Source organism: Ciconia boyciana, chromosome 22, assembly GCF_034638445.1.
Source record: "Ciconia boyciana chromosome 22, ASM3463844v1, whole genome shotgun sequence".
In the NCBI taxonomy this organism is placed as follows: Eukaryota; Metazoa; Chordata; class Aves; order Ciconiiformes; family Ciconiidae; genus Ciconia; species Ciconia boyciana.
In genome coordinates this window covers 468,361-729,515 of record NC_132955.1, presented here as the reverse complement: position 1 = coordinate 729,515, position 261,155 = coordinate 468,361, and the positions used below count along the sequence as shown (strand labels likewise).

General features: G+C 60.8%; 26 protein-coding genes and 1 long non-coding RNA gene across 44 annotated transcripts in view; 13 read left to right on the top strand and 14 right to left on the bottom strand.

Moving 5' to 3' along the window:
* HSPB9 (heat shock protein family B (small) member 9) overlaps nt 1-3 on the top strand; it is an 826-nt gene extending 823 nt beyond the window's left edge. Inside the window, exon 1 of the mRNA XM_072886008.1 lies at nt 1-3. This exon is cut by the window's left edge and continues 823 nt beyond it. The gene's annotated coding sequence lies outside the window, so the exon portion shown is untranslated.
* A 1,257-nt stretch (nt 4-1,260) lies between these two features.
* On the bottom strand, nt 1,261-16,404 carry RAB5C (RAB5C, member RAS oncogene family). 3 transcript variants are annotated; one of them, XM_072886080.1, is made up of 6 exons: nt 16,317-16,404; nt 6,223-6,467; nt 5,005-5,156; nt 4,566-4,688; nt 3,682-3,775; nt 1,261-3,263 (listed from the first exon to the last, which is right to left on the bottom strand). In XM_072886080.1, the coding sequence occupies exons 2-6, from the start codon at nt 6,386-6,388 to the stop codon at nt 3,148-3,150; spliced, it is 651 nt and encodes a 216-aa protein (XP_072742181.1). In that variant the 5' UTR covers nt 6,389-6,467; nt 16,317-16,404; the 3' UTR covers nt 1,261-3,147. The 3 variants fall into 3 exon arrangements, with proteins under 3 accessions (XP_072742181.1, XP_072742182.1, XP_072742183.1); XM_072886081.1 differs by lacking the exon at nt 16,317-16,404 and adding an exon at nt 15,731-16,016; XM_072886082.1 differs by lacking the exon at nt 16,317-16,404 and adding an exon at nt 12,924-13,005.
* A 939-nt stretch (nt 16,405-17,343) lies between these two features.
* On the bottom strand, nt 17,344-36,896 carry KCNH4 (potassium voltage-gated channel subfamily H member 4). Its single transcript, XM_072886024.1, is given in 17 exon segments — nt 17,344-17,657; nt 17,660-17,810; nt 17,912-17,988; nt 18,085-18,191; nt 18,338-18,705; nt 18,814-18,861; nt 27,380-27,594; nt 27,697-27,946; nt 28,371-28,570; nt 28,865-29,059; nt 29,266-29,473; nt 31,045-31,202; nt 31,431-31,674; nt 32,692-32,819; nt 33,007-33,138; nt 33,269-33,502; nt 36,821-36,896. Coding segments are annotated over 17 exon segments (3,105 nt in total).
* Nucleotides 36,897-37,937: 1,041 nt separating this feature from the next.
* On the bottom strand, nt 37,938-39,502 carry HCRT (hypocretin neuropeptide precursor). Its single transcript, XM_072886188.1, has 2 exons — nt 39,470-39,502; nt 37,938-38,378 (listed from the first exon to the last, which is right to left on the bottom strand). Exons 1-2 carry the CDS (start codon nt 39,500-39,502, stop codon nt 37,938-37,940), a joined length of 474 nt encoding a protein of 157 aa, XP_072742289.1.
* LOC140662512 (inactive phospholipase C-like protein 2) lies at nt 39,041-52,737 on the bottom strand. Its single transcript, XM_072886023.1, has 6 exons — nt 52,525-52,737; nt 43,851-46,340; nt 43,429-43,632; nt 42,808-42,883; nt 40,827-40,936; nt 39,041-40,586 (listed from the first exon to the last, which is right to left on the bottom strand). Exons 1-6 carry the CDS (start codon nt 52,735-52,737, stop codon nt 40,401-40,403), a joined length of 3,279 nt encoding a protein of 1,092 aa, XP_072742124.1. The 3' UTR covers nt 39,041-40,400.
* Nucleotides 52,738-54,240: 1,503 nt separating this feature from the next.
* On the bottom strand, nt 54,241-58,248 carry GHDC (GH3 domain containing). Its single transcript, XM_072886044.1, has 8 exons — nt 57,916-58,248; nt 57,697-57,827; nt 57,012-57,588; nt 56,558-56,741; nt 56,389-56,460; nt 56,151-56,284; nt 55,929-56,017; nt 54,241-55,294 (listed from the first exon to the last, which is right to left on the bottom strand). Exons 1-8 carry the CDS (start codon nt 58,136-58,138, stop codon nt 55,094-55,096), a joined length of 1,611 nt encoding a protein of 536 aa, XP_072742145.1. The 5' UTR covers nt 58,139-58,248; the 3' UTR covers nt 54,241-55,093.
* Nucleotides 58,249-59,487: 1,239 nt separating this feature from the next.
* LOC140662403 (signal transducer and activator of transcription 5B) lies at nt 59,488-78,130 on the bottom strand. Of its 3 annotated transcripts, none has more exons than XM_072885830.1 (19): nt 77,988-78,130; nt 65,392-65,529; nt 65,088-65,244; nt 64,914-65,003; nt 64,536-64,710; nt 64,330-64,460; nt 64,103-64,254; nt 63,865-64,020; nt 63,584-63,763; nt 63,324-63,411; nt 63,028-63,150; nt 62,754-62,846; nt 62,404-62,610; nt 61,738-61,832; nt 61,538-61,668; nt 60,667-60,837; nt 60,407-60,458; nt 59,874-59,981; nt 59,488-59,801 (listed from the first exon to the last, which is right to left on the bottom strand). In XM_072885830.1, exons 2-19 carry the CDS (start codon nt 65,517-65,519, stop codon nt 59,675-59,677), a joined length of 2,364 nt encoding a protein of 787 aa, XP_072741931.1. In that variant the 5' UTR covers nt 65,520-65,529; nt 77,988-78,130; the 3' UTR covers nt 59,488-59,674. The 3 variants fall into 3 exon arrangements, with proteins under 3 accessions (XP_072741931.1, XP_072741933.1, XP_072741932.1); XM_072885832.1 differs by having other exon boundaries at nt 60,682-60,837; XM_072885831.1 differs by lacking the exon at nt 77,988-78,130 and adding an exon at nt 69,869-70,016.
* Nucleotides 78,131-88,699: 10,569 nt separating this feature from the next.
* Nucleotides 88,700-106,976, bottom strand: STAT3 (signal transducer and activator of transcription 3). 3 transcript variants are annotated; one of them, XM_072886026.1, is made up of 24 exons: nt 106,879-106,976; nt 99,005-99,151; nt 98,270-98,414; nt 98,011-98,109; nt 97,471-97,566; nt 97,305-97,386; nt 96,809-96,903; nt 96,448-96,599; nt 95,850-96,008; nt 95,631-95,723; nt 94,769-94,828; nt 94,463-94,492; nt 94,244-94,337; nt 94,112-94,159; nt 93,778-93,861; nt 93,584-93,682; nt 93,263-93,398; nt 92,989-93,041; nt 92,805-92,899; nt 92,348-92,487; nt 91,732-91,947; nt 91,416-91,458; nt 90,961-91,073; nt 88,700-90,874 (listed from the first exon to the last, which is right to left on the bottom strand). In XM_072886026.1, exons 2-24 carry the CDS (start codon nt 99,130-99,132, stop codon nt 90,819-90,821), a joined length of 2,316 nt encoding a protein of 771 aa, XP_072742127.1. In that variant the 5' UTR covers nt 99,133-99,151; nt 106,879-106,976; the 3' UTR covers nt 88,700-90,818. The 3 variants fall into 3 exon arrangements, with proteins under 3 accessions (XP_072742127.1, XP_072742129.1, XP_072742128.1); XM_072886028.1 differs by having other exon boundaries at nt 91,735-91,947; XM_072886027.1 differs by lacking the exon at nt 106,879-106,976 and adding an exon at nt 100,617-100,815.
* Nucleotides 106,977-107,489: 513 nt separating this feature from the next.
* On the bottom strand, nt 107,490-126,857 carry CAVIN1 (caveolae associated protein 1). The gene is made up of 2 exons (XM_072885650.1): nt 126,248-126,857; nt 107,490-110,379 (listed from the first exon to the last, which is right to left on the bottom strand). Exons 1-2 carry the CDS (start codon nt 126,665-126,667, stop codon nt 109,714-109,716), a joined length of 1,086 nt encoding a protein of 361 aa, XP_072741751.1. The 5' UTR covers nt 126,668-126,857; the 3' UTR covers nt 107,490-109,713.
* On the top strand, nt 122,105-128,115 carry LOC140662314 (uncharacterized). Its single transcript, XR_012046054.1, has 3 exons — nt 122,105-122,217; nt 123,739-123,785; nt 127,768-128,115. It is a non-coding gene; the product is annotated as an uncharacterized lncRNA (long non-coding RNA).
* Nucleotides 128,116-131,125: 3,010 nt separating this feature from the next.
* On the top strand, nt 131,126-162,031 carry ATP6V0A1 (ATPase H+ transporting V0 subunit a1). 3 transcript variants are annotated; one of them, XM_072886143.1, is made up of 22 exons: nt 131,126-131,277; nt 131,497-131,638; nt 131,880-131,958; nt 132,278-132,375; nt 132,939-133,067; nt 137,938-138,041; nt 138,875-139,001; nt 140,328-140,410; nt 141,051-141,144; nt 142,515-142,727; nt 143,434-143,584; nt 143,810-143,949; nt 144,769-144,926; nt 145,380-145,470; nt 146,290-146,408; nt 146,727-146,943; nt 147,553-147,660; nt 148,406-148,480; nt 150,973-151,080; nt 153,610-153,727; nt 154,200-154,371; nt 160,315-162,031. In XM_072886143.1, exons 2-22 carry the CDS (start codon nt 131,522-131,524, stop codon nt 160,406-160,408), a joined length of 2,595 nt encoding a protein of 864 aa, XP_072742244.1. In that variant the 5' UTR covers nt 131,126-131,277; nt 131,497-131,521; the 3' UTR covers nt 160,409-162,031. The 3 variants fall into 3 exon arrangements, with proteins under 3 accessions (XP_072742244.1, XP_072742243.1, XP_072742242.1); XM_072886142.1 differs by lacking the exon at nt 148,406-148,480 and having other exon boundaries at nt 137,959-138,041; XM_072886141.1 differs by lacking the exon at nt 148,406-148,480.
* A 2,375-nt stretch (nt 162,032-164,406) lies between these two features.
* On the top strand, nt 164,407-168,520 carry NAGLU (N-acetyl-alpha-glucosaminidase). Its single transcript, XM_072886009.1, has 6 exons — nt 164,407-164,877; nt 165,070-165,217; nt 165,298-165,444; nt 165,644-165,729; nt 165,988-166,244; nt 166,480-168,520. The coding sequence occupies exons 1-6, from the start codon at nt 164,444-164,446 to the stop codon at nt 167,694-167,696; spliced, it is 2,289 nt and encodes a 762-aa protein (XP_072742110.1). The 5' UTR covers nt 164,407-164,443; the 3' UTR covers nt 167,697-168,520.
* A 427-nt stretch (nt 168,521-168,947) lies between these two features.
* HSD17B1 (hydroxysteroid 17-beta dehydrogenase 1) lies at nt 168,948-170,767 on the top strand. The gene is made up of 6 exons (XM_072885683.1): nt 168,948-169,044; nt 169,194-169,355; nt 169,657-169,836; nt 169,934-170,027; nt 170,160-170,343; nt 170,462-170,767. The coding sequence occupies exons 1-6, from the start codon at nt 168,948-168,950 to the stop codon at nt 170,630-170,632; spliced, it is 888 nt and encodes a 295-aa protein (XP_072741784.1). The 3' UTR covers nt 170,633-170,767.
* Nucleotides 170,768-170,999: 232 nt separating this feature from the next.
* Nucleotides 171,000-176,592, top strand: COASY (Coenzyme A synthase). The gene is made up of 9 exons (XM_072885682.1): nt 171,000-171,740; nt 172,191-172,405; nt 172,912-173,043; nt 173,331-173,520; nt 173,971-174,035; nt 174,847-174,931; nt 175,579-175,676; nt 175,768-175,914; nt 176,235-176,592. The coding sequence occupies exons 1-9, from the start codon at nt 171,122-171,124 to the stop codon at nt 176,289-176,291; spliced, it is 1,608 nt and encodes a 535-aa protein (XP_072741783.1). The 5' UTR covers nt 171,000-171,121; the 3' UTR covers nt 176,292-176,592.
* Nucleotides 176,593-176,934: 342 nt separating this feature from the next.
* LOC140662619 (coenzyme Q-binding protein COQ10 homolog A, mitochondrial-like) lies at nt 176,935-178,332 on the top strand. The gene is given in 6 exon segments (XM_072886187.1): nt 176,935-176,956; nt 177,065-177,266; nt 177,364-177,553; nt 177,804-177,872; nt 177,874-177,909; nt 178,034-178,332. Coding segments are annotated over 6 exon segments (687 nt in total). The 3' UTR covers nt 178,202-178,332.
* Nucleotides 178,333-178,740: 408 nt separating this feature from the next.
* On the top strand, nt 178,741-183,874 carry MLX (MAX dimerization protein MLX). Its single transcript, XM_072885681.1, has 8 exons — nt 178,741-178,853; nt 179,253-179,289; nt 179,449-179,538; nt 180,065-180,171; nt 180,433-180,532; nt 180,805-180,904; nt 181,324-181,525; nt 182,125-183,874. Exons 1-8 carry the CDS (start codon nt 178,788-178,790, stop codon nt 182,179-182,181), a joined length of 759 nt encoding a protein of 252 aa, XP_072741782.1. The 5' UTR covers nt 178,741-178,787; the 3' UTR covers nt 182,182-183,874.
* A 196-nt stretch (nt 183,875-184,070) lies between these two features.
* Nucleotides 184,071-187,459, bottom strand: PSMC3IP (PSMC3 interacting protein). Its single transcript, XM_072885500.1, has 8 exons — nt 186,647-187,459; nt 186,413-186,519; nt 186,249-186,338; nt 186,073-186,184; nt 185,801-185,946; nt 185,249-185,302; nt 184,696-184,755; nt 184,071-184,594 (listed from the first exon to the last, which is right to left on the bottom strand). The coding sequence occupies exons 1-8, from the start codon at nt 186,678-186,680 to the stop codon at nt 184,535-184,537; spliced, it is 663 nt and encodes a 220-aa protein (XP_072741601.1). The 5' UTR covers nt 186,681-187,459; the 3' UTR covers nt 184,071-184,534.
* A 238-nt stretch (nt 187,460-187,697) lies between these two features.
* RETREG3 (reticulophagy regulator family member 3) lies at nt 187,698-195,764 on the bottom strand. Its single transcript, XM_072885499.1, has 9 exons — nt 195,375-195,764; nt 194,240-194,346; nt 192,977-193,007; nt 191,717-191,843; nt 190,924-191,008; nt 190,413-190,550; nt 189,824-189,903; nt 189,328-189,460; nt 187,698-188,808 (listed from the first exon to the last, which is right to left on the bottom strand). The coding sequence occupies exons 1-9, from the start codon at nt 195,554-195,556 to the stop codon at nt 188,375-188,377; spliced, it is 1,317 nt and encodes a 438-aa protein (XP_072741600.1). The 5' UTR covers nt 195,557-195,764; the 3' UTR covers nt 187,698-188,374.
* On the top strand, nt 195,746-203,897 carry TUBG1 (tubulin gamma 1). The gene is made up of 11 exons (XM_072885498.1): nt 195,746-195,910; nt 196,178-196,290; nt 196,906-197,073; nt 197,334-197,402; nt 198,676-198,755; nt 199,359-199,485; nt 200,285-200,371; nt 200,623-200,772; nt 202,095-202,247; nt 202,568-202,729; nt 203,180-203,897. The coding sequence occupies exons 1-11, from the start codon at nt 195,862-195,864 to the stop codon at nt 203,375-203,377; spliced, it is 1,356 nt and encodes a 451-aa protein (XP_072741599.1). The 5' UTR covers nt 195,746-195,861; the 3' UTR covers nt 203,378-203,897.
* A 1,028-nt stretch (nt 203,898-204,925) lies between these two features.
* Nucleotides 204,926-212,676, bottom strand: PLEKHH3 (pleckstrin homology, MyTH4 and FERM domain containing H3). Of its 3 annotated transcripts, none has more exons than XM_072885899.1 (13): nt 212,392-212,675; nt 209,890-209,945; nt 209,115-209,203; nt 208,705-208,899; nt 208,346-208,503; nt 208,065-208,188; nt 207,583-207,880; nt 207,267-207,474; nt 206,891-207,027; nt 206,644-206,764; nt 206,095-206,544; nt 205,831-206,022; nt 204,927-205,743 (listed from the first exon to the last, which is right to left on the bottom strand). In XM_072885899.1, the coding sequence occupies exons 1-13, from the start codon at nt 212,536-212,538 to the stop codon at nt 205,561-205,563; spliced, it is 2,358 nt and encodes a 785-aa protein (XP_072742000.1). In that variant the 5' UTR covers nt 212,539-212,675; the 3' UTR covers nt 204,927-205,560. The 3 variants fall into 3 exon arrangements, with proteins under 3 accessions (XP_072741999.1, XP_072742000.1, XP_072742001.1); XM_072885900.1 differs by having other exon boundaries at nt 206,900-207,027; XM_072885898.1 differs by having other exon boundaries at nt 204,926-205,743; nt 205,831-206,544; nt 212,392-212,676.
* On the bottom strand, nt 209,958-212,383 carry LOC140662447 (uncharacterized; the record flags this gene model as incomplete). The annotated part of the gene is made up of 1 exon (XM_072885901.1): nt 209,958-212,383. A coding segment is annotated over one exon (1,929 nt), but the record flags the coding sequence as incomplete, so codon positions are not given.
* Nucleotides 212,677-215,553: 2,877 nt separating the features above from the next.
* On the bottom strand, nt 215,554-217,660 carry CCR10 (C-C motif chemokine receptor 10). The gene is made up of 2 exons (XM_072885930.1): nt 217,649-217,660; nt 215,554-216,636 (listed from the first exon to the last, which is right to left on the bottom strand). Exons 1-2 carry the CDS (start codon nt 217,658-217,660, stop codon nt 215,554-215,556), a joined length of 1,095 nt encoding a protein of 364 aa, XP_072742031.1.
* A 2,492-nt stretch (nt 217,661-220,152) lies between these two features.
* Nucleotides 220,153-228,392, top strand: CNTNAP1 (contactin associated protein 1). The gene is made up of 24 exons (XM_072886018.1): nt 220,153-220,293; nt 221,432-221,533; nt 221,805-221,998; nt 222,100-222,247; nt 222,495-222,698; nt 222,777-222,961; nt 223,047-223,190; nt 223,554-223,815; nt 223,895-224,044; nt 224,113-224,284; nt 224,374-224,480; nt 224,587-224,706; nt 224,851-225,054; nt 225,146-225,302; nt 225,453-225,580; nt 225,695-225,862; nt 225,939-226,157; nt 226,235-226,474; nt 226,576-226,812; nt 226,985-227,112; nt 227,250-227,343; nt 227,472-227,705; nt 227,829-227,876; nt 227,984-228,392. The coding sequence occupies exons 1-24, from the start codon at nt 220,215-220,217 to the stop codon at nt 228,172-228,174; spliced, it is 3,915 nt and encodes a 1,304-aa protein (XP_072742119.1). The 5' UTR covers nt 220,153-220,214; the 3' UTR covers nt 228,175-228,392.
* A 2,996-nt stretch (nt 228,393-231,388) lies between these two features.
* On the bottom strand, nt 231,389-246,254 carry EZH1 (enhancer of zeste 1 polycomb repressive complex 2 subunit). Of its 5 annotated transcripts, none has more exons than XM_072885891.1 (20): nt 245,867-246,254; nt 244,507-244,627; nt 243,784-243,912; nt 243,352-243,471; nt 242,154-242,274; nt 241,354-241,527; nt 240,329-240,431; nt 239,895-240,058; nt 238,963-239,054; nt 238,003-238,183; nt 236,885-237,081; nt 236,352-236,443; nt 235,714-235,754; nt 235,064-235,189; nt 233,852-234,030; nt 233,078-233,173; nt 232,589-232,670; nt 232,355-232,435; nt 231,886-231,970; nt 231,389-231,767 (listed from the first exon to the last, which is right to left on the bottom strand). In XM_072885891.1, exons 2-20 carry the CDS (start codon nt 244,621-244,623, stop codon nt 231,707-231,709), a joined length of 2,241 nt encoding a protein of 746 aa, XP_072741992.1. In that variant the 5' UTR covers nt 244,624-244,627; nt 245,867-246,254; the 3' UTR covers nt 231,389-231,706. The 5 variants fall into 5 exon arrangements, with proteins under 5 accessions (XP_072741992.1, XP_072741993.1, XP_072741991.1 ...); XM_072885892.1 differs by lacking the exon at nt 245,867-246,254 and adding an exon at nt 245,533-245,564; XM_072885890.1 differs by lacking the exon at nt 245,867-246,254 and adding an exon at nt 245,339-245,357.
* Nucleotides 246,255-246,546: 292 nt separating this feature from the next.
* On the top strand, nt 246,547-248,466 carry LOC140662393 (uncharacterized). Of its 2 annotated transcripts, XM_072885811.1 has the most exons (5): nt 246,547-246,802; nt 247,292-247,330; nt 247,512-247,538; nt 247,878-248,019; nt 248,127-248,466. In XM_072885811.1, exons 1-5 carry the CDS (start codon nt 246,751-246,753, stop codon nt 248,464-248,466), a joined length of 600 nt encoding a protein of 199 aa, XP_072741912.1. In that variant the 5' UTR covers nt 246,547-246,750. The 2 variants fall into 2 exon arrangements, with proteins under 2 accessions (XP_072741912.1, XP_072741910.1); XM_072885809.1 differs by having other exon boundaries at nt 247,173-247,538.
* A 15-nt stretch (nt 248,467-248,481) lies between these two features.
* Nucleotides 248,482-252,830, top strand: RAMP2 (receptor activity modifying protein 2). 3 transcript variants are annotated; one of them, XM_072885808.1, is made up of 5 exons: nt 248,482-249,817; nt 250,033-250,111; nt 251,242-251,352; nt 251,733-251,835; nt 252,290-252,830. In XM_072885808.1, exons 2-5 carry the CDS (start codon nt 250,051-250,053, stop codon nt 252,543-252,545), a joined length of 531 nt encoding a protein of 176 aa, XP_072741909.1. In that variant the 5' UTR covers nt 248,482-249,817; nt 250,033-250,050; the 3' UTR covers nt 252,546-252,830. The 3 variants fall into 3 exon arrangements, with proteins under 3 accessions (XP_072741909.1, XP_072741908.1, XP_072741907.1); XM_072885807.1 differs by having other exon boundaries at nt 248,484-249,817; nt 249,961-250,111; XM_072885806.1 differs by having other exon boundaries at nt 249,221-249,751.
* A 366-nt stretch (nt 252,831-253,196) lies between these two features.
* Nucleotides 253,197-256,217, top strand: VPS25 (vacuolar protein sorting 25 homolog). The gene is made up of 6 exons (XM_072885990.1): nt 253,197-253,320; nt 253,532-253,677; nt 253,779-253,832; nt 254,302-254,390; nt 254,906-254,981; nt 255,536-256,217. The coding sequence occupies exons 1-6, from the start codon at nt 253,274-253,276 to the stop codon at nt 255,646-255,648; spliced, it is 525 nt and encodes a 174-aa protein (XP_072742091.1). The 5' UTR covers nt 253,197-253,273; the 3' UTR covers nt 255,649-256,217.
* The last annotated feature ends 4,938 nt before the right edge of the window (nt 256,218-261,155 follow it).

Here is a 261,155-nt window from a genome sequence, read left to right as displayed (position 1 = left end):
GAACCTGCTTGTGCTCTCCTGGTGTTGATTGATGGGGGGGACCTGGGGTGTTAATTGATGGGGAGGCTGGGCTCTGTCTTGGCTCTTGATGCTAGCAGAGCTGGATGCACAGAGAGGGAAGAACCTCTCTTGGTGCCTCAGGGCAGCACAAAATGGGGCTGACAGCAGACCCAGAGGGAGGGAAGGGATCTGCAAGCACGGTGCTGCTTGGGGTGGGGGGAGGCAGGAAGCTCCCAAGCAGGGAGGGGCAGCCCCACTTGCCTGTACTGGAGCAGAGGCGGTTCTCCCAGGGATGGTTCTCCCACCCTTCCTCACGGTGCTGCCAGCAGCTGCTCCAGCTCCACAGCCCCTCACTCCTTGGCCAACGCCACTGAATGGGAAGATGACTGTGCTGGAGGCCTGGCTTGGTATAGCGTGCCCCTGTTGTAGCCACCCTTTTTCCCCCCAAGCCACTTGGAAAGGGGCTCCTGGAGCCCCCTCGGGGATCCCAGCAGCAGGGAGGGTGAAGCCCATCTCCAGGCACTGTGTGCAACTACCACAAACACCCATGCTCAGGCCCGGGCAGGCAGCAGGTATGCAGGCAGGCACGCCTGTTTGTGCTAAAGCTGCTCCAAGCTCGGACAGCCCTTCCCCATGGCAGCACGGTGCCAGCAGCGAGGAGGCTCTGCTCCGCAGCCAGCAACAGGTCCCCAGCCCTGATACCGCGTCCCTTCCAGCTGAACAGCACATGCTCAGGCAGCAGGAGCAAGTCTCCCCTTAGGGCATCACAGGCTCCTTCACAGAGATGGAGACCAAGAAATGAAGCCCTGTCACCCAGGAACCAAGTACAAGAAGCCAGCAGATGGCAACAGCACCTCACTTTGTGCTCACAGGATTGTTCAGTCAGGATTGAGGAAGCCCTTCTCCAACAGGTCCCTCTCTTGCTGCCCGGGAAAAGTGCAACATCGGTCCAAACCACGCTGGAAGCGATGAGACCTCAGGTGTCCCGCAGAGGCCCTGAGCTCCTCTGGCAGCAGAGCAGCCAGGCTCCCTTGCAGGCACTGGAAACGAGCAGCACCAGGTGAGTGAAGCCCCTTTGAGGCTGCTGGAGCCCACACACCGCAGGCAGCCCGTGCTCCAGCCCGACATCAGGAACTCAGTCACTGAGTCACTCCAGACCCTTCCTGCTTCCAGGATTTTAAGGAAATCCAGCATGAGCAAAAGGCACCAAGACCTTGGATAGAGGATGAAGCCCACGTGAGCCAAGGCTGTTCACACAGACAACTTTATTTGCAGGTACCCAGCAGAACTTTCAGAGCCCCAACACTGCAAGCCAAGGGCAAGCCCAGCCCAGGGTGGTCACAGTTGACTGTAGCTGTGCCTCTCGCAGAGATTCAGCGGCAGCCACGCAGCTGAGGAGAGGCAGCAGGTTCAAGCACCACCACATCACAATCTTCAAGCTCTCCCAAGCACACATGGTGCTGGCCCAGCAGCACACACAGCAGCAGAGCTGCAAGGGGATGCTGTTTTCTGTGTTGACTCCAGGTCTGCCCCATGGGTGAAAGGCTCTGAGTCCATGCAGCAGTGACAGGCGAGCAGCATCTTTCAAGGCCATCATCCTCCAGGGACAGAGCCATTTTGTTCATTAACACTTGAGCACGGTATTCCTAAGCCTGTCCGGTGGTCAAGCTGAGCTCCTCTGCATATTGCTCCCCCCACCTCTTCCCAACTTGAGCTGTAGATAAGTTTCCCTAGAAGTATTAGGCAATTAAAAACGTTTCTATTTACCTCAAACTTCCTTGCACACCACTGCACAGCACACCACAAGCTTGCTGAACCACCTGTAGCCTCACGGTAAGGAGTTCCTGCCTCTCGAGGGAGCTGGCTGCTGCAGGAGCAGCTGGCACAGCCCAGCCTGGGCAGCCCGCAGAGGTGGAGGGCGGGCAGCCCACGCCTCTCCCTGCCCAGGGAGGAAGGCCACGCATCCCTAGGGAAGAGCCAGGTGGTGTAACACCACAAGCAGCCTAGCGCATCTCAGCCTCCAGCACAACTTATGTTCTGGTCCACTCCCCTTCTGGTTTGAGCTGATGAAGAGACATGAACATTGTTGATTATGATAGGTTTATAAAAATTTTTTTTAATCACACAAAACTGAAGTCTGTGATGAAGACTAGGTTGACAGTTCCTCTTAAATACCAGTATGCATAAGACATTGCATTAGGCACTAGGCAGCAGCCAACATCAGTTAGAGTCTGGCAACAGAAGCCATTTTAATACCTCCCTTCATACTTTGTGGAATTACAGGCTTTTGCAATACATATTGTTTCCACTGACAAGTTATCCGAGGTTTCCCCCACCCCACCTCTGTACATCAGTAAACCATGTGTATTCACACTAGAGTAGGGTTAACAACATTAGTGGCATCACAACCATCAAAAAAAGGACAATTTTCTATACAAGATTTTTGCAAAAGTTGCAACAGGATTAGTGCATTACGACAGAACCGGAGATAGAAAAAAAAAAGAGTTGGCATGCTAGAGTCCAACACAAATAAAGACAACAGGCAGCTAGTTGTATGTACTATATTGACAAGATACTGATTGGTTACATGAAGAAACATACAATACAAAATACAGAAGAAACCAGTTTTGCTTCCCTCTGCCCCACCCCAGAATACTCAATTGATTTGGTCAATGAGTGGCTGAAAAGCCAAAGTTTGTCACTATAATGCTACAGTTTAGTGGTTGTTCTAGGCCTATCGTACTGGCGTTAGCCTTAGCTTTTACACACGGGTAATTTTAAACAAGGTTGTCTAGTCTCAATATCCCTTTGTTTCCAATAGTGAACTACAGTACTGTGGGACCTGGGTGCTGCTGGCCCTCACCCGTGGGAAGGGATGAGCTGGCTGGGCAGACACCAGGTCATGCATCCACCACCACCAGGAAGAGGGAAGAACAGAAGTTCATATTAAAAAAGTGACTTAAGACTTAGAATTGAATTAGTATTTGTACAGAAAGGTGCAGGTGGAAGAACTCCCTCCAGCCTATGATCAGAAAGGGATGGAGAAATCACAGCAGCCACCGGCAGCAGCCGCTCTACGGTAAGTGCGATTGTTAGCGTGGATTCCAGTCACGTCATTCGAGGGCTCCATCAGGCAGGAACGGCTGCTCAATTGCTGCAGCACTGGCTCCTGCTAGGCTGACTGCTCTCCTGAAGGTCAACCACCCGATTCCTACCTGGGCCACCAGGAGCGTTCTGGGGTTCATTTTTTGGCAGTTTCTTGGCTAGAAAGAAACAAGACATTAGTAGGTTCCTCTACAGAGGCCAACCTCCTCCCCACTGCAGACCACAGGCTGGGCTCAGCCCTGCTCTGGCCGAAGCCCTCACCTCTTAAGGAGTTTGGGATTGGACGCTGCTAGCAGCGTGAGTACAGCAAACCAACCCCCTTCTAGCTCTGGCTGTCATCAATCCTGCTCCTTCCTTACTCACCACCCCAGATAAAGGCAGAGAGGGAACAGGCTTTGCAAGGCAAAGGCTCCAAACACTCAGGGAGTGACTGTTCACAGAAGTACAGCAAACTGGTCATCCACTGCAGTAAGAGCCTCCAGACCCTGGCTGACATGAGAGCTCCCATGGTTTCCAGTGGCTGCACTGCTGGTGCTCAGAGCTACTCCAGCCACGCTTCTGCACACAAGCTGTTACCTATTGCCATGAAGATTTCATTCACATTCATCGCTGTCTTTGCCGATGTCTCCATGAACAGCAAGCTGTTGTCATCTGCATATGTTTGTGCATCCTACAAACAATCACAGTAGAGTGGTAAAGGCATCCTGCCAAAGGGAGGCCCAAGCAGGCTTCGCACGCTTCACTTCTTGGCAAACGAAACACCGAAGAAACCCTGTCCCACCCCAGGCCAGACATTCCACCCCAGTCCCCTGACCCTGCCTGGCCAGGACAGCTGGGAGACATGCACCACTGACAATACTGCATGGCTGGTGTCCCAGCAGCCGAGCTGGGGTACAGCAGCACAGACTGTGTGAGCCACGTGAGCCAAGGGTAGACACAGCACGTCCCGAGCAGCACACCACCTTGTACTTTGGTTAGCTGGGAGAGTAATACACACTGTAAATGCACCACAAGCAATCCTGTGCAGAGGTCTGAGATAAGAGCTTCTCCTTGAAAGTCTGCCTTAGACAAGGTAAGAGCTGTGAAGAGTAGAGAACAAGCTGGGAATGATTCTTCACACGTCTTGTATCTAAAAGATGCTGTTTCATACACTGCTGAAGACAGCCCCAGATGAGTAAGGCACCAGAAAAGACTGAAGACAGAAGCTTGTGCTCTGTGGGCCTTATTCTCCACATTCATCATAACTGTTACCAACAAGAGCTACAAGTGCTGTGAAAGGAGTGCACGGGAACAGCAGGCTACAATTCCCTTTGAGTGGCATCCTGGGGTCCTCAGCAGCATAAATCTTGACTTCCACTCTCCCTCAAAGCATTTTGCACATAGCCACCATCTCCCCCACTTAAGCAAAAAGCTGCTTTCCTGACTTGTTCAGGTAACAACTGATCTGGATTCCCACTCACCTGGAAGTCCACAGCTCTCTTGGTAGCAAGGTCTGCCTTGTTTCCTGCTAGTGCAATTACAATATTGGGGCTAGCCTGCCTCTGCAACTCTTTCACCCAGTTCTTGGCTCGTACAAATGTGTCCTGGAAGCAAACAGGAGGCAGCAGTCAGGAAGGGCAGCCTCTTATTAATCCACAGTGAAGATATGATTAGAACAAGTCTTTCCTGTAAGAAGTGTTCTGCCTCTACAGCACTTTGTAGCAGGATCCTTTATCAGCTTAGACAGCCTTGGTCAGAACTGAGGAAGAGGCCATTAGCAGTTTTCAAGAAACTCAATACCTGCAGGCAGGCATCTGCAGGGACTCTGAACCCAGACACTCTCCCAGGGAACTCAGAAGCATCAGCTGCAAGCACAGACGCCTCCTCCCCAGTAAACGCACAGCCCTACGCAGTACTCACTGTGTTAGTGATGTCGTAGACAACAATGGCTGCCTGGGCACCTCGGTAATACATTGGTGCCAGGCTGTGATACCGCTCTTGTCCTGCTGTATCCCATATTTCAAACTTCACCGTTGTGTCATCCAGACAGACTGTCTGTGTTAGGAAGGCAGCTGAAAGAGAAGGTGCATGTTTTCCTTACTGCCAGCTGGAGAGCCTGGTAGCAAGAGCCAGGAGCTTGGAGCAGTTCTGCTGTTGCATGGGAGCGAGCAGAAGCCCCAGACAGAGGCCAGTGCAGTGCCGCTTGTCCTGCAAGTTGCAGCTCTGCTGTATCATCAAGCTCCTTGCACACAGGAACCCAAGAGCCACCATGCAGCAGACAGGAAGGCAGCCCTGAGAGCCCAGGCAGCAGCCAGCCACCCGAGCAGCAGCACTGCCAGTCCCTCCCCAGATCACACAGTACAGCTGCAACACCGGGATTAGCTTTGGAGAGCACCACAGTACCAAAGCACCGAGCTGAGCCCAGTTACACTGCACTCCCCAATTTAGTAACTGGTTATTTTCTTGTTCCAGCAAGCATAATACCATGCGTTACAACTAGGATAAAGGCAACCAGCCTCGGACACAGATTGAAGCGGAACAGCAGAGTGCTCACATGGCCCTCTGCAGCAGAGCTTCCAGCCCTGCTTGCCTATGAGCTATACTTCCAGCTATACTTCCACTCCCTGCACAGGTTACTATAGGGACAAATCAAGCCTTTTCTCAGTACACACCTCTAATATTACTGCCCAGAGATCCAGGTGCCAACCAACCTTTCATTGGTGACACCATGCTAATGATCTCAAGTTAAAGAACTCCTAGACCTGAAAGAGCTGCGGAAGTAGTTAACAGTATCAGGCTAGAAACAACCCCAAAATCCCAGGTCATGGTCTGAAAAGATAATTAAGGGCTATAAACCAAGCTGAAGGCCTCAGTTCTAATTAGAAGCAGGAATTCAAGCGCTGGAAGTGAATACGCCTTAGAGGCAGAGCACACAGTTGCCATAGCATTATTCTTTGCTGCGCAGATCGTCATACCAACAAACAAGTTGTAAACCAAGAGTTAAAGCATTAGCTGCTTGACTATTTATAGCAAAAACCCCAGACCGGATTGAAATAACCATTAATACTTCTGATACCCCTGGAGTGCATTAGTGAGGCCAGCATCTTCTAGCCATAGGCATTCGGAGTTGGCACTCACCTCCAATCGTGCTCTCCTGGTACTCGTGGAACTGCCCCTTCACAAAGCGCAGAACGAGGCTGGACTTCCCCACTGCCGACTCTCCCAAGAGAACAAGTTTAAACTGGCAGATTTTGTTTCCAGCGGCTGGTCCATTCGGTCGAGCAGCTCCACCTCGACCTGCCATTGTGGCCTAAGTGCAGGAGTGCCAAGAGCTAAGGTTGCTGCAGGTTCTGCGCTGGGATCCACCGGGAGGCAGGTTGCAACTGGAAGAGGAGGTCAGAGTTAGTATCACGCTCATGGACCAGCCGTACCAGTTCTAGAGGGTGGGTTTGATCTGCAGCCACCATCAGCACAGGCAGGTGGCGATTCCTTCCCACAGTGGAAAGTTATCAGCTGCATGCACCGCAGCACTATCAGGCAGTTTCTGTCTGTCAGCAGCATCTTAAGTCTTCTGAGCCTCCCCTGGAGAAGGGATATTGGTAACACAAGCTTTCCTCCCCACCAGCAGGCCCTCCAGCACTTCCACTATGTGTGGATATTATACACACCTTGCTAGGGTGGGGCAAGTAAAGAACAGCCAGCACACCAATTGGTGTTATTAGAGCTTCGTCTATTAAAACAACAATTACTCAGTTCATGGAGGCAGCTGAGCTTGACCTTTAGCTCCTTCCTCCTCTCCCAAGTTCACAAGGTAGCAACTTCGGACTATCAATGCAATACAGAGATGTTCAAGTGCCCCGCATAAGCTGTTACAGGAAGCAGTCCTGTGTTAGTCCTTCAGATCGCAAGGCATTCAGACAAGGGAGCTTCTATGTTCAGCCTGTTAGTTTAGAGGAACTCGCACCAAGCCATTAAATACTGCATCCTAGAGCCGTCCTGAAGGCCTCTGAACTGCTATGCAAGCAGCCTGCCGCAGGGAGGGAAGTCAGTTGGTAGCAGCCACTCTCTGGGCACAGGCTGCATACTCAGAGACCAAAAGCAACTACTCCCCATCCCTGTTGCAAATGGATACTTACCACCAAACGAGTCAATAGCTTGATCCAAACGCAGAGGCAACACCTAATGCTTCCCACTCCCCACACCCTGCCCCAGCTGCCTCATTGCCCTTATCCCACACCATTCCAGGTCAGCAGGCTACTGGCCACATTCTTCAAATCCAGCTACGCTGAACAGCACAAACAGGTAGCATCACCCACGATCAGAACTGCCATCCCATCTCCCCAGCACTCAATTCAACAGCACCAAATCTCTAGAGCTGTGTAGAAGCACAAAGCCATGGCAAGAGCAGCAAGACAAGCTGGTTTACATCCATAGTTAACCACAAGTGAAGTCTCAGTGCCTTCCTAACCATTTCTCAGACGCGTGCAGCAGAGAACAGGAGTACTTTCAAAGTGCACAGTTATACAGATTTAGGCATATTTCCTGTTCTCATCACAACTCCCACTTCCTGTCAATGATAAATGCTACAACTGATTGCATCTGCTCTGTATCACCACTCTCCCTTCAACTCTCATAACCTAAGCTTCTTGTTGACAGAGATAACTGCAAAAAAAAGCCAATTTCTCCTTGTTCTGAGTGTACCCCCAAGAAAACTCTGGGTATGCTCTAAGTACATCCAGTATTTACCCAGCAAATACCAGATTCCTATGAATAAGAAGCTTAAAACAAGTTGAAATGGGTCTGACCTGGAGCAGCGTTTCCTGTGAACAAGGCTCAGGCCTGCCTCAACACAGAGGCTTACCGAAGAGTTTCAAATACCTGCTTTCCAGAGCAAAGCCTGTCCAGTTGTGACTGCTGTGAGGCTACTTTGTGTCTCAAGTTTCAACTCAATTCCTTAGTTTGATAGGAAACTTACAGCCATTTCAGTCTGAGAGCTCATCTGGAGGGATAGCCCATTAGTGTCATCGGCTGGAGAACATCTTCAGCTTTCAAAACACAAAAGCACTTGAGCATACTCTGACCTACAGAGACATTCAACCTCAAACTGTTTTGGCAATGAGGCAAGTGAGAAGCCCACTGTTAAGCCACTACCGTTCACTGAAGCTAGCAGGTAAGAGAGAAACCATGAGGGGTAACTTCAGTGCAGCGAGATGTTTCAGTAGCCTGAGTGTGAACAAGCCATTGCTTTGAGCGACCAGTCCGGTCTTGGGTCAAGTCAGTGAAAAAACTGCAATTCAGAGCTGGGTCCTCGCAAAGACTAGTAACACTGTCAGAACCCCCACCTCCTCTTCTGAGGAAGGACAAACATTGTTTTGACAGGATGAGAAAGCTTGATAGGAAGCAAATTAGCAATTCCTTTTGCTGGACAGTGAGGAAGCAGCATTTTGCAGCTCTGGCCAGGAGCAGCTTGGTTACCACCAGGTTCGAGAGGCACATCAGCAGCTCTACATCTCTACCAGCCTGAAAAAGTTTCCACCTTTTAGAGTTTCTCCTCTAACCAGAGTCTGCAAGGGAACAGCTTTTGCTTGTTTAACCTTGTCTTAATTTACCAGGGCAGTCTATCAGCAATACGTAAGCTCTGTTGCTGTTTCAGGCTAACATTCTGCACATTAAATGCCACGTGAATCATGCCTCTACTGAGTTATGACCTCCTGAAATATGATAGGGGTGATTCCCAGAGCAAAACAAGGAAATGAGCCTGTTGACATCCTCAAGTCTTAGTGTGACCTATATTTTACAGATCTCAATCATTTTGCCATCTGGTTGTGCTACGTGAACTCACACAGAATTGAGCAAGCATGTCTGTATATCCAGCTCATCATGGAGAGCTACTGATCAGAGCAAGTAGTCAAGCAGCTAGAGTCCATGACCACTTTTAATTATGGAGAATCTGATCATCATCTAAAGATGGTTTGAAGTTTGGCTGCAGGATTATATGACTTCATGTCCACCTAAGACGCTGCCAGATCTTTAGGATGTTTGGCTGGAATTTGTGCAGTTCAGATGACCCTACCTGCAGCCATCTCACTAAGGGTCTCAGGCTAAGAACATACACAAGATCAGAACAACCAGCTTAGTACTTCTCCTGACGTTCACAGGAAGGCCAAATAATTTAAGTGAGCAGCTACCGAAGCTGTAGACAGCGAGAACTCTCCACCACAGGAGGATCACTTTGGCACTTTTTGCTAATGCCAACATCTTTGAGGATTTCTACATTCCTGTCAGAACTCCACTCTGCTGAATGCAGAAGTAACAGCCAGCTAAACTACACAGCCTGGATCTGCGCTAGATCAGCCCACACTGATCAGCAATTATCAGTGTGAGAAACTAAGTACTTTATGCTGTATGAAGCCATTTCTGATGCTCAGGGAGGCTGTCCCCTCTTCCAGCAGAGTGGATTGGGCATGCACCCCTCCCTGCTCCCCAGGAGAACCCTGACACTCAAGCTATGGGTCAGACCAAAATAACTACAGCAATACCATGCAGACAAGTGAAAGCAGCTGAAGCTGCAGCTTGCCATACTAATTCAAGAAGTCAAGACCATGAGAAGGAAGGGTATGATAGGGTACTCTTGTAATCAAGATTAACAAGTATTCATTTTCCTACTAGCTTCTTGTAACCAGCAAAACTCAGCAGCTTGTGATGTCACAGGATCCATAAAAAGGTACATGCTGGTTTGTTTGCCTGCCCTACCCACCTCCTGCTTACTGAAACGCATGCAGGAGCTCTGCATCACACAGCCAAAAGTACCAATTTTTTTTATCATAAACCCTTGGAACAGTCTCTTGTTTGCTTTGAGATCAAAGACAAGTTTCAATGCCTGATGCTGTCCAACAACCAAGAACTCTAGGTCTATCACTTCTGCAGTTTACGCTCCTCTCAACACCTCACCTTTTCGCCAGGATTTGTTGTAGGGGCTTGTACGCTCCCATGAATATTGAATTCAGGAATCTGAGTGCCTTACATGAGAAAGCGCATGCCAGCACTGCTGCATTTCCAGCCTACCCCAGAGCAAGGCACTTCTCCAGAGCTGTTAGGATGCTCAAGAATAGCACGAGAGCTCATTTCAAACAACCCAGCCCAGTACGAGAACCCCAGTCTCCACAGGGCAATTACTATCAGATCCCCATGTTAACCCCTGCATGAGACAATTGCTTCACTGGACTCCCTATCACAGGGAAGTTCCTAGTTTAAGGTGTCAGAAATTCAGAATCTGACATTTTTGCCCTGTGTTCACCCAGTAGCAAGGGCTACTCTGAAAGCTGGTAATATTTAGAAACCCAGTCCTGAAGAATCTAGTTACTCAAGAGGACTGCTTCTACTCTCAGCTATGCAAGAAACCATTTGTTGGCTTGGAATCAAAATACTTAAGACAAAAGCCCCAGTGAAGTATTTATCTTGTTAAATAGTTGACAGCATTACATGAATTTCTTGGCAAAGCAACCCCTGAAGTTACTGAGCAGTTTTGCTTCACCTAACACTGAATGGGCAGCCAGCCACTGCTAGCAGGAAGCTCGTGGTACCTTACTCCCACCCAGAACTGGCAAGCCAGCTTTAGGGCCCAGATTCACAAGCAGCTTCCACAAGCAGGACCAGCAGCAAGTACAGGACCCACCAGAACACACAGACTCCACTAGCCTAGATTAGCATAGCATGGAATGTCAACCTGATTTTCCAGCACATTAATATGATTAATAAGAACAAACTTTGAAAGCCTTACTGCAGTAGGGTCCACACAGCAGAGGAAGGAGTAACAGACCCAGCTCTCACTGATGAGATGAACCAGGAAACAGACTTGCAAATACAGACCTCAGTCCCTCAGCCCCATAAAGTCTGATCAGTTTTAATACTTCATCTTTCTACAGACAACATGCACTTCCCTCCACAAACAAAGAACACTTAGTCTCTTGATCAGTAAGACTATAATCTGGAGCTTCAGTAACAGCTCTAAATTGGGGAACTAGTCATTGCAGTTGTCAGCTGTGCTACAGCCTTAAAATGCAGATTCACAGACCTAAATCAGCCTAGACAGCAGTTTCAGAAGTACTCCTATGGTGTCTACACTATCATAAGTTAAAGTCACAACTTCTCTGTAGAGCCTCATGCCCAAGCCTTCCAAAGCCTTAGGCACACTCAGTTTAATTTAGAGGTACACAGGATTTACATCGGCAAAAAGTTAAATTACTTTTTGTTGGTAGCTACAGTCCTGAGCAAGTGTAGTAGAATCTGTAATACCAGCTCCTTTTCATGCTTTTAATACATGCATCTGCTTCCTGACATCTGCACAGCCACAGCCTCCAAAGCAGCCCCAGAAGCCAGCTGTTTTTCAAAGCAGCTTTTCAAAAACAATTCTATCATCAGAGATTTCAAGGCCACTACCCTGCAGTTACCACTCAATCCAGCGCAGATGCTACATGCAGCTGAGCTAGCAGGAGAGTACAACATGTAGCTACACCCAGCTGGGCAATCCAGGGCCAAGCCAGCAGAAGAGCCCTTTCCATCACTTCACAACACAAGCTGAAGCCTGGTCTTATGAAGGACAGTTGCCAAGCACAGCGAAACGGAGCCATCTTCCTTTGGTCATGTCTAAAGCTAGCTTCACAAAGCCTTTAAGGCAAGACAAACCCAAGAGAAGAGATCGTGACGAAGGCCAAGTTTCTGCTATGTCTCATGCATGAGGCCCTATGGACAGGCTGCTGCTCAGTGCCAAGCACAAGTGGTCAAACTGAAGATCTGATCTGAACAGGCAGCACTGTACTTGGACAAGATCGTCTGAAGTTCAGACCAACTCAGAACTCATTGTTATGTACAGAAAGCTACTGCTCAGTTTGAGACTAAATCTCATTTGCCAGACATCATCTGCTTGACCTAGGCAAGTCAGCTCTAAGACTGTTAAACTACAAAGCCAGGAATACCCATGCATCCTACAAAGCTGACCTGACTCTTTAGAAGATGAGGCAAAGATCACAGCCTGCATGATTGAGTCAAGAAGTGCAGTACTTCGCTCAGCAAAGGGAGTTATGAAGCTCCCTCAAGCCTTCTTCTAGACAGTTTAACCCCATACACATCCCCTCAGAAGGGTTTCCTAGGTTTAAGTGGTTGTCCTTTATCAGGAATTCTTGAAAACATCTCATGAGGTAAAACAACATTACACTTACTGATGCTACCTTGGAGCTACATTTTTTATACTCAGAGTTGAATAGGTATCAGCAACAAGAGTTATTACCATGTTGGTCACACTGGCAGCACAAGGAAGTTCCATGCCTAATCCAGTGGGGGTTTTAATTCTGCAGAATAGCATGACTAATTGCTTTTAAAACTGCAGTCAGTGTCCTATTAGATCACCATAGCTGAACAGAGAAACATGCAGTGAGGGCAGGCTGAGGCGTAGTGCTTCTGCCTGGTCCTCATGTATCAGGAAAGCAACAGGGATAACACTAGAACTCACGTTCTAACCAGGGCCACCAAACCCCCAGTTGTGTTGCCACAATAGCAAGTGAACTCACACCAGATCTGACTGATGGAAGACCCATGAATGCCAGCTTTCAGCACTGCTTCGGTCAAGCTCTACTTAGCTAAGCTATGGAGACAATACAGTTGCAAAGACTGCTTTAAAAAGAGTGGAATGAAAAGCGGCATGAGAAGGCATGAATTGCAGCGTAAGGCTTTTGTGGAAGAGTTACACTTCACCTTCGTTTCACATAAGCTTCTCACTAGTTGAGGTGAGCAAAGCCTCCATATTCCCTGTCCCCACATTAACTCCCTCTTGGGTGTCTTACCTACTTTTAGTTCTCCTTGACACTGCAGGAACTTAGTCCTGTTTCACAGGAGATGAGGCACAGCCAGGTTGAAGGAGCAACTCATGAGTGCTGTCTGGACCAACTACAAATTGAACAAAAGCATCAAGTTTTTAATTCTTCAGGAAAGGTTCTTCTAACTCCTGTTCTTGATATTGTCCACTACTCAGCACACCCTCAAAAGACTCAGCTTAATTTTGACTAGAAGTCCAGCAATATGTGCCTTTAGGTAGCACCTACTATTCTGTGAACAAGAAGGCAAGATCATAAACAACGCAAAGCAGAAAACTGCCATCTTCACTGCAAAAAGAGTCAGTGACCTTCATAATATCTTTTCCAGACTGCACAAAGATCTCTTGCCTCTAGCAGCTCCTTATTTGGAGCTCTACCAAATACAAGCAAACACAAAAACCAGTGTTTTCTTATCTGTTTATGTAGAACTACTCCAGCAGTTCATTCCTGTGCTCCAGGGAAGGAAAGCGTTCCTTTTAAGACTTAGATTAAGCTTTATGCTTCCCCGATACTGTCACTTCCATGAAGGTTCATTGTTTCTGGCTAGCATTTGGAGTGTTTTCATACTGTTACTCTGACGACTTAACAGAACTTGCATAAGAGGACTTCAAACTTCATACCCCAAGGGAAGAAAACAGCTGACTCGACTGTTTCTACATTCTACCCTCTTTTAAGTATGCTGACCAAAATACTTTGGGCTACACTCACTTCATTAGAAGCGTTCCCATTTCATTTCCTGTGTCTGAAAAGTACTTGGCATTCTTTCCCTCTCCCTCTTCAGGGAGATGCCATGACCACCTATCCGCTAAACACGCAGCAGCTTAGGAAGTTAGGATCAAGAGTTGATGACTAGCAGGGCCTAGAGCAATTCTAGAGCTGATTCCTCTTTAGATGCAGAAGAGCTTTGCTGTGATGGAGATAATTCCACTTCTCATCACAACAGTTAAGTTTGGCCAAGCACACAAAGCGTGAACACGTTACTAGACAGCTTTGTTTCAGATGCTGCCCAATCCATTATTGGTTTTGCTAGTAAAGCAAAGGGACCTAAACCCAACTCTGTTCATACTAAAACTAGATAAATGTTTTATTTTACTATATTCTTATCCACACATCAAGCTAGCCTTCCCCTTACTGCTCTCTAGTAACTTAAATCCTTCTCCAGGAGTCCCATTTCATCTTGCCTACCCCTGAAGGGGTATCAGTACCTACTTAAACAGCCTCGAGGGACCTACGCTGCCTGGCACTATCTTAAAACAAACGTAGTCTAAATTAGTCTATAGTATCTTAGAGGGAAAGATTGCCTCTAGAGGTAGATTTTTGCCTTATGAAAGCAGTTGACTGTTCAGGCATACTGTTGAGACTCAAGAGAGGTTCAGTAACTGAGTCTCAGTGCTGAAATCTAAGCATTGCTTCTCTTAACCTTACAGGTCCATATAGACTTGTGCTTTACCTGCTCTCCTCACTCCAAGAACATATTATGACCAACCTTGTCTTGTAGCTGCCTACACACACTATTCTGAATTCTTCACCCTTTTCAGTCACAGTTCTTTCACCTTATTATCAAGTTAAGCTGAAAAAGGTAAGAGACTCTTAGAGTCAAGGCAGTAGCGAATATGAATGGGATATTCCAAGAAAGTTCACTCAGACAGCATGGCACATCACACCAATATGAATCTTTCTTTTTTTGGTCTCAACCAAGCTTCGGAGCCCTGCCTTCAGAGTAGGCTCAGGAGTCCTAACTTAGTGCAAAGCAGAATTGATGTCATGCTATAAGCAGGGCAGCTCAAATATGTGTTGACCCACCACACAAAAAGCTAAGAATAGCAGATGCAAGTTGTTCCACATAAGACTTAAAATAGTAGCTCAGTGCACTCTCTTCCCTCTGATTTCCTTATGTGCTTGGAAACAGTCAAGGTCAGAACTCCGACAGCCATGTACAAAAGCAACAAGCTAAAGGTCAGCTGAGATCGGGTCAACACTGTATTTGGTCTCGCTGGCAGAACGGTTTACAGTGAGACACACAACTAGCTAGCAGAGAGCAACTACGACTGTCAGGGCTCCTCACAGCTCCCACCCAGCCCCAGGAGCTTTAGCAGCACCTTGAGCATGACCAGGAATAAGGTTCGAGCAGCCTTCACAGGATTTAGCACTACAAACCTGTTGCTCACACTTACGCCTGCACAGTTAAGCCTTTGCAGGATCACATACTGACTACAGTCCCAGCTTACATGCAGCAGTCTCTCCCGCTGCGCCAAAGATCCAAGGATGGCCTTGCATCTGCACGTGTCTGGGTCTCCTTCCAGACAAGCTACAAAACTTTTTTGCAGTTCAGTTCTTCGAGAGCCTGCAGCACCACATATTTTGCTTCACAAATGCCCCTTGGAGGGGGCCCAGGGGCTGTGTTTGCCACCAGCAGCAGTAGCGAATAGTCTCCATTCCACTAGAACCTATTTTCAGCAGATAAAGTCACATCCTTCATTTAGGCAGTTCTCTACTCAGGAACCTGGCCAGGCTTTCAGACTTCTAGAGTTTCTGCTCCCACCTCAGCAGCTGACTAGCTACAACAAATCATTATACCACTTCTATCCTTACAGGTGCCACACCTTCTCCAAATTCCATTTAACTTTCACACAGTCATCGCTACGGGACAGCGCTACGAGAGACAAAGGAGCTGGGAAACAGCAGTCAGGCAGATCCAGTGCACCAACAGCAGCACCTGTACTCGCTGCCGAGCCTTTCCTGCTTCTGAAGGAAAACAGCCCGAGGGAGTGCCAAACCTGAGAGCCCACAACGCAGACGTGACATCCTCCTTGAGCTGGAGATCGCCACCTTTGCCGTGTTGATCCTCCCGATGAGCGCAGCTCCCTTCCCCGGTTACAGCTCACTACGAGGCCAGGGCCACACTCCACAAGGCCGGAGCCGCCGGTGCACCGGGGCAGCGCCGCTCTCCCGCCTCGCCAGGACTCCCAGCGAGAGCGGCTCGCCAGGACCCGGCGACGGGAGCTTTGTTTCGGGCAGCCGCGAAGGCCGGAGCCCCCCGCCCCGCTGACGGCGGCGCCGGCCCGCTCCAGACCCCGGCTCCCGCAACCCGAGGGCGCAGCCGGAACGCGGCGGCCTCGCCCCGCCCGGCAGAGCGGCGCCCCCAGGGCTGCCTCCCCCGGCCGGGCGGGCTCCCGGGGAGCCGGGTCTGCGGCGCACGGGCCCAGCGGAGCCGGGCCCCCGGGCCAGGCACCGCCCGGGGCAGGGCTCGGCACCGAGCCGCGCCGGGCACCGCCTGCCCGGAGCCCCCGCGGGCCGCGCCGCAGGCGGCCCCGCCGCGACGGCGCGGGACGAGCGGGCCCCGCCGCCCCCGGCCCCACTCACCGCCCGCAGCGCCGCTCCCCCCGCCGCAGGTGAGTCTCGCAGGCCCCGGCCCTCACTTCCGCCTTTACCCGTTCCGCTTCCGGATCCGCCCACCCCTTCCGCTCCCAGCCCGCCGGCCACAGGCAGCGGCGCCTGCCAATCAGCGGCGCCCCGCCCCGAAGAGGCTCCGCCCCCTCGCGGACGCACCGCCTCACGTGATGGGCGGCGTGGCTTCAGGGCGCACCTGTCGCGGGGGGCGATGGGAGCTGTAGTCCGGGGGGGGCGCGGGAGTCGCCGGCGGGGATCTGGGAAAGGGGGGTCCCGGCGCGGGGGGCGAGCGGCCACCCTGGGCAGGCCCCGCGCAGCGGCGGGGGAGCCGCGGGCAGAGACTCACCGGAGCCGGGGCTGGAAAAATAGAGCCTTTATTTCCCGTTGGGGCGGGGGGCGCGGGGGGCGCGGGGCTGGGCGGGGGCTGACGACATGAACTACGGCCGCCGGCGAGCCGGCAGCCGCGGAGGGAGGCACCGTGTCCCCCGGGGCACCCGCCGGAGACCCCCCTCCCCCTCGGAGACACCCCCCGCCCCGAGCCTCCGAACCGGCTCCGCGCACAAAATCCGCCGGCGGCCCCTCCCGGCCCCGCGGGTCCCCGGGGGGCAGCGCTGCCCAGCCCCGTCCCACGGCCCCGGGCACGGGGCGGGGGGGGGATCCCGGGAGGGGCCGTCGGGCCCGGTTGTAAAAAAAAGACCCCGCGGGCAAAGAGTATAAAATCGTATCAAAATCCCTGCTGGTGTCGGGCCGGGGCGAGCGCTGCACCCGGGGGTGCTCCGCGGGAGCGGGGCGGTGGGTGCGGGGTGCCCCCCGCCGCTGCCCCGCTCCGGCGGCCGCCTCCCGGGGGGGGGGGGGCTCGGGCTGGCGGAGTCGGACCCGGTGACCGGGGCGCGGCCGCAGCTGCCGAGTCCCGGGCGGCGAGAGGGGGCAGAGCGGGGCGGTGGGCGAGGGTGTCCCCGGGCGAGGGCCCCCCCCCGCCGCCGCCCCGGTGCCCGCGGGGTCAGTGGGAGCTGGTGGAGCTGGAGCGGGGCTGCGGGTGGGCGCGGGGCCCGCGGCCGACCGAGCAGCCGGGGAAGGAGCGGGCAGAGCGGGGCGGCAGCGAGAGGGGCTGCAAGTCCGAGGCCTGGCAGGGGCCGGGGCTGGGGGTGTCCCCCCGCGGCGGGCACGGCCCCTCGGCGCCCACCCAGGGGTGCGTGGGGGGGCTGGCGTGGGCCGAGCGGCTGCGGACGGGGCAGCGTTTGGGCCGGGGGCTGGCGGAGGGGGAGCTGCGGGAGCTGGGGGGCGCGGGCGGCGGCGAGGGGGGCACCGGGGCGGGGGCGGCGAGGGCCGGGGGGGTGTCGAGGCGGCGGCGGGCAGGCGGGGGGGCCAGGCGGGGGGCTGCGGGGCGGCCAGGCGGCCCTGGAGCAGCTCCATCATGCGCTGCAGCTCCCGGCTGAGGTGGGAAACCTCCTGGTTGAGGTGGTTGATCTGGAAGGCGAGAGGGAGAGCGGTGAGGCCCGGCGGATGCCCCCGGCTGAGCACCCCCGGTGCTTTCGGGGACGCGCTCCCAGCCCTGGCCCCTGCCGCACCTCCTGGTTGAGCCTCCTGATGTTCTGCTTTATCTCCTCCGCCTCCATCGCCAGGGCTGGGCTGCCTGCGTCAGTCCCTGCCAGGGGAGACACGGCCGGTGGCGGGGGGCTCCCCGAGCCCCCCAGCCCCGCAGCCAGCACCCCCGGCCTTGCCCGGCAGCTGCCGGAGGTACCTGACGTGGGGGAGTCCCTTGCCGCGCTCTGCAGCGGGGGGTCCACGTTGAAGCAGAAGGTTTGTGGCTCTGACGTCCCCCCGTTGTCTTCAATCCCGTCCACAACTCTAGGGCAGGGAGGGGGTGAGGGCTGGCCATCGTCACCCCCTCGCCCCTCTGCCACCGTTCCCAGTGGCCTCGCGGGGGCCCCACGCAGCCTGGCCGGCACGAACGCGCGGCTGTGGGATGAGCCACCGGCATGTCCCAGCCTTACCTGGGGCTGAGGTCCGGGGGGCCGTAGGCGTGCAGGGAGGGGATGAGGAGCTTGGCCGGCTTCCTGCCTGCGCCGCCCTCCCTCTCCAGGAGCCGGGCGTCCCTCCGGCACTGCGGAGAGGGGCTGCGGCCCTGGCTGCCGCGGGCTGGGGAGCGGCAGTTGCGCCGCAGGGCTGAGATCTGGCACAACTCATCGCCCAGGAGGCTGCTCAGGGAGCCGCGGCGTGCCGGGCTGCTCAGCTGGGGCAGCAGCAGCTTGCGGCGAGTGATGGTGGCAGGCGAGCGCTGGAAGACCTCGTCGGGCTCCTCCTCATCCTCCAGGATAGAGGGAAGGGGCTTCTCCGGGGCAGCACCGCTCTCGGGACGAGGCTGCGGGCGGGCGTGGGGAGGAGGTCAGGTCCCCATGCAGGTGCCAAAGCCGGGCGCGGCCACCCCTGCCCCGTCCTCCCCGCTGCCCACCCCCAGCGTGGCACAAACCTGCGGTGCCTGTGACAGCCGTGGGGACCGGGAGTAGCGGCAGAGCCCCTGTGGGGAGAGCGGACGGCACCGGCTCAGCGGCACGCAGGACCCCCGCATGGCTCTGCGGGGACCGGCCACAGGCAGACACAGTGCCGGGCACGCGCCCACCTGCTCCCCGCCTTGGCACGCAGCCCTCCCGGCCTCTCCGTGCCCCCCTGGACAACCAAACCACCTCCGGCACTGTGCATCAGCCCCGTCCCAGTCAGCCCCTTGCCCGCTCTCCTTCCTCTGCTGTTGTCACGACACTGATGAGCTGCCCGGCCTCGGCCTGCGTGTCCTGAGACGGAACCGCGGCTGCACCCCAATTCCCAACCCCGGCTCAGCCATCGGAGCGTCGGCTCCCCTGGGCGCGTGCTGCTGGCCAGGGCAGGGTGCGCAGGACTTCTGCAGGACCTGCCAAGCTCCGGTTGCATCCATCCACCCTTGGTTTAGTTATACCTCTCCTGGGCGAGGGACACGTTGGGTTTTGGTAGGGCTATGTGGGATCTAGAGAGCGACCTCCCGCCCCGCCTCTACAGGGCCTGGGGGCGGTGGGTCCGGGGGGGGGAGATGCTCTGGAGGAGCCCCCGGCTGCTCGGTGCCAGCGCAGAGCCAGCAGCAGAGACGGGGGAGGGAAGGCGCTGCAGAGCTATTTCTGTAGCAGAACATCCCCCCGGCTGCTGGCGCTGGCAGCATGACTAAACCCGGCAGCCCCCGGCGCTGCCTCCTGCGCACCGGGGGGGCCATGCCCCGGCTGGCTGCCCCGCGGTGCCCCCCTGTCTCCTCCACCCCCATTTCCAAGCCCTCCGTCCCCCTGTCCTGGTTTCGGCTGGGATAGAGTTAATTTTCTTCCTAGTAGCTGGTATAGTGCAGTGCTTTGGATTTTAGTATGAGAATGATATTGATAACACGCTGATGTTTTGGCTGTCGCTAAGCGGTATTTACATTGGTCAAGGACCTTTTTTTTGTTTTTTTTTCCCAGCTTCTCATGCTCTGCCAGGCGCCCAAGAAATGGGAGGGGGCACATCCAGGATAGTTGATCCAAACTGACCAAAGGGCTATTCCATACCATATGATGTCATGCCCAGTATATAAACTGGGGGAGTTGGCCGGGGTTGCGATCGCCGCTCGGGGACTGGCTGGGCGTCGGTCGGCGGGTGGTGAGCGGTTGTATAATTTTATTTTATTTTATTATTTTTTTTTTTTCCCTTTCCTTTTGTTTCCCTCCCTTGGGTTTTGTTCCTCTTTCTCTCTCATTGTATTCCTTCTCAGTATAATTCATTATTATTATTATTATTATTATTATTATTTTGTTCCAATTATTAAACTGTTCTTGTCTCAACCCACGAGTTTTCTTACTTTTGCTCTTCCGATTCTCTTCCCCATCCCACTGGGGGAGTGAAGAGCGGCTGTGTGGTGCTTAGTTGCCAGCTGGGGCTAAACCACGACAGTCCTTTTGGCGCCCAACGTGGGGCTCGAAGGGTTGAGATAATAACAGATTAACCAGAGTGTATTAAGGAATTCAGATCTGTTAGTAGTTGTGGGACGTGATATTGATCCATCTGTTCCTAGCATTGGTTTACCTGATCTGCACCATGCTCATTTTTTTGCTGTACATGTTAAAGATCGGTGTTGGTTTTTGCAGTTTGCTGTGCTCTGCTTTAATTGGTGATGTTTTGCCTGTGAGATTTGTTATTAAAACAGTGACCTTGGGTTTATTTTGGTATCTAAGTGCTGTACTGAAACCGTTATTGTATGTCGGGTATCAGCTTATGAAGACAATTCACCAATTATACCTCTGCCTCTGAGAGGTTTTTATGGAGGAAATGCAGAATTGTACCTTCACTACTTTCTTCTACAATGCTTCCTCCTTCATTACAATAACTTTTCAGTATTTTGAACAACCTTGGGTAGTTAAGATACTTCTATTGGTATTGCTTGGGAATATTGTTTCGATCTTGTCCAAGGTTAGTAAGCAATTTAAGAACATAATTCAGGGTCTGCCCCAAGGCTGGATAGTTATGAGTGGCAGGGTGTGTGGGATAGCATGGGCAAATGCCTAGGACGGTGGGCACCTCCAGTGTTTTGGAACTTCACCCCTGAACAAGTGCAGAATCCTGAAAAATTAGTAGACTATTTGGAAAAAGTATGCTGTCACCCTGGCAATTCTAGGAGACACAAATCACTGCCATGTGCTGGGGTCTGGCCCATGCCTACCGAGCCCTGTTCAACACTATTCAGTACCCTCAAGGATCCGGTGGCAAAATGCCAGGCACTGCAGCTGCTCCAGTCCCCCCTGCGACAGGCACTGCGGCTGTTCCGGCTACCCCCGCCCCAGGCACTGCGGCCGGCCCGATTACCCTGCGACAGGCACTACGGCTGCTCCAGCCCCCTGCGACAGGCACTGCGGCTGTTCCGACTGCCCCTGCGACAGGCACTGCGGCTGTCCCGATTACCCCTGCGACAGGCGCTGCGGCTGTCCCGATTACGCCTGCGCCAGGCACTGCGGCTGCTCCAGCCCCCCCTGCGACAGGCACTGCGACTATTCCGGCTACCCCTGCGACAGGCGCTGCGGCTGTCCCGACTACCCTGCGACAGGCGCTGCGGCTGTCCCGATTACCCCTGCGACAAGCACTGCGGCTGTCCCGATTACCCCTGCGACAGGCGCTGCGGCTGTCCCGATTACCCCTGCGACAGGCGCTGCGGCTGTCCCGATTACCCCTGCGACAGGCACTACGGCTGCTCCAGCCCCCCCTGCGACAGGCACTGCAACTATCCCGGCTACCCCTGCGACAGGCACTACGGCTGTTCCGACTACCCCTGCGACAGGCACTGCAGTTGCAGCTGCTCCGGATAACTCCGTTACAAGCATTGCGGTTCAAACAGGGAACGAACCCGTGTCAGTATCAGTCGCCCCTATACATAAAAAGAAATCCTGGAAGCGAAAGTCAACTCGTTTAGAAAGGGAAGATGAAAGAGCAGGGCTATCACAGGGAGAGGAAGAGGAAGAACTCGTAAATGAGACAGAAACCACCCGATCCCTATCCCTAAGTGAGCTGCGAGATATGCGAAAAGATTTCAGCCGTCGTCCAGGGGAGCACATTGTCACCTGGCTGCTCCGATGCTGGGATAGTGGGGCCAGTAGCCTGGAATTGGAGGGTAAGGAAGCCAAGCAGCTGGGATCTATTTCTAGGGAAGGGGGCATTGACAAAGCAATTGGAAAAGGGGAACCAGCCCGCAGCCTCTGGAGGCGACTCCTGTCAGCTATAAAAGAAAGATATCCCTTCAAGGAAGATGTTGTGGCCATATCGCCCTGGGAAATGGACCACCATGGAAAAAGGCATCCAGTACCTGAGGGAATTAGCTGTGCTGGAAGTGATTTATAGTGACCTGAACGACGTGCGGTCACCCACAGATCCAGATGAAGTCCAGTGCACAAGACCTATGTGGCGGAAGTTGGTACGAAACGCACCACCGTCGTGTGCCAACTCATTACAATACTGACCTGGAAAGACGGAGACGGTCCAACAGTGAATGAAGCTGCTAGTAACCTCCGGGAATATGAAGAAAGTATCTCTTCCTCCCTTGTCTCAGCTGTGGAGAAACTGTCCCAGGAGTTCCAACGGTTCAAAGAAGATATGTCCTACTCCCCACCTATACGGACCAGTGTCTCAGCTATTAGGAGTCAGCGTTCTTCTGCTCAAGAGAGAGGATATAGAGGGTACACACCACGGGGCACTCTGTGGTTTTTCCTGCGTGACAACGGAGAGGACATGAGGAAGTGGGATGGAAAACCTACCTCAACCCTAGAGGCACGGGTACGTGAGTTGCAAGGAAAAACAATCACCAAAGGGGGTTCTTCCAGGAAAATTGCTGCTCCAGTTTCCAGTGGACAATTCCCCAGACAGAGTAAAAGGGCTGATCTTACTTCTGATTTTAATGAAGAAACTCCTGACTCGTATATACAAGAAATGGGTAATGAATATTATGACCAGAATTAGGGCCCTGCCTCCAGCCAGGTGGAGGAAAGGGACAACCGGGTTTACTGGACTGTGTGGATTCGATGGCCTGGCACATCAGACCCACAGGAGTATAAGGCTCTAGTAGACACCGGTGCACAGTGTACCCCTAATGCCATCAAGCTATATCAGGGCAGAACCCATCTGTATTTGTGGAGTGACAGGGGATCCCAACAGCTGACTGTCTTGGAGGCTGAAGTGAGCCTAACTGGGAATGAGTGGCAAAAGCACCCCATTGTGACTGGCCCTGAGGCTCCGTGCATCCTTGGCATAGACTACCTCAGGAGAGGGTATTTCAAGGACCCAAAAGGGTACCGGTGGGCTTTTTGGTATAGCTGCCTTGGAGACGGAGGAAATTAAGCAGCTATCTACCTTGCCTGGTCTCTCAGAGGACCCTTCTGTTGTGGGGTTGCTGAGGGTTGAAGAACAACGGGTGCCAATTGCTACCACAACGGTGCACCGGAGGCAATATCGTACCAACCGAGACTCCCTGATTCCCATCCATGAGCTGATTCGTCGACTGGAGAGCCAAGGAGTGATCAGTAAGACTCGCTCACCTTTTAACAGTCCCTATGGCCAGTGAGAAAGTCTAATGGAGAGTGGAGACTAACAGTAGACTATCGTGGCTTGAATGAAGTCACGCCGCCCCTGAGTGCTGCTGTGCCGGACATGCTGGAACTTCAATACGAACTGGAGTCAAAAGCAGCCAAATGGTATGCTACAATTGATATTGCTAATGCGTTTTTCTCAATCCCTTTGGCAGCAGAGTGCAGGCCACAGTTTGCTTTCACCTGGAGGGGTGTTCAGTACACCTGGAATCGACTGCCCCAGGGGTGGAAACACAGCCCTACCATTTGCCATGGACTGATTCAGACTGCACTGGAACAGGGCGAAGCTCCAGAACATCTGCAATACATTGATGACATTATCGTGTGGGGCAATACAGCAGAGGAAGTTTTTGAGAAAGGGAAGAAAATAGTCCAGATCCTCCTGAAAGCCGGTTTTGCCATAAAACAAAGTAAGGTCAAGGGACCTGCACAGGAGATCCAGTTTTTAGGAATAAAATGGCAAGATGGATGTCGCCAGATCCCAATGGATGTGATTAACAAAATAACAGCCATGTCTCCACCAACTAGCAAAAAGGAAACACAAGCTTTCTCAGGCGTTGTGGGTTTTTGGAGGATGCATATTCCAAATTACAGTCTGATCGTAAGCCTCTCTCTACCAAGTGACCCGGAAGAAGAATGATTTCAAATGGGGCCCTGAGCAACGACAAGCTTTTGAACAAATTAAACGGGAGATAGTTCATGCAGTAGCCCTTGGGCCAGTTCGGGCAGGGCAAGACGTAAAAAATGTGCTCTACACTGCAGCTGGAGAGAATGGCCCTACCTGGAGCCTCTGGCAGAAAGCACCAGGGGAGACTCGAGGTCGACCCCTAGGGTTTGGAGTCAGGGATACAGAGGATCTGAGGCCCGCCTATACTCCAACTGAGAAAGAGATATTAGCAGCATATGAAGGGGTTCGAGCTGCTTCAGAAGTGGTTGGTACTGAAGCACAACTCCTCTTGGCACCTCGACTGCCGGTGCTGGGATGGATGTTCAAAGGGAGTGTACCCTCTACACATCATGCAACTGATGCTACGTGGAGTAAGTGGGTTGCACTGATCACACAACGGCTCGGATAGGAAACCCCAATCGCCCAGGAATCTTGGAAGTAATTATGGACTGGCCAGAAAGCAAAGGTTTCGGAATATCGCCAGAGGAGGAGGTGACGCGTGCTGAGGAGGCCCCACTGTACAATAAATTGCCAGAAATGAGAAGCAGTATGCACTGTTCACTGATGGGTCCTGTCGTATTGTAGGAAAGCATCGGAGGTGGAAGGCTGCTGTATGGAGTCCTATACGACAAGTGGTAGAAACTGCTGAAGGAGATGGTGAATCGAGCCAATTTGCAGAACTAAAAGCCATTCAGCTGGCTTTAGACATTGCTGAACGAGAAAAGTGGCCAGTGCTCTATCTCTATACTGACTCATGGATGGTGGCAAATGCCCTGTGGGGTGGTTACAGCAATGGAAGCAGAACAATTGGCAGCGCAGAGGCAAACCCATCTGGGCTGCAGCATTGTGGCAAGATATTGCTGCCCGGGTAGAGAACCTGATTGTAAAAGTACGTCACGTAGATGCTCACGTACCCAAGAGTCGGGCCACTGAGGAACATCAAAATAACCAGCAGGTGGATCAGGCTGCTAAGATTGAAGTGGCTCAGGTGGATCTGGACTGGCAACATAAGGGTGAATTATTTATAGCTCGGTGGGCCCATGACACCTCAGGCCATCAAGGAAGAGATGCAACATATAGATGGGCTCGTGATCGAGGGTGGACTTGACCATGGACACTATTGCACAGGTTATCCATGAATGTGAAACATGCGCTGCAATTAAACAAGCCAAGCGGTTAAAGCCTCTGTGGTATGGAGGGCGATGGCTAAAATATAAATATGGGGAGGCCTGGCAGATCGATTATATCACACTCCCACAAACCCGCCAAGGCAAGCGCTATGTGCTTACAATGGTGGAAGCTAACCACCGGATGGCTGGAAACATATCCTGTGCCCCCATGCCACCGCCCGGAACACTATCCTGGGCCTTGAAAAGCAAGTCCTGTGGCGACATGGCACCCCAGAAAGAATTGAGTCAGACAACGGAACACATTTTCGAAACAGCCTCATAGACACCTGGGCTAAAGAGCATGGCATTGAGTGGGTATATCACATTCCCTATCATGCACCAGCCTCTGGGAAAATTGAACGATATAATGGACTGTTAAAGACTACACTGAGAGCACTGGGTGGTGGGACATTTAAACATTGGGATACACATTTAGCAAAGGCCACCTGGTTAGTCAACATTAGAGGATCTGTCAATCGAGCTGGCCCTGCCCAATCAAAACTTTTACACACTGTAGAAGGGGGATAAGGTCCCTGTAGTACACATAAAAACATACTGGGGAAGACAGTTTGGGTTACTCCTGCCTCAGGCAAAGGCAAGCCCATTCGTGGGATTGCTTTTGCTCAAGGACCCGGGTGTACTTGGTGGGTAATGCGAAAGGATGGGGAAGTCCAATGTGTACCTCAAGGGATTTGATTTTGGGTGAGAATAGCCAATGAACTAAATGGTATGATGTTAATTGCTATATAATACTGTGTGTCATCACTTTTATGGTTATTATACACCATATCAATGGTATTTCAATAAGGATCACCCAGATTAGTGAAAAATGAACTTCGATGAAAGCAAGCAAAGTGCAGAAGTGATGGAACCAGAACTGGCTTCAGCATCCAGAACAATCCAGAACAATTCAGATTCAGAACAATCCAGCACCATGCAGCATCTCTTCTGCCCTGAAGGACTATTATGACAGATGAAGCCCAAAGTCATGAACTAAATGACCTTAATAAACATTTTAGAAGGATGACTCATAGACCAAGGGAATGATAATTGTGTGTACATATATATATATATATATATATATATACACCAAGAGACAGGAAAAAAAAATGGTGGTGATTAATTGTATTAGAAAGGGTAGAACCTGGGCATGACGTAAATGGTATGGAATAAGGGGTGGATACTGTCCTGGTTTCGGCTGGGATAGAGTTAATTTTCTTCCTAGTAGCTGGTATAGTGCAGTGCTTTGGATTTTAGTATGAGAATGATATTGATAACACGCTGATGTTTTGGCTGTCGCTAAGCGGTATTTACATTGGTCAAGGACCTTTTTTTTGTTTTTTCCCCAGCTCTCATGCTCTGCCAGGCGCCCAAGAAATGGAGGGGCACATCCAGGATAGTTGATCCAAACTGACCAAAGGGCTATTCCATACCATATGATGTCATGCCCAGTATATAAACTGGCGGAGTTGGCCGGGGGGTTGCGATCGCCGCTCGGGGACTGGCTGGGCGTCGGTCGGCGGGTGGTGAGCGGTTGTATAATTTTATTTTATTTTATTATTTTTTTTTTTTTTTCCCTTTCCCTTTTGTTTCCCTCCCTTGGGTTTTGTTCCTCTTTCTCTCTCATTGTATTCCTTCTCAGTATAATTCATTATTATTATTATTATTATTATTATTATTTTGTTCCAATTATTAAACTGTTCTTGTCTCAACCCACGAGTTTTCTTACTTTTGCTCTTCCGATTCTCTCCCCCATCCCACTGGGGGGGGGAGTGAGAGAGCGGCTGTGTGGTGCTTAGTTGCCAGCTGGGGCTAAACCACGACACCCCCTCAGCCTCCTGCATTGCAAATGCCTTTGCTTCCAATTCCCCCGGTCGCACGGAGCCGAGAGGAGCCGGACCGGGACGTACCTGGATGGCCGGGGTGGCACAGCCGCAGCCCCCGCCCCGGCACTGGAGCCCGGGGACCGCGAGCAGGGAGCGGACAAACTCCCCTTCCGTGGCCGTGAGGAGCCCCAGCCCTGCTCCGGTCTCCGGGGCCGTGAGGATGGGAAGGGGCCTGTGAGGGAGGACACGCACCCACCTCCATCTTGCTGCCCTCCCGCAGGTTGAAGGTCAGGTCCTGGTGGATGTCCACCGTGAACTTGCTGGCGTACTCGGGGTAGAGCTGCAGCACCTCGCAGAGCCCCCGCAGCCCGATGTACTGCAGGTCGCAGTAGGTCAGCGCCTTCACGTCCGCGTTGGTCTTGATAACTTGGTCCGTGCTGCACAGGTCGGCTCCGATCAAATCCCCTTTGCCTGCAGGAGGGGACCGGGGTGGGCTAGCGGTGCGAGCCCCAGGCCCCTCGCCCGGTCGGGCAGCGAAGGGGCTGGGGGAGAGCCCACGCCGCCTGCCCTCACCCAGGATGGCCAGGACCACGTTGTCCTTCAGCACCTCGAGGGAGCCGGAGCAGACGAAGTAGTTGGCCTGCAGCGCGTCGCCCTGGCGCAGCAGGTACTCCCCCGGGGCGCAGAACGAGGTCTTGATGTGGAGCGAGAGGGAGCGGAGGCAGCCCCGGCTGGCCGTCTCGAAGACGGGCAGCTGCAGGATGTCCTTGTTGAGGTGCATGGCCACGTCCGCACGCAGCTCATCGGGGAAGTCGTGCAGCAGCTGAGGAGAGCGAGGCCACGGTGCTGGGGTGCAGGTGGCAGGGAGCAGCCTTCCCCGCAGCCTGCCAGCCCCAGGGGACAGATCTCCCACCAGAGCAGAGCATCTCACGGCTCAGCTGCCCTGGCTGCCTCGGCGGAGCCCAGCAGTCCCGGCTGGCAACCGCAGGACAGCTCTGGCCGCGGTGATGGGCTGCCCCTGCTCCGTGTGCCTGTCGCGCTCCCTGTGCTGGCGGGAATCTGCCCCAGTCCTGGCACCCAGCTCCGGTCCCTCCAGCAACAGAGCATGGACACGTGCACATCTGCACGCGCATACACGCGCGCACTCTTGCGCACTCGTGGCTGGCCCCGCCAGCCCCATCACCCCCACGCTGGGTGCAGGATGCGGGGGCAGAGGGGTCTGGCCCAGCCTGGCCAACGCCTCCTACCTCGTTAGCATCGATGCCGTTGTTCACCGACCAGGTGGTCTGGAAGTACTCCAGCATCCTCTGCTTGAGCTGCTGGGGCAGGCGGTGGACACGGATGAAGTCCTTGAGGTCCTTCATGCGGGTGTGGTAGAGCGAGCGGCGGGAGTACATGCGCTGGATGATGGCCGTGACGTTGCCGAAGACGACGGCGTGCATCAGCGCTGGGGGCCGGGAGGGCAGTGTCAGACCCGCCGAGGGGCCGGCTGGGTGGAGGGCTGCGGCATACGGGGGCCCGGGCAGGGTTTGGGCTCTGCCCCCCCCCCAGCAACGCGGGGCTGAGGGGTGCAGCACGGGGGGCTTCTCCCTTAACCCCAGCCCCAGGGCTGTCCCGCAGGACAGACGTGTTCATCACCTCCCCCCAGTGCCCTGTCCTTGTCCTGCCTGGGTACCTGCTGCACCCATCTCCGGCAACCGGAGACGAAGCCCCCCGAGCCCTGCCCTGCTCCCCGCCTCACCCCCGATGAGCATGGTGCAGATGGAGAAGATCTTCTCGGCATCGGTGTTGGCGCAGACGTTGCCGAAGCCCACGCTGGTCAGGCTGCTGAGGGTGAAGTAGAGGGAGGCGATGTAGGCGCTGCGGATGGAGGGGCCCCCCACCGAGTTGTTGATGTAGGGAGCCTCCAGCCTCTTGCCCAGCTCGTGCAGCCAGCCTGCCAAGCACAGCCAGGGGTTAGCACTCGCCGAGGGGCCTGGTGCTCAGCACAGCTCCCGTCCCTGCCCCGGCCTCGCTTTGTCCCACGGGACTGCCTTCTGCCCGCTCCTTCCTGCCAGCGGCACGCAGCAGCACGGGGGGAGCCAGGCGTCCTGACCGTGCCCCCACCCCGTGCAGCCCCCGTAGGCGGGCAGCCCCGCTCACCGATGTCCCAGGTCTGTGGGTCGTTGCTCTCCATCTCCTTGCGGCCGATGACGTACCAGATGCAGGCCATCCAGTGGGCCAGCAGCGCAAACATGGACATGAGCAGGGTGAGCACCATGGCGCTGTACTGCGAGTAGCGGTCCAGCTTCTGCAGCAGCCGCAGCAGCCGCAGCAGCCTCACCGTCTTCAGCAGGTGAACCAGCGAGGTCTGGGGAGCGGGGCAGGTGGGTGAACACGGCAGAGCTGCAGGCAGGGATGGGAAGGGACCCCCCTCCCGCCTCCCCCTGGGGCAGGGACCCTTCACCACCCCCCACAGCTGCCAGGAGGGTGGTGGGCTACGGGGCCGGCTGGGAAGAGCTCGTCCCCAAGCAGCCTTCCGCCAGCACCCAGCAGGCAGCCAGGGTCACAGCTTGTCAGGGCACCGAATCATCCCAGGAGATTTGGGGTGCTGGAGAGGGGAGGGAGGTGACCGGCGGGAGGGGAAGCAGGCAGCAGTGGCTTTGCTATCAGAGGCTGCATTTGGCGAAGCTGTGCTGGCACAAAGCTGATCTAATCTACTTGCAAGGGGAACTCTCAGCAGGATGCTGCGCCTTGCCTGCAGAGATCCTGGACAAAGAGAGCCAGAGATGCCTAAACCAGGCTTGAGCAGGTGGGTTTGGACATGCAGCCATGCCAAGCACCCCGGGGCCTCCCACCTCGCACAAAGCTCCTGTCTCGTCCTTTGCCTCCTGCCAGCGCTGCGCCAGGCACCTTGCAGAAGCCCGCGGCCGTGGGCCTGGCAGGGGCACCGGGCAGGGGCTGTGCCAGAGCAAACACTGGGGTCAGACCCCCCCGAGGCAGGTCAGGATGGACCCACTCCCCGGGCGGCTCAGCTCCGCTCCCCGCTGCCCAGAGGGTCCCTGCCGGGGCTGCCCATGGCAGCCGCAGCCCTGAGACCTCGGTCCCTTGGCAGCACTTTGCAGGGAAGTGCTGCTTGTGCCCTCGCACCGTGGTCTCCCCTCCCAGGGCACGGCTGCCCATGCGCCCTGGCTCACCCGGCCCCGGCAGAGGCAGCGGCAGCGACGGCCCTTGCCACGGCCGCCGTTGTTTTCCTGCTGGGCAGCACTGTCGGGGCACGAGCGAAGCCGGGTTTGCCTCAGGGTGGCAGTTCCAGCCCCAAGCGCCCTTGTCCTCCCTGCACGCTGCTCTGCCTCCCATAAGCGTAATTACAGCCTCTGCGCTCGCCTCCCTCCTCCCTCCCAGCCCCAATTAGCAGAGGATGGGAAGGGGCTGGTGCCCGCGGCACGCTTGTGCAGCCCCTCACACCCGCTGCGCTGCGGGGCCCCTCGAGAGCCCGGGGAGGCTCAGGCTGGGACTTTGCCTTCGTCACCGGCTTGCGTCCTCTGTGCCCGCACGCATGGTCACCTCCCTGCCAGGGCGGGCAACGTGCAAGTGCCCCTCGCTGCAATGGTGTGTGCGCAGCGGGTCTTTGCCGGACACGGAGCGGCTCTGCAGCCTGGGCAGAGCACAGGCACGCTGGGTGCTGGGTGCTGGGTGCTGGGTGCTGGGTGCTGGGGGGGTGCCTGCCTGCAGCTCCTGGAGCGCTGCCTTGGCAGTTACTGTCATTTGTGGCAGCCTCTGGTTAAATTAAGATGCGTGGGAGGCTTCCCGCTATAGCTGCCATCGCTGCTTCCCCTCGCTGCCCGCGCCGCTCCCAGACAGGCGCGCGAGGAGCGGATCCCTGCGAAAGGGGACACCTCTCCCCCACTGCCCCCCGCCCGCGGCGCGAGTGGCACTCACCACGGTCACGTTGAAGACGTAGAGCAGATCGAAGGGCAGAGCGGCGATCAGATCCACGAAGAACCAGGTGGCCACGTAATGGATGCAGATGGAGCGGGGGTCGTACACCACCTGGCCCGACTGGCTCACGTACGTCGTCCGGAAATTCAGGATGATGTCTGCCCGGGGAGAGCAGGATCAGCCCTCACCACCCCCGCCACGGCCAGGGGAGCTGGGCCGGGGTCTGTGGCCAACCTGGGTCCCACTCCCAGGGTGCTCGGCACCAGCAGCAGGGGCAAAGCGATGCCAGGTCCCCTCTCCATCACCCCTCGGGTCCACTCCTCTGGCCACATTCCTGCCCCACCCAGCCACGTCCCCATCCCACATGGGTGCTCGCACGGACCTACCCAGGATGAAGAGCATCTCCACAGCAATGTCGCTGACGATGGTGCTGCGGGCGGCCGAGAGGCTGTCCTCTGTGCCCGTGAAGCAGACATTGTAGGGGACAGTGATGGCCACGTAGAAGGTGGCTAACAGGATCAGCCAGTCCCAGAGGGCCTTGAAGATGCTGTAGTGGAGCAGGATGAAGCGGGACTTCTGCACCGAGGCCACTTTGTACTCGGGGACGGACGGCTTGTTCTCAAACACGTTCTGGGGGAGCAAGCGGCAGGGTGGCACATGGATGGCGCAGGGGCCATCCGGCACGAGGGGGTGGAGGCCACCGCAGCCCCCCCTCCTCCTGAGGCCTGCCAGCCTGGGGTGACGGACACACATCTCCAATGGGGCACGTGGGCTGCGCTGAGGTCACCCTCAGAGACGGGCACGGAATGGCCGATTACAGCACATAAATTAACGCTGTGCTGATGCTATTAACAGTAATCCACTGGCACTGCCAGCTGCTGCCCAGAACTGTCCCAGGTGCCAATTTGCGTGCTGGGGCAGAGCCGTCCCCACCCTCTGCAGGGACACGGCGCTGCTGGGGGGGCAGCGAGAGCCCAGCCTGGGCGAGGGGAGAGCTGCGCCCGTCCCCCCCAAGCCCCCGTGGTTCAAGACTGGCATCCTGGAACCCTTTGCCTGCTTGCCAGCTCTGAGCCCCGGGACGCTCTCGGCCGGTGCCAGACGCCTGCCCTGGCCCCGCGTCTGCAGGCAGTGCCCATCGCTGCAGCCGTGCCTGGGGACCCTGCGCTGGGGCACCGCGGCCATGCGAATGGGCTGGCACAGAGACGACACCGGTCCCTGCTGATGCTGGAAGCCCTGCTGCTCGTGCGCCCGCGGCTGCCGCAGCCTGGTAACGGCGCTCCCCGGGGCCGGCACGGCTGTGCCGTGAGTGAGCGGCTGGGTTTTCCCCAGCTAACATGTGAGGAGAGACACAGCCCTGCGAGAGCTGCCAGAAGATCTGCTCTCCCCACGGCAAGCTCCAGGCACCCGCTGGTCTCTGCTGCTGCCAACGAACCACATCTGCAGCCTGGACCAGCGTGCGGCTGCCTGGGACGGAGGGGCATTTCGGTGCCTGGGGAAGCCAGCGAGGTGCATGCATGGGAACAGCATCCCAGCAAGACCGGGCTCTGCTGCAGGGCTGGTCCCGGGAGAGCTGCAGCACTGCCAGCCCACCCGCAGCCCCAGCCCAGGAGGCAAGGGGCGAAGCCAAGGGCTCTCCCAGGTCCTTACACGGTTGATTTTCATCTCACTGCGGTCCCTCCGGGCAAACTGGCTGCTGAGCTGGTGCAGCACCGTCCGGCCCTGCCTCCGCGCTGCCCGCAGATGCGAGCTCCCGGGCTTCTTGCTCCTCTGCTTCTCTGCAGCGGACAAGACACGCTGGGTTAGTGGGAGCGCTGTGCCACTGCTGGTGCAAGAGAGCAGGGGCTGCTTCAGGGACCCCTCCTTGCACAGGTGCACAAAGGCAGGCAGGACCCAGCAGGGACCACGTGCCCACTGCACACACCTCTCCCCAAATCCCATCCCCGTCCCCCAGCCACGGCTCACCCTCCTTCTTGTCACCCGGGTTGCTCCTGCCCCGGCTCTCTGTGATGTCCTTGAAGGAGAAGAGGAAGAGCACCACCTCCCCCTTCTCGTTCTTGATGGGCATGATGTCCAGCAGGCACCAGAACGCAGCTCCTGCGTGGGGGAGAGGGGTGGTGAAGGCAGGACAGTCCCCCCACTGCTCGGTGGCTTCACCCTGGGGTCAGCACGGGGCCAAGTCCCAGCCGGAGCCGTGGGCAGGGCCGCGGCCCTGTGCACCACTCACCACCCTTCTTGTAGAAGCAGACCTCGGTCTGGTACTCCTGCCTGCCGTCCAGCACCTTCTCGATGCGCTGCAGGACGGGCTCGCTGGTCTCGGCCCCGTAGAGGAAGCGGCAGCTGCAGTTCTTCTGCATGACCTCGGTGCGGGCAAAGCCGGTGAGGTCGCAGAAGCCGTCGGAGCAGTAGACGATGGGGAAGCCGCGGCGGACCTGCGCGTTGGCCAGGATGAAGTTGCTGTCTGAAAGGAGACGCAGCCTCCCCTGAGGGCCCGGGGCCACCCTGGGGGGCTCGAAGGGAAGCCCAGCCCTCCCGGCCTCCCTCGGGGCCCTCTGGGAAGAGGAGCCAGGTCTCTGTCCGGCTGCTGGCTGCCCCCAGCCGCTCCCAGAGCTCTCTCATCCCCTGCCCGGCCACCCCCGAGGCTCCGTCCTGGGCAGGACTGCACAGTCCACGTCCAGCCCAGCTCCATGCGCTGGAAGGGGAAGGAGCCCAGATCCAGCTCCCGGCTCCCATCTCCAGAGACGCGATCCCGAGCCAGGCGATTCACGCCTCCCCCTCGCCATCTGCCGCTCCCACCTCCCGCCGGGGCTCAGGCAGCTTAGCGGGAGCAGCGGCAAACCCGGCCGGGCGCTGCCAGCCCAGAGGCGCCGGGCTGCGGTGCTGGGACCTCCAGCCCCAGGCGCAGCACCGCGGCACCAAGGCGGCACCCGCCAAGAGGGTAGGAGAAAAGCCACGAGCCTGGGGTGAGTCGAGGGCCCGCGCCAAGGCAGCACAAGCCGAGGTGAAGGGGAAACGCAGCATCCTTGATCTGTCACAGCTGGAGCCTCCCCAGCATCACCCCTGTGCCGGCGGGGAGATGGCACCAGGCAGAGGAAAGCCCTTGCCAGCCTCGTGCCCTGCCCAGCCGCAGAGTGGCCGCTTTTGCCCCGTATCCCCCAGCCACGGGCCGGGCACGGGCTCTACCCCCGGGGCCGCAGCAGCTCCTTGCTGCAGGCTCTGCGCCAGCAGGACAGATGGCCTCGTGCTAAAAGGGTGCCAAGGAAGCGGGGTGCCTGGCTGGCGTGGGCTGCGTTTGCACCTGGCGAGGGCAGACCGGGGTGTCCCCAGCCTGACACGGTCTCCAGCCTGCGGGTCCCCAGCCCAGCACCCCTGCACCCCCACAGCCCAGGCACCAGGAGCAGGGGAGATGTGGTCTGCCCCCTCTCCCAGCAAAGGAGGGGAGCCCGCAGCAGATCACAGCGCCCGTGCACCGGCAGCAGAGCCGTGCCAGGACAGGGCAGGCAGGGCAAGGGCAGAGGAGGTTGCAGGAAGGAGGGGATGGCAGCCACAGGCAGGCCTGGTACGATGAGGGTGCAGCGGGGCCACCACAGCACAGCTCAACCGCGGATTAGCTTGGAGAAGCAAAAATAGCTTGAAGCTGTGACTAAGGCCAGATTTTGGCTCTGGGGAGCCAGGATTACGGCATTGTCCAGGATGTGTTATTAGAAAAGAAAAAAAGGGCTTGCATTTGGGACCAGCTCTTCCAAGAAGGGTGAAGCAGGTCTGGGGGGCTCGGCAGCCCCCTGCCACGGTGGCCAGCTTGCCTGGATGGGCATCCTCGGGCCCAGCGGGCAGTGGCTACCTGGGAGAGGCAGGGTTAACTCGCATGGCGTATCACTGCAGCTAAAGCCCCTCTCCATGGCAGATAAAGCCGATAAGAGACACATCAAACCCGCAAAGCCGGACACTGTTTAAAAGTGCCTGGAAGGCAGGTTGGTGCAGCTGCAGGCAGGATGCTGCCAGGGTGCTGTGGGGCAAATCCCATCTCCCCGGGGCAAATTCCCAGGGCTTTGTGTCAGGTCATTTCAGGCAGCTGCCATGGGGACCCTCCTCCTTGGAGAGCCAGATCCAGCCCTCGGGAGCCCAGGGTCAGCAGAGCTGGGGACACCAGTCCCTGCTGCCTCCCGGGGCTTTGCTAATGCCACAGCAGAGCTGGGGGAACTCCCCTCAGCTCAGCAGAGGGGCAGGGGCATGTGGACCCTGGTGCCATGCTTGGCCTCCGCCCCTGTGGAGGGCCAGTCGTAGGATCATCAGCGTGAGGCACATGCGGCTCTGCCCGGGCACCTCTGGGCGCAGCTCGGTCTGAGCTGGGGAGGGCTCAGCGGGCTGGCTGCCTCATTACACGTCGCAGTCTCAAAGTAACATCCCAAATGAGAGCTCCTATGGGCAAACGACGCCCTGTGTCATCTGGGAAGCTCTGCATCATGCTGGGCCAGGAGCTGGCCCAGCATCACAGCCAACGCGTGCCCCAGGGGTGCTCCTGGTGCCCCAATGGTGCCGTGGGAGGTGGCTCCAGGTTCCCAGTGCCATCTTCATGCCAGTCCCTCCCAGCAAGGTGAGAGACATCCAGCCCGGGCAGGATGTCTAGGGCAGGATGTCTAAGGCAGGATGTCTCCCAGGCAGCTGGCCCAGGAGGCCCCTTCTCCAGGTGATTCTGGGGGGGGCCTGGGGTCAGCCCTGAGCACGACCTGTACCTGGGTGGCTGCATGGTGCCAGTGGTGCCAGGAGCTGGCACATGGCACCCCGGCATGATCTCCTCCCCAGCATGCCAAGGCCTTAATCCATCCTGGCCCCAGCACACGGACACAGACATGGAGGGGAGCCCGGCTCCCGGAGACACGCCAGAACCTCCAGCCATGGGAAAGTGGCCCCAAAACGGGCGGCGCTGGGACAGCACAGGCCCTGCTCCCCACCCCTGCCAAAACACACCACCACCGGCGCCCAGCTTTCCAGGGTCGTAACCCCAAGCAAGCGGGCGCGTTGCTAACGGGGGGCTCGGGGTGGGCTGCCCCGTGCAGCACCGGGGCTTCCTGAGGGCCCCGCGACGTCCGTCGCAGCAGCGCCGTGTGCCGCGGAGGTGACAGGCACAGGCTGCGCCCCACGGCCGCCCCCTGGCTCCGGGGGCTCCTCGGGGCAGCACCCCGACCCCGCACACCGCGGGGGCAGGCGCGACCCACACGTCCCCCCCGGGACCGGCCACCGCTCGGGCACGGGACGGGGCAGCGCCGGGCCCATGGGGGGTCCCGGGGCGGCCCGGGGGGGGAGAGCCCGGCCGCGCCCCCTCCCCGGGGACCCCCTGAGCCCCGGCCGGAGCTGGGCCCCGGGTCCCGCCCGGTCCCTCCCGCCGCGCCCGGGCTCTGTCCCTGGTGCTGAGCGCGGCCGCGCCGGCACCGACCGCGGGCCCCGGCAGCGGGGAGAGCATCCCTGCCGCCCCGCGGGGCTGCCCGGGACACGGGGGGGGTCCGGGGGGTCCGGGAGCACCGAGCCTGGCCACGGGCACGAGGGGTCCCCGGGACGGCGCGGAGCGCCTGGACGGTCGCGTCCCGCCGCTTCCCGGGGGCTGCGGTGCCGGGACGAGCCCCGGCCCTCCCCGCCGCTTCCCGGGGGCTGCGGTGCCGGGACGAGCCCCGGCCCTCCCCGCCGCTTCCCGGGGGGCAGCGCCTCTCCCTGCCCGGGCCCCGCCGTGCCCAGCGCGGACCCTCCCCGCTCCCCGCCGGCCCGGCCCCGGCCCCGGCCCTACGTGTGCCATCGAAGCGGGTGGCGATGGTGTCCAGGAAGGTGTTCTGCGGCGCCAGCAGCCCCTTCATCACCGGCATGGTCCCGCCGGGCCGCCCGCCGTGGGGCTGCGGCCGCGGGGCTGCGCTCCCCCGCCGCCCCGGGCCCCTCCGCAGGTGCGGCCCCGGCGCCGCGGGCTGATCCCGGCTCGGCTCGGCCCGGCCCGGCCCGCCCGGGGCTCCCGCCCCGCCCCCGCCCCGCCCCGCCCCGGGCCCTGCGCGCCGCCGGCACCGGGAGGGGCCTCGGCACCGGCGGGCAGCGGCCCCCGCCCGCGGGCAGGTCGCTCTGTCCCGGGGGCACCGGGCTGGTGGCGCCGGGACCCGCCCGGCACCGGGACCCGCCGCACCGGCACCTGCTCGGCACCGGCAGGCGCCGGCCCTCCCGGGCCCACGGAGGCTGCGGAAGGGGCAGGACCCGGCGTGCCCGGGGGCACCCGCTGCGGCCACCAGCCCCCGCCCCGCCGGTTGGGGCTCAGCCCGGGGGCTGCAGGGCAAGGCCGTGCCCTGCGGGACCCCCTGAGGGGCACCCGGGGGTGACAGGACCCAGCTGGAGCCCTCCCCAGGACCCTGCGCGGGGACAGGGGGCTGGGGTGGGGTGGGGTGGAGATCCGGGACCTGTGGCCACGAGAGGGTCACCAGAGGCTCCCTGGTGCTGGGGTTGGGGATGCTCCGAGCCCTTTGCGGGGGCTTCACGAACCCCTCCCGCTCCCGGGCAGCCTGGTGGAGGCTCGGTTCGCCCCAGTTCTGGTCCTGCATCCACCCAGCTGGGCCTGCGCACGCCCCCGGTGCGGGCACCACGGACGAGCCCACGTCCAGGCACCACAGAGGAAGGCACCAGCCTCGCCGGCTGCCCCGCAGCAGAGCTGTGCCCCCCCGGCCCCTCCCCAGAGAGAAGGCAGAGCTGGGTAACATCAGGCTACCATTTATTGTAAAAGGCCAGCGGCGCCTGCAGTGCCCTGAGCAGGCTCGGCCAGGGCCAGGAGGAGGTATGTAAAAGTGCTATTTACACCGAGCTCCGGGCGTGTGTCCCCGGGGTCCATCCCCCCAGGGATCCCCGTTCTGCTCCCGCTGCCCCCACCCCTCTCAGTAAAAGCTTTTCGCAGCTCCCTGGACCTGGCTCTTGGTCAGGTCCTTCCCCGAGCGTCCCTGGCACCCCCTGGGGCTGGCAGGGCTGGTGTCAGCGCCCCGCAGCGCTGGCGTCGGCTGGGCATCCGTGCCCGGGGGACAGCCCGATGCGTTGTGGCAGGCGGTGCCAGGGTGCTCCCCGCGCTTGCCCATGGTGAGGATGCCAGCGGCGTGGTTGCCAGAGCCGTGCAGCAGGCGGTAGAGCCGGCTCTGGAAGGCCGGCGGGACGCTCTTCCTCTTGCCCAGCGTGAGGATGCCGGCAGCGTGGTTGCCCATGCCGTGCAGGAGGTCATAGATGCGGCAGGAGCAGGTCTTCTGCCGGCAGCACTCGGGCAGACTCTGCCGGGCGGCGGCCAGGGAGCAGAGCAGCAGGAGCAAGAGGCAGGCAGCTCGCTGGAGCTGCCGGAGCAACGGGCAGCGTTACCGCAGGGCAGCCGGCAGCGCCGGACGGGGGTGGCTGCACAGCCCCAGGGCTGCCCCCCGGGTCCTGCCGTGCCTGCTGGTGTCAGCTCCCGTCTGCCCTGGTCGCTGCAGCACTGCCTGCTTGACCCGCTGCCGCGGGGCCCAGCCCCACACCCGGGGTGCACCCGAAGTGTCACCCTTTGGCACCCTGGGGCATGGCCAGCACCGCACCCCACCTGCTGCTCCCCGCACCCTCCCCACCCCAGCGACCACGGCCCCCACCCATGCTCTGACCAGCAGCCAGACGCGGGTGCCCTCACCAGCGTGCCTGCCCTGCTCCGGCACAAGCTGCAGCAAACACCCTCCGAGGGCTGCCGAGTGCCAAGGGACCAGCAGCGAGAGTACCTGCGCCCTATGCCGCAGGCACCACGCGCCCAGCTCCCTCCCGAGGAGCCCACGCGGGGCTGAGACCCCCGGTCGGCTGCTGGCCGTGGTCGGGGAGCCCTGGAGAGGAGCTGCACGCTCGGGGCTTCCCGAGGAACTGGCCAGGCCCTCCCGCACCCCCGGACCCCTGGCCCCACATCCCAACCTCCCCCCCATCGCTGCCTTCCCCGCCCCGTGGGCTGCGGTGCCCCAGCCCCACCTTGGCGTTGGGCACTTCCATCCTTCCTGGGGTCTTCAGGTGGCCGAGCAGTGCTGGGGCATGTCCTGCTGCGCAGCCAAGAGCACAGCGCCCTGCGCCGCACGCTGCAGCCGCCGCTTTATAGGGCCCGGCACAATAGCACTGCCAAAAATACCATCGGGGCCAGGCGGGAGCGGCCGGTCTCTGGGAGACGCGGGTGCGCTGTGGCCGGTAGCTCGGAGACCGGCCAGGCCTTTCCCCTCATTTGCAGCTCCTCATTGTGTGGGTGCTGGCGGGCCGGGCACGGTGGCCGGGGTGCATGGCACTAATGAGTCCGTAATTGCCCACGGGCCCCACAGCCGGGCCGGCACAAAGGGGCTGAAGGTCAGCGCTGGGGAGGCGCTGGCCTGCTCCCGACAGCGGCAGCGTGCGGGTCCGCTCCTCGTGGCCCCATTAGGCTAATTACCTCCCCGAACAAAGGGGTGCCGGGCAGCCGCATGGCTCCTTGACGTGGGGAGCCATCACCCTGCTCCCAGCTGGTGCTGGGGGAGGCATGGTGCCACCAGGGTCCCCGTACCCAGGGCCGCCCTCCGTCCCCTTTGGTGACGCCATCCTGCCTTGGCCCCGCGCCAGGCACGCAGAGGAGCAGCAGGGCACCAGGGTGGGTCTCACACTCTTTATAACGCTCTGCAGCCCCGGTCCGACCCCGGACCACCCCTCGCCCGTTGCTTGCGCCGGGACCCCGTCACCCTGGGGGACGAGCCCCGACATTTCCCTGATGCCAGAAGCCACATCTGCTGCCCAGGCCAGTCTGCAGCGGCCCCCCCGCCTCCTGCACCCCAGAGCCTCCCGGGCCCTCTGCACAGTGGGGGCCCCAGGGACGCCAGGGAGGGGAAGGGACCCGCTGCCCTGTGGAGAGGAGACGGGGACCGGCCAGGACCCTTCCCGCCAGGCAGGTTTTCCCCGGGGCTGGCGAAGGCAAAACCTGCGGCCCTGGACGGGGGCATGAGCCCAGACCCGGGGCTGCTTTTACAAGAGGAGTCTGGCACAGCAGGCTGGGGTACATGCACACCGGCACCGGGGTGCCAGCATCCCCACCGGCCCCGCAGCAGGGCGCTTGCTCCGGAAGCGGATGGAGGGGATGGATGAGGCCCCAGGAGCTCGGGGAGGGGGGGGGCAAGCGGGAGTGGGGACACCCCTCCCCAACCTCCCCCCTGGGCCCCGCCGCAGGCCCTCGATACGGCAGAGCGCAGGCACCCGGCCCCGCACGCGTCCCTCCACGCACGCTGAGCCTGCGGGCAGGCAGCCGCCCGTCCGTGGGCAGGCTGGGGCTCCCTGGTCCCGGCCCCTGCAGCCGGGGAGGTGCTCAGTCCGGGCCCACGAGCCCCAGGCCGGGGTCAGCAGGATGCCGTCTCATTGCCTCCTTCCGTCTCGGGGATGGGCTCCAGCGGGGCACGCAACCGGGAGGGCTCCGGCGAGGCTGAGCCATTCCTGCCAATGCCACAGGACTGTCCCGCGTTGTGGATCTGCCACAGGTTGTCCAGCGCCTCCGCCTTGGCGTGCTTGAGGAGGTCGGCCTGGCCCTGCGTGGGGAGACGGCGTCAGGGCCGGCCCCAGGGCTGCGCCGCTCGGGCTGCCCGGACTCCTGGCACGGAGCACGGGCTGCCCCACCGGCCACCGGCCACGACAAGGGCTCGCTGGGTGTGGGCAGCGCCTGGACCCCCTGAACGGGCCCGCGCCATGCCCAGCGCTCACGGAGCATCCTGCAAGTGCGGGTCGGCAGGGTGGGGCGGGGAGGGGGCCGCGCAGCCCTCGCCCCTCACCTTCAGGACGGTGATGTTCCAGGCGAAGCTCTCCAACGCCTTCTGCAGCTTGCGGCCCCGCAGCCCCTCCTTGGCCTCGATGCGGTGCAGCTCCTTGTGGAAGTCCATGCCTGCGCAGACGGGAGCGTCGCTCAGCGTGCACGGGGCCGCGTGCACGGGGACGGCCACCGCCCGCCATGGACGGGGACCAAGCTGGAGGGACGCCCTTCGCCCGGCACGGGGGTGCAGGCTGGATGGGCTCCCCACTGCCCCAGCAGCCCCCAAGCCCCCTCCGTGCCCGGAATGACGGGCTGATGGAGCCCCCACCACCCCGGCACCATGCTCAGCCCCAGCCCTTCGCGGTTTTGGGCCCCAGAGGCCGTGGGGTCCGGAAGGGCAGCGCCTACCCCAGGCAGAGGCATAGCTCTTGCACACCGCGGCCCACTCGGGGGGCTCAGAGCGGGACTGCCGGGCCCCCCCCACTGGAGCGCGGGCCCCCGCACCGTGCACCGCGTGACGTCCTCGTGAGCGGGTGCTATATTTACCCCTCCTGACGCAGCACCGGCTCCGGGCCCACACGAGGGCTCCCACGCAAGCCTGCTCGCCCACGTGCTGTCAATCAGCACACCCCCAGCCCCGCACCCCCGCCCGCAGCCGGCACCTCCCCAGACCCCGCAGCACCCACCAGCCGGGCACGGGCCGGGCGGGCACCGCAGGGGCTTGTCCGCGGCACAGCCGGGGCGAAAGCGGGGACAGGCAGCACCCCGGGCAGGGGGGTGGGGGTAACAGCCCCCACACCGCTGCCTGCCACCGCCGTGAGGGGCCGAGCAGAGGCAGCAGCGGTGGCCGCACACCCCAGAGCCCCCCTGCCCCGCGACCCCCCCCCCCCAGCACAGCAGCCAGGCTCCCGCAGCCAGAGCGGCACAGGAGGGTGCAGAGCCCACCCGTGCCCCGCACCCCAGCCCCGCAGCCCGTGCCCCCCCTACGCTGGCAGCAGCGGCAGAGCCGAAAGCCAAGAGCTTGGGGAGATTTCCGGGCTGCCGTGCAGGCAGGGAACAAACAGGGCTGCTGGCAGCAAGGCTGGTACCGGCTGGGGGTGGCAGAGCGGGGCCCCCTCCTTCCTCCCCGGCCCCTCCAGCTCCTGGCAGCTCTCCCAGCCCTGCGGGGAGCCCACACGAGCCCTCGGGCCGGCAGCCCCCTGCGCACCCGGGGGGGCCGGGGCTATCCCCGCAGGCCCCTGGCCGGCAGAGGGGCCGTGCAGCCGTCGGTGCCTGGAGCAGGGCCGGGGGTCCCGGGCAGCCGCCGGGGTGGGGGAGGACCGGGGCAGGCAGCCGGCAGCACCTGCCTGTGTGGGTTCAGCCATGTGTCTTGGAAGTCGTAACATTCAGTTGCCACTTCTGCCGTCAGCCCCAGTCTGTTATTTCTGGTGCTAATTATATTCTGGCGTTTGGCAGCTAATGACTCTTCCCCGCTTCCTCATCAGCCTCCTCTGCTCCCCTCCCTCTCTCCCCTCCCTCCCGCACAGCCCCTGCAGCCCACCCGCCCAGCACCCTGCCCTGGCACAGGCAGCCCCGTGCCTCAGCACCCCAGCAGCACCCGGCACTGGGCAGCCTCCTGCACCCACCCCGTGCTGCCGGGACATGGGAAAACCACAGAGCCGGGCTCGGGGCCACCCCAGCCGGAAATCGCTCTCCCACGGCTGGCCAGCCCCAGCTGCTCTGCCGCTGAACTCTGGCCCCGGCACGCACCTGCCCGGGGCGCCGACGCGCACCCCTCGTCCTCTGCCGCGCACCGCAGACGTGCAAGTGCGTGGCCAAAAACGCCGGCGCGCTCGGCCATGCCTGTGCCCAGGTCCCGAGCCTGCCGCCAGACCCCCTGAACCGAGCCCTGTGGGGACACGTGCCCCCCGCCCAGCGCAGAGGCACAGCACCCCTGCGCCCCGTCCCCGAGGGACGTGCCCGGGCCCGCGCCCCGGAGCAGCGCCTGCCCTCCCGGGACCCACCTGCCTGCTGCGCCTGGATGAGCTTGCCGTACACCGCGTCGGCGGACTCGATCAGTGTCCGGCTGGTCTGGATCATCTGGGGAGAGGGGCGGCGTGAGGAGCTGGGCAGCCCCCGGCCCCACGCACCCCTCGGCAGAGCGGACGGGGAGAAGGGGCTCGGGCGGTGGCTGCCCCTCGCCCCAGCGTGGCGGCTGGGGTCTGGCCCTCCTCGCCCAGCCGCGCGCAGCCAGGTGCGGTGTGACCAGCGCCTGGCCGGCGGCCAGGTCCCCCTTCAACACAAAGGAAGGAAGCGGCTCCGGCTGCAGCTATTAATGGGATTTCCCCCGCCAGGCGGGACTGCAGGACGCCCCACCAGCCGGCCCTGGCACAGGGTGCAGGCGGCATGGGCAGGGGGACAGGGGCTGCAGGGTCCCAGGGCTCGTACCGAGCTGGGCGAGCCCGCGCCTTGGCAGGACTCCTCCCTGGGCAGCCCCCGCACAGGCCCCCCCCCAGCCTCCCCCTGCACCGCGATGGGTGCAGTGAGTTCGGGGTCCCCCGTCCCGGGCAGGGCGGTGGTCCCGGTGCCGCCGGCCCCGCAGAGCATCCCTGTGAGGAGCTGAGCCCCGGCGGGACAGCGCTTACCGTCTCGTAGGCGGTGAGGACCTTGCGCAGCAGGTCCGGGATGGGGCCCTGGGCCTCCATGGGGGGGTACTGCTCTGCCAGGTTGAGGGTGACGCTGGGCGCGCTGTCACTGTGCAGCAGCCACGTGGCCACCGTCAGGATGCACTGCTTCATGTTGGCGGCAGGCGTCAGCCCGCACAGCTCCTTGAAGGAGACCAGCGCGTTCTGTGGGCAGAGACCGGCGTCAGGGGCTCAGCCTGGGAGGGCCCCCAAGAGTCCCCCCGCCAGGAACGTCCCCGATTCCCCCGGCCCTGCTCCAGACGAGGCTCCTCGCCCGTATCCCCCAGGAAGAGGGGGGACGCCCGGGCTCCCCACCGCTCACGGTCTGGCCCCGTCCTCCCCGAGAGAAACCAGTTCCCTCGGTGCCTCCGTGGGGTCCGTACCTGCACGTTCTCCCGCAGGTCGGTGGCCTCCCGCAGTGGCTGGGTGGCCGTCCGGAAAACCTCATCAATGGCCTTGATGCCGGTGGCCTTGGTGGAGGTGTACTCCCGCACCCGGCGGCCCCGGCGCCCTGCCAGCCCCCGGCGGTGCCCCTTGCCCCCGCCGCGGCGGTCAGTGATGGCCACGTGCACAAAGAGGGTGGCGTGGGGCAGGGGCTCTCCAGCCAGGGACTGGAGGGGGACGTGGCGGTAGCCGGGCTGCAGGCACTCGAAGGGGATGGTGTACTGGGCGATGAACTCGTCCCCGATGTAGTCATCGTCCAGCACGACGAAGCGCAGGACGGCCAGCTCCGGCAGGTTGATCTGGAACTCCAGGCTCTCGTCAAAGATGGGGTTGTCCCCGCTCTGCAGGGCTGTCTTGGTGCGGTGCTCGGCGCAGTCGGCCGGGATGCCGTGGATCTCGGCGCAGACGTAGGGCTCCACCACCTCCCCCTTGGCCCCCGAGCCCTTGGGCTTGGGCAGGTTCTGCCCACTGATGACCTTGAGGTGCAGGAGCTGGGCGGGCACCCCAGGCAAGGAGTCCTTGGCATTGGCACTGAAGTAGGAGACCTCCTCCCGCATGATGGCGGGACGGAGGACGTAGCCGCAGGCCCCGTTCTGCTGGAACCAGCCCGCGTTCAGGTCCATCATGAGCCCCGGTGTCTGGTAGTTCATGGCCACCATCTGGCAGCCGCACTTCCAGAAGTCCTGGGGGTTCATGTTGCTGGCGTCGATGCGCATGGGGCTGGGGTAGACGCGGGAGAGGAACCGCTTGTTGTAGCTCACAAGCTCGGCCGGGCACTCGTTGGCGAAGCGTCCCGCCTCCACCTCGCTGAAGGAGCACATCTCCCAGTAGCGCTGCCCGCGCCGTGAGCTCTCGAAGTCCTGGAAGGGGACGGCCTGGCAGAGGCTCACCAGCTCCGAGAGCTCCCGGCTGAGGCGCACCCGCCGCGGGCCACCTCCCTCCGGCACCTCCCGGTCCTCCTGGCCCAGCCGCCGCGCCAGCTCCCAGCCTTCCTCCTCGTCCGACACCTCCCCCTCGCTGTCCTCGCAGCTGGGCGGCAGCTTCTTGCCCTTGATGAGGATGCGGCCCTTGAGCTGCTCTGGGGAGGGCAGGTAGGACGCGGCGGGGTTGGGGGGCTCCAGGTACAGCTTCTCCCCCAGCGTCTTGCGCAGGCACTGGGCGGCAAGGCGCTGCTGGGGGGCCGAGCAGCGCACCACCAGGCAGAGGATGAGGGGGTAGGCGGAGGCGGTGAAGGCGTGCTGGTCGATCAGCCCCACCACGGCGCGGAAGGGCATGCAGGAGGCGGCCGAGGGGCTGGTGTAGACCACGGGCTCGCCCTCAGGGCCGTCCCACAGCACCAGCTCGATGCTGCGGCAGCCCAGGCCCAGGGCGCTGATGTAGCCGCTGATGTCCGAGCGGCCCCAGAAGTTGTCCTCCAGCAGGCAGGCGCTGTGGGCAGAGCTGATGTAGTAGTGGGAGAGGGGCTGCGCCATGTCCTGGCACACCTTGCGGTGCTGCGGGTCGAAGATGGAGCAGTCGGCAGAGAGCAGGTAGCGCGTGAAGCCATCGATGGCCAGGTAGCCCTTCTCCCGGCCCTCCTTGGAGGGCTCGTACTTGCCAACGATCTCCAAGCACTTCTCCTCCGTCACCCCCTCCATGCCCTGCTCCACCTCCAGGAACATCAGCAGGTCCTTCAGACCCAGGTACTCCTTGTTGCTGGAGAACTGCACCAGCAGGAAGAAGATCTCGGGGCGGGTGCAGAGCTCGCAGTACGCCTCCACGAAGAGGTCGCAGGCCACCTCCGCACCGGGACGCTCGCTGGCCTTCTGCAGCTCCTTGAACTTCAGCTCGATGGTGGAGGTCTTCATGCCTGGGTTGAGTGCTTTGATCAGCTGCACGGCCCGGGACACGGGGATGTGGCCAGACTTCTCCAGGTCGGCGAGGTCGAAGACGGAGGAGATCCAGGAGGTCCGGAGGCTGGGGTGGCCGGTCCCGGGTGCCTCGGGGGTGTGCTTCCCGTAGGACACCAGGTACCGGAGCCCCATCACCCAGGCACTCACCACGTCAGCCGAGCTGGCCACCAGGTCCAGAGACTCGTAGTTGTCTCCGTAGATGATGGAGAAGGCACACTCATCCGGGAACTGGTCGGAGAGGCCATTGCTGCGCAGGACGGGTGTCTTCTTGCCCACGCGCACCTCTTTGACCGACTTGATCTCGATCTTGGCCTTCTCCGAGTCCTTCTTGGAGGGTTCCCAGCGCACGGAGCGCATGTCGGCATCCAGCACGAAGAAGCGGCTGTACATGCGGGAGTTGGAGCGCACCTTCTTCAGCTCGCAGCCCTCCAGCATGAAGGAGATGCAGGCGGCCGTGCTGTTGATCTTGCGGTCGTTGGGCATAGTGCTGAAGGACACCGTCTTCTTCTTCTGCGGCGGCCGCTGCCGGGAGCCATCCTGCCAGGGCGGGAGAAGGGGGCAGAGTCGTCAAGGGCAGGGCAGGCGGTGTCTGCCCTGCCAGCTCCCGGCACCCTCCTGCCGCACGGCTTCCCCACCCCAGCCCCGACGCACAGCGCGGCACCCCAGCATGCCCCAGCATCGCACGAAGCCCAGTCCGCTCCGGTCCGACCCTCTCCCCGGAGGCTGGGAGCCGGCTCCAGCCCTGGCCTCCCCCACGGCTCGCTGCCTGGCTTATTTTAACTCCGCTTTCCTTCCTTCCTTCCTGCTCCCGGCCCTGAGCCGGATCCTTCCCCGTTGCTCACTCAAGCTCGGAGGCACGGCCATGCACAGGCAGCCCGGCACGGTCCCTGTCTCCCCGGCCTGGGGACACTGGAAGCAAACAGGCGCCCGGCAGGACCACCCTGTGCCCACAGCAGCCCCATCCCTGCACAGGGGCGCAGGCCACGGCCCCTCACGCCTTCCCCTGCGCCCTGGGCACCATGGCAGCGTCGTGCGAGGATGCCTGGGGCACCCCAAGGAGATGCACGGGCAGAGCTGCTCCTGGGGAGCCCCAGCCAGACCCCCCACTTCGTCTGCTGGGGAGCAGTGCAGGAGAGCCACCTGCAAGTGCCACGCGCTGGGGACGAGGGCGGCCCACGGCCCCGTCCCGCAGAGCCCACGGCTGCTGCTGCCTGTACGGGGTCACAGGGGGTACGGGCTTCTGCTGCCTGCACCCCATGCCCGCACTCTGCCCGCACCCCTGTGCCAGCCCTGCCCCTCGGCGGGGAAGGGGGACCCTGCTGCCACGGGGCTGGAGGGGGCAGGGGATGAGGGGAAACAGCAGGGCGGGGAGCATATTATGGGATGGATTTCATTAAGTAGCGCATCAGGAGGAGATTTAATCCCCTTCTTCAAGATTATGGTGAGTCACCTCTAATCTGGTGGTGTCTCCAGCAGAGGCAGGTCCTGCCCAGCTGCCCAGATTGGGGGCGAGGGGTTGTCCCCCTCCGGCACCCCAAGAGCTTCCACACCTCCCGCGTGGGGCTGCCGCAGAGCAGACGGGTGAGCACGTCCCTGCGCCTGACCCCGAAGGGTCCGGATCGGCCCCCGTGGGGCCAGGCAGCCTCGGCCCAGGGCAATCGGGATGGGTCACGCAGGCGGCCGGCCAGCTGCCTCCGGGGGTGCCGGGGTCACAACGTCCTGGGGAAGGGGGGACGAGCTCCAGCCCTCGGCCCCGTGCTAGAGCCGGCTGGATCCTGCCAGCCCGGGGGCAGACGCCTTCCCGGGCAGGGGGCAGTCGGCGGGCGGCAGCACCGTTCCTCCGCAGCCTTGCTGCCCGCTAGCAAAGGCCGACCCCACGCAGCCTCGCACAGGGGCTATTTCCCCCAGCTCAAACGCAGAAGCCGTTTGCATCCTCTCCCTGCCAGATTGCTCCGGGGAGACGGCTGAGCGCCAGGACCCTGCCTCTGTGCCAGCCGGCTCCTGGGGGGTGTCCCCTGCTCAGCCGGCTCCCGGGCCCCCCAGCCGGCAGCAGCTGCTCCCTCCCCTCTGCAGCCTCCCCAGGCAGTTGGGGCAGTGACGCACAGCATCCCCCAGAGCCACCATCCACGTGGGACAATCGCTTCCCAGGGCTGAGCCGGGGACCCCGCTACCAGGGGCTACCGTGCCGGGGTGCAGGACCCCGGCCAGCCCTGGTCAGCGGGGGGCTCAGTGGCAGGTCACGCCATCGGCCAGCCCCGCGCGGTGGGGAAGGACTCGCTGCCGGGACGCTTCCTGTGAGCAGCAATCTGAGCGCCCCACTGACGGGCAGCCCCGGCCCTCGCCCCCCCTGCGGGGCGACGGCTGGCAGCGGGGAGTGGCCCCCTCCTGCCCCACGCAGGACCCCCGCACCTCCGCAGACCCTCTCCCCGCCCTGGCGCACCCCACCCCGGGCGGCTCTGCACCGGGCCCCACAGCCGAAAACAGGAAATCCATCCGGAAAGGAAACACGGGCGGGGGGCCTGCGTGCACCCAGCGCCCAGAGACCTGCCTCCAGCTGCACCCACCGCAGGCAGCCAGACCCACCCCTCTGGCACCAGCCCTGCCGGGCCCATGCCCCCCCCCCGGCTCAGGGCGAAAACCCAAACACCCTCCCTGCAGCCCCCCATCCCCTGGGGCTTGGGCAAGGGGAGGGGGTGCCTGCTGCAGCGCTTCAGGGTGCAGATGCGCAGCACAGACCTGAGCGTGCCCCATGGCTTCAGGGTGCAGATGCGCAGCACAGACCTGAGCGTGCCCCACGGCAGACGGGCTCTGCTCTCACCGTCCGCACAGGTGAACCTCGGCGGGCACCGCTGCCGCCCCGCTCCAGGAGCTCCCAGTGTTTGCACCCAGCGAGCCAGAGGCAGCAGCCGCGTGGGGCCTCCTGCCCACAGCCGCCCGCCGGCTTCACGCCCCGGCCCGGAGACCGGTGGGGAAAAGCCGCTGCTCCCCAGCAGCCCACTGCACGGGCACTTTCCAGGTGGGCTTCCACCCTGGGGACGCCCCGCTAAGTGCTCCGCGAGGCGCGGGCAGGCACAGCGCAGGCAGCCAGGGCCGCAGAGCCCCATCAGGTGCTAAGTAGGTCGGCAGCGGAGGCAGGAGGACGCAGCACCCACAGCCACGGGAGCACGGAGCATCCCGGGCAACAGGGCAGGGCTCCGGCAGGAGCAGGGCATCCCGCATGCCGTGCCGCCAAGCTGGCAGCAAGCAGGCAGAGCTCTTGCCGGCGCTGGCACGCACATCGCACCCACATAGCCCGGCTCTGCGGAGGGAAGATGCATCGACTACGATGCCGATGCCGACCATGATGTCGATGGCGAGCATGGGCATCCGGCTAGGCACGGAGGGCACGTCCGAACCCAGCTGCCCGTGCCCTGCCCGGCTCCGCAGCGTGTGCTAAGCACCTCTGCAGCCAATTACCTCCCGCGATTAGTGCCCTGTCAAGCACGGTAGCCCTAACCTCAGCCACCACGTGACCAATGTTGTTACCCGGCCAAGCAACCCTCTCCCAAGCACAGGGATGACGAAAGGCCCATCGGCCGCCCCTCCCTTCCCGTTATCCCCCAAGGCCCAGCCGGGGGGGTCCCTGCCGCGGAGCAGCTCGTGACAGCAGGAGACAGAGGAACTGAAAGCCTCTGGGGCTGAGGCATCTTGGCCCGACCGTGGCTCTGCTGCCCGACCGTGGCTCTGCTGCCCAGCCACCGCCCCAGCAGCAGGACCCCTCTCCGGGCCATGGGGCATGCGGTGGGGCCGCGTTTCGCCCGAGGGACGGGACTGTTCCCCGGCCTGGCTGTGACGTTACCCATCCACAGCCGGTTTCCCCAGGTCCAGGTTCTTCCCACTGCCCCCATCCTGGGCTGGGCAGCGCGAGCAGGGATGCGGGCAGCAGGCAGCAGCCGGCAGCACCGGAGCGGAGGCAGTGGGAGGCCAGGCACAGCCAGGGCTTTTCTACCATCGTTTGTTCCCTGCCAAGAAGATAGCAAGTGACACATCCACTCCCCGCGGCACCAGCTGCCACTACCCAGCGAGGGGCCGCGGAGCCGGAGCCCCGCGCAGAGGCACCGCACAGCTCCTGGGGCTGGTGCGGGACAGGGAGGGGGCCCACGCAGGGGACAGGACAGCGGGGTGCTGGGGAAGGGTCACCTCCCGCAGCAGGGAGGAACAGATCCAGTACCCCCCCAGTCCCTCTCCAGCATCCTCCCAGCCCACCAGACCTCCAGCCCGCTCCGCTTCCAGCCTGAGAAGAAAGCAGGGAGCAGGTCCTCTAGCCAGGGCATGGGGATGCCACCCTCCCCATCGCTGCACTGAGCCAGCTCTGCCGCTGCCCGGCACGGCCGGCCCCGGGCTCCCCCAGCCCCAGCACAGCCGCTGAGTCTCACTTTCAGATTCACTCCTCCAGCCTTTTCTGGAAACCCCACAAAATAACAGGGCCGGCAGCTCTCCTCACATGTGCCTCCACTTCGTCAGCAGCCAGCCCCTGCCTGGCCTGCTGCCCCGCTGCCCATGCTCATTTGTGCCCTCGCTCCAAGCTGTAGCCGGGCTTGTGGCACTGGGCCCCCTCCCTGCCCCGCAGCCCCCGCACCGGCACCACGGCCGAGCTGCGGGCGCAGCCCCTGACTCCCACCCACCACCGTGCAGGGGAGCAGCGAAGCTGCCGCAGACCCCACGGCACAGGAACAGCTTTGGCCTCCCCCAGGGATTCGGGGTCAGGCAGCTGCTCCCCAGGTCCTGCTGGGGCTGGCTGGGGACCCAACCTGCTGGAGGACTCCACAGACCCTTCCTGCCACCACCACCCTCTCCCCACCCGCTGTGCAGAGCCGGTCCGAGCTACCCCCCCCAGCCAGGGAGAGCCTGGGCATAGGGGGGTCTCAGCCCGTGGCAGCAGAAGGGCTGGCGGAGGACGAGCTCTGTCCCCCGTCCCTGCTCAGGGACAGGAGAGCTGCGCGGGGGAAGCAGCAGGACCTCCACCTCCAAACGGGTAAGGGCAGGAGGAGCACGGTGTGGGCGGCCGGTGCCTGCGCGGTCCCACAGGCAGCGTGTCTGCCCACTGTCCCCTGCCTGCCAGCCTCAGCCCCCGGAGGGGCTCAGCACGGTCAGGGTCCTGGGGCACAGACAGGCTCAGCCTGGGGAACTCACAGCTGTGGGACTCGGGACCTGCAGACCTCCAGCACCAGGGCAGCATCAGGCCCCGGATGGACTCGGAGATGCACAACAGGCCAGCACAGGCCGGGAACACGGGCCAGGCCTGACCTGCTCCAGCACCAGCACCCTCCATGACCAGCGCTGGCCCTGGGCCACCTGACCTTCATGTTAGGCCAAATCCTGCGGTGACACACGGCGGTGATGGGGGATGCGCCCAGCCCGGGGGCAAGCGAGGGCTCCACCTCCAGCCCACAGTGCCCGTGGCCGGTTCCTGGGCAGGGAGCGGCAGGGAGGTCTGCTGTCTGGCCCTGGGAGGAGCAGGAGACCCCGGCAAGGTCCCGAGGTCCTTTCCCAAGGAAACCGGGCACAGGCAGCGCACCGGCACCAGCCTCTGGCTGCACGGGAGCACCAGGAGGTCTCCTTGCCATCACCGCGCGGGACACAGCCCGGCAGCTCTCGCAACGGTGTGCAGCGGGAGCACGGGTGGGCACAGGCAGGGGCACAGGGTCCCTCCAGCCGCCCTGAGGAGGGGCCGACACCTCTGCCCAGGGAACCAGGTCCCGGGGGCAGAAGACCGGGGCTGGGCTGGCACCACGGGAACAGCCCCCACACAGGGTATTAATAGCACCAGAGCAATCCCGGCTTAAAATAGGCTGCCAGGAGTGGGGAGGCGGGTCCCGGGCGGACGCGACCTATTGTGTCAGCGAGCACCGCCAGCATAAGTGCAATCAGGGGTGGCTCATTTAGGAAAGCACGGATGTGACCCACTGCCCACCCACGTGGGAGACCCCCAGAGACCCTCCCTGGCCCACGGCCCCGCCGGTGCCCCTGCCCAGCCACGGCACGGCTCCAGGGAGGTGTCAGGAACAGGTTGGGAGCTGGCCAGTCTGGGCCCAGGGCTCAGCGCCTTCGCAGGAGGGAGCACAGGAAAGCGGAAGGTGCTCGGGCATCTCCTCACCAGCACCCATGGGTGCCCTGAGCAGGACAGGGCGATGCTGCGGTGTGGCTCCCACAGCAGGAGCAGCGTGGCCGTGCAGGGGACCCGCAGGAGCGGTGGCAGCTGGAGGGGGCAATCCACGGCCACGCAAAGAGGAGAGGCCTGGCCCCGGCAGCGCACAAAGCCCGAGCCAGGCTTTGCCCTTGGGGACCCGCGGTGCCGGGCAGGGCGAGGGGATGCCGTGCCAGCCCCCGGCAAGAACAGCCCACCGGCGAGCCCGGTGCCGCGGGCAGGGGGCAAAGCCCGGCGCCCGGCCGGGCGGGCGACCCCCGGGCACCGATCTGGGGCGGCAGCTGCCCCGCGGCTCCGCCAGCCAGCCCCGCGGGTGCGGGCAGCGCCCGGCCGGGCACGGCGGGAGCCCAGGGGGGCGGCGGGCACGGCGGGCACGGCGGGCTGGCAGGGCCGGCGCCCGCTGGCCTCGGGGCCGGGGGACGCGCAGCTCCCGCGGGGGGCACGGCTCGGCCCCCGGAGCCCTGCGCAGGTCCCGGGGGGCGGCGGAGCCCGCTCCGGGGCGGGGAGGGGCCGGGGCCGGTGCGGGGCTCTCACCTTCATGATGCTGGCCCGGGGCGCGGCGGGCGCGGGGCTCCGCTCCGCCGAGTCCTCGCGGCTGCTGCTGCCCGAGCCCGAGCCGGGGCTGCCGCCGCCGCCGCCGCCGCCGCCGCCGCCGCCGCCGCCGCCGCCGCCGCGGGGCCCGTTGGGCAGCGGCGCGGCGGGGCGGGGCGAGCCCGGCGGCGGGGCGCCCCGGGGCCCCTCCGCCATCCCCCGCGGCCTCAGGGCAGCGGCCGCCGCGGGGCCCCGGGCGCCCCCGGAGCCTGCGCCCGCCGCCGCCGCCGCTGCGGGCTCAGTGGCGGAGCGAGCGGGAGGCGGCGCGGCCGGGAGGAGGGGACGGGCCGGGCCGGGGGCGGGGACGCGGACGGGGACGGGGACGGCGCGGCCCCCCCCCACCCCCCCCCCCGCCCCGGGCTGCAGCGGCGGGCAGCGGGGACGGGCACCGGGCACCGGCACCTCCCGCCGCCGGGGCCCCTCCCGGCCTCCGCCCAGCGCCGCAGCGCGCGGGCCCGGCGGCCGCCCCATCCCGGTGGGATCCCGGCCACGCCTGCACCCTGCAGCCGGCCACCCCCCCCCGGCCCACGCCCTGCAGCCTGGTACCCGAAACGAGCCCACGCCCTGCAGCCTGGCACCCACACCCTGCACCCTGCAGCCTGGCCCTGCCCAGCGGGGCAGCCCCGCCAAGCCCCCCCCCGCCTCCAGCGGGGTCAGCGCCCAGGCGGGGGCGGGGGCAACGAGAGCCGGCGCGGCCACCCCGGGCTGAGCCGGAGCCGCCAGAGGAAGCCCTGGGCCAGCCCGGCTCTCCCGGGCCAGCCCGGCTCTCCCGGGCAGGGGGCTCGGGGCTGTTGCTGGGGGGCTGGGTCGCTGCGGGGCCTCCGGGAGGGCCGGGCTTGCCCCGGGTGCGGGCGCCTGCGGGGGGGGCGCGGTGCGTGGCACGGGCAGCAGGACCAGCAGCCCCACTGGGGCCTCTGCGCCGGATCCAGTTGCGCGGGTCTCTGCCAGCACAGGGCTGCCTGGCAGCCCCCCCCCACACCCCCCGGAGCCTGGACCCCAGCCTTTATCCAGCCACCACCCGCCCCGCTCCCCACTAAACCCCAGCCCGTACCCTGCCGGTGCCAGGCACGCCCGATGCCAGCTGGCCCAGCTCCGGTGTCCCCGCCGCGCCGGCAGCAATCCAGGCTCACGGCCCCCCCCCCCCGGCATCCCCCCAACAGCCGCAGGCACCGCTTCTCCTCTACTTGCACCAGGAATTTTGCCCCAGGCTCCTTTTTCCGGCAGGGATGGCAGGAAGGGGCCTTAGCCCGGCTTCCATCCCTGACGGAGGTTTTGGCTGCGCCGGGGGGGATGCTTTGTGTGGATCTTGTTCAAGACATTGTCCTCTGCCAGCGGCCTGGCTTGCCCCCACACCGGCAGCAGCTGCCTGCACAGCAGGCTCCCCAAGCACCGCGGCTCACCAGCCCTTAAAATAAACCTTAACAAGCAGGAGGGGAAGGGCCCAGTCCCTCCCGCCTGGTTCATGTGTGCCTCAAAGGCACGAACAGCCTGACGCTCCCAGAGCCCCAGCCAGACGCTGAACTGGTTAAATATTCATGGCTGCCCCTTCCCCAGGACCCCCGAGGAAACAACAGCAGCAACTTCTCAACCACCAGAGCAGAGTCGGGCTGTCATCAAGAAATCTCTTTAATAAGGATTAAAAATTATGGTATAAAAAAATCAATCCCAGAGCGCTGCCCTTTATTTATTTTTGAGAGATAATCCTCTTTTATTTTGCTTCTGGTTTTTCAAACATTAAAAGCAGCCCTTGCTGGAGCTTATTGTTTCCTAAACCGGCAGACGTGACCTGGAGCCTGGCGGAGGGGCTGCTCCGCGGCAGCCTGCACCTGCCACCACCGGCCGCCCCCCACCCTGCCCGTGGTGTCCCTGCCTGCGGTGTCCCTGCCAGGGGACAAAACGCCACAGGGCCGCGGAGCTCAGCGTGGGGATGAGCCAAGCTCCCGCGTGGGCCCGAGGCTCCGCCGCTCCTCCTGGCTCCTGGGGAGGTTTCCGCTGTGCCCCCTACACCGGCCGTGGGCTGCGATGGCTGAGGTGTCCCTCGGGAAAGGCACGGGCACCCGCTCTGCTGCGGCTGCCTGCAGGCACGGCCAAGGCACCGAGCAGAGCAAGGCGAGCCATGGCCGCTGGCGGCAGGACCCGCTGCCCCAGGACGCTCACAAGCGCCCGCGGTCCCACTCCGTGCCCAGAACAGCCCCGCGAAGGGCCAGGTCTGCTGGGGCCTCCCTGGGGCTGGGCCCAGGGCTGGGGTGTGCCGCGGGTCCTGCTCCATCCCCGCGGGCAGCACCCAGTGGGGTGCCCGCAGTGCCCGGCGCCTGCCGCCACCGCGGAGCAGGGGCACGGTCGAGCTCGCTGGCTCCATCCGCTCCGCTCGGCCAAACCCTCCGGGGCTGGGCACCCCCTGCCCCGTGCCCCCCACCCCCCCCCCGCCAGGGACTCGGCCCTGCTTCCTCCCCGGAGGGCGCACGCCAAGCGAAGCCCAGGGGCGGGAGGGCTGCGGGACCTCCGGGCTGCCCTAGGAGACGACGGTGCCCTGGATGAGCTGCAGCAGCCGCTCCTCCCGCAGGACCCTGGGCATGGGGAGGGGGGAGCCCAGCGCCTCCCGCAGCCGGGCGAAGGCCCCGGCCCCCACCAGGTGCAGGCGCAGGGGCCCGATGCTGCCCTTGAAGCGGAAGGACTTGTAGACGGGGAAATCCTCCTGGAGACACTGGTCCAGCTGCGGGGAGAGGCCAGGCTGCCCGCGCTGGTCCCACACCGGCTTTCCCGGCGGAGCGGCCGTCACCCCCCCCGCAGCCCCCCGGCACCCCCCGGGCCGGGCCCCCCGGGCACCCCCCCGCAGCGACGCATCCCGGCGGCGCAGAGGCCGCCGGGCCAGCACCGCCACCGCGTGGCTGCGGCCACCCGGCTGCTCGCCCACCCAGCCGGCGGGGTGCAGGCAGCGGGGCCCGCCTGCCTGCTGCCTGCCTGCCTGCCTACCTGCCTGTCCACCTGCCTGCCTGCCTGATGCCTACCCGCCTGCTGCCTGCCAACCTGCTGCCTGCCTGCCTGTCCGCCTGCCTGCTGCCCGCCCGCCTGCCCACCTGCCTGCCTACCTGTCTGCCTGCCTGATGCCTACCCGCCTGCTGCCTGCCTGCCTGTCCGCCTGCCTGCCCGCTGCCTACCCGCCTGCTGCCTGCCCACCTGCCTGTCCGCCTGCCTGCCTGTCTGCTGCCTGCCTGCTCACCTGCTGCCTGCCCGCCTGCCTGCCCGCCCGCTGCCTGCCTGCTACCTACCCGCCTGCTGCCTGCCCGCTGCCTGCCGCCTACCTGCCCACTGCCTGTCCACCCGCCCGGGAGCAGAGCCCGCCTCACCTTGTAGCGCTGCCCCTCCGACAGGTCCCGCAGGCCCCGCAGCTCCACGAACACCTCGTAGTGGGGGGCGCAGGCCCCCGAAGAGGCGCCTGCAGCAGCACAGCGAGCACGTTAAAGCCGCCCGCAGCCCCAGGGCCTCGCAGGGCGCAGGAAAGCCGGCAGAGCCCTGGGCCTCGCCAGCCGCGCTTGCGGGGGCACTGGGGCAGCTGGCGGGGGACTCACCCAGCAGGGCACTCTCCACGCAGATGTAGTCGACCAGGCGAGCGCCCGGCCACATGCCCACGGCGCGGCACAGGCTCCGGCAGAACCGCTCCTCAGGGATGCTCTCGCCCCGCACGCTCAGCGCCTGGTTCTCCCTGCGGTGTGGGGCGCCGGGGTGGGTGCCCCATACCCCAGGGATGCCGCCGGCACCGTCCCAACCGGATCCTGAGGTGAGGGGCAGGGGCTGGGGTGTCCTCACCTGCGCACGGGCTCCACCACGGGACACTGCTTGTGGAAGCCGACCACCCTCAGCACCTCCCCGGGACGGCACCTGCGTGGGCAGGGGGAGTGTGAGGTGGGAGCCAGTGCCGGGCATGTGGGGCTGGGGCAGGCGGCCCTCCCGGACCAGGGCAGCAGGGAGGAGGCACCTGTACTCTCCCGGCCGGGCCGTCAGGACCAGCCCATACTCGCGTCCCTCCCAGAGCTCGCCCAGCAGCACCGTCCGTGGTTCCTCTTCAAGCGGGCAGGGCAGGAACTCGCAGAAAGCCCAGTCGGGGCACAGCAGGAATCGGGGCACTGGCTCCTCTGGCCACAGGTTCACACCGAGCAGGGCTGGGCAGAGGGCAGCGCGTGTCAGCATGAGCCCCCCAGACCTCACCGTCCCTGCCCACGCGGCCTCACCCCCCTCCAAGGGGGAACTTCTCAGCCGGTGCCAGGACAGAGCTGTTTTCGGAAAGCAGGCAGGTCTCTCCAGCGAGGGATGTGGCACAGAGATGCACCCACGTCTGCGGGGGTGGGGGGGGTTGTGCTGCCGTACGGCAGCGGTTCCCTCCGTACACCCAGGGCAGGCCATGGGGACAGCCCCGCGTGGGGGACACTCACCTCCCGCTGCCCGGTAGAAGGGGCAGTAGAACGGCAGCCCCTTGCAGTCGGCCTGGCGGAGGGCGTCGCAGTAGAGCTGCTCTGCACCGTGTGCCATCCCCACCACCACCACCTCCAGCTGCGGCCACAGGCGCTGCACGATGCCCTCGAACCCGCGGGCGCACTCGGCCCGGAGCTCGGCCGCCCGGGCGGCATCGGGGGCCAGCAGCGCCTGCAGCCGGCCCCGCGCACCCTCGGGCAGCCCGGGCTGGGGGCTCAGCCTGCCCAGCGCCAGGTCCTGGGCAAGCCGGGGCCAGTCGGCACGCAGGGCCGCCAGCGCGTCGTGCAGCTCGGCGGCCAGGCCGGCCTCCAGCACGTGCAGGGCACGCTCCTGCAGGGCGAAGAGCAGCTGCACCCGCAGAGCAGCGGCCCGCGAGGGCAGGCCGCCCGCCTCGTCCGGGGTGCAGTACAGGGTGGGCAGGGGCCAGCCCGCCGGGGCGCGGGGGTGGCCGGGCGCCCAGGAGAGCAGGGCCGTGCCCCGGGGGGCCAGCGCCTGCGGGAAGGCGGCGCGGAGGGTGTCCAGGTAGAGCAGGGACCCCTGCGTGGGGAGAGCGGGGAGTCAGGCGGGGCAGAGCGGGGCGGCAGCACGGCCCTCCCCGTGCGGGGGGGGGCCTGCGCTCCCCTCCCTGCCCCCTCGCCCCCGAACCTGCAGAGGGGGGTCGGTGCCCCAGCAGCTGCGGAGCAGAGCCCAGGGGCGCAGCGGGGGGACCTGCCCCCCCGGCGCCCCGTCAGGGCAGCTCTGCCCCAGGGGCTGTCGCTCCCGGAAAGCCTCCGAGCCTGCCGGAAAAGGCGCGGGGTGAGGGGGGCGACCCCCGGGACCCCCCACCCCTCCCCTCCGCCCCATCGCTCCGCCGCCCCCTCTCACCGCGGGCCGTGCCGGCGGGCAGCAGCCGCCGCAGCCGCCGCTCCTGGCTGAGCCGCACCTCGCTGCCCAGCAGCTCCAGCCGCCGCCGGTACCAGCCCGCGGCTCGGCGCAGCGCGGAGCGGGCCAGGCGGTGCCGCAGGGCGGGGGCGGCGGGCAGCGCCACGGCCACGGCCACGGCCACGGCCACCGCCACGGCCACCGCCACCGCCACCGCGGGCAGCATCCCGGGGCGCGCACCGCCGCTGCCGGCGCAGCGCGACCCCCGCCCCCGCGCAGGGACCCGGGCACCGGGACGCCGCTCGCCCCCCGGCCCCGCCCCGGGCACCGGCCCCGGCCCCCCCGGCTATTCCGCCTCCGGCAGAAATGACGGGGAATGCCCGCGACCGGCGCCGCCCCCGCCGTCAGCTCCGCCTTATTTTTATTTTCATTTTCTCCTTTCTACAAAAATCCCGCCGCGGCCCCGCCCCCCCCCGCCCAGCGGAGAATTAAATCGCAATTAAAACCCAAGAGCAAACCCCCCCCGTTCTCCACGCCTCGGCAAGAGAAGGCTCCGTTTTAAAAAAAATAGTGCAATTCGTCTGGTTTGCTTTGCTTTCCCCCCCGGAAAACGTCCCCAGACCCCGGTCCCGCGGTATACCCCCCCCCGGTATCAGGACCAGCCCCCCCCCGGCCGCCCCCCATCTGCCCGGGCATCCCCCAGGCCCGGCCCCGCCTGTGCCGGCTGCCGGGGGTCTCGCTGCCGGGGGGCTGCAGGTGGGGGCCCGGCCCCCTACTCGCCCCCCTGCACTCAGGGAGGGGACATGGGGACGCGGACCCCAACCCTGCCCCTGGCCGTAGGGCACCACGCGCCTGCTGTGCGTCATCCAGAGACTGGGGAGCACAGGGCCACCCGTGTCCCCGCGGCCCCTGGCCCAAGGGGGTCCTCTCTGCCCCCCCCCGCCCCCCCGCCCCCACTTACCGTGGCAGGGACCTGCCCCCTCCCCAAGACACACGTGAAACCCAGAGCTTTTGTGTTACAAAAATATTCCGTGCTTTATTTACTCTGTGGTAGAAAAATAACATGCTGAGCTTCTCGGCCAGGGTGAGGGGAGAGGGGGGGGAGGCAGAGGGCTCCGCTCCCCCCACACCGCCCGCACTGCCCGACTGCCCTCGCTGGGTGCCCTCGCACTCTGCCTCCCTCACGCTGCACCAACTCCGGAGGGGGATGCCGAGGCCGGGAGGCGAAGGGGCTCCCGCATCCTTGGGGGGCCAGAGGAGGAGACGAGGTCCAGGAGGGGACCCCGCCGCTGCAGAGCGCCAGCACAGGCCGGGGGGAGCCCCAGCCGACCCTCCCTCCACCCCACGCCAGAGTCTGGTGTGCCCACGCACCCCCTGGGAACGGAGCCACAGGGTAGAAGAAGAAGGCGACACGTACATTCTTAGTGACGACTGCGAAAGCGAACCCGAGGCCGGACGCCGGCCCCTGCCCCGAGCAGCCCCTCGGCAGGGAGCAGGGCGGCTCCAGGGCCGGTGCTTGCAGAAGCAGAAAGCCGAAGCTGGGCCTCTTAAAAGGAACATACAGGAAAACCATGCGACAAATCCGCTGCCGTTTATACAAGGGCATAAACACCAAAGAGCCGGACGCCAGCCTGCGTTTCGGGGCAGCACAGAGCAAATCTCCGGGGCAGGGCCCACCCGCCGCCCCCCCGGCACAGAGACACGAACACAGCACAGTCCCCACAGCACCGCGGCCGAGGGCGGGGGGCCGGGCGCCCGCCCGTCATGACTGGGCGTGGGGGATCCACTGACTGTCCATGGGACGCCGCAGCAGCTCCTCCACGTGCCTCGCCACGTCCATGGTGTCGTCCAGGTCGAAGTCGCCCTCGGGGTCCAGCACGGCGTCAGGGCTGCGGGATGCAGGGGGTGAGGTGGGGGGGGATCGGCCACGGCGGGACGGGGACAGGGGATGCGATACGTACTTCTGGGTGTACATGTTGTAATGGGGCTGGGAGCAGACGGCGGGTGAGGGAGCCTGGTCCATGTAGGTGGCCCCTCCAGGGGCAGAATCGCCTGATGCACTGACAAACCTGTGGGGACGGGGGGCTCGTGAGTGGTGGCATAGGATGGGACAGGCTCCCCCAGGGTGAAGTTGCACCCCAGGAATTCCCACCGCCTCCGACCGGCATCTCCCGAGGCTGGCGCGGTGCCGGCAAGGGACCCAAACCCCACACCCACAAGCAGTGACAACCTGCAGGGTCCCCAGCCCTGAGTGGCAGCACGGCGAGGGGAGCGGCACGGCGAGGGGGGGCATCCGCTTTCCCAGGGAACGCACAGCCCTGCCTCGGCCCCGGGCCCGCGCTCCTCGGCCCCCAGCGCCAGCTCAGCACCGACGTGACCGTTGGTGGTGCCAGGGCCCGAGAGCAGAGGTACCCTGGGCTGCCAGCTGCCCCAGCCGCTCGCCGGGGACGATCCCGTGGGACTGCCCAGGGGCCGTGTTCAGGGTCAGACTTACTCTGGCACCACTTGCTTGATCTGTGGCTTCACGTATCCATCCACGGCTTTAGCTAGAGGAGAGAAGGCAGTGCTAAGGGCCTGGGCTGCTGGCACATGCTGCAAGCCCACGGCAGGGCTGGGGGCTCACGCACGGCCAGCTGCAGAGCCCCCGCAGGGCTGGATGCGGCCCCGGGGCAGAGGGTCGCTGTGAGCCCCGGCTCCACCCCGGTCGGATGCACGAAGGAGAGGGACACGCACGGGGTGAAGGGGCAGCGCTACCTGGCGTGGACTCACAGAGAACCGGCGTGTAGTACTTGGAGAAGACCTCGTCCTTGGGCCGGTCAGGGAACACGTAGATGAGGTAACTGAGGTCCCCGAGGCGGTCGGCCAGGGAGCGGATGGAGAAGTCCCTGGTGGTGAAAGGCATCAGGTTCCAGAACATCCTTTCGGCTGGAAGACAAGAGCAGGGACCGTGGTGAAGCCCAGAGCCACCGGCAGCTCCTGGCCCTGAGCTGCAAGATCACGTTGAACATCAGACAGCATTTCCCGCGCTGCATCCCTCCCCGGCAACATTTAAGGACAAAACGCAAGTTGCCAGAAAACAGGATCAGCCAGGAGGCACAGTGAACTCGAGGCAGGTCTGTCCTCATCCCGGCACACAGAGGGCAGGTCCCCCCCGGCTGCGGGGTGCTCCACGGGGCTTTGCGGTGTTCCTTGGCCACATGAGCCTCCGAAGGACACTCTCACGAAGAACGGTAATGAGCAGACTTGCTGCACGGGGTCACGCCACCCGTGCAAACCCCTCGCACCAGGAAGCACCACGGAGTTGCTGCGTTCTGTACAGCCACGAGTAAGATCCCGTGGCTGGGTGGGACGGTTTAGCCCAGTCCCTCCTCCCCGCCAACGCCAGCGCTCAGGCTGGACATGGCCACGGCTGCACAGGGCAGCCAAGGTGTTCCCGCAGGCTCCTGCGCTCGCCCCTTTCCTGAGGAAGGCTCCTGTGTGCCCGGCCACGGCAGTGCCGGTGCTGGTGCCCAGCCGAGACGCGAGGTGCCGGAGGAGCAGCACCAGCCACACGAGCACGAGATGGCCAGAGTCCCAGGCCAGAGACAGCGGGGCTGGGGGCTGCCGGCTCCCAGCACATACTCACAGGAGTCGAACTTCCATGCGATGGTGATGCCGCCGATCTCCGAGTCACTGAACCGCAGCAGGAAGGTCCCGTCAGGCTTGTTGATGAGCAGGTCATGCGCCTGCTGCTTGTTGACGAAGCCCAGGATGGCCCTAGGCAGAGCGCGGGCGTCAGGGCCGGGCGGGCAGGGGCCAGGCAGCACAGGGCAGGGCGGCTCTTACCCGTCGTTCCAGTGCGGCTTCAGATGCTTCTTCAGCACCTCCATGACCCCGTCAAACCACTGCCAGAAGGTGTAATTCCTCCCGGGCAAGTTTTCCTGTTGAAATCCCCAGAAAATGAGCACTCCTGGCTCCAGCCTCATAGCTGCCGTTAAACAGCACAAGCGTTTGGTGCAGCGGCAGAGACCCGGGGACCTGGGCTGTGGGAGCCTCCAGCGCTGCCAAACCAGGCGCAGGTCAGCCCGGCCAGGCGGTACAGCCCCGGGGGAGCACCAGCAATGCCTCCCCGAGGATGCAAACCGCGTCTGCGGACCCTGCAGCACCCCGCATCCCTCCAAACGGTACAGCCCCGGGGGTACAGCCCTGGGGGAGCACCAGCAATGCCTCCCCGAGGATGCAAACTGCGTCTGCGGACCCTGCAGCACCCCGCATCCCTCCCAACGAGGAAGGCATCGCCTCCTGCCTTGCTGCAGCTGACAGCCATCTTGGTTTTGCACCACACTCCAGCAAGAAACCACTCCTTGGGAGGGATGTGCCCCATCATCCAGCCCCCCGGCATGAGCACTGGTACTGCAGGTGCAGCAAAGCCCCTGTCCCAGAGCACAGCGGGACCCTGGGGCTCGGCGGCTCTCCCGGTACAGAGCCTGGCACAGAGCCCAGCCCGCTCACCCGGTTGAACTGGGACCAGGACACTGTGGTGCTGCTGTAGTCCTCCAGGTGGGAGCTGGTGCTGTTGAAGAGCTTCTGCGCCAGGAACACCAAGTTCTCCTTGGTCAACCCACGGCTGCTCTGCACCTCCGCCTTGAACTTCATGTTGAGTGCCTCGCAGAGCTGCGGCCACTGCACCTTGTCAGGCACGGCGAAGGGCACGCGGCCCTGGGGGGGGCACAGAGCAGGGTCAGCACCGAGCTCTGCCTGCCGCCTCCCAGCACGTCCCCGCCAGAAGACCGAGCCCAACTCCCGCAGCTCCCCGGGGGCGGATGGAGCCTGTCCTGCCCCGCCATGGCGCTGGCACTCACGGGCTCGGCGAAGGCATTGTCCCAGAGCACGGTGGCCGTGGCATTGTTGTCCTGGCTCCCATGCACGATCACCACCACAGGCAGGGACAGCGTCTGCCGGGAGGAAGAGGACCAGGATGGGCCATGGGGCACCATGGGAGCATCGCCCATGGGCACCCCTGAGCCACCCCAGCCTGCACGGGCACCCTGTGGCTCCAGCCCAGCCCCACACCCGTGGGCACGGTGCCCGTGGCTCACCCAGGCCCTGCAGAGGGGACGTGGCTGGTGGCTTTACCTTCACCTGGAAGACCAGCTCGTTGCCACCAACACTGAACTGCGACTCAAAGAGGATGGTGAACTTCTCCTCTGTCACTGACTCAGCCCCACGGCGGTCCGAGCGCTTGATCCGCTTCAGGGACTGCAGGGACACAAGGGGTGAGCCCAGGGGGACAGATGGGGACATGGGGGGATACCAGGGAGAACACAGGGGGGGTGCAACACAGATGGCGACACGAGGGGCGAACACAGGGGGACACGAGGGGACGGGAAGGTGGGTGCGAGCATCGGGAGAGGGGAGCCAGCAGCACTCACCATGTTGCGGAAGTGGGCGCTGAGCGTCCCCGTGGCCTGGTGATACTCCATCACGCAGCAGTTGTTGAGGATCTCCCCGCTGCTTTCGCTGCCGTGGGAAGGCGCAGGGTCAGGGGGATCAGCAGGGCGACTGGAGCCCATGCGAGGTGCAGCCCCCCCACCCCCAGCTCCAGGTCCTGCTCCCCCCTGCCTCGGCGGCCCCAGCCCCCCACTGCGGCTCCGTCCCCCCCTGCAGCACAGCACAGCCCCCCGGGCATTACTTGCGGGTGCTCTCGTTCTTCAGCAGGGCCTTGGCTTGCTGCTCGCTGATGATGGTGGCCTTCACCTGGGGGGGGTTCATGTGCACGTTCAGCTTCCCCCCCACCAGGAGCCGCACGGTGGCTGCGAACTTGGTCTGTGTCTTCAGCACCTGGGGAGGCTGCTTCTCGATGATGAAGGTACTGGGGGGGGCATGGGGATCAGGGGCAGGCAGGCAGAGCAGCCCCAACCCAGCCCCCTCACCCTGCTGGGTGCCTCAGCCGAGCTGGGCCCCCACCTCTACCTGGTCACCAGGGCGGAGATGATGTCGGTGATGGTGCCGTTCAGCTCTGACAGCATCTCCTCCACCGGGCCCGGGATCGGCAGCTGCTGGCACAAGTGCTCAGCACGGCGGATCTGCTGCCGGTTCTGCCAGATGATCTCTGCCAGCTTCTCACACCTGGGGGGAGTGGGGCTCAGCACCGCGCCGGGGCTCAGCACCCTGTCCCACCCCGCTGGGCATGGCCGGCACTGGCACCCACCAGGTCTGCAGCACGTCCAGGGTACCCTCGGGGGGGCCCCCGTTCCCCGCCAGCTGCTGCCGACGCTTCCACTGGATCAGCTCGTCGTCCAGGATGGTCGTTTGCTGCTTGCGCAGCAGCTGCAGCGTCTTCTGGTGCTTCTCGGCCAGGTCCTGCGAGGCGGGACGGCATTACAGGGTGCGGGGACGGCGGCACAGCTGGCGCGGGGCCGGGGCGGCAGCACTCACCACGCGGTACTGCTGTAGTGTCTGGGCCTCTCGGTGCAGCCAGGCCTCCAGCGACGCCTTCTTCTGCTGCAGCGTCGTCTCCCGCGACAGGCGCTCCTGGGGGCCCAGCTGGGAGAGCTGGGAGAACTGGGCTGGGGGACGGGGCGTGGCGTTAGGGCCGGCACCGCCAGCACCCTGGCTCTGTCACCCTCTGGCCCCCCACCCACCTTGGAGACGCATGTTCTCCTGGTACTGGATGATGAAGTACTCCTGTGTCTGCTGCAGCTTCTTGAGTTCGTTCTCCGAGTCCTGCGTGATGAGCCGCAGCTCCTCAAAGGTCTGGTTGATCTGCAGGTGCTTCTGGGACATGGCGTCCACCAGGGAGCCGGCCGGCGAGGGGCTCTGCATGGGGCATGGGGAGCACTCAGCATGGCAAAGGGGACTCTCCCCACCCCCTGGGTGCCGGGGGCAGCGGGGACCCAGAGCACCCCCTGCCTCAGGGCTGCTCCCACGACCCCCGTGCTGGAGACCCCGAGCATCCCCCCATCCTGTGGGACCCCTTCCCTCGCCCCCCACGATGCAGACGCCCCGTGGCCCCCACTCACGTTGTTTGCCTCCCGCACCAGCCGCTGCTCGTGGTAGAGGATGTGCCGGATGCAGCGCACCAGCTCCATGGGGCACCGGTCATACGTGTTCTGCAGGGAGAGCGCAGCCTGAGCCGGGCACGGGGCAGGGACACCCCCCAGCCCCGCAGCCCCCGCCCACGGCCCCCCACTCGCCTGCAGCTGCGTGGCGTAGTGCCCCAGCTTGATCTTCAGCAGGAAGCCGTCTTCGCCCACTTGGTGGTCCGCCTTCTTCTGCAGCTCCTGGATCAGCCCCTCCAGCAGCTGCGTTGCCTTCACGTTCTCCTGGGGGTTGTCGAGGTCGATGGAGTCCCTGCGCGCGCGGAGCAGAGCGGTGGCGTCAGGGCAGCCGCGGCCCCGCACGGGGGCTCCCCGGCAGAGGTGGGGACCTGCCGGCACACCGGGGCAGGTGCTGCCAAGCCCAGCACCCCCCACGGGGACGGGGACCCCGCTGACCTACCATGCCTGGCTCTCGATCCACTGCGACAGGTAGTGCCGCACCTCGATGGGAAAGTGCTGCCCGTAGAGCGCCTGCATCTGCCGCAGGGCTTCGCCCTGGAGCTGCTGCGCCTGGATCCACACTGCCATGGCTCACCACCTGCCAGGGAGACGGGCTCGTCAGGTCACTGCGGCCATCTGGGTGCTGCGCCATGGGTGGGGGTCCGGCCTCGGCCGCCCCGGCAAGCCCTTTGCAGGAGCCTCCGGGTTCTCGAAGCCCTTTGCAGGTTCCTGCAGGTTCCTCCAGGTTCTCCGGTGCTGCCGGAGCCGCCTCCAGCTACCAAAGGAAGGGGTGTGCCGAAGGGGACCCCGGTTCTGAGTCCCTCCCTCTTTTCTAGGGAAAGCCCTGGGGCTGTCCGGGGCCATGAACGCGCCTCTGCGCTGCCTCTCCACATGGTAATCATTTCCCCTTGCTGCGCCGCGGGATCACAGCCGTCGCTGGCCACGCAAATGAGGAAACGGGGCCGGGGGGAGGGCTGGCGAGAAATCCAGGGTGACGCAGAGCCGAGGCCCCCCCTGCGCTCTCCCTGGCGCCTGCCCACACCCTGGCAGTGCTGGCAGGCGGGCTGGCAGGAGCAGCCCCGTCCCCGAGGGCCCGTGCGGCACCGCAGCCCCCGGTGGGTCCCGGGTCCCGCAGCCACAGCACGTCCCACGCACCAGCGCTGCAGGGGAGACACCAGCCGGAGCGCGGAGCTTCTCAGAGCAAGCTTTGGGGCGGCTCTGGCTCCACGCAGGAGCGCTGCCAAATCCCACCCGCCACGCAGCTCCGGCACCCCGGCTCACACGGGGCAGCTGCAGCAGGCAGAGAGAAAGGACGGCCAGGGACGGCACCTATAAAAAGCCAGAGCGTCCCCTGCCGCAGTTATATCTGCAGCTTGGTGGGGCCTCAAAAAACAACCTGGCGGTGGAGTCTTTGAGGGCGACGCGATGATGAGCGATGAAGGAGGGCCTGGGGGGCTTGCGGCCCTTCCAAGCCAAGGATGCAGCAATAAATAGCATTTACACACACTCACACCCAAACCACCCGGGATTTAGTATCGTGTGGAGGTGCCGGGCAGGGGCGCGAGGCCTCGGGCTGCGTCCCAAGGCCGCGTGGCCAGGACAGGATCCGGTTACTGCACCGGCTGGTGACAAGCAGAGGGAGCAGGGGCTGCGCCTCCCTCCCTCCCTGAAGCACTTTCTACAGCCTCAGAAACACCCGGAGGACGAGGGGCTCCAAAAGCAGCCGGTGCTGTCCCACGGGCAGGGGAGCACACCGGGGGGCAACAGCGGCAGCAAGAGCAGCAGCCATGGCCAGAGCCCGAGCCCTGCGCACCCGCCTCCTACACAGGAAGAGGAACAATAACTGAGAGCTGGCTAAAAATGAATTTTTCCCCTATAAAAAGGGAGGAACGTTTCCACATTCACAGAAATTGCCGAGTTGGAAATCCTACTGGCAAGGAGGGGCCTGGGGAGGCATAAAAATGTAGGCAAGGAGGGGAAGGGAAGGCAGGATGGCCGACAGCAGGACGTGCGCTGGCAGTTAGAAATTGCAGACACTTGATAAGGGGCATCGGTGAGAACCGCTGCCCCGGCAGAGCTGAGGAGAGCAGCCACGGCCGTGCCAGTGCCACCGCGCCACAAATGGCCAAAGTTCCGGGAGCAGCGGGGATGTCTGCACGGACACAGAGCAAACAAAGCTGCCCTGCCTATTGAGAAAATGGTGATCTCTTCCCATCTCGCGGTGACAAAACACTTCCTATTCCACTCCAGCGTGTTGTTAAGCAACGAGTCTCAGGCTGCTGCTGCGGTGAGCCAGCAGACACTGTGTTCGGCCGGCACCGTCCTGGGAGCAGGAGCATGAGCATCGCTGCTGGGGTGCCCGGCGGAAGGCGAGCCAGCATCACGTCAGCCTTTACAAGGGGACCGTGCAGCGGCCGATGGTGGCATGGCTCACCCAGCGCGTGCCCCGACTGACGGCAGGGCTGTCCCTGGGGCCGTGCCACCCTGGCGGATAAGCACACCCCAGAAAACCACTCATGCCAGGCTTGGACATGACCTCCATGGGCATCATCCATGCAACAGTGGGCCTTTCTCCAAGCACCTCATTTTTGTCTTCCATGTCTCACCCATGGACCGACAAACCAAACCTCCCCAGGATCCGCAGGGTGCCCTGAGCACCCTGGCACGAGTCACCAGTGCCGCCTGCCATAAGCAAATGAGGCTTTCCAGCCACGAGACCCGGCAAGGCTAGGGCAACAGCTCTGCTTCAGCAAGAGGTACCGCAGCACGGTCCCACCATGCAGCTGGAGTCGCTGGCATTTCCAGGCAGCCCCGCACTCCTGCGCCCGGCTGGCTGCTGGCAGCCAGTGCCCTGGCTTGGTCCATGCCCATGCCCACACTCCTCAGCAGCACCCCCGGCTGCCCCGGGCGAGGGCTCACGGGGACCTCCTTGGAGCCTTGGGATGGTTTCACGCCCGCGCCCAGGGAGCGGCTCCCTCCTTGTGCTCCCCCTGCCAGTGCATCGCCCCAGCCCTGCAGCCACCTGGCTCAGGAAACCTCTCCAGGGTCAGGCAGCCAGGGCCTGCTCCAGCCCACCGGCGTTTACCCACCCCAGCGCCATCCCCAGCCACGGCGCTCGCCGCGGCTCTGGCACCCCAGCAGGGATGGGCAGTGCTGCTGCAGCATCACGCGTTGCCACGGGTCAGCCATGCTGCAGCCGCCGGCCACACACGCGCTCAAACAACTGCAAGAGACAGATAATTGCAGTGGTTTAAGCTACTTTGCATTTACTTGCTGGCAGCAAGCTTAACCCACCCATTACCGCAGCTTGGTTAACCAGCAGCAACTCAACAAGCCACAGCAACACGCTCACCGGGGACTTATCGCCTGCGAAGCGGCGCACATGGCAGCTTCCCGGAGGTAGGACAAGTGCCATGGAGGCCTGCAGGGACAGAGCTGGCAGGGGCGGCGCAGAGGGGATACACTGGCGGTCGTTGCTTTTGCATCCGACAGCCCCGCTCCCCGCTGCCGATGGGGAGGCACTGCCAAACTGTCCGCAAAATGGGTGAAACCCACCCAAAAAGGGCTCTCAGAGGGCCAGAGGCAGCGGGAGAGGAGAGGACGGGCAGGGAGAGGCTGGCAGCACTGCTGGGGCCAGGGGCAGCCAGGGGACCCGACGTGACCACCCCGGGAACGGGCCCCAGCCGCAGCGGCAGCCCCGGGGGCAGGAGCGGTGGCACCTCCCGGCCGCAGCAGCGGGCTGGCACCAGCGCCAGGTCACGAGCTGCAGGAAAGCCAGAGCAAGCCAGCGCGCGTCCGCGGGCAGCAAAAAGGAGGGAAATGCCTCACGGGGCGAGGCCGGCGGCAGCACCTTCCCACATGCCATGGGCATGGCAAGGCCCGACCACGGGCAGCGCCCGCCCAGGGGCCGGGGCCGGCACCCGCACCGCCGCGGATGCTCGCAGGGTGCTCGCCGTGCACAGCCACCCCGGGGACCTCCCCGCGGGCAGGCCAGCCCTGCCCCGGTGCCGGCACGGCCCCTGACCGCAGCCCCTTGCCCGGTCCCGTGCCCCGGCTCTCGGGCCAGGCCGGGGGGCCGCGGCAGAGGGCTCCGGCCGTAACCCCCCGCTCCCGCACGCCTGCCCCGCACAGCCCCTCCGCCACCACGGCTCCCGCACTGCCCTTTGCCCGGTGCTCCCCCGGCCCGGGGCTCTCCGGAGCCGCGTCCTCCCCGGGCACGGGCACGGCGCTTGCCCCGGTGCTGGGCTCCGGCAGCAGTGGCTCCGCGCCCGCCGCCGCCGCCGCCTCCCACCCCAGTAAACACGCGGACACGTGGTTTCTCGGCACCTCCGGGAGCCCACGATCGCTTCCAGGTCAGAGCCGGCCTCGCTCGCGGCCGCAGGGCCGGAGCCTGCCCGCCTCACGGCCAGCGCTGCCCGGGGGCTCCGGTCCTGCCCCGGCCGGTGCCGCTCCTGCGTCCCCCGAGGGCAGCCCCAGGCAGGCTCCCTCCGGGGCAGGATCCGGCCCCCAGCCAGGCCCTGGCGACAGCGGTGCCGGCAGCCGCTCGGCAGGCAGAAGGGCTCCGGTTCCCCAGACACGGACTCCCACCCCCGCCCGCAGCAGCTCAGCCCAGGGGAGCGGCTGCAGCCCCTGCGCAGCCCAGCGGCCCCCCTCAGCCGGACCCCTGCCGAGGGCTCCCCCAGCTCGGCCCCCCTCGCCCTCGCCTGTGGGCCTGCCGGCTGCAGGCAGCGAGCGCCGCGGCGCACCACGTCCTGCCCCACAGCTGGGGGGCACAGAGGGCTCCGCACGCGCCCCGGGGCCGCCTCAGCTGAGGGCTCCCCCACGCACGGGCTTGGCAGGGCCAGCAGAGCCCCGGGGCTCAGCGAGGTTCCCGGCCCCTCCGGGGCACAGGAACCACAGCCCCGGCACGGGGTGCCCCGTCCCGCAGCTGCACTCACCCAGGGTCGGGCACCGCTCTGCCCCTCGCACCGCTCCGGCGTCCCGGCCCCGGGGCAGCCCGGCCGCGGCTCCAGGCAGGCGCTGCCAGCACAGCCGGGCTCCCGGGGCAGCCGTTTCGCAGGCTGCGTGCTACAGGAAGGAGCGGAGAGCAGCTATTTCCTTCCAAAATGTCAGCTGCCTGCACAGGGCAGCCAGCCCCGGGCTGCCGGCAGCTTCCTCCGCCACCGTTGCGTGCGTGGTGCCCGCTGAAGGAGCGGGACCGGCACCCCCGCCACGCTCAGCCCCACACTCCTCCCTGGTGCCAGGGCCGGGCACAGCCTCTGCCCGCCGCAGGTCAGTGGGGCTGAGCCCCCCGAGCCCCCATGGGCGGCCAGTAGCCGGGAATGGGACCCCAGGGACCGATGCAGGAGCTCAGCATGGGGGGAGACGGGACGGACTCACCTGCAACCCCCGGCTCCGCTCACACCCCCCCAGCACACAGCACGGGGGCAGAGCCTGCACCGGGAACACCGGGGTGCCCGTGAGCAGCCCCCAGACCCCCTGGCCGTGCCTGGAGCTGCTGGCTGGGGCTGGTGGGCACCGGGGAGCCAGCGCGGAGGGCCGCGGTGCTGGGAACAGGGCAGCTCGCCCGTTTCACGCCTGCCTGTGGTTTCCAGCTTTCGGCTGGGAGGCAGCAGCGCCCGCCCGGCGCAGGAGGCGAGCTCCTTCTAGAAGCTTGGTGCTTTGATGGGTTTTGTTTGTCTCCCTCAGAAGCACGGCAGCAGCCAACGGTTTTGCCCCGGTGGCAGCCGACTGCCCCAGCCCACCAGAGTCCTCAGCCCACACTCGAAACTGCCGGGGTCGGGCGAGCGTGGCCGGGAGCCGCAGGACTCACGGAAGAGGCATGACTAGCTCTGGAAACACAACGTGCCCCCCTGAGGGCAGAGGCGATGGGCCCTGCAGCTGGCAGGCAGAGCCCAGACTGGCAGTGCCGGGACCAGCCGGGCTTCCCAGCAGCTTTGGGAGCTGAAAATGGGGAACTCGCACTGTTACAGGAACGAGGAAACCCCACGCGCAGCCTGACGCTGCTCAGGGAGAAACTGGCCCCACACGCAGGTGGAGATGCCCCAGCCGGGGACCGGCGCTGCCGCACAAGGTCCGGGGGGCCTCAGAGCCGGGGGCTGCCTGCGGCTCGGCTCACGCCACAGGCCTGGGGCTGTACCTGCCCGCTGGCATTTGCCGCCCTCGGGAACGGTTTTTCTCCCCTCTTCAGATTTTCCCTTCCAACCACAGAGGCCCAGAAACCTGCGTCAAATCAAAACCACCAAAATACCCAATGAAATCCCAGCAAAATCCCTCGAATCCAGGGGCTGGGACCTAGAGAGAAAATTGCCCCGGTGCAGCCGCACCCAGATACAGGCGCTGCCCCGGCACCGGCAGGATTCCCTCAAATACTAAGCATGGAGCAGGACCGGCACCGGCAGGACCTGGGTCCCCACGGCAGAGCGGGGGGGCCATGGCTACGCTGCCACCCCCCCGGCCGAGCTCGCCACAGCGCACGCAGGAGGGCCAGCCCCGTCCCTCAGGGTCGCCCCGGCGAGGCGAGCCTGCCTCACCGTATGGGGCACCAGGTGCCCAGGACCACCCGCCTGGCCCCGGCACAATGAGCTGGCTGTGCCGGACCCCGGGCAGGCTGGGCTGGCGGCTGCGGCTGCTCAGGAACAACGGGGGCCTGTCTGGGTGCCGGGGGGGCCGGGGACCGAGCGGAGCACGGCAGCGCGGTGCAGGCAGCCTGCCCACCCAGACAGATGCAGGCAGCCAGTGCTGGAGCAGGAGCCAAGCGCTGGTGGGCAGGATACACCGCACAGCCACATCGGCAGAGCTGAGTGCCCACCCGGCCCCCACAGGCACGAATCCAGCGTGGATCTTGCGGGACATCCGCCACGGGGAGCCCAATCCCCACCAGTGCCGGTGCTACCCCCGCCGTAAGCCCGCAGACAGGATTAGAGTGGCCTGGGCAGAGCTTTAATTACTCCCGGCTCCCTGGGGCCAAGCAGCCGAATTAACTGGCCGCAGGGCTGGTGTGGCAGGGAGCTGCCAGCTCCAGCGCCTCGGGGTCCTGGGGCTTCCCCGGGGCTCGGTGGGGGGATCCCAGGGTGGGTGGGGAGCCACTGCCCACCATAGCATCCCGGCTCCGGGCAGGCACTGGCCCTCGCCCAGGAGGGGATGCACAGCCGCCACGTGCCAGGGCACTTGCTGAAGGTAATTTTCCTCCACAATAATAACGACCCACCCCAACCCCCTGTAACGCCACGCTGAGGGTGAAGCATCTGCCTGCAGGAGGTGCAGCCCCCAGGGACTTGCACGCTGCCCTCGCACCCGCTCCAGTGCAGCGGGGAGGGTCCAGCTCGGGTCCTCGTCCTCCATCCCAGGAGGGAAGAGGCATCACCCCGGACACGCCCTGGGGAAGGGCAGGGAGGCGACAGGATCCCAGCGACCCCCCCAAGGATGGGGCGGCAGCGTCAGGCTTAGGAACGGGCCAGGCAGATCTGGGACAGGGGAGAAGCCCCTGCAGCCCCACCAGCCAGTTCATCCTTGGGTTGCCCCTTCCAACAAAGCAGCCAAGCAGAGCAGCCACCTCCCCAGGGACCCCGCAGACGCCCTGGGTCCCACCCCAGCCCCCCAGCACTGAGGCCGCCTCCAGCGTGGCCCCAGGATCATTGCTAATCCCTGCTCAGACCAGCACCAGCCCAGGAGAGACGGGCTGGTCAGAAGGACCAGAGGATTAAGCTCATTTCAGTGTCGAATTAGTCCCGATTGGGGTCTGGAGACAGAATTTCATTTTATCTGCCATGCTCCAGCGAGCGCACACAATCGCACTAATCCAGTCGCCGGCGAGGCTGGATTGGCAGAGCAGGACCCAGGCGGGCTGGAGGAGACGCAGGCAGCGCAGGCACTGGCTGCACTGCTCCGGCCACATCCATCCCCTCCGGCCGATGCCGCGCTGGTGCTCTCGGCGGGGCAGGGGAGACGGTGCAGGAGCCTCCCCCGCCACCGGCACGGCCGTCCCACGGGATCAGGCCAGCCCGCGCGACACGGCACAGGCACCTGGGGGGCTGGGGCAGGACAAGGACAGCAGGTGAGCAGGGACAGGCAGAGGGATGCCAGCACACCGAGGGCACCCGCTGCCCTGCCCGACCACCCTGCCCGGGGAAGAGGCACCGACCACACTGTGAGACAGCGCAGGGTACGTGCAGTACCCATCACGCAGCCGCGGTTGGGCGGGCAAACCCTCACACCCTCGTCCTCCGGAGCAAACACCAAACACGAGCTGCAAGCACCCGGCTGCACACGAGGATGCTCAGCCCACAGGGGACACTGGGTGCTGCTCTGTGCCCACCGCCAACAGCAGCCGGCGTGGAGCCTACGTGGTGTCTGGGAAAATGCTCGCCAGCCCTCTGCCTTGCCAGCCCTCGCAGACGTCCCAGCCCCGCAGCACCCCGCTGTCCCTGCCCGAGGGCAGGCTCAGGCAGCACACCGTGGCACAGCGCCGGGCTCCTGCCGGTGCGGGCCGACAGCCCAGTGACGTGTCTGGTCAACAGGAAAACTGCTCCCGGGCATCTCAGCCTCCGCTGCAGCGGGCAGGCAGGGCAGGGGCAGGCAGGGCCCAAGCCCTGTGCTGCCAGGCACTAAGAGCAGTCGAGGTGCGGGACAGGCAGGTCCTCCCGGAGCAGCCCCCACACCCCCACCGTGCTTTGCCCCATTCGCAGCCGCCAGGCACCGGGGTTCGCGTCCCGGCAGCCGCAGCAGCTCCGCACAGGGAGACGCTCTCGCACCGGGTCAGCGGCACAGAAGGGAGGGATGGTAAAGCCTTGCCTTCAGAAGAGGGGGCACGCAGACACCCAGGGACGCGGGCAGGAGGGGGGGCTAGTCGGAATGGGAATAAAGAGCCAAAACACCAATGGTTTCTGCAACAAAAATCTCATTCAGAATAGGTAAACCTCACAGTCAAACCTGGCCAGGGTTAAACCCAGCATTCATCCCCAATGCACACAAATGCGTCCAGGTGGGAGAGCTGGGTTTCGGCTTTCCTCGCCCCAGGACATGCTCTGCAGCCCCAGGAGCAGCAGCAGCCACTGACGGTGCTGGGGCAGAGCAGAGCCCTGGCCTCCGGGCTGCACCATGAGCTCCCCACCTAAGCATTTCCAAAAGGCTTAGGTGACTAATGGGGTTATAAACGGAGCGTGCCGGGCCAGGGCAGCCGTGGCACCCAGAGCTGCAGCCCGAAAGCGCCAGGGCCGCATGTTAACACCACCAAATAGGACAGAGATCATTTTACAGCTGTTTTAGCCAGTGCGAGGGGCTCGGATACGCTGCCAATGAGAGCTGCGTCTTTCTCTGCTTTGCAGACAGCCATCAAGTGAGAGGGACAAAAAGCCAGACAGAACGCGCACCCAGCACTCAGTCGCTCGGCGGCTGGGGCCGTGCCGACGCCGCACCGGCTCTTCGAGCTCTGCCCCAGCACCAGCCTTTTCCCCAATTCCCTCCCTGGCAGAGCTGTGCTATAAACCAGCATTTACATCTCACAACAACAGGAAGACACAAAGTTGCAGCGAAAATGGAGATTGCAAAACTCACCAGTGACTGTTTGAACAGGGAGCGAGTTGTGACCATGTTACGGTTCGGCTATACCACCGCGGCCACCCGAGCCCAGCGAGAAGCTGCCCGGCAGCACATCGCTCCCCAGCTTGGTGGAAAGCAGGAGCTGGCACTAGGGGAAACGCAGGGCATGAAGTGCGCCCGCCTGCGAGCAGCCAGCACTCCCAGCCCCTCTGGTGCAGCTAGATGGGTGGATTCTGCTTTATCAGCAAGTCAGCTCAGCCCTATCGGCCAGGAAGCCGTGTTCGCATGTGTGCCTCCCCCTCGACATTTCCCAACGCGGCAGGAGAAGCGGTTCACGGCAGCCTACCTTTTATCAGCCAGCAGATGTTGCTAGAACTGTTGCTGCATGTAAAATTCAGGCATGCCCAGCGCCGCTTGGATCCTGCAGCAGCCACGTGGTGCCAGGGTAAACACACCCCCCCTTCCTCCTGGGATCAAAACACTTGGGGGTTGCAAAATAGACACCCCATGAAAGGAAAGGCATGCCACAGAAACATTACAGCTGTCGAGGCTACTTCTCCCAGAGCATGCTGGAGCCCCAGAGCCAGCAGCCAGCACAGCCTCCCAGGCCGTGGAGCCGAGCCCTGACCCGTCCTGGCGAGGCAGGGACCAGCGAGCCCCTGCCTCTGTCCCCCAGCAGACGCAGCCCTGCGCTGGCTCGCCCGCGGTGCGTTCGGCCCCGTAACGCGGAGGCTGCTCCCAGGGCAGCACCCGCAGCCGCGCGGTGGGAAGCGGGCAGCCACTGCAGCCGCGCCAGGCAGAAGCAGGCACCCAGGGGATGCCGATGGGAGGGAGGTCCTCCTCAACCCCGATGCCATCCTGCCGTGGCTGGGCTCCTGACAGCTCCCCAGGGTTGCTGTGAAGCCTGTCGAGCGCAGCCTGGCTTACAGTAATTCCTTGCAAACCAGAAAGTCATTTCCCAGCTGATGGGGCTGCTTTACTGTACTCAGCACAGCACAGTCACCACTCACCGCCCCACCACCCACGCCGTAGAGGAGTACAAGGAGCAGGGATTTTTCGCAAGCAGAGTATCTGGGTTTTGCTATCACTTGAGAGAGAGCTGGGAAACCCCACGGCGAAGACCTCACAGCCACTTTGGAGTCAGCACTTCCCCTGCAGCGAGAGGGGAAGGTCCCTCCAGAGGCTCTGTGCCATCCTGCACTGAGCATCCCCAGCTGCAGTTCTGCATCCCCAGCACCGCTGCCAGCATTCCTTGTCCTGCCCCGAAGCACCGGCCTCAGGACAAGGCGGGAGCACCAAAGCCAGCGAGGTGGCTCTAGGGACAACTGCCAGGGAGCAAACACCTCCCGAAGGAGGACACTGTCAAAGTGCCGTGAAATGCAGAGTGGGTGACAGCCGCCCGTCACACCCCATTCCCAGCCCGGCTCTCCTGTGGCCCCGGCCACGGGCTGTTGGCACCTCTCAACCTGCACTGGAGCTCCTCCTCCACATGGCTGCACGAGTGGCACAGCACGGCACGGCCCTCCGCGGCCCCAGGGACAAGCCCTGCTCTCCAGAGACGGTTATAAAACCCAAGGAGACGGTCTCCTTCCTCACGTCCAGCACCTCGGGGGACCTGGGAGCCACATCAGGTCGGGCTGCGATCCTGACGGCTTTGGGAGCACCTAGGCTTGCTGCAGCAGTCTGGGAGTCCCCGACACCCCCAACGCCTCCCCCTCACCGGAGCCACGCAGACAGGGCAGAGCCACGCTCGGTGCTGGGCCCCAAGCAAACCTCCCTCCAGTGCGGGATCGCTGTGCTGGTGCAAACACATCAAAGCACGATGGCAAAACTCGGCTCGAAATCGCCACCAAGAGAGCATCGCAACAGCAGCCAGCCCTCCCGTGCCAGCGCAGGGCTGCGCTCCCTGCAACAGGCGCAGAGCCTTCCTCCCGAAGACGGGGCACGGGGATGAGAGGGAACAAAGTTCCCACAGTGCAAGGCTGGTTCCCTGGTGCCCGCCGTGGTGGACAGGCTCTCCAGACCACCCCACACCGGCTGCCAGGGCTCGCACAGCTCCGGCTGCAGCCACGAGCGCCGCCGGGGACACGGGCCTGGCCGCAGGCAGCTGGCGGGGTGAGCCAGCACGGGGCCAGGAATGTCCTGCTGCAACAAGGTGACCCATGCTGCGGGGATGTCGTGTGCCATGTTCCCGCCACGGGTGAGCCACGTGGCCCTGCACTGCAGTCCCGCCACAGCAGCGCCGTGCCCTGCACCCCTCAGCAATGCACCCCAACCACCGCGAACGAACCGCTTGTTGTCACTGCCTGTCCCCTGTCCTCTGCCACGGGGCTCCCCTGAGCACAGCGGGGCACGCGGGCTCCTGCCAAGCCTCACCACGAGTTCACGCGAGCCAACGGCCCCAGCTCCGCGCTGCGGCCGACATCGGAGGTGTTACCGCCGTCAGCAGTTCAGGCGGAGGCAGAGCCGGGGAGCCCTCGGCAGCACCGGCGCCTGCACCCCGGTGCCGACGCGACCTGGGCGCTGGAGACCCGGAGCCGCTTGGCGTCACGGCGAGGAGCTGCCGGGAGCCCGGCCCGGTGCGAGGCCGGCGGTGGCGGCCGGCTGGGCACAGGGCCCTGACAGCTCCCGCGCCCCGCCGGACAGGTGGCTGCCGCTCCCCCGGGCTCGCGGTCACCGGGCTGCGCGCCCCGGCCGCCGCACGAGCTGGGTGAAAGGGCACCGGGCGCTGCAGTCCCCCAGGGTGTCACCGCTCCCGCCTCGCGCGGGGCAACGTTTTCCATCCGCCTTCCCCGCTGCCCGCCAGCGCGGAGCCGCGCGTCCCGCCGCCGGCGAGCGGGACCCCCGCTCCCGCCGTTGCTGCCCCGATCCGGCGGCCCGCCCGCGGCGGGACCCTCGCCGGCCCGGGGCCGGGGCTCGGGGCCGGACCCCCCCCCCGCGCCGGGACGCCCGGCGCCGCTTTCGGCGCTGCCCCCGCGCCGCCGCTCAGGCAGGGCCCGGCCCGGGGCGGCGGCGGCGGGAACCGGCCCCGCTCCGCCGGGCGACGAGCGCCCCCGCCCCGGGATGCGCCGCGGCCCCGGGCACCGGGACGGCCCCGCCGCCCGCCCCGGCCCGCGCAGCGGCCGCGCAAAGTCCGCCCGCCCCCCCGGGCGCGCCGCGCCGGTGGGCGGCCCTGCTCGCTGCCCGCGCCCCTGCCCGGCCCCTCCGCCCGCAGCCAGGCCGCGGGCCCGGCCGGCGCCACCGCCACCGCAGCGCCCCGCGCCCGGCCCCGCCGAGGAGCTGCGCCCGGCCGGGAGTTACGAAACACCCGAAACATTCGCCGACGGGCGGGGGGCGGCGAGGCGAGGCGCGCCCCGAGCCCCGCGCCCCCGCCGCCCCCGCCGCAGGTGCCCCCGGCCCCGGCCCCGCCCCCCCCCCCCGCCCGGGCCGCGGAAAGCGAAGGCGCCCCCGGCCCCGGCCCGGGCCCGGGCCCGGTCCTGGCCCCGGCGGCGATGGCGGCCCCGCGCCCGCCCCTACCTCCGGCCGCGGCGGCGGCTGCGGCTCCGCTGCTCCGGCGGCTCTCGGCGCTCGGCTCCGCCGCCGCTCTGCCCCCTCCGGCCGCCGCCGCCACCGCCTGCGCCGTCCCCCGCCGCCGCCGCCCGGCCCGGCCCGGCCCGCGCGGCACCGCCCCCCCGCGGCACCGCCCCCCGCCCGCCCCCGCCGCGCCACCGGCACCGGCACCGGGTAACGGCACCGGCCGCCGGGCACGGGCGGAGCCCGAGGCGGTCGCAGGCTTCCGCACCGGCTACGGCGGGGCACGAACGGGCACCGGAGTTTGGCGCCGGGTACCGGGGAAGCGGCGCCGGGTGTTGGTGCTGGGCACGGGGCTGCCCAAACCGGTACCGGGCCTTGGCAGCGGCAGGAGCCAGCACCGGCACCGGGCGCCGGCACGGGGCCCTCGCACCGTGGGGACCCACTCCAACAGCAGCACTGGCCGTGGGGGGAGCCCGCCGCAGCACTGGGCGCCGGCACCGGGACCAGGTCCCCGGCACCAAGCGCGGCCGGGAGCCCCCACGGGCACCGGGACCCCCGTCCGCGCCTCTCCTTTCTCACACATCCTGCCCGCTCCCCCGGCGCTCTGGCCATGTGCCCCTCGCCGCCATCCCTGCCCGCGGGACCGGCTTTTCCCCCGCAGCCACCCCAGCCGCCCACCCACCCTGCCGCGCGCTGGCCGGCCCCTCCGCGGCACATCCCCGACAGCCGCCGGGCCGCGGCGAAGCTGCAAACGCTGCCCGTTGCACCTATTAATATTTCTTAATGGTTTCTTTATGCTGCGCTGCCGGCAGGCCTCGGCTGCCTCCCGCTCGCCCTGAACCTCTCGGAGCAGAGGCTGCGCGGGCTCCTGCGCCCAGGGAGAACGAGTTTCCCACGGGAGCCGTGTGGGCCCCGCTGGGGTTTGCATGGGAGTACGAGGAGAGAAAGGAAATCCCATCCCGTCAAGGGCAGGATGAGTAACGCCACAGCCCTGGCTCCCGCCGGCTCCGCGGGCTTCCTCCCTTCTGGCTACTCAGCCGCAGGCACACGGGGCCACCTGGCACGAGGGGCACGGTGCCAGGGCTGCTCCAGCGGCTCGGGCTGGGCTCGCAGGGAAAGGCTCCCACGCTGCAGGGGCGGCGGTGCTGGCCAGCCCGGGGGTGCAGGGGGAGGCCACCAGGCAAAGCCGGGGAAAGTGGGACTGCCAGCCCGGGGAGCTCCCAGGGCAAGGAGCCTCCGGGGACAGGAGCCATCCAAAAGGCGAGACCGGCAGGGATGAGCGTAGCAGCCACGAGCCACCTCCCGGCGACAGAGTCCCGCCAGGTTTCCTTAATCCCTGCACGTGCCCACACGGTGCAGCAGCCGCTCGAGCAGGTACATCGACACTAGGGTGTAGCCCCGGGCCGCTGGCCCTGGCAGGATTTGGGTGGTACCACAGCCGAGGACGGGGGCTGTCGCAGGACGGGAGCGCCAGCCCGGCGTCGCACGGTCCTTGGGGTTTGCCAGCTCTGGCGAAGCACCTGCTGTGCCAGGCCGGGGCTCCCCACATGTGCCTGATCGGGGCTCCCTGGATCCCGGTGTCCTTTTCCCTCACCGCCGTGGTACCAGGCAGCCGCACACGTGGCTGGGGGTGCCTCGTGCCCCTCTGGCCAGTGGCTGCACCAGGCCCTCCATGTGAAACGAGCTCAGCTCCCCTGTTTGGATGCGGATGCCCTCTCCCGCTGCAGGCCCCGGGCTGACACCGTGAGGCTGCGTGCATGGCCGGGGTTCGCGCTGCGGCTGGGTCCCCGGTGCTGCCGCAGCCTCATGCACCGACGGGGTGAGGATGCTGGGAGCGAAGGCGGGGGAACGGGCACCAGTGCATCTCCCTCTCCCGAGCTGCCACATCCCCCGCGAGCTGTAAGGAGAACCAAGGCACTGCCTGGACCTCTGGCATCCCCCAAACAGGGAAAGGTGGCAGCGGCCATGAGAAAACCCAAGGGGCTCTTGCACAGCTGCCTACCCACGCCAAACACCTCCCATGCAGCACTGGCACCTCAGGGCGATGGGGCACCCCGGGTGACGGGGCACCCCGGGCAGCGGGTGGCTGCTGCGCGGCGGCAGGGAGAGGTGGCTGGGCAGGAAGCAATACTGGGTGTGCTCATTTCTGCTTGAGCGCTGTCGCCAGCCGCATGGGATCTCCTGGGCTTTCACTTTCGTTACCAGTTAATCTTCTGCGGCCTGAAAAAACTCTGGAGGGAAATTCAGCGGGCGTACGGCGCCGTCCTGCTCTGGCCTGGGAGAAGCGTGGGTGACCCCTGCCCAAGGCTGGTGAGCACCCAGCACCAGCCCTGGGAAGCCGGGAGAGAGGGGCTCAGCTCTCCTTCCTCGGGTGCCAGTGCTGGGACAGGTTCGTTCTCGGCACAGTTAATGCGCTGGCAATTGCAAATCGCTTGGCAATTATGTAAGAGCACAGCCCCAAGTTCTCACCTCTCCATTTTTTGTATCTATTGCTTTTGTATTAAAGTCCTCCTCTTTCCTTCGGGAGCGTGCAGCCGTGGGAGTTGGCTGGCGGGGAAGTGAACCCAGGGGACAGTGCTGTGAGCCCCGAAACCCACCACAGGAACATGGCAGGATGCCCAGGGACCCTTGTCCAGCCGGCAAAGCCACAGCCTGCCCGGGGTGCCACGGCCTTCGGGCCTCTGCTGCCCAGACCAACACCCCCAAACAGCCATTCTCCAGCTCCAGCTCCTCACCGCCTAGCCCAGCTCCACGTGTCCAAGAGATAAATATCTGTGGGCCGGGCAGGCACCACCCCAGCACCTGCTCCCCACGCAAATGCCAGCCACAAACCGGTGCTTTTCGGCTCACCTCCCCGCCAGCACTGGCTACGTGCCCAGAGCAGCCCGGGATGAATGGGACAGCCCAGGGGGACGAGCGGCTCCAGCCCGAGAAGCTCCCAGCTCCCACCAAAGGTTTTGTCTCCTGCGCTCGTACACTCAGGAGGCATCTCACACACACGGGGCTGACACATCGCTGCTGAGCCGCTGCCAGGAGAGTCCTGGCTGCCGTTCCCAGCGCTCCCACGGCGCTCCAGACGTCGCGGGGAGGTGAGCTGGGATCCCGGCGAGCCAGGGACAGGCGCCCAGAGTGGGGCCAGCATCTTCCACGCCGTCTTTTTCCACAAAGACAAAGGAAAGGAATGGGGAAGTCGGCAAAAAGACTGCACTCCCTGCCCTCCCTGCCTTGGCTGGGGACGCTCATGCTGCGGCGAGTTGCATCACACGGACAAACGGCTTTCACAATCCCCGGCCCACATAACCCATCGGCGCAGTCGTCCAGGTACTGGCAGCTCTGGCAGAGAAAATCAAGGTCACATGCAATGTCTGCGGCTGCCGGGCCTCCAGCTGGGCACGGTGGGTCCAGGCAGCTCCGGAGGGTCCCGGGGATGCGGCGCTCCCTGTGCCAGAGACCTGCACAGCCACACATGCTCGGGAGGGCTGGAAAACATACACAAAACATCCTTCATTCCCTCTCCACTTGCCTCCGACTTCTCCCTCCCCTTCTTGGTAGGAAGGGGGAAGAAAAGGGGGGGAAGAAATAAGTGATGGGAGAGAAAGTGGCGAGTGTTCCATGCCGAGAGGGTAAATGGAATCAAATCAAATCAAATCAAATCAAATCAAATCAGAGGTTTGTTTCAAACAGATCCCCAGGAAAACTGGGAGCTGGCTGGTGAGGATATTACCCAAGATAAATTCTTTCTGGAGGGAGGGAGGGAGGAAGGAATGGGGGAACAGCGGCTGCAGCAGTAACTGATGGAGCAGTAACTGCCTCAGCGCTGCCCAGAGCTGCCCCAGTGATGCCCCGGCAGCAGCGGCTGCGCTGGCGGTGGCTCTTGGGGACGAGGGGGCCACATCAGACCCTCCCAGTGACAGGCAGCCCCAGGATCTGTCCTGGCAGGACGGCCTCTGCAAACACCAGAGGAGGTTCCTGAGCACGGCCGGCGTCCCCCCCTCCGCCATCTCGCCTGGACCTGCTTCAGCACAGAGCGGCCAGACCCTGCCGTGAAAGAGCCGGCGCTGGGACGGTGCATCAGCATCCAGGGCATCTAATGGGCAACACCGGCACGTCCAGGCAGGACAGGAAAGGTGGATTTTTCCAGCCAACGGAGCATGGCAAAGCGCCTGAGCCCGCTCACAACCCTGGCAAGCTCCCAGCGCTGCTGGGTCCCTGCTCTCATCGGGACATCTCTTGTGTTGGTCCTCAGAAAGTCTCAAAAAGCCTCTGGGAAGGTAAACAGCGTCCAGGCTGAGCTGCGGCCAAACACTTTGTCATCTCAGATGAGCTCAACAGGATGCCGAGTGACGCTGCACATTCAGGGGAGAGAGGGAGCATGGGGCTTTGTAATTGATTTCCTAGAAAATTGCCTCTGTGTTTGGAGCAGGAGCGTGAGGAACGCAGGCAGAGCGGCCTTCTCCTCTAAGTGGCATCTCGAGGGTCTTAATTATTTCTCAGGAGCAGAAGCATTTATTTAGGCAGCCGCTGGAGAGGTCCCAGGGCTGCTGGCTGTTGTCCTGCCCTCCCCAAAGCCCTCCCAGCACACCCCATATGTGAGGCTCCTCCGCATCCCTCTCTGCCGCTCCTGGGACGTGCAGAGCGCGGGGCTCGGCCAAAGCACCGACGCGCCGACTACGTCACCTGCGGGCAGGGCGCAGCCTCTGCTCCATCCCTTCAAGCTTATCAGTGAGGTGGGAGGCCTTGCCGAGGACCCCAGCCTCGACCCGTCCTTGCTTTGGGTCCCACGTGGTCCCAGATCTGTGTTGAGCCCAGAAAACCCTGTTGTGATAATCCAGCCCAGTTAATGAAAACCAGACGAATCACCAAATCAGTCACAGCTTCATGTTTTCCCACCCGATTTCAAATGCGCAGTGAGGGTGAAGCTTCAGCAGGGCTGCGCTGGCTCCGCAGACCCACGGCTCCCGGCACGGTGTCCTCCTGCCCGTCCCGGCAGCCCCGAGCCCCTTCCGCTCCGGGTGCGGGTGCCCGTGGGCAGGGACCGCACCATGGGCTCAGCCACACGAGCTCAGCGAGCTGCAGCCATTCCCCCCGTGGTGGATTTCCCAGCACTGGAGCCACTCCTGGGTCTCCGGCCAGTGCCGTCCCCGGCTCCTCGCCCCTGGCAGCGTTTGCTCCCCATGGTCTCTGCAGAGCAGAGCGGGCAGGAACGCCTCAAACAGCAGCAAAGAGCCATGGCCGTTGCCTTGCAGTCCTGCTTCCCAGGGCAGCCACAGGTCTGCCCCTGTCCCAGCCATCCCGGAGGAAGGTGCTGTCCTGGCGCTCGAGCATGGCACGTCCACATTTCCCTGACACGGGGAGAGAGGGATGCACCCAGTCCTGCCAAAGCCGGGGTGGCCCCTGGGCACAGGGAATGGCCTGCCCGTGCCAGCATGGCCCTGCCGTCCCCCGGGACCCTGGGCATGACGCAGAGGCGTCGGGCTGGAGCCGCCCGGGCTATTTCTGCCACAGCCGTCCCAGAAGTCGTTTCCTGCCAGGCTGTCGCAGACAAAGGATGCGAAGGGAGGTCCCACGGGAGAGCTGGCCCGGATGGGCCCCGTGGGCTCTGACCCTGCCGGGAGGGAGAGGATGCAAAACCCTGGGGACGGCGGAGGCTGGTCCTACGGCTGCTTGCGGAGAGCAGGGACAGCAGCTGGCCAGGGGATGGAGTGGGCAGCACGGACCCTGCCAGGGCCTGGCCAGCCCACGGGCAGCGCGTGGCTTGGAGCTGACAGGCAGGGGAAAGCGGGGGGCACCCGGGAAGCTCGTCACCGCCGGAAGCTCGTCACCGTTGCAAGCTTGGCCCCAGAGTGCCTCACGCCAGCACGAGAGGAGGACCTGCTCCAGCGAAAGACCTAGGAAATGGCATTTTGTCCAAGGGGGAATTTCCACAGGAAACCTCCGCTTCCAGCCACTCAGAGATGGCTGGGAATAACCCCAGCAAACGCTCGGTCTCGGCAGCCAACAAGCGTTATTGCCTGGGCAAAGGCTCTTTGTTCCCTCACATCATTCATCCAGCTTGGAAAAAACAGCCAGGTTTCTGCCAAATGGAAAACACGGGGCACCAGGAGCGGGGGCACCAGGGCAGCACCCGGGCCCCCACCCCATGCCGGTGCAGCCGCGCATCCCCGTGCTCGCCGGAGCGCTCCCCTTGACAGAGCCCAGGTTACCACAGTAACCGCTCGGTCCCAGCCAGCTCCTGCCATAAACATGCTGCCACGGCTCAGCCTGGTTCAGCGGCAGCTGCACCGGGGCCGGGACCACGCGGCAGCACGGCTGCCGCAGCGGGACCGAGGCCCCACGGCGCTTCTGCGAGCAGAGCCGGGGTCCTTGCCCTCCGGTGCGGGATGCGGGCATGATGCAGCATCGCACAGCCGAGCGCAGGCCGGGGTCAGGCCAGGCAGCAGGAATGGGAACCAGCAGCTGGGGCCGAGGAGTGAAAGCAGGAAATCGAAAGCAAGAGCAGCCCCAAACCCCCCCCCGGGCCGGCTGGGCATCTCCGAGGGGAAAGCTGCCCAATCCATCCTGGCCGGCAGCAGGGTGAGGTGGGGGCCGGGGGGCTGCTGTGAGGCACTGCCCATGAGGTCTGTCTCCCACGGTCCAAGCAGGCACCCGGTTTTGGGGACAGCAGGGGGGACAGCTCGCGCTCCCCGCACTGGTGGGTTCCCAGCAGAGCTGATGTGCCCGGACGAACACAGAGGGATGCAGAGGGCTCCCGCCCCTGCTAATGGTGGCACGGTGCTAATTCACAGGCCTCATGTTGACAGACACCAAGGAAATCACGCCTCTGGAAGGAAAATAGGGGAAAAAACCCACCCGAGGAGCCCCCCGTGGCAGCGGGCTGGCGGCTCAGGGCACACAAGGCTTGGAAACCAATTTTGGTCGAACCCCACCAGCCTCCTAAGCAACTGAGCCTGGAAGCGGTGTTGGTCTGTGGGGACAGTCAGGAGCTGCAGCGGGTCCAGCCCAGGGCCCTTTACCCTGCGCTGGGGTGAGGCGAGCCCTTGGCGTTGGTGCCGGCACAGCCAAATGCCGCGCTCTGAGCCAGGATAGGATGCACGCAGGAAAACAGGACAGGTCGTGTCCCTCCAGCACGGCAGCCGGCATCAGGGCTGGCAGATGGTGGCATCTGGGGACCACGCTGCGCTGGAGCTCCTGGTCTGACCTCTGCCACACCTGGCAGTGGGCGCCACTGCTGAGACCTTGCTTGGCTCAACTCTGCTGCATATTAAAGTTTGAGTGTGATGCAATATTTGACCGTTGTTTTACGAGCATTGGGAGGCAGGGATGGCGTTTGGCTTGGGCAGCGATGGCTTGTGCTCCGCAGCTCAGCTCAAAGCCACCCTCGACGAGGGCGTGATGAGGAGGAGGCTTAGAAGGGCGTTTGGAGCAGAGCATCCCACGGCTCGTTCCCAGTTCCACCTTGACGGCAGCACGCGACTGGACAGAGGAAGCACGGAGGAGTAGACTGCAGCGCCCGTCTACCCTGGCAAACCAGCAGGTACAGAGCAGCGTTTCGTGGCTGCCGCCAGCCCTGCCCAGGCTCCGCGGGGGTGCAGGCACAGGGCCGGGCACAGCCTCGGCCAGGGACCGGGGGCTGGCGCAGGGGGATGGTGGGAGCTGGGGCCAGGGCAGGACACCGACCCCCCGCGCTGGCTGGGGCCTTCATGCCGCCCACGCGCCCACCATCACCCGGCACCAGCACCCGGCAGAGCTGTGGGCAAACGCTCCTGCCTGCCCACACGGCGCTTGGGTACGCGCTGCCCCGCTGCGTGCAGCCCGCGTGCCCGGGAGCTGCCAGGTGCCATCTCCGGCTGCTGGGGACGCGCCTCTGCCTGCGCGATCTGAACCCGCCGTGGTTTGGAAACGTGAACGACAGCTGCGGTGGGCTGCGTGGGAGCAGCCACGCTGACGAATTCGGGGGGCTCGGGGCACGCGCAGCCCTGCGGAGGGCGAGGGAAGCGGGGGGCTGGAACCTCTCGGGGCGGCTGCCTTGGGGCCGGGCCGCGCAAGGGGGAGGCTTGTGGTTTCCCTGCCTCATTGGAGCCGCCGGGGTCATTGCAACAGCAGTCAGGGAGCGGGGTGCTCGGCGCAGCCACCCAGCACCGGCTGCGGCCCCACGCAGCCCCACGCTTTCCCCGCTCGGTGCCTCTGCCCGCACACGAGCGGGCGACCCCGGGCGTTGCTGCACCCCACCGACGGGCACCGCTATGGGGCACGGCCTGGACTGCGTGGCCGACACCGCAGAGCGGCTCGGTGCTGTGTAGCGTTCAGAGCCGCGTCCCTGTGGGAAGACCCTGCGCAGCGCCTGGGAAGACGGAGGAAGGGAGCCCCCGGCAGGACCCTGGCGCAGGAAACAGCAGAGCCCCGGGGGTCTCCACCTCCCGCCCCCCCCTTGCAGCACTGCTATTTCAGTCGCTTGGCCCCGGGGGCTGGGGCTGTAATCAGGGCTGTGCCGCGGCCTCTCTAATCCCCGTCTGCAGGTTTATCCCCAAAGAACTGTCAATATTGCACAGGCTGGACTCACCTGCGGCCAGCGGGACCCCGGGGCTCGGCCGGCTGCAGCCGGGACCCCACAAGAGCTGCCGGCTTGCCTGTGCTGACAGCTGCCTGTTCTGCCAGTCCCTGCGGCACAGGGCTGCCCTAGCAGGTGGCTGCCCATCCCCATGGGGCCACCCCATCCCTGTCACGCAAGCATCTGCGTCCCAAGCGGCTTATGGGCATTTGGAAACCCCTAATCCGTTTGCACGTTTGGCTCAGACACCATCCCCGCTCCCTCCCCGCTGCGCTGCCGGAGGGGGCAGCTGCAGCCCTGGGGAAGGGGCAAAGCCGCCCCTGTGACCTCCTTTCGGAGCCACAAACAACCCCGTTCCCCCAGTGCCCGGCCCTCCCGCCTGGGTCCCACTGCAGCGCCCAGCGCTGGGAGAAAGCAGGGAGCCCAGCCCCACACAAACTGCAGCCCCCCAGGACTGGCCTGGGCAGCAGGAGGGGGACGGGGGGCACCGCAGGGGTCCAGCCAGCCGAGGGACCTTCCCCAGGCGCTTCCTCCTTCTGCAAATCAGGCCACAGCACTTGCCAACCACGCTGCCAACTGGAGCGTTCACAACAGCAACCCCGAGATCAGATCAGTGGCCAATTAACCCCGTTACTTGAGGGCCGGGCTCCCTGGCTAAACCAGGGGAGCAGGGCAGGTTCCGACAGGGATGCAGCAGGGCGGGTGGGGACAGAGAGATAAGAAACCACTTATCTGCAGGAGCACAGGACAGGACGCTGCGTTCCTGACAGCAAACAGTTATAGCAACCCCAGGGTTTGCATATCGGTAAGAAAATTCCTTGTTCCGGGGTTTTTTACCCCATCCTGCAGCTGGCAGAGGGGAGCTGGGAACCACCGGGGAAGAAGGGGGGGGGGTCCCCGGGGCTGGGCTGCATTCCCATGTGAGCCCCCCCCCCGGCACCCCAGCCTGTGCTGCCGGGAGTGGGCACACGATCCCATGCAGCTGCCTTGGGGGCAGGAATGGGTTTGCTGGGTCCGTGCAGAGCCCTCATTTGGTTCAATGGTGAAATGAGGGATGCTGGTGGGGCTAGTTCCCAGAGCAGGGACACGCCATGGCCTTGGAATTTAGCTCAAACCCAAGCAGGATGCTCCAGGGCATGGGGAGGGTGCAGGAGGCTCCTCGAAGGAGCCCGGCACAGCCAGTTCCACAGGGGCTATGGGGGATTTATTGAGTGTGACCTGCATGAAAAATCCCCCTGCTAATCCTGTCCTGACAGAGCAATAATCTCTCCCTCTTAGCCTCATCAGAGCCCAAACCCCGCCTTGATCCCGCTGCTCTGTGGCTTTGCAGAGGGCCGCAGGTGGCAAGCACCGGGGGCTGGATCCCGCAGGGCTCCTGGGGGAGATGCCGGTGCTCCACGGGCAGCTCACGGCTGTCGCCGGCCGCCTGCTCCCAGCCCAGCGCCCGCCCGCCCCGCGGAGCCCCGGACCTGCTGCCTCAGCCCTGGCTCCGGCCCAGGGCAGCAGCCCGAGGCACAGGGCCGTGGGTCGGGGTCTGTCCCCGCAGAGGGGCAGGGCGCAGCGGCGCGGGGTGCCAGCTCCGGCTCATCCCCAGGAGAGGGCAGGGCAGGCCCACGCCGCGGGCCCGGGGCCAGGCCCCCGCGGGGCCCCCAGGCAGCCGCCCCCCTCGCACAGCCCAGGGCCGCGGCCCCCAGGGGAAGGGCGGCGGGGAAAGTCACCTCCCCCCGGAGCCCCCTGAGCCGCCGGGGCAGGGGCAGCCCCAGGGGCCCCGGCGCAGCCCCGGGCACCGCGGGGCAGGGAGCGGCCTGAGCCGGGCCCCGGCACAGCCGCGGCCTCCCACGCCAGCACCGGAGTTTCCTTTACGCAAGCGGAGGAGACCCAGGCGCCGGTAGAAGCCAGCGCCCGGCTGGGGCACAGCGATACCCGCCCCCCCCCCCCCGTGCCCCCGCTCCCCCCGGGCCGGGCCCTGCCGCGCTCGATAAGAGCAGCCGGCCCACGCGTGCCGGGCCGCGGCCCGGGCCAGGTGCAGGCAGCACGGGGGGGCTGGTTTGCACCGAGCAAACCACAGCTCCGGCGTCAGGGCCGGCGTTTCGCTGACGGAGGCCCCGGTTCCCGGAGCAGGGTAAGGCAGGCGCCGCACGCAGACAGCTGAGCTCGCACGCCGAGACCGCGTCGCTTCAGAGCCTTTATTTTGGAGAAGGTTAAAGCCTGTAGATACAGCAATAAAATATACAAAAAAATAAAATTTTTTACAGTATTGAATGCTGCCCAGGGCTACAGTGACTGCAGCTGGAGGCAGCTACACATGAGCACGGGGGCAAACGGCCCTCATTTCCCCCCCCCCGAGCACCTCCCAACTTCACAGGGCATTCCTGTCCCCAGGGCCAGCCACAGACACCCGCTCCTGCCCACACAGAGTTAAGGGGGCTGGCCCAGACCCCGCAGCCCTTTCCCCCTTCCCCTGGAGTCCTACGCCCTGCCCTGCCCTCGGGCTCCCTGCCCGCAGGCTGCGATGCCAAGGGAGCAGTCCACGGCTGGGAGCTGTGGGGACGCCCCACGGACTTTACTGGGCAGAAAAGCCAGAGCCACGCGATGGGTCCGCCCTGCGCCACAGCAGCGTCACTGGTACAGATGATTGAGGGTTTCTTCTCCACCCAGGGCCAAATCAAGACACATCAGAGACCCGTAAAGCCCAGGGCTGGTGCCCAGCAAGACATTTCTCCGCTGATGTTACCCACAGCCTCAGTGCCAACAGCTCCCACAGCCCTGCCCCGAAGCGCTGGGCCCAGCCGAGCACAGCACACAACCCCGTCGTGCCACCCCCCTGCAGCAGCCGCCCCGTTAACACCACGGGCTTCCAGATACTGGGGGGGGGGGGGGGAGGGAGCAGGCAGCTCTCCCACTGCTTCTCCCTCCCCTTCCTTGCTCATCCGTGTCTGCATGCCCACTGCATGGAAAGGGGAGGGGGGTAAATACTGAACCACAACCATCGGCCAGCACAGCTCTCACCTCTCCTCGGGTCCTCGAGCAAGGAAACCTGCCCTTCGCCACACCTACATCTCCGTCAAGCGCTGGCCAACAGCACATTCCTCTCCCTACGCACACCCTGCTCCCTTCAACACTTGCCACCTCCTACCTTAACAGCGACAGCCAACCTCCAACAAAAATGCCACGTGAAGCCCCCGAGAAGCTGCAAACCCACTGCCTGGGACATCACAAGCCATGCCAGCGGGAAGAGGGCCAGGCCAGCCATCCACTGCAGGTCACATCGGATCCAGCAGCCTCCCATCCTCCCCCCCCGGGTCCAACAGGTTTGACTGCGCAGCGAGGGAGGCACAGCTGCGCTCCTGTCACGAGCCGGGCCACGGGGCGAGCCATGGTCTGGGCAGGCTCTGTGGTTATACCCAGGTCCCAAAACAGGCCCAAGGTACAAATGGTGCGTGCTCACAAGCACGCACTGGTGGTGGGACATGTCACTGCCCTGCCCCAGGACAGCCTTCGCACCGCAGGGAAACCAGTTGTCCCAGCAGGAGCCCTGGGGCTGCTGGAGCCAGCTGGATCTCGTGCCCGCAGCAGGAAGGTGGTGGCAAGCACAGGCAGCCACCAGAACTCCCTGCTCCCAGCAAAGCCCAGGCTGAGCCCAGCAGAAGCACTGTCCTTGCAGGGCAGGAGTGCCTGGGCCCATCCACCTTGCAGCTCTGAGCCCTGTGCTGGTCCTCCTGGCCAAAAGCAGGGCCAAAGGCGCAGAGAGGAGAACCCTCCGCGAGCTCTGGGAGGGCTGCTGGGGCAGCAGCAACACAGACCCCCATCGCACAGCGCGCCAGGTAACCTGTGCGGAGGCCAGGACCGGCCGATCCCCTCTCAGGCATCCGGAGGCAAATCGGGGCTTGTACGATCTTCATGGGCTTTTGGACTCTGGCAGTCAGGAAAGCAGCTTTCAACAGCAGGCAGCACAACCGGGGCTGCAGAAGCGTTTGTAAAAACTGAGGCTGTGATCGGAGGCTAATAGGCACTTGAATGAGCAAAACAATAATAAAAAACTGTTATGGAAGGAAATAGAAAAAGGTTCATCCCCCCTCCCCCCAAAGAGACGAACGGAAACCACCCTGGAGGGGGGGGTGTTCGTTTGGGTCAAACAAGGAATCGGTGGCAAGGACCCCGGCCCCCAGCTCCTCCCAAGGAAAGGCCCAGAGCAACCGCGACGGAGCAGGGCGAGACCGGGGGAGCTCGTTGGAGGCGGGAAGCCCGAGTCCTGGGAGGGCCCCCGCAAGCGCCGGCGGAGCACCTCACATCGGTGAAGAAGCACACTCCGGGGTCAGCTCCATGTCGAAGGTCAGGGACTCTGCGGGGAGGCACAGCCGGAGGTTACAGGACCCGTGCGTGGCTACGGCCAGGACCCCCTCGGGTGCCGAGTCCCACCAGACTCACCAAACTGTCCTCCTGCGTTGGCCTCCGCTCCCTCGCTGCTGTTGCCAAACTGCATGAGCGAGTCCAGGGTGCGTGGGGACATGGGCAGGTCGATGGTGTTGCTGAAGGAGGTGCTGTCCGAGGGAGGAAGGAAAAAGCACAGAAGCCTCCAGAGTCAGGGCCTGGCCAGAGCTCTCTGGCACCCCCTCTCCCCCCCCAACGGGCCCCAGGGCACGGCACAGCCTGTCCCAAGAGCTCTCCAGAGGAAAGGGGCCCCAGGAGGGGAAGAACAGGCCTGCGGTTCGGGCAACGGGCTGGAGCCTGGCTCAGCCCCCGTGGTCTCCCCCTGCCCAGGCTGGGAGCCACACAGCACCCAGGTAGAGTCCAGGCAGGGGTGGGAAGGAAACCCCCCCCCTCAAGCAAGGCTGAGCACTCAAATGACCCCCAGCGCTCAGACACCCCCCAGGAACACTCACGGGGTGACACAGATGAACTTGGTCTTCAGATACGGAGCAGCACCTGCAGAGGAGCGAGCAGCCTTGTCACCAGCCACCGGAGGAGGAACCCTGCTCTCCTCCCCCCCCGGAGCACAGACCCGCAGACAGCACCCACCCGCCCAGCCCCTGCGCAGCCCTCGCTGCCCGCACCCCGCGGGGACCCCAGCGCGCAGCTGTGGCTATGCCCTCCAGGGATCGGCACAGGATCCCGGCTGGTGACGGCTCTTCCACCAGCGCTGTCCCTGGAGCCTCCCCGCGACACAGGAGCTGTGCTGGAGCGCAGAAAGTCAACGACTACCTGAGTCAGTAGCTTCAGAGTGCTCCTGGCTCTCGGAGCGGCAGTACTTCCCAAACGCCTCCTCCTTGGGGATGTCTGGGTACAGGTACACCAGGGGGGACACCAGGATGTTGGTGGCATCCATGATTTTGTAGCCCATTATGATCTCCGCAAACGACATGTTGTTCAGCTGCTGCTTGGTGTAAGGCTCCACAGACTGGATCTGGGTCTTCCCTGTACAAGGAGACTTTTGACACAGGGCAAGACACCTGCGTTCCTTGGGCAAAGGCAGGGCCTTCCTCAACACCCCAGAAGCAGCAGGGACAAGATGGGCCCGGGGCCGTGCTCAGCCTCACGAGGCACCCAGCAGAGCACAGGGCAGGACGGGGACCTGCCAGGTGGTTTCAGTGTTGCGGAAAACTGTGCCACACAGGCAGCACGTGGGCAGGGACACCCAGGAGGCAGAGACCAGCAAAGGGCACCCAGGCTCAAAGAGTCAACCTAGGCTGAGGGCTTGTCAAGACAAGGACAAAGAACAAGTGTCTTATCAGGGGGTTCCAAGCCCCCTTCGGAGCCAGGAACGCTGGCTGAGCAAGGCACCGCACCCAGGGCGGCGAGGAGGAGAGCAACGTACCGCTAATGTCCTTCTCCACCCACGTGAAGGTGATGCCGCCTTCCTTGCTGCTCTCACTGAACCGCAGCAGGAAGGTGCCCGGAGGCTTGGTGCTCAGGATGGCTCGCTCCCGCTCCTTGCTGATGAACCCCATGATGTACCTGGGCAGCAGGAAGCGAGGAGAGCAAGGATGGGTCAGGACACCGGGGCAGCTACTCCGGCACGTGAACCCTGCCAGTCCTCTGCACAGCAGCAGGAGGACCTGGCCCAGCCGCCCGCAGAACCACCAACATTTTAAGGATTCCCAGGTGGGTTTTCACTCTGAACCAGCCAACAGGGCCTGGACAGAAAAAGCATCCCAGGAGAGCCCACCTGCACCTAGACAAGGCACCCCACTCCACCAGGACAGGACTCATGGGACCCCTCCCAAGGCCCAGCCCAACCACGGGTCTCTGGACCGATGCTGGCCGAGGCTCACCCTTCGTTCCACAGGGCCAGGATATACTTTTTCACTAAGTCAATGATGTTGTCCAGCCAGACCCAGAAAGAGAAGCCTTTGCCAGCCATGTTCTCCTGAGGAAGAGGGCAGAGAGGCTGTGAGCATGGCTCGGAGGAAGGGAACAGCCAAGGGAAGGTGCTCAGGGGAAGAAAGGGAGCTGTACCTTGCAGAACTTGGCCCAGGTGATCTGACAGCCGGAGTAATTCACACCTGGCCCTGGCAGAGAACAAGAGCATCAATATTTAGATAAAGCTGTTCTTCCAAAGACACCATTTCCAGGGAGCAACCCAAGGTTTGTGGTGTTTGGAAGAAAGCCAAGCAACTGAAAATTATAGCTCCCCTCCCAAACAATACAATCTTGCTCCTGTATTGCATTTACAGGTGGGGAGCCACCCCGAGGGACAGCAGGGACGGGCAGGACACCCACACCGGGTTACCTAGAAGTTTTTCTGCCAGCGTTGTCAGCTGCTCGATGCTGAGGCCACGCTTCGTGGTGGAGGAGAACTGCCAGCTCAGTACCTCTGCCACCTGGTCCCAGGTCCCAATGGGGGGCTTGGTGAAGAAGTTCACGTTCTGCACAAGGGAAAAAAAACCAGCCCTGAGCAGGACATGGGACAGAAGCAGGGCCAGGCCCTGCCCCAGCCCTGCTCCCAGGCCACAGCTTCCCTCTCCCTCCCTGCAGCCTGCCTCCCGGGACGCTCTGGTCCCAAAGCCTGCGCTGCTGCTCTGTTAGCTGTCCCCACAGCGCCGTGCCCTACCTTGGGGTTGTTGGTCAGCATGTTGTACCACAGGATGGACGCCCAGGCATTGGGCATCTGGCAGATGTTGGAAATGACCACCACAGGCAGTGAGTGGGTCTGCAAAGACAGGATGTGACCACAGGCTGGGACATCTCCCAGGGCTCCTCTGCACCCAGGCCCGTGGCAGCGACAGGCAGTAACCCACAGCTCACCTCCAGGTCGATCTTCAGCCCCTGGTGATACACCTCTGTCTCGAAGGTGATGAGGTGCAGCTCTTCAGTGACTATCAGCGAGGCCTAGGGTGGAAGAGGACACAATGAACGTGCAGGAGACACGTGCCCTCGGCCTGACGTACGGCCATCAGGCCCAATGCTACTGCTCAGGTCTGGGTGGACAGGGCTGGTCTGGCAGCTGCCGACACGCCAGCGGGTGCCTGCGGACACCCCGCTCAGGGCAGGGCTCCTGCTTCCCCTCACGGCTCAGCTGCTCAACAGGGAGCAGAGCTGCCGGCAAAGGGCTCTCCTACCCCGGCCCCCCAGGGCTTACGTCGCAGTTGGCTCTGCCTCCGTTACCGCACCGCTGCTCCCGCAGGGTCTGCGGAGAGAAGGAACAGGCTGAAGCAACACCGTGACAGCGCACAGCCTTAACAGGAGCGGCCTGAGAGCTCGTGGTACCTACCAGGTGCTTGAACTCTGCTGAGAGGCTGCCGTTGTTCGACTCCTCCATGTTCATGACCTTGGTGTTTGTCCCCAGGATGTTAAACTTCCTGGACCTTGAAAGAGGAAAGACAGAGCATGGCTGACAAGGCCCTCTCAGAGCAAACGTGCAGTAGGATGTTTGCCAGGATTAAAAGCAGAAGCAAGAAAAAAACCAAAACCCACAAAACATTGCACTTACCCCCGAAGTGCTGCAACATCCCCGGAGTCCCTAGGAAAGGGGAGAGAGACACCCGGTCACGGCCGTGGCCTTCCCACCCTGATGCAGACAAGCTGGTGTGTGGGACTGGCTGCATCACAACATCGAGTCCCACAAGCCCCCCAAGCTGTCCCCCCACGTGGGAACGAACCCTTGGCACCCAGTGCCACCCTGCACCCTCCCCTTCTACTGGGGGTCACACTGGCCCTTGGTGCGGAGACGGAGCCTGACCCAATGCAGCAGGAACAAGTCCCAGCCCAGTAACCCCACCGAGAGCACAGGACTCACTTGTCAATGCAGACTTTAATTTTCAGCTGATAGTTCAGCTCTGGAAACTTGACCAACAACCTGCAAAGGGTCAACAGATGTAGCGCGTGAGCGTGAACATCCTGCACACGCGAACAACTCCAGTTCAGCACGGCATCTGGCGCAGACTGCAGAACAGCTGGATGGACGGCAGTGCTGCGTGCATCCCCCAGCCAGCAGCACCACGGTTCACACCACAAAGCCCACAGGGACGCAGCATTGCCCGGCTCCTCTGGCATCCCTGAGCCCATCTGCGTGCCAGCCTGTGACTTGTCAGCCCCAGCACCCGTCCCCAGCACTGATGCTCCCCTCAGCCCCCAAGGAGGGCTTGTTTTGGCTGCTGACTGCCCGCACCAGGCAGGCATCTGCTCTGAACACACACCCTCTGTGCTGCTCTGTGGCCAGATGCTGCCACATGCCAAGGGGGCAACGGGGGCACAGGTGGCAGATGGTGAACAAGCCCCAGGCAGAGCCCGGTATAGGAGCAGCCTCTCTGTGGAGGCTGGCAGGGGACACGGGCCAGGCAAGAGGCAGCTGGCCAGGGACGCACTGATGCTTCCTGCCGCCCGCCCCCGCAGTGGGATTTACCAGAACCCCAGCTGCCTCCAGGAACGCAGCAGAGCCCCAGCCAGCAGCCGCCATCCCTGCACTGAGTCACACAGGCAGCACTCCAGCAGGGCCAGCCTGCTGGGACTCATTCCCTCCCAGCACCAGCGCTCCCCAGGCAGGCTGGAGACTGGATCCACACCAGCATCTCCTTCAGAGAGATCCTGCTTTGCTTTCCCCCGCACGGCTCCTTTCCCACGCCCATAGCGCAGTGGGATTGCAGGGGCCAGGGACCCACCTGACTTTGGTGGTGAACTGCACGCCAGTTTTGATGACCAGGGGCCGGTCGGGGTGCATGGGCATGCAGGGCTGCCTCTCCACAACAAAAGCGCTGCAGGGGAAAGGCACAAGAACCACAGTCAAACCTCTGGCCGGGCCCAGCACGCTCACTGCCCACCCCTCCACCCGCTGCCTGTGACCGGGGGACTGCCCACAGCTCCCTCCCAGCCCTCGGCACCTTTTCATCAGGTTCCTGAACAGCTCCACAATCCGCTCCTCCAGCATGGGCCGGTGTTGGACGATCGGGTCGCCCTTGTAGGACACTTTCTGCTGCAGTTCTTCCAACTTCTTGATCTGCTGCCGGGTCTGTAGCTGTGATTCGGCAAGAGAGGTTATCCTAGGGGAGCAGGAAGAACCAGCATTAGCTCTGGCTGCCCAGCCCCGTGCAGTCCCAGCCCACAGAGCCCTCCTCTTCCCTCACTTGTGCGAGAGAAGACCAAACCAGTAGACAACAGAACATGTCTGTGTCTCCTGGCTCAGTGCATTTTTCTAGACCACGTGTTACAAAATAAACCTGCACGCACCCACGTTCTGCAGACACACACCAGGAACAGGAACTTCTCACAGCAGCCTTAAAATCCCATGGGCCTGGGGCTAACCGTTCCAGCACTAGTGCCCACTATCGAGAATCGGTCCGACTAGTGGGTTACATTTATGCTTGCAGGCATCAGAAGCCATTTTGCAAGGATGTTTCCAGAGGCAAAGAGCTCATTTCCACTGAAGGTGCTTGAACGCCACCTCTCTAGGGACTGATGCAACCCCCAGCCAGCTCCTACCAGTTCTCGAGCCGGTCTAAGCAGATATTCGGTGGGCCGCCAATGCAGGCAATCTGCTGCCGTCTCTTCCAGTCTGCCAATTCCTCATCTGCCAGCATCTTCTGCACATACTCCATGGCTGACAGCAGTCCAGCCAGCTCGCTCACAATACCCTGTCAAAAAAGAAAGCAGAACCTTCAACACCCTCTGACTGCCTCCGAGATCTGCAAGTTTCACATGCACAGACAAGAAAGAAGTCGCCCAGGGCTGTGTTTCCAGCACTGCTGGCGGTTCTGGCCATGCAGGAACACCAAACTCACACCCCAGACAAAGGGCTCCGCTGCACCCCAGGGGGATCCGGAGGGCCAGCTGCATGACATACCCTTCGCATTTGGTCCAGCGCCGTGAGCATCTGTTCCAGCTGCTGCATTTTCTGCCGGGTCACCGACTGATTGTTTCCATTCAGATCCTGCATGTCTGTGCAGAGAGGTGAGAAATGTTCAGCCACACACACGGACTCCTCCTACCCTCCCAAGCATCACACGAACAAAAGACTCCCACTGGGAAGGAGCAGGCACCCTAGCAAGCAGCAGTCTCACACAGCCTCTAAGCACCTTGCTGGCTTTCCCGCATGCACAGCGGTGCCATCACCTCCACATGCCATTTCTCTGCTCACAGGCAGAGCTCTGGTTCAGCTCCCCCGGAGGCAGTGTCAGTGACAGAAACAAGAGACGAGGTTTCTCCAGCTGCCATGCAAATGCTCTGAGCCTAAGCCACTCTTCTTGCTTGGAGAGGAGGCACCGGGAGGCACCACCCTCCAGCAAGTTTCCTCGCAGGAACACACTTTGGTTTGGCAGATGCTAATGGGCTTCCGTTACCTCCTTGGCTTTTCAAAGTCTTGTAGTTAAAATCAAAGTCATCCTGGAGATTCTCCACCACTTTCATCTTCTGCTCCAGATCCTGCAAGGCAAGAGATGTGGATTTATTCAAAGCACTAAATCACCACGGTGGGGAAAGGAGAAGGTGCCTAGGCAGCACGCATACCTGCACCCTCTTCCTCACATCCTGCAGATGCTGCTCCAGCATCTGCTGCTTTTCCGTCACTACAGCTGCGGTTGGATGTGTTGCCTGTCCCCCTTGCTGCAGAGGGGACAAGGAAGGCATTAGAACAGGGCTACAACCCAGGGATGCTCCCCTTCCAGCCTCAGGAGACTTTGCAGGAAGAGTCTTCACCCCCTCACTAGCAAAAGCCAATGCGGCTGGCTGCTTGCTCGCAGCATTAGCTGCGGGGCTGCACAGCAAGGCGCACCCCACGCAAAGGGTGAGAGGAGACAGATACACAAGCTCACAGCCACCCCAGGCAGAGAGCACCCAGGCTGCATCCTGGCAGGAAGCAGCTGCTGCCTGGAGAGCAGAAGTTATCGGCCCCTGCGGCTGGACCATCCCTCAGCACAAAGCAGCCGTCGTTACTGAAGGAAGCCAGTGGGGAGCTTCGGACTGGAGCTGCCCCACAGCACCGAGTACCCGCACAGCGCTGCGGGGTGGGCGGCAGGACGGCAGCCCCAGGACACCTGAGCCACTGACCTGGGCTGCGGTGGCAGCCGTCTGGAGAAGCCGTGACTCTTCCCACAGGCAGCGAGCCACGATACGGGCTATTTCCATCGGCTTCTCCAAGTATCTGCTCTGTAAAAGGTTCAAACCCCCAAGGTTAGCAGGCACAGTGTAACTCCCAGGATCTCCACACCCTTTAGGGCTGCGGGTCGTGAGCTGTGCCAAGGAACCCGTTGGACTTCCACAGGCTCCTCCCGCAGCCCCCACGCCAAGCCAGCACTTCCCACCTCACCTGCAGGAACTGCTTGATGCGCCGCAGGTTGTGCTGGTACAAGACGTTGGACTCCTGCAGGAAGCGGCTGTACTGCTGGTCGATCTCCCCCAGCAGGTTGTGGAACACCAGCGTGGCGTGCGACTCCTTGCTGGCGGCATACGCCCTGTGCAAGGGAGGGCAGAGTGCTGGGTGCCCAGCGCAGGGGAAGGGGCAAGGCAGCGCTGCGCACCCCTGCCACCCCCCGTGAATTTAACACTCCAGCCGTCTTCCTAACCTGCACCAGAGCAAGGGCCAGAGCAGGCCTGACTTGCTTCATGCCAATAAACTGAGCCCTCAGCCTGCACCCGCAAGGGCAGGGCGATAGAGAGGTTTTGGACTCGTGCTTAAAGTCTGGCCTTAAGCCAGGCAGACAGCGCACACAAGCACCTCACCAGTCCCACGTGCTCTCTGGACAGGATCCAGGAATCAGTGCTCTGTGTCAACCTCGTTTATAACGGAGGCCAGCGTAAGCCAGCCCTGTACAGAGACACCTCCGCTTTGCAGCTCCCCCTTCTCCTGGTCTGGGGTCTGACACCGTGCGCAGAGTCCCGCTCCCCTTCGCATCACACGCGCCTCGGGGAGGAGGACCAGTCCTGCCACGCGGAGAGCCTAGGGAAAGCGGCAGAGCTCCTCCAGACCGCCTCGGCACCTGCTGCCACCCCAGGGTGGGTGTCCCGAGCAAAGTCCCCATGTCAGCGTTTCACAAGGCCTTACCAGTCCTGGCTCTCAATCCACGGGGCCAGGAACTGCCGGAGCTCCATGGGAAAGCTGTCGCTGTAGAGCTGGTGGAGCTGCTCCAGGTATCGCGTGTCAAGCTGCTGCAGCTGGTTCCACTGTGCCATCCTGGCCAGCTCCGGAGACCTGGTGGGACGGGCACGCGTGCTGCTCAGAGCTGGCACCTGGGAGCCTCCAGGCTCCCTCCCGCCAGCCGTTCGGCAGGACCCAGCCACGACCGCTGCTCCCCTTTGGGGAGGGCTGATGCAGCCAGAACCAGAGACAGCCGGGGCACGGCGAGCCCAGGGCGCACAGCTCTGGGAGCGCTGGCACGGACAAGGGCCGGACAGCGCCCGTCCCTCCGAGGGCAGCACGGGGCCAGGGCAGCTGCTGGGTGCGCAGCTCTGGGCCCACGACACCGCAGAGCTCCAATGCGCCCCGAGGGATGAGCCCAGGCCCGTGTCCCCGCAGAGCCGCTCACACGTCCGGGAGCTCTTCAGCAAAACCCACTCTGAGCTGGCAGCCATGGGACCAGTTCAAGCAGCCCTGGGACCGGCACCGGTTTGTGCCTCTAAGCTGGGCTCCGGCAAGGCAAAAGTGGCTGCTGCCATCACTCACGGGCAGGCCTGGGTCAAGGGAAGGCAGAACCACAGACCAGAACCGCATCCTTAGTGTGGGAATAACGGCACGCACGCCTGGGGGAGGGCGGGGAAGGAACTCCCTTTTCGCAAAAAGGGCAAAGCCCTTTTCGCACCCGCGCCCCAGCACTCGGCCCCGGAGCCCCTGGCAGCGCAGGACGCAGCGTTGCGTGCCTGCAGGGCGAGTGGCAAAGCAGCCAGAGCACCAAAAAGTGAGGGCCCGGCAGCACTGCTCCATCCTGAGAGCTCAACTGGAAATACAGCCGAAGGTGAGCGCAGAAGGCCGCTTCGGCCCCGGCCCAGCCTGCCCCTGCCCGGGCGAGCTTCCCGAGAAGAGCTGCAGCAGAAAGGTTTCACTCCAGCCGCCCCAGTTGCAAAGCTGAATAAAGCCCAGATTCTGACTCATTCTCTTTTCACCACATGTCATGAAATTAATCTGAAACATCTGAGATCAGAAGACCAGAGCTCACACCGGCAGCCGGTGGCCATTTGCACGGACTACAGGAGCACAGCAGGCAGGCCCTGGCTGCCAAGCTGAGCCCCATCCTCTCCCCCCGGCCCCGCAGAGGATCTCTCAGCCCACAAACCCCGAGGGCTCGGGGAGGCTCGGTCCCCCCGGGCCGGGCGCAGCCCCAAGCGGGTTGGGCCAGACGCAGATGCTCTTACAAACCCAGACAGGTAGGAAGCCTCGCTTCGCGCTGCTCCTCACACCACAGGGTCAGACCAGGATTAAAAGTTACGTCATAGGCAGCTCCTAACACCGTCAAACCCCTCAGACCTGCACGGGGCTGCGCAGGAGCTCCCCGAGCACACGGAACACAGCTTTGGGCTTGGCTTCAGGAGTTGAGCTTCCGTCTGTCCAGCTTGAGCCCAGTGAGCTCCGAGTTTCCCCGCATGAGAGCACGCTTCCCAAGTGCCTGCCTTCGGCAAAGCTTTCTCCTAGAGAGAGGCACCATTTCCCAAAGCTTTCCTACCTTCTTGCCACGGGGGGGAAAGAGGGGTCTTGGGCATGTAGGTCACCAGCGACAGGTACAAGGCTTTAATCTGGTGCCAATGTCTTCCAGGCGCCCCGCGGCCAGAGGCACGCATGCCTGCCTCTGCTCCGGGAGGCAGGGAAGGAGCTGCAGAGCTTACAGTAAGTGCAGAAGGCGGAGACTGCCAGGAAACAACAGAAACAAGGAAGAAGCAATTTTCGAGTTAGCAACTTGTGTATTGATGGAAATCAAACTAACACTAACAAGGGGATGGCAAGCTGCGCTCAGGAAGCGAAGGCACAGAGCTCTGCTCGACGCCAGCAGAAAGTCACTTCCCTGCAGAAAGCTGTTTGCTTTTCCCAAAGGTCACTGCAGCGAGCGACATGCCAGCTGGGATTTGGGGACAGCCAGCGCACCAGCAGCTGGCACGGCCGGTGCCACAGGAGCAGGGGGCAGGTGAGGGGGCCAGCACCAGCCACGAGTCCCAGGCTGGCCCCGGGCTCAGATCGGGGCACCGCAGCCCATCCCGCAGCAGCACCGGCGCAGGAGCCTGCTGCAGCTTCTGCAGGGGCAAGCCATTGCGATGGGGCAGCCCCGAGGAGCCGGCACGAAGGAAATCACAGTGAATGCGCCAGGAGGTGTGAAGGTTTGAGAACCAGCCGGCAGTGGGAAGGGTGCCGGGAGGCACAGAGCAGCACCCAGCAAGCAGAGCTTCACTCAGCGAGGAGGCAGACGGGAGGAAGGCCGTGCCACCCCTCCAGCAAACCAGGCTGCTCCATCCTGGGCCCCAGAATGGGCTGGAAGCAGGCGAAGACACAATGACCAGACCCAGGCCCACAGCGACAGCAGCTGCTCCACGCACGAGCCAGGCAGGCCTTCATTAGGCAGGACAGATATTTACAAAGTCTTAATGGCAAGTAAGACTTCCCTGGGCACGCAGCAGCATCAGGCAGGAGTTTTGAACCTTGCCTGGGGCACAGAGCTCGATGCTTGTGCAGATTTCCAGAGACAACCATGGGCACCCTGCCACCACCTGCAGTTGCCCACCCGCAGCTTCCCTGAGTCCCCGCTCGCCCGGGAGGGGCTGGGCAGCACAGGGAGCTGGGCTCCTCTAGCAGCTTCTCCAAGATGGGCCCACAGACCAGATCGCTGCCGCCTGACACTTTCAGCATCACTGTATGTCATGCTCTTCCGATCTTTGCTGCATGTGACACTGTCCCCATTTTTCTGGATGCTTTTTGTAACAGGAGAGAGAGGAGGAACATCCTGTTGTGGACCGAGACAGACACTGGCACTTGACATGGAGCTAAAGAGGTTTTTAGAACTTCACAGCATCGAATAGCCCCAAAGACAGGAGCAACATCCGCAGGACATTAACCTTGAACGACTGCCCTCTGGTGCAATCCTCAAAGAAGACCACGTGAACCAAGCCTGTTTTCAATGGAGCAATAAGTGAAAGGGAGGAGGAGAGAGACGCTGGCCCATGCAGGAGCCCGTATACAACAGACACTCCTTCAGCCTCGGAGTAAGACCTGGCTTGATGCGACAGGGCCTTTGCGGCCCCAGAACTTTTGCTTTCTGCAACTGCAGACCAAGAAAGGCTGGGCCATTAGCCACAGTTCATGGCTGGGTACTGGGCATTGCATCAAAGCCCCTGCTTTGCGGTGGATTCAGCTCCTTGCTGGCTGTTTGTCTGGCTGCAGCAGCACGTGGAGCACTCCCTCCACGCAGGCGGCTGTACTGCACTTGCAACCCCTTTAACTTGGTACTGGAGGCTATTACTAGAGCGTGAACCATATGGTGCTTCTTCTGGGGGGAAAAACCTCAACAAATACATGGGCCAGGCAAGAGCTGCAAACCCACAAGTCACCAGAGTCCCCTGCCTGCCGGTGAGCTCAGCCACCTCACTTCCTACTGCACCACTGCAACGGCACCCCTGCGCCCAGGGGTGCTTCACCAGCCTGCCCAGAAACGGCAGCCGCTGCCCCAGCCCGTCTGCTGCCAGAGCAGCGTCCCCAGCCCTGAGCCGAGGACAGGCGCTGCTGGGCTGCTGCTGTGGCATCGCCGTCGCACGGGAGCTGGCTTCCCGGGCAGCCCCCCACAGCGCCCGGTGCGGAGCAGCTCATGGATGGACTTTCCCCTCTCAGGCTGCAGCAGCTGAACCCTTGATCCAGGCAGATCTTCCACAAGAAAGCCACAACCTGGGTATTTCAGGGCAGTGCTAGAGCCCCAATCTGCAGAGCACCAAAAGGCTGGAGGCAAAGCCCCCAGGCTGCTGCACGGCAGCGGCATTTGGACGGGAATCAGCCACTTCTCACTGCTACACATAGCTGCAGGATGAGCCACCGTGGCAGCCCGGGCTCCTGCTCAAGCGCGAGATCCTCCCCGCCGCAGCGCATGCTCCGCAGCCGCAGGAAGCCGGTGCCCCACCAGGGCCCCAGCGCTGCACGCCATCGTACCGATCCCTGAAAAACAGAACTAGTGTATAGCGAAACACGAGCTGCTCTGCCTCTTCCCACTGCAGGCATCTCCTCGCAAGGCGAGCGGCCGAGGAAGCAAAGGAAGTCACTGCAGACCACACACACGAGTACAGAAGAACCACAGCGGGCTCACCCCACGTGGGAGTGGAGCAGCAGCCTGCAGGGACGGCCGCTGCCTGCTAGCTGTGCCTGCAGCCAGCCCAGGGCAGGACACGGTCTCTGCTCGCTGTCCCCAGGGGTTCCACTGCACCCAGTTCTCACCTCGAGGGATGTCTCAGCAGAAGGAGCAGGTCACACTGAGTTTTTACAGCCCCCAGCTCAACCGGAGCCTGAACTGGCAAACCCTCCGCACGCTGCCACAAGAGCAGCAGGCTGGGAAGAGCCTTGAGACGTGCTTTGCTAAAATGTGGGCTCACACCAACAGAGACAGCTCTGCTGCAGCAGGCGACAGGAGGGCACGCAGCCCCGGGGAGGGAGCCCTGTGACGGAGGCTGCCCGGCCCACCATCAAGTCAGGGGAGGATGCGGGAAGGCAGGACCAGCTGGGAGCAGGAAGGGGTCAGGAAGCCTCCTCTCCCTCCCTCCTTCAGTGCAGCATCGAGCTCCAGCTCCTCCCAGCATCAACAGAAAGCAGCCAGGCAGCCCGAAGCACCCACTGCCCCAGAGGGAAAGGGTCCCTATGACGCTCCTTACTGTCAAAGCCACCAGCATGAGGGAAGCTCTGATATCATCAGCCCCAAAACACCGTGCAGGAGCCTCTCCCCAGCCAGCCCTGCCACCAGGAAGCCTCCCTTGACAGGGTTTAAAGAGCTGAGGGTTGAACCTTTCCGATTCCGCTGGGCTTGCCCGTCTCTGCGGTTAGCCTCTCCTCCTGTCTCTGGAACGGAGCCAGGGAGCAACCAATGCGGCCAGAGCCAAGCATGGCATGATGCAAGCCCAGGGGTAAACACACTGTCCAGAGCTCAGAGCAAAGCTGCTAAAAGTAGCTCAAGAGCTAAAGTTCATCTTTCTTTAGCTCCCCTGCAAGGGCAGAGCACCAGGGCCAGGCCCAAGCTGTGCAGTGTCACCGGCAGCTCGGGACAGCTCTACACACTCCAACAGCCTTATGTGAAACAGGGCTGCTGCCCTGGAAGCAATCCCGCAACTGCCTTCCATCTGCTTTCTCATTTCTGGGACGCACCCGAGAACACCCCTCACCTGCAGCCCCACAACAAAGCAATGACTCCCGGGGCAACGCATACAGGGGAATCATCGGAGAGGGCCTTGAAAGGACTGTGGCACTCCTCGTCCCCTGCAGGGCCACGAGCAGGAGGAAGCTCAGTTACTGGTAACGTTGCATAGGTCACATTAACAGAGTTATCACCGGCAGGAGCATCACGGAATCATGACAGACGCCATCAACAACACTTCACAGGAGCCCCGGCTTTCCAACAAACAGCACTGCACGGCTGCACCGACACCAGGTGCCTCGCTGCCCCCCACTTCCACACAACCATCAGCAGGCTAACGAAAAACTGTTCTTCTACAACAAAGCAGCTAACTACTCCAGGCAAACACAAGAGCAAGTTTTGAAAGAGCTACTAGGAGAACTTGGCTCCGATCCTCTGGAGAGTTTTCAAAGCCAGCCCTGGAGGGGGAAAAAGAGCAGTGATGCAGAGATTTGTGAAAGGAGAAGAAGGTGACAGTGCAGGGCAGAGGGGGGCTCCAGGCGACCTCGCAGCCACAGGGCTGAGTTCCCAGATCAACCCACATGCCACAGCTGGCTGTTCCTCATCGCAGCTCAGCAGCTCTCCAGGGCCCATCCCAAAACCTAACTCCTGCTGCAGGAGCCGAGTAACACGGCTGCCACCCCCCCAGGGCATGGGATGCTCAGCCGCACACCCCTCCTGTCCGCTGCCACCACCGCTCCAGCAGCTCTGACAGATCCACAGAAAACAGCAGAAGAGGCTCCACTGGGGAGTGATGGTGACAGCCATCGCCTTCAGGGTGGAAACAGGGGTCAACTGCCCTGACGTGCACGCACAGGCAGGGCCAGCGCCCTGCAGACGCAGAAGGGACCTTCTCAGGAGCCGGCCCAGGGCAGCTCACCCTCCCTGCCTGGGACACCACCCCTGCTCCCCCCGCACTGCCGGTCCTCCGGCTGTGCCCCTCCAACAGGCACACACGGGTGTGCAAGTGCAGCCTGTGGAACAAGAGTCACACACACCTCGGGACAGCAATGCGGGACAGCATTGCCGTGCCGAGCGGCGGGAAGCTCGCGGGCAGAGCACAGGCCAGCGGCAGGCAGGAGCGGTGGGCAGAGCATCGGGCGGCTCGGCCACACAGCTGAAATATTCACCCAAGATGCACAACCCAGCAGCTCTGCTCCGCACCCGCTCCTCGGCCACTGTGCGTCGCACCTCCTGCCTGCAAGGACGGTTATCAAACCAAAGCCTGGTCCAGGCAGAAGAGCCCCAGCGAGACGTTGCCGAGCAGTTCTGTTCAAGGGGCGGGTAAAGCTGCAGCCCTGAGCTCTCAGCTCGATTAGGGATGCGAGTCAGGTCTTCTGGCCTGGGCCCGCCCAGGTGCAGGACCCCCAGTCAGGCTTCCAGTCTCGGTCACAAGTCATTTCATCAGCATGAAAATTCCACCACTGGCACAGGCTGCATCAACATCTGTCCTAAACCCTCGTTCAGGCAATCTCAAGTCTGTGGCCCAAGGGCCGTCCTACAGTTAAATCCCCCAGAGCGCATGGACCGCGTGAGCCCACCATTGGCCTCAAAGCAACCAGACCAGGCGGCAGCTCCTCTAGCCCTGCCAGCCTGGACACACTTCCCTCTCTGAGAAGCCTGTTTAGGCTTTGAACCTTCTGTTGGAGTTTGTGCGGTGTAAGCACGTTTCACCAACAGACCCAGCTCTGCACCGGTGCTTGGGGAGCGGGGACCCCATGCGCAGCGCACGCCGCCGTCAGCGCCGCGAGAGCTCAGGGTCGCAGCAGGTTCTGGGAGCTGCCCCTGCCCAGGAAGGACTTGCTCTGGGAACTGTGGGAAGGAAAGAAATCCCATTTGCTGTAAGACCAGAGGATTAGGTTAATTAGTACCTCCACCGATGACGGCTCCCGGGAGCCAGGGTGCTGCCCTCACCTGCTGCTGGGCACAGCGGCACCAGCCCCGGCCCCGCCGCCGGGACAGGCCGCAGCGGGAGCGAGCTGCCGCCTCCCAGCAAAAGTGAAACCGCCGGCTGTCCGCGGCGCCGGCCCGACGGCAGGGACAGGCCCCGCACCCACGGGGGAGGCTCCCGGGAAAGACCCCCTGCGTGCGGCTGGCGGCTGCGCCCTCCGCCCCCGGCCCCGCAGCCACCCGGCAGGCCGGGGCCGCGGCGGGAGAGGGCCCCCCCCGCCCCGGGCGCAGCAGCCGTGCCCAGCCCGCCCCCGGGCCGCTCGACCGCCCCCGCCAGGGCCCAGCCCCACCGGGGTGGGCAGCCGCAGCCCCGGCCCCGCGGCAGCGCCCAGCGCCAGGGCAGCTCCGGGCCACCGGCGCCGCAGGACGGCCAGCGGCAGGCCCCGGCCCCGCCGCGCTTGGCGGCCAGCGGCCCAACAGCCCCCGCGGGACACCGGCAGCCCGGGCCCTGGCACCCAGCCCCGGGCCCTGGCACCCAGCCCCGGGCCTGCGCACCCGGGGCCCTGACACCCGGCTCCCCGGTGCCAAGCGGCCGCCGGGGCCCAGCAGCAACGGGCCCGGGCACCCGCGGCCCTGGCCGAGCCCCCGGCACCCCGGCCCGCCCGCTCCCCCCCCCCGCGCTCACCGGCGGTCCCGGGCGAGGCGGGGCGGCAACTCCCAGTACCGGCGACGATCGCGTCCGGACCCTGCCCGAGTGACGAGAAGCCTGCTGCCCGCCCGGCCCCACCCCGTTACGTCACGCCGAGCGCGGCCAATGGCGGCGCGGCGCTCCCGCTGCCCCGCGAGGGACGGGCCCTGACGGCCAATCAGCGCGGCCGCCCCGCGGCTGGTCACGGCTCGCGGCGGCGCGGGGGGGGGGGCTGCCCCGTGCCGGCTGTTCCCGGACGGCGCCGCCTCCCGCCGCGGGGCGGCGCTGGGGAGGGGGCGGCGCGGCGGGGGGGGCGGCGGCTGCCGGGAACGGCCGTGCGGGAAACCCAGCTGAGTTCCGGGCATGCCCTGACGTCAGCGCGCGGCCCGCGGCCGCCGCCACCGCCTCTTAAAGGGGCAGCGCCGCCCGGGGCGGGCCCCGCGCTCCGCGGCCGGGGCGCGGCAGCGACCCCGCGCGGAGCCACGGGCACCGGCCCCGTGAGGGGCGGCGGGCCCCGGCTCCGCGCGGGGGTGTCTCCCCGACCCTCTGCCCCCCCCCCGCCCCTCGCTGGCCCCCCGCGGCCCCGCCATGAACAGCCCGCACGCCGGTGGTTTACAAAAGAGACTTTATTAGTTGCGCTGCTCGCCGGGACGCGGCCGCGGGAACGGCCGGGGGCTCGTCCGGGCTCCCGCCGCCCCGGCCCCGCGCTGCGCCCGTCCGGGCCCGGGGGCCTCGTGCCCTCGGCGCCAGCCGCCCGGCCCCGCTGCTCCGCGGGAAGAAACACCTACGTGAGAACCGCCCGTGGGCCCGCGAGAGGCTCCGCGGGGGAGCTGACCCGCGGGCCGGCGGCCCACGCTGGGCTGGGAACCGCCGGCCGGCCGGCCCCGCGGGCAGGAGGCCCGGCAGGACCCGCGGGCAGAGCGGCGGGCGGCCAAGAGCCAGTGCCCGCTGTCCCGAGCGGGGAGGCAGGGCCCCCTGCCCGACCGGGAGCCTCGGGGCTGCCTGCAGCCGCCCCCCGGCTGCCGCTGGCCGGCACACGGGACTGCCACGGGCGCGCCTTCTCCGGGGACGGTGGCTGCGGCAGCGCCGCCCGCGCCAGGCATCTCCCGGGCACCGATACAGGCCCCGGCAGCGCGGGCACCAGGACAGGACCCTGGGGCCGGGGTCAGGCTGGATGCACTAAAGAAGAGGGAAAATAATTCTTAGAGAAAAAGCAAGTTTATATATTCGGTTATGTTAGCAAGAGCAGCCCTCCCTGCTGCCTGGGGGGAGCGGGCTGGGGGGACAAGCGACTGCGCTGACGGGGAAGGGCCGAGCCCCGCAAGCAGACGGGGATGAGCGTGACCGGGTCCCTCCCTGGCCTGCCCGCCGGGATCGGCCTCCCCGGCGCATCCGCAGCTCCCCGGGCGAAGCAGCCGAGGCGTGCGGCCTCCTGCCTCGCCGCCTGCTCCCGCAGGGCCGGGTCGTGCTGCGGCGGTGGCTGCCTACATGAGAGCCGGAGCGTGGCAGCCCCGGGTGAGCCGGGGCAGTGCCCGCAAGCTGCGGTGTGCTACCCTAGCGCTGCCTTGCTGCAGGGGACAGGGAGCGAAGCTGCGGAAAGCGGGAAAGGGGGAGGAAAGCGCAGGACGTGGGCACGAGCCTTTGCCGTGCCGGGACCCCTGGAGGAAGCAGATGCTCAGAAATACTCAAGGTCCGGTGCTGGACCGGTGTCAAGGCCGCCCTCTGACAGTCAGGAGCCTCGCATGGCCTCAGCGCATCCCATATCCCTCTGGAAACAAGCTGCAGCGGGTGGTGGCTGCTCCAGCACCGCTGCCTGCGCGTCCCCTCTCCCTGGGCAGCGAGCGCGCACCTCGCTGCCTGCTGCCGCCACCCTTGCGGGTGCGGAGGGACCAGATCCAGCACCCCGCCTCTGCGGCGCTCCCTGCCCCAGCGAGGATGCGCCCGCGGCCGCCGCGCCTCTGGCAGCCGGATCTGTAACCCGGGCAGGGGAGCGTGCGGCCGCGCGCGGCCCGTGCTGCTCGTGCCGCGGCCCCAGGGCTGTCGCAGAGACGGCCCCAGCGCAGCGGGGAGGAGCAGCGGGCCCCGGCCCTGTGATGCCACGCAGGCAGCCACGGCAGTCCCAGCTGCAGGGCAGCTTTGTGGCGAAGCCGTCCGAGGCACCGCCACGCAATCCAGTCCTCGGGAGGGCAGAGAGGAGCAGACCCGCCTGCCTGCCACGCGGCTGGCTCAGCTTCGCCCGTACTCTGCCCATCAACGGGACTTGCTCAGCTCTTCCCTCCCGCACGCTGGGTGCGTCACAGTTCCTCTGCTCCCCCGAAGGGGCGGCCAGCTTGGGTCCTGTGCGTCTTCCTGCCTGCGGGGATGGCCGTGCAGCCTGGCACAGGGAGCTGGGGTGGCGTGGGCCGGCGGGCTGCTTGGCAGGAAGCTTTCTTGACACCAGGTCTTTGCTCATGGAGGACACTTGAGCTTTCCAGGTGTACAGCCGTTATCTTGGTTTTAGCACTCTCCAGCTGGGCTGGGTCCCCGTCACTCAAAGCCCGTCTTCAAGCCTGGTGCTAGAAGGCTCTCACGCAGCCTGCGGCAGGAATGGTCTCCAAGGGTGATTTAACAGTGTAAGAAAAACAGTCCTGTGTTCCTAACATTTCCGTGTGCTAAAACTAAAATATAAAATACACCTTGTCCTAGCAGGCAGGGGATTGGCGTCGGCTCTGCAGGGTAGTAAAGATGCATTGTGTACACTTCCCCTGGGGCACCAGGGCAGAGAGAGATCTCGAAATGTGAATGATTGCGTGTTCAGCCGTCGTCCACAACCCTTCTGTGCTGCAGCATGTCCTACTCGCTGTCACTCTTGTCCACCAGTACCGCGTCGGACTCCTCCGTGATCTCCAGCAGCGTGTGCATCTCGGGGCTCTCCCCACGCAGCAGATCTGAGTTTTCTCCCTCCTCTCCAGCAACCTCCACCAGCTCCGTGGCTTTCACTTCCACCTCGCCCTCTCTTATTTTCTTGACGTGGAAAGTGAAGGGTGGCACTTTGTAGACAGCTGTCTTGGACCTGGCATAGATGGTGTGGTCAGGGGTGAAAGACTTCCTCAGCTTATCCCGAGAGGTCTTCATCTTCTCTCTCCTTTCGTTAGTCACAATCTTGGTGCCCAGTTTGTTCATCCTCTTCTCCAGGTTGTGGCGGGTCTTCTCCAAGTTGTGGCGGGTCTTCTCCAGGTTTTCCTTGGTCTTTAGCTTAGTCTTCTCCATCTTCTCCTTTGAGAATGCCTTCTTAAAGTCATCCACTCTTTTCATGCCACTCCTTTTGATGCGCTCTGCCCGTGACTCTTCGATAATCTCTTCAATCTCCACCTCTTCATCTGAGGAGAGCTGGATGTGGTCCTCCTCTGCATGGTCCTCACCCACAGGCACCTCCTCGCCCTCACCTTCCTTCTCTAGCTTTTCACCCTCCTTCAGAGACTTGCTGATGCTCAGTTTAGACGGGAGCTTCACTTCATCCTGCAAGACACAGAGCGGAGCCAGTGAGACACACGCGCACCCAGCCTCTCCAGCTCGGGAGCCAGCCCCCCCGCCCGGCCCTGCCGCAGAGCAGAAGCATAGCTACGTTCGCATGATTCATGGCTAAACCGACCCAGGCGACGTCAGGCCTGGGCTCATCCTCCCTTAGTGCACCTGATAAATGACTGTAAAGAGGATCTGCTCTACCTGCAGCAGCTTAGGGCTCTGCTATATTTAAGCTCAGGTATACCAGCTCTGCTCACTCTGGGCTGGTTCCACGCCCATCCGTGACTCCAGCGGTGCAGGAAGAGGCAGGCCAGCACTGAAACTGGAGACTTTTCCCTTCCTCCTGTGCCCCTGTCACAGTCCCGTCCCCTCCAGTTTCACCTTCATCCCAGGACCTGGCCATCGCATGACCCCGCTCCTGGCCCCAGAACACCCCCGCCCGCATCCTGCCGTGGAGGGGCGCAGGGAACCCCCTTGAGCCCTGTGGTGCCCCTTTGCTCCCTGGCGCCCGCCCAGAGCCCTTCCCGTCCTCTCCAGCCCACGGCGTTTCAGCTTCCTTCCCGCGGGTGGTCTTCTCTTGGCAAGACCGCTGGCTGCCCCCAGCTCCCCGGCCTGGCCAGGGTCCGGCCCACGGCGCAGCGCTGGGCTGCAGATGGCAGCACAGTCCAGAGCCGTGAGTCCGGCCACGCTGCCCAGCGTGCACACACTGGGCTGGCCGACCGCGGTCTGTGCTCACACTTTCCCAAGGCCTGCAGGATCCAGATGTGGGACATCTCTTGGGATGCAGCAGGCTGCCCTGTTTTTCCCATTTCTCTGCTGGGGAAAAAGTTACGGAATTTGTCCAAGCCTGTATCTGAAGACAGAGGAGACAGCGGCCCCGACTCGCAGAGCTAGGTCTGCAAGGTTACGCTGTCTCTCCTCGGGACAGGGGGTGAATTCATTCAGCTTCTACACTCTCCTGGGTCAGCCAAGTTTCTGATCCCAGTGGCACAGGACAAGCATGTGCCCAGGAGAGGGGCACAGGTCTGGAGTGGGATTGGTTTTCATCTGAGCAGCACATAGCGTGCGTCCCTGCTGCAATGAATCACCTCTCTGTTCCCAGGACAGGCTGGAAATAGCCCATCACTGTAAGAAGCATCACAGCTGCGGGGCTGCAGCCCACGGCTCAGAAATTTATTGCCCGAGTGGTTTTAATCTACAGAGCTGGGCAAGAGAGGCGTGGAGCTGCCGAGACGAGCGCTGTCAGAAAGCCAGCAGCAGCCGAAAGGCAGTGTGTGGAACGGGCACGCAGAGAGTGGAGCCACCGGGCTGAGGTTTGGAGAAAAGCCTGGGCAGCAGGACGGCCGGGTGCCATTCCCAGCCCCGAGGCAGACAGGAGCTGAACGGACAAAGGACGGGGGATCCCAGTCCAACACTGGCAGGAGCAGGGCCCAGTGATATCAAGGGGCAGACGCCAGGGTACCCCAGGCCCGAATGCTTGACGCGCATGGCAAACGCTGGCAGCGACTCGCCTTCCCCCGGCTCAGGGATGCCAGGAGCAGAGCTGCCCCATGTCCCGGGAGGGTGAATTTGCCGTGGCATCTCCCGTGCAAGGCTGCACGCTCCGCGTGTCACGTTTGCACAGCAGTAGCCACTGCACCAACGCAGCCGCGAGCTAACGAGCTATGCAGATGTCAAAAGCCAGGACACCCATGATGGTCAAACCACCAAAACAGCCCAGCCCCGAAGAGCCGTGCCGACTCCAGCCACGCTTCTGCGCAGGTTTCTCTGGCGCTGCTGCAGCAGAGGACGTCCCGATCCCTCGCGCAGCACCGGAAGGGACGGCGTGTTCGCACGCCCGCGCCCCGAGCGCTCTCCCAACACCACACTGACGTGCTGCTGCTCCGGCTGACCAAGGGCACTGCCATGCTGCTGCTCCGGCCTGAGCCCATGGACGAAGGCAGGACAGGACCCTCCCTCTGCAGACATGGGGCTGCTCGGCTCAGCCAGCTACGCTGTCCCCAGCAGTTCCTTCCATTATACCACTTGAGAACTGACATAAGTTTATTGAATACATGACTCCAGCAGGGATTCACCTGGAAAAACTTTGTGAACAATGAAAAGCCATCTCCGTGGAGCGCTGGGCTCAGCGAAGGCGACACAGGCTGCAGTGTCCACAGTCAAAATGCAGAGTCTGCCAGAGCAGGGGTTTTGTTCTGGGTTTTATTCAGAGCAGATAGCTGTGCTGGGCAAAGCTCTTCACCCTCCGGATCACAGCTCTGGTCCCAAATACTTTCTGGAGATTAAGGTGAAGTGGCCAACATATGTTTTCTTCATTAGATTAGCCACTTCAGGAGAAAACAATACATGTGCTCTCCAGAGGGTCAGGTCGGTCCAGAACAAATCCACGTCACTGGGAAGGGATCCTGTTCTCCACAACAACACCTGCTGGAGCAATCCCAGAGACTCCCGGGGACCCTGGCCCACCGAGCCAAGAACATCAGGAACTCCATCCACTTCCTTCCCTCGAGTCAACACAATGAGCCAGAACAAAGGCATCCCCCTCTCGCCTGGCACGGCCGTCACTGGAAACAGGCCATATCCTGCAAACTCAGATACTTATCAGCCCCTTGTTAGCTCCAGAACATGTGTGTGCAGAAAGAAACACCACCTCAAAAACTCCATGTCTGCCACATAAATCACCGCCTTTCCTCGTATTACACCAGCAAATCCACCTTCTGACTGAATTTTCTGATGTGGCTGAATGGGCTGCGCCAGCAACACACCCATCTAACCTCGGCAGCAACTCTTTCCTCACAACCATGCAGACGTGGCCAGCAGCAGCTCCTCGTACACGGGACAGCTGGAGCAACCCTGTCAGGGTGACGGTGCGGCTCTGTAATCCCTGCCACTTAATCCTGAGAACAGCAATTGCCCGGCTGTTTGATCCTAACTCCCACAGGCTGCACTTATGTACAGACCCACGCTTCTGCTGTCCCGTGCACCGTCCCCGCAGGCAGCTGCCCTAGCCCCAGCCCAGCGGCGCTCATGGACTGGAGACTCTGCTCACGCCTCTTTCAGGAGGCACCCTCATTGCTCAAACACAGAGGCAAAGCGGGAGCAAAGCTATTCCCATAAGTAAGGGTGCCTACAATCCCAACCTCCCCCCTCGAGGCTGTTTCCTAGAGCTTTTCTCCAGCTGCACTTGGGAAACCTTTGCAATCCTCACCCATCCCCTTTCCTGCAGGGCCAGGGTGAGCAGGGGTGACATGCCTGCCCCAGGGCCATCAGGCCAGCCGAGGGCCCCCAGACAGTGCGTCGCTCTTTCCTATGCCTGGTACAATTCCTGCATTTTTTTCCCCTGACTCTGCTTCAATCTGATTGCTTATCCGAGCCACAGATAACCAGCTGGAGGACAGCTGGTGGATTTTCAGCACTGTGTGCCATGGGTCACTTTCCTGACTCAAAGCCCACCTGCACCTAGGGAGCATTCCAGCTAAACCCAGCCTGGTTTAGCAGGCTCTGGCTTATGCTCAGGACAGCTGGTGCGAGAACAACCAACAGCTCTGGCACGCCTTAATGGGGACGAGCATGTCGCTGCTGAGCATCCCTCGCATGTAGCTCTCCGTCTGCACCCAGGCACTGCCCAAATGCCAGCAAGGGCCTCCTCCTCCCTGCTTGAGAGGTGTTTCTCCCCTGGGGAAGGGGAGCTGCCCGGTGTGGGCAGAACGTGCCTGCAGACACAGCCATGTCTGCCTGCGGTGGAGGACCACGGGACCTCGCTGGAACAATCAAGAACCATCCCGGGTCTATGGGTGGCTGCTACACAAATCCCTGCTCTGGGCAAGGCACTATGGTCTGTGTACTCTATTTCACTCATGACTCATCCAGATGAGCCACATTTTTAACACCAGGCATTCCAACTACTCTATTTTTACTGGGAAAGCACTGACCCTTGAAGTGGGCGAGTCCAAAATCCTGGGTCTTGGGATCCCTGCCTGTTGGGGTGTTCAAACCCTGGCTCCCAGTCAGCGAATGCAAACCAGTTCTGTTCTCTAAGACAGCTTGAATCCAGCTGGCACAAAGACAGTGGGTAAACAAGATTTCTCAGAAGATTTTTATACCAGCAGAAGAAAAATCTTCCTACTCTGTGCACCAAGCACAGCAACGGCCAGCAGAAGGACAGGTAGCATCTGCGTGTGTGCTGGGGCTGAGCTCGCTGCCATCTGATGTGCTTCACAGAAAGGTTCAGCTCTGATTCAAGTTCTACTTTTCTTTTACCTATTTACAGCGTGCCACCTCCCGGCCCATTCCCCAGTCTGACGGGTACAGCTGTGCTCTCCCTTCGGCACAGACCTCCCCGGGGAAGCGGTTTACTTCGGGAAGCTCCCTCCCGCTGGCAGAGCCGATGGGACTGGCAGCCCGATGGCCTGCAGACCTTGTGGGTGCCTGGAGGGCCCCGGCACCCGGCATCGAAGGCAGCCGGCTGCCAGCTGACAGGGTGCTGGGCTGCTCTGTATTCCTCCTACTTCAAACAATTCAGAGCTGTTAGATCTACCGGGCAGACCCGCCTCTGCCTTGCTCCACTAAGTGGGCTTTTTATCTGATGTTGTTTTCGAGCCCGAGTTCCCTTGCAGTGAGTCACCCAGGCAGCCCTGTATGGTCATGTACACACCGCCTGGTTGCTACAACACATGTAAACACTTCCCCTGTCATATAAAAGGCCAATGAGACACAAAGCTGAGCTGCATTCCCAGCCTAGCAGAGCTCTTCAAGCGCTGCAGAATCACCAGCGAATCTGGGGAACGTTCCCAAAATGCGAGACGGGCTCCTGGATTGCTCTTGAAGAGGCTTTTATTGTCATTGTGTAAAAAACAGAGTCCCAGAACTCCCAGCCACTCCAATCTCCAGTTTGAAGGTTTAATGGAGGATTTTTCACATGCACATGCTGATCACATCTGTAATTCATTTCGTTCAGTTATTTTTACACAATTGCAACAGCACAAACAGTTGAGTTTGGTTGACATGCAGCCATAACATGCAGAACATGACCAGCTCACATCCCCTGCTATGGCCAAAGAGGGCTGATCCCGGCTGCTGCTGGGTGAGCCGGAGCTTGCTGCATCTCCTGCACCACGCCAGCCCTTCCTCTGCACACCTAGGGCAGACCAGACAAGCTCTGGCCTGGGGGCAGGCTGAGGGAGGATTAAAAGCATCTGGGCAGAAGACAGCCTTCCAGGTCAGATCGAGCCCTGCCCGAGAAGAAGAAGAAGTTCTGCACTCCCATTGCCACGACAACTGTTTTGCTCTGCCAGTCCTTAGAGAATGCTTTTCTGTGCTGACCTTCCATCAGTGTCACGGGAAGGGGGATTCAGTTATTCTTGAGTAACAGCAACACACCTGATAAGCATCCACAGCCTAGCAGAGCTCAGAGATGCAAAGATGCCCTGCGCAGAAAAGCAGAGGGCTGTGCTTTCTTCTCCAGCGCCTTGTTGGAACAGAGGTTTTTCAGTGGAGGTTATAATTGCTATCAGACTCTCTTGCTATATCACAAAAAACTGCTTTTTTAAAAAATCCTGTCACTCTCCTTGAAAAGGAGAAGTTTTCCCTGGCAGCTTTCCCCAGAGACCCCGATTCCCAGGCTGAGTTCACCTTCGCCCAGCTCCCAGGGGAGTCCTGTCCACCGACCGACGTGGCTGTTCCCACCGGACAGCGCCGCACGCACCACTGGGTGACCACCCGAAGTGCAGGCAACCGGAGCTTAGGGTATTTTCTCCAGTAGCCACACAATAAGAGGAAGGCTAACAGGGCACTGTGCTGTTACCAGTGGTCCTTGCGGCATGAGATAAGCATTAGATAAACAGCAGTTAAAGGCACCACCGGCTCCAGTCTGCGTGCAGGAGCCTAGCTCCTAGTGCACAGAGCTGGGGGGCTGCCACTGAACAGAAATGGATGCTGCAGTGTCTACCTGAGCCAACTGTAGTTCTGTGTCACACAGTTTGTGCTCTCTGCCTGTCTTTTATCTATGTAAAACAATAACTTCAAACCATTTCACAAACACTTATCAACTAAACCTTACAAGAAGCCTGAGGAGGTAGGTATTATCAGGTCTGTATTTCAGAGGGAGAAAATGAGGCTCAGAAAACAGGTAGGATTTGCCTAGTCACAGCAGATGCCAGCAGAGCCAACTGCTCCTGGCTGCTAGCCCTTCATGCAAGCCACACAGCAATTTCTGCCTCCCAGATTGCAGAGGTAGCGCAGGACAAGTCCCGTAATGCCTGAGAGAAAATCACAGCTCCTCACCATCCATTATAACTAGGGCAGCAGCATGCAGCAAGCAGCAAGCAGATTAGTCAACAAGCGGAGGCATTTCTGCCAACTGAAAGATCAGCCTTGCAGGTCTGAAGGCTTGCAGCAGCCACAAGCAGGCGGAGAAGGCAAAGGCTCTGGAATCAGCAGCTTTCAGAGTTTCAGAAGAGGTTCAAAGCGATCTTCAGGGGGTGCTCCTTGCTGAGGCCCTAAACTGCTGCCTCCTCGCATGTCTTCTGCTGATTTGGGCCATGGCACTTTCCGCAGCGCGGGCAGAGGGAACTGTTCCTGGAGACGGCTCAGAGGGCAGTCCCTGGCGAAGACTCAAAGCGCACGCTCTGGATCTTCTCGGGCTAAGACGAGGAAAACTGCATTTCAATGGCCAGCGGAAAGGAAGCACAATGGAAAAACTTACCTGGCCCCGCTGGGAATCTGATCAGGAGCATCGCCAACAAAGAAATCCGGGTTAGCATGAGAACAGGCAGAGAGAAAAGGCACAGGGGTATGACTGAGTAAAGGGACAAGCCAGGTAGCAAAATCTGACAGAAAAGACAGTCAGCAAAGACTTATTAGAAGGAAGGGTGTCCTTCTCTAACTTATGGCAGGTCCTAGGAGATGCAGAATCCCTTCTATGATTTCAGGCGTATTTATGTTGAATGCTGCCATAGGGCCAGATTCTGGTCTCTTTTCACACTGCTGTTCACAGAGTGATTTAATGTCAGCTATTCTGGAGATACCTCCGATTTCTGTGGTGTAGCTGAAGGCAGAGTTTACTTGTGTGTGTAAGATTATGAAAAGATTGTGATTTTAAAATCCTATGTTTATTAATTCAAATACATGAGCTGGAGAGATCGAAACAGCCAGGTGTGATTCCAGAACTCCATTCATTGGTTTTGTTCACGTACTGACCATACCCTAAACCAACACTGGAAAATACCCAGCAGCTTACGGACGTCTATACCCAGTGACGCAGCAAACACGCTCGCTGCAAAATCAAAACCTCTCTCTTCTGCTAAACACACCCTGAGGACAGGGGATGGCTACTCAGCACCCCTAGCAGCAGCTGGCATATAAAATTAACCCCTCCATATGCAATAGGCATGGCCTCAACTCTTAGCTTCCAGAGATTGGACAGATTTTATCTCCAGTAGTTCCAAGAGGTCCATAAAAAGAGGAGCCTCGACTCCTTGAAGAGAAGGCTACTGAACCCTGCAGTAAGAAGTCACCAGAAGAATACTGCTGAGACAAAGGAAAAGGGAGGGGAAAATATGAGGGGAAAAAGCAAAACAGGTTGGGATTAGGTAAACGTTAAAGGGATAAACTAGTTCATTCTCAAGTAGTATCTCCCTGACTAGCAAAAGTCCTTCTACCCTCTGTAATTTTGTGTATTGTGCAATCTTCTTGGCACTTTTCTCTATCAGGCACATCTAGTTACTCTGTGTCCTGGAAGCTATGTCCTAAAAGGCTGTATCTTCTTCATTAGCTGGTGAGAATGAGCAGCACGGTACAGGCGCTGGAGCTAGTTCAAACCTAATGGTGAAAGGCAAGGGAGGAACGGCGCGGGGAGAGGAGGCTGTGTTTGGAAAAGTGCTTTTGCCTAACAGTGAGTCAGAAGAAAGGCAGGTCTGTAGGAAACAGAGAAGTAAGTAGATTGCAGATCTGACAGCAGAAAAAAGTTTTGATCCTATTATCAGCCTGTTTGTACAACTGGCTTTACTCTCAGAACTGCTCCTCCCGGATAAACCTGTCTCATCTGATTAATAACTCCAGAGCTATTTCTGAACAGCAAACCCATAAAGATGGAGTTTGCATTGCAGATGATTTGCAGATAGATCTGTGCTGATACTGACGTTTGCATCCTCACATAAAGCTACAGACTAAACATCCTGAGACTTTTTATTCTAAATATTTGATTTTCTCTCACTGAGACTGAACATCTTTGTTTCTGGTCTTTGTCTTATCCTGCAGCTGAACAGTGGACCCACAATTCTTCAGGTGCTTTGTGAGTTGTAGAAGATCTTGCAGAATCAAGAGGACAACATTATCCCAAACAGGATAAAAGAGGGCTAAGCATGTTGCTGAAAAGCTTATGAGTCACTGCCATGCTTCACGTGGGTCACAGACGCATCGCAGTACAGCAGAGAGTGGAGACTGCATAGTTCTCTACTCATTACTTAGATAGGGACAGCACATCACACTTCTGGGTAGCGTAGCAAGAAGCAGCTTCAGCGAAGATGCAGGAACAGCCCTTGGTTTCACCAAGTCTGTACCTAGGCCAAGCAGTACGTTCTTTGGAAGAATGGCTCTGTTAGCCTGAGCGTGGTTGCTCACTCCTCCTGCCCACCAGCCTGGCAGAAACTGCGTGCCTCGACTGGAGCTGGGATGGGGTGACAGCGCGTGGTGAGTCACCCACAGCACGCTCAGTGCCTGCCTTGTGAGCAATGCCGAAGGACGCAGAGGGACGTACGCCAGCTACAGAGCGTTCGCATTCACATAAAAGCATGCGAGCAAACAAAATGGGAGAAATGGAGATAATATGCAGGAGTACCACTTGTCCCACGATGCTCACACCCTTCCAGTGTTCTCCAGCACCTACAACACTAAGCAGCTTTTACCATCTACCGGTCAAATTCACACCCAGGGAACGCTGGAGAGTAATGGGACTGTGTTTTCCCAGAGAGGCACAGTCTGAACACTGACTAGCTTCTTGAATTCTTCAGTTTCTAATCCCAGACCTGCAAACTGGGTAACATGTGGCCTTGGAGAGTTTTTCCCGCTGTGTGTCCATGATGGGTTAATTTATGTTTGCGAGGGCTCATACCTAGCTTACGAATGGGAAAATGAGCCACAATCTCACTGGAAGAACACTCCAGCCACCTAGCCCAGTGAGCACCGCCGGCAAATTCTGCACTTCATTATACTCCCGTGTGCAGCGGTCCCACTGGCATCACACAGACATCATGATGGATGCTTAGATCCACTGCCGATAGGCACAAGAGAGGCCTGAGAGAGGAATATGTGATCAGAAGGAATATTACCTTTGGTTTTATTTTCACGAGCCACTAATTGCCCAATCTAACCCTATCCCAACTGGCCGAGCAGCCTCTGGCCCTTTGCTCTGAGACAATTTATTGCTGCCCAGCTCAGTTTGCAACTATAATGCTGAAAGGACTTCAGCAAAACACACAGTCCTGGCACTAACTGCTTATAAACAATACCTGAGCAATGAAATATTAATGCAGTTGATTCCAAGCTGCAACACAGAAATCCATGTTCCAGAGCTGTCTTTTGGTAGAAAGACTGATAATCCGCACTAAGAAAAAGCTTGGAATTGAGAGCTATTAACATCCTGAAATTTTTTAAAGGCTCCATCTCCTGTGAATTATTATGTTGAGACTCCTATAATTCAGTAATGTGCAGAGAATATGAAGGACTCTTTGCACATCAAGATGTTAACATGGTGCCCCTTACAATGGATGGAGAATTCAGTGCTGCAGCCTGAAGGAAACGAGTTGAATGATATTTTTCTCCTTCCCCTGGGATGGCATTTTTTCACCTCTAATTTTGCTACTTCTGTGGCCAAAAGCAGGAGGACAGAAGGGAAGATACAATAGTGTTCTGGGTTGAGACCCCTCTATTCCAGCAACAAAGACAAAGGACCAGAGACAAACAATATTAACTTTTAATTAATGAGTATCAGTTTGTATGATTCAGATTTTTTGTGGTTTTTAATAAAGGCTTCATGATTAATTCTCTCTGGTATTTCTTTTAAAAACAGAATAAAATAAAGCAAAAGCAAATCCAGCACCAGAGGAATATCCTGTCCCCATCAACCACACTGGAACTGTCACTGGAGGAGGCATTTCTTGGGATGTGGCAGGCTGCAGATGCACAAACCCAGCAGGGAGAAGCTGTCAGTAATTGTCTGCTGAACCTGGGTCAAGAAATGTGGCTACAAAGGGAGCTGCTTTTCAGTGGATTCACAGCAAAATGAAACCAGCCTTTTATTTTTAAGTATTATCAGACAATAAATACAAAAACCACTGACTGCTGCAATGCAAACCTTTGCAGCGAACCACTGGGAAAAACTGATGCTACATACAGTGCTGCTCCAGATCCAGAGAGGGGCTCAAGTTCAGGCACGGAGCGCTCCTAAGCACAACAGAGCCAACTGGTCTTGCACAAAAAGCACAATGTGAGTGCCTAGTGCCCATGCTTATCCCCAGTACCAGAATTCAAATTTTATTTGAAATTTCTATTTATTCTTTAACGCTTGTAGTTGGGCGAGCTCCACGGAATCCAAGGCATGTAACCCACACAGGCTGTTCTTTGGGACTGCAGATCACGCTGGCTCTCACAAACCCTCCGCTGCCCTTAGACTCATAAGGTTTTTGTTTCAGAATTATTAGCTTGAAAAAAACCCATAGCTCGGGGTGGCTGACATGCTGTTTAGGAGGTGGAGAAAGGCTGCAGCCCAGGGGCAGTGGGTGTGGTGGCTGCGGTACATGGGTTTGTACACCCTGTGCTCCCTGCCCTGTGCTTCTCATCAGAGCCCCAAGCTCATGTTCTTTTCCACGCTCTCCTTTGTGGAGCACAGACCTAAAAATCAGGCAGTTCAGGTCTGGACTCTGAATCTGTCGCGTTAACGTGCAGGTTTGAAATTCATCCCTCCTCCCCATGATCGACAATCTTGTTGCTCTCGTCCGTATAAGGCCCACTCAAGGCACAAAAGCCAAGCTGTGCTATTTATATTTCCTCGTCCAGCCCTACCTACCCTACACATTGTACGGCTGAGGCTCATGTTCTATCCTGCTCTCATAACCGCCTGGCCCTTCCCAGAGAAACGCCACGTCTCACGAGGCTCTGAGCGGCCACTGGAGTCACCTGAAGAGCAGAGGAGCCCCACGGGAGCCCCCGAATCTGACAGTGTGGGGAGCAGCCCGTCCGCACACCTTTGACAGAGGCTGCTCTCTTCCCGACAAACAACGCCGCACATCACGAGCCAGACTTCCCTTGAGCTCAGCGCCCACATAAGCCTCAAAATAAAGGACCAGCACATTTTAGAAATTCAACATTCAATATGTGTGCTGCATGCTGCAAGCATTCGGATGTCTGGCTGTAAGAAAACCAGGCCTTTGACATTTGCAAAAATAAGTTTAATTGTTGAAAAATGTTTGGAGGAAAAATGCCATGCTTACGTAAGCACTGACACATGCCCTTCTTCAGATGAATGTGGCATGCTGTCTGGTTTAGAGCAGTAGCTTTTCGCATGGGATGGACATCCATGACTTAATAATGAACTGTAGTAACCAGCCCCAGATTCTTGTATCCTAAAACCAGGAGATGTGGGATGAAGTCATTTTAGTTTGTTTTTATTAGCAACCACTCTAACCAAATTTGTTGGTGTCCTAATTTTTCTGAAAGACAGGAGCCCAGGACAGACGGCACAAAGGAAGCACTGAGGAGCTCTGTTCCCGTGGGCTGCTAACAAGCGCACATAGTCATTTGACATCAGACTTTTTAGGAAGGCAAGTCCTGTTTACGGTAAGAGTACTGAACTTCTGTTTACACAGCAGCTTGTCAAAAGTCTGTCACCTTTGCTTTCGGTAGGCTTGTTTTCAAAACAAAAAGATGTGGTAATTTGGAAGGGGGGTTGTTTCTTTCCAATTTTATTCTCAAGAATTGATCTAATTCCCTACCTTAAGTCAGTACAAAAACTCTTACCTCCATAGAAATCAGACCAGCTCCTGGCAAAATCAGGTAAAAGTGTATTTGAGAGAGTGAGCAAGTGAGAAAGCACGTGCACGTACATACGTGACTGCGAGTAACAGCCCGTAAACATTCTGCTTGATGCCTTGCCCTTAGCCAGCCCCAGTGGAAGTGATTTTCAGTTCTGCGCTTTCTCCCCCAAAGTTTGAAACTAAGCAGGCAGATGTGCTTTAGGCTCATCTCGACCGGTCAAGCTTTCCCTGAACAAAATTTGATTTTCACTTCTTCCTAATCTAACAGCTAGCAAAATACAACCCTTGCAGGTAGTTTGACCGCTTTCTCCCAAGGTGCCAAAAGGTCTTATTTGCACTCCTGAAATAGTCCCTCCATAACTGCTGGAGACTCAGTATTCAACGCTGAGAGAATAATCAAACATCTACAACTGCTAAAGAGCTGATTCATTTTTACCTCCTTTTATTTCTTCATACCACAGAATCATGCAATATTAAATCCCTGTAGAGCATGACTACTGTTTTACTCAGCTATCTTGCCTGAAAATATTTTATGTCTCTTACTGAAAATATTTTATGTCTCTTATTTTATGTAATATTTTATGTCTCTTACGGTGAGTTTATGTCTTGTTCTCTGAAAGAAAAGACTAATCTTTGCATTTTTAGCGGTAGCAACTGAAAATGCAATTGCACAGGAAAGTTAATTGCAGCTTTCCAAAGGCAGCTTTTTCTGAGTTAGTAAGTAGTAATAATGTTGCTCGCCATCACAGAATTAATTACATTGTCAAGAAAGTATCTAACATAAACTTTGATAGGTGGTGGGGCTTAAGCAGTGAAACACTGAATGAGGAAAGAGTTATTTTGTAATGTTTTTTTAAATGATAAAGACAGTTAGGAAAACAGTGAATTTTCCTCATTTAAGCTCCCAGGGTGGAGCCCATCATAAAGTTTTGGTTTTATAGACTCTTGATTTTTTTTTTTTTTTAAATGTCATGATTATTCATACTGAAACACAGAAGAATATTAGCAAACAGGTAATCCAGCGGGAATCAACAAGGCTTCCTGCAACCAATAGCATTGTTCAGTATCCGTAAAGCAGCTGAACACCATCCTCGATTTGATAAATGCCTTTACAATCTACGCACAAAAGTATCACTTCTTTCTGTACAGAGTTTTATTCTTTAAATGTGTTAGCATTATCTGTTTTGCATAATCGCAGGCGAAGTACCGCTCCTGTCATTGATGTGCCTAGAATTACTGACTGTGATAAAATATTCATATGAATAAATTGGGACACAAAGTTCTAACCTGGTGTTTTTGCAAATCTGCTGTGCAATTCCCACAGTCAGCCTGTGTTAGGAATTTCTGAAGAATGACATCTCCATAACTACGGTAAGACAAAAACTCTAAAAATCCTGTCCCTCCCAGGAAAAAACAAAGCAGAATAAAACTCCCCAAAGCCAAATGTAAAACTTCCAAGATCCCTCAAAGTGTTTAACTTCTTCGGAATAAAACGTCTCCACAAATAAGGGAGACTCCTATATACGACAGATTATTTTTCCTTACACAATTCAGGTTTCTGTACACTGAAAATTACATGATGACGTTTTTATGGAGTGCAATCTACAGAACAATGCAACCATTAAGCAACCCTATTTTCTATATGAGACATAATAATTAACATAGCTCTGAGACAAACTGTAGATTGATATAATTTAGAAACATTCTCTGTTGACCAAAAATCTATGTTTCCATCGTATGCAGGAAAGAGCGGTTACACTATTGCAGAGGACTGCAAAAACATACCCCATTCTTCCAGGGGATTCCCTGCGGTCCGTGCCTGGCAATCGAATTCTTGTCGTATGGGTCTGTCTTTGCCACAGTAATGCAGCACAAGAGTACTATCAATAAAAGTATTTGTTACTCAGGCACACTAATATTACCATTGCCTATTTCTTTCTAGTATTCAAACATCGAAACCCCACCATGGATTTTGTTTTTCAGTTTAAGCACCAAATTAAGAGACAATCAAGAGTTTCTCCTCCAAGAGAGACCTTCATTTGCCTCAGCAGTGCCCGTCACGAGCCTGCGCGCTTGCTGCCACACCTTCGGTCTCCCCAGAACTGGATCCTCACCCTTTGTGGCAAGGTCTGCTCAGGCGCCCTGTGGAAGTGTGAGGATTTCCATGAGGGCACAAAGGCTCCATTTCACATGAAGCAAACCTGGAGAATTTCTCACTTGTGCTCTGTGGTCTCACAGTCAAACCACACTAAAGTCCATGCTGGGAAATTGTTCTGAGTTACAAATCATTCTTTTTTTTTCCCTAATATCTTCATGATTCATAAAATCCCTGCCATAGTCCCTTGTCAACTGATTCACTCAGAGGCTGTTCTGTCGTCATTACACCAGCAAGAGCATTGCCCCTGATTGCCTTTGGAAGCAGGATTGCTTTTTCATATTCAAAGAGAAACTCTACTCAATACTCATAAGCAACAGCAAACCAAAATGAACAGCTCACAAAATGTCAACCTGCCGATGTTTAGGACGCTTCCAAAGGATCTAGAAGCTTGCCAGCTTCCCACCTATTTCTGTAACCCACAAGGAATGTTATGTTTAAACAATTCCCTTCACTCTTCTTATTTTGCCATGTTTGTTGCTTCTGCAGTACATTCAGAGGTCTATTTTGTTTTTCCATGGATAGATCCATCCTCCCCCAAAAGCCTGATACAAAGAGCTTATAATAAATACATATATATAACTGGTTAGGTTGCCCGTATGATCTGAATAGGCTCGAGTATTTCAGCCTTTCAGGCAGGATAAAAATACAAATGCTTAAGCTGTGAATCAGTTACACAGGCCCCCGTACTTGTTAGATTCCTGAGCCTATTATGATCAGCTCTCCCTTCAAACCCTGTAGTAAGAAGCATTTTCCCTTTTTTTCTGTTTTTCTTCTCTCTCTTCCTGTGATCAGCACTAGATGCTTCTCTATTTGTCCCTGCCGCTGTCTATTATTAACCCAGAGGCTTCTAACTGAATCATTAACTATTTCACTCACTTTTCTTCCATGGCCCAATATAAGCATTTGCTCTGATAAGGAAGACTAACTCCAGACAGGAAAACTGACAGAAACATATTCCTCTTTTTCTTCTTGTTTAATATTAAAGGAAAAATCCAACGCTTAGCACAGGGGTTGAACATCAGGCAAACCAAAGCTGTTATTGAAACCAGACAACTCGAAGATTCAAGACTCACAGGCTGCAGAAGAAAGAACGTGGAAATCTGTACAAGCACAACAGCAAAGGCAGAGCTGAGTCCTAATGAGCTCAAGGAGCTGTTCTGTATTTTCTCTAATGTCTCAATCTGTCCTAGTCAGTGAGATTAACCCCAATGCTGGGGTTACTGACTCTTGTTATCGGATGCATGTCACAAATCTGAAATATTATCGCTCTCCACGTAGCAATACACATGTTCCCTCCCAGTAGAAAAGTCGTTGGCAGACGGATTTACAATACCCCCTTCCAGAACCCAGTGCATTCTTGTTCTTTTTTTAGCTAAGCAGTAAAATCAGATTATTTTGATACTTCTGGTCCACTGCAATGAGTGCTGAGGGCCACTCTCACTATAGTTGTTAAAATTCCTGTTAACTATAGCAACTGTATCAAACCTTGTCTTAGAACACACAGACAATGTTCAATCATGAATGAGAGAGCTACTTCGGACCCGCCTCAAGTTGGACTGCCAGACAGTCAGGGGAGTTTGGGAGAGTAATGGACTGACCATGCCGAGCGACAGAACCCTTAGCAAAGGAAATACCCACTAACAGGACATAAAGAAGTTGTGAAATAGCTCCTTACCTGGTAGATCATGACTTTGAAGTTTCTGCGTTTCAGGAGCTCCGCTTCGTTGGCCTCTAGCTTCTTTATCTGCCCAGCTTGCTTTTCCAGGTTCTGCCGAACGGTTTTCACGTTGACGCTCACCTTGCGCACTTTTTCCAGCATCTTGTTCACAGTGTTGCTGGTGGTGGTGTGTGCCTTTGTCAGCTTGGTTAATTCTCCTTGGATGCTGGTCACTGCGCTATCCATCTCTTGCTGTCTCTCCTCCAGCTGTGTTTGGGTCAGCTGGATCTGATCCACTGCTCCAATGATCTTGTCCAGAAGGGTCAGCACCATCACACCATTGATCTGGTCTGATTTGATGGGTTCTTCAGGCACTTGCTCCTCAGAGGCCTCAGAAGCAGCTGGTGGTTCAATAATTTGCAAAGTAGTATCCTCCATGATCGCTTGGGAGTCCTGGCTAGCAGAGCCCGGAGAAGCTGTCACTACAGGGAGAGAGAGGAGGGAAAACTAAACCCGAGCCTCAGCTAAACTCTGCGCTGGGAGACACGCCAGAAATGGAGAGCACAGTGCGTGGATGTCTGTGCTGAAATTCAAATGGCACAGCTCTGCAAAGCCGTCCAGTGAAACTGCCCTGCAAAATTTTCCAGGCTTGCAGGTCATTGGCTGACTCCACCTCAGCTATATAAAAGGAGCCCGCTGCCAAATGCCTGATGACCCACCCTTTCTGAAATGATTAAAATAGTTGGAGGGGAGGCGACGGCTTTGCATGCAAACACAGGCACAGCTCAGTGAGGAATGCAAAGCTCTGAAACTACAACTGCCTCTTCTTTACCATAAGTCTAAAGGCACTATAAGTAATGAGAGGAAAAAACAAAAACCTTGAGCAAATGGCTCGGGAAGCTGCTGGAAAGAAAGCAACCCCATCTGGGCACAGCTGTATACATTAAAGGAAGGCTGGTTTAAACAACTGCACACGTTAAAGTTCAGCTGGAAAATTCAGATCTTTTGCCAATGGTTAGCTTCTTTCCAGGACTATGAGAGCCTGATTTGCAATACTTTAACAAAAGACTACAATTTGGATTGAGTAGTTATGGCACGTAACTTCTGGATCATAAAAATGCATGCTCCCATGTGTGTCAATGTACACAAGAGGCGTACACATGATACATACAGCATGCACCACATCTCTATGCAGATTTAACACAGCAAGAAGAAGTATAATGCACTCCTGAAGTGAAGCAGCTAGCCACTCCCACCTAAAAGCAGCTATCTCAGCTCTGCAATCCTCTATCCATCGACAAATCTAGTCACTAGACTTTTAAATGCGGGCCATGCTTCAGCGTATGCCATGCAAAAATGTACTTGTAAGCAATGCCCAAATACATTGTGTTACATAAGGCTTTATTGGTAAAAAAAATACTGTTTCAGAACTTAATAGAGTACGTATTGCTTTGGAAAATACAGGGAAGAAACAATCCTTATTTTGCTAACTTTTAACCTCAGTATTGACAGAAAGCAACTCATAGAGTCTTATATAGTGTTGGCAGAAGTTTGTGCCTCGTGGAGCCACCATCAGCTTACTGCCTTAGAAGACACTCGGGAGGTGCTACCAAAGACCGTCTACAACAACCCAGCAGGACCAAGCACAGGAATGTGAAGAAGGAAAATTCAGATCTCGAGAGTGACCCTGGGTGAGACCCTCTTCACTATCACCGGTGTTGGCTCAGCCAAAGGAAATCGAGCTCTCACGGACAGAACTGCTGTGAAGCCTCTGCCGGCTTGGGCAGCAGAAAGCCCTTCCAGGCTCAGCTGAAGGGCTGTGGGCAGACTGGGAAGGCTGCAGTTTCCCTCTTGTCCTGTAGCCTTGACAACAGGCAATTCATACTCAGCACATCCTGCCTCCGGCCGGGGTCAAGCCCACCCTTGCAATTTGCCACAGGCTGGCAAATAAAATTAATGCTCTACAACACTCGGTTTCTCCAGGCTCACAGCCTACCTCAAGACAGTGCTGGAGGAAATAAATGCTTAATTCCAAGCGTACAAGCTGGGAAACCCAGGGCGCACAAACAGATGGAGAGGAACATTGTTTCATGATGAATGCCCATGACAGTCAGCACTTTCCGCGCCCCTGTGTTCTCTGCCATGTGACAGCTCGCTTTTTACTGCTGTTGTACCCACACTGCGCCATTGATCTAGATTTGGTTTCACTGTGCATCAGTAAACCGTGCTGTGCAGCTTCCACAAAAGGTATTATGTCATGTATTAAAAATAGGTTGCTTTTCTACACCCTGTTTTTTCCTGGAGGGACCTTTTTCCTGAGGATTTATTTCCAGTGTTTGCTGCTGATGAGTCAGTTCCATGAAAAAAATCCTCACTCCAGCCAGAGTGTTGAGGCTTTGCAGTTGTTTCTCACTGGGGATATCTGCTTCAGAGTGGATTTCCACAGACATCTGCTGCAAAGTTTCATGTACAGGACAGGATGCAAGCAGACCAGTGCTCTCTTTCTAGGTCTGCCATCTATTCCATGTGTGACTTCAATGCAATCTCTGTGCCTTTGTTTCCCCATTTGGGAATAATTTAAAAAAATCAGACTGAGTAGGTCAATCTAGACAGAATCAGACAAAACAAGAGAACAGGAATTTATATTTGGTTGTGATATGCAGTAGAAGAGATGAAGTGCCACACTCAGTGCTTGCTCTGCACACAGCAATCACACCCCAGGCTAAAATGCGATGAGTAATTTTCTATGTTAGGACTGAGTTCATTTCAGCCATTTTCTGCCATGGAGACATACCAGGAAAAGCCAATAGGTGGCAAACTGCAGCCTTCCCTTTGGAGCCTTCACACCGACTTGAGCACACAGGACAGTGAAATCCATCACAATCTCTTCTAGTGTGAACAATTTCTTGTTGCTCTCATTGCACGGTAGATATAGTTTGATCTTTGGCTCTTCCATGCTTGCACTATGCCTTAGATATTACTGACCATTCCAATATCCCAGCGATTTTATAGCACCACTACTGAATTCTTTACACGGACACGGAACAGACAGTCCAAACAAAAACTAGTGTATTTCAGCTTCAAAGAAAAACTCTGTCAGATGTACACAGGACAACAAAGGGATACGATGTGCAGCATCTGCTTCCACATCAGTGCGTGGAAGTCCCTGTGACTAAAGGAAACCGCTCAGCTCACTAACTTCTTAAATAGCAAGATGCAGCTGCTTAGGGCCTGTCAGAAATAAGGAACGGTCTTGACTTGCAGTGGACAGACTCTCTGCTAAATTTCACCAAGTCCAGTTGACGCAATTTGTCCCTTCACCTGTAGCTTAAGTACAGCAGAAACAGACTGGACAGAGAAAAAGAAAGAAAATTATCCTCTGTTTTCCAAAGACCTGGGGATAAGTTCAGGGGGAGGAAATGTGCAGTATGTGTGCAACTTTCTGAGCTGTCAGATGCACCCTGCAGACAAGAAGAGTTCAGCCTTACAGGCCACTGCCACTGCAATGCATTTCACAGGCACCAAACTCATTTCATGACAAATTAAGACACGTGTTATTTAACCTTCTAACTTGCTCACTTTTTCATAATCAATTTGAGACATGTCAAATAGCAGAACAGAAGCAAAAACTGAGAGTGTCAGCAGCCCTGCCACTGCCATTTCTGTCACGCAGCACCACTAGCCTCACTAACACAGCCCGAGTTGGCTGGCACGGGGTGTCGTTCCCCATGACTGCAGCCCACCACGCCGACCCGTACGATGTCGTTATTTCCTTACATATCTGCAGGCGGTCTTTTGTCTTGTAGGACCTCTTAGGAGCAGTGCTTGGGATTTGTTCTTCTGAGCTTGAGCAGCACCCACAGCCCCATCGGTGCCCCTCTGTCAGAGCATTACAAATAAGCACATAGTAATAACCAGGATCCTCCATTCCCAAGGAGGCAGATGCCTGCCCGGGTCCCGAGGGAGCATCCCACCTCCGCTTTGCTGCGCACCATGAGGGGCTTTCAAACCAAAGACAACCGTGCGGAAAGGGACCTGTGGTTAAATCATGGTTTTGCTATTGCCAAAGCTCCTCTTTTAATCATATCAAGACCAAGCATTTACTCGACGACACGGTCAGTAAGTAGAAGTACTTGGAAGTTTAGTGAGTTTTAACTTCAATATCTGTGCTTTTTGGCTTCCTTCCCAATGAACCATGTTTCCATTAACAGTCTAGTGCAGAAAACTCCTGATAGGCCCGGAGGTTTCTTGTATTTAATTGGATTTCTGTGTTATGAAGTGCTATACCCACGGGTTAGCCTTTGGGCTGCTGGAGGCAGTCGCCTCCGTTGACGTGTGCTTGTACCACACCTGGATTTAACTCCGACAAGCTACTTTTTGCTCTTTCATTTCCCTTAGTTCTACTGACTTCAACAAGGAAACTCTTACTTCGGGCCGGCTGGTGCAAGAAGGCGGCGAGGCTGAGGCGCGCCAGGCCGGGGCACCCAGCTGCGCCCAGGGCCGCAGGGGGCTCAGCCGAGCCGCCCAGTCCCGACCCCCACGCTGCAGGAACGGCGGAAGGCGTCCGGCCAGGAACGGGGCAGGCCCGCGGCTCTGGGAGGACCCGGGGGCCGCCCGCTCCAGCCCCGAGGTGGGGGGAGGCCGCCTGCGCCAGCGGCCCCGGGCTCCCCAGGACCGTACCTGTGGCCGCCGCTGCTCCCCGCGGCTGCCTGACGGAGGCGAGGCCCAGACCGCGCCCTCGCGCCTCGGCCACGCTGCCAGTGACGCCGCTGCCTGCGTCACGGCGTCACCAATGGCGTCAGGGGCGGGCAGGTGGCGTCACCAGCCCCTCCGGAGGAGCGGGCCCGGCGGGGCCCGGCGCTGGGTGACAGGGCCGGCCCCGCCCCGCCGCCGCCACTTCCGGTGCGGGCCCAGCCGAGGCGCGCCGTCGCTAGGAGACGTGCTCGCGTGACACCGCCCCGTGTGCGCGCTGACGTCAGGGACGGGAGCCGCCGCGGATCAGCCGGCGGCGGCCGCTGCGGGTCCGGGCTTCGCGGGGGCTGCGGCAGGTAACGCGGCGGGGCCGGGGCGGCGGCGGCGGCGGCCCACCGGGCCGGGGATGGGGCCCACCGGGCCGGCCGCCCTCCCTCCCGCCTGGCAGCTGGAGCCGGGGCCGTGAGGGGGCGGCGGGAGCGGCGGGGAGGCCCCGCCGGCCCGGCCCGCCCCGCCCCTGCCGCGGCCCGGCCCCGCGGCCGCCCGGGCGCCGTTCTTACGGCCCTTCTCCCCAGAGACCGCGGCGGGGACGGCGCCGCCATGGGGGAGCTGTTCCGCAGCGAGGAGATGACCCTGGCCCAGCTCTTCCTCCAGTCCGAGGCCGCGTACTGCTGTGTCAGCGAGCTGGGCGAGCTGGGGAAGGTCCAGTTCCGCGACGTGAGTACCGGCCGGCCCCCGCGGGAACGCCCCGGGCCGCCGGGAACGGCGACTGCCGCCGGCGACACCGCCGGGGCCGGGGCCGGGGCCGGGGCCGTGCCCGCCGCGGCGGGTGCCGCCACCAGAAGGCGGAGGGCGGCCCGGCGACGCCCGCCCCTGGCTGCGGGGTGGCTCGGGCCCCCCGCCTTGGGCCGCGGCGGTGCTGGCGGGCGGCGCTGAGCAGACGCGTCTCTCTCTGCAGCTGAACCCGGACGTGAACGTGTTCCAGCGCAAATTCGTGAATGAAGTCAGGAGGTGCGAAGAAATGGACCGAAAGCTAAGTACGTTTCCCTCGGGATTTTGACGCGGCTCTAACTCTGTAGCTCTCGCAGAAAAAATCAACGCAGGCTAAGCCTGCGAGGCAGGGCTAGGAGGCAAAGCGACTGGAGCGGTGACGGCTGCCGTTCTTCCGTGCATCAGCCGGTCAGACTGCCTCCAGGGACTCGCCTCCTGCTTGGAAGATAGCTTTAACCAAATGCGAGGATCTTGGAATGGGAGGTGAAAGAATTCACAGCTGCTGATCGGGCTAGGTGGAGGTTATGGTGACAGTTTGACACTGAAGTATCTTTTTAGTTAACATTGACGGTGTTGTCTCCCCAGGGTTTGTTGAGAAGGAGATTAAAAAAGCAAATATTCCTATCATGGACACCGGTGAAAACCCGGAGGTGCCTTTTCCACGTGACATGATTGACTTGGAGGTAATGATGTGTGTTAAGACTCAAGTAGTATTTGACTCTAGATGGAAACAGGAAATGGTCTCCGTTGGTAGATACCCGTTGAATTTAGTGGCAAAGGTGCATTAACCATAGTCCCCAGCTGTCACTTGAAATGCTGGCTCTGCTAGCTCACATCAGGTCAATTTTGATTCACAGGCGTTTATTTGCTTGTGCATTTATCCAAAGAAGTGGGAGTCCTTAAAAGAAATTTCACCCATTTAAATGAGTCAAAACTGTTGGAGCTGCATGGTTTATGGTGGGTCTGTCATAAAGTTTATAAGGGTTTTTAATGATTTGAAGAAGACTGTATAAATCCAGTCTATAAAAGACTGGCTGAGTATGAAAAGTTTCAAGTTGCCTGAAGAGAATGTCACAAATCTGGATCTGTGTGCCATAGCAGACTGGAGACGCATCTGTAATTGTATGCAAATCGCATGGGAATGTAAAGCACCTTGTCTACTTTCTTGTTTTAATAGACATAACAGCACTTATTTATGGAATTGCTTTAAGTTCTTTTTTCTTCTTCTTCTTTTCCTATCTTGCAGGCAAACTTTGAGAAAATTGAAAATGAGCTTAAAGAAATCAACACAAACCAGGAAGCTCTGAAGAGAAACTTCTTGGAGCTGACAGAGTTAAAATTTATACTGCGTAAAACTCAGCAATTTTTTGATGAGGTCAGAATACCGGGGGCGGGTTAACACTCGGGCAGCTGGTTCTTCTCCCGCATATTACCTTTTTTACTTTCAAATATATTTTTAGTTGCTGTTTTGGACACCAGGGTCATTTTTATGCTTTGTTTAAGAAAGCTTCTCAAATTATTTCCCATTTTTCATGCAGTATGCATAGCTACCCCTGATTTACTTCTTATGATGTTGTTTTCGGGTTTTTTTTAGTTAAGTGATGATTTGTCTAAAAATTGTGTAAAATAATTAAGATGCTAGTAGTTTTTAAAGCACATCAGCAGACCAAAAATTTCGTGAGCGCTTTCTTCAGTGGCTAGGAGTTTCTTTGGTACATATGCAGATAAACAGTCATGCCTCACTTACACAGAGGAATTACAATCAAGCTTAATTTCTTTTCAGCCTTTGAAATGTTACATGGAGATTACTCATTAGGGTCATAATACAATGTCCACTGAAGTAGTAGATTATTTATTTATTTGAGCCTTTGATCAAACCCTAAAGTTTTCAGAGGTAAGTTCTGGAGCAAAGCTGCTATTTAAAGTCTTCGACATTTTGTCAAATACCAGCTAGGCCAGAAACTGGCAACTCTTTCACTGGACCTGAGAAGAGCTTCTCTGATGTCATTCACCATACAGACATAAAGCCTGCATGGGGGAAGATGTAATCCTTCGTTGTAAAGCTTAAGTATCCCAAAGTCTAGGGACTTCTCTCAAAGAGCTCCTGTACGTTTTTAGAATGTTAGGGACCTGTTTTTGCTGAGTACGTGTCCTGTTTCCTCTAATCCAAGGATCTGATCAAAGAGTTCTTAATGGATACGGCTTCTGGCCTTTACAAAGGCTGTGATCAAGTACAGCTGGGCTCCTGCAAACTTCAGACCGTTTATCTAACGGTTTGGTTTTTGGTTTTTTGGCACAGGATGCTGCCTGTTCAGGCATTTAGGTTGTTCCTGTGCCAACACAAGTCTTAGCAGTATCTATGTCAGCAGTGACTGCTAGTGTGATCAGTTGATTGGTCATGGGGTTGGTTTTGGTACAAAAAAACTTGTCTTCCAGTGTTGAATGTTCACTTACAAGTCGCTGGGTCTCCTGGGACAAACAGCGTTAACCTGATAGTCTATTACTGAGCTGCATTAAGGTGCCGCTGCCTGCCTGTTCTGAGTATTGAGTAAAACCAAGTACAGCTAGCGCTGTGCGCTTTCTTATTAACTACTGTCCTCTCTGGTGAGAGCTGCCTGCTGCTTTTCTTCAAGTACAGTGTGATCATACTAAATTTAAAGATCAAAATCAATTTTCTACTGAAACAATCTAAGTCAGGTCACCCACAAAAGGGAGCTCATGTCAGACTTAAATGAACTGGCCACAGAAAGTTTTAGATATGTTCCTGCTCCTGTTTGATAACTGTTTTCTGTAATAATAAAATACAACAAATAAAATGTACTGCTATATGTAAAAGCAAACTGAACAGCTTACGTGTGAAGTTCGGTAAAACGTAAGTGTTGAAAATTTAAAACTGTTTCAGTTCACACTGTAAACAGCAAACAGCTGTGCGTGAGAGAGCCTGACTAGCCCAGGACTTTTGAGCCTTGTGCAGTCTGCTTATTATCCCGAAGTAGTGAACGCTTCATTTCTTCATGCTGTCATTTGCACAGTACCTTCAACACTTGAAGACTTCAGTAACTTATAATTAAGATTGTGTTATTCATAGTAATAAGTTGCACAAGAAATGGCTTACTCTCCAAAGTACTCTATACTTGGCATTTGCTCTGCTCTCCGGAGCTTGTGCACTGGGGGAGGGAGGGTGGCAAAATTTTTTCACTTGTTCTTCATATGACCACTCTAGTCAAAGTAGCCATTTCTTGTTTCAACATACCATGTTGATGATTATGCTCCTTTTCTCAGTCTTCTTGTCTTTGCTTATGAAGAACAGTATGAGCTGGAGAGATTTCTCTGAAAGTTTTGCCTAGAGTGTGAGCGTAAAAGAAGACTGGAAAAGTAATGGTTAATGGCATGCAGTCCCCTGTCTCTCTTTCCTCTAACTCTTCTCGCCATCTGCTTTTTTCTGTTTGTTTTGCATCTGTCATTTCTGTCTGGGCTCTGGATTAATAAGTTAAATGGTGAAATGAATCCTTTTTAGTTCTTGTGAAAATTGATTTTTGTTTTGTTTGTGAACTGGAAGGGGCTTGAATTGTATGGCATTGTGTGTAGTGAGCCAGAGCCATTACAGAGCAGAACTATAATCAAGAGTAAGGAAAATGAACCTTTTTTTCAGGCCTTGAGGTTAAAGGTGCTGATCTGGGTGAATAATAAGCAATTTTAAAATGTTTAATAATGAAAGATCCGTATTCTAATTACTGACGTGCAAATGCTTGGGTTTTTCCAATCCTGAACAATCTAATGTAGTAAAAAATACTTCACAATAACTATGATATTTCACTCGCTGCTGGTGAAAACTCTTATTCAAAGTAAATTTCCTAGAGTCTTGGGGTTTCTTTTTGCATTGTAGCTGGATAGCTCTTTCGTTTCCACATAGTCTCTCAATTTTTTATTTCTGTTAAATCTTGTAACACTGCTTGAGTTACCCTTCCAGAACCAGAGCTGATGTTGCTATGCTGTTTCCTTTCTAGAAAGGGCGTGATCATCAAATCAAAGTAGTTGAGAGATAAATTTAAAGAACAGAGGGTTTTGTTATGCAAATAATACTTGTGTAAGAAAGTTCTTGTTTAGTAAAACTGGTCTAATCCAAATTTATTCTAAGATGCTTTGTTCTGTAATTTCAACCCCTCTAAGCAGGACTTGTCTTTGTTTTATACAGCGTCCTGAATAAAGGACGTATAGCCCAAAAGGGTCAGAGGTAACATTAAACACTTATAAGAATTACTCTCTCAAGTGAGGCGGATCCAAAGTTTTCACATGCGCTGTCCTTTTTTTTTTTGTTTCATATGCTAAAATGTGGTGCGCCTCACAAAGTTTGTCACAGAGACTATCTTGATTACCGATAAATACAATACAAGCCTCTTAAAATTGTAACTTTATCTTACTGTTTTTCAACATCCTGAAATCTAGATATCAAATAATCACTGGTATGTTTGGTCTGTATGTTTTGTTTTGGGATACCAAACTTTCTTATTTTGGTTGTGGTCTCTATGAAACAAAATTTTCATTCAGCTTTTGATGTTGCAACAAGTTGCCTTGAAGTTGAAAGGATCAGAAGTTCTTCATGTTGGCTTTCCAAACTAAATTAAGGGCTCCCTTACTTTTGTAGCATCTGTAAGCTAAAGCAAGTGCATGTACAAGCAATTGAGCTGCATTTGATGTCAGCCTTGCAAAAACGTTTCTTGTATGTGGTAAATACTTTTATTTGACATGCAAGTAAAATGTTGTAGAGTTTTTCACTAAAATCATGATGCAACTATTGCACAAATAAAGCAACTATGGCCGAGTCATTAAACTTGCTATATACTTTTGCAAGGCTGCGCTGTATGTGTGCATGCATTTTACGTGTTCTAGGGTCAAACTCTACCTTCAAGTGTATTTTAGCAAGTTCCCTTGATAGCTCTGTGGGGAAGATCTCCTGTATACCACAGAGGGTAGAATTTGGCACTCTGTCTGTGCTAAGGAACTGTAATTTTTGTTGTTTCATTATATAAGCTGCAGAGGTAGAAGTAACTGTGACGCAGGGTTGAACAAAGTGTGAAGATGGTGCACAAGAGGATGTGATTTCAGCATCCTTCCTGACTTGAATTGCTGACACTTACAAGCTATATTCCCAAGAATTTTAGCCTGCAAATTAGTTGCAATGAAGGACAGGATAAATCCGCGTCCTATTTTAATGCCTGGCTAGTCAAAAAATGAGCAACACTGTCAGACTGCCCTAAGCAATGCATCTTATGTTTCTGGCAATAATACATATAGTGAATAAGGATAAATATCTTGAAGAATTAATAGATTTAATCAGTAAGCATGTTTTTAAGCTTGGAAGCATTGTGTGTGGAGGGAGAACTTCGTAAAGCCAGTAAAGAAAATTACTGTCCAGTACTTCCAGGTTTTGTTGCTGATTCTGACCCTGTATCTGCGCTGATGTGGCAAGTAAGATGGAATCAATCAAACTATTGTCACGTGATTCCAAAATGAATGAGGTATTGCCTTTGCTTTGGAGTATGGCAGAAGGCTGACACGTATAGAATATGCAGGTCTTGCGTAACTGCTTGTAGGGTTACAGCCTTATGAAGCTGCAAGCTGCCCTGAGGTCAGTAAACTGTCTGTGGAAGGCTTACGTGAGCATCGTCCTTCCTGCTTGTGTAGAGCAAGACACCCCGGCTGCTTTACATGCAAGTACAATTTCCCAGGCACCTCTTAGAAATGCCTTTTGCATCTTTAATATGCAGAAAATGCACAGGCAGTGCAAGAGGGAATCAGCATCTACCTTCACTTTTTTTTCTGCATTTAAGATCTAGGGAAAGATGAGAGTAGAGCGTGTCACTCTGTTTTATGCCATTAAAAAATGGTTCTTGGGAACATCACTTGTATTTAAAACTTGATAAATTTTTTTTTTTTGTAATTCTGCCTTTCTTCAGACTTATATACCCCACAGCCCCTTTGCTCTGTTGCAGCAATCTTCAGACCTTTCTTGTATGGAAGCTTTGCTGAGCCATTCCACTTTTCCTCTTGTTTTTCTCCTTCCTTGTGTGATTCTTGCTGTCTTCTCTATCATCTAGTTCCTCTTTCCGCTGTCTTATGTTTGTTCTTTTTCTTTTTCTTTTTCTTTTTTCTTTTTTTTTGTCTCCCCACACTATCTCCTGGTTCCTCGTTCCCTGCATGCCACTAACTAGTTTCATTAGATATTAATTGATTTGTGAATTCAGGCTGAATTGCATCATCAGCAGATGGCGGATCCAGACCTGTTGGAGGAATCCTCTTCGCTCCTGGAACCAAGCGAGATGGGAAGAGGTGCCCCGCTACGACTTGGGTAATGGCAATTTGTGCTTTCTTTTATCTGGCTTTAGGATTGCTGGCTTATGTTCAGCCTGTGAAATCAGCAATGGTTTGAGCACAGCTGTGGAACTTTCCAGACTAGCACATCAAGCAGATGAAGGCTGATCTGAAACTAGCTGTTGGTCTCTGTTCTTATCCTATGTACATCAACTTCCCAGTTCATATTTGTGCTTCACACATTTCCCTCTGCACAAAAAATTATACTAGTTTGTTCCTTGTAAATCTGTTCTGGTTGCTTTTTCAGACATTCTGAGCTCTCACAGCTTTGTTGAAACTAGTAACTACTGTGGGCACATAATACTCTGAAAAATCTGTATAGTTCTATATCCTCTTTACTAGCTGCTTCCAGGCTGTCTTTGTATGTGTGTGATTCTCTGTCTGGATGTCGGGGTTTGAACCAGTGAAGTCTTCTGAAGCACATGCCTAGAGCATAGTCAATGGTAGCCGTGACTGCTATAATCCTTGCCATGTAATGCACCAGGAACCTATTGAAATGAAGGCTAGCAGGCATAGAAACTGTATGTCTAAATGCATTTGTTTCTCCTTTAACCAGTGTTTTATTTACTTTTTTAACAGATGATGTCATTCTGTTAAAAGGCATAGCTTGTGTTATAGTGCAGTTGTTTTTGTTGTGGTTTTATCTCTATGTATTTAGAGGACCTTCCATTTTGCTTAAAGAACTAATTTCAAAACAAGATTTTTGCAGCTTTCAGTCTGATGTTAAACTCCAATTGCCTCAGTGTTTTGGGTGTTAGGCTATGCCTTCGTTTAGGTGCAGAACTTGAGTTTGTGTTGTCCCCTTTACAGGTTTGTGGCTGGTGTGATCAACCGTGAGCGAATCCCCATGTTTGAGCGCATGCTGTGGCGAGTGTGCCGAGGGAATGTATTCCTGCGTCAAGCAGAAATTGAAAACCCCCTGGAGGATCCTGTAACGGTAAAAGGAACTATTGTTTACAGTGGCAAAAGTCTCAGATGTGTAAAAGGATTTGCTTATAGATCTCAGCCACTATCCCTCAGTGAGCTCCATGCAGTCAAACGTTTGTGTTGCATCCCTTCACAGTACCTACTTGCAGCCTCTGAGGCTTTAGTGACAAATGTTTTCCTGTTTTATTAAAACAAAAATAGCAGGATGGATGGTGAATGCTGTTGAAACGGGAAAAACAACTCAAAATTTGGCCTGCAGCAGGGCATAGTTGCTTCTCTGGCCCAAACTACAAGTGCAACTCCTGTGTGCAGCTTTGAATAAGCGGTAATCCTCCTTGAAAGAGACTGTGTTGGACAGTAGCAGTGTAACATCTGTAGCTCGTTTACTCTGAACTTGGACCTTTCGTTTTTCTTAATTTGCTAACCAGTAATTTAAACATCCACCTGAGAATTGTTGGCTTTATTGTGAATATAAATAGTAAATGTTGTGATTGGGCCTGTTTTTATATTCAGCATCCTCTTTGCGCAAATCAACGGACAATGCCCAAACTTTGGGAACTCTTGCTCTTAACCAGTAAAAAGAAAGGCTGTATGTAGGCTGCACTGGAACAAAGACAGAAGAGTTGAAACTCGGTAGCTGCCTCTTTGTGACTCATGTAAGGCCGGCTTGTTCTCTTGTCCCACTGACTGCTGGTAGTTGACCTGTTGAATTATCTCTCTGCTAGGAGAGACTTTGTTCTTATTGTGCAACACTTCCTTAAATTGAGGTTACACCTAATGCAATTATTCTTGAAACATTACATTAAAATTTCCTAAGTAAGGTAGAACAATAACTTGTCAACAAATGCAGGAAAGGGGACCTGACTACCAACATGAAAACAGCTGTACAAAGAATGTGCCATTGGCCTCCCTGGAGAGTCAAAGTTGTTAAACTCCGCTTCATCTTATTTTCATTCACTCTTTAGCTTTTTGCTTGATTCTCTAGGTGAGCTGACTGCAGTAAGTGCTGATAAATATTTCATTGCATCTCTGTTCTTTTGGACATCTTCCCAGGTTTTCCTGTTTACTGTATTACATAGAATAGATAATAGATAATATAGAACATTTTGCTTCATTAAACACAAGTACAGTAGAGGTATTCTATACTGAGGCTAAGAAAATTGCTTTCCTTGTGACTGTTTCAGTGTTGTTAAGGTACATTCTTGACTCGCTGTGCAGATATGAGCTCTATATGTACAGATTCAGAGGAAGGAAAAGTAGGACTCTTGTAATTTGCTATAATGCTAATGTCTGTAAATAGCTGAGCTATTACAGTGCACTCTTTCTTCTGTTCTAGGGGGATTATGTGCACAAGTCTGTGTTTATCATCTTTTTCCAAGGTGACCAGCTGAAGAACAGAGTCAAGAAGATATGTGAAGGGTATGGAAATCTTGCAGCCGGGCAGCTCTCAAATATGTGAAACACAGTGACATGAGTTAATATCGATATTTTTCAACTCCTTATTTCACAATGACTGTAGGAGTACTTGTTTTGACGGCAAATAAAACGTATCATAAGTAGCTGAAACATATTTCACAGTCAAACTAGCCACTCCCCATGTAATGCTCAAAGTAGATGACTACGTTGCTAGAGAATGCCTAAAAACAAGGGAGTTCAAGTGTTGAACTCTGACAGACCTAGTGGGATGTCAGCGGGCGATATTCTCACAGGGGAGACCAACAGTGACTGCTTCTAGCAGCAGCTGCGTTGGCATGATAGCAGCACCCTGAACTGGGATGGCTAATCAACTTTGTGACAGTGCCTTTGAGACACTGTCAGTACAGGGAACAGAGGATTTTCTCCCACTTCCATTTTCTTAAGCATTCAGCTTCTGTTTTGGCCTAAAGCAAGCTCCTGTACCCGTTGGATTTAAAGACTGAAGCTCTGCTTGGCAGTCTTTGCTGATCAGAAAGTTCTCTTAAGGCGCTTCTTGCTTTATTTCTGTGTTCAGCCATCTATTTCCCTGACTGGTTTATCTTCTTTCCGTCTTTGTTACTAAGGTGGCTTGCATGTCTTTCAGATTCCGTGCCTCCCTCTACCCATGCCCAGAAACACCTCAGGAGCGGAAGGAAATGGCTTCTGGTGTCAATACCAGAATTGATGATCTTCAGATGGTAAAATAACTGGGGTCAACGCCCTTTTTTCTTTAGTAATATAGTTTAAAACATCTCTGGATCCTGTCAAAACAGGAGAATTTTGGGCCCTATTAGGTGGCCATATTTTCAGCTCCAGGTAGCTTGAGACCAGCAGCTCAGCAGTGCAAGAAAGATGTTTGGAGACTGTCTGCTCAGTTGTTTTCTTTGTCAGGGTTTAGGATGGTGGGGTGGTTTGATCTTTCTGGAGGGCTAAGCAGTTAATAATTATATACATGTAAGTACAGCATTGATAGAGAACTGCATGCCAGGGAGCGGAGAGCAATATGCATGTGTAAGGAGATACCATGTTTTCCAACTCTGAAGGCGTGCTTGTATAATTGCCTGCTTCATCTGCAAGAACTTTGAAAACATTTAAACTTATTTCCAAGTTGAGATAACAAGGCTAACTTTAACTTAGCTATTCTTTTTTCTGACTATCTTCATATTTTTGTTGTGCTGTCCTGAAGAACTTCTGCTTTACAACTAATCTCTTGTGCAGCAGCCTGAGTGTTGGTAAAAAGTAATCAGCACACAAATCTACTGGGTGCCAGCTCTGAAATATTTGATGCTTGCTTCAAGGAAGAAAGGCAGTATGTTATAATGCAGAAAAAATTTGAGGGATCTGAGACAAAAAATAAGAAAAGGTTCAGAAACTAAAAGGAAAAAGGGTTGAATTTTAACTGCTTATTTGATATAGAAATTGTCTCAAGCTGGGAGTTGTGTAGTGCAGCTGTTTAGCAATTTTAAAGTAGACAAGAACTCAGAAGCAATTTAACTAGTTGGATTCAAAGCTGCATGTGCCCTGTGTCCTCGCTTTCCCTTGAGTCTAAGACTTTCCAGTCTGGAAATCTGACTGGGCATGAGTTAGATATGCTCCAGTTGGAAAACACCCTCAGTAGAAAACACTTTCTCCTTTTCCCTTCAGTAAAAAAGTCTTTCATTGTAATTTTTGTGTGTTTTGTTAATGCCATGTACACCTCACTTGTAGAACTCTTCTCTGCTCTTTTAACCTGGGTGGAGGAAACAATGTTCTCTGTGATCTCTGAACAGTTCATTGTTTGAAATATCCACTGACCTTGGAGCTGGAGGAGGAAAGTAGTCAAAAAGTATCCCTGGAAAGAAGCCTTAAAACCTTTTAGCAGAACTAATTAATATGGAGACTAAAGCATATATTGCAGGCATGTGGCAGTCTTGGGCATGGCATGGCATGGGGGGAGAGGGCTCATCCATCCATCCTCCGGTGGGTAAGGCTTGTCTTGTTAGTCAGCCCGATTTCACTGTGCACTTCTGTATGCTTTGAGTTTTGGTCAATGATTCTGCCTCATCTTTATCCTACTTCTCTATGAAAGGTGCTGAACCAAACAGAGGATCATCGCCAAAGGGTTTTGCAGGCAGCCGCTAAAAATATCCGTGTCTGGTTCATCAAAGTACGCAAGATGAAGGCCATCTACCATACCCTGAATCTGTGCAATATCGACGTGACACAGAAGTGCTTGATTGCTGAAGTCTGGTGTCCTGTTGCTGACCTCGATTCTATCCAGTTTGCTCTCAGGAGGGGCACTGTGAGTAACTGCTGTAGTGCTTCTGTCTGCTGCTGTTCCAGCAGACTAGCAACTGTCGGCAAACCCAGCATGGATTAATTGATTTTTCCAACCTACTGGTCTCTGAAAACCATCCCTCTGGGCTCTTTGAGTGAGTCCTCACAGAGGACAGTTTATTTAACATGCAGGAATCATGGCTTATAGATAAAATTTGTAACAAATACGTCATGTAAAGCTTTAAGTTCAGGAAAATGCTGTAATGGTATGGCATTTTCCTGTGTTTGAGTCCTTTGGTACATTTAGTTAACCTGGCTGTGCTTTGTAGTCCTGCTGTTTGGATATATAGTGGAACTTACTGAAAGGAGCTACCCAGGACGTTAGCAAGCTCGCCCTCTGCTCCGATAGACAGATAATAGAGTTGGGTGTCTTGAAGTCCTTTCATTTGCTGTTTTAAAAAAACAAACAAACTCTTGCATGAGTTTTCTTGTCTGTCCTAATCAGACAATGTTCATCATTACTACAAGTGCTTCTCCTCCTGCTATACAAAGTGGAGAGCAGTGGAAACTTGGCAACCTTCCTCAGCTGCTCAAGTATATTTCTCATCGTGCAAGCACACTACAAAAATGCAAGCTTGTAGTTTTCCAAATGCTAATGAGAAAATAGTGTTGTATTCTGTCCTCCAGTGCTCTGAGGGTGGGTTTTCTAATCTTTTTTTTTTTTTAAACAGGAGCACAGCGGATCCACTGTCCCATCTATTTTAAACAGGATGCAAACCAATCAGACCCCACCAACGTACAACAAAACTAACAAGTTTACTTCTGGCTTTCAAAACATTGTTGATGCTTATGGCATTGGAACATATCGGGAAATAAATCCAGGTAAATTCATACTTATAAAAGTCCAAGATGTCTATCTCATTTTTTTTTTAGTCATAGTGTTTCTCTGTATTGTATTGTTTGTCCTGTGTGAAAATTTCTGATAGAGTACTTAACACCTTTCAGAAGCAGAGGAGAAGCTTGGGAATTATATTGCTAAACTGTACTGTGGTAAATCAGGGCTTACTCAGATACAGTGCACGAAGAGTGTCATCTTTTCTCTTACAGCACCTTATACGATCATTACCTTCCCATTTCTGTTTGCTGTGATGTTTGGAGATTTTGGCCATGGAATCCTGATGACTCTGATTGCTGTCTGGATGGTGCTTAGAGAAAGTCGTATTCTGTCACAGAAGAGTGACAATGAGGTAAAGTGGCAGGTCATGCTGAGCTTTGCATTTAAAACAACGAGTTGCAGCTTGGTTTACTCGCATCCTTCCCCCCTTGAGTTGAGAACGCCCATTTCTCCTTACATTCGAAATCTGTGAAGCACACAGACAGCATGAGAAGCTTGTAGGCCGCAGACTGAGTAGTGTCATTTCGTAATAGCAGTGAGTTCCCTTGTTTTTCCTTTCAGATGTTTATAGGAAATGATTCCTTTCAATTGTTTGAAGGAAATTGTCTATCAAGTCTAGTAGATAAGCTGTTGTAAACAAATCACCCAAAACTTGGTTGGATCGTAAAGGGGTTCAGTCACTGCAAAACTCCTAATTTCTGTATGTGTATATTATAGCTCCAAGATTCTTCCTATTTGCTGATCTAGGTGGGTTTTGCTTGCTCAGGGCTTAGGTTGACAGGTGAACCAGAGTTAAGATACATTGACAGAGCATGGAGAAAGCTGAACAGGGTCTGCACTGCCTAGTTCCAAACTAATGCTGCCAGCTGGGGGCTGGCATCAGTATGTGGAGTGCGATTTATCCTCTTCAGATAATCCCAGATTCTCTGTGGACAGTCACGCTGCCTGTTCATCTTCTGTACTCAGATTCTGTTCTGCAGTGCTACCTCTTGCACCTTAATCCCTGCCATGGGGAAATAGAGACTTTGGGCTTTTAGTCCATATGGCCGATACTGTTTGTCCTGCAACTGACTGATTTTTCTGTTTCGTCTTTATGAATAGAGACCTTCCTTGTTCTCATGAACATTATTTGTTCCTTTTTGTTTTTTGTTTTTTGTTTTTTTAATACTAGATGTTCAACATGGTTTTTAGTGGTCGATACATCATTCTGCTGATGGGACTGTTCTCCACTTACACAGGCCTCATCTACAATGACTGCTTCTCCAAGTCTCTTAACATGTTTGGTTCATCATGGAGCGTCCGGCCGATGTTCTCTAAAGGCAATTGGTCGTGAGTAAAAAGTTGGTAACTAGATAAAGAGTGACAGTGATAAGCAGGTGACTTATCTTTCCCCATTGTCCTCCAAACTCAGGAAAACAAAAACTTCTGACCTCGGGCTCAGGTAGAATTGGAAGAGGGGTGTAAATGTGGTATCTATCAAGTTTCAAACTGGCTTTTTTTTTTTTCCACAAAACGTGTAAAGACGCAGTTTAGCACCTCTCTCCTCATAGCCATAGCAAGATTCCTGTCCCCTGCATCTTTCTTCCTTGAGACACTGAGTAACAGGTCAAGAGACAGGTTTATTACTCACTTAGAAAATCTCTAGGACCATGCAGGAACCTTAAAGTTCTCTCAATTTGAGATATTCCTTGCTCTCACAAGGGAAGAATGTTGTTAGTTTTTACAGAAAGAAGACTGTGTTGCTTGTGTTAATGTTTGTATAATGTACTTATACCCACACAGAGATGCCTTGCTTGAGAATACTCCTCTGCTTCAGCTAAACCCTGCTATTCCAGGGGTGTTCGGTGGACCCTACCCCTTTGGCATTGACCCAGTAAGAGCTTTTCCTTCCTTTGCTGTCATTTAAGAACATCTTCTGTGTCAACATAAAGAAAAGTGCCTGACCAGTTCACTGTGAAAGATTTGCACACCCCAGCCGTTCCCTTAGCAAACTCTTTATCAATGTTGGAAATACTCCTGAACGGTAAAATTAATTCAGTTCCTACTGAGGCGCTAGATCCAGGGTACAGAGACTTGTTCTCAGGTCCATTAAAGGCTTCTTTCTCACCCTTTCTAACCTGCAGCGTTTTAATCAAACCTGGGTGGACTAGCAAAACACTTAATGAAGTTACTTTTTTACCTTGGGGGAAGTTATTTATCTCTTTTTTTCAGTCAGTCTTGGAAATGTAAGTTTCCAAGTAATCCTGTCATTTTGTACCTGCCTACATCAATAACACTGCTCCTAACGCTGCTGAGAATATTTGATACAAAACTTGCGTGTGTCCACGTTAAAGAGGAAGTGCAGAAAATCAGAACTGTGTGTAATTTTTCATTTACATGGATAATCATATTTTTTTCTGTCAAGGATGCAGCCCCCTTTTTCCTCTAACTTTTGCCTACCATAAAAACAAGCAAGGCTTGATTCCTGCTCTGATGGTGGGATCAGTTACTGTAAGACCATGTTCCTAGCAGAAAAAGTTGTCTGCTCATTTCCCCAAAAGATATCTGTGTGACAAACACATCTTTAAAAAAACCTACTCTTACAGCCTAATACTTCCTGGATGGTTAATACTGTTTAGCTTAAAGTGAACATTTTCATTCTCCTCTGTTTTTCTTTTACTCGGTGTTTGGCTGACGCTGTTGTTTTTCACAGATTTGGAATATTGCCAGCAATAAGCTGGCCTTCCTCAATTCGTTTAAGATGAAAATGTCTGTGATTCTTGGCATTATCCACATGCTCTTTGGTGTCACGTTGAGTCTTCTCAATCACATGTAAGTGCTTTGCTCTGTTTTTCTTGGGGGGGGGGGGGGGAACTTCTTTGGGTGTCATGTGTGTATTAGTTTAAGATGCAGGAGCCTATCAAGACTTTAACTTCTGATTGAAGGGTGCAATGCAGTTGTTTCTGTCTGCCCATGTAGAGCTATGCATGTCAGGTAGTTACTGTGTTTAAGTCCCAGCTATTGTTGAAATGCTGAGCCCCTGCAGTTTTGTTCCAAAGATGCTCTTCACGGTCTCATTAAAAGTTTCTGCCCTGCATATGCCTAGTGCTAACCAAATGTAATTTTAAACTCTCCTCTTTTTTTCTGTAGCTATTTTAAGAAGCCACTGAACATATACCTTGGATTTATTCCAGAAATTATTTTCATGTCATCATTGTTTGGATACCTTGTTATTCTCATTTTCTACAAATGGACAGCCTACGATGCTCACACGTCAAAGGATGCACCAAGCCTTTTAATACATTTTATCAACATGTTTCTGTTCTCCTATAGTGATACCAGTAATAAGATGCTTTATAAAGGGCAGGTGCGTGCTCTTGCTAGAATAGGACCAGAGATGTTTCATGATATTAGAGTCTTTCATTGACCTTATAATAATTGTGAAATGAAGTGTGAAACTATTTTTCTCTGTGATAGAGGAAACGTGGCATCATTTCCAAAGCCTGACACTGTAATGTTGAAGGAAGGAATAATCCCTGTACCAGGAATTTGTATCGGTCTGAACCTAAGTCAACTGTGGCTCCAGAACATTTGGATCCAGACTAGTAGTGGAAAGTGATAAGGAATATTGTCCTGCATCTGCAGTGTGGTGCCTCTAAGCTTAGCTAAGACACTAACACCATTTCATCCCAGCACTATCGGACATCTGCCAAACTGTCATTCCCTGCAGAATCCTTTGGATTTTTCCTTAATCTAAACCAGTGTCAGCATTACATGCTGTGTACAGTCAGATGAGGCAGCTGCAAGCAGGCATTAAGTACAGCACATCTTGCTGTTCCAGGAGGAGAGAGATAGTGAAGCATCCACGTACTCTGGGAATTCAGTCGTTCGGTGTTGCATAAGGCCTCTTGCTAGGTTTTGTGTGTGTTTGAGCATGGACTGCCACTAAATAATCTCAGACTTGTTTCTTTTACAGCAAGGGCTCCAGTGTTTCCTTGTGGTGGTGGCGTTATTGTGTGTGCCATGGATGCTGGTAGCTAAACCCCTGGTCCTTCGCCATCAGTATTTGAGGAGAAAGCACTTGGTGGGTGACTACCTCATATATTTTCAATATGAAAACTAATTACGGTTGAAAAGCTATGTTCTCCATCTTGATCTTGGATACGTAGGTTCACACTGCATTGTGACCTGTAAAACGTTTTTGCATATTCCTAGGCATAAAGGCAGGTGGGTTTTACTGGAGACAAAGTATTGCCTGCCTGCTTCTCAGATCTGGATCCAGCATCAAATCTGCTTTTAAAAACCCTCAATGTTGGTAATGATAAAAACAATGTGTCTGGCTTGGGCTTTGTCAGCTGGTTTAGGAACGCTGTCTTACTAGTTGCTGGATGCACTTCTGTGCCCTTGCTAGACTGACAAGGTAAAAGCAGAGATGTAAGCTTAATTGGCTGGCAGACTTATCAGTCATCTTTTTGTTAAAGCAGTTTGGATGGTAAAAAATAACAATTAAAAGGAAAAAAGTAGACTTACGCAGTCATTTTGTGAGAGGTTGTCTTCTGGGGTGCTCTCTAGGTTTCCAACTGTACTGTAAAGTATCTTTATATAAAATGCAGGAACCTGGCACACGTGCACTGAGGATACTTGAAAATTCTCCCTGCATGTATGGCAGACAGCTTTTAGGATGTTAAGTGAGTCAAAGATCAGTTCAGTTAAAGACACTCCCTCTCCCTTCTCTGACCATCTTTCATCCTCCCATGTCCCCTCCATTCGTCTCCCTTTCTCTTTTTGTTTTCTTCCTCCTCCCTTTCTTTTCTTCCATTCACTATCAGGAAGGGCAACCCGTGGAGGCCCAAGTCAGCACAGTCCCGAACGAGCAGGCACTAGAGGCAGCAGCGGCTGCAACAGTGAGTGGATTTAAAAATCACCTGATGGATTTAAAGATGGGAGTTGGCTTTCTATCTAATTATCAAGAGAGCATGGAATGTATCTGAATTTCATAAGGGAATGACAACTGCACCTTTAGGGTGAAAAACACTTTCTCTTGGAAAGAGCAAAGTTCAGCAAAATTGATACATTCTGGAAGAACTACCAGGCTGAAGGATAATAGTTATGTCTGCACAGAATGCAGAGACACTTCTTTGCAGGAGTGCTGCTGAAATCAAAACCTGCCGAGCAGCACAAGAATACCTTGCTACCACATCCCCCCAGGTTAAGTTCCCCTTTTTTCCTTTTCTTGCATATTTGTTTAAGATAGATTAGGATTCTTCTCAGTGAAGCATTTCTGTTTGCATTTTGTGTTCCCAAACATCATGTTTATGTGATGGCCTCCCAACAACTTCCTATTGGTAATTACTGGATTTTTGACACTTGTGCCCTTGTAGACACTTCGACTTGACCCTACTATAAAATGGTTGTGCACAAATAAGCCTCTCAGTAGTGGTTTTTTCTACTTATTTGTGTCTAAACCTATAGACAGCCCTTTACTGCTAAAGCTTTTCTGGTGGAGTGAAGATTGCAGCAGCTCCCAGAACTCTGTCTCTTCCGCAGTACTGCGTATTTCAACTTGGTTTTAGTTGTGAATGCTGCCTAACTAGGAAGCTTAAATCTCACAAACTATGTGAAGCACATTGTGCGCTTCCACATGTCAAAGGCACTTTGAGGCACTTAGCTGTTGGCCATTGTTTCCATCATGACATTTTAAATAGCCTCACGGAAATGTCAGAAATTAAAATGGATCTTTTGTGCATAATCCATCCAGCGTATTAAGTGCATCTCAATACGAGAAGCTGTGAGGGAAGGTCTCTGTATGAGGTGTTGTTAGAAGTATAAAGTAAACGATTAGAGCTTTTGGAGCTGTGTTTAGATTGGATAGTTTACAGGGAACGGATATAAGTCGAATGTGAGGTAAAAGCTGCAAAGTGCAAATTCACACAGGCTAGAAATACATAAATAGAATACTGATATTAGTCCTCAGTAACTTGTAATGTTTCAAGGGTGCTGAAAATCCTACTTACTTAGTCTTACTTATAATTTTTTTTTAAATTTTATTTCTATTTTCAAAGCATAAACATCTACCTAGTTTGTTTTTAGAAACCCAACAAAATCTTTAATTCACATCTGGTATTTCAGACAAATTTGTAGTTCAGTCTGAAATAAAAGTAGGCTTTTAAGAACAAATGAGTTAAAAGAACACCAAGCAGGCATGCCAGAGGCAAGCATTCCGCTGGCATGCCAGAGCGATGTGCTGTGAAAGCGGACAGGTCACAGGATCTTAAGCCTCCTTGGTTTGCACAGTCATCCCAAAACTTCTGAAGTCTTAATGTGTCGAGTTAGCCTGTTCACGTTCCATGTCACCGATGACCCCAGTACAGTGCTAAAGCTGAATGCAGGGCTTTTCTTTCCACTTGTGGCATTTGTTTGCCTCTCTAGGTGGGTCAGACGCACAGGTCTTAATTTATAGTCCCTCAGATCAGTCATGAGCATTTTCTGTCTTTGGAGCATCTGGAGGGAGATAGAAATCCTGCTGTACAGTGCTCAGAGCTGCTTGCTGAACAGAAATCCAAAGATAGTCATGTGCAAGCTACGCCTTCATTGTCCAACATGCATTTGCGAGGCATAAAAGCTCTGACTGAGGGCACTGTCAGCTGATCAGCAGGTTTGTGCATCCTTTCTTGGTGGTAGGATGGTATGGAGGAGGAAGCCTGCCATAAATCAGATATTAACTGTGCAATGATTGCAGTCGTCAAGTGAGAGGAACCCTGACTCTGTTAAAGTTTCAACTCAGTTTGTAGATTTTTCTTTTCCGTTTGGAGTGCAGTGGAATTACAGCTGAGGGTCAGATGCTGAATGTCAGAACAAATGTCTATAAAAGGGACTGTTTGCACAACACAGAGTTTCCAAGTAAGGAGAAGTCTGATTTCCCACGTGTGGTGTTAGCATGCCTGCCCTTGGCGGGGAGCGAGTGTGTGTATGTATATTCGTGTCAGTCCATTCTGCTTTGAGTTGCCACTGTGTGACTTGTTTCATTTACAACAGCAGTGGTGTTTCAGTGCTTGTCCAACCGCTGCTGGGCAAAACGTTGGTCTGTTGCACGTCGGTGCCAGCAAACGTCCTCTTGAGAGATGTGCCTTTTATTTTACTTAGGGTTGCAATTACTTTGTAGAAATGTATCAATTATTCATTTGGACAGACTTTTTTTCCCAGGCCTAGCAGGAATCAGCATCTTTCCCATCCAAGCTGGGAAATAGAATTGTACAGCTGGCTTAACCTGGGCCTTAATACTTAATATTTTGTTTTCTTCTGTGAGCTGCTGCTGCACATGGAGTCGTTAAGAAACATGCACTCTTGCAGTAAAACACAAACAATACTTGGCTCTTTCTTTTTCTGCATGTGTTAGGGAACGCACAACTTTGGTGGGATCCGGGTGGGCAATGGACCAACTGAGGAGGATGCTGAGATCATTCAACATGACCAGCTATCTACCCATTCCGAGGAGGGGGAAGAGGTAAGCACCTGACCGACCATCCTCACTCTCAGGGCAACACACTTGGTAGCAGAATGTGCTAGTGTTTTAACCGTATTCACTGATTTCTAAGCTGTTTAATAGCAACACTTTCAGTGAAGTGTTTTCATAGCAGTTTTCATACAGAGAATAACCATATCTCTTGGTTATTCCCAGGACTCCAGAAAAAGCAGTATAATTTGCATATTAACAGAAATATGGCTCTGTTTGTCCCCATTACAAAGAACCATCATCTTACGGGCTACACAGTGAGAGCTGCGCAGTCCCTGCACAGTGTGCAGCTTACGCTCTGGCTGAAGTGCAGTGCATTTGTGCTACCTGCTTCTCCAGTGTCAGCCAAAACCCAAGGGCTGTATTTATGCAGCAGTAGAATCTTGCTTATATATTAGTCTTGACCGTTGGGGGTAATATTAATTGCTTTGCCTTACCTCTGGTAGAGAAGAAAAAGGAGTCGATCTCATGTAGTTTGGGAGTAATTCTGATGCCTCTTAACAGTTCTCCAGTGGGATCTTGCCTCCATAGCGTATGTGACATGTTACTGCTTTACTGTGTCATGTTTAGGAGGGAATTATTGAATGTGTTCATGATTAATGTTGTGATCAAGACACCGCACTAAATGTAAACTTATGTTTTCAAGCCTACAGAGGATGAGGTGGTAAGACTACAGCCAGCTTTGCGTTCACGTGTATCTGGACCATTTCCCATTGGTGTCAAACACATGCTGAATTAAACACGTTATGTCACGACATCTTGTTTTCCAAAAGATCTAGCTATTTACATGTTACAGGCCATTTTTTAATTCTTCATACACATATACATGCCCATACAGACCTTTAATTACTTCATCTATACAGTCTGTTTGTCTTATCCCCTGTCCGCAGATCTTTCTTAGTTTACCTGGAAAGCTGTTAAGCTGGAAGTCTGAAACTGAAAAGTTTTTGCTTTTAAACTTCTGAAGAAGTCTTGTTTGCCTTATATTGTGTCTTTGGTAATTCTGCACTGCAACAAAGTATTTAAAGATTTTTTTTTTTTTCCCCCCCCAAACTATCTGCAGTTTTAAGGATGATACTGATTGTTGCCAGTCAGCAAATACAGCAAAACCAGTCCAGTTTCATACAGTTCAACAACTTAACTAACCAATATCTTTCTGTAAGAGAGAAGCTCTGTTCTGAGAAACTGCTCATTCATAAACACTTGTAACAGGTATGAGTATTAAAGAAACATTTTTTTAGGAATACTCATACAGGATTGACTGTAGGTTTCGGCACTATTGGGTAACCAATTTTATTACAAAAAAATATAAATGCCACGAAGTTAGAGTAGCTTCACAACAATCATGCTGTTGTAAATTGTACTGAAAGTGGTTTTGCTCAGAGATCTATTATGCATAGGTCCATCTAGAATTGAGGAGGCCATGGGAACAGTGTGCTGGTGTACCTGTTAATTCTATATATCGCTAAACCTTTGAAAAATATGTAGAACTACAAATACTGTGCCATAGCAATCCTGCTGATTCTCCCACTCCCTAGCATAGTGGTAACTCTCTCCAGCAGTTGCACATGGCTGTAAATTGTCATTGTTTAAATATTTATCACATTCCATTTACTGCACACTGACTTGCCATGCGTGTTGGGAGGTGGTACTGTTCACTGGGGCAGGCTTTATTAAAGAACTTTGCAGTTCACATTCTGTGGAGAAAGAATTAGGCTTTTGACAGGTAATTTAACTTAATTGTTTGAAATATTTATTGCCCTGGATATACTAGGGGAGAAATAAGAATATAAATAGCTTTCTGTGCATGCTTAGAGCATTAGTCACTTGATATATTTAAAACATTTAACTTAAATATGAGCAGTTTCTGAAGCATGGATTAAATCCAAAATGTAGGAAATGCTTTCCCAAGCTGCAAAATAAGAAACTGTCCTACATGTCAGACTTCCTTATAAGTTCTTCTTTTATTATTTCAAAGAATTACCAAGACACAGAGATTTTGCCAATGAATGTGCACAGACGTGACTTTTTCAAGATTGCTTTGTGCATTATTTTTGCTTTCAAAAAGGGCAAGCTTGCGTCTTACAAGATGTTCTTGTTGATCCTGTAGCAAAGGTACATATGCAGTATCAGCTTGGAATACTGTCTCCTTTTTCATAGAGGTACATGCAGTCTACCAGTGAATTCATATGAATACCATGTTGTTGCTGAACAGTCTTTTCCTGGCAAAGTTCATGGCTGAATTTGAAATATCTTACTTTCATACGATAGAATGTGAAAACAATAATATTCAAGCTGCAGCAGTGAACTGTCAGTCTACAAAACCTAGCAAGACAAGAGAATTCATTTTTCATTTATAAAACTGGCATGCTAAACCAGGAGAAGACAGTGTCAGTGTCTAACTTCAAACACGATGTCCTTGGTAATAGCACCAGGTAGTGTGCTCGTTTTCCCCGCTCAGCCAACCCTTGCTGTTTGCAAGGCTCGCAGCTCTCTTAATTTTCTGTGTTCTCCTTGCAGTTTGACTTTGGCGATACTGTGGTGTACCAGGCTATCCACACCATTGAATATTGCCTGGGGTGCATTTCAAACACTGCATCCTACTTGAGGCTCTGGGCTCTCAGCTTAGCCCATGCACGTGAGTATTCCTTAGGGAATGGAGGTTTGGATCCGTGTATTTGATCACCCTGGGCAGGCGTAGGTGAAAGCCAGGAATGCACATAGCCTCCCCGGAGCTCAACTGTCAAGCACTTTTGGAGAAGGACAGAGCTGTGCGTGCATTAGCTGGGACTAATTAAGTCTAAACACCAGTGTCTACTTGCATAGCACTCTGCTAAAAACTGTCTGGAAATAGAAGGGAGGGATGGAGTTGAAAGCGCTGAATAAAGCAAAGAGCTGCTGAGCAAGGACTCTGCCCTGCACTGTGCGACAGTTGGAGGCAACGTCCTGACGTACTTGGCTGCAAAAGCTGTTGTCCCTCTTAAGTTTCCCAACTCATTGTAGTGGGAGTTTTCTTGACTTTAGCTTTTGCTTTATAAGTAAACTGTAACAACCTTCCATTCTTCCTGAATGTTCTGAAATGAGCCCTCTTCTCCCCTTTCTCCTGGCAGAGCTCTCGGAGGTGCTCTGGACCATGGTGATACACATTGGCCTCAGCGTGAGGAGTCTGGGTGGAGGCTTTGGCCTCTTCTTCATATTTGCTGCTTTCGCTACCCTGACAGTAGCAATTCTTCTGGTCATGGAGGGGCTGTCTGCTTTTCTCCATGCTCTTCGCTTGCACTGGTGAGTTACTGGAACATGCAGAAACTTCAAAGCTCTTCATAGCAAGAAAATTGATGTGACCTGGACTATGCAGAAATGCCATCTTCTAGAAAATTGTATTGACCCTTACACAGGAAAGCTAAATCAGGGTATTGGATAATACTGAGCCAAGACCAGCAACGTTCAGAAGTGCTGGAGTACCACAAATCTACCTAAATATCTAAATGTCCTACAGCAGATGTGCTCTGACAGCCGAAAGTCTTTAAAAGGGTCAGAGATTTCAGTCTTGTTTCTAGTGATGCACCACTCTCTCCTGATTGTATGCATAAATGTTGCTTGGAAATTGTGGAGAGTGACTGATCTCTGCTTAAAAATAAGTTAGACTGAAGCTTTGTGAACAGTGGGATGTGAAGGCCGTGCTAGATAGATGAGCGTGCTTGTGGCTTTCAGTAAGACTTTTTTGTTCTATTTGCCTTTGGTCTGCTGCCTGGTTCTAATGTTTGTTTTCCTTAGTGTGCAATAGCTACTGACTGCAGTTTCCTTCACGTGGTCTTGCTCGTCTTTGTAAGACCTCGCACTGAACAGGGGCAGCTTTGTCTTCTGCCCTTTGGGGTGCTGTGGAATAGTCGCCATTTCTTGCTGGTCTTGCTTATTGGCTGATGCTTTTAGCCCCTTTCCTGTGATTCTTAAGCTCCTGTGTATGCGGACAGACAGTAAACAAGAAGGAATTACTCACTAGATTTCTCATTGCTTTCTCTGCACCCAAGTATGGAAAGTGTTCAAGAGCTTTCTCTAATCCGTATTTAAGAGCGCTCATTGTTCCACTTCACATTCTCTGGTTAGTGCACTGGTGGGATCAAAGAAGCAACGTGGGAATGGGTTTTGCTCACCTAGGGTTCTCTTCAGCCTAAAGCGTAGGAGAGTATGTCTATACCTCTCCTCTGGACAGTCCTGGTTGCTGCCATCTCTTAAGGTGGTTTATTTCCTGGTAGGTCAGGAGAAGCAAGTGAAGTCCCATGAAGTTCACAAGAAATATTCTAGCTTGCTTAAATGGGAGGAAAAGGTTGTGAGCACTTCTTTTAAAAGTAGTTCTGTAAGTGAAAAAAGGAAGCCAGTGCCTTTAAAAAAACAAAAAAAATCAGCATTTTTGCACTCTTCCCCTGCTTCTGGGGAAGGAAAACTTTGTTCTTTTGCCCTCTCCTTTTGCCCTCTGGCAGCTTGCAGGGTGCAGACTGGAGGGTCCTGGAGTGCCTGGGTCTTTGTAGCTCAAGTGAGTCGAGCTTCACCCAGGGATTCAGAGGTGTAGCCATCTTGTGCTGAGGGAGCCTGTGGGGGGGCCGCTGCTGAAAATGGCTGCTGGATGGTGCTTCTGTTTTTCCTGGCATCCAGCCTAGAAACCTTCATACCAGTCACTTGAGAACTTCTTGCTGACTGGCTGGTGTTTCCTCATCCTGCTGTCACTGTACTACGCCATTGCATCAGTGTGAAAGGAGCTCTGCAAACCCTGCCTGGCATTATTGCTAGCAGGCCAAGAAGAGCAGAGAGTAAGCAGCACTCTTAACTCCATATGTGGCGTTTCTGATCGGCAATTGCTTGTGAATTAGTGGATTTTCAAAGTCTTGCTTCTCTGGACTGCAGTGCTGCGTGGTACATTTCTGACCAATAGCAGATGAACAGTTCTGAACGGCTTTTCTTCTTGGCAGGCTCTGTGTTTTATTTTTACCCAAAGGGATGGGCTAAGATAAGAAAGCATGTTTTTCTGGAGATACCTGTCTTGTGTTAATAACCACAAACTGCACGTATGGATGCCACTCACAGAGCACCTGGAACAAGTGTGAACTGCAGGTTGCAGTTCAGCCAAGAGCTCTTCACGTTGCCAGGCTATCTCTAAAGGGTGATTAAAAAATTGTCCGGAAATGTGTCCAGGGAAGATGCATGTCACTGAAATGGCAAGCAAACAGAGAAACCCAGCTGAGCAGTAGCAGTAAGCACATCGATCACTGGTGCTGTGCAGACCGGTGCAGGGCACTTGCTTGGGGAGCTGTGGAACTGAAGCTCTTAAGTCATTTTTTCCCTACACATATGTTTCAAAGTTGTAAAACTTTAATCTACATTGTCTAAGAGAAAATCTGTTCCAGTTTAGAGCCTGAAAAGCAAGTTTAAGGCAATATTTCAGACGGCAAGTAATCTGCTGAAATTATTTTGGGTTTGTTGGATTTTCGTTATCACACTGGAGAGGAAGGCACCTGCAGTTGTTCAAAAGAACATACTGTTAACATTCCTTTTTGCTTCTAATGCGAAATCAGATGTTTCCAATGGTAGGTGTTCCCTTTTTAGAAGGAGGGATGGGGGGTCAAATGTAGCTGTCCTGGGAGGAGCAGATTGGATTTTCTGGCTGTGGGAGAAGAGTCACCTATCAGGAATTCTGAAGGTGTGGGTGGTTCAGCCTTCCTGGAAAGGAGGAGGAATTCAGCATGTGTCTTACTGGTGGGGAGAAAAAGCACAGATTGTTCCATGTGCTCTGCCTATCAGTCCCAAATGAGGAAGATGTATTTCATGCTTTTTTCAGAAAGTATGCATTCTTTCGGCAGGCTGGGTTTTTCTGGGGCGTTCTGGGGTGGAGGAAGCACTCTGAGTGCTGCCAAGATTGCAGGCATGTGTATTGGAGGTCTGCTGGAGCTCGGTAGCTGTCTGAGCCATACCCTGTGTTGTGCTCTTAACTGCTTTTACTGTAGCATCACTGTTCTGAAATATTTTACCTTTCTATTTGCTTTTCAGTAATGTAGTTTGACGTGAATGCTTAAAGTAGCTTACCTTTTTTTAAGCTAGTTCGCTCTTCTAATGTGAGCAAATATAGACTTTGCACAAAAGGAGAAGTTTGTAACTGGATTCAAAGTACAGTCCAAACATCATGGGCTGATGCAGGAATTACAGTTTCAGTGGAGCTGTTTTCCTGTGTAAAGCAGTATTTTAGGCTCAGTTTTAGGCCCGATTTGGAACTGGAAGCTATTCTCCCTAGAATATGTCCCAAGACCAGGCCATGGCTAGAAAGCATGGATAGCAGGAGGCATAATGCAAAGCAAATCAGGTTAATTCGGAGCAGTGAAGAGTGGGGTTTGTATTGCTCTGTAGGAGAGAGATTGGTGCTAAATGTGCATCGTGATGTAGGGGATTCAGTTCCAGAGTTTGGAGCGGTCAAACCACATTGTTCAGACTTGGCTCTGGTTACCCACGTGTGTGTCTCAGCCAGTCTCCCACCCCTCAGTCCGTGTCCACCGGCGTGGAGACCATGGGTCCCGGCCACACATGAGTATAGGTTTGGCAAACACAGAGAACTGCGTTCATCTGCTCTTGCGAAAGGTTTCAGTCTGTTCTCTCTCTCAGGGGTAGCATCAGCGTGTGTGCACTTCATTGTGGCCATACTTGAGGCAGATACAAATGTGATTTTTCTTTATTGTGGGTTGCCTGAGCTGTTTGCCACTGATCCATAAACATCCCCAGAATGAGCTCAGCCCCTTGGAGGCAGTGAAACGGATCCGAAGCGGTGTTTTCAGCCACGCAGCATTAGGGGCAGCTGAAGGCAAGGAGCTCACACGATGTCTGTTTTGTTCCGAATGGCAAAGTTGGAGAGTGCTGTGGGTCTGCGCCGGGACACCAAAATAGATTTCAAACACAACAAATGTGGTCAACGTCAAACAACTGTGCAGAATAAATAAAAAGCAGCAATTATGTGGTGCTTCGTGGACGGCTGTTCTCGGCTGTAAACTGAGAATGGACAGGCAGACCCTCCTCTGCCTGGGCAGAGCTCCGGGCCCGCTGCCACCCAAGGGGTGCTGCTCTCTGAGAGGCGTGGGCGTGCTGGAGTTGCATCCCGCTCCCCATCCAGCGGGCGGCAGTGGGAGTGGTGAAGCCCAGCTCCCCACCCACTTGCCAGAATTTTATTTTTCTTTGTAAAGGTCATGAGCCAGAGCTTGTCTTTAGTGCGACCGTAAGAGCACGCTGCTGCTCTAAAAGGCAGTCTCCTGTAAGCGCAGGACGGAATGACCCCCGGTGCCACATATGAAACTGCTGTCCTTTTTGGGGAAGAGTAGCTACAACAATCTCTACACAAACACCCCAGTCGCTTTCTGACTAAGGTGTGCTGTAGGCTGCCCTCTTCGAGGTGCGCTCCGAATCGCAGCCGACCCCAGGCATTGGCACACGCCTTTAAGAACACAAATACCAAGTAGGAATTTGTGTTTGTACTAAATGAAAGTTAGGGTTCCTGTTCAACAACTGCCTTCGCGGTTGCTTCCCCCAGGACTGAGCTGCCTAGTTTTCCAGACAGTGTGGGTACTCTGTGACTCTGTTGGGTTGGAAAATCCACATAACTACAGTCCAACAAACACTTAAGCTAATTATTAATGCAAAAAAGCTGAAGAGTGGGTGTTCTTTAATGGTGACTGCCAGAAAGCTTTCTAGACTGTTTGTTTACAGTGCAGTGCTAACTGTCCAGTAAACTATTTTGCAGAACTTCATCACTGATGAGAGAGACACACAGTGCAAAGTTTAGCAATAGAGCTGGTACATGACAGCCAGTGATCCTGGAAACAGTGGTGTCTCGTACCAAAAAAGGACCTTGGAGTCTGGGTGTTCCTGTAGACAATTGCAGAAAAAACACACAGAACGTTTAAGCCATGATACTTGGTTAAATAAACTTTTTGACTATTTTTTTCACCTTACAACAGCCTCTCCTCGAGCTGCAGGCATCCAGTTGTGGCCAGTTGTAACTAAGTGTGTCCAAAAGGAGCTTTCAGTTGTCAGGGCCAGCTGGAACACTTAATCATCAGGGTTAAAATTTCATTTACAGTGGGTTCTGTGTGACTCAGATACCCAACCCTCTGCCTCTTATTTCCCTTCGCTTACAGAATAGTTACTTAGTCACAGGATACTTATGAAGATTATCAGGGTTCCTGAAAAACTGGAGCATGTTGGCAAGGAGCCCTTCCTCCCACACGGAAAATCCTGCTCATCCTGGGGATTCCTCTGCAGGGAAGTCTGTGTATCTGCATGAACAGGCAGCAGAAGATACCAGCAGAAAGCTGCTTTCCTGAGAGCTTCCCCCCTGAGCTCTGTTGGGAAATCACTTTTTGCCAGCTGCAATGCCAGCAGCTTTAGAGTTTACCATGATTCCTGATTTGGAAAAAAATAATTAAAGTCTACCTTTTTGTGCTTCAGAAAAATAATTCTCCTGAATTGTGTTAAATCTCTCTACAATTTGCTGTTACTTGATTCCTACAGAGACTTTGGTTTTTTTAGTGGACCACGCAATGGAAAGTGTTTCTCATGAGGCTCATGAAACACTGTGCTTGTTTTTACTCTGAATCATGGGATTATTTTTTTCGTTCCCGATTTGGCTGTTGCTGACCATTGGACAGTTCTCTAGAATAATTCTTTTTTTAAACTGAGTTGATTAGGGGAAGCAGGCAAACAAGGCTAAGTTAATGTTCAGCTGGAGACAACAGGCACATCTCTAGCTCAGCAGAAGTAGTCATGTGGGATAAACCAAATATGCGTAAGTAAATAAACAGCAGTAGCTGATGGAGGAAGTCTGAGCACAGCATCACGCGATTGAGGTTTGTTCTAACGAAAATGTGAACTTCAGTAATGAGGTCTTATAGGAAATGCTGTGCGCTTCTAAGTGATAGCACAGTTAGGGAGTTCTTCCTATATTCGTTGCCCTTTTATTGCCCGTGGAGGTGGGATCGAAGTACCTGCACAATTCTCCTCTGCTCCACTCCAGAAACATCAAACAAAAATGTGGGGTTTGTGCCAATAGATAGGCTGCATTGTAATACCACTTTTTCTCTTTAAAGCTTTATTTTTTTATAGTTAATAATCATACTTTTAATGGAGTTCTTGCTAATTGCTAACTCGTATCTGAGAGCTGACTTTTTAATGAACGCACATTCTTCCCTCTTGCAGGATTGAGTTCCAGAACAAGTTCTACACTGGCACTGGATTCAAGTTTCTCCCTTTCTCCTTTGATATCATCCGTGAGGGGAGGTTTGACGATTAAAGATCCCTGCGCTCAAGCAGCGTTAAACGTCGTGTGTTTATGGCTAGCCCTCTCCCACGTGTCTGAGTTGCATGTAATCCTCCCATAGTGAAAATAACTTATTGCAGAACCCTCGAGTGTTACCGTGGCGTTTCAAAGCCAAAAGCTTTGACATTCTCGGGTAATGAGTGACACTGGATCAAAGAAACTCTTCATTCCTGAAGTTTACCACTGAAAATACTAAGTGCATGAAGTGTCTGAGTTTGGTGTGTAATAGTGTCCTTCTCGTGTTGTGAATTTCCTGGCAGGCTCATCAGGGCAGTATGAGAGAAAGGCAGCTATGGCCGAGTGGGCATACAAGCACATGGAGAAAAGGCATAATAACTTCAGCTTGCACAAAGCTTGCTGCTCGGGAAGAGATTTTTTTTTTTTTAAGAAAGTTTTACATGTGGATCCTATGTGTCTCTGATTTAAACAAATTACAAGCAATGGGCAGTTGACAATCCAGGGCGTGCTTCTCCTACCTCCAGGGCTTCCATATGTGCTGTGTTTTAATCTGACAAAAACAATGTCTCATCCCGTGCAGGGATTCAGCTCTTTGAACTCTGGCTGGGACTGGAGGAGCCAATATGGAGGGGTAGGACTCAGCCTCAGCTAAGCGTGTGGTGGATCTCTTTGCTCGAGTGATGGGGAAACACCTTGTCTTTGCAAGAAAGGCTGTTCCATGGAGAAGAGATGCTCCTTTAACTGTGCACCTGCACGCTCGTGTCCCAGGCAAAGCCCTACGTCCACCTCTTGTTTCTGGAGGCAGGGGTGAGAACAGGAGGCTTGGGCACAGGGGGCTTGGCTGCCTTGCTGTGGCCTGGGGCGAGATGGAGGAGGGACGCGCTGCGGTGCAAACCATCACCTCGGGTACTGACCACTGGCAGGGGAACTTCCTGGGTTTCTTGTTTAAAGCCAAAGCCCTGAGGCTGCAGAGTCTAGAGGCGCATCCCGGCAATGCCCGTGTAGACTTGGCATCAGCAGAGGCAGCTTTTGCAAAGGTGGAAGTACCGGTGACGTGTTGTCACGTATGCTCAGGGTCTAAAGAGCCCTTTAAGGGACAACAGAGGCTGAGTCTTGCCACAACAGTCCCATGACAGTGGAGTCTCAGTGGTATTTCCCCAGGGTAGCTGTTGCTTTTTCTCCTGTGCAAGATGTGAGTAATTTCTTGCCCTCCTCAACTTGATGTAGCAGTGGGGTGTGTGTTAGTGCTGTGTGTAACTCTCGTGTTTAATTGTCACCGTGGATCTGAAGTATTTGTGTATGAAGAGATTAGAATGATAATGAGAATTATTGTAACCTGGAATTGAGAAAATGCCACGCAGTGCAGAGCTGTTTAAAATTACATGGGAAAGGTGTGCGTGCACTGCACGCTGCAATGGGTGCGTGCACGGAGCACAGGGGTCCTTGTGCTGCACGTGGGCAGCTTCTGGGTAATCGCTGTGTTTACAGGTAGACTTGGGTGTATGTTTACAATGGTGTTTGCAGAACGAAAGACAAAATCAAAGCTTGTTTGTGGGTGGAGCAGTGACACCAGTCCTGCTGCCCAGGTGAAATGCATTGCTGACAGTCACTGTATAAATTAAACTAACGGCACAACAAGCAGCGTGGCCTCTTTTCTGCTTCCCCTGCGTTCTTCGAAGGGGCAGCCCCTCTTCCCTGTCCGACGCTGGGCAGAGCCCTGAAAAGCTGCCTGGGGGGAGCTGGGGCCTTCAGCTTTCCTGCCCTGGGATCCTGCCACCTCGCTGGGGTAGGCAGAGCTGGTTTGTAAAATGAGGCTGGCGTGACGGTGCCTCGGCTGAAATGCCTCTGTGCTTATCAAGCCCCGACTGACATCCTGGGCAAAGGTTGGCCGGGGCCCAGCAGGGGCCGTTTTGTCCTGGAGCCTCCTGCCTGCCCAGATAAACCCATTAACTGAGCGAAAAGAGCAGTTATGCAGGAAGAAAAACTAAGGCTTGATTAAACCTGGGTGTTGTGGATGTCCTTTCACGGGGACTGGGGCAAACACGCTCTGCCCCTTCGGGGCTGCTGCCCTGCTCCCGGCCCCCCCGAGCCGCAGGGACCCGCTCCCCCCCCCGGGAGGGACGTGTTTACTCAGGCCTTTCCTGCAGGGCCTGCAGCTGCCTGGGGGGGGTTCCACATGTGCGGGAGGAGCGGAAGGGAGGTTTCTGCGGAGGTTTGGCGATTGTGTTTCTGAGGTTGTTGCAGCCCCGCGCGTTTCCCGTCTCCTAACGTCTGCGGGAGGGCGAGGACCCGGTCTGCGCTGCCCCTGCAGCCGGAGGATGCCCGCCCCTTGTCCTCCCGCACCCCTCAGATAAGGAGACGGATCCCCCGCTGCTGCCGGTGCCAGCTGTGCCCAGGGGATGCTCTCCCCTTTCACCCGTTCCCCTGCTCTCTTGCACCACTCCCGTGTGCAATCACAATATTTCTGCCCGTTTCCACGGCTCTGCTTGGCCGCTTTCGCAGCTCTGGGGCCCCACGGGCAGCCCTTGCTGCTGGCCGGCAGCGCAGGACCCCGGCCCCTCCGCGGGCTGCGCCGGGGGGCTGGGGGGGAACCTCGGCCCTGCTGCGGAGCAGCCCGGAGCTCGTCCTTCCCTTCTGCACCGAAGGAGGTGGCACGGCTGTCCCTCGCGGCCAGGCTCTGTCCTGGGAGGTGCCCACGAAGCGGTCCTGGAGCCGAGAGAGACCCTGCACAACCTGGGGAAGCCCCTGCCCCCGGTCCCTGGAGGGGCTCACATTTGTGCCCCCCCCCCCCCAGCAGCTCTGTGCGGGGGCCTGGCCCGCTCAGGGACCGCTCTGCGCGGGACCCCTCCCGCTGCCCTTCGCCGTTTCCCTGGCTGGGGCCCGCTCTCCCTGCCCTGGCGCTGCCCCGAGCCCCCCCCGCAGCAGGCAGCACCGCCTGCACGATCCCGGCCTCCGCTGAGGGAGGGCGGGCGCGGGGCCCGGCTGCCGGGGCAGCCCCTGCTGCACCCGCGCTGGGCCCCAGGGTGCAAACCAGCTGCTGGCTGCGACGGCGGCGGGTGCGCAGCGGGGCCGGGGCGCAGCCTCCCCTCGGGGTTCCTCCCCCGGCTCCCCGGGGCTCTGCGCCCACCCGCCTCCCCCGGCAGCAAGGGCAGGGCCCTTCGAGGCGCCGAGCACCCACCTGCCTGCGCCCCGGGGCGGGGGGGGGGTGAAGGGCAGCCGGGGCGGGGGCTTGGGCCGGGGGCTTGGGCCGGGTCCCGGGCTGCTCCGGACGCTGCTGGGGGCAGCCGGGCCTCCCCCCCCCGCCCCGGGGCACCGGCCGCGGCCCCGGAGCCCGGCGCGGCCCCCGCTGCCCGGTCTCGCAGCGCCCCCTCCAGACCGGAGCGGCGCCGGCCCGGGGGCTGCGGGGGGGCTGAGGCGGCCCCGGTGGGCGCAGCCCCGGAGCGGGTCTCGGTCGATCCCGGGAGCCTGGAGCCGGGCAGCGCCGCTCCCCCGGGCTGGCGGATGCTCCGGGACCGCCGCGACCCGGCTCGCCCCTCGGGTGCGGAGCCGTCGCGGGTGGAAAACGTGATAAGAAGCCACGGGTGCCCGCCCCGGCCCCTGCGCCCCGCCCCGGCCGGGCAGCCCCGGCGGCTCCTGCTCCTCGCGGGGGACCCCGCTGCCCCAGGCAGGAGCTGCAGCTCCGGCCCCGCCACCCCGGCCCGGCCCCTGCCCGGGCACCCAGAGCGGGCGGGGAAGGGACCGCGGTGGTCCCGGGGCACAGGCAGCGCCTGCCTCCAGCCCCAGCCCCGCCCGTCCAGGCTGCCGGGGCCGGCCCTGCCCGCTGCGGCCCGGCCCGTCCCCCCCGCTCCGGGTGCTGGGTCGGGGGGCCGGGGGGGCCGGGACCCGCCCGCGGAACCGGTACCGCCCGCCCCGCCCCGCTCCGCTCCCGGTACCGGCTCGGCCCCGCCCAACCCCGCCCACCGCGCTCTCTCCATTGGCGGGCGGCGGCTCCGCCCCGCGGCCGGCGGCGCGGATTGGCGGAGCGCGGCGGCGCTGGGGCAGGGAGCGGCGATGGCGGCGCGGCGGGGGCTGTCGCTGCTGCCGCCACTGCCGCTGCTGCCGCTGCTGCCACTGCTGCTGCTGCTGCTGCCGCCGCTGCCGCCGCTGCTGGCGGCGCCGCGGGCGGGCGCGGGGGACGCGGGGCAGGAGGCGGCGGTGCGGGCGCTGGCGCGGCGCCTGCTGGGCCCGCGGGCCGCCGCCGTGGCCCTGTCGGTGGAGGCGGCGCTGGCGGCGGGCGGGCCCGACACGTACCGGCTGCGCTCGCCGCCCGGCGCGGCCGTGGCCGTGGCCGTGACGGGCTCCAGCGGCGTGGCGGCGGCCGCCGGCCTGTACCGCTACCTGCGCGACTTCTGCGGCTGCCACCTCTCCTGGTCCGGGGCGCAGCTCCGCCTGCCCGACCCGCTGCCGCGGCTGCGGGCCGAGATCCGCGCCTCCGCCCCCGGCAGGTAACGGGGCCGTGGGGTCCCGCCGGGGCCGTCCCGTCCCGCGGGGGCGGGCTGGGCTCCGGGCGCGGGGCCGGGCGCTGCTCACGCCTCGTTAGCCCGGGACAAGGCGCCCTTACGTAACGGGAACGGGGCCGGGAACGGGGCCGGGAACGGGGGGGGCCCAGCCCTCAGCCGCCCGCCCGCTCCCCCCAGGTACCGCTACTACCAGAACGCCTGCACCCAGAGCTACTCCTACGTCTGGTGGGACTGGGCGCGCTGGGAGCGGGAGATCGACTGGATGGCGCTCAGCGGCATCAACCTGGCGCTGGCCTTCGTGGGGCAGGAGGTGGCCTGGCAGCGGGTTGAGTATCGGGGCCCACGGGACCGGGCAGGGCAGCGGGGCGGCCGCGGGGCTGGCTGAGCCTCCACCGCCCTGCGCAGGTGTACCGCTCCCTGGGGCTGAACCAGTCCGAGATCGACGCATACTTCACGGGGCCAGCGTTCCTGGCCTGGAACCGGATGGGGAACCTCCACGGCTGGGCAGGGCCGCTGCCGCCGGCCTGGCACCTCAAACAGCTTTACCTGCAGGTACCGGGGGCACCGGGGCTGCCTGCCCACCCAGGGCAGACCCATGCGACCCCCTGCCCTGCTCCTCGGGGCCGAGACAGCGCTCACGGAGGCTCGGGGGCCGCCCCTCCCTTCCCCAGGCTCCACCAGCACCCAGGGGCCCCTCGTGGGGAGGTGGGTGCTCCTCTCCTCCCGCTCCCTCCCTCCTTCTCTCTCCCAGTACCGGATCGTGGAGAGGATGCGCTCGCTGGGGATAATCACGGTGCTGCCAGCCTTCGCGGGCCACGTGCCCCAGGGGGTTCTTCGGTAGGTGCGGCCCCACACGCTCACGGACCCCACAGGGCAGATCAGCCCTGGCTGCAGCTCCCTCCCCGGCATGGCAGCCCTGGGCCCTGCCTGGGGTCCCCCCTCTGGCCAGCGCCAGCTGCACAGGGCACTCCCGGGGCCAACGCAGCTCCCGGCCCTCCTGTGCCCGTGCCGGCTTCCCCGGGGGGCCGCCCTCTCCCCGCAGGGGCGTGGTGGTCCTGTCCTGATCCTGATCCCCGTCTCTGCCCTCCGGTGCAGGGTCTTCCCACGTGTGAATGCCACTCGCCTTGGGGGCTGGAGCCACTTCGACTGCACCTACTCGTGTACCTACCTGCTGGACCCGGAGGACCCCATGTTCCAGGTGATTGGGACCCTCTTCCTGAAGGAGCTGATCAAGGAGTTCGGCACAGACCACATCTATAGCGCCGACACCTTCAACGAGATGATGCCCCTGTCCTCTGACCCTGCCTACCTCTCGAGGGTCAGCAATGCCGTTTTCAGGTCGATGACGGGAGGTGGGTCAGTGTGCAGTGCTGGCCCGGCCACGGGGCTCTGGGCAGGGAGAGCTGGGGGCCAAGGGGCTGGGGTGGAGGGAAGCGGCTGGGGGTGCCAGACCTTCAAAGCCCCCTCTAAGAAGGGCAGTTGGTGGCCCCGGGGCATCCCAGGACGCCCACTGTGCTGGGAGCATGGCGGCTGCGCCGGCGGGGCCTGCCCAGAGGGGAGCCTCACCCCGTGCACCTCTGTCCCCAGCCGACCCCGAGGCGCTGTGGCTGATGCAGGGCTGGCTCTTCCAGCACCAGCCGGACTTCTGGCAGCCAGCGCAGGTGCGGGCCCTGCTGCGTGGCGTGCCCCTCGGTAGGATGATTGTTCTCGACCTCTTTGCCGAGTCCAAGCCTGTCTACCAGTGGACGGAGTCCTTCTACGGGCAGCCCTTCATCTGGTGCATGCTGCACAACTTTGGGGGCAATCACGGCCTCTTTGGCACCGTGGAGGCCATCAACCACGGCCCCTTCGCGGCTCGCTGCTTCCCCAACTCCACCATGGTGGGCACCGGGCTGGTGCCCGAGGGCATCGAGCAGAACGACATGGTGTACGAGCTGATGAACGAGCTGGGCTGGCGCCAGGAGCCCCTCGACCTCCCCAGCTGGGTGACCCGCTATGCCGAGCGCCGCTACGGCGCCCCAAATGCCGCCGCGGCCAGTGCCTGGCGGCTGCTCCTCCGCAGCGTGTACAACTGCACCGGGGTCTGCGTCAACCACAACCGCAGCCCGCTGGTACGCCGGCCCTCCCTGCGCATGGACACGGAGCTGTGGTACAACGCCAGCGATGTGTATGAGGCCTGGCGCCTGCTGCTGAGTGCCGGTGCGGAGCTGGGCTCCAGCCCCACCTTCCGCTACGACCTGGTGGACGTCACGCGGCAGGCGGCTCAGCAGCTCGTGAGCGACTACTACCTGAGCATCCGCCAGGCCTTCCAGAGCCACGCGCTGCTGGAGCTGCTGACGGCCGGCGGTGTGCTGGTCTACGACCTGCTGCCGGAGCTGGACAGTCTCCTCTCCAGCCACAGCCTCTTCCTGCTGGGCCGCTGGCTGGAGAGCGCCCGTGCCATGGCCACCAGCGACCAGGAGGCCGAGCAGTACGAGCTGAACGCCCGGAACCAGGTGACGCTCTGGGGGCCCAGCGGGAACATCCTGGACTACGCCAACAAGCAGCTGGGGGGGCTGGTGCTGGACTACTATGGCGTGCGCTGGGGCCTCTTTGTCTCTGCGCTGGTGGAGAGCCTCAACTCGGGCAGCCCCTTCCACCAGGACCAGTTCAACCAGGCTGTCTTCCAGGTGGAGAGAGGCTTCGTCTACAACAAGAAGCGCTACCCGGCCGTGCCGGCTGGGGACACGCTGGAGATCTCCAGGAAGCTGTTCCTCAAATACTACCCCAGTGCCCTGCAGCGCAGCCGGGCTGGGCCGGCGTGACTTCGGGCCGTGCTTCCGGAGCCTCCCCCGGGAGGGAGGGCAGGGACCCTGCGCCCTTCCCCCTCCAGGCTCCCGCAGTTCCTGGCCTGACTGCTGTCTCCCGGCGATGCTGGAATGAAAGTGCAGAGCCCCGGTGGCCCCCAGCCAGCCTGGATCCCCCGTCCGCCCCGCGTGGGCAGGACGTGCCCCGAGGGGGGCTGGCAGCCAGACGCGGGACAGGCTCTGCCCCAGGGACCCATCCTGCACCGTGCCCTGCACTCAGCCCTGCCGGCCCAGCCTGGCTGCCCCGAGCCTGTCCCCAGAAAGCTGAGCTGCCCCAGGCACGAGCCCGGAGGCGAGGGCCCAGGGTAAGGGCGCTGCTGCTCCGGCACTTGCAGCTGGAAGATCAGCGGGAGCTGGGGCTGTGCAGAGGGACGGAGGGACAGGGCACACATGTCCCTGCCACGGGGCCCTGGCTGGCTGGCGGGAGCGGTGATGGAGAAGCAGCCAGGGAGGTGGCAGCGGAGGGGCAGAGCAGCCCCCGCCCCAAGGGGAAGCGGGGAACCTGCCTCACCCCTGGTGTGGTCCTGGGCCTCCCTGCAATCGGGTGGCTGCCTGCCCTGGGGACCCCTGTGCCTGCGGGGCCCCCACCGCTGCACGGCCCCGGCCACGCTTGGTGCCTTTTGTATCAAAAGAGGCTTTGCAGAGTTTTCGCGGTGACGCTGGGGCCGTGCTCCCCGGGACGGCGTTTTCTGGGCCTTCCCCCCCCCCCAGCTGGGGCTCAGGCAGAGCCCGGCCGCGGTGCTGCCAGCCTGTGGAGCAATTAAAGGCTTGGATGCTGAGCGGTCTTTTCTCCCGTGTGTGTTCATCTCCTCTCCCCAGCGTGGGACTTGAGTGAAACGAGGGGCAGGGGAGCAGCACTCGGCCCCCGAGCCTGCATAGCAGGAAAAACTCGCTGCCAGATGCGTGCCGGCAGCTGGGGTGCCTGGCACGGCACGGTGCGGTTGGGGCTGGCCCCGGCTGGTGCCAACCCCCAGGGCTGCGGCTCCCCTTGTGCCCCAGACCCTCTTCCCGCGGGGGGGTCCTGGCTCCGTGGGGTCTTTATCGCAGCAGCTGTGTGAGCATCAAGGCGCAGGGAGCCCCGAGCGCGGGCGGGGAGGCGGGTGGAGGGGCCTTGAGATAAGACGGCAGACACAACATGGCATGGGGCGGGGGGACCCCCCTCCCAGCCCTTTTAAACGGTGCGGCCCCCTCAGCCGGCACTGCCTGCCCATGGAGAAAACCACGGTGCTGATCACGGGCTGCTCCTCGGGCATCGGCCTGGGGCTGGCCGCGCGTCTGGCGGCCGACGCTGCTCGCAGGTTCAAAGGTAAAGGGGTGACGCTGCGCCAGGGGGACCGGCACCCCCGGGGTCTCCCGAGCCAGGCCAGGCAGTGCCTTGTGCCCGGGGGTGGGCTGGGGCCGGTGCCGGCTGGGCAGCTCAGCGGCACCGCTGCCAGCGGCTGCGCTCTCCTGCAGTGTACGCCACCATGCGCGACCTGGCCAAGGGCGAGCGGCTGCTGGAGCGCCTGGGGGGCTGCTGCCCCGACACGCTGGAGGTCCTGCAGCTTGACGTCACCAACTCGTGCTCGCTGGCAGCCGCCGTGCAGCAAGTGCAGGGGCAGCGGCTGGACGTGCTGGGTACGGCTCTTCCCAGTGTCCCTCCCCTCCCCGGGGTGGCCGGGGGGACCTCTCTGGGGTCGCCGACCCTCCCTGGGGCGCTGGGAGCAGATGCCAAATCACAGGAGGTGCTGGCAGTCCTGGGGCTGGGATGGGACCTGTTCAGCGGGGCAGGGGTGCAGGAGCTGGGTTTGGGGGTGCGGAGGGTCGCTGGCCCATCAGCAGGGAAGGGCCACCACATTCCGGTCTTCCGGCACCTCGATGGTGCTGGGGAGCGGGCAGGGGGGCGCGGTGCCCAGCTCACCAGCACTGTGCCCGGCAGTCTGCAACGCGGGGGTGGGACTGATGGGCCCCCTGGAGACCTGCTCCGACCAAGCCATGAAGACCGTCTTCGATGTGAACCTCTTCGGGGCCGTCCGCACCATCCAGGCGTTCCTGCCCACCATGAAGCGCCACAGGGCCGGGCGGATCATCGTCTCCAGCAGCATCGGGGGGCTGCAAGGTGGGACCTGGCCCTGCTGCGGTGGGACCCCCGGCACCCTGCGGCACAGGGAGCCACAGGGAAGGGACCCGGTGCTCAGGGTGCGGCTCTGCCTCAGGGCTGCCCTTCAACTCCGTGTACTGCGCCAGCAAGTTTGCGCTGGAGGGGCTGTGCGAGAGCCTGGCCATCGTCCTGCAGCCCTTCAACATCCAGTGAGTCCCAGCAGCGCCGCGGGGGGCTGCACTCGTGTTCCCCAGGCGCCAGGATGGAGGGATGCCGGGGCAGGGGGTACCACGGCGGCTCACGCGCTCGGCTCAGAGCTGCCGCCCCGCTCCCTCCCGCAGCCTGACGCTGGTGGAGTGCGGACCCGTCAACACCAGCTTCCTGGCCAACCTGCAGCGCCCGGACCCCGAGGGCAGCGAGCTGCAGGGCCTGGACGCCGAGACGCAGGGCCTCTACCGCCGGTACCTGCGGCACTGCCAGAGCCTCTTCCACGACGTGGCCCAGGAGGTGGAGGAGGTCCTGCAGGTCAGTCCCTGCGGGGTGGGGGTGAAGGGGTCTGGACGGGGTCTGTGCCCGGGGGTGGCCGTGAGGCCCCGGCCCTGCGGCTGTGCCGGGGACGGGTCCGACCCCTCTGCCGTGCCAGGTGTTCCTGGAGGCCATCGGCACCCCCCGCCCTCCCCTGCGCTGCGTCACCACCCAGCTCTTCGCCCCGCTCTCGCGCCTGAGGCTGGCCAGCCCCGACGGCTCGGCGTACGTCCGGGCCATGCACGACTTCGTGTTCGGCCGCGGCGAGGCCGGCGGAGACCGGCCCTGAGCGGGGCTGCCGGGGGAGCCGCGCTGCGGGGCGGCCCCCTGGCCCTGCGGGGCGGCCCCCTGGCCCTGCGGCGCCCGTCCCGGCCGGGGGCCTCGGCCCCACCGCGTCGCCAATAAAGCCCTTTGCAGCCGCACGGCTCCCGGCTCCGTCCCTCTCGCCGCAGCCCCTCGCCCAGCAGCCCTGCCCGGGGGCTGGCGGGGGTTCAGCCCGGTCCCCGGGGGATGCCCCCGCCGCCCCGCGCGGCGGGTCCCCGGCATCCGGCCGCGCCCCGCGGGGCCGGCGGGGACCGCGACGGGGGCCGTGCCCGGTGCCGCGGGCGGGGGGGGCCGGGCCTGTCCGTCTCCTCCCTCCGCGGGCGGAGCCCGGTCCCGACGCTCGCTCGCCCGCCCCGGCGCGCCCCGCCGCCTCCCTCCCCCGCTGCCGGGCACCGACGCCGGGCCCCGGCCCGCGGGGCCTCCTGGGGCGGCGGCGGCGGCTTCCGGCGGGGCCATGCCGCCCTTCGGCTCGGGGCTGCTGGTGCTGACGGCGCCGCTGGGCGCGCTGCCCCGGCGGGCGGCGGCGGCGCTGGCGGCGGCGGCGGGGGTGGTGGCGGGGCCGCTGTACGTGCACCTGCAGCCGGGGCTGCGCCTGGCCGCCCCCGCGCCGCGCCCCGCCGCGCCGCCCGCCTGCCCCGCGCTGCTCCGCGCCCTGGCCGCGCTCTACGCGGCGGCGGCGGCGCAGCGGGGCCTGGACCTGCGCGTCCTGCTGGGCCCCGGCCGCCGCCTGGCCCGGCCGCCCCGCGTCCTGCTGGCCGCCGCCGCCGAGGCGCCGGGGCCGCCGGGGCCGGTGGAGCTCGGCCTGCAGCACCTGGCCGCCGCCGCCTACGGCTGCCCCCCGCGCCTGCCCGCCCTGCTGCTGGGCGGCCCCGAGGAGCCCGGGGGGGAACCCGGGGGGGGCCCCGAGGGGGGCCCCGAGGACCCCGACGCGGCGCTTCCCGACTTCTCCGACGTGGCGGTCGGCGGCACCTTCGACCGCCTCCACGGCGCCCACCGCTTCCTGCTCAGCGCCTGCTGCCTCCTGGCCCGGCAGCGGCTCCTGGCCGGGGTGGCCGATGGCGACCTGCTCCGCCGTGAGTCCCGGGGCGGGCGGCCCCGTGCTGGGGCGGGGGGGGGGGGGGGAGCTGCGGGCGGCCGGCCCTTGCTGCCGGCGTGGGGCCGCGGGCTCAGCCCGGCGCTGACCGGGACGGGGCGGTGCGAGGGGCCGGTGCCGCGGTCGGGGGGCCCCGTGGTGCGTGGGGTCCCGGCGGCCGTGCACCCACGGCGCCCGGGCGGCGCTGTCCGGGCGGGGTGACGGTGGGGACCCGGCGACCCGTCCGCGCCAGCGAGCGAGGCACGCAGACGGGGAGCCGGGGGTGCGGCGGGGGCGAGGGGAGCCGGAGGAGGCAGCCTCCCAGAGTCACGGACGGGTTTTGTCTCCATCTCCCGGTTTTGCTTTTCCATCGCTCTCCGCTGCTTCACCGGGAGCTGCGCGTTGTTAAACGGACGCTCTCTTGCTTCTCCACCCTCCTGGCGCCCGGCAGACAAGGTCCTGATGGAGCTGATCGAGCCGTATGAGCTGCGAGCGGCAAAGCTGCGCGAGTTCCTGGAGGACGTGCAGCCCTCGCTGCGTTACGACATCGTGCCTCTGGTCGACCCCTATGGCCCCTCGATCACGGACCCCGACCTGCAGTGCTTGGTGGTCAGCGAGGAGACCCGCAGGGGAGGGGAGGCCGTGAACAAGAAGAGACTCGAAAATGTAATGCCCGTGCAGGAACCCGGTGGGCTGCCCCTTCCCCCCCCCCCCACCTCGCCCCTGCCTGCCGCTGGCTGTGGGCAAATCGGGTCTCGGTGAGCAGCCACGGCTGTTCGGTGCCCCAGCGTGCCACAGCCCGGGCTCGAGGGCAGGATGCCAGCGCACGCGTCTGCCGGCACCCCGTAGATGGGTGCTTTGCGCCGAGCTCTCCGCAGCCACGTGTGCCCCAAGGGTGGCGCAGCAGCCTCTGCGTGCGGCACGACCCTGGGCAGCGCCGCCGGCCCCGCGTGCGCGGAGGGTGGGGGTCAGACGGGCAGCTCTGTGGGCTCCCTTTCCCTCTCGGCTGCCGGGAACGTGCCCCTCGCGGGAACGGAGCTGCCCTGCGGGGACGCTGGGGGCGGCCGCAGCCTTGTTTGTGCTGCTTCGTTCAGGCCTTGACCTCCCGCTGAGCCCCCTTCCCTCCGCTGTGCCCACAGCTGACGGCCCTCGGGGCTCTCTTCTCTTGGCAGGGGCTCCCCGAGCTGGCTCTCTATGAGATCCTGTTGATGAAGGACCCCGACCACAGTCAGAACGAGGAGGAGAAGATCAGCTCCTCCAGCCTCCGGCACAGGCTGCTGGGGACGCTGCTGCGGCCCCCGCGGGTGAGGGGGGGGGCGCTTGGAGAGCCGCGGGCTGCGATGGGAACAGCGTGCCCGGGAGGAGGGGTGGCAGCCTCGGGAGCTGAAGAGCCAGCTCATCCCCCTGCTGCAGGGGGACAAATTTCGGAGGGCTGCCTGCCTGCCGCCTGTACTGGCCCCTGGCAGGAGCAGGCTCCTGCTCTGCAGGGCCAGGACCTTTCATGCCCATCTCCAGGCCAGGTGGTCGGGATCCTTCTCCAGCAGAGCCCGTGTCCTCCGTCTGCTGGCAACAGCTTTCCTCCTTCCCTTAGCAAGACCCTGCCTTGCCTTCGCGCCCGTACGTGATCGGCCTGACTGGAGGAACCGGGAGTGGGAAGACCTCCATCGCCAAAATTCTGGGGCATCTGGGAGCGTTCCTCATCGACGCTGACAAGCTGGGCCATGCCGTCTATGTCCCCGGTGGCCCTGCCTACGAGCAGGTGGTGGCGGCCTTTGGGACAGGTAGGGTCGCTGAAGGCTGCGGGGAAGACTGGGAGGAGGAAGAGGAGGGAGGGGTGTGCCATCATCCTCCCGTCCCAGGGAGCTGTCCTGGCCTGCGCTCCCCTCCCTCCCCGTGGCTTTTGGGCTCCACACCACCCAGATGGGGCCCTAGCTGAGTCGGTGATGGTTGGGCCTGAGCAGGGCAAACCGCTGCCTGCCCCACGGCTTGCGCGTCCCATGTCAGAGCTACTGTAAACCGGCTGGTGTGGAAGGCTAAACCACGCTGACGTTTGTCGAGGAAAAGCTCTTCCCTGTCCTTTTCCCAGAGTAAGGTGAAGGTCAGGTCCTACAGCTCCTTTCTGGGTCCCTTTGAGAGCCCCGTGCTGAAATCCTTTCCCTCTGACCTAGGCTTGCCGCAGGGAAGTGAGTTGGATTCATTCCTGCCAAGCCTGTTCTGCTTCTGTCTTGCAGACATCTTGAATGAAGATGGGACGATTAACAGGAAAGTCCTTGGGGCCAAAGTGTTTGGAAACCAGGTAAAAGCACCACAGAGACTGTCAATATTTAATCTCGTGAGCAGGGAGCTCTCTGTCTGTGCTGAGGCTTCTTATTTTTCAGCCCTTTGAGCTGATGACGCCTTCCTGACTGTACTTTCTGGCAGTGACGTACGGACAGGGCAGGACACAGAGATCCTGTCTCTGTAGCCGAGCAGGCAGCCGTGCTGGACACGCTCCTCTCGCCCCGGCAGCTGCTGCTGCCTCCCCGTCCCCATCCCCGTCCCCTCTGTCCCACACTTGTCCTTCACCCAGCGCAGAGCAACAGCCCTGACGTACGCAGAGCCGGTGCTCTCTGACCCTTGCGTGGTTTGGGCTTGTACCCAGTGGGGCTCGGTGGCGCGGCAGCCGAACCTGACCCTCTGCGCCTGGCTTTGTTGGCCGGGCCAGTGCTCAACCTTTCGCTCAGGTCCTGCGGGCTGCCCCAGCCCAAGCGTGAAGGCAGCTCGAGGGGTTCCCCCGCGATGGACAGGGCTCACGTGGGTGCTGCCAAGAGGGTCTTTGCAAACCGCCTCTTGCAGCAGAGACCGAGGTTCTGCTGTGCCTGGCAGGGCAAGGAAAATAATAGGAAAAAGAGCTTCGACCCCGTCAGCAGGCATGGGAGCCTCTGGCCAGCGTGGAAGCTTTCCTTCCTTGCGCTTAGCAAGCAGGCGATGGGCCGGGTCCATCCCCCATGCTTTAGCCGGTTCTTTTTGGGCACCCTCTGTGACTGCTGCTGCCACCAGTGATCCCCTTGTTGGCTGCCCAGGGGTTCTGAGGGCAAGTAACCAAATCCTGTTGCGGTCCTTCCTAGGAGCGGCTGAAGAGTCTCACGGACATTGTGTGGCCTGAGATGGCCCGGATGGTCAAGGAGCAGATCGGGGAGGCAGATGCTCAAGGTAACTGGGGCAGCTCCCATCACAGCACAAAGGTGGGAGTTGGGGGCATGGTCTTGTGCAGCACACCACAACCCCGGGGTCCCGGGAATCTGTTGCTTTTGGCAGCACCGTGAGTATTTTCCATGCTCAGAACCCCCTCTTCTCTGCTGGGCAGCTTGCTGAGGATTTTCACCAGCACATCTCTGAGCAAACCCCTCCGCTCAGCTGGGCCAGCAGCTGGGACAGGCTTACCTCAAGCTTCCTACTCTGAAGGAGCGTAGAGGTTGCTTTCTCTTTCCCATGTGACTTCAAGTTCATTTTTGGTGTAGTGCCCCAGCAGTGAGCATGGTGTGTATTCCTTCTGGGAGCAGAATTTTTCCAGCTCTTGGGAGATGCTGTTAGTAGCTCAATAGGCATTTGGCTGAAGGCATTGGCTTGCCGTGCCTGGTAGACCTGCCATCCCAGGTATGCCCTTTAAGCAAACACAGCCTCTGCCTGCTGCTCTCTTTTCCACATGAGGTTCTTTGGCTCAGCAGTAAAGGGTCTGTGCTGCCAGTCTGCAGGAAGGCGTGACTCCGGGAGCATAAGTGGACTGGCTGGGTTGGACCCTGGGAGCAGTCGCGCTGCCTTGCGATTGCCAGGTAATGAGGAATGGCCTCGTTCCATAGGAAAGGCCGTGTGCGTGCTGGACGCTGCCGTGCTGCTGGAGGCTGGCTGGCAAGACATGGTCCATGAGGTGTGGACGGCCATCATCCCGGAGGAGGAGGTGGGCGATGCCCCTTGGCCCGTCGCTTGCTGCTGGGGCTGGTTCTCTGCTTCCGCGCCGAGCGCCTGAGTGTCCCCCCTGGTCCTGCCAGGCTGTGAAGCGCGTCATGGCCAGGGACGGGCTGAGCGAGGAGGCTGCTCGCAGCCGGCTGCAGAGCCAGATGACCAACAGCCAAAGGGTGGAGCAGTCGCAGGTGGTGCTCTGCACGCTCTGGGAGCCAGACATCACCCGCAAGCAGGTGAGCCCCGGGCCGGCTGCAGCCCTGGGGTCTGTTGTGGGTGGCGAAGGGGGAGGCGGGCGACCACGACGGGGACCGGAGGGCTCAGTGCTGTGCCCGGGTCACGCATGGTGTGTCTGGGCATGCGGCTCACCATCGAGGCTGCCTCTGGGCACGGCCACGAGGGATGAATTTGGGGATGTAAACGCAGCAGGGAAGGGACAGGAAGCGTGGGACCCTTGTGTGACGCTCCTGCCCCTGCCCCTGCCGTGGTGCCGCTCGCCTTGTCCCTGGCTTGGCCGTGGGCTCTGAGGTGCCACCCCATGTGGGTTCTCCGGCAGGTGGAGAAGGCCTGGGCCCTCCTGCAGCAGCGTCTGAGCCAGGAGCACAGCCTGTGAGGGGGTCACGCTCCTCTCGACCGTCGCGCGCCGACCCTGCGGATCCCGCACCGGCGGGACGGGAGGCGAGGGTCCGTGTCCTGGCATCACGTGCCGTCAGTGAGCCAGCCGTGCCGGGGAGGAGCGCGCAGCGTGGGGGCCGGACCCACCCGCCACGTCCAGCCCTGTGGAGGGGCCGGGGGTGTCCTGGTGTCCCCTGGTGAGAGGGGGGACACTGCAGCGGCTCCTCGGGCCACAGGGCCGAGCCTGCGCTGGTGCCTGGACCTCCCTGTACGACAGTAAAGAGGCTTCTCCCCCTGTGCGTGCCCGTGTGCTGGTCCTGTCCCCCGTACCCCCCAGTACACCCCGTACCCCCCAGCCCACCCTCGCAGGGGGCTGAACCCTGCCCCAGCTCTGGGGCCCCCATCCCCTGCCCGGCTCCTGCTGTGGGGCATCGCCCCCGGCTCTGGGGTCCGGGGGGGGCCCGGGGCCGTCCCCCTCTTGCCTCCCTCTCCCCGACCGCCGCCGGCAGCGGGGCCGCAGCCGCCGAGGCACTCGGTGCCGCCGGGGCTCCCCACGGCCGGGGGCCCGCACGGTGCCGCCGGGTCCGTCCCGTGGGCGGCGGGTGGCGCGGCCGGTGCCGCCCCCGGCGCCCCCCCCCGTGATGTCACCGGGAGCACGAGACCGTCCCGCCCCCGCACCGGCGGGGCAGAGCCGAGCCATGGCCGGGCGCGGGTGGACGCTGCTCGGGGCGCTGCGGGCGGCGGCGGGCGGCGGGGCCGCCTCCCGGTGAGACGGCGCGGGGCCGGGCCGGGGCGGTACCGTACCGGTGTGCCGCCGCACCGGTGTGCCGCGGTGCGGGGGAGCCGGCTCCCTGACCCCTCGCCCCTCCAGGTGTCTCGGCATCCCCCGTTCCCCGCCGGTGCAGCCAGCGCGGCCGTTTCTGATCCCGGTGGGCACCGGCCCCAGCGGGCACTGGGAGCGGCGGGTCCTGGGGTGAGCGCTGCCGCCGGCCCCGGCGGGGGCATCGGCCGGGCTGCGCGGTCCCCGGCCCCAGCGCTGACCCCCGCCCTGGCCGGCGCCTCCGGCCCAGGTACTCGGCGGAGCAGATGTACGAGCTGGTGGCCAACGTGGGGGAGTACCGGCTCTTCGTGCCCTGGTGCAGCCGCTCGGCCGTGCTCTCCCGCCGCGGGCAGGTGCTGCGGGCAGAGCTCGAGGTCGGCTTCCCGCCCTTCCTGGAGCGCTACGGCTCCGAGGTCTTCCTGGGCTCCCGGCGGATCCGGGTAGGCGGGGCGGGACTGGGGAGCCGCGGGTCCTGCAGGGGTGGGGGGCGTCGGGCTGCGCCCGGGGAGCCGGGGACCCCAGCAGCTCCGTGAAGCGGGGCGCTGGGGGGGGGACGCGGGGCGCTGGGGCCATCCCAGCCTGCCGGACACGCGGGGCGGGGCCGGGCCTCGCACGCTTCGGGAGCAGAGCGGCCTCCCGAGCGGCGCCGGGTCGTGCCGCCCCGGCCCCAGCGCCGTCTCCCTGCCGCAGGCCGCCAGCCGGGACTGCCGCCTCTTCAGGCACCTGGAGACGCTGTGGCGGTTCGGGCCAGGGCTGCCCGGACGGACGGACGGACGCCTGCTCGCTGGACTTCTCGGTGAGCGCCTCCCCCTGCACGGGGCCTGCGCGGGCAGGCGGGGCCGCAGGCAGCACCGGCTGGTGGGGGGGCTGCCTGCCCGCCTGCCGTGAGCCCCCCCCAGCGCCTCCCCGCTCCCTGCCAGGTCTCCTTCGAGTTCAGGTCGGCGCCGCACGCCCGGCTGGCCAGCCTGTTTCTGGACGAGGTGGCGAAGCGGACGGTGTCGGCCTTCGAGGGCCGGGCGCGGGCGCTGTTCGGGCCGCAGGCTGCCGTCCGTCCCCGTCCGCTCCAGCGGGCGGCACGCCGGGCCTGAGGGTGCCCCGGCCGCGGCAGGCGACGCTCCTCGGCGCTCGGTCCCGGTTTCGGCCGGGCTCTGCCGTCAGCCCCGCTCGGGGCCTCGTCCTGTTTATGTCTGTTCAACCCACTCGAGAGGGAATGCGTTTTCCCAGCCCCGTTTCTGCTCCGCGCCGCTGACGCGAGGACCGGCTGCGCTCGGTGTGCGACGGCCCGGCGATGACCCCGCTGCGGGCGCCGCCTGCTCCCGCTTCCCTCCCCCCCGCCTCCGCCGGGGGCTCGGGGCGGCCCCGCGGCCGCTGCCCCCTCGCCGGCAGCAGGCCCCAGCCCGGCGGCGGGGCCGGCCCCGCCCCGCCCGCCCGGAGGCAGGACGCCGGGACCCCCGGTTCGCAGCGCCGGGGCCGGGACCCCCGCGGGCGGCGGACTCAGACCCGGGCCCGGCGCTCCCGCGTCGCCCTGACGTCAGGGCGGTTACGAAAGAGCCGGGCACGGGCCGGGCCGCTCCCGCCTGCCCCGGCGGCGCCGCTGCTGCCCGTGCGGGCGCCCCCTGGCGGCCCGGCGGCGCGGGGCGGACTGCGTTTCCCGTCGGCCCCCGCGGCGGTCACATGACCGGGGGGGGGCGGAAGATGGCGGAGCCGCCGGGCGCCGCGGCCGAGGACTCGTGGGGGAAGGTGGGTCCGTTCGCCGGGCTCGGGGCCGGGCCGGCCAGCTGGGCGCCGCTAAGGGCGCTGCGGGCGCGGGGCTGCGGGCGGGGGCGCTGGGCCGGGCCGGCGGCGGCGGGGCCGAGTGCGGGCGGGCGGCGGGGCCGAGGCCGAGGCCGAGGGCGGGCGGGGTGAGCGCCGGGTCGAGGGTAAAGGGTCGGGGAGAGCACGAGGGGCAGGGTCAAGGGTTAAGGCGAGGGGCAGAGGCCAAAGGTCACAGCGCGCGGGGACCGGAGCTCGAGGGGCGGGGGGGTGCTGCTTGGGCGGCCCGGGCTCCCGGGGGGCCGGGGCCGGGGGCCGCGGTTGCTGCCCCAGCCCAGCTGACGTCTCTCCTCCCGCCCGCCGTGGCTCCCCCGGCCCCGTGGCAAGGTGGACGCAGCCTACAGCGACAATGGCCTGGACTCGGGTAGGTGCCCTGGGCCCGGGCCACCCCCGTGCAGTCACAGCAGCCGCCCGTCCTGAGCGCGACGGTGACAGCGGCTGCCTGGTGACCCGTCCACCCCATCCCTCTGCGCCTGCTCACGCGCCCGGGGTTTGTTGCTTACTCTGAAATCTCCGCTTCCAGCGCTCTTTATGGAAAACGCTAGGAAAGGAAGCATAGTGTCACGAGCCAACAGCATCGGCTCCACTAGTGCCTCTTCTGTCCCCAATACAGGTAAGCCTGCGGGGTTTGTCCTCTGTGACCGTGGGTCTTTCTGCTCACTGGGCTGCCCAGCACGTAGCGGGGCTTCCAGCCCTCGCCCCTGTGCCGAGGGCGCAAGCACGGCTGCCTCTCTTGCCGGCTGGGCAAGATTCCCACCCCTAGGAGCGGGGGAAGTTGGTGGGGAACAGCGTCCGGGCGTTGTGGTTCCCAGCAGCATTTGGAGTAGGGAATCGGTCAGGTTTTGACGCCTTCCCAAGGGAGCTGCAGGCGTCTTTCTCCTGCCCAGCTCCACAAGGAAAGGGAAAGGGTTGGCAGGGCCCCTTGGAGCGTTTGTCCTTGGCCCGACCTGCCGGAGCTGACTGCCGCCTTGGGGGCACGGGGCTGGCCTGGGCCTGGGCCTGGCCCGTGGGGCAGCAGGAGAAGGGAGCCCAGCTGGTACCTCTGCCCCCCCCCCCCCCCCCCGTGTGCCTCTGCCCCCCGTGCTTCGGGAGCTCACCAGTCAGGCTTGTTCACGCTCGCGCGAGTTCTCTCCACGCAGATGATGAGGACAGCGATTACCACCAGGAGCCCTACAAGGAGTCGTACAAGGACCGGCGCAGGCGGGCGCACACCCAGGCGGAGCGGAAAAGGCGAGACGCCATCAAGGTAACCCGGGAGGCTGCCTGTGCTGACAGAGCGCAGCGACTCGCTGCTTCCCGGGGCCTGCGGCCCCCAGCACCCTGCTGTTTTCAGCACCTTCCCCTTTGTTTTGCTGCTGGATCTACCCTCCCCGGACACAAGCGTGCTGGGAGCCACCTTGGCTTTGGCTGGCTGCGTGGTGGGAGCTGGGATTTGACGCCTTTTGAAACAACCAGTCTCACACTGCTGAACTCCAAATACATGCGCTGTGGCTCTGCTTCCCCACAGAAAGGCTACGATGACTTGCAGGCCATCGTTCCCACCTGTGAGCAGCAGGATTTCTCCATAGGCTCCCAGAAGCTGAGCAAGGCCATCGTCCTCCAGAAAAGTGAGTGTTTAGGGTGGGGAGAGGGAAGGGGGAGTTGTCAGCCCCCAAAACGCCTCACTACAGCCATGCGGCATGGAGGTTCAGCACTTTGGGACCTTCTGGTGTGATGATGCTCTGGGGGAGCCCAGGTGCTGGCCATCTCCGCCCATCCACCTCCCCGAGGAGAATCAGGGCAGCCGGGAACTGATGCTGCCCAGGCTTAGGCACCTTCTGTGGGGATCTCGGGGGCTTGTGTGTGCTCTCGAATCCTCACTCTGTGTTTTCATGCTCAGCCATTGACTACATCCAGTTCCTGCACAAGGAAAAGAAGAAGCAAGAGGAGGAAGTTTCTACCCTCAGGAAAGACGTGATGGCCTTGAAGATCATGAAAGTGTAAGGGAAGAGCTGTTGGTTGCTGCCCTCTTCTTCCTGATGTTTCCCCCCCCGTCCTTTCAAGGCTCTGTGGGTGCACTCAGTGCTTTGCAGACAGCCTGGCACCCGGGGTACCAAGCCCGTCCCTGCCTGCTCTCATCGTTTCTCCTCCTGCGGCTTGTTAGTGTGGGTCTGTCTTGGGTCAGTTGGTGGAGTTTAGTATGAAGGTGGATCTGAGTCAGAAAATGGATCTGCTCCCAGTGTCAGGAGAGGCTGCAGCTTCCCAGTGTTTATTTACTTGCAGGATCTTCCGCAAATTCCCGGTCCTCCCTGTCCCTGCAGCGGTTCTCAATGGCCAGCGACAGGCAGTGAGCTCTGCCCCCGCAGCTGAGCAGAAGCTGGGGGCAGGAGGCCTCACTCTGCTGCTGAACGTGTTTCAGGAACTACGAGCAGATTGTGAAAGCTCATCAGGACAACCCGAACGAGGGGAAGGACCAGGTCTCTGACGAGGTGAAGTTCAATGTTTTCCAAGGCATTATGGATTCCCTCTTCCAGTCCTTTAACGCCTCCATCTCAGTAACGAGTTTTCGAGAGCTCTCGGCTTGCGTCTTCAGCTGGATTGAGGAGCACTGCAAGCCCCAGGTAAGCGGGAGCCGCGAGCGGGCTGTTGCGATGGCAGAGGGAAACGGGGCAGAGACCATTGCGCACGTCTGCACCCAGCTGGAGCGCCGGGCTGGATGCGGCTGTCCCCTCTCCTCGGGTTTCTGAAAGGGCAGCATGCGACCGGTGCTGGACTGGGGCAGGGCAGGGGCACAGGGGGATGGGAGAGGGTGCCCAAGCCCCAGCCTCTCCCACTCCAGCGGCTGGACTGGTTTGGTGCTGAAAGCTGGCCAGGGTGAAACAGAGATCAGGAGGAGAGTCCTGCTTGGTCCCCCTCACTCCCTTAGGACACCTAAAGGTTTTCTGGGAATTAAGAAACCTCTGAGGGGGGCAGGCACTCAGGCAGGGCTGGGTCCCTGCCCTGCTGCAGCTGCTGAGACCCTGCGGCCCAGGAACAGGTGGGAGCGTTTCCCGTACAGGCGTGGCCGTGTTTGGCACTGTGTGTGCCAGCTCCGGTGCCGTCGGTGCCGTGACCGGGGCGGATGCCTGAGGCGCGTGCCCCAGGCTCTTGTGTGAGTCACTGACCAGGGACGGGCCATTCCTCCACTGGACCAACTGACCCTGTCTCCTCTCTGCCCCAGACGCTGCGGGACATTGTGATCGGGGTCCTGCACCAACTGAAGAGTCAGCTCTACTGAGCCTTCCCCCTGCAGCACCAGCGGCTCCGGGGCTGCCGCCGCCTCCACACCGCGGGGACGGGGCATCTCCTGCCTGGGGGCCTGGGTGATGGGCATCAGGAAGGCTGGGCCATCTCCCTCGGGGCTGTTCTTAAAGCTTCTCTGAATTATTTATTGTATTAACTATGAAACCAAAATGAGGCTGTGCAGACACCTCTGCTCCACAGGTACTGTCACAGTCAATATTACCAAATATTTGTAGGGACTTAGCAAAGGCGGGGGGAAAAGTGTGTATTGAGTAGAGGTCTTTTAAGGTGCCAGAGAGTCTTGAGCTCAGGCAGGCCTGGTGGGGTTTGCCTGCGCCACCGACTCTCTGCTGCAGCGCAGAACTGCTCTGTCATCTCGGGCCTCTGCTACAACCCCCCCGGGGGAGGGGGAATGAAAGGAGAATGCATGCTAAAAGCTGTTGGTTTCTGTTAAAACAGACTAGGACAGGCTTCTCCCGTAACTGTGGGCTTTCTCATACCTCCCTCTGAAGCAGCTCTTACGGGGCAGGTTAAGTTGTGTAGATGCTTTGGGGAAGCCTGGCAGAGCTGGCAGAAGGATGAGCCCGTCACTGCCACGGAGACGCTTACTCGGTGCAGCCGCTACCTCCCCGGTGCAGAGCTGAGGGTGCGCACCGGGGACTTGCTGAAACCTGACCTCTTCCACTGCAGCCATAGTTCCCCTGAGAGGGAGACAGGAGTGAGCTTTCTGTGCACGCTCTTCCTGCTCACGCTGGTGAGTGCTGAAATGTGCCTGGCCTCATCTGTCTTCGGGTTTTGATGTGGCCGTACTGAACAGGAAAGTTCAGTAGCTGTAGCACAGCTCTGCCACGGGCTCTCACTGCTCCTCCTTAGAACTTTTATGTAGATACATACATACACATAACCAGCCTTGATTTGATTTTAGTTTTGTTTTCATAAATCACTGAAATCATCCTGAAGTATTATCAGTGTCAGCTTTGCAGACAGATGCTCTCTGGGACACTTTTTAACCTGTCACAGGCTGCTGCCGTCACTATGGGTCATGGCTCTGGCCAGCACAAACGCTTCGCAGTGTGGTGTAGCCGCTGCCCAGGCGATGGCTGTTCACTGCACAGAGCGATTGTAGCGGGGCTCCTCCAGCGTGGTGAGACCGGCAGCAGGATTTGTTCTCTGTAATCACGTTCGTGCTCCCACTCCAGGGGTAGCGGAGCTTTAGTTTACACTTTTTCCACTGTCAATCAGGTTAAGTGGTTTGACATTCTCATGCTGCATGAGAACGTTTAAGCTACTGCTTCTACCCCCCCTTTAGCAGCGCAGAACCCATTTGGGCGGGTGATTTTTATACAGAATCATTCTTCAAACCCTGCCTTTGGGTGCCCTTTTCAGTGCAATGCAATGGAAGCCCCAGAGCCAAACCCTGTGGTGATGCACATCACTGATAAAGCACGTGCAGGGTTAGCTGTCTCTCGCCTGGAAGACGTTGCTTTGTGATGAAGAAAATCCTCTGGTGGGTGAGCGGGTTAGGGCTCTGTGGCTGAACGAGGGGCACAGACTGAACCCCTGGAGATGCTCTGCCAGAAGCTGCCTCCTGCCTTGGGAGGAGGACGTGGAGTTTTACAGACCTCACATACGAAAGCGACATATTTTTCTATTGTGAAAAGTAATTAAATAAATTTTGCTGAATGTTTTCATGATTTTTCTGCTTTTATTTCTGTTGCTGAGTTCCTAGAGCCTTCCCCTAGAGCTGCTCAGAGACAGGCAGTTTCTGGAAGCCCAGCCCAACCGTTGCGGCTCAGGTTACCCGCTCCTGGCTGCTGCGAGCCAGAGCCCAAACCCTGCCCTGACACCCTCTGAACAGAGAAAAACACGACAGCAAAGCACAGCTGAACCAAAAGCCTAGTGTTTAATGGATCGTATTCTCGCGTACCACTCAGTCACACTGTGGGAAGCAGCTGAAATACACGTAGAGCTCTGCAGCCATAATGGTCGCTAGTTCATTCGCCTCCCTGAGGCACTCGCTTCCTTTTCTTACGGGAACACCAGGGACTCTACAACAGTGCACTTACACCTTCCCCTGCGCAGCTCTGTGAGGACGCCTGACCTCGGCAGCTCACTGCACCGAAGGGCAGGAAGAACTAACATTCCCTCTGCCAAGTGAGATGGCGAGAGGGCCCAGTGCCAAGTCACTTCCAGCTGCAAAGCATTTTAAAACAAACGAACGCATATAAATATGCAGGACCAGCTCAAGCCCTGCAAAAAGAGGGAAAAAAAACCAAACCAAAACACCCAACAGCTGAGTTTCAGCATCAGCTCCTTCTCCTCCCTGGGGCAAAGACTCCTTCGGTGCCTCACACAGCCGCTGGCAGCGTGACGTTGTGGTCCTCGTCCGTCTCTATCCCAACCTCCTCCTGCACAAGCGGAGCGTCTCAGCAGGGCGGCAGCCCCAGCCCGGCCGCGCAGGCAGAGCCACCGCTGCTGCCCTGGGGCTGCCCCCGGCCTCGGTACTTACGAAGAATTGCTTCTTGCTTTTGGGGTACCCCTCCAGGATGGCCTCCAGCAGCTCGGTTGCCTGGCAAGATGGGCACCGTGAGGGCTGTGGGGCGGCCACGCTGAGCTGCCAGCGCCGGGCAGCCCTGCTACAGCTCTCGGGGACTGTCCCCTGTAGGGGGGGTCACAAGCCAGCGCAGCTCCGGTGCCAGCGTGGGAGCAGCTATCTCTAACGCAAGGAGAGTTTGCTTTGTTCCTGAGGACAGGCAGAGCTCTGCAGGGACACAGCCTTTTCCTGGCATCACCTTGGTACCCACGAGTCTTCCCCAAACCTGTGTGGCCCCAGGGGCAGCACCAAGCATGGCCGGCGCAGCACTCCCTGCTCCACAGCCACAGCGTTCACCTGAGGTCTCCTCACTCAGCACCGCAGCGGCAGGAAGGCGCTCAGCTCGAACAGGGGCCGCTCCCCGAGCTGCCCAGCAGACCCCACGTCCCTATCAGGGTGGCACCGCAGGACTGTCACTGCCACCTCCCCGGCGCTGCCCACCCGCCCCGCTCGATGGCACGACCGTTACCATTCGCTTCCTCCTCCGCCACTCCTTGCAGTACAGCTTCTGCTCGCTACAGACCTGCAAACAGCAACGCAAAGTGAGAACCAACCGGACAGCAGCCGCCCCATGCAGCTGCCGTAAGCCTGAGGTGGGAAGCGCCTGGTGCCAAGGAGCCACCGGACGTCCCAGCCACAGCCAGAGCGTTATTTAACAGCACGAGTGGCTCATGAAACCCCTGCAGGGACGTGAACCTCTCTGTGAAACTGATCACCCGGGACAGGGAAAGGACGAATTGACCAACTGGCAGGTAACTGCCCAAAGCAAAGGTTTGCAAGGAAGAGGCAGCTCAGGCTATTTCCTAAAGCCGCCCTGAGAGTCGTCACCGTTGCAGACGCAGCCGAGGCTCGCACACAGGCTCTGCGGAGCAGCCCAGGTCCCACACAACCCCTGCCTCTGTCGTACCGGCGTCAGTCGGACTGGGGACCAGGTAACCCGGCCAAGGGTTTGGCACGACTGGCCCAGCCCTGGCCCCAGCTCTGCTGCTGCTGCTCGGCTCAGCCCCAGGCAGCTCTTTACCTTCTCTTTTTCTTCCGGAGTCACGTGGTTGGTGGCAGACTTAATCCTCTCCAGTTTCTCCGTGTAACTCGCACAGTCCTTCCTCAACTCCTCGATCTCTCTGGCCATCTCGGGGGTTGTCATGGAGCTGTTCAGGTCCTTCAGCTCTGGAAGGGAGGCACCGATCACCGGCTGGGCCAACAGCCTGGCAGCCAGGGCACAGCTGCCCGTGCCCACGGGGCCCCCAGCCGCTCTCGGTGCCGAGGGGGGCCGGGCAGGCGGGGCACACTCACCCGCCTCCATCTGCCGGCAGCTCTGCTGCAGCGCCTGCACCTTGGCAGAGAGCACGGCGATCTCCCCGTCCAGGCCGCGGAGCTCGGCGTCACTGGCGGCCGGGAGCTGCTCCTGCGGCGGGGCGGCGGCTCAGGGCGGGCGGGGGCCAGGCGGCAGCGCCGGGGCCGGGGCTCACCTGGTCGGCGAAGTAGATCTTCTGCTTCCCGTAGGCCTTCTCGCGGACGCGGCCCTGCTGCGCCAGCTGCTCCAGCGCCTTCACCACGGCCTGCGGGACCAGCGCCGTCAGCCGGGCCCCGCGCCCCGGCCCGCCCCGGCCCGCCCCGGCCCGGCCCCGCTCACCGCCTTGCCCAGCCCGTGCTCCCGCTGCAGGTTCCCGAAGGCGTCCTGGGCGCTGTACGGCCGGTTCTGCTCCCGCAGGTACCGCAGCAGCACGGCGGCGGCGCCGCCTGCGGAACAGCCCGCCGGTCACCGGGGCCGCCCGCCGCTCGCTCACGGCCCGGCGCTCCCTCACCGCCCGCCGTTCCCTTACGGCCCGGCGCTCCCTCACCGCCCGCCCGCCCGCCGTTCCCTCACCGCCCGCCGCGGGGCCCTCGCGGCCTTTGCTCATCCTCCGCCTTCACTCGCCGCGCTCCGTTCCCGCCCGGCGGCGCCGACGCACTTCCGGCGCGCCGCCCGCTAATCGGGGAGAAAGAGGCGGGCTCCGATTGGCGGGAGGCGAAGCCACGCCCCGAGGAGGCGGGGCAGCGGGGAGCCGAGGGCTGGGCCCCGCTCTCCCCGAGCGGCGGCGGCGGCCGCTCCCGGTTGCCCCGGCCCGGGGGAGAGCGGCGTCCCCCGGGCGGGACGGGCCCGTCCGCTGCGGGGCGAAGGGGGAAGCGGCGGCGGGAGAGGGGCTCCGCGCCCCCGGGCAGCCCCGGGCCAGACACCAACCGGGCCTCAACCCGCCGGGGTGAGGAGCGCACGCCGCTCCCGGCCCGCCCACGGCTGGCGCCGCGGGACACGGGCCGGGCCGCCGCTCGTGTAACGTCAGCTGTTCCCGACCCCCCGCCCCCGGCTGAGGACAGCCGCCCCCAGGCGCCGAGGCGAGCGGCTTTAGCCCAAAAGAAGCAGAGCGGGGGCTCTCCCGGAAGAGGTCACGTTCTTTGCTGCACAAACGTGGTCGGAACCGGGTTCTATGGCTTAGAAAAAGCAATGGGAAAGCTCAGTGATGCGGCGAGGGCCGGGGGCCCTCCAGCTGACAGAGCGTCTCTCCCCGCAGGCTGCTGGTTTGTTCACGCGACCGCAACAGGCACGAGCTCTTCGGTCACCAGTGGCTTGGGCTGGCGTCCCCCGCTGGGGTCCGGCCGGCGGGCTCTCCGCTGCACGAGGCTGGGAAGCAGCGGGCTGTCCCCGGCGCCGGAAGGCACCTGGCCGGGCAGCCCAGCTCTACCTCTTCCCTCGGCCAGAAAACCCGTCCCCAGCAGCTCCCCAAAAGGCAGCGCCAGGGGAAGCGCGGCGTTGCCGCTGTCCGCGCCGAACATGTGCTGGAGGAGCACGGGGATGTCTAGCAAAGTGTTAGTCTGCTATTTTAGGAAAGCAACACAAGAGCAGCTGCCACACGTAGATGTTCTTTGCAGGACTCTAGTCATCACAGTAGATGTCTTATTGCCATTATGTCTCTTACAAAATAGCATCACTAGAAAGCTGGAACCGGGGATGAGTGGTCATCGCAAGTACAAACATTGTGGCCGTACGCCGTCATGTCCGCAACAGGAGCAAGGGGTTTGTTTCTACCCGGAGTCGGATATTGCTGGGAAAGAAGACTTGGATTCTGTGCACGTTTTAGGAGCGGGGAATGGTTGTCTTAAAGACAGAATAGCATTAAGTCCCAGACACTACGTCTGGGGGAAACCAGTCCCGTTCACCTGGTTGCGCATCAGCCCTGGAAGGTCGGCTCCAAGATTGTCCTTGGCGATGCTAAGTCGGTCTGACTGGAGGTCTCTAGAGCTGCAGACACCAGATTTATTGTCTTAGGTGAGGAAGTTTGGAGCAAGCAGCATCCTGGCAGACAGTGCAGGGCAACGCATGGGTGACTGTGGAGCTATCACATCAAAGTCTTTTCCCTATGAATTACCAGTGTAGTTTATTTTAAAATCCAAGGGAGGCTAGAGAGTCACAAGTCACAGTGGTGTTCCCAGCCAGGACTGGCTGTCGCGTCACTCACGCTCACAGAGGAGGCAATCTAGAGAACTGTGCGAGGCTTTTCCTTCCAGGATTCCCCTCCACGATGCGCAATAGAAAACCAGAGGGAAGTGGTGGGATTGCTTACTGGCCCCGTGAGCCAGCAGGATCCAGCTGATTCAGCTCGGACTGATCCAGCAGTTCAAAGTCATCCCCTTCCGCATCAGTGTCCAAGTCCGAGCTGGCCGTTCTAAGATAAGTCTTTGCACCTCTCTGGGGATTGTCGCTGCGTGAGGAGCCTGGCTGAGGGGCTCCTGACAGCGCGAGCTGTATCATCCCTCTGGTGACAAATCCGGCTATGTTGTTAGTAAGGTTCTGTACAGATGGCAGTGCGCCGGATTCTTCCTGGTCATAAGGGAGATGCAGATCTTCTGTCACTTGCGGGCGGTAAGCCAGACTTGGGATCCCAATGCTGGTGTCATCTTCGTCATCTATCCCAGTTGCTTCCGGGTTTATGGAAGGGAAGTCGGGGAGATCCCTGGCAAAAGATTCTTCTGGGTCACTGTGACCGTCCAGGTCTAGAAGAGGAGCAAGTGCTTTAAATACGCAGTACACGCCAAACACCCTGCAGGCACAGCACACAAAAGCCGGGCCATTACCTCCCCAAGACAGACTGTCTCTTGTCATCTCACAGACCAAACGCTCTTTAATCTCCCCCTCGCAAGCTGTTCGGGATGCCTGCAGACCTCCCAGTTCACTCCCAAGGAACACAGATGCTGAACCAGACACCTTCTGCCCGAGGAAAGCACCCCCTCCCAGAATTTGCACTGCAACCATATCCCTAGGGCCAGAGACTGGCAGAGCTGGATCTGCCTGTGAAGAGCAGCTGTCATCGCTCTACTAAAGCGCCTCAGGAATTAAGGAGGAAGCTCAGTTCTGAAAAAACAGGTAGTTGCATCTCATCTTAGCCAGCAAGACAGACATCAAACAGCTAGATCTCAAGGAGAGAAGGCAATGAACCCATTCTCCCTCCCACCCATCACAGGGGCACCTGCTCAGTATTCCACACCTTACAGAAACTGCCCATTTCCTCTCACCTTCCGATCCCTCTGTCAGGGGAGTCTGGCCCCTCGAAAGGTTAAACATCCCGTTTTCAGTGTAGGAAACCTCAGCATCCGAATGCTCCGAGTCAGAGATGGTTAGTTCCTTGGCGACCACAGAGTCATCCAGCTTTGAAATAGGAGATAAAATTGAAAACATCAATACCAGAAAGCTTATTCCTGTGCCTCAAGACAAAACACACGATCCAGTGGCCACTAGTTAAACCCAGTCCTCATGGGAGGCTGGTATCTGAGGCTCCTTTCCCACTTTACTGCCCAGCCTAGGAGACTGTAGTTGGTACAAGCAACGCTGGACATGCTTGAGCGAGACAGAATAGGAAAGACCTCTCTAAAGGGAGAATATCCTCATCTGATTTTCCATCACAACTCAGCTACAACGTGCTGGATACAGGGCCAAGCACTGCGTGTCCACGCAACGCAGCGAGTTTGTTCTATTCAGCTAAGCTCTTCTATTTCAGAGACGCTTCGTTACCTTGGGACAAAATGCAGCAAGCTCCTCTTCGCTGTCACTCCCATCATCCACAGCCTCCCGATTAAGGGATCGGCGACGCACTGCCAGAAACCAGAGTCAAAGCTTATTATTGCTGCTAGGACAAGGGTCTCTACAGGACCAGCATTATGCCGAGCAGAAAAACCCTGAACTGGCAAGCTTGGACATAACGTAACAGCACGAGCACAGCATGTTCCGCAGCAGAGCAACGTGATCTTTTCTGCCGTGGGCTGCTGCAGATCTTTTGCTGAGATGAACACGTTTAGCAGCTACCTTGCACCGAGTCCTTCCTCTTTTTTTCAGTGCAACAGCAATATGGAACACACAGTTCTGGCAGCTGAGAAACAGAGTGGCTCAGCACCGTGAAGAGCTTACACCAACTGCTAACTGGGAGATGTCTGCGGAGGCAGAGCTGCCTCGCTTCCTTCCCAAAGCAGTTGCAAGTTATTTGCCAAGGGTGCTGGAGTGACTGCCACGCCATACGTGCAGCCCTGCCCCACTCCAAGACCAAGGGCTCGATTCACAGGCTGTTTCAGGTACCAAGGGTCAGAAACGCAGTACAGAAACTTACGTTGCTTCTCCCGCTGCTTTGATATCATGTAGCCTCGAACGCTGAAATCCAGCCGCTGCAGAGCTGGCTCCAGCTTCATGTACATGCGCTGCCCCAGTCTGTGGTACACAGCAAGGGGCCACAGCAGGATGAAGAGCACTGAGGTAAGTGGGAATGCGGATTAGAAGTCTGTTCAGGATGCTACTTGGCAAACGTCTTGCCCATTTTGTGATGCAGTATATCACACAGTATGCAAGATCTGAGTACTGAAAGCAATACTGCAGGAGACAGTTGGAATTGGTGCTATCACCTCTGCCAATTTAACAAAATTGAGAGGCCTCTCTGGACCAGAGACCTTAGAGTCCTGGTCAAGAACCACCACATTCCAGGCAGAATGTATTGTTTTACATTTTAAAGCCATTCACACAAGCTTTCCATTTGAGCAGAAGAGCCCCATCCCTCGGACATTCAGATCCCACTCATCTCTACCCCTTTTCACTTGTAAGTCTGTATTGGCACAGAGATTACTTACACAGCAAGTATGAGAGCAAGAGTCCAGGGATGTACCGGCCCAGGACAGCCAGGAAAGTAAAGACTCCACACACTAGAAGGCAAAACTGAAGACATGGGAGACAGTGAGTTTCCAAGGTTAAGCAGTGGATTCACTCGTTTCTTGACCGTCTTGTTCTCTGCAGATTCTCAGTCAAGTCATAATTCTAATGACAGTGAAGCCTTCCTAGCGTTCAACTACTCCGCCCTAGGACTAGCGCAGACACAGGAGGTATCTGGCTTCAGAGCAACAGGCAGCACACCGAGGCCTCTGCCTCAGAATATGAGGAGCTTCCCAAAGCAGGTACGCTAAAAGCAAGTAAGAGGCTAAAGAAGACAGAAATCCTCGAGGTGAAAAGGACAAGGACAGTACTGCTGTGTTACAGGTTCCTCTCTGCATAAGCCTCAAAAAAAGAAGAAAAAAAAAAAGCTTGACACACTTTTCAAACTGTTAAAATCCAATGAGGGAGATGAGTTCGACAAACACTTTAAAAAGCTAGAAACCTCCAGAAGGAGCAGCTACATTTTCACTTCACTAGTGCAATCAACATGCCGACACTCGTTTTCTCCTCCCTCCTCCACAACCTGATTATTCTGCCTGTGCTTTCTATTCCTCTCCACCACTTAATAGCCACGTTGCTGTGGGAGACCTCCTGCGGTAACCTCCCATGGCTGAATGCATTCAGCCAGCGCTGGGTGCCACCACAAAAGGATACTAGTGGTCAGCAGAGGCTCCACACCAAGCACTTTATTTGCTGAGGTCTGTACATTCTTACCTTTCCAGGGTTTTGCCTCTTGAAAATGAAGAGATTACTTAAGAAGTTGGTCCCAGCCACCCATCCTTCAGCCAAATGGTGACAGAGTTCTGGCACTCCGAGCAGCCGAGGGTGAACGTATCCCCAGCTGCAGTGAAGGGAAGAATTTGGGAACAGATATTACTGCATCGACATCAGTGCAGAAGTCACTTGTTACAAACACTTGTCTCAATACTACCTTCTCTTCTCCCCCAGCTGCCGGGCTCTAGAGATGAGGGTCAGATTGCCTTTCAAAACACCACCTTGCCAAAAGCAGCACTTCTACGTACTGTTCCACAAGCGTCCCAGTTCTCCCATAGCAGCTAAGGAGCAGTAATTTCAGTAATTCAGTCTTTTGGCTTAGACTAGTTTCCATGCTACTGGAGGGAAAGGGCAGTGCAGAAGCAACTCAAGCGAATCTGTTTGCTTTTTCTGCATTTATTTGGTCAACTGCAACCCCCAAGAATTCAGCACAAGGTTTACAAGCAGCCTTGTACCTTACTTAATATATTCAGTTACTTTGGAGGCATTGTCTTTGGCAAGTTCTATTAGTGCTTCTTAACTGCTAGTCACAAGTACTTGAAGGTTAGAAAGAGCAATTCCTTTTGTACCTGGGCCTCTTGCAAAAAAAAAAAAAAAAAAAATTGTCATTTGGCAACAGTTCAAGTGATTTAATCAGGAGCTGAGCATCCAGTGCGGCTCGGCAGCACAGGCAGGCAGAAAGGTGTGCCCAGAGAGAGGAAGGTGTTATTAGTAAGACAACACCCCAACATTTTCCAACCCATTATTAATGCTGCAGTCAGATCATAACTATGCAGTAACAACTTCTGGGACAAGCCTGCTAAACATTCCCTGTGCAGTCTCAGAAGACTTCATTATTTCCAAAAAAACGTTGTTTTCCTGCTACTGGAAGCCCATACAAAAGGAACTGCTTTTAAGGCAGCACCTCTAACTTAAGGGTGCAGGGGGGAAGTGGCAGGGGAAGTTTTACAACACTCAAGCAAGCATTATTGCAGGTCAGTATGAGGCAAAGATTAAGTACAATATAATGGCTTGGGCAAGTCAAAAACTTGTCACAATGGCTTGACAGAGCCCAGGGCTCCATCCTCCCTCCACTAAGTAGCTCACTTCTCCCCCTTCCTTCCTTGCTCAAAGGAGCCAACATTACAAGCACGTGCAGGTAATAATTACACGGTATCACAGCAAAGTACCAAACAGCAGAGGATTCAATTAGTTTCCTACCTCTCATTGTCTAATTCGTCAGGTCTTGCCACTAAAATATTAAGAACAGACACTACATTAGTTGCAAGGAATTTGCCATGAGAATGCTTAGCTCTTGGGATTTAAGTAAAGCTTTAATGAGCTGGGGAATACCTGGAGAAGACATTAACTGTAATTAAGAACCGGAGATGCATCACTCCGTCATACATTTTGGATGTGTACGTGTGACAGTACAAGACTGCAAGAGAGTATCCTTGTTGCTCCTCAGTATTTGTTGGACATTGTCCGGAAGGCTGCTCTGCTACAGTGACAGGTATTAGCAAAAAATACCACTTTCACTTCCCTCCCTTCCCCTGCATACACCCAGACGGCAAAGGAAGAACAGCTTGCTTACTGAGAGGCATCAGAGATTTAAGTTTTTTGATACTTTCTCACCCAGGCTGGGATTTGAAAAGTGACACAGGGATGTACCAGTTATCCTGACAAACCGAAATCAAGGTTATGAGGGAGCTAGACAGACACTTCCTCAACACTTCAGCCACAGAGCCTGAGCCAAGCTGCTGCTAGAAACCGAGGAAAGCTTTAATGTCTTCCCAAGAACTACAGAGAACAGAAGTCGAAGCAGAAAGCTGGGAGCTGTACTTGCTAGTTAGTTAGGGAACCACCTCTGAGAGCATGCAAACCATACACACTGCTTCAAAACCAACCTGTCCATGCAAAGCCAATTAAATCCTGAGCTGCTAAGAACGGTGGTATTCATGAGTATATTAATATCACAAACAATTGATAGAACCGCTTTGTTTACTGAAAGCTTTAGACTAACTTCATTAACAGCCGTTAAGATGCCTCTCCTTTCAAAGAAATCTCTACTCAACAGCAAGGCTGGGACTCATCCTCGTCCTAAAACATGAAGCTGGTTTATTACAGATTCTGAGGAAAAATCCAGATGTATCCCACGTGTGCTTCAATTTCTTGCTCTTGTACTGAATGCTCAGGTGAATCAGTGCTTCAAAACCTGCACTAGTTCACGTACACCAGGTGTTTCAAGATCATGAGACAAATACCAGTGTCACAGGCATGAAAAGCTCTTCTGATGTTTATATAGGTTAGGATTTTCCAACTCCAGGAAGAACATGCCTACCGTATTCTTGCCTGCTTCTAGACTCACAAAGCAAAAACTCCAGGATTTTAACTATTTAACTCCAGGTAGTGCAGAGCCTATATACCTCTAGGGCCAAAAACAGTGCTTGATTTGCTGGTATCAACTCAAATGTTGCAACTTACCTCTAATTTCAGGCCAGATTTTGTTCTTCCACTGATCTAGACAAACCACTACTATAAGAGTAAATGCAACCAGGAACAGCAAGCGAAGAGAAGTCAGAGCAAAAAACCTACGGGGAAGAAACAAACAAATCGGTACCGACCAGATCTGTGCAACACACACTAAAGGGGTAACACAAACTAACTCAAAACGAATCAGTCACTCAGTAACAGTTATAGCCAGAAAAAAGCAAGCAAGTGCTAATCAGTCGGCATCCAGCCTGCCCGCGCTGCCTGGTGGGGAGCTTATCAGGCAGCTGCCGTCAGGCTGCTTTAGGGACCCTTATCTGCCCGTGTCGTTTCTAGCACGACAGCCCTGCTTTACAGCTCACCTGTCAGAGGCGAGCAGAACCTGCTGCCCTTCCTCCGCTGTTCACTGAATAGTTTGGGGGTTGCAGATTAGTTTTATGCTTTCAGGTAACAGGGAAAATGTGCTGAGAGAGACAGAGCTGAAGCAGACATCAGCACTTCCAGGTTCCTTCCTGTCTGCTGAAACAGGTCAGGGACTCAAGCTCTTAGGCGAGCCGCTCGGGTTCCACCTCCAGCCGTGACCTGTCCTCAGCCAGCGCGGGGGGACCCGGCTGCTCTGCACGAAGTGGAGGGAGCGTTCCTCCCCGGAGGGAGCGTTCCTCCCCGGAGGACTTGCTCGCCAGGTCCTGGGAGAAGGGGGACGAGGGAGCCATGAGCGTGCCCTGCGCTGCAGAGGGGCCGGCGGGCAGGGTGCCCGTCCGCTGGTGCCCTCCGAGCGCCGGCCTCTGCCGCCTGCGCCCCCTCGAGACCCACTGCCACGGGGGGAAGACCCGTCAGGGCGGCTGCGGCGGAAAGCAAAACCTCCCGCAGCCCAGGGCGTCCTGCCGGCTCCCGCGCTACCGAGCCCCGGGGGAGCCGAGCCGGGGCTGCGCGCACCCGCGGCCCCTCCGCCGCAGCCAGGGGCCTCGGCGGGACGCGCCTTCCGACGCAAGCCCGCTCCGCAGCCCGCCGCCCACGCAGGGGAGCGGACCCGGGCCCCGCCGGGGCGGCCCGCGCCGCGGCCCGCCTCCCGCCTCCCCGCCAGCCGCGGCCCGGGCCCCGCCGCCGCCCCCGGCCGCCGCCCGCTCACCAGAAGAGGCCGTGCGCCGCCGCCCACCACAGCGCACTGCGGCCCGGCCGCTCCCACACCAGCGCGGCCTGCGCGGCGCTCAGCAGCGGCTCGTAAGGCCCCAGGCGGCCCCGCAGCGCCGCGCTCAGCGCCTGCACCCGCCGCTGCCGCTCGCCGGGCCCGCCGGGCCGCGCCGCCGCCATGGCTCCCTCACGGCATCAACATCCGGCCGCCCCGTGCGCGCGCACGGCCTCCGCCAGTATGGCGGCCCCCGCCGCCGGAAGCAGGGCCGCGCTGGGCGCCGCCATCTTGGCGCAGGCGCGGCCGCCGCCGTCTGCCAGGGCGCAAGCGCGTTGCCAGGGCGCCGCGAGGGGCGGGGGCGGGCGGCGCTCTCCCGGAAGTGCGCCGCGCGCACGCGCAGTGCGGTTGGCGCCGGGCGGGAGACGCGGCGGGGCAGCGGGGAGCCGGGCGGAGGAGCGGAGCGGAGCGGAGCGGAGCCTCGGCCGCGATGCCGCGGGAGATCATCACCCTGCAGCTGGGCCAGTGCGGCAACCAGAGTGAGTGGGCGCCCGGGGCGGGCGGCGGCAGGGCCGGGCCGGGGGAGCGCGTCCCGGGCGGGGCCGGGATGCTGTGGGGGGCGGGGCCCGTCGGGGCGTGGGCGGGGCCTGGGGCAGGGGCGGGGCCTGCCGGACCGGGGATGCTCCGGGCTCTGCCCCGGCCCGGCCCGGGGGACCGGCCCCGGCCCGGCCCGGCCCTGCCCTGCCCTGCCCTGCCCTGCCCTGGCCCGGCCCGGCCCGGCCCGGCTGACCGCGCCCCCCCCGCAGTCGGGTTCGAGTTCTGGAAGCAGCTCTGCGCCGAGCATGGCATCAGCCCCGAGGGCATCGTGGAGGAGTTCGCCACCGAGGGCACCGACCGCAAGGACGTCTTCTTCTACCAGGTACTGCCGGGCGCTGCCCCTGCCCGGGGGCCAGCCCTTGCCGTGCTGGGACGTGGAGCGGGCACGCTGTGCTACGGGACGCGCCTTCCCTCGTCACCGGGTTGATCCGTGCCCGGATGAGTGCAGGCAGGGCTGTCTGCGGCTGCTTCAGCTCTCTCCAGCAGCCCCCCCCGCTCAGGGACTGGGGGGCTGACGCTGACCCTGGGCCGGTTTGAGTGGCAGCCTCAGCCAAGCGCTCCTGCTAGGCAGTACGCTGCCAGGGCTCCTGTCTGCGCTCCAGTTTCTGGAAATGGATGTGTTGTGGAGGCAGAAATGCGAGGCTGAGGCTGCCATAGGCGCCACCTTACGTAACCGCTGCGAGCGAGAGCCCGTTAGGGGAGAGCCGCCCCCCCTCCGCCTGCGCGGCATTCAGGGTATGCTCTGGGGCACGTAACGGTGCTGCATTACGGACAGGCCGTACATTACAAGTTTCCCTTCCTCCTCCTCCCTGTCAGGCGCCGGCCGTGCCGAGCTCTCCCACGGCCAGGGGGTGGCACACGCACTTGCAGTTTCTCTTGCAGTAACAAGCGGCGCGGAGCTGCGACTGCATCATGATCTTACTGCTCCTTGTTAAAGGCAGATGATGAGCACTACATCCCGCGAGCCGTGCTGCTGGACCTGGAGCCCCGAGTTATCCACTCCATCCTGAACTCCCCTTACGCCAACCTCTACAACCCAGAAAACATCTACCTGTCTGAGCACGGAGGGGGAGCTGGGAACAACTGGGCCAGTGGCTTCTCACAGGTAACAGCTCTGGTGCTCCTGGGTGCAAACACAGGTCAGCTCGTTAGGCATGAGGCTTTATCGTGGCTTTCTCATGCCAGGCTCAGTACGTGGTTTCTGAAGAATACCTCATCATTTGTCAGGGACTTACGCCTGGCACTTTGTGGCAACCTGGGCATGGGGTCACATTGCCAGTCTGACTTGGCTTCACACCAGGCTTGAGGAGCTCTTCTCCATTTTCTGTGGGAAAGGAACAAATCCTGATCTGGTCTCTCTTGCAGGGAGAAAAAATCCACGAAGATATTTTTGACATAATAGACAGAGAGGCTGATGGGAGTGACAGTTTGGAAGTAAGTAAACCAGGGGATTTGGATCCACTTGCCCTGCTTGGTGTTTTCAGAGCCAGGCTGCTGTTTTATAAGGTCAAGCTCAGCCCTTCAGTGTACGCAGACTTCCTCAACTTGCTTCTGGGTGCCGAGCAGAGAACACGTAGAGAGGGGAACTAGGGAAAGGAGGTCTTTCCCATCACAACTACATCTGCCAGTCTTTCCCAGAAATCTTCTTACTGTACGCTCAGCGGGGCATTTTTCTGCCCCAAATACTGCTTGCATTGGGCACTTCCACAGGACACAGTCCGCAGGAAGAGTTCCAGGCATTATGGTGCTTTTTCCTTTCGCTGTTGCACCTCCCTTGCATGGCTCTCCGCTGCGTCAGCTGAAGCAGGACACACGCTGCTCGTCCTCCAGTGCAGGCCCTTGTGGGTAGGGAGGGCTGTGCTGGAACAAGGCACCTGCTGCCCCTCTGCCTGCAGCAGAGGAGGGAGCCTTGGGCTGCCAGCAGGAAGGTGTTTAGACTCAGAGTTGCTGAGTGGTTTGAAGTCCACGGAATGAGCGCAGGCAGCTGCAGCTTCATTTTCTCTCCAGCCGGGTTAAAGGGGCACCGGGGTATCGACAGCTCTTTGGCTGCTTTGCCGTGTGCCTCTGGCAGGACCTTGGCCGCCGTCCGTGTAAACCCGTTTCCTGTGCGTAGACAGACAGGGCTCCCTGGTGTTTGTGTCAGGCTGTTACGTGGCAACAAGGGAAGGGAAAATGTCATCATAAAATAAGTTGGCAGAAGATCCAAGAGCCCGTTGTGGGACCTGCAGCAGGTGGGAAGTGCCCTGAAGTCAGGTAGAGGGAGTTTGGCCTCAGGCAGTCTAGAAGGAGGGGAATGGCATGGAGGGCCCAGGGAAAGGGCTGAGAACGTGTACCTCCATTTTGTATGACCGACTGGACTCTGAAGGTGACGTTGGAGCTATTCTGAAGTCTGTTCTGGGGTGGGAGGAATCGAGGAGGCTCCTGAGCAGCAGTTGCACTTTGTGGTGTGTGCAGAGACGTGGATTCCACCCACTCTGGCAGAAGTGGCCTGATGAGCGTGTGGCTGTCGCTGTGGTCTGGAGGAGCCAGGGCTAACCTCCACTCTGTCCGCAGGCGTCAGCTCTGTGCTCTCATTTGGCACAGGGGGAGTTCTCGCCCTGGCTGGCGAGTCTCTGCTGGAGGTGGTGGCGGTGGCACAGCATGCTTTGCTCTGCCTGCTCCTGGGCTGAGCTGGACCTTGAGCTGCCTGCGTTCTGCTTCCTTCCAGGGGTTTGTGCTTTGCCACTCCATTGCCGGTGGAACGGGCTCCGGACTGGGCTCGTACCTCCTGGAGAGGCTGAATGACAGGTGAGCGTTCAGCCTTGTCCCCTTCCCTCACGGCAGAGTCTGGCCCAGCCTGGGCACCCTGCCAACGCGGGGAGCTGGAGAGCGCTGACTCAGAGCCACCACCCCCACCCAAACACTGTCTTGTGCAATCCCTGGCATGCTGCCCGGGGAAGGGATGGCTCCTGATACGCCTGGGGACTTCAGAGGCTCTGAAACTGGACTCACGCTGTCCAAACTCTGCCTCCCCTCAGCCATTCTTATCAGGCAGCTGCCTTCTGACACCCTGACTGAGCAGGGGAGGGTGGGAGGCTCTAGCTGTGGGCTCTGAGCTGCCATCCCTGCCTGTTTCAGCTTGCAGCCTCTTGAAAAGGCTTGTAAGCAGCTGCTTAATCAGCCTGCGGATGGCTCAGCCTCGCCTGTAGCTCCGTCTGGCAGCCTGCTCCTGCACTGCTAGGGTAGGCACTGCTGGGACGAATTCTCTCCCTCCCTGGGAGCCGACTCTGGCATGCAGCGCTGGTGACTCACTGCTGTCCTGAGCCCTGGAGACTGCAAAGGGAGCTTGTGGGAGGAGAGAGTGTTGGCTTGGTGGTGTTAACCCTTGAGATGGCTGGGCTTTCTCACCAGGTATCCCAAGAAGCTGGTGGAGACCTACTCGGTTTTCCCAAACCAGGATGAGATGAGCGACGTTGTAGTCCAGCCGTACAACTCTCTGCTGACGCTGAAGAGGTTGACTCAGAACGCTGACTGCGTGGTAAGAGTCCCGCTGTGTGTCAGGCCAGCAGTGCAGCCAGCTCCTGCGTGGCAGCCCTGTCCCCAGCCACTCAAAAACGCAGCTTTTCCTGGGGCAAGTGCCATAGCTGTGTGGGGTGAGTGCCACGGCAGCGTGCGATGTGCCTGCGAAGCCCCAGGCACAAGAAGAAGTGCACCCCCGTCCAGAAGGACTGAGCAGATGTGGTGGCTCCAGGGACAAGGGCTCTGTGCTAACTCCTGCTGAGCTGTCCGGCTTGGCATTTCTGCCTCCGGGATCCAGCAGATTCTTCCCATGGCAGCGAGGACTGGCTGTGCTTCCTCTGTGTAGCTGCGCTGCAGCCTTCTACTTGAACTTGATTGCAGCATCACTTTCAGCACCCACAAGCCCCAGCCAGGCAGCATCTTCAGCCTGCACCAGGGCCTTCGGTCAGGTCCCAACCAAGACACTGCTCGTCCCTCCCAGCTTATCTCTGCATGTGGCAGGGCAAGAGCAGCTGCGCCAGAGCTGCTGGGGCTGAAGGTTGCTGCGAGGTGCTGGCCCAGAGGCAGTGCTCTTTGGGAGAGCGCTGGGGAGCACAGCCAAGACGGGAGGGAAGAGCTTCCATTGACAGTGTCGGTTACGCTCCACAGATGAGTCAGCTTGTGGTTTCAAGTGTCTGCCACCTGCCGCGGAGGGCTCTGCCAGGCCGCGGCGCTCAGGGCCTGGGCTGGGCCATCCGGTGCCCTGGGACACGTGGCCAGGGCTGCCCTTCCTCAGGCTGCCTCCGAGGCTCTTCACAGAGCCGGTTTTTCTCTTGCAGGTGGTTCTGGACAACACAGCCTTGAATCGGATCGCGACAGACCGGCTGCACATTCAGAACCCGTCGTTCTCTCAGATCAACCAGCTGGTGAGAAGGGCTCTTCCCTCTGGAGAAGCCAGCATGGGGCTTCCCCGCTGTCCTCGATTCGGTCTGAACCTGCTCCATGGGCTGGGCGTGATGGTGGGCAGCCTGGAGCCGTGAACGAGGGTCCTCTGCCCTTCCCAGGGGTGGCGTCCACAGGCGCGCCAGCTTCCCCTGGCACGGCTGCGTGAAGCAGGTTTTGAACGTGCTCTGCGACCACACGGTGGCACGGACACTGACCCCATCCTCTCCCCCAGGTCTCCACTATCATGTCTGCCAGCACCACCACACTCAGGTATCCCGGCTACATGAACAACGACCTCATCGGGCTGATTGCCTCGCTGATCCCCACCCCCCGGCTGCACTTCCTCATGACGGGGTACACGCCGCTCACCACCGACCAGTCGGTAAGGCAGCCTGCCAGGCATTCCTCCCCTTCCCCGAGGGCAGGAGCTGTCACGCTCACCTTGTAACATCCATCAGTCCCACGGTCTTGGTGTGAGCTGTAATTGTGTGTTCCAAATCCCAGGCCCGTGTGCCCACACCACGTGACAGCCACGTGTGATATGAATCAGACATGAGCAGGCAATCATGCTTGTGCTGGGCTACCTCCTGCGTGCATCAGGACGGCTGCAGCAGCTGTGGGAGGACCGACAGTATCTGGTCTGACAAAAGCCACCCTTAGAAATGATCGGAGCGAGCCCAGCAAAGTGGCCCTGCCAGTCCTGTCACCCTGGTGGGCCACCAGCCCAGGCCGTTTGGGTCAGAACACTGTTGATCATTGTCATGCCAAGACTGATCGTGGGCTCCAGGTGTCAGCCCCTTCCCGGGGCTCGATCTGTGTTCTGGGAGGGGATTGCCACTCCTCAGCTGCATCAAACACTACTGCTTGTGTTTAGCTCGTCCCCAGCCAGTCCCCCCTCACCCCCCCAGTGAGAACGGGGCAGTTCTGTTTTGAGAGGCACTCGTCTGCGTTGGCCACGTCTCAGTTGTGCTGGGAGCTAACAGCTGCTGTTCTCCTCTCGTTGTGTGCATTTCCTCAGGATGTTACTCAGAAAAGCAAATCTGAAAAACTGCTGGCTCTGAAAAGGGTATCGAGTGTGTGATCTGTCCTCCCAGGGAGGAGTGTGGGGAGGGCTCAGCCAGCAGCTCAGACAGTGCCTGGAGCGGGGCTGCCACACCGCCGAGCTGTCTTTGCCCTGGGCACTCCTCCGGGTGCCAGCCCCGGCTGCAGCCCCCTTGTCAGGCAGCAGCTGGGCAAAGCCCCTGGCAGCCCTCGGGGACTGCGTGGCCGGTCTGCCCACGGGCTCAGTGCAGGGCGAGGTGGGGAGAGGGTGCAGCAGGGAACGACCCCTCTCCTGTGCTCCAGCCCTGCTCCTTGCCTCGGCAGTGGAACAGGACAGAAGTTTGAGAGCAACAACATGAAACGTGTCCCTGTCACTCTGGTCTCAGCTGAGCTTCGCCCCAGCCCCTGCTGTGCTGCCGGGGGGGGGGCAGCTCAGCGCCCTTGTGTTGGAGCCTCCGCCAACGCTCCGGTTCTCAGCCTGGCTGTGCCTGTTGTGTGACTTTGGGATTTCCCTGCCCTGCATGCGGCTTTGCACGTGGCTCCATCCCCGGGGTGAGGGCTTCTCCGTCCAGCTGCCCTCCGCTCCTGTGTGCGTGTGCAGGGCAGCGGGAGGGCAAGGGAGCAGCATGCCCGCTCCCTCTGACCCCCGGCTGGCGTTTGCAGGTGGCTAGCGTGAGGAAAACCACGGTCCTGGACGTGATGAGAAGATTGCTGCAGCCTAAAAACGTGATGGTGTCCACAGGGCGAGACAGGCAGACCAACCACTGCTACATCGCCATCCTCAACATCATCCAGGGGGAGGTGGATCCTACGCAGGTGAGCTCCCACAGCCGTTTCAGATGTTGATGGAGATGGCATGGCCTGCCAGGGAAGGGCATGGTCACCGTCTTCCTGTGCGGGGACCCCACGGTGAGACTGAGCAGTACCTGAGAACTGGCTCCAAGTTGCTCCGGTGTGGGCCCTGGCCTTATGGAAAGGCTGGTAGTCCTTTGCCGTTGAGGAGCCTCCCTACCTGCTGTTTGCCGAAATCCACCTTCCTGAGCCCGTACATCCTGCAAGGAGCAGCTCCTGGGTCTGCTGGGACCAGGCTGCTTTGCCCCTCACCCTGCTGCCCCTTGCTGCTCTCATCCTGCCAGGTTCACAAGAGTCTGCAGCGGATCCGGGAGAGGAAGCTGGCCAACTTCATCCCTTGGGGTCCTGCCAGCATCCAGGTGGCTTTGTCCCGCAAGTCCCCCTACCTGCCGTCCGCACACCGCGTCAGCGGCCTCATGATGGCAAACCACACCAACATCTCCTCGGTGAGTGCCTTCCCTCTACACGGTGGGCAGCGCTGGGGCCCCACAGCTGCAGCTCTGATGTCCTTTCAGTCACAAACACGTCTTCTCTGGGGCTTTCACAAAGCCACGGCCAGGCCTGCAGATGAGGGGCGGGCGGGCAGGTCCCAGGGGGGCACAGCAGGGCTCAGCTCTGGTCTGGCGTCCCGTCAGTCCTGCTGCACCCCTGGTGCTGTTCTGCCAGGAGCAGGCTGCAGCAGGACTCCCTGGCCAAAGGCAGCTTCGGAAGCGCGAGATGGTCCTTAGCGCTGGCTGGGTGCAGGGTAGCAGCTACTGCCCTGCCGGCCTGGGGCTGCCTCCCTGCCTGCCTCCCTGCCTGCCTCCTCCTAGGCAGCAGCCTGAGGAGGTTGCCCCCCCTGCCCCGCGGGATCCCCAGGGATCTCTGGCCCGTCTGACCGCTGCGCTGCTCTCCAGCTGTTTGAGCGGACGTGCCGGCAGTACGACAAGCTGCGCAAGCGGGAGGCCTTCCTGGAGCAGTTCCGCAAGGAGGACATCTTCAAGGACAACTTCGACGAGCTGGACAACTCCCGGGAGATCGTGCAGCAGCTGATCGACGAGTACCACGCAGCCACGCGCCCCGACTACATCTCCTGGGGCACGCAGGAGCAGTGAGTGCCCTGCCTGGGGATGGGCGGGTCCCACGGCCACCTCCACGCATGCCAGCAGGGCTCGTCTCTGCCGTGCCCACGTTTAGCACCCCTCAGCGCTGCCCGGCCGTGGTGGAGTCGTCACACCGGCTGCACACGCGCACGCTGTGCTCCTCAGCGGAAGCAGCTCTGCAGGGAGCAGCACTGCCCCTGAAGACCCTTGGCGGGGGACAGCCTCCACTCCACCACGTGCCCTGGCCCAGGACGGGACTGGGGCAGCTGCACGCTGTGCTGGTAGGGAACCTCCGTCCGTGGGAGGAACGCTCGCTCGGAGGAGGATGAGAGCGAACCTGGGGGCTTGGAACAGGCCTGGCCCGAAGAGTTGGGTGCACACGACCCCTGTGGCCAAAGGCTCTGTGTGGCTGAGCTAGTCCTTGCCCTGGGCAGGAGCCTTGTTCCTCCTTCGCCAGATCAGGCCTGGGGCACAGGCTGTATCTATATTTTTGTAGGTTATTTTGCTTTAATAAAGGCTGTTCCTGCACTGACGCTGGCTGCACGGCTCCTGGAGCAAGCAGTCGGGCAGGGAAGCAGCTGCAGATGCTGCCAGGGCCAGCGCTCGCCTTGCCCAGCTGGCCAGCCCCGCTGTGCAGCTGCAGCCCGACAGTGTCCCGGCTGGGCCGGGGACTGAACCGGGGCCACCGCTCACCTGCACATCCCAGCGGTGCGCGAGGCCGGCCCTGCCCTGGCCGGCAGCCAGCCGGCAGCGTGCTGTCTGCGCCCGGGTGGCACTGGGCGACTGCTATGGCAGAGCCAGAAATACTGGAAGGACCTGCTGACGCGGCTGACCAGGGACAGGAGCCGGCACCGCCCTGCCCGCAGAGCATGCGGTGCCCGCGTTAATGTTTCAGAGGCCCCCGAGGGGCTGGGGCTGCCCTCACCGCTCTGGATCCGAGGTAGGGGACAGCACCGCCGGGAAGGACGCGGGCTTGGGGCCGGCTGGTGTCGACTCGGGGGGACATAGGGACAGACACGGTAGATCCGGTCCTGCCCCGCGTGAGTCAGGCTGCGAGGGACCGGGGTGTGGGGCAGCGCTGGCACCGGCCCAAGCCCAGGCAGCCCAAGGTGAGAATTAGCCTTTTCCTCTGACCCTGTGGCACAGAGCAGCAGGCTAAAAATACCCGCCCGCCATGGCAGCACCGGGCTCCCACGCCCTCTTTGGCACCAGCCCCGCGGAGGCATCCGCTGCTGGGGCAGTTCCCCCCACCCGGGGCGGCCAGTGCCAGGGGGTGCCGGGGAGCTGGACACGGAGCGGGAGCGCTGCCTGTGCTGTTGATGAAATGCCAAAGGGCGCAGCGAGCAGCCTGGCTGCCGGCGCTGGCCGGAGGGACGGCGGTCCCTGCCCCCAAGGACACGCTGTGCCGCTCCTCCCCGCCGCTGGTGCCTGTCCCAGGCTCCGCTGCACTCGCTGCCCCGGGGATCGGACCGTCCCTGCCTCCCACCGCAGGCCCGAGCTCTGGGACGGGAGACCCAGCCTTTCCTTTGTGCATTTATTTAGAAAAACAAACACCACCACCCCCACCCCCCCCAGACAGAACTGACAAACTTTACAGAGGCAACATTGAGGGGCCGAGCCCCAACCGTACCAGCCATCACCCCACCGGCCACCCCTGCGCCACGAGCCCTGCCGCGGGGCCACTGCGAAGTGGCAGGGCCCGGCCGCTTGGCCAGGAGGAGCCCGCTGATCCCTGAGGCAGCTCGGCCAAAAGCCGCCTGCAGCTTTCCAGGAGGGGTGGGTTCAGCGGCGGGACAGACGGACGATGGCACAGCCCCGCTGCCCGGCACCCCCTGCCCCGGGCAAAGCCCCCGGGGCGGCAAGAGCCGGGACGTGGGCAGAGGTGCCAGGCAGCACGAGTGCTGGAGGCGAAGGCACCGGGCTACAGGGGACGGGGACGAGCCTGGGGGCAGTGCAGGGGGCCGCAGCACAGCGGCCCCGCTGCCCTCCAGGGAAAGTGCTGGGAGACGTGAGGGGCGCAGGCGTCTCGAAATAAATTAAGGAAATGGCCAGAAAGGCAACGGCGGCACGGGGAGCACGAGCCCCCGTCCCCCTGCTCCGGGGAGCAGCTGGGGACCTGCACAGACCTGCCGCTCGCTGCCGGGCCGGCCGCCCTCCCTGCGCCGTCCGTTGGGAGCACCGCGCCGGCCACCAGGCTAGCTGTGGAAGGAGCCCACTGGCGGCCGGTGCTGCCAGGGCCTGGCCAGGGGGCAGAGCTCCTGAGGCAGCGCGGTGGGGTCTGAGGCGGGGGGGCTGGTGGCCGGCTCCTGGGGCCGAGGCGGCCGCTGGGCGCCCGCCGAGGCGAGGTACGTGTTGAGGAGCTGGGCGATCTCATCCACCTGCGCGGCAGAGGGGACGCGGGGTCAGCCCGGGGCGCCCGGCAGCCTCCGGGGGGAAGGAGGGATGGAGAGATGGCTGCCCCGTACCTGGGAGGTCTCGAAGAGCAGGTCCCGGTCCTCCACGGAGAGGCGGAAGGTGCTGCTGTCGGAGGCGCCGAAGGAGGAGATGCGGCCGTAGCAGAAGCTGTCCAAGGGCTCGGGCTCCCCTGGCTTGTAGAGCGAGACGGCCTTGGCCCCGATGCCCAGCCACAGCCGCTGGGGCCTGGCCCCCGCCGGGCTCTGCAGGAAGAGTGGTGTCAGGGCTGCCCGCTGCCAGGGCTGCCCGCTGCCCCCGCCCCACCGCGGCCTCACCACGCGCAGGTCGACGTCAAAGAGCGTGGAGCCGAAGCCGGGCCACTCCCGCACCAGCGCCACGTAGGCAGCCATGGCCTCGGGCCGGCCCATGCCCTGCAGCAGCTTCCACTTCTCCACAATGGCAGCCATGGTGCTGGCCCCCTCTTCCCGCAGGCGTCCCCGCAGGCGCTGGTCCCGCTCCGCCCGCTGCTTGGCCAGCGCCTGGCCCCAGAGCCCGCCGGCCAGCAGCCCCGCACGCAGCCGGGCCCCCCGGCACTTGGTGGGGGGCCGGCGGCGGGGCGGCGGCAGGCGGGCGTGCAGCACGTGGGGCGGGAAGAGCTCCTCCAGGCGCGGGAAGGGGGCGTGGGTGGAGAAGTCGCTGTTGAGGCTCTGCAGGCGCAGCGCTGCCAGTGTCTGCAGCGTTTCCTCCGACGTGGGCACGTAGCCTCGCAGCACCATCTCGTGCGCCTGTGGGAGAGCGAGGTGAGCCGGCACGGCACGGCACGGCACGGCCACGCCAGCACAGCATGGCACGGCACGGCACAGCCACCCCCGTGTGGTTCTCACCTGCTCGAAGAGGAGGGCGAACTCCAGGCTGTCGCGCGGGACATTGTCCGTGTCCAGGAAGCCGTAGTGCTTGAAGCAGAGCCGGCACGGCGGGTCCTGCTCCCGCTCCTCCCCGGCCAAGCTGCAGCAAAAGGGACCGGCCCCATCAGCATGGGGGCGGTGGGGGGGGAGGCACCCCCACACCGTCCCCTCCCACCCATGGCCCCCCAGCCCCTCTCCCCCGTAGGCAGCAGAGCGGGACATTTACTTTTCAAACCTGGTGAGGACGTCGGCCAGCAGCGTGGTGCTGCCCACGGGCTGCTCCCGCCGCCGCGACTGCTCGTAGAGTGCAAAGAGGTTGGGGCTCTGGGACAGACCCAGGCGCGACACCAGCTCCTGGGCCACCTGGGGCGAGACAAAGGCAACCGACGGTGACTGCGTTTCCCTGGCCACGGCGCTCAGGGCTGCAAAGGGACACAGACAGGTCATGGCGGGCAAAGGCAGGCAGCCCCCGGCCCCTCTCCCCCGCGGCTCAGCTGGGAGAGACCCACAGGAGCCCCTCACCTCCCACGGCACGCTGCCCACCCAGCCCTGCACGCCGAAATGTCCCGAGCCACCAGCCCGGCGCGGACGCGGCCCCTCACCTCCTCGGCCGTGGTGTGGGAGCTGATGGCCACGCTGCAGGCGGGTGCCCCCGGGCAGTGCACGGTGCAGATCATCTCCTGCCGCTGCATCAGCACCAGGATCTCCTCCAGGGAGGGCACGCACTCCCGCCCCTTCGTCTTCCCCAGCGCCTCCCGGATGAAGCAGGCGTACTTGGCCATCTCCGAGGTGGGGAACCGGCTCTCCGTCCTGCAAGAGATGCCAGGAGGGTCACGGCGGCACTGACCCGATGGGGGCCCCGGCACCCGGCGAGCTCCCTGCCCGCAGCTGGCACCCGGCAGCTCTGCCAGCACTCGCCTGTCCAGGTGGAAGCGCAGGAAGCGCAGGACGGGCGGGGAGGGCAGGAAGGTGCAGCTCATGCAGGTGAGCAGCTGCCAGTAGTGCAGGTCGCCCTGCCCGCCCGGCGCCGGCGGCTCCGTGGTCTGCTTCACCAGCTGGCAGTAGATCTCATCCACCAGCGGCGGCAGGTCCAGGCAGGTCTGCAGGACGCCCTGCATCAGCGGCACCGGGTCCCGCTCCAACTCCAGCTGCTGCAGCGAGTTGAAGAGCTTCACGGCCTCGTCACGCAGCGTGGTGTAGCTGCGGGGACCGGGGGCTGCGGGACGGGACGGGGGTTAACAGCCAGGGGGCTCCCCCAGGCCCCCCCACCAGCAGCCAGGCGCCGTACCCGCACCCGGGGCCAGACAGAGCCCAGCCCAGCGCCTGCCCACCCCGCGCAGCACCCAGCCCTGCCATCGCTCCCGCCAGCCCAGGGCGTGGGACCCCCGCCCGCCCCTCACCGCTTTGGTCCAGGCTGCCGTAGGGGAAAGGCAGCAGGGGAGCATAGAGGGGGCTGCTGGTGTAGCGCAGGATCGGGTTGCAGCGGTAGATCTGCTCCAGGACCTCGGGGCTGTCGCAGTGCTCCTGGAGGGCGAAGCAATGGCAGCAGCCGCAGAAGGGCTGCCCAGCCCAGTGCCTGGCACAGGCACCCACCGCCACCCCGGGGCACGTGAGGCCCCGACCCTCCGTCCCGGCCCTGCCGACGGCTGCACGCGCGGGCAGCCCTGTGCCACAGACTCACCTCGATGTCGCGCATGAGCAGCTGGGTGGGCGTCTGGACGGGCGCTTTGCTGTCGATGACTTTCTGCACTGCGCACACCCAGTGCACGGCCTCGTTCAGGTGCTCCGTGTACAGGCGGTAGCAGTGCTTCCTGCCAAACACCGTCACGCTCCAGTAGCCTGCGAGGGACAGACAGCTCACCCCGCTGCCCACCAGCACCCTCGCCCCAAGGACCTCCACCCCAGCCAGGCCGGCTCGATGCCCTGGGGCTCGGCATAGCCCCTCATCTGGGCAACGGAGGCCCCCCGGGGCTGGGAGGGCGATGCAGGGCACCAGGGGACACGAAGGTGCAGCCCAACCAAGGGGCGCAGGTGCCTTACCCGTCTCCTTGTAGGTCTGCTTGTCTGGCCAGAGCACGGAGCAGAGGCTGGTGAGCACGAGGGAGCCCAGCCGCCGGGCCCCCTTCTCGTTGCTGCTGTAGTAGTCCAGGGAGTCGGGCGTCAGCACGAACCAGTACTTCCGAGGCCGGATCCAGGGGGTCTTCACGCCACCCCGCACCTCCCGCTGCAGCCAGCCTGGGAAGGGGAAGCCTCAGCCCCCGCTGCCAGCACCATCCGCCCCACCGGCCCTCCGGCACAGGGCAGGGTCTGCCTGGGACCAGCCCAGCCGGTGCCTCCTGCCCCTCTGGGACGGGATCCAGCCACAGTCGGGGCACGATCCTGCCAGCCCCGGCTGCGTCCCAGCTACTCCGGAGGCAGAGGCCTCTGTGCCCCAGCCTGGCTGTGCCCACCTTTCACGAGAGCATCAGGGTCATCCTCCACTGGCCCTGGGCCCTTCTCCACAATGAGGCTGCGCATCTCCTCTGCGACGAGCAGGGACCTGGGGACAACACGGGGCTGAGCCCGGGTGCCCGCGGGTGCCTCCCATGGCCCCTGAGTGGGGAGGCGGCCTGCGGGCTGGAGTGAGCTGGGTCCCGAGGGGCTCGGTGCACCCCGCAACCCCACGGTGGGAACGCAGCAGAGCCATCGGGTGCAGATGACCCTGGCTAAAAATAAGCTGTTTGCAGTCGCGGCCCTGCCAAGGAATTCGGAAAATGAACAACCAGGAAGGAATGCTGGCAGCAGCATCAGCACTGGGAGGATGGGGAGCGAGCAGGCCCCTGTGCCCCAGCACCCCGGTTCCCCGGGCACACACTGCCCCAGGGCACGGCCTCCACCGGTGGACGTGGCCCGGCAGAACCTTCCTGCCCGGCAGAGCCTCCTGGCACAGGAGGAGCCATCCACGGCCCTCGTCGGCTAAGCCCGCGGCAGCCAAGCCATCTGGCATGGCAGAGGGACGGAGACGTGCCCGAGGATGCACCAGGGACGGGGACGGAGCACAGCAGTCCCGGCTCTGCTGTCCTCTGCTCTAGCCAACAGACCAGCACAGCATGGTGCCGGCCGCATGAGCAGGATGGTACGGCACACACCGGCACTAACGCGTCCTCCCACGGTGTGCCAGGCCCCCAGCACCATGCAAGGGACTTGGTGGCATGCCCGGCGGGCTGGAGGCAGGGGCTCACTCACCGCTCCGAGCCGCTGCTGCTGCGGGTGGGCTGGCTCAGGCTCACCTCCAGGGACCCCTGGGGAGGAAGGAGACGTCTCAGCCCCAGGTTCACCACCTGACACCCCCAAACGTCCCCCCGATGACTGCTCGCCTCCTCGCCAGCCCAGCTCTGGGCCCAGAGGGACAGACTGGTGTCCTGCTGCCACAGGGCAGGGAGTCCTGGTGCCCCCCGCAGCTCCGGCAGGAGTCAGGGCTGCAGCTGGGGCACCCCGGGAGCGTGGGGGCAGCCACTGGGCACGCTGGCTGCGTATCCTCAGCTGACCCGGCAGGCTGAATACCGTGCAGAATTGCACAAGGTCAGTGCTGAGTAATACGCTTACGGCACAAAGTCCCATTGTAATGGGGCCGCTGACTTCCTGCCCGCGGCGGTGGGACACGGCGCAGGGAAGTCCCTGGCCCCGCAGCGGGACAGGGGCCGGTTCCTCCTTGCGCAGCACAACTTGACATGGACGGTGCCGCTCACGTGATGACCCTGGCACACGTGCTGGGACACGAGGCAGGGCCCAGGCACAGGCAGGCACCGGGTCAGGCAGGGTGCCCCAGCAGAGCGGGGTGTGGGGACGCAGCAGCGCCGGCAGATGCTGCCCCAGGAGATGCGCGGGCGCTCCCGCCAGCTGCAGCCCAACAGGGCAGCCGGAGGTGCGACAGGCCAGAACGTGCCACGAAACGCCAAGAAAAAGAGGCGGCTGCTAAAAATAGTGGCAGGGAGGGGGGAGCTGCTGCAGGTACGGCTGCGTCGCAGGGCAGGGCCGGGCGCTGCTGACCCGCGGCATTAAGGGCACCTGTCGCACAGCGCCGGCTCCCGTGCACAGGCCCCGCTCCTCCGGCGACCGTCCTGCCGCCGAGGCCGCTGGCAGGGAGGGCTCCACGCACTCCCGCGCGTCCGCGGGCACGGAGATGGTGCCCAGCTCCTCGGCCACGGCCCGCGGGAGGAGGAGGTGGCGGTGGTGGCCGGCTCCTTCTCAGGGATATAAATAAACGGGAGAGGAGCCACAGCGGCAGGGCCAGGACAGCTGCTCCCACGCTCCCAGGAAGGGGCGGCCGGCGCTGCGGGTTTCCGAGGACCCCCTGGCCACGGCGAAGGGCTCCCCAGGGAGCTGGCGTCACGGCCGCCCACGCCAGCCCGGACCTCCGGAGCCAGCACAGCTCACGGGATGTGGGAAGCCCAAAGACGGCTCCTGCAATGCCGTGCCCTTGGCACTGCCACCGGTGCCCGGAGAGCCCAGCTCCAGCCCTGCCGCTGTCCCTACTGCCACCGTCCTGCAGGGCTGGCACTGCTGGGGAAGGGGACTCCCTGCCAGGGCACAGCTGGGGGGGGGGAGCGGGCTCGGGGCCGCCCCAGGCCCGCGCAGCCAGGGCGGCACGGCGGCAGCAGGGCTGTGCTGCAGACCCTGTGGCGGGCAGGGGGAGAGGGGCCGCAGCAAGCGGGACCGGGCCGTCACCACCTCCCGTGTCCCCTCCGGGCGGGGCCGCGGCCCCGTGGCTCCAGGTGCAGGAGGCAGCCGGGACGGGCAAGAGGAACCCCCGGGAGCCGGGGTTCCCCCCGCTGCCCCACGCTATCAGCCGTCCCCCACGCAGCCCGGCCGGAGGAAGCGCCGGTTTCCGCCGCTCCGCTTCCCTAAACAGAGGAAGCAGCCGGAGCGGGGAGATCCAGGCCTGCTCCCCGCGCCCGGCACGTGCTCCCGGGGCGCCTTGTGCGGGAACGGCCCCGGCCTGCCCCGGCAGGTCTGTGTGGGGCCGCAGCCGGTCCCGAGGGACCCGTCCCGCGGGGACCCTCCGCACCCCGGCCAGCCTGCTCCCGGCAGCGGCACAGGGCAGGTTCGGCCCCGGTGTGGGAGCCGGCACCGCCAGCCCCACGGCTCCCGCCCCGAGGAGCGGGCGCGGGCAGGGCAGCGCTCGGTTCCCCGGCAGCGCCCCGGCTTCGGCTGCACCCCAGCACCCGACGGGTGCCCGGGTCCCGCTGCCGCGGCACCAACAGGGGCCCCGCGCTGGGAGCCCCACGCCGGGATCCAGCCGGCAGCGGCCCCCGCAGGGCCCCGCACCCCTCGGCTCTGCCCCGCGGGCTCCGGGACCCCCAGCGCCCGCCCGGAGGCTGGCCCGGGGCGACGGCTCCTCGTACCCGCCGGGCCGACCCCCCCCCCTCCCCGCCCCCGCGCCCTGCGGGGACCCCCCCCGGCCGCCGGCGGGGACACGCCAAGGGCAGCCCGGGCGGCGGGACCGGCGGGGACGTGCCCGGGCAGGCGGCGGCCGCGCTCGCCGGGGCGGCGGGGACCGGGAGGGGGCCGGGGCAGCGCCGCCGAGCGCGGGGGCCGGTGCCGGACGGCCGGGCAGAGCCGGGCAGAGCCGCGCCGAGCCGGGCAGAGCCGTGCGCCCCGGGCGGGAGGAGCCGCGCACCGCCGGTCCCGCCGCGCCGTGCCCAGCCGCGGCTCCGGTGCCCGTCCCGGTGCCGGTGCCGGCCCCACCTGGTCTCCCTGGGCGCGGAGCTCGAAGGACGCCTCCTCCTCGGCCTCGCCGTCCGCCTCCCGGTCCGCCTCGCCGTAGTCCCGCCGCAGCAGCGTGAAGCCCTGCCGGCAGCACAGCAGCCACCACAGCCCGCCCGGGAACGGCATCGCCCCGCCGGCACCGGACGGGACGCGACGGGACCGGGACGGGACCGGCCCGCCGCCCGCCCGCGCCGCACACCGGCCGCCGCCGCCGGGACCGGCCCCGCCGCCGCCGCCGCCCCGGCCGGGCCGGGCCGGGCGCGTCACCGGCCCCCGCCAATCGCCGCGCGCGGCCCGGGGCGGAGCCAGCGCGCCCGGGGCGGCGGGGCCACCGCTTGCGTCATCTGCCGGGCGGGGGCGCGCGCCGAACGGGGGGAGCTCCGGGGGCGCCGCACGGCCGGGCCGCGGCAGGCCCGGTGCTCCCGGGGCCGCGCCCGGCGGGGCCACCGGCACCGCGTGCAGCGCGGCGGCACCGGGCACCGGCCCCGCGCCAGGCGGAGCGCGCTGGTTCCGGCAGCCCCGGGGCTTCACCGGCCTCGGCGTCGAGCTGCCCCGCGGCACCGGCGCCATGTGCTGCCCCAGCCCCTCCGCGCCGCAGCACCGACGCCCGCCCCGGCCCAGGCCGGCGCGGCGCCGAGCCGTGCCCCCCGGGCAGCACCGCGGGCTGCTGGCGCGGGCAGGGGGGCACCGCGCTCGGGCGCGCCGGTCCTGCCGGCCCTCACGGCACCGGAGGGGGTGGCGGGAGGGGCTCGTGGCGGGCTCACGCCTGGAGCTGCAGCGAAGCGGCGCGGCGCGGCCCGGGCCTGGGCCCCGCCCGGTGGCAGAGGGTCCGCGGCGACCCTCGAGCCGTGGGTGCCGTGGCAGCGCCGGGGCCCCGGCCCCTCTCCCGGAGCCCCCAGAAGGGGTTAAGCGCATCAGCCGCGGCTCTGGCTTCGCTACAGCTGCTGGGTCAACGCCGTCTCCGGGAGCCCGAGGTGCCGGGATGCGCACGCAGGACGCGCCGGCTGCCAGCTCTCCGCCCACGCAGCCGGTGCCGGGCCTGCGCCAGGCTGCGCCGGGGGCTGAGCCCCGGCGTGGGGCCGGCGGGGCGGCCGGGGCAGGCGCGGGCACCGGGACGGAGCCCGCCGGCCACGGTGGGGGACGGAGCCAGTGTGGGGCCGGGCGGTGCGGGGAGACGGTGGCACGGCTGTGGGGCGGCCCCGGGCTCGGCGGCGGGGCCGGCGGAGGAAGGGCGCGGGGCCGCCCGAGGGCGGAGGCTGGGCCGGGAGCGGGGGCAGCTGCGCTGCCGGGCCAGGTACTGCCCGAACCTGGCCCTGGCTCCCCCGCCCCCCCTCCCCTCCCCGGCGGCGGGGCCGGCGCGGCGGGGCGGGGCGCGGCCGGGGCCGGAGACCCATCGCCCCGGCTCCGCAGCCGCCGGACGGGGATGCAGCTCTGGCTGCCGAGTCAGCCGAAATCGCGTTTCCGGCCCAGCCGTAGGTGCAGGGGCCGGGACGGCTTCTCCCGGTCGAAGCGCTGGGCCGATCCCGGGCAGGAGCCCCGGGGGCGAGCGGGAAGCGGCCTCCGGCCCCAGCAGGACCGGGAGCCGCTTCCCTGCACAGCCGGCTCCGCTGTGGGGGCCCCACGAGCGGCTGCGCCAGGTCCAGGCCCCGGCCCACTCCCGGCGTCCCGGAGCGCTTCCTCAGCCGGGCCCGGTGCAGTGGGGCTGCCGCACGGCCCCAGGCGCTGCTGGCCCCGTGGCCCCGCGCCACTCAGCACGGTGCCAGCCCCGTGGGGGCGAGGGCATCCGGGCCGTGCCTGCCCCAGCCACGGCACCCTGGCCCCGTGGGAGGTGGGAGCCGCTGGGCCGGGATGCGCCGGGGCCGAGGAGCTCATGGGGGGAGCGAGGAGGGGAGAGGAAAGCCCCTCTGCCTCTGGCCCCTCTGCCCCCCCCCCACCCCAGGAGACGGTTTCCAGCCGGACCCAGGGCAGGTTTTTCGGGAGACTCCCAGCCCCTTCGGCACCCTGCCCGCGGGGACGGTGGCGTGGGCTCTGCCGCCGCCTCGGCCAGGGGCTGGGCTGGGCTGGGGAGGCGGCCCCCGCTCCTGCCCCCGGCTGCCCCCTCCGACTGCCCGGACCGGGCGGGGGGCACCGCGGGGCTGGGGGTGCCGGGCCCGGGCCCGGACAGGCCCCCACCCCGCCCCGGAGCCGCCGTGGGGCCGGGGCCGGTCCCTGGGCCGTCGCCCTCCGCACGCCCCCGCGGAGCCCCCGCTCCCCGGCCCGCTCCCTCCGTCCCCAGCCTGTCCCCGCCCGCTCCCCGGCTGCCGGAGCCCCGTGTCCGGGGGAGCCCAGGCAGCGGCCCGCGGGGACAGGCAAGGCACAGGCAGGGCACAGGCAGGGGACAGGCAGGGGACAGGCAGCGGACGGCGGGAAGCGCGGGGTGCTGCTGCCGCCTGCAGGCTTCCCCCTGCCAGCGCCGGTGGGAACGGGCGGGCGCGGGGCCGCCCCCCGCTCCCCGCGCTCCGCTCCCCGGCCCGGCCCAGCAAAACCCCCCCGGCAGCCCCCGCCCGCCCCCCCCGGGGCAGCCCCGGCCCGCACGGAGGCGGCGCTCGCCCAGCGGGGCTCGACCGGGGTTTATTGTCCGGGTGGGAACCAGCTGCCGGCCCGGGCCTCGCTGCGCGCGTCCGCCGTCCCGAGCTCACCCGCACCGCACGGCCCCCCGCAGCACGCGTGACATTGCGTGGCCCTCCGCAGCCCCCATGACATCGCACGGCCCCCCCACAGCAGGCGTGACATTGCGTGGCCCTCCGCAGCCCCCATGACATCGCACGGTCCCCCCACAGCACGCGGGACATCGCACAGTTCCCTGCAGCACGCGTGACATTGCGCGGCCCCCCCAGAGCACGCGTGACATTGCAGGGACCCCCTGCCCAGCGGCGTGCTGGGCAGCGGAGGCACTTGCAGGGCGTGCCGGTGCTGCGGGGCTGCTCTTCCCTCTGCCCACGCGTGTGCAGGCACTGTGCGGGCTGTCCGGTGCTGCCCCTGCCAGGCCGCTCTGCCGGGGCCCGGGGCAGGTCTGTGCGCGAACGGGGCTCTCCCCGGGGAGCCGCGGAGGGGCCGAGCCCCCGGGGTCCTGGTCCCTGGCCCGGCCGCAGGCACCGCATCCTACATGATGTCCTGGCAGGTGGAGAGCGATGTCCGCCGGCGGGGACTGGGGCAGCCGGGGCAGCGTGGCTCGAGGGGCCCCACGCAGCCGGCATCGCTGGCCAGCAGCCACAGCTCCCGGCGGAAGCGCTGGCCCAGGAAGGCGTAGAGCAGGGGATTGAGGCAGCAGCGCAGGTACGCCAGCCCGCCGGTGACCAGCAGTGCCAGATCCTTGCGGCGGCTCTGGGCACAGCTCACCTCCCAGCTGGCCAGCAGTTCAGCTGCGTCCAGCAGCACCATCAGGCTGTGGGGCAGCTGCAGGGCCACGAACACCAGCACGAGGGCCAGCAGCACCCGCAGCGCCCGGTGGGGCTGGGCCCCACGGGCCGCCAGCAGTGTCCGGGCTATGGCCGCGTAGCAGCTCGCCATCACCAGGAAGGGCACCGCGAAGCCCAGCACGACCTGCACCAGGTTGGTGGCCCCCCGGGCCACCCGTGAGACCATGTGGGGGAAGACGACGCGGCAGAGCCGGATGTCCTGGTGCTGCTCCGCTTGGCTGTAGACAAATTGGGGCAGCGCCAGCAGTGTGGCCAGCAGCCAGGCCAGCCCCGCCGTCAGCCAGCCATGGCGGCGAGCCCGTGGGCGCAGGCGGCAGGCGGCCGGCACCCGCACGATGGCCACGTAGCGGTCCACACTGATGCAGGTGAGGAAGAGGAAGCCGCTGTAGAAGTTGAGGGCGTAGAGGCCCTGCAGCACCTTGCAGGCGCCCGTGCCTGGGGACCAGTCCTGCAGCGTGTTGGTGATGGCGAAGGGCAGCGTCAGGAGCAGCAGGAGGTCGGACAGCGCGAGATGCAGGAGGCAGACGTCGGTGATGCTGTGTGCCTGGCGGTAGCGGGTGTGCGTGAGCAGCACCAGCCCATTCCCCACTGTGCCCAGCAGCGAAAGCAGCAGGTAGACAGCAGGCTGGTAGGTGCGGGCGAAGCCCTGCACCTCCTGCTTGTCGCAGAGCTCGGGCAGCATGCCGTCCTCCCACGAGTACCCGTCCTCCCAGGGGTAGAAGTCGGTGGTGGCGGTCAGCTCCACTGAGGTGGGGCTGGGGCTCTCCTGCGCAGAGGGAGGCTGAGTGAGGGATGCTCAGAGGCGGTGGCCCGGCCGCAGCATTCAACACGCCGTGCTGAGGGCAGCCCTCCTCCACTCAGCCCCGCTGCGGGGAGCCCGGGCGTGCCTCAGCCCCTGGCCTCACGCTTGGGGCGGTTGCCATCTTGCAGCGGGAGGTTCACCGCGCTCAGTCATTGTGAGAGCAACCACACTCTTCCCGAGAAGCCGCCTGCAGCGCAGAGCTGGTGGGGAGACGTGACCTCGGCCGCGGCATCCCCAGCACAGCACCACATCCCGTGAACTAACTGTGCACCCGCCACGGGGGAAGCTGCTCCTGACATCGCCTGGGGCTCAGCACCCAGCCCGCAGCCCTGATGGCCCCATGCAGCCAGGCCTTGGGGCTCCATGCCGGCATCCCCAGGTGGGTGCTTTGCACAGCACCCACCCACCCGTGCACCACCCTGGGGACCCCAGTGCCAGCACAGCCCCACACTACCTGGTCCCGCTCCCAGCCAGGGAGGTCCTAGGGCATCCCACCGCCTTGCATAGGTTGCAGGCAGCTGTATACAGTGCTCCGAGCTCCCGGCCTCTCAGCGTTGCTCCGGGTCAGAGGGACAGTGCTGCAGCCCAGCGCTGGACAGCTGGGACCCCATTGCCACAGAGGTCAGGATCCAGCATGGCTCTGAATCAGAGCAGCCTCACAACAGCAGTTTTGCTCCGGCTTCCGTAAGCGAGTCCAGGCAGCCGGGTCTGATCCCCCCACCCGCTCTGGTGCCGCAGGTGGCATCTGAACCCAGCATCGGGGCAGGCTGACTCCCCAGCAGCTCCCCCCGCCCCTTCCCCGCTCCAGGCTCTAGGGATCTGGAGCACCGGGCGCTGTCCTGGGGCTCCCTGGGGCTTTGCCTTTCAGCCCAAACCCACGAAGCTTACAAGAGAACCATTTAAAAGCAATAAGAAAAGCCAGTGAGGGGGGCCCCCGCCCAGCCCTCAGCGAACCCCTCGCACCGTGGCCCCTCACCTGCTCCTGCATCGTGCAGCGGGACCCTTCCCCCAGCCAGTGGGTCTGGAGCCGTCTGCGTCTCAGCGCTCTGCAACCTGTGGTTTGACCACGTAACACTCCTGATACTGAGAGCGGTGTGGAACACAAGCCCAGCCCCGGGGGGGTGGGAAGGCAAAGAGGCAGATGCGACCCTGCTCCGCAGCCCCTCCTGCATCTTTTACTTTTGTGGCTAGCATCTGCACGCTAGGGACAGAAATAGCAGCTCCGCTCAGCCCCTGTCATGTGGGGCTGGGGGACGAGCCTGGGAGAACCCGGACGCGGGGAGCGGGGTCTGGCTGAGGGCACCCAGAGCGTGCAGGAGTCCCCAGCCCACCCCGGGGCTGTTTGCAGCTCCTGCCCCACGGTGGGGGCTGCCTCTGTGGGGCTGGAGGGGAGGCTGGAGGGAGCGAGGCCGAGGAGAGGAGCATGGGCTGCTGTGGCCTGGTGCTGAGCCAGGCACAGGCAGGGCACTGGTCCGGTGGGACCAGCAGAGCCACGTCTGGTCCGGGAACGGCTCGTCCTGATGGGAAACGTGGCGGTTCCGGGAACTGGGGTAGCCGCTGGTGCAGGGCATCCCCCTTGCCCAGGGGTCCCAGCCCTGTCCTGCACCCCCATGCCCCTGTGCCCCCACGGTGCTGGGCAGATGTGTTGCTGGTTGTTGACAACAAAATTCCCAACTCCTCATTAAGGGGCAGATTAATTCCTGTGGGGCAGAGGCCCCACTTTCCTCTCCCCAGGGGGGAGCAAATTGATCCCGGCTTTAATGGGCTTTCTGCCGTTTGCCGCGGTAATCCCTCAATCCTGCTTTCTCCTTACGACAGCCGTCTTTGCCGTGATTTATCCCAGCTCTGCCCTCGGCCCTCCTGCTGCCTCCAGCCGGGCGCCTGGAGCGGGCAGGGTCCCTGCCGGCCCCAGGAGCTCGCTGCCGGTGCCCGCGGTGCAGCGGGGCTGTGGAGCTGCTGCGCCCAGGCTGGAGAGTGGCTGGGCAGAGGGAGCCTGGCCCCGGGGTGTCCCCAGGGCTCTTTGTTGGAGGGTGTCACCCCCTCCCCTGCTCTTTCTGCAGTGCAAGGACACTGACTGCAGACCTCCACTCTGTGCTGGCTCTGGGGGTGCCATCCTGCACCCTGCACCCTGAAGGAAGGGGAGGGAGGAGGGTCCCGCGGCCAACGCTGGCCCTATGGCCAGCTCTGAGTGCGGAGCAGGGACCCCGCACGGCCCCACCAGGCCCGTCACAGACCTGACCCAGCACAGGGACGGGATGCGGGGCTGTGGCCGGAGCTGGCAGCACCCCTGGGGTGTCAGGATAAGGCCAGGTGGGGCTGTGCCTCTCCCGGGGACGGACTCGCAGGCAAGGGTCTGGGGGACGGGAGGGCCGGTGGCCTTATCCCTGACACACGGCTCAGCTCCTAGTAGCAGAACTCCCGGTGCATCGCCTGCCGCCCCGTCGCCCCGCTGCACCTGGGGTTTTCTGTTCCCTCTTTCGCTCGCCGGTCCCGGCCTTGGCTGCCTGCGCAGGAAGCGGCCCCGGCACCCGCTGCCCGCAGGTGACAGCCACGCTGCCCTGCCCGGTGGCAGCCAGGTGCCCAGCACCGTGCTGCCGGGCCTGGTGGGCAGCACCCTGGTGCCAGCGGTGCGGAGCTGCCCGCACCGAGCACGGCCAGGCCAGGCTCCTGCCCAGCACCGGGCCCCTGCTTGGACCCAGCGGCCCCTGGTGCATCCCCATCCCTCGGGGCTGGGCTCGGGGCGCTGCACGGGGCTCCTGGGAGAGGGGGGGTCCCGGCAGAGCCGGGGGGACACAGGGCACCGCACGGTCTGTGGGGCAGGCAGCGTATGTAGGCCACGCAGCTGCCAGCCCCCCCGTCCCCTCCGTGGGTGTCTGGGGCTGTTCGGGAGCAGACACGGGCTAAATCCCGTCTTCTGCACCGCTGGAGACAGGCGGCCCCGCAACCCGCAGGCCTTAATCTGCGGCTTGATTACAAACTGCCGCCACATCTGCTGCGGGAGGGCTGGCGGGCACCGCTCCAGGCCCCTGGGCCACATCTGCAGGGGTCACATCTGGGGGGCCGCGCCTGCGGGCGGTCAGGCCACGCAGCCCGGCGGGGGCTCGGGGCAGGGCCGGGCACGGCGAGGGCCCGGGGCTGCGCGGGAGCCGGGGATGCTCGGGGAGCTCCCTGCACGGCCCCACTCGTGTCCGCCCTGCGCTGCCCGTGTCCCGCTCTGCCCACGCACCTCCACCCCGAGCCCACCCAGGCCACGGGCCGCGGTCCGGCTGCAGCCCGGGGCAGCTGTAAGCCCGCGCTGGAACCCGGCGCCGAGGACCGGGGGAACCGGGGGCACCGGCGGGAGCGTCCCTCGGGGCGCGGCAGCGGGGGAGGCCGGGGCTCTGCGCTGCACCCAGCCCGGCCCCCGCGCCCCCTCCCCGGGGCCGCCCCCCCACTCGCCGCCGCCGCCCCCCCCCGCCCCGTGGGCGGAGCCGCCGCCCCGCTCCGCCGCGCGGCTGCAGCACCGGGAGCGGCGGCGCCGAGGGCGCTCGGGGCGCTCCAGCATGGGCGCTCGCCGCCTCCTCGGGCTCCTGCTCGCCGCCTGCACCGGCCTCCTGCGCCCCGGCCCCGGCTGCCTCGCACGTAAGTGGGGCCGCAGCCGCGGGAGCGGCCGCTCCGCACTGCGGGACCGCAGCCGCCGCCCCGGCCCCGCACCCCCGAGCCGCCCCCGCGCCTCGAGCCGCCCCCGGCCCCCCGCCCCGTTCCCGCGGGCATCCCCCTTCTCCCCCGGGCACCCCCGGCGCCCCCCCCGCCCAGTCCGCGCCGTCCCCAAGGTCACCGCCGGACACGGGCGTCCGGGCGCTCCCGCCGCGCCCTGCCCGGGGCCGCCCCGCCGCAGCCCCCCCGCCGGCGGCACGGCACCCGCCCGGGGGCCCCGGGGCGCCCGGGGATGCCCGGGGATGCCCAGGGATGCCCCGGGCACCCGCCCCGCTGCGCCGCATCCCCGCGCCCGGCGCGGGGCTGGTCCCGCTCCCCGGGGCGGGAGGGGCGGGGGGGCGGCTGGCCGGGCACGGGGACGGGGACGGGCACGGGCACCGGCAAGGCCCTGGCCTCCCCGAGCAGCTCTCTGCGGCCGCTCTGAGCCGGGGCCCTTGGCCCCGGGCCACCCCGGCCCCGGGGACCCGCTGGCTGCGGGGGACGGCGGCGGGGGACGATGCGGGCAGGGGGCGATGCGGGCAGCGGCGATGCGGCGTGGGCGCATCGCGGCTGCCCTTGGCCCTGCAGTGAGGGCTGGGGGTGCAGCGTTTGCTACAAACGCTCCTGGGGCTCCCCGGGCTCCGTCCGACCCGGGCGGGGGGATGGGGTCGGGACCTCGGCCCCGCCGGAGCCTCCCCTGCAGATGCCGCGCGGGCTCGCACGGGGACCCCTGGCCTCCCACGCGGGACCCTGCCCCGGCGGGGCGGGGCGGGGCGGGGCGGGGGGGTCCCGGTGCCCACGTCAGTGCGGAGGCGGCTGGTGCGGGCGCCGGGGCCCGCAGAGGTGTGTCAGCTCCGCTGCAGTGGGAGGGGAGAGCGGGAGCTGGACCCGCCGCGCCGCAGGGTCCCCAGAGCCCGCGGGGTCCCGCAGGGTCCGCCGGGTCCCCGGATCCTGCAGAGCCCGCGGGGTCCCCGGATCCTCCAGAGCCCGCGGGGTCCCGCGGGGCCGGGCCGGGGGGGCTGCCGCGGGGACACCGCCCAGTTCAGCGCCCCGAGCCCGGCCCCCAGCCCCCCTCTGCCCGCAGGCCCCTGCTACGATGAGCTCGTCGCTCCCCTCTACTCCTCGTCCATCGGTGCCTCCTCCAGATACAACATCTTCTACTCGGCCAGCTTTGCCCGGCTGCACAGTGAGTCCCCGCGCGGGACCGGGGTGCAGACGGGGCGGGGGGCCGTGGGCAGTGGGTGTCCCCGGCAAGGTCTTGCCTCGCGTGGGGCTGAGGGGCCCGCGGGTGCCCACGGCAGAGCCCTCAGCATCCCCCGGGGGTGGGGGAGAGCCCTGCAGCCCTCCGGCTCCCCCCCGCAGTCGGGTGCTGCAGTGGGGCTGAGCAAGCAGCTCCCGCTCAGCCGGGAGCCGCTGGGTGCCGGGCTGTGGGGCCAGCTGAGCCGCTCCCCCCACAGGCACCAGTGGCTGGTCCCCTGACCCCCGGGACAAGCAGCCCTGGCTCCAGATTGACCTGATGCAAAAGCACCGGATCAACGCGGTGGCCACACAGGGGACCTTCAACACCTACGACTGGCTGACGCGCTACATCGTGCTCTATGGAGACCACCCCACCAGCTGGAAACCCTTCTTCCAGCAGGGCAGCAACTGGGTACGGGGGTCCCCGAGGGTCCCTGTGGGAGGGGGTCCCTGGGGGGAGCGGAGACCCCCCCAGCCCGGCATGAGGTGCTGACGGCAGCCCTTCGTCCCCAGACGTTCTTCGGGAACGTGAACGAGAGCGGGGTGGTGCGGCACGACCTGCACTACCCCATCCTTGCGCGCTACATCCGCATCATCCCGGTGGCCTGGAACCCGCGCGGGAAGATCGGGCTGCGCCTGGGCCTCTACGGCTGCCCCTACCGTGAGTACCCGGCCCGGGGGCTCCAGCAGCCCCACGCGGGGTGGGAACCTGGCACGGCCACCCACATGGCAGGGGGCCAGCCCCTGGCTCCAGCATGCCCGGAAAACCCTTTCCCAGAGGGGATTATGTCCAAGCAGTCTGCAGTCATTTGCTCTGGCATAAACCATAGCAGGAAGGAGGGTTCCCCGTGCCAGGGCTCCTGCAGCTGCGGGCAGTGACATGGCTGGGGCTGCTCTGCTTTCCCCAGGGTCCCATGTACTCTACTTCGATGGGGATGATGCCATCTCCTACCGCTTCCGGGCCAAGAGGATCAGCACCCTTGAGGATGACATCTCCTTCAACTTCAAGACGCTGGAGCAAGACGGGGTGCTGATGCACGGGGAGGGCTCACAGGGTGACTACATCACGGTGGAGCTCAAGCAGGCCCAGCTCTTCCTGCACATCAGCTTAGGTGAGCTGGGGCCAGGGGGCCGGGGGGCCCGGGGATGCGAGGCCGAGGGGCCACTTGGCTGAGGCTGCCCCTCCCCAGGCAGCAGCCCGCTGCACGCCAGCGAGGGCCACACGACGGCGACGGTGGGCAGCCTCCTGGATGACCAGCACTGGCACTCGCTGCACATCGAGCGCTACGGCCACCACGTCAACCTGACGCTGGACGGGGAGGTCAAGCGCTTCCGCTGCCACGGCACCTTCAACCAGCTCGACCTCGACACCGAGGTGGGTGCGGCAGGCAGGGAGCTGCCAGGATGCTGACCTGCAGTGTCCCCCAGCGAGGGGCTGACCCCCTCCTTCTGCCTCCCAGCTCTTCTTCGGGGGGGTGATTGACCAGGACAAGCAGCACCTCACCTACCGGCAAAACTTCCGGGGCTGTGTGGAGAACATCATCTTCAACGGGGTCAACATCGCCGACCTGGCCCGGCACCGGAGACCCAACATCCGCTTTGAGGTCCAGCCCCAGGGGGCGGCCCCTTCCCTGGGGGTCCCATCCCTGCCATGGGGGGACCCCTTTCCTGGAGAAGGGCCAGGCCTTCAGCCCCCACTGTGGGATGACGCTTTCCCTGGGCCAGGTTCCCCCCCCCTGCCGTGGGGTGACGTGAGGCTGGGCAGCAGCCGCGCTCAGCCGAGCGGCACCACATCGACCATGTGAGGTCGTCCCTGGCCCGGGGCGCCCGCCCGGCACTGCCAGGCGATGGGATCAAGCAGGGGCGATCGGGGTCAGGGCTGGGGGGCTGGGGGGCTGGGGGGCTGGGGGGGCCCTCCCCACCACAGGAGCATCCCCTTCCTTACCGCTGCCCGTGGTCACCCCCAGGGCAGCGTGGGCCACTACTGCCAGGACCAGCTGAACACCCCCATTACCTTCGCCGGCATCAACAACTACGTGCGGGTGCCAGGGATCCCGCGGAGGAACCGCCTGGCCGTCAGCTTCCGCTTCCGCTCCTGGGACACCACCGGGCTCCTGCTCTACACCAGCTTTGCCGACCGCCTGGGCTCCCTCGAGGTGGTGTTGAGCAAGGGGCAGCTCAATGTCTCCATCGCCCAGCCTGGCAAGAAGAAGCTGGAGTTTGCCGCAGGTGGGCTGGCGAGCCGGCATGGGGCTGGGGGCTGGTCTGGCAGCAGTGCCTCCCCACGCACCCTCCTCTCCCCGCACAGGGTATCGCCTGAACGACGGCTTCTGGCACTCGGTGCAGCTGGTGGCGCGGGAAGGCTCGGCCGTGGTGACCATCGATGATGACGATGGCGCCGAGTTTCGGGTGGCGCACCCCTTCCAGCTCCGCACTGGCAGCCAGTACTTCTTCGGAGGTGGGTGGTGGGGCAGGGGCCAGGGGCGATGGGTGCCCAGGGGCCGCTCACCCCGCTGTGCCTTGCAGGCTGCCCCAAGCCAGCCTCCGTCACCGGCTGCCAGTCGAACCAGACGGCCTTCCACGGCTGCCTGCAGATGCTGAACGTGGACATGCAGCCTGTGGACGTGGAGCTGCTGGTGCAGCACCGGCTGGGGCAGTACTTCAACGTGCTCTTCAACGTCTGCGGCATCACGGACAGGTATCGGTCGGGACAGGGGTGCCGGCTGGGAGCGGGTGGGGGCTGGAGGGCTGTGCCGGTGCCAGGATGGGAGCTCTCTGTGCCCTCAGGTGCACCCCCAACCTGTGCGAGCACGACGGCCGCTGCGTCCAGTCCTGGGACGACTTCATGTGCATCTGCGACCTGACGGGGTACAAGGGCGAGACCTGCCACAAATGTGAGCCCGGGGCCTTGTGGGTGGGGGGACAGGACGGGCACCCACAGCTCCTCCCGCTGCCCGGCACCCGCCTCGCGCTGACCCCAGCCTCGTTTCCCTCTTCCAGCCCTTTACAAGGAGTCGTGCGATGCTTACCGGGTCAGCGGGAAAACCTCGGGGAACTACACCATCGACCCAGACGGCAGCGGGCCGCTCAAGCCCTTCACGGTGTACTGCGACATCCGAGGTGGGGGCGGTCGGAGGGCGCGGGGGTCCCTCTGCCCAGTGTCCCCAGGGACCAGCCTCTGCCTGTGCACTGGGGCCGGAGCCGGATGGATGGAGCGGGGGGTGTCCCAGCGGGCCGGTCCTAACAGCCCCCCTGCCTCCGCAGAGGACCGGGCATGGACCATCATCCGGCACAACCGCCACTATGCCACGCGGGTGACGGGCTCCAGCGTGGACCAGCCCTACCTGGGGGCCGTGGAGTACTGGAACGCCTCCTGGGCCGAGGTCTCGGCGCTGGCAAATGCCTCCGAGTACTGCGAGCAGCGCATCGAGTTCCACTGCTACAGCTCCCGCCTGCTCAACACCCCCTGTGAGCCCCGGGGGGAGCGGGGCCATGCCGTGGAGCCGTGCTGCGGGGCCGTGCCGCGGGGCCATGTCCTCACCCTCCCCTGTGTCCTCAGCCGGGCTGCCCTTCAGCTTCTGGATGGGCCGACACGATGAGCGGCACTACTACTGGGGGGGCTCGCGGCCGGGCATCCAGCGCTGCGCCTGCGGGTTGGACAAGAACTGCGCCGACCCCAAGTACTTCTGCAACTGTGACGCAGACCACGCGCTGTGGTGAGCCAGCGGCGTTCTGGGACGGGGGCTGCGGGACAGGGGCTGGGGGCACAGACTCTGGGGGGTTCAGGCAGGGGTTTGGGCCGGGGTGCGGGCTGGTGAAGGGGCAGAAGCCCCTCATGGCCCCTCCGAACCACGCGCCATTTGCAGGAGGACGGACAAGGGTCTGCTGACCTTCGTGGACCACCTGCCCGTCACCCAGGTTGTGGTCGGAGACACCAACCGCTCCGGCTCCGAAGCCCAGTTCCTGCTGGGCCCCCTGCGGTGCTACGGGGACCGTGAGTGACCGGATCTGCGGAGGGTCCCCTGCCTGCAGAGGGCCCGTGCCTGCAGGGGTCCCGCGCCCGTAGAGGGTCCGTGCCCGTCCCTCACCGCCCCTCCTTCTCCCGCAGGCAACACCTGGAACACCGTCTCCTTCAACAGGGGCGCAGCCCTGCTCTTCCCCACCTTCCAGGCCAACCACAGCCTCGACATCTCCTTCTACTTCAAGACCACCGCCCTGTCCGGCGTCTTCCTGGAGAACCCCGGCTCCCGAAACTATATCCGCATCGAGCTCAACAGTATGGGCGGGCGGGGGGTGTAGGGGTGCGGGGGGTGGCGGGACCAGGCACCCCTCCTGACACCACGTCCCCACAGCCACCAGGGACGTGGTGTTTGCCTACGACATCGGGAATGGGGACGAGAACCTGACGGTGCGGTCGGCGGTGCCCTGGAACGACGATGAGTGGCACCAGGTGAAGGCTGAGCTCAACGTCAAGCTGGCGCGGCTGCGGGTGGACAAGCTGCCCTGGGTGGTGCGGCCAGCCCCCCCGCAGAGCTTTGTCCGCCTGGACTTCGACAGGCCCCTCTACGTCGGTGAGAGCCCCCGGCCACGTCCCTGCGTCCCCAGGTCCCCGCGTGCCGCAGGGCGCTGAGTCTCGGCCCCGCTGCAGGCGCGGCAGAGCACAAGATGCGCCCGTTCCTGGGGTGCCTGCGGGCGCTGCGGATGAACGGGGTGACGCTCAACCTGGAGGGCAAGGCCAACGAGACGGAGGGCGTGCGGGTCAACTGCACCGGCCACTGCCAGGACCCACCGGTGCCCTGCCAGAACAGCGGGCTCTGCGTCGAGCGCTACAGCCACTACAGCTGCAACTGCAGCATCTCGGCCTTCGACGGGCCCTTCTGCAACCACGGTGAGCGGCTGCGCCCGCCCGCACCGGGGGTGGGGGCCCTCGCAGGGGCCGGGCTGGGGGAGGGGAGCCGGCGCTCCCGTCACCCTGCAGTTCCCCCGCAGACATCGGCGGGTACTTCGAGGAGGGCACCTGGGTGCGGTACAACATCCTGCCGATGTCGCTGTACGCCGCCCGCGAGTTCGCCAGCATTGTCAGCAGCCCCTGGCAGCCCCTGCCTGGCTACAACCTCACCAGCGAGGAGGTCAGCTTCAGCTTCAGCACCACCTCGGCGCCCGCCGTGCTGCTCTACGTCAGCTCCTTTGTCAAGGACTACATGGCCGTGCTCATCAAGGATGACGGTGAGGGCAGGGCTCCCCGCCCCGGGGCTCACCCAGAGCCTAGGGGCACCTCCCCGAGTGCCGGGGCCACACGGGACCCTCCTCCCGCCGATGCCAGTCGCCAGCCCTACGGAGGGGCTGGACTCGCCCGCCGAGAGCCCCGGCGCTGCTGACAGCCGTGCTCTGCCCGCAGGGAGCCTGCAGCTGCGCTACCAGCTGGGCACCAGCCCCTACGTCTTTGCCCTCACCACCAAGCCGGTGACGGATGGGAGGCCGCACCGCGTCAACATCACCCGCCTGCACCGCACGCTCTACACCCAGGTACGGGGCCGGAGCATCCTCCCTGCTGGGGCCTGGGGGACCGCATGGGTGGGGGTCAGGCTGGGAGGGGGCACGGGCAGGGTGGCAGGAGGCAGAGGAGGCTCAGCGGGCGCTGACGCTGTGCACCGGCCTCCCAGGTCGACTATCTCCCCGTCATGGAGCAGCAGTTCTCCCTGTTCGTGGACAGCAAGCTGGACTCGCCCAAAAACCTGTACCTGGGGCGTGTGATGGGTGAGCTGGGTCCTGCCCTCGGCTGCCCGCTCCTGTGCTGGGATCCCTGCGGGCACCGGGGTCTCCTCTGCCCGGCACGGTCCTTGCCCTCCGCGGGGGATGAGCCTTCTCCTTCTGTGCCCCGGCAGAGACCGGCGTGATTGACCCCGAGATCCAGCGCTACAACACGCCCGGCTTCTCAGGCTGCCTCTCAGGGGTGAAGTTCAACAGCCTCGTCCCCCTCAAAGCCATCTTCCGCCCCACCAGCGTCGTGCGGCCCTACAGCATCCGGGGGGAGCTGGTGGAGTCGAGCTGCGCCTCCATGCTTCCCCTCACCACCATCGTCATCCCTCCTGAGATGGACCCCTGGTACATGGGCACAGGTAGGTGCCGGGGTGGGAGCTCAGCAGGGACGGAGCCCCCCGGCAAGCGTCAGCTGCGGAGGGGATCCTCCAGCATGAGACCCCGCTGCAGCCCGGTCTCAGCCACCCGCTCCGTCTCCGCAGAGTTCCCCCACGTGCACGACGACGGCTGGATTGGGATCATCATTGGGTGTAAGTGAAGCGCCCGGCCAGCGTGTGTGTGTGTGTGTGTCCCCCCCCGCCTCTGCCCTGGCCCCGCGGCCCCTCCCTGGCCCCTCACCGCCGCCTCTCTCCCGCAGTTGTGACCTTCCTACTGCTGCTGCTCGGGGGGCTGCTGGTGCTGCTGTACTTTTACTACCACCGCTACAAGGGCTCCTACCACACCAACGAGCCCAAGGCTGTCCAGGACTACAGCAGCGCCACCAAACCGCTGTCGGCACGCAAGGACCAGAACCTGCCCCAGATCCTGGAGGAGGCAAAAGGGGACTAGCGGGGCCGGGGGGTGGGACGGGCTCGCAGCCCCCGCGGCCCTGGGAGCCGCCCGGGGACGAGCGAGCGTCGCGGGACCAAAGGGCCGAGCACACCTGAACTGCCAACACCCGCCTCCGGACCAGACCGGACCGCGCCAACCGCCAGCTCCTCCCCGCGGCCGCCACCAACCCAGCCCCCAGAGCGCGGCCGTGACCCACCGAGCCCCGGCCCCGCTCGCCCCGGGCACGCCGTCAGCCACCGGGGCCAGAGGCAGGCTGCTGCCTCCCACCAGCTGCCAAAACCTGCCCTGCCTCCGGCGGGGAGCCCCGGGGCCGGGCAGCCCACCCTCCCTTTCGCAGGGGAGCGCGCCGGGCGCGCCTGGCTGCCGCCGCCCCGTTAGCGACGACTGCGCGTAGATTACCCGCTGCTTTGCTCGCTTAGCCAGAGCCACGAAGGAAGCCACGCAATACCCAGCCTCGGGGTGCAGCCCGAGGCGCGCCAAGCAATACCCTGCCTGTGCGGGCGACGGCTGCCGCTGCCGCGCATGATGCCACCGCACTTTGCTGAGATGCTGCTTTCATACGATCAGGTACGGATCCTTTCTACCATTTTTGTTGCTGGATATTATACTACACTCTGATTTTTTTATTCTATCGGTTTGTATAAAAAACCAAACGGAAGCTCCTGTCGGGTGTTACGTTCCGCGTGTCGTGGTACGTGGTCTGTAGTTTGCTACTTCTCTGTACGAAGTGCCAGTCCTGCCGATTACCTCCAGCCCAGGGAAAGCTCCTGTTCACTTGCTGTATTGTGGTAAGATGACGTTACAGAAATGCATTTATCTACCTAAAGGCCTAGCTCCACTGGGCACTTTATTTTTAAAAAAACCTGTTTTGTTGAATGAGATGTGAAGATACTCAAATAAAGGCAGAATGACGGCGTTTGACGCTCCCAGCCTTCGCTTCGGCAGCCTGGGTGCGCAGGGGCAGCAGCTCCTCTCCTGTCCCCACGGCTCAGCCCGCACCCAGGGGAGGGACCGGCGTGGACAACAGCAATTCCCACTCCCGGAGCGGGATGCAGGATGTAGAGCACATCCTGCTCTCCCCCCTGTGCATCTCTGCCGCCTGCCAGCCCTGAGCCAGTGCCAATTCGGGCAGCCGGTGGCACCGGGACACTGACAGGCCCCGCTGACCACCACGGAGGGGACAGCCGGGCTGAGGCAGGGACTGTGCCACTGCCAGCGGCTCCCTGGGGTAACAGAGGCCAGCAAGCCGTGGGAGGATGTTCGCTACCACTTTATTATGACAAAGGCTACAAGCCACATTATTTTTAAAGTGCATTATTATTCACCGTCAACAAACCACAGACACAAGCCTGGCGTAGTGCAGATATGGCCAAGGTGGCAGAGGACACTGAGCCGAGAGCAGGGCTGGGGCGAGCCGGGCGGAGGGGGGCAGCAGGAGGCGACGGGGAGCGGGGCTCAGGCAGGTGCCAGGGTACAAGCGCTGCTCCAGACAGACCCAAACCCCTCTGAGCCCCAGGAAGGCGTCATGGACAGCAGGAAGGACGGACGGACGGCCCTGCCTGCCGCAGCAGGAGGCTGGGAAAGGCATGGCCTGGGCTGTGCTAGGGAGGGCTTGGCTCCTGGGGCAGAGCCAGCACCTCTCTGCGTTCATGGACCATGTGGCTGGGACAGGGCTGCACCTTGGGAGCCCCGTGGTTCCCCAAACGAGTGGGGCGAGGGCCCCAGTGCTGCCCATCTCTGTGCGGTGCCCCCAGACAAACACCACCCACCCCCCAAGCCCCCGCAGGGGGTGATCAGCCAGGCTCCCCCCCAGAGGAACCGTCTCGGTGCTGTCCTGGGAGCCCAGCGCTGGCCACCCGCACCTCCTGGCTCTCATCACCCCTGGGAAGCCCCGTGCGGTGCCCGGCGGAGCACCCTCCGGCACCCAGCATCAGGCCGGACAGTCGGCTGGCAGTGTACGTGGCTCCTATGGGACAGCCCTGTCCTTCAGGTCACCCCAGGCCCTGCTCGGGGAACAGCCCCCCATCCAGACCGCCCCGTCCCAGGCTTGGAGCAACATCCCTGCAATGGTGCTGCTGAGGGACAACAGCCATCGGGGACATCTGCGGTCCCTCCACCCCCAGAGAGGTGCATGGGGCCCAGCTGCCGGCTGAGGAGGATTACTTTAAAGTGCTTTTTTCTTTTTCTTTTTCTTTTTGCATGGGGTGCTAGGGCCAAACCTCACCCTGCCAGAGAACACTTCCCCTTTATCTATCCCCCAGGCACTGGTCCTGGGCCAGTGTCAGAACCCCCCAGGCAGGTTTCTGAGGAGCCTTCCCCAGGTCACCGCAGGCAGCGGCAGCTCTGCTGCGCCCCGTTCGAACCTCGGCACAGCAACATTCAAAAAGTCCTGTGCAACGAAAGGCTCCCACCCCGAGGGGACCCGCTCTGCTGGCTCCCGAAGCACCCGACGCCTCCCACAGAGCCCGTGCTGCTCCGAAGGGACTGTCCTGACAGAGGAGGGTGGAGGAACCACCTCTGGTACCATGCGGTCAGGAAGCGCCTGCCGGCGTGCAGGGTGGCCAAGGGCCGTCCCCCGCTGTGGGTGCAGCCCCAGCTGGTCAGCGGGAGTCCCCCCCACGGCCCCAGAGCTGCCCGGCAGAAGCGTCCACGCACCAGCCCCAGAAGGGCCAGGCAGCAGCGCTGCTGGGGACGGGCATGAGCCACCCAGCACCCCACAACCAATGCCGCAGGCTGGAAGGGCTTCCTCAGGCTCACGGGTTCCTGCCTCCGGACTCCTCTTGTGCTTGCAGCAGCACCCCCATAACATTGTCTCTAACCAGCTCAGTGGCGTCCCTACCCAAAGTGACTTTTTGCATAGTGCTGCTCTCCCCATCGCCACGCATCGTGCCACGCCAGCCACAGCTAGGCGGTCCCTGTCCCCCAGCCAGCTGGGGCAGCGGGGAAACAGAGCCTCTGACAGCAGCTTGGGGCTTGGAGACCGCTGCAGCCATGTCTCTATGGCTTCCAACCCTGTCACTGTCCTTGCCAACAGGACAAAACAGGCAGCAAGGCGTAGCACCCGAGACCAGAGCTTATCCCAGAGGACAGGGCTGGAGGGGAGCACCAGCCCCTCCACCCCCCAGCTCTGCCCCGGGTCTCGGTGCAGGCGGTACCTCACTCGCTTTTGTTCTTCCAGCAGTCAGCAGAAAATGGAAAGAGACTGAGAATCCACGGCTGTCCCTCCTCCTGCACCACAGCTTTTCTTCAAGCCCCAGCTGCCTTGGTCCACGGGCTCCCTCCAGCCCAGGAGACCGCCCGCAGAGCAAGGCTCCAGAGCCTGCCCCAGCCAAGGGCTGGCAAAGCTGCCACCCTGGCAGCAGCCGCTCGCACTCCTGCCCCGAGTCTCTCTCTGGGCATCTGGATGGAAAGTAGCACTTGTGACACACACAGCAACGGGAACAGCAGCAGTCATGTCAGCGTGAAGCAAACATGGCATTGCTTACAAGGTGCAGCAGCAAGGTGTGCTGGGGACCGCCCCGCACAGAGCCTAGATGATATCCGTCTCCCTCTCTATGCCGACATACTTCAGGGCGTCTGCCTGGCTGTACCTACAAGATAGGAAAGTCACGGCTGCTGTAATGACCTCCCGCGCTCCCCACAAACGTGCGCACAGAAAGCGGGGTCAACCCTGCATCCCAGTCCCCAGCTGGCCGCTCCCCACGGTACCTGTAATCGAAGAAGAGCTCCTCTCCCGCCTGGATAGCCCTCTTGGCAAAGATTCCTATCCGGTGGTCTCCGTTCACCATCACAACTGCAACCAGAGAGACGACATCAGAGACGTGCAGCTCCAGCTCAGGCCAGGAGGTCTCGCGCAGCACTTTTGCCCTGCCTGGCCAGCTGCCGGCCCCCGGGGCCACAGCACCCGAGCTCCTGCCTAGCAGGAACGGGGCGCTCCGGGGGGAGCTCCCAGCCGCTCTCTAGCAGCGATCTCTCCTCAGCCACCGCAGAGCTGAGCGGGGCTCTCACCAGCAGGAACGTGATTTGCTGCAGAGAGGAGGAGACTTTGTCCAGGCCTTTGAAGTTCTGCTGCTCCCACAGGCTCAGGGCAACCTGGGACCCCAGAAACCCGCTGCAATCCCGGAGCTGAGCAGAGAACCTTCCCCCACCGAGATCTGACTGGGCAGGGATATCTCACCTTTGGCATAGCAATTGGGGTTCACCGAGTGATTGGCAAAGCGGATTTTATTTCCTTTGCGGGTGGCGTCAACAACAAAATCTATTAAGAAAAAAAAAAAAAAAGATGAAAACTTTAGTGTAAAGACAGGCCTGCAGCTCAGGCAACAGATAGGCTGAGACTGCCCGCCCGGCCACCAGCCCCCTGCCACGAAGCCCAGGTCTCCTCCACCCCTCGAAGACCCTGGCGAGTTACCGTTGTTGAGGTTGAAGAGGAAGCTGGACATGTACTTGTCATAGACCTTCCCTCGCCGGTCAGCCTCATCCTGTGAAATAAGCTGGAGAAGGAAAACGCCTTGAGAGACTCAGCGCCTGAGGGCACGACGAGGATCACTGCGAGGAGCGGTGCTCGTCTGCCTCCTGGAAACACGCTCCCGCCCTCCCACCCCACGGGCAGGAGCTCACCAGGGCTCCCAGGGAGGGAGCAGAGGTAAGAGCTGGGCTCCCAGGGAGCAGCACATACACAACACGCTCCTCCACAGCGGAGGGCCTAGAGGTACTGAGATGGGTCCCAAAATGGTGCAAGATTCAATCTCTAAAGCTGGTCAGAGTGAGCCCACGGCCACGGCCAAGCTGGGGAAGGTACGCTCTCCCTGCTGGACCAGCAGCCGAAGGAAGCACTGCCACTAAACGCAGCCTCCCGAGCACGCGGCGCAGCAGCCCCAGCACGGGCAGAAGCACTGACCTCACCACAGTACTCAGAGATGAACTCATTCTTCTGCACAGACTCCTTGATGAAAGTCCCCCAGCCGGCAACGTCTGATGGTGCCAGCAACAAATGCTGGAGCCAAGGTGAAAAGGAAACGGTTACGGTCGGCAGGCCCACCACCTCCCACGCACACAGAGATCGCACCCCGTGTATTAGGCAGGCCAGAAAGCAACAGCGAAGAGCTCCCCACCTCCCGGCACAGTTGCACATGCCGGGATTAGGGCAGTGCCCAGGAAGAGGTGTGCTGTGCCGGCTGCCATGCTCAGAGTCCCAGCATCACAGGGTCGAGTAACTCTGAGGAGCAAAGGGGAGCCAGTGTCTGCCCAGCCTCTCCTGGTTTAAGGTGGCACACGGCTCCCTACAGACTTACAGGCCGTAGCACCATTAGGCTGGAGCTGCACATTACTTGACACCTACTAATTTGCATCTTTCTCTGAATTTTGGTCTTTATGTGCAGTCCCTTGCCCTGACCAGCAGAATCAAGACCGAGCCTTTCTCTGGAGTCACTTTTTACACTCCCTTGCTTTCACCCTTCCTCACGTAACTCCCATTTCCTGATTTTCACATCCATAATCCATACTCCAGATTAAGTGCTACAGAAGCCTGGGGCAGAGCAGCTTCTCTTCCAGATCTCCTCACTCAGCTGCGGGTGGCTCGCACACCCTCTCCCACGTAGCAGGAGCTCCGTTTATCAGCTCTACCCCCAGGCAGCCACCTGCCAGCAGCCCAGAGCCATGCTGCTGTCAATACCTTTTTGAGACCTCGCTGGATGCTGCAGTTCTTGCAGGAGACCACCTTGCAGTCCCAGTGCTCCGAAGCCCCGCAGGTCAGGCAGAGGTCCGGATCGCACTCCCGCACGGCCAGGTAGCACGGGCACTGCTTGGTGTTGCACTGGGTTTTACAGCGGCAGCCTGGGAAACGGTTCTGACCTGCAGCAACACAGCCCCCGGTTTTGCACCATGAGGTTTTTCAGCCCTGCAGGAACACAGAAGCTCCTCCCGAGCCAGGTCTCACCCTGGCAGGCCCTGGGCAGGTACAGGACTAAGCCTGTCCGCGACCAAGGGCCACGGTGCCTGCCCACCACCCTGCTAACACAAGGAAGGTGCCTTTGTGCTCGTAAAGAGCTCTGCACCCACTCTGCCCTGGGCAGCAGAGACAGGAGCCCCCAGGCCGCCTTCCTGCCCCCCAAAGTCACCAGACAGTGCTCACTAAGAGCACAACGAGACAAGGTGAACGTGAGGCAGCCTGGGCACCCAGGAGCTGGAAGCAAATCACAGAAATACTCTGCATGCACGGGAGCTTGGAGCACCGCTCACACCTAGGAGAGCACAGACCACACACAGGGTCCCTCCCATCTGTGTGGCTGGAGATGCTGATCTGCCTCTTGGGACTAATTATGAGCAGTTTGAAAATAAACAACTCGGATAATATAAACGTAACAGATCAGTACGGAGAACCTTGGAGCCTGAGTTGGCTCTCTGTCACCCTGTAAGTCCTTCCAGCCCCAAGCTGTATCATAACCCTTAATGAATCCACCCTCCGAAGCCCCGCTGATGTGGGCAAGTGTGGTTATCTCCATTGCAGAGCTGGGAACGGAAGCGCAGAGAGGAAAAATAACCATGGCGGAGCAGCGACCCAACTCCCACCCTAACTGCTGGCTGCACACATCCTGGTCTCAGGCAACCAGCAGCATCACCTGCAGGTTGTTGATGCTGGATACGGACATGCAGACGAGCGTTCTCTAACACGAGCACGTATCGCAGCTGCTGAGAGTCACGGGGCAGCATGGAACAGCTTCCCCTTGGACTTTAGCAGACTGCTAATCTAACTGCTGCAGATGGACAGAGCAGCGAATGCAGGAATAAAGCAGGCCTCCAGCAAGTCCCAGCTCTGCACCCTCCCTCTGGTCTGTGCCAGGAGAGCCGGCTGCTTTCTGCCCGATAGCCCTAGGTTTCTCCTTACAGTCAGGGTTGCACTGGCAGAACTTCTCACAGAAATTCTGAGTCATGATGCAGGGGCAGGAGCTGTCACAGGGATGCTCGGGGTGGTCACAGGGCTGGTAGTTGTACACCTGCGTAGGTGAGTTATCTAGAAAAAGAGGGGAAGTGCCCGGGTTAGAAGCCGCACATCGCAGAAGCGTTTGAAAGCGGCGGCCCAGGGCTCCGGCGCAGGGAAGGTGCAAGCTCCCCGTCTGCCTGCAGAGGGCGGGGAGCCCAGCAGCACCCGGCCCCCGCCCGGCTGCGGCCGCCGGCACCCGCACACGGCCGCGGGGCCGCGACCCGCCCGCGTCGCAGCGGGGCTGCTCGCCGGACCTCGGCGCCGGCGCTGCCCGGGGCACGGCCGCGCCGCGCGGGCCGCCCGAGCGAGGGCTCGGGCACCGCAGCGATCCCAGGGCGCGGCCGCAGCGGGGCCGGCCCGCGGCCCCCCGAGGCGCGCCCGGCGGGGGGAGCCGCTGCCCCCCGGCGCGGCTGCGGGGGCTGCGGGGGCTGCGGGGGCTGCGGGGCTGGGAGCGGGCCGCGGGCGTCCCGCTGCGCGGGTCAGAGCCCAGGACTCGATCGCGCGCGTGAGCGGCCTCGCAAAGCTCGCGTGAGGCGGCCACAGCAAACGCTCACCTTTCTTCAGCTGAATCTTCCTGCAGTGCGCAGCCCACAGCCTGGAAGGGAAGCAGAGAAGGTCTGAGGGGACGCGCCGGCCTTCGTCAGGGAGAGCCGGCCACGACCGCTCGGCACCGCCGGTCAGCCCGGCAGCCGGAGCGGGGGGCTTCCAGCGAGGCCGCCTGGCAGCTTCGTGCATTAAGGACCATCAGCCGGCCGCAAAGCCGACGAAGACGAGAACGGCGCAGCTACAGCATTAGTTGTGCAAGGCAAACGCTAGAGCCAGAACAACGCTGGGCCCGCTGGGGTCGGCACACACACAAAGTAGGTTGCAAGCCAGGGAGCTGAGGCTAAGGCTGCTGTCCGGACAGCGGTACCGGCCCTCCGCTGCGGTGTGGCACTGCAGCCCCCCACCGTGCTGCCCTCTCCTCCGGGGCTGAGCCCGGGGCCGCAGAGCCCCAGAGCCCCCCAGCCAGGGCAGCAGCACTGGGGAGGGAGGCCAGGGGCCAGCGCCCGGCCGGCAGCACCAGCAGCCCCGTGACAGCGGGACGTGCGCGCAGATGGGAGCCAGATGGGGATTACCAGGAATGCTTTGGCACAAAAAGCAGTGGATCTGGTTGCATTTTAAGAACAAAACAAGCTTGTCCAACACTTGCCTGTGCTTCCTTTTCTTCTTCTGGGATGGATTCATTAATTCGTTTGTTGGCAGTTTTGTTATAAGTGATTCTTTCACTGCAAACTGAAAGACCTACCAAAGAACAGAAGTGAAAAGAAGAATAATGTTCAGTGTACTCAAGTTGCTTTTATCTAAAGCACAAACAGTGAGAATGTAAGCAAGCACACACCGGGAGGCTCCCAGTCCCCAGACCAGTAAGCGGTCAGTTCTGCCCCCAGTTTGACTGACCATGGCTGTCTTTGCTTCTCTTGCCTGGGAAACAGGAGCGCCCGCCCTGCCAGCATGCCCGGGCTCAGACAAGGCACCCTGGAGGAAGCCAAGAGCACCGGGCTCGTTCTGCAAACAGCAGCAGTACTGCAAAATAACAGCACTGAACTCCAGAGAGTGTTGATGCAACACATTCCTCGAGGTGGTTTGTGGCAGAGAAGAAAAAACAACAGGCAAGCAGCGGCCAAGGCCTCCCTCCTGCTGCTGGGCCAGGCGCTGCAGTGCCTGCCCTCCCCAGGCACCCACCTGCTTGCACGTCTTTGTTCCCAGCAGCCTGGCAATGGAGCAGAAGTTGTTGAAGTAGGTCCCGTGGAAGACGCGGAAGAGCGACTCCTCAGCTCCCGTCCACTCAACGGGCTCCTGCGGCGTCTCCACCGCGAACAGCTGGGAGGAGGCCGGGCTCAGCTTCTGCTTGGTGGGGGTCTGGCAGCGGGAGTTTGCCTCTGGCAGGAAAGGCAGACATTAGGCCAAACAACATGGGAGAATGCACCCCCGCCGTCACAGCTCCCAAGGGCAGTGGTCCCCCCAAAGTGCCCAACACCTTGCCTTACCCTCGGTCCTACATCTGCCGGCAGCCCTGCACCATGCTCCGTGCCACAGGCTCCTGCCTCTGGTCAGGCAGCCCAGCTCTGGCTCTGGTTGGGACGGTGGCGTTGGCCACCACACAGCAAGGCAGCACCAGAGCCACCGTGCCGCCTTCCCCTTCCAGGGCTGGCCCAGGACGGAGACCCCTGATGAGGGCAGCAGCACCAGAGAGGCCCGAGGACGAGGAAGCCGCTCCCTCCTCTCCTGCCCGAGATGGGACCCAGACGTACCGGAGCCCTCTGCCCCCCCGGCAGCTCATTCTGTCCTGGCCACCACCACTTCCCCCGGCGTGGCAGGAGCAGCGCGGTGCTCGTCTGCGGCACCAAGGAGCACTCGCCCCTGGCAGGTCCACAGACAAGCCCCCCGCCTTGACAGCTCCCCAGCCACTGCTCTGTGCCGCAGCAGGGACAAGCGCACAGACCAACGCGGCCCGGGCACTGCCCTGCCAGGGACATTTTCCTCGCGCGCAGCCAAGCAAGGTGCTCAGAGTTGAGGGCTCTTGGCTTTGCAGGTCCCAGCAAAGCTCTCGCTTTGCCTGGCAACATTCCTCCTTCCTGGGAGAGGACAATGAATCCCACAGCAGCAAGGGCAGGGCTTGGTGTCCCTCATGTTTGTCTAAGCCCAGCTGTAAACACCGACTCTGTTTGCTAACTCCGAAACTCCACACCCCGTGCGGGACGCAGAGCCAAGACAGGGAGAGCCCCGGCTGCGAGGTGCCGCCTGTCCTTACTGCTCGTACTGCCAGAGGGGAGAGGGGTGTCTCGGGGGTAGCATCGTACCCGAGGAGCTAGAGGCCCACTCGTTGCCCGTGTCTCGGTCGCTGTCGCCCTCCCTCGTCTCAGCGACGGTGGAAGCCGGGGTGTTTGAGCAAGAAGCACCCACCACGTGGTGCCTCCGGCGGCGCCGGCCCGAGCACTTGGACCTGGGGTTGTGCAGCGCAGCAAACTCCTTGGCTCCTTCCTGCAACCAGAGCAGAAGACAAGGCGGGTGGCAGACGACCAGGGAACACAGAAAGGCTTTTCCACCGGCCCTGGGACAAGCCCTGCCTCCACCAAGAGAAGGCGGAAGACCCACCATGCGTGGTCACTTCAGCGAGTGCCAAGGCCCTGCCAGCTACCTGCAGTGCACGTTCCCGCTTTGCTTCCTTCGGCACCGCTGCCCGGTCCGAAGAGGCTCCCTGGCCCTGTCCCTCCAGTCCGCTCCCCTGCCTCTTGCCCTGGCAATGAAATTCCCCCGGCCTCTTCCTCTGCTCCAGCCCCGCAGCTCCCTGCGACGCCCCGTATCTGAGCCAGCTGACCAGCTCCGACACCACCAAGCGCACCCACCTCCCTGCAGCCAGCTCCTCCGATCTGCAGCTCTCATGCCCGCTCACACAGCTAGGCTGTATTTCTGAAAGATCATTCTTAAAATAGTTCGAGCCTTCCCCACATATGCTAGATTATTTCCCCAGCATTTTTAACCTGGGCTTCATTTTTCAAACGCTGCACTGAGTCCAGAGAAATCATTTGTCACCACAATTTCCCACCTGCTAGCTACGAAATTAGTCTTTGTTGGAGACTTGCTAAAATATGCATCTGGTAAGGTCTGTATTTGGATTCATGCTCCCCCAAATCCAATGAGGATTAGAACTAATTCTGAAAAATCACCAAAGTTGTGAAAAGGACCCACAGAGTTCTGCAAAGCAGGGCTGGCCAGGCCACTCCTCTCGTGGTTTCAAAAGCAGCAATGCAGAAACATACCAGCCAGAGGAAACAGTCTGCTCCGCAAGGATCTGGCTCGATCTTGGTCTCTCTATTCTTTCGTTTGTACACATTAGGAGTAGCATGAAAAGCTGTAAAAATAATAGTTATCTTTACTATTAGCATCCTCCAAGGGTCTCTCCCCACGCTGCAAGGGACAGGGGCAGCACGAACTCAATGAAGGTAAGTGGGAGCCTGAGGCAGTCAGCAAGAGTGCCCGAGCAGCTCTCCCAGCAGCGGGGAACGAGGCGGCAGGACCTCCTGGCCAGCCCTGCTCCAACCCATGACGGGGACCCAGCGGCACTGGGGGAACGCTTGGGAAGGAGAGGCCATAGGAAAAAGATCTGCTTTCAGACTGAAAAAAGAAGACCACATGATCTTAATATTATATCTTTTAATAAATAATTCACTGGAAGGAGTCCTGTGACTTTCCAAAGAAGCCCTTAGACCTGGGAAACAGCAGGCCCAACAGCTAACCAGTATCCAAAAGGCTTTGGCAGGACAAACCGCAGGAACATGACTAAGATGAAGCTGCAAGTTCCAGTGAGGCAACAAAACACAGGGGCATGTCCAGACTTTGGAAGTGAAACATTCATGCCTTTCCCTGATGAGCTTCTGCAAAGCAAGGGTAAAGTCTAGTTGCGGCACAAACTGCCAGGAGGCTCGAACGCGGCGTGCTGAACAATGGTGAGAAAGAGGGGACGGCCACGCAGGTCGGTTTACCATCCGTTTGAGGAAATGAGTGGAGCCGTCTCTACAAAAGGCTTCTGGGCACCTGTCAGCTCCTAAGGCTCCACTGCAAACTCCGGGGAGGCACCACCCCCTAAAGACTGCAGCACAGACACTAAGCAAGGCGTACAGAGGTACGAAGCACTGAGGAGAAATGAGGAGAAAAGGGCTCTAGGGAAGCGTCCGGATGAGACTGCACTTACGATGCAGAAAACAGTCGTATTTGAAGCAGCGGCGGCAGAAGAGGGTATGGAAGGAGTGCAGGGACTGCTCCCGCTGGACCGACTTCGCGCACGGCCCGTCTATGTTGGGAGTGCACTGCGGTGGCAGCACGTTCGGGTCCGACACTTCTGTGAGCTCCCGGTACCTAGTCGACAAACAGAAACACCCACAGATGTGCATGCTTTCCTAATTTGGGACATTTCACGCGACCACGTTACTATCTGGGCCAGTAGGACTCTGGCCCAGACACCTTGAGGCTAAACTAAAGCTTCTAACGCTCAAAAACCGCTCTGCTCACGGTGCCTGCAGCCAACTGAGCTCTGTTTTCCGGTCAGAGCACAGTGCTGTTTTCCGAAATACAGATTTCAATTGTTGCTAAGAAAAGTAACAGACAACTTAAGGAGAGATCTTCTACCTCTCTTTCATATCATCTGGGAAGCCGTATTCAGGAAACATAGAAGAAATAGCAGTGAATATCATGTCATTTGGAAACCGCTTCTTTGAACACTTCTTGTTACCTAAGAAAAAGAAGAGAGAGAATTCCTCAGTTAAGCTGGATGTGAACGTGTCTTTCCTTCTTCCGCAGAGAGCGATTCCAGTAGGTGTTCAGGATTGTATTTTACGAGACAGAAATGTAATCCCATATACAACGGATAAACCTTTTGTCCTGCAACTAGGCTAAGGCATTTCCAGGTGCAGTACTCTCTGCCACTTTCACAGTAGCATAATGCTACTGCATTGATGGAAGTACTAACGATTTCTTAAGGACTATTACTATTTATTTTTACCAAGACAGGAATTGCAGACAATGCTTTTCTACATCTATGAAAGGTCCTGGTATTTGTGCTACCCGTATCACTATAAACCAAAGACAAAGACAAAACTACCAGTCAGCATTCCTAAGGTCATGCAGGACACATGAAAATCCCACAAACCAGAGCTTCCTCTATGCAAGAACTCCTCCAGGGGGCACAGGAGAGGGAAGAGGAGCACTAATACATGGAAGACAGGTCTGGAAGGGATGGGAAAAGCTCCACCTCCCTGGCCTACAGCAGAATCCGATCTACCTACAAGCTTACTGACAGGTGCTTGCCATACCAGCACTTTAAAACCTCCAGGAGCAGAGATCCCACAGCCTCCTCACATAATACCCCACCGCTTTGCTAATCTTACCATGAAATGGTTTTCCAGATGACTCATTTAAATTCTTCCTCACCACACTTTAAGCTGGTGACTTCTTATCCTGTCCACAGGGGACAGTGAGAACCACCGATTTCCCTTCTGCTTTCGACCACCGTACCAGAACTTGCCAAGCTGGTCACTACCCTTAGCGACGCATTAATAACCAAGAGTGACGGCAGGAGAGCACTGGCCAGCTACTCAGGCAGGGCAGGATGGAAACGTGACCAACATAACCCCAGTTTCTGTGGCCAAACCCACCTTCCACTGCAATTCGCTTTCTTTTCCTTGTGACTGGCAGCTCCTCTTTCCCATCCTCCTGTTTAACCTCAGAATCATTGTGTCCTTCCTCTTCCTCGTCCGAGTACTGATTCAGGGCATTCACTAGCTCCAGGAACACAGCATCACTGATGAGGACTGACCCTGAAATCATTTCTGAAACACAGAGATGTCAGCCAGTTTGTGGGAGTGCCATCGTCTTTCATGCTCCTCATGGTGGTAAATCACAAGCCAGCCACACGACATTGTTAGCAACCAGAACCTTTCTCTCAATTTTGTAGGGATAGGTGGGATTTTAATGCTACAGAGTCATAAGAGTAGTGTATAATTTTTAGCAATCTGATGACAGGCAATAGCAGAGAGTTTTCCACTGCCTTCCTCCCTCCAGGCAGAGTTTTATGATGGGGTAGGCAGCACTGTAGGGAAACACACTGGCTTTTCATTTCTGAAAAGATTGATTACAGTCTTGGCTAAGGTCACAAGCGAAACGAGGTTGCCAAGCTCTTCCTAACTTCTAGAACATTTCTCAGCATCCCAGAGCATGCCTGTGAACCCCCGTGAACAAGCGCATCGGCTCCAGGCAGCCCAGGCCTAGAATGGAGTGGGATATCAAAAGGCAGGACTGTGTCTTTGCAAACTAGACAGCAGGTGTGTTCCTGTTTTTCTGCCCTAAGAGCTCCCACAGAAAAGCTGGTTACTGCTGCCACCTTTTGACTTCTTAACTACTTTGATATGTTATTTGCAAGAGACTGAATGGACGGTGCTGACTGCTCCCAGGTTACCTTCCTCTCCATGAACTTTCCCATCATAGTTATTAATAAGTTCTTCAATGAACGTTTCATCTTCTTCCTTCACCTCATCTCCCATGTAAGGGATATTGCACAGAACAGTTTCATCCTCCACCTGAAAAGAGATCAGATACAATTCAGAAAACCAGCGCTTGCCGATTCCCAGCCAGGCTGTGTGTCTGAGGCTGCTCCTGTCCACGCGGACCCGCAGACAACACAGTGCAAAGCAAAGGTTCAGCCCTCCCGGCTGCAGGTTCAGGTGTCTCATCGCTGACATTTCGTTGTTATCCCGTGCCAGCAGCATAACTCTGACCCCTGAAAGTGCAATTTGCTTTAAAAAAGAAGAGCAGTGCCTCCAAGGCTTACAGAAACTCACAAACACACACATTGCCAAGAATAATAAACAGCCAAAAAATGTCAGAGAGATTGTGTTCGAGGCAGAGTAGAACTGGAGCGGTGAAAGGCAAACCGGTAACTCGCTCCCCAGAGGAACACAGCCAAAGCTGAGGAGCGTTCTCGCGTTAACCAGAGGAGCAAGGACATGGGACCTTCACTGCCATGGCGCCACCGACTGACTCTGCGTTACAGTTGCCGGTGTCACACTGCTCCCCCAGTCTGCAACGGGAGCCTTCAGAGAGCCCTGCAGGTTGCAGGACACATCCACGCCCCGCACCAGGCAGAGGGCCAGGCTAGCCACAGACCACCTCTTTGTTTAACAAATAATCTTAACTATGCCACATCAAAATCTGCATTTAAATCACTCCCCTCACTGCTATGATAGAGGAACTAATCCTCGGTAGCATCCTTACAACGAGACCGGCAGGGTAATCCAGTCACAGAGGAAAGGACCTGCCTAAGAAATAAAACTCTTCATTTAAATGGGAAGAAAAATCTTAAGAAAAAAAACAAAAAAAACCCCAAAAACATATTCACTCCTTGAATCCTGTGAAATAATGGTGGCCCTATCGAGCAGTCAGGTGTAAAGGAGAGACTAGGTGGGTAAGACAGCGTGGATACAAGGCTGTTTTATGGGATTCAACAAAACAAGCAACTAAAACGATACTTTCCGTCATCTCTCGAGCAGACATCGCTTGAAACAAGTGGGTTGAAGAAGGCGTAATCACTCCACAACCACGTAACAATTACACACTAATTGCACCAAGACCTTGCGCCCCAGAGCCCTCCTACATACCATGAAATTCTGCTGAAGAGGGGACCAGGAGTACATAATGGGCACCAGCGCCACCGTGTTCAGCGTCCTCATGTACAGCGTCTGGCTTGGAAATCCCGGGAAAATGCTCTCAACAGTACACTGGAATATGAGTAAAGAGAAGGGCAGTGAGGAAACCCCCAAAGGGAGGCAGTCGCAGCCAGAGGGAAATCGCACTTCAGGACAAACACAGTGAAGCCCTGCATTTACTCTTTGGGACTCCTTCACAGGAAAGGCCTTTGGTGTGGGTTTTTTTTTTTCCCATTTCTGCATCCCAGAAGAGTGCGAGGCACGGCCTGACGCTGCCATAGGACAGCACACTCAAAAAAAACGATCCCGTATCCTCACAGCTCCCTGCAAAGCCCTGGTTCTAGTCCACCCTTGCTGCTGCTGTGCCCCTCTTCCTCCCCACACCTGTTTTAGGAACGGGTGCCCGCTGACTGGCTTCATCAATTGCACCGGCTGGACTCGAAGCTTCTTCCAGTCTTCATTCAGAATTTGAGTCCTTTCATGAACCTTCGCAAAGTTGGCCACAAACAGAGCCTGAAATGAGAGAAAGCAGCACTCAAAATTTAAGGAATCATGTTGGGAATGCTTAAATCCCTCCTGAGATCTTGTTTCAAGTATCAAAATGTATGTGAGGCAGAGCAGTTCAAATTGGTGATACTCATTCGAAGAAATTCTAATTAAATTCAGCATTGGTACAAAACCGTGCTGAGAATATACCCAACAGCCAGTAGCTTTTGAGAACGCCTGATCCCAGCCGACCTCTTCTAAAATCCTGCCTGCCAAGGAGAGGAGCATCAGAGAAAGTCATCGGAAACCCACCAGCACTGAGAGGGTTCTAGCAAGGAGATGCTTCAAGGGACAAGTGGAAACAAGTCCTCTTGCTGCAGTTATGCAAGCACTCAGCCAACGGACTTCTCCGCACAACAGACGCTGACTGCACGGCTCCGGGCTAATAACGGAGCGTGAGGAGAAGTATATCTCTTCAAACTCATCCAGCTTACAACTAACATATAGCTTTGCAATTCCCAGGATGAAGCGCCCATCTGATAGCTGCTCAAATACTATAAGGCAAAGCGATGTCTTTAGGAGATATCCTTTCAGCTGGAGCTACCATCGTTATGTCTTTACCTTAGCTCCCATGTTCGCCTGAAACCTCTTGAGCTGCCGAAGCCGCATATATTCAGACTTGACTTTTCTTTTCCAGTATATAATACACTTCGACGTTGGAGGGGTGGCGATTTCCATTTTTCTACAAAAATACAGCAAGAATAAATATCGAATAATGGAGAGCTTAATCCTGTAAACAAGTGCTATTACAAAAAAAATCCCTGGGGATTTTAACTGCATCGTAGACTTTAACGAGGAAAAAATAACTGCGTAAATCTGCACTAGTCCTATTTACGGAACGACCACGGCACAAAGTGCGCTGAAAAGCCCGGGGAGCTCCGGACGTCGGCCGCGGCAGGGAACGAAGCGCGCTGACCGGGCTCCGGGCTCCTGCCCCCCCGAGCCCCCGCCACCCCTCCGCGGGCAGAGCCCTCCCGCCCGCCCCGGGCAGCGGAACGGACGGCGGCCCGGGCCCCCGCTGCACCCCCGCGAGGCCCGGGGGGCTGCCCGGCTTCCCCAGGGAAGGGACACGCCGCCGGAGAGCCGCGGGCCCGGCGGGGGCAGCGGCGGCTCCCGGGCCCCCCGGCCGGGCTGGCAGCGGGGGCGCGGAGCACCCCCGGCCTGGCTCGACCCCGCCCGGGACGGGACGGGACGTGCCCCCGCCCGGCCCCGGGCTGCGCTGCGAGCCCGGCCTCGGAGAGCGCCGGCCCGGGGGGGGGGGGACCCAACCGCCCCCCCGCCGCTCCGGCCGGGCCCGAGCGCCTCCCCGCGGGGCCGCACGGCTGCTGCGGCGGCAGCGCCGAGCACGGGCCCGCGCCGGGGGCCGCCGCCCGGCTGCGCCGGTGACACGCACCGGAGCGGGCCCAGGCCGGCCGGCGCCGCTGGAGCGGGCGAGCGGGTCCCGGCCCCGCCGCCCCGCGCGGCCCCTGCCGCAGGCGGCCGCGGCGCCCCCAGAGCCCCCGCCGGTGCCCCGGTGCCCCGGCTGCCCCCGCCCCGGGGCTCCCCCGCCCCCCCGCGCCGCCGGCCCGAGCCCCGCCCCGCACTCACTCCTCGGCCATCGCGCCGGGGGAGGCCGCGCGCCCTGCGCAGCCGCGCCTGCGCCGCGCCCGGCCCCGCCCCGGGACAGCCCCGCCCCGCGCCGCCGCCCCGCCCCGGCCCGGCCGCGCACCCCGCCCCGCGCTGCGGCCCCGCCCCTGGGCCCCGCCCCCGCGCTGCGGCCCCGCCCCGCTCCCGCCGGTACCGGCCGGGCCGGGGCGCAGCCGGCTGCCCGGGCGGGGCGGGGAGCGCGGGCGGCGGGGTGCTGTGGGCCCGCACCTGCACCGGCAGGGCCCGGGCGGAGCGGCCCGTTTCAGTCCAGAGAACCCCCCACACACACACACACCGGCTGCGGGGAACGGGCCTCGCCCGGCGGCTCCGAGACCGGTGCCCAGCCCGCCCCGGTGCGCCCGGCCCCGTCTCCCCGCGGGCTCTCCCCGACCCGACCCTGCTGCGGGCCCGGCCCGCTCCCGCGGGAAGCGTTTGGCGGGGCGGCGCCCGTCCCCGCCCCGGCTCTGCCGCCCTCCGGGCCCGGGGCGCGCCTGGGCCGGCGGTGCCGCGCTCCCCGCCGAGGCGTCCCGGGGACCCCGGCTCCGGCGGCCGCGGCCCTTCTGGCCCCCGCCGCCGGGGCCGCGGAGCGGGCAGGGACGGGCCCGGCGCCCCAGGGACGCGGGTGCCGCGTCGCTGCGGGGGCGATGGCGGGGCCGGGCCCCGCGGCCGGCCGGGCCCCGGGCTTCCTGCGGCGGCGCCGGGCAGGAAGCGGCTGTTGGCGGCGGCCTTCCTGCTGCGGGGGCCCCGGCGGCGGGGAGCGGGCGGTGCCGGGCCCTGCCCCGGCGAGGGCCCCGTCCTTCCCCGCCGCCCGCCGCGGTGCGGAGCGCCGGCTGCCCCCGCCCCGCCCGGACGGGGGCTGGGGGCTGCCCCGGGGCGGTGGCTCCGCGCCCCCGGGGTCCGGGGCGCCGCTTCCCGGCGCGGGGGGGGGGGGCGGCCCCGCCGGGGTGACCGCGGGGGCCGGGCAGGGCCGGCCCGCGCCCGCAGCCCCGCATCCCGCCCGGGCCCGCATCTGATGCCTGCGGGGCTTCGCTGAGTCAGGCGGGGCGGGGGCCCGGCGTCCCCCCGACCTTCCCGGGCATTGGCTCGGGAGCGGGCGGGCAGCGCTGGGACGGGCCGGGGACCGGGATAAATCCCCGCGCACAGCCCCAGCCCGGCCGCGGCGGGCCCGGCGGTGGGAGGATGCTCCTCGGGGCGCGGCTGTGCTGCCTGCTCCTTCCTCTGCTCCAGCGGGGTAAGGGCAGCCCGGACCCGCAGCCGCCGGGGCCACTGCTCCGCGGGGCGGCCCGGGGGCGGCAGCCGGGGCTGCGCGGAGGCACCCAGGGGGTCGGGCACGGGGACTGGCCGGGCAGCGAGTCCCCACAGGGTCCCTGGCCCATTTCTCCCCTCCGTCCCAACGCGTCGGTGCTGGGGGGCAGCTCCCCTGGCCCCTCCTGACCTCCCCTCCGAGGCTGCTCTGGGCAGGGCTTGCCACGCACTTCCCTGCCCACGGGGTTGGTGTTTGCTCAGAAACTGCTCTGTCCTGGCTGCAAAGGCCGAGGCAGAGGCAGGAGCCTCCTGTTCCCCTTCTCTCCCCTCGGCCCGGTCACCTCTGCCGTGCTCAGCTGGGCCTGGGAGGAGGAGGGGTCTCCGGCGTGCTGGGACCACCTCGGCTCGTGCCCCAAAGCCGTCTGGGGCTGTCCCTGGCTGTGCAGCCCTGGCACCCCGTGTCTCCTTGCTGCAGGGCGTGGGGACACCGAGTACAGGGACCTTGAGGACGAAGGTAAGGCCCTGGTGCCATCGTCCCGGCGCTGCTCTGGCCCCGGCTGCCACAGCATCACTGTGGCCGTGGGCTCTGCTGCTGGCAGAGGCGGTGTCTGCACCCCCGGGGGACGGGACGGGGCCCTGCCCTCGCATGGTCCCACGGGTCCTGCCAGCGCCAACGGCACCGTCTGTCCTTCCAGGTGACTACCTGTACCTGGACGAGAACAGTGAGTAGAGCTGCCCTCCTGCGATCCTGGCTGTCCTCCCCATCCACCCACAGACCTCGGTGCCCCCATGTGATCTGTGCTGGGGCTCGCAAGAGCCCAGGTCCTGGCTTGGCTGAGCCCATGGGGCCCCCGTGGCCACAGGCAGCCCCGGCAGCCCCAGCGTGGGACCCCCAGGGCTGCGTGTTGAACTCCTGCACAGCAAACGGGCGCCTGGCCCACGCTAGGCAGAGCTGGGAGCGTTCCCCGGGGTCACCCCAAACAGCCCCCCCCCCCAAAACCGGGCTCGGGGGGAGAGCTGGGGGCAGGGTGGCATCCCAGGGTCTGGCCGGTGCTCTGCAGGACCGCCGGAGGTGCTGGGGGGGCCAGCCCGCTGCGAGGACACCTACCAGGACTGGATCTCCCTCTACTGCTGGGCCCCCTTCCATGCCACCCTCATGGCCGCCCCCGAGGGCAGCCGCTGCCGCTGGGAACAGATCAGCAGGTGGGTCGGCGGTGCTGAATGCACGCTCAGAGCAGGGCCTTTGCGGGGCCGCCGCGGTGGACGTGTCCCCGTCCCGGCAGGCCGGCCTCACGCCGCCCCCTCCGCAGCACCTACAGCGAGCTCTCCGGCTGCACCCAGCTGCTGGCCCAGCTGCTCTCCTGCCCCTGGCCCGGCGCCGTCCTCGACGCTTTCTTCCTGCAGGTCCATGCTGAATACTTCACCAACTGCACAGGGGCCGGGCCCCCCGGGCTGGGCGGGCTGCCCCCCGCGATGGTTGTGGCTGCAGCCGTGGGGCTCGGCTGCCTTGTGCCCCTCGCAGCCGTCTTCACGCTCAGCAGAGCCCGGAAAGGGGCTCAAACCCCAGCAGGCAGCTGCCCAGCCCCTGCCTGCCCCCGCGCCTACGAGGGGCCGGCAACAGCCCTCTTCCCTCCCGGCCCTGGGAACTAACAAGCGGGCCGAGCGGGCCGAGGGTGGTCGGGACAGGGCAGAGCAGGGACGGGCGTCTGGGCATCCCTGGGGATGGAGCGGGTCCCATGGCACGGGGGGAGGCTGGGCCCGGGGCCCTGGATGCATGCATCTGCCCCGAGGAGGGGGAGTGGCGGGAGAAGGGTCCCGGGTGCTGGGGTCCTGACCCTGCGTGAGCCGAGCCCCTTCCTCGGCACCTTCTCCCCGCGGATGCCAGGCTGGCAGGGGGGAGCCCCGGGCCTTGGCTGGCAACCGCTGTCCCGTCCCTGCCCGTCCCGTCCCTGCCCGTCCCATTCCTGCCCGTCCCCTCCGTATGCCCCAGGAGGGGGGCGGCCGTCCCGGCCCTGGGACCGCGCTGAGATCATTGGGTGTCTCCCTGGCAGAGGCTCCCGCTGCCTGGCCGGAGGCTCCTGCGGCTCCAACAAAGAGCGGGACCAGGGGGCTCCATCCCAGCAGCCCCCAGAGCACCAGGCTGACGGCTTCCAGATGCAGCCGCTCGCCCACGAAAGGTCCCGCGGTGCCCTGGAGCAGCGGCTGCCGCGGCCCCGAGGGGGTCAGGCGGCTCTGCCAGGACATTTGCTGGGGAGCACAAAGCCCGGCGAGATCATCTTTTGCAGCAGGGAGGGTCCCTCCGAGCTGCGCTTCGTCGAGCTCCGATTCACGCTCTGTGCGTCCCGCGGGCGGGCTGTTAAAGGGGAAGCTTTGGGCTCACGCTCTGCCCTGGGCCAGAGGTGAAATGAGCTCACTCGGCCTCAGCCCAGTCCTCGGGCGGGAACGCCGCAGACTCGCGGGGCCAGGGTCGTTCTGGCTGGTGCTGCGCTGCGGGGGGATGCGGGCCCCGCAGGCGGGAGCTGTGCCAGGAGCGAGGGGCTCTGGCAGAGCCGGGCGGGCGCCGGGCCGGGCGGTGCGGAAGGAAGGCGTCAGGGCCAAGGACTGGCAACGTTGGCCAAGCCTCTGCCCTCTCCCCACCTCCCTGCCTGCGGCGGCCTCGCACCCACAGGCAGGTCTCACCCTTCCCTCCCCGGCTGCAGGCAGGGGCCAGGCTTGCCCCGGCGGTGCCAGCCACGGGGCAGGTGCCCGGGTGAGCCGGAAGCCGCGGTGTCGGGGCCGTGGGTCCCCCCGCTGCCCCCACGCCAGGCGGCAGCGCCTGTCCGGGGACATTACGCTTCCCCGTCCACTCCCCCCGGCTGCCGGGCTGCCTGCCCTCCACGCAGGAGAAGAGGGATTTCACAACCCAGCCCAGACAGGATTAAAGAGAAATACACAAGTAAACAAATAGCGGCCTCGTAAAACTGGACGTGCTGCGCGGGGAGCGGAGCCTCTGGGCAGCCGGGTGAGGCGCGGGCTGCCTGGGCACCGGGGTGCGGGAGCGATGCCCGCGGGGGCCAGCGCTGCGCCGCGCGGTAGCGGGGTCCCGCCGGGAGAGCCGCTTTAACGCGGCGCTGAGCAATCTCATTTTTCACACGTCTCCCGTAGTCAAACTGCCCCTGTCAGAGGAAAGGAGTTGCTTCCTGTTATTTCCATTGAAATACTTGTCCCGGTCGTTAGCCGGCAGGCTTTTGCAGGATGGCACCGCGCACGCAGACGGGCTCCGGCCGGCTCTCCCGAGGGCTCCTGCTGCTCTGGGGTAAGTGCGCGGGGGCGGCCCCGGGGCCGTGGCTGCCGCTGGCGGGAGGCTCCGCGCCTCGCACCACCCCGCACGCGGCCGCCCTCCCGCGCGTGGGGCCCGGGGCCGGGGTCTCGGCTCAGCCCGGCCCACCGCCCGCCCCGGGATGGGGCCAGCCTGGCAGCGCCGAGGGCGGCTGGGGCGGCCGTCGCCTGCGTGGCCAGGGGCTGGTGGCAGGCGGGCACCGGGCGCTGCCAGGCATCCCCCGCTGCGCTCATCCCCGATCTTTTTGCAAACGACCCACGGGAACAGCTGGGGAGCCCTGCGAAGCCCCGGACTGGGACAGAGAGGGGCTGGACGGGCCATCACAGACCGGGACCGGGACCGGGACCGGGACAGGGTGGGCTGCCCTTGCCACAGCCGCTGTGCCAGGCCGGCAGCACCCCGTGGCCGGTGCCTGGCCGCACCGGAGCGCCGCATGAGCGGCCCAGGCAGGGCCCACCGGGGTGGTTCACCACGCGACCGGCATCACTGCCCCACGCCGTGGGCCCTTGGCCGAGGCCAGAAGATGGATGGGGCGGTTTCCTCGGGCCGTGGGGCTCCGGTGGGCCAGGCGGCGGGCAAGCGGCTGGCAGGGCGGAGGAGGCACGTGCCCCACGCCATGGCGGGCTGTGCTGGGTGTGGGGCAGATGGCGGGCGGAGGGGCTCTCCAGCAGTGCTGCGCTGCGGCCCGCGCTTCCTCTTCCTGCCCCAGCCCTGTCCGGCTGCAATGCAGCCACCCAGGGCGATGGGGCAGCCGCCGTGCTGCCTCAGCACTGGTGGGGGACACGGCTCGCCCCCGTGCTGTGACCCACAGCCCAGGGCCCACAGCCCCCAGACAGCCCCTCCGAGCCCTTGGGCAGCTGCCCGCAGCCTGGCTGAGCCCTCCCCACAGCCCCTGCCTGCATGGGGGGCTGGACGCCCTGGCCCCAGCGCATGCCGGGCTCTGGGCAGTACGGCTCCCCGCACCCTGACCGCGGGCTCCAGTGGCCCCCGAGGGACACCCGAAACCACTCCCCTACTGCAGACCCCGGCCTCTGCCGGGGCAGCTCCCGTGCACGGGGCCCTGCCAGTGCCTGTCCCCCGCTGACCCTGTCCCCTCCCCTCCGCAGCATTCCTGGGGACCGGGTTCTGCCACGCGGGCGCCGAGGCCGAGGGCTTCGGCCAGGATGCCAGGACAAGCCCGCCCATGGCCATGTTCAACTGGACGGCCCAGCTCATGGGTGAGTGCTGGGGCTCGGCGAGGGCTGGGCAGCGCCGCGGGGCCAACCGTGCCCTAGCCGGGGCTGGCTCTGCACCACAAGGTGACCCCCCCTTTCCCATGGCTGTGCGTTCTCTGTCCGTCCCCAAAGTAGCTGGCCTGTGCTGCGGAGCACTCCCCGGCGCGGGCCGCAGTGGGGGCAGCCGGCAGCAGCCTGCCCTCCTGCTGTGCTCCTGGGCATCGCCCTGGGGCTGCTGTGGGGGCCGGTCCCCCACCATGCCTGCATCCTCCCCGCCGGCCTGGGCAGGGGTCCGGGTGCCAGGTGTCACCCGGCGGCAGCCGCGGGCAGGGACGAGCTCTGGCAGGGGCACGCTGCCTGTGCTCAGCGCCTTTCCCCTGCAGAGGAGACGTACGCCAACATCACGCAGAAGTGCTGGGAGTTCTTCGTCGACCTGATGAGGAACGTGACGGCATCGGAGCTGTGCGAGTGGAAAGTCATCAGCAGGTACGGGGTGGCGGGACGGCCGGAGAGCCCTCCCGGGCAGCGCTGCAGGGGTACGGGGGGACAGGGGCTCTGACCGGCTCCCGGGCTGGGGAAGCCACACGTAGGGACCCTTTGGTGGGGCCATTGCTTGTGGCCGCTCCGTCCCCACGAGTGGAGCAGCTCCCAAGACAGCGGAAAGTGTTTGATGGGGGCAGAGCCCCCGGGCCGTGCCGATGGGCCACCAGCTCTCAGCCCGAGGTCCCCAGGGCCACCTTCCCCTCCAGCTGCTCCTGCCTGTGTGGGGCTGGCTGGTGCAGGCAGCGGGGCGCGGGGCAAGCCCTGGGCAGCCCAGAGCAGTGCTGCTGGGCCGGGGGGCTTGGGGCTGTCTGGGGGTCCGTGCCTCTGGTGTCCCACAGCCACCCCGTGCCCCTGCATGTCCCCATCCCCTCTCAGCACCCCGTGGCTCTCTCCCCAGGCCCTACAGCTTGCTGCAGGCCTGCCTGGAGGGCTGGGCTGACCACCTGCACTACGGCTACCCCAACGCGCTGGCGGAGCAGTACATCTTCCAGAGCCACCACCGCTACTTCCACAACTGCACCCTGGAGCACCAGGTCTACTTCGACCCGCCCGAGGACGTGCTGCTGGCCATGATCATCGCCCCCATCTGCCTCATCCCCTTCCTGGTCACCCTGGTCATCTGGCGCAGCAAGGACGGCAAGGCCCAGCCCTAGCACCGCTGCCCGGGCACCCGCTGCCGATCGCTGGCCGCCCCGCTGCCTGCGGCGGGCAGAAAGCGGGCAGCGGCGGCCCTGCGGGTCCTGCGCCCGGGCGCTGCCCCACGCTCCCCGCACCCTGGGGCCCGTGGGGCCACTGGCGGCTTGAGCAGCCCCGGGGGGGGCCGCCCCGGGGGGGCTCCCGGGGCTACCGGCACACGCTTGCCGGGGCGGCCGGTTCCAGCTGTGCCGCCGCCGGCGCTCCCCACCCCGCTCAGCCGCCGGCCCCGCGGCTGGGGATTAAACGCTTCGTCCCCCACGCGTGGCGCTGGTTCTTCCGCCGCTCGTTCGCGCCGCGGCCACCGGGCCCGGGCCCGCTCCCGCCGCCAGCACCGCCCCGGCACGGCCTCGCCGGCAGCTCCTCGCCGCGGGGAGGCAGCGGGCAGCGCTGGGCGCGGCCGGAGCCCGCAGCCCTCCGCAGGGAACGCGCCCGGCGACGCACCGAGAACCGGGCACCGGGCACCGGCAGAGGGCCGGGCCGCCGCCGTCCTGGCGGGGCGGGGCCCGCGGGGGCGGGGCTTGGGGGGCGGGGCTCCGCGGGGGCGGGGCGTCGTGGGGGGCGGGGGCTCGCGGGGCGGGGCTCCGTGGGGCGGGGCTGCGTAGGGGGCGGGGCCTCGGCGGAGGGAGCGGCTCCGGGGTGGGGGGCGGCCCGGAAGGCGGCGGCGGCGGCGGTTCCGGCGGCGGCGATGAGCTTCGCGTGGCCCTGGCAGTACAGCTTCCCGCCCTTCTTCACGTGAGCGCGGGACGGGGCCGGCGCCGGCACCGGGGGCGCGGGGCTGAGGCCGGGGCGGGGGGAGACAGGGACCGGGGCGGGGGGGGCGGGGGCTGGGGGGGCGGGGCCGGGCCGGGGCCGCGGCTGGGGTTAGGCCGGGCCGGGGGCGCCGGGTCCCCCCGCGGAGCCGCCCGGCCCCGGCCCGTCCCGGCCGCTGAGCGGAGCCCCGCAGGCTGCAGCCCAACGGCGAGACGCGGCAGAAGCAGCTCTCGGCCTGGTGCGCGCTGGCGCTCGCCTACAGCCAGCGGCACCGGCTGCCCGCCATGACGGTGCGGGAGGCCCAGGACAGCCCGCTCTTCGCCAACCGCCGCCTGCAGCGTATCCTTTGGGGCCCGGCCCCGGAGCCCCCGTGCCCCGCCTGCCGCCCCGTCCCCCCCTCCCTCCCGCGGCCGGTGAGAGCCTCCTTAACCCCCGCCCAGGGAAGCTGCCGCTGGAGTCCATCCAGGTGGTGCTGGAGGAGCTCCGCAAGAACGGTGGGTGCCGTCTGTCCGTCCGTCCGTCCGTCCCGCGGCCGGTGCCCGGCCCGCAGCCCGCAGGGCAGGAAGGGCGGGAGCCGCCGGGCGGGCTCCGTCCCGCTGCCGGGAGCCGGACCCGGGGCGCGCCCGGCCCAGCCCGGGGCCGTGGGCTCTGCCTCCGCCCGGGCAGGGTCCCACGGGCCTTCCCGGCCCCGGGTGCCCGGCATCGCCCACGCGTGGGAGCCAAAGCGCCGCCTTTCCAGGGGCAGATTAGGCTGCGGGAGGAAGAGGGGGCTCGAAAGAGAGATTAATTTCTGTAGCCGTGGAGATATTTGGGGAGCTGGCGTGAGCGGTCACGTGGCGGGGAGAGGCAGCTGCCTGCAGCTGCCCACGGGCATAACGTCTGGCACGTGTCGTGAAATCTGCGGGTTTGATCCTTGCTGTAGACTTGCGCTCTGATTAAATACCTTTTCCCTGTTGGTTTTAGGGAACCTGGAATGGTTAGATAAGAACAAAACCAGTTTTCTGATCATGTGGAGGAGACCAGAAGAATGGGGAAAGCTCATCTACCAGTGGGTGAGAACGTAGCAGCTGCCTCGCCCCACAGACCAGGCTTTCAGTGCCTGGGAGGACAGGTGGTATTGGCTGCGATGTGTGAAAAAGACCGCTGGAATATTTTTCTTTTGCTTCCTCACTGCTTTTACCTTCCTTCTTCCATTTCTCTCTGTTGCAGAGAAGCATAGAGACATTAACGGCTTTTTACTTGCTGTAAGACGCAGTTTGAGCAGCGGATGCAGTCGTCTGCTCCCACTGCAGTTGGCTGTTCTGTAGTGAGGACAGAGCTGCGTCGCCTTCGTATGGCACGAGTCCTTATTGCGAAACACGTGGGCAGAGGGGCAGGGAAAGGAACCGTCTTAGTTTCCTTAGGCCTCATTTCTTGACTCTCCAGTGCCCCAGAGCGTTTCCAGGGTGTTTCTGCTCATCGAGTGCTGTCCACGTTCCATTTTGCTTGCACTGAAACGTACGAGAGATCATGCCAAGGATGTTAAATCACATGGACGAGATTTGCAATATTGCTTTTATGTTTCCAGGTGTCAAAGAACGGCTTGACCAACTCTGTGTTCACGCTGTATGAACTAGCCAGCGGAGATGATACAGAGAATGAAGGTAATGTCATGTGTCAGTTCTGGAGCAGGTTTTCAGAGCACACTTGATTTGAGCGTGTAAACAGTTGATTGTCAGATTATAGCTTTGTAGATTAAATATTTTAAAATTGCTTTTGCAAGCTCACACCAATCGCCACTGGCAAATGCCTCTCTGAAGGCTTTTTTACCACTTTGCACGGACATCTCCCTTTGTTATCACTGTTTGCACTCTAAACCTCCCCCTGCCCCCCGAGCCTCCCTAGTGCCCAGCTCTTCACCTGGCGTGAGGTGTTTTGGTTTTATGGCTAGCTTCTGCGCTGCCTTTGAGACTGCTGTGACTCACTCCCTTCTGTCTGTTGACCTTCAGGCTTTGTTCCTGATGCAGCAATGTAGTGATGAGTCTGTCAGCGTAGCCGTGACTCTGGATTTGCCGTAGTGTTACGGCACTGGAGCCTGAAAGGTGCTCTTCAGAGCCCTCTGCTTCACTGCCACCAGTCCCTGGACTTCAGAAGCCTGTTTGTTTCCTGATGTAATTTTTTTTTGTTCCTGTTGATGGGGATCTCTGTCCTTCCCTAGAGTTCCATGGCTTAGATGAGACTATGCTGCTCCGTGCCCTGCAAGCCTTGCAGCAAGAGCACAAGGCTGAAATTATCACGCTGGACGATGGTCGAGGCGTCAAGTTCTTCTGATAGCAGCCCCCTCCCCTCCACTCTTCCCTGGCTGCTGGAGTGGTTCTCGCTGTGAAGGTTTGCTCTCCTGGCCTGGTTTCAAGCCGTGACTGCAAGCAGCTGCATACTTGGGATTTCTTGGAGCAAGGAGAATCTGCGAAGCCTTCCAAAGACATGACTTCTTAGAAATATCCAGAGATCCTCTGTCTGTCTTTTCTCCCTGTTGATTGTGTTTGAGAGGCTAAAGCTGCACTAGGCAGTTCTGAGGGGCCACCCAGAACTGCAATAATGGGACTACTCCTGTTGCTGATCCCCGTTCCTGTGAAGGCCACGGAGCGGTCTCTTCAGCTGGCTGGTCGAGCTTGGCCTCGAAGGGCACCTCCTTCCCTCCTGCCAGCCGTGTGCTTGGGCTCTGCCGTCCCTGCTGCGTTGCCAGGCGGGGTGAAAGCAAGCACAAGGAACTCGCTGCTGTGCTGTAGAAGACCTCAATGGCGGAATGATACGTGCTTGCTGCAAAGCAGACTGTGCAGCGGGGTGGGGGTGGATGCCAAGGAACTAATTTGAAGTAATTAAAATTAGATGTATTTATAGAGCAGCCTGGGTGTTTTCATCTATCTCTATTTTTCCATCAGAAACAAACCAGAGCAGCGTACCAGATTCTTTCCCTTCAGCCGCGTTTCCTCACTGCACCGGATGAGCACAGCAGCGTGCTGGGGAGAGGGTGGGCCTGCCCAGCCACCCGACCCGAGTGGGAAGCAGGCAGCACAAGTGCTTTTCTCCACGCGCCAGAGCTACGGACCACGTGGGCCCTTGCTGTCTGTCTTCAGGGCAACGTTTACTTTCATTTTCCACGTGCAGTCCACCGCAAGCTAATGGGTTTGTTGCAGAGGTGGTGGGGTAAGCTCTGTACAACAGTGGCTGGTAGAGGGTATGACTAAGTTTTTAGATTCTCAGTGCTGATAACGAAGTACCCAGCTTGTCAGAAACCACGACCCAGGTACAGTCTTTGACCCAGTAAATCCTTGATCGCTGACCAGTAGAAGCTGGGCAGCGGTGCCGGGGAAGGATTGCGCTCGCCTTTCCCATTCTTTGCCTGAGCATTCAGTGCTTGTTGCAGGCAGAGGTGGGGTGCTGCGCTGGAGCGACCTTTGATCAGACCCAGGGCGGTCGTCCTGAGGATCCGGTGGAGCAGACGGCGCCTGCTGCCCGGCACGCTTTAGCTGTCTGTCCCCAGCCGGTGCTGAACAGTCTGTCCTGCCCTTGGAGGACGGCTCGGCGCTGGTTCAGCTGCAGTGCTGCTGACACCCCTTGTTGACAGTAGGCAATTTTCAGTGTAGACAAGATGCCAGAGTCCAGGCTGAGTTTGTGGGGCTGGGAAATTTAAAAATGTCCTTTTTGTAGCAAGAGCCCATTGACCTGCACTCAGCAGGATGTGCTGGTTTGAGCTGGGCAGGTTGCTCTGGAGCTGTGGCTGGAGGCTGGTGACCAGGCTTCCCCTCTGCGCTGGCGACAGCAATGCTGCAGAGGAATCCCTGTGTGCCAGCACTTCTCTGCTGGAGAACGGCACCAGCGGCACTCATGCCAAGTCACCGACACGCTGGGCTAATGTGGTCTCTGATCCTTTCTGGAGACCATCATCCCTACGAGCACTGAGATGACTTACGTGAGCAAATGGGATGGCACGGCCCGCGATGAGCCGCCTGCCCCCTCCCGCCGGTGCCACAGCAGCCTGGGGGCAGCCCAGCCTGGTTTCTCATGCCCTGGGCTGAGCCCCCACCCGAGCTGTGAGGTTTGGGGGCAGAGGACGGATGTGGCAGCCCTCAGGACGGACACACTGGGGACGCAAAGAGCTGCCTTGGTGCCGCCGTGCACTGTCTCGCTGGGGAATGTCTGAGGGGGGCTGAAGAAGCCCAGATCCCCACAGCTGCCGCCAGCCACGTTTGCAGAAGCAAAGGCTGCTGCAGGCTGTGCCATGCCATGAGCCAGGAGCCCTGCAGCGTGTCCCAGCAGAGGCAGCGTGCGTGTCCCCGCAACTGGCACAGGCTCTGCTCAGCCCAGGGCTCACTGGTTGGACAAGGGTCCTCTGCGTTTGCAGCCAGGAAAGTCTCTGTGTAGGAATTGTCCGCTACCAGTGACTGCCCTGGGCTTGTTTCGATGTCCGAGATCTGCCTCTTCCTCCCTCTTCATGCCACCCACGTTGACGCCTTCCCTCTCTGGTTCCTGTGCCCTCCCCTCTTGCTGCTTTCATAACCCTGCAGCGAGCCATGTTTCTGTGCTGGCTGTTCTGTGCCTGATGGCATCTGCGTTTGATCCTGAATAACGAGCCTTTAGCAGCCAGGCCCGGGATGTTTGTACTTCTTGCTCTCTGCATGCATGATGCCGACCTCTCAGCATTGTGTTCTGAGTTGCATGTGCTCTATGTAACCTGGCTGTCCTTGAGTGAGCCTGTGTTCTTAATTAAATTTGCTCCCTTCTTAGGAAATGGCTGATGTGACATTAGATAAGCCTAAAACCAGCCTTTTTCTTTCCAAGGTGCTCCTGGCAGCAATTCGCTGCTCGTTTTCAGCTTCCTACTTAGTTGCTTACTTAGCGAGAGGAGGAGGAAGAGTACGTCCCCCCCTTCCAGAATGAACGCGGTGTAAAATTCCTTTTTCCACACCCTCTCGGCTGGTTGCGAAAGATCGCATCCAGCCATGCCTGCAAGGGCCTCGTGGGACCCACTCCCTGTGCCAGGCACGGCAGGGCCGCAGCAGCAGCGAGGTGCTCGCAGACGCTGCTGTCTGCCGGCGATTGCCCAGGGCTATGGGATGGGTCCTGGGGCTGGAAGAGCTGCTGCCGGCTGGTGCTGCTGCCCTGGAGGGAGCAGACGCTCCCTGGCTGTTCCCTCTGTGGGGGACGGTGGCAATTTGTACCTCGTGGTGATGTAAGCTCCTGTCGGCAGGTAAAACAAAGCCTTTTAATTGTCCTCTGAAACTGGCTTCCTTATCTTTATTTAGTGCGTCATGGCGTTTGATGATGTAATCATGGGATTGGGACACCAGAGCCAGCCCAGAGATGCTGCGTGAGGCTGCTCTGGTGTGGAAGCACTTGGGTGCTGGGTAGAGATGAAGGAGACGTAATTAGACTGCTCAGAGGGAGAGCGTGGCAGCCTCCAACCATGACGTTCCCGTGAACAGGAGCGGTCACGCCTCTTCCCGGTGCTTCAGGCACGGTGCGAGAGCTGCAGGCGCTCCCGGAGCACAGCGCAGGGCAGGGGAGGCCTGCGTTCATGTAGGCGTATGGCTGAAACCCCTCCGGGCAGCTGCCTCGCCTGCCGCTTCTCTGCCTCTGCTGCGCTGCCTGGCGCTGCCTGCAGCAGGGGATCACCCGCCCCATCGCTGCAGCGGGGCCAGTCCCTTCTCACGGGGGGTTTGGCACTACAGAGTTTAAAAACCCAAACGCAAACCTCTCTGCACTCCCAGGCATACCATCACGGGCACGGTTCAGGCTCCAGCACCCGGAGGTGCTTTCAAGCCTGGCCACGCAGCCCCGCGGAGGGGCTCACCAGAGAAGGTGGCGTTTCTGCAGGGGGGCTGGCACAGCCCCCTGCCTCCGGCCCGTGGCTGCTCTGAGGTCATTGCCACATCTGGCCACAGTGATTAGGGCTCGCTGGCCAGGGCGAGGTGGAGCTCGGGGGGGCCGGTGCTGTGATAAGGTGCTATCAGGCCCTGCACACTTGGATCCCGCTGGTCGGGGAAGGAAAAACGCCGGGAGGTTTTTTATTTAATGCGGCTAGTTCGGAGCAAGAGTTGTTTCAGCTTGATACATGTATATGTTGGGATAAACTTGCACAGGGGTTACATCTGAGGATTTCCTTAGCCCAGAGTTACAGATGTTATCTGCCTGGGGTTAAAGCCACAACCAAGGCTTAGGTGACATCTCCTCCTCCCTGAGTTCATGTGCGCTGGGGCAAGGAGGGACACAGCAGGAGGAGGCCAGGAGCTCCTGCGGGCGCTGGATGCTGAAGCCAACCAGAAACAAAGCCCTGGGTTGCTGCAGAGCCCTCCTCCGCTCTGACCCTTCCCAGGACGGGCACCCCGTGCCTCACAGCCCGAGCTGCGCATCCCCCATTTGAAGGGGACACCTGCATTCGGACCCGTCCTGGCCCCTCCGTGATCCCGCCCTGAGCTCTGGGATCAGAACGGACAATTCCTGGCAGGGCTCGCTGGAGCAGGGAGCTGAGCAGGGCTTTGATTCATTATCTGATCCCAAGGAGAGCAATTACACAGTCTCCTGTTCTCTTCCTGGCAGCCAAATGCAAGTGAGAAATGGGTTATAATACGTTGCCTGATTGCAGCGGTTCCTCAAAGCGACGGGCTGGCACTGGCAACCACAGCCCAGAAATGTCACCCTGATAACAGCCGGGGAGCTGCAGGCACCAGCGGAGCGCTGCGATGGGCAGCTGATTGTGGAGCAGGAACTTTTGATTTCGGGCCAAGCTGGCTCCAGCTTGGTGTCCTGGGCCAGGTCAGGAGGGAACCTGTGCCCCTGCCCGAGCTGCCTCCCCCCTGCCAAGCTCGCAGCATGGGACGGCATTTGGGGGGGCAGTTGGGGAACTTCTTGTTCACTGGAGAGGTGTGGTAGGGCAGCAGTTGGAGCAAACTTCACCCCTAATTTCCTCTCCCGTCTGCAGGGGCCTCACCGGGACACTCCTCTGCTCCTCTGGGATCTTCTGAGGCATCTCGTTTCACAATGAAAATACTTGATAAGGGGTTTGCTCTCCCTGCCCAGCTCGGGGCTGGCCGTCCTCGGGCCCCAGTTGCGGACATGCCGGGTCCATCCTGTGGCCGCCCTGCTCCATGCTGTGTGGAGGGAGCGAGGAGCTGGGACCGGTTTTCTTTCTTTGGGCTCCCCAGGCTGGGGACAGCCGAGCTGAGCACGCCTGGAGCTCACGCCTGTCCCGGGGCAGGGGGAGCTCCCAGCACAGCACAGCGAGCGCCCTTTCCCTGCCGGGACAGATCTGTTTTCCTGTTCAATTTACGAAGACATCAGCGTGCACTGGCCGGTGCTGGGGTCGATCCTCCAGCAGGCCCCACCGCTGCCTGAGCTGCCAGATTTGCCTCCGCTTTGGCAGCTGCAGAACGAGATGCGGTGCTGCCTGTCCCTCGGACCAGGCTGAGGATTTTCAGCCAGGAAGGACTGAAATCTCCACCTCTGCTGAAAGCTGTAGTCAGGACAGGATAAAAATAAAAGCAATTACTTTTTAAGCAGGGAGGTTTTTAAACCTGACATATATTACATGAGTAAAAGCTGCAGCCTCGTGTCCTGTGATGGGCTCCGGAGGAGAGGCAGAAGCTGAAGGACAGCTCTTCGCACACCTCCTCCTGCCCTCCCGGGCTGCGACGATTGCCCGGCTCCTGTGTGGGCTCCTTCCTTTGTGCAGCCTGCAAGGTGCTTGGAGAAGAGTTCAAGAGGAGCAGGAAAGCCCAAGAGATGTGGCATCGGAGGCGGCTGTGAGGGGACCGGGGTGCACCCCTTTCTGGCAACGG

Bases quoted from the DNA above. Each gene is read 5' to 3' on its own strand.
- RAB5C (XM_072886080.1), bottom strand. From the start codon at position 6,388: ATGGCAGGTCGAGGTGGAGCTGCTCGACCGAATGGACCAGCCGCTGGA. The intron at 5,157-6,222 runs GTGAGTGCCAAC...CTTCTCTTTCAG, and splicing joins CCAGGAGAGCACGATTGGAG to CTGCCTTCCTAACACAGACA. The intron at 3,264-3,681 runs GTAACAGCTTGT...GTTTCTTTCTAG, and splicing joins TGAAATCTTCATGGCAATAG to CCAAGAAACTGCCAAAAAAT.
- HCRT (XM_072886188.1), bottom strand. From the start codon at position 39,502: ATGCGGCTGCCCGGCACCCCTTTGTTCGGGGAG. The intron at 38,379-39,469 runs GTAATTAGCCTA...TTGCTCCGGCAG, and splicing joins GCACCCCTTTGTTCGGGGAG to CTCCAGCGAGCTGCCTGCCT.
- LOC140662512 (XM_072886023.1), bottom strand. From the start codon at position 52,737: ATGGCGGAGGGGCCCCGGGGCGCCCCGCCGCCGGGCTCGCCCCGCCCC. The intron at 43,633-43,850 runs GTACGGACCCCA...CTCTGCCCACAG, and splicing joins ACCTGCGGGAGAACGTGCAG to AACGCGCTGGTCTCCTTCAA. The intron at 40,587-40,826 runs GTGAGGGGCGAG...CTCCCCACGCAG, and splicing joins GGAACATCACCGTCCTGAAG to GGCCAGGCCGACCTCCTCAA.
- GHDC (XM_072886044.1), bottom strand. From the start codon at position 58,138: ATGCTGCCCGCGGTGGCGGTGGCGGTGGCCGTGGCGGTGGCCGTGGCC. The intron at 57,589-57,696 runs GTTCGGGGGCGA...CTCCCCACGCAG, and splicing joins GCACCGACCCCCCTCTGCAG to GGGTCCCTGCTCTACCTGGA. The intron at 56,018-56,150 runs GTGAGTCCCCCG...GTGCTGCTGCAG, and splicing joins CGTGGAGAGTGCCCTGCTGG to GCGCCTCTTCGGGGGCCTGC.
- LOC140662403 (XM_072885830.1), bottom strand. From the start codon at position 65,519: ATGGCAGTGTGGATCCAGGCGCAGCAGCTCCAGGGCGAAGCCCTGCGG. The intron at 64,461-64,535 runs GTGGGTGGGGGG...CCCGTCCCCCAG, and splicing joins GGAGAACATGCGTCTCCAAG to CCCAGTTCTCCCAGCTCTCC. The intron at 60,838-61,537 runs GTGAGTATGTGC...CTTGTCTTCCAG, and splicing joins CGCATGGAAGTTCGACTCCT to CCGAAAGGATGTTCTGGAAC.
- STAT3 (XM_072886026.1), bottom strand. From the start codon at position 99,132: ATGGCACAGTGGAACCAGCTGCAGCAGCTTGACACGCGATACCTGGAG. The intron at 97,567-98,010 runs GTCAGTGGCTCA...TCCCCTCTGCAG, and splicing joins CGGCTGCCACCGCAGCCCAG to CAAGGGGGACAGGCAACACA. The intron at 91,948-92,347 runs GTACGTTGCTCT...CTCCTTGTACAG, and splicing joins GGTGGAGAAGGACATTAGCG to GGAAGACCCAGATCCAGTCT.
- CAVIN1 (XM_072885650.1), bottom strand. From the start codon at position 126,667: ATGGAGGATACTACTTTGCAAATTATTGAACCACCAGCTGCTTCTGAG. The intron at 110,380-126,247 runs GTAAGGAGCTAT...TGTGTCTTGCAG, and splicing joins TCAAAGTCATGATCTACCAG to GATGAAGTGAAGCTCCCGTC.
- ATP6V0A1 (XM_072886143.1), top strand. From the start codon at position 131,522: ATGGGGGAGCTGTTCCGCAGCGAGGAGATGACCCTGGCCCAGCTCTTC. The intron at 140,411-141,050 runs GTATGGAAATCT...CATGTCTTTCAG, and splicing joins GTCAAGAAGATATGTGAAGG to ATTCCGTGCCTCCCTCTACC. The intron at 145,471-146,289 runs GTAAGAGCTTTT...TGTTTTTCACAG, and splicing joins ACCCCTTTGGCATTGACCCA to ATTTGGAATATTGCCAGCAA.
- NAGLU (XM_072886009.1), top strand. From the start codon at position 164,444: ATGGCGGCGCGGCGGGGGCTGTCGCTGCTGCCGCCACTGCCGCTGCTG. The intron at 165,218-165,297 runs GTTGAGTATCGG...CGCCCTGCGCAG, and splicing joins AGGAGGTGGCCTGGCAGCGG to GTGTACCGCTCCCTGGGGCT. The intron at 165,445-165,643 runs GTACCGGGGGCA...TCTCTCTCCCAG, and splicing joins TCAAACAGCTTTACCTGCAG to TACCGGATCGTGGAGAGGAT.
- HSD17B1 (XM_072885683.1), top strand. From the start codon at position 168,948: ATGGAGAAAACCACGGTGCTGATCACGGGCTGCTCCTCGGGCATCGGC. The intron at 170,028-170,159 runs GTGAGTCCCAGC...TCCCTCCCGCAG, and splicing joins CTGCAGCCCTTCAACATCCA to CCTGACGCTGGTGGAGTGCG. The intron at 170,344-170,461 runs GTCAGTCCCTGC...CTGCCGTGCCAG, and splicing joins AGGTGGAGGAGGTCCTGCAG to GTGTTCCTGGAGGCCATCGG.
- COASY (XM_072885682.1), top strand. From the start codon at position 171,122: ATGCCGCCCTTCGGCTCGGGGCTGCTGGTGCTGACGGCGCCGCTGGGC. The intron at 173,044-173,330 runs GTGAGGGGGGGG...TCCTTCCCTTAG, and splicing joins CGCTGCTGCGGCCCCCGCGG to CAAGACCCTGCCTTGCCTTC. The intron at 174,036-174,846 runs GTAAAAGCACCA...GGTCCTTCCTAG, and splicing joins CCAAAGTGTTTGGAAACCAG to GAGCGGCTGAAGAGTCTCAC.
- MLX (XM_072885681.1), top strand. From the start codon at position 178,788: ATGACCGGGGGGGGGCGGAAGATGGCGGAGCCGCCGGGCGCCGCGGCC. The intron at 179,290-179,448 runs GTAGGTGCCCTG...CTCCGCTTCCAG, and splicing joins CGACAATGGCCTGGACTCGG to CGCTCTTTATGGAAAACGCT. The intron at 181,526-182,124 runs GTAAGCGGGAGC...TCTCTGCCCCAG, and splicing joins AGGAGCACTGCAAGCCCCAG to ACGCTGCGGGACATTGTGAT.
- PSMC3IP (XM_072885500.1), bottom strand. From the start codon at position 186,680: ATGAGCAAAGGCCGCGAGGGCCCCGCGGCGGGCG. The intron at 185,303-185,800 runs GTAAAGAGCTGC...TGCTGTTTGCAG, and splicing joins CTCCGGAAGAAAAAGAGAAG to GTCTGTAGCGAGCAGAAGCT. The intron at 184,595-184,695 runs GTAAGTACCGAG...CCGCTTGTGCAG, and splicing joins AAAGCAAGAAGCAATTCTTC to GAGGAGGTTGGGATAGAGAC.
- RETREG3 (XM_072885499.1), bottom strand. From the start codon at position 195,556: ATGGCGGCGGCGCGGCCCGGCGGGCCCGGCGAGCGGCAGCGGCGGGTG. The intron at 193,008-194,239 runs GTAAGTTGCAAC...TTAATATTTTAG, and splicing joins AATCTGGCCTGAAATTAGAG to TGGCAAGACCTGACGAATTA. The intron at 190,551-190,923 runs GTAAGTAATCTC...CACTTACCTCAG, and splicing joins CTTGCTCTCATACTTGCTGT to TGCTCTTCATCCTGCTGTGG.
- TUBG1 (XM_072885498.1), top strand. From the start codon at position 195,862: ATGCCGCGGGAGATCATCACCCTGCAGCTGGGCCAGTGCGGCAACCAG. The intron at 197,074-197,333 runs GTAACAGCTCTG...TCTCTCTTGCAG, and splicing joins GGGCCAGTGGCTTCTCACAG to GGAGAAAAAATCCACGAAGA. The intron at 199,486-200,284 runs GTAAGAGTCCCG...TTTCTCTTGCAG, and splicing joins CTCAGAACGCTGACTGCGTG to GTGGTTCTGGACAACACAGC.
- PLEKHH3 (XM_072885898.1), bottom strand. From the start codon at position 212,538: ATGCCGTTCCCGGGCGGGCTGTGGTGGCTGCTGTGCTGCCGGCAGGGC. The intron at 208,900-209,114 runs GTGGGCACAGCC...TCCCCTTCCCAG, and splicing joins CCCTGATGCTCTCGTGAAAG to GCTGGCTGCAGCGGGAGGTG. The intron at 206,545-206,643 runs GTGAGAACCACA...GCTCTCCCACAG, and splicing joins TCGCCCTCCTCTTCGAGCAG to GCGCACGAGATGGTGCTGCG.
- CNTNAP1 (XM_072886018.1), top strand. From the start codon at position 220,215: ATGGGCGCTCGCCGCCTCCTCGGGCTCCTGCTCGCCGCCTGCACCGGC. The intron at 224,707-224,850 runs GTGGGGGCGGTC...CTGCCTCCGCAG, and splicing joins GGTGTACTGCGACATCCGAG to AGGACCGGGCATGGACCATC. The intron at 227,877-227,983 runs GTAAGTGAAGCG...TCTCTCCCGCAG, and splicing joins GATTGGGATCATCATTGGGT to TTGTGACCTTCCTACTGCTG.
- EZH1 (XM_072885888.1), bottom strand. From the start codon at position 244,725: ATGCAGTTAAAATCCCCAGGGATTTTTTTTGTAATAGCACTTGTTTAC. The intron at 237,082-238,002 runs GTACGATGCTAC...CTTTCCTGCCAG, and splicing joins GTGGGCCTCTAGCTCCTCGG to AGGCAAACTCCCGCTGCCAG. The intron at 231,971-232,354 runs GTGAGATATCCC...CTCTGGTTGCAG, and splicing joins CCCCAATTGCTATGCCAAAG to TTGTGATGGTGAACGGAGAC.
- LOC140662393 (XM_072885809.1), top strand. From the start codon at position 246,751: ATGCTCCTCGGGGCGCGGCTGTGCTGCCTGCTCCTTCCTCTGCTCCAG. The intron at 247,539-247,877 runs GTGAGTAGAGCT...GGTGCTCTGCAG, and splicing joins CCTGTACCTGGACGAGAACA to GACCGCCGGAGGTGCTGGGG. The intron at 248,020-248,126 runs GTGGGTCGGCGG...CCCCCTCCGCAG, and splicing joins CGCTGGGAACAGATCAGCAG to CACCTACAGCGAGCTCTCCG.
- RAMP2 (XM_072885806.1), top strand. From the start codon at position 249,221: ATGAGCTCACTCGGCCTCAGCCCAGTCCTCGGGCGGGAACGCCGCAGA. The intron at 250,112-251,241 runs GTAAGTGCGCGG...TCCCCTCCGCAG, and splicing joins AGGGCTCCTGCTGCTCTGGG to CATTCCTGGGGACCGGGTTC. The intron at 251,353-251,732 runs GTGAGTGCTGGG...TTTCCCCTGCAG, and splicing joins CTGGACGGCCCAGCTCATGG to AGGAGACGTACGCCAACATC.
- VPS25 (XM_072885990.1), top strand. From the start codon at position 253,274: ATGAGCTTCGCGTGGCCCTGGCAGTACAGCTTCCCGCCCTTCTTCAC. The intron at 253,678-253,778 runs GTATCCTTTGGG...ACCCCCGCCCAG, and splicing joins CGCCAACCGCCGCCTGCAGC to GGAAGCTGCCGCTGGAGTCC. The intron at 253,833-254,301 runs GTGGGTGCCGTC...TGTTGGTTTTAG, and splicing joins GGAGGAGCTCCGCAAGAACG to GGAACCTGGAATGGTTAGAT.